General features: G+C 37.1%; 17 protein-coding genes and 1 long non-coding RNA gene across 28 annotated transcripts; 8 read left to right on the top strand and 10 right to left on the bottom strand.

The window, feature by feature from the left end:
• Nucleotides 1-13,174: 13,174 nt before the first annotated feature.
• valopb (vertebrate ancient long opsin b) lies at nt 13,175-26,085 on the bottom strand. The gene is made up of 5 exons (XM_052103061.1): nt 25,586-26,085; nt 24,676-24,886; nt 22,759-22,876; nt 22,042-22,281; nt 13,175-14,083 (listed from the first exon to the last, which is right to left on the bottom strand). Exons 1-5 carry the CDS (start codon nt 25,947-25,949, stop codon nt 13,844-13,846), a joined length of 1,173 nt encoding a protein of 390 aa, XP_051959021.1. The 5' UTR covers nt 25,950-26,085; the 3' UTR covers nt 13,175-13,843.
• cd37 (CD37 molecule) lies at nt 25,927-39,619 on the top strand. 2 transcript variants are annotated; one of them, XM_052103065.1, is made up of 10 exons: nt 25,927-25,941; nt 33,501-33,562; nt 34,244-34,311; nt 34,623-34,686; nt 34,807-34,937; nt 36,617-36,691; nt 36,783-36,890; nt 37,024-37,206; nt 37,294-37,377; nt 38,910-39,619. In XM_052103065.1, exons 3-10 carry the CDS (start codon nt 34,246-34,248, stop codon nt 38,979-38,981), a joined length of 783 nt encoding a protein of 260 aa, XP_051959025.1. In that variant the 5' UTR covers nt 25,927-25,941; nt 33,501-33,562; nt 34,244-34,245; the 3' UTR covers nt 38,982-39,619. The 2 variants fall into 2 exon arrangements, with proteins under 2 accessions (XP_051959025.1, XP_051959026.1); XM_052103066.1 differs by lacking the exon at nt 25,927-25,941 and having other exon boundaries at nt 33,486-33,562.
• Nucleotides 30,172-47,189, bottom strand: LOC127626930 (galanin peptides-like). Of its 5 annotated transcripts, none has more exons than XM_052103070.1 (6): nt 46,921-47,189; nt 31,160-31,243; nt 31,016-31,070; nt 30,819-30,905; nt 30,507-30,560; nt 30,172-30,396 (listed from the first exon to the last, which is right to left on the bottom strand). In XM_052103070.1, the coding sequence occupies exons 1-6, from the start codon at nt 46,927-46,929 to the stop codon at nt 30,350-30,352; spliced, it is 336 nt and encodes a 111-aa protein (XP_051959030.1). In that variant the 5' UTR covers nt 46,930-47,189; the 3' UTR covers nt 30,172-30,349. The 5 variants fall into 5 exon arrangements, with proteins under 5 accessions (XP_051959030.1, XP_051959032.1, XP_051959031.1 ...); XM_052103072.1 differs by lacking the exon at nt 46,921-47,189 and adding an exon at nt 35,575-35,845; XM_052103071.1 differs by lacking the exon at nt 46,921-47,189 and adding an exon at nt 31,969-32,064.
• An 11,750-nt stretch (nt 47,190-58,939) lies between these two features.
• On the bottom strand, nt 58,940-65,098 carry znf668 (zinc finger protein 668). Its single transcript, XM_052103056.1, has 2 exons — nt 64,960-65,098; nt 58,940-61,608 (listed from the first exon to the last, which is right to left on the bottom strand). Exon 2 carries the CDS (start codon nt 61,596-61,598, stop codon nt 59,685-59,687), a length of 1,914 nt encoding a protein of 637 aa, XP_051959016.1. The 5' UTR covers nt 61,599-61,608; nt 64,960-65,098; the 3' UTR covers nt 58,940-59,684.
• Nucleotides 65,099-65,118: 20 nt separating this feature from the next.
• Nucleotides 65,119-80,334, top strand: znf646 (zinc finger protein 646). Of its 2 annotated transcripts, none has more exons than XM_052103045.1 (5): nt 65,119-65,199; nt 65,474-65,623; nt 71,687-74,581; nt 75,335-76,429; nt 78,787-80,334. In XM_052103045.1, the coding sequence occupies exons 3-5, from the start codon at nt 71,910-71,912 to the stop codon at nt 79,682-79,684; spliced, it is 4,665 nt and encodes a 1,554-aa protein (XP_051959005.1). In that variant the 5' UTR covers nt 65,119-65,199; nt 65,474-65,623; nt 71,687-71,909; the 3' UTR covers nt 79,685-80,334. The 2 variants fall into 2 exon arrangements, with proteins under 2 accessions (XP_051959005.1, XP_051959004.1); XM_052103044.1 differs by having other exon boundaries at nt 65,165-65,276.
• Nucleotides 80,335-82,887: 2,553 nt separating this feature from the next.
• Nucleotides 82,888-90,532, bottom strand: LOC127626936 (uncharacterized). Its single transcript, XR_007968504.1, has 5 exons — nt 90,300-90,532; nt 85,842-85,940; nt 85,424-85,561; nt 84,341-84,392; nt 82,888-84,152 (listed from the first exon to the last, which is right to left on the bottom strand). It is a non-coding gene; the product is annotated as an uncharacterized LOC127626936 (long non-coding RNA).
• Nucleotides 90,533-91,566: 1,034 nt separating this feature from the next.
• On the bottom strand, nt 91,567-109,810 carry rnf40 (ring finger protein 40). Its single transcript, XM_052103047.1, has 20 exons — nt 109,692-109,810; nt 108,857-109,000; nt 107,380-107,547; nt 106,773-107,082; nt 103,367-103,558; nt 101,359-101,480; nt 101,066-101,212; nt 100,625-100,699; nt 100,381-100,500; nt 100,091-100,270; nt 99,790-99,925; nt 99,374-99,495; nt 97,937-98,196; nt 97,639-97,756; nt 96,775-96,924; nt 96,042-96,254; nt 95,474-95,599; nt 95,194-95,334; nt 94,050-94,151; nt 91,567-93,930 (listed from the first exon to the last, which is right to left on the bottom strand). The coding sequence occupies exons 2-20, from the start codon at nt 108,992-108,994 to the stop codon at nt 93,754-93,756; spliced, it is 2,997 nt and encodes a 998-aa protein (XP_051959007.1). The 5' UTR covers nt 108,995-109,000; nt 109,692-109,810; the 3' UTR covers nt 91,567-93,753.
• Nucleotides 109,811-110,111: 301 nt separating this feature from the next.
• Nucleotides 110,112-114,376, top strand: cfap119 (cilia and flagella associated protein 119). 2 transcript variants are annotated; one of them, XM_052103064.1, is made up of 9 exons: nt 110,112-110,363; nt 110,477-110,511; nt 110,609-110,674; nt 111,072-111,235; nt 111,336-111,406; nt 111,883-111,999; nt 112,123-112,189; nt 113,725-113,829; nt 114,200-114,376. In XM_052103064.1, the coding sequence occupies exons 1-9, from the start codon at nt 110,340-110,342 to the stop codon at nt 114,358-114,360; spliced, it is 810 nt and encodes a 269-aa protein (XP_051959024.1). In that variant the 5' UTR covers nt 110,112-110,339; the 3' UTR covers nt 114,361-114,376. The 2 variants fall into 2 exon arrangements, with proteins under 2 accessions (XP_051959024.1, XP_051959023.1); XM_052103063.1 differs by having other exon boundaries at nt 113,713-113,829.
• Nucleotides 114,377-114,483: 107 nt separating this feature from the next.
• On the bottom strand, nt 114,484-123,655 carry phkg2 (phosphorylase kinase, gamma 2 (testis)). The gene is made up of 10 exons (XM_052103059.1): nt 123,456-123,655; nt 123,118-123,221; nt 122,828-123,003; nt 122,677-122,731; nt 122,532-122,597; nt 117,393-117,556; nt 117,177-117,267; nt 116,903-117,056; nt 116,681-116,806; nt 114,484-115,496 (listed from the first exon to the last, which is right to left on the bottom strand). The coding sequence occupies exons 2-10, from the start codon at nt 123,210-123,212 to the stop codon at nt 115,251-115,253; spliced, it is 1,173 nt and encodes a 390-aa protein (XP_051959019.1). The 5' UTR covers nt 123,213-123,221; nt 123,456-123,655; the 3' UTR covers nt 114,484-115,250.
• A 3,644-nt stretch (nt 123,656-127,299) lies between these two features.
• cbx1b (chromobox homolog 1b (HP1 beta homolog Drosophila)) lies at nt 127,300-133,780 on the top strand. Of its 2 annotated transcripts, XM_052103074.1 has the most exons (6): nt 127,300-127,447; nt 127,944-128,010; nt 130,031-130,205; nt 131,565-131,715; nt 131,859-131,953; nt 132,100-133,780. In XM_052103074.1, exons 2-6 carry the CDS (start codon nt 127,965-127,967, stop codon nt 132,242-132,244), a joined length of 612 nt encoding a protein of 203 aa, XP_051959034.1. In that variant the 5' UTR covers nt 127,300-127,447; nt 127,944-127,964; the 3' UTR covers nt 132,245-133,780. The 2 variants fall into 2 exon arrangements, with proteins under 2 accessions (XP_051959034.1, XP_051959035.1); XM_052103075.1 differs by lacking the exon at nt 127,944-128,010 and having other exon boundaries at nt 127,304-127,447.
• Nucleotides 133,781-135,409: 1,629 nt separating this feature from the next.
• Nucleotides 135,410-148,665, bottom strand: nfe2l1b (nfe2 like bZIP transcription factor 1b). 3 transcript variants are annotated; one of them, XM_052103048.1, is made up of 6 exons: nt 148,438-148,665; nt 146,819-147,682; nt 141,801-142,028; nt 141,549-141,638; nt 141,307-141,438; nt 135,410-139,814 (listed from the first exon to the last, which is right to left on the bottom strand). In XM_052103048.1, exons 2-6 carry the CDS (start codon nt 147,365-147,367, stop codon nt 138,438-138,440), a joined length of 2,376 nt encoding a protein of 791 aa, XP_051959008.1. In that variant the 5' UTR covers nt 147,368-147,682; nt 148,438-148,665; the 3' UTR covers nt 135,410-138,437. The 3 variants fall into 3 exon arrangements, with proteins under 3 accessions (XP_051959008.1, XP_051959009.1, XP_051959010.1); XM_052103049.1 differs by having other exon boundaries at nt 141,549-141,599; XM_052103050.1 differs by lacking the exon at nt 148,438-148,665 and adding an exon at nt 144,925-145,029 and having other exon boundaries at nt 146,819-146,852.
• Nucleotides 148,666-153,670: 5,005 nt separating this feature from the next.
• si:ch211-194k22.8 (uncharacterized) lies at nt 153,671-158,847 on the top strand. The gene is made up of 7 exons (XM_052103062.1): nt 153,671-154,172; nt 154,287-154,382; nt 155,077-155,142; nt 155,231-155,336; nt 157,481-157,731; nt 157,890-158,076; nt 158,170-158,847. The coding sequence occupies exons 1-7, from the start codon at nt 154,086-154,088 to the stop codon at nt 158,355-158,357; spliced, it is 981 nt and encodes a 326-aa protein (XP_051959022.1). The 5' UTR covers nt 153,671-154,085; the 3' UTR covers nt 158,358-158,847.
• Nucleotides 158,848-163,171: 4,324 nt separating this feature from the next.
• Nucleotides 163,172-176,577, bottom strand: cdk5rap3 (CDK5 regulatory subunit associated protein 3). Its single transcript, XM_052102664.1, is given in 12 exon segments — nt 163,172-163,373; nt 166,324-166,473; nt 166,475-166,518; nt 166,590-166,675; nt 167,725-167,806; nt 167,903-168,010; nt 168,181-168,301; nt 168,435-168,462; nt 168,465-168,605; nt 168,725-168,773; nt 168,893-169,000; nt 176,572-176,577. Coding segments are annotated over 12 exon segments (1,125 nt in total).
• Nucleotides 176,578-179,952: 3,375 nt separating this feature from the next.
• On the top strand, nt 179,953-180,267 carry prr15lb (proline rich 15 like b). The gene has a single exon (XM_052102662.1). The coding sequence runs from the start codon at nt 179,953-179,955 to the stop codon at nt 180,265-180,267; it is 315 nt and encodes a 104-aa protein (XP_051958622.1).
• Nucleotides 180,268-182,466: 2,199 nt separating this feature from the next.
• On the bottom strand, nt 182,467-185,742 carry LOC127626685 (pyridoxine-5'-phosphate oxidase-like). The gene is given in 9 exon segments (XM_052102661.1): nt 182,467-182,649; nt 182,799-182,867; nt 182,998-183,126; nt 183,230-183,274; nt 183,384-183,483; nt 183,829-183,839; nt 185,042-185,104; nt 185,106-185,156; nt 185,737-185,742. Coding segments are annotated over 9 exon segments (657 nt in total).
• A 957-nt stretch (nt 185,743-186,699) lies between these two features.
• Nucleotides 186,700-191,440, top strand: LOC127627000 (39S ribosomal protein L10, mitochondrial-like). The gene is made up of 5 exons (XM_052103186.1): nt 186,700-186,776; nt 187,512-187,681; nt 190,562-190,726; nt 190,808-190,952; nt 191,059-191,440. The coding sequence occupies exons 1-5, from the start codon at nt 186,737-186,739 to the stop codon at nt 191,313-191,315; spliced, it is 777 nt and encodes a 258-aa protein (XP_051959146.1). The 5' UTR covers nt 186,700-186,736; the 3' UTR covers nt 191,316-191,440.
• A 2,040-nt stretch (nt 191,441-193,480) lies between these two features.
• On the top strand, nt 193,481-224,123 carry LOC127626836 (oxysterol-binding protein-related protein 6-like). The gene is made up of 22 exons (XM_052102915.1): nt 193,481-193,617; nt 197,912-198,128; nt 198,854-198,997; nt 199,145-199,198; nt 199,305-199,418; nt 210,488-210,643; nt 212,243-212,366; nt 212,488-212,606; nt 212,832-212,918; nt 213,749-213,899; nt 214,006-214,136; nt 214,901-214,993; nt 215,205-215,370; nt 217,685-217,971; nt 219,237-219,374; nt 219,461-219,524; nt 219,635-219,713; nt 219,805-219,949; nt 220,350-220,500; nt 220,814-220,940; nt 221,074-221,196; nt 222,761-224,123. Exons 2-22 carry the CDS (start codon nt 197,997-197,999, stop codon nt 222,867-222,869), a joined length of 2,694 nt encoding a protein of 897 aa, XP_051958875.1. The 5' UTR covers nt 193,481-193,617; nt 197,912-197,996; the 3' UTR covers nt 222,870-224,123.
• On the bottom strand, nt 222,953-243,613 carry LOC127626837 (eomesodermin-like). The gene is made up of 6 exons (XM_052102916.1): nt 243,114-243,613; nt 232,756-232,910; nt 232,015-232,136; nt 231,443-231,601; nt 230,987-231,048; nt 222,953-229,763 (listed from the first exon to the last, which is right to left on the bottom strand). The coding sequence occupies exons 1-6, from the start codon at nt 243,611-243,613 to the stop codon at nt 228,974-228,976; spliced, it is 1,788 nt and encodes a 595-aa protein (XP_051958876.1). The 3' UTR covers nt 222,953-228,973.
• Between the last annotated feature and the right edge of the window lie 1,892 nt (nt 243,614-245,505).

The raw sequence follows: 245,505 nt of genomic DNA, 5'->3' as shown, positions 1-245,505 counted from the left end.
AACATTTTATCCTTAAAGGGATAGTTCACCCAAAAGTGATTTTTTTTTTTAGAAGAATATTTCAGATCTGTTTGTTCATACAATACAAGTGAATGGTGTCCAGAACTTTCAAGCTCAAAAAGCATATAAAGGCAACATAAAAGTAATCCATATGACTCCAGTGGTTAAATGTATGTCTTCAGAAGTGATATGGTAGGTGTGGGTGAGAAACAAATCAATATTGTAAATCTTAAATTTCACGTTCACATTCTGAAAGTCAAAGTGGAGATTTATAGTATTAAAAAAAGGATTTAAATGTTGATCTGTTTCTCATCCAAAGTCATTGCATTGCTTCAGAAGACATATATTAAACCACTGAAGCCATATGGATTACTGTTATGCTGCCTTTATGTGATTTTTAGAGCTTGAAAGTTCTGGCCACCATTCATTTGCATTGTATGGACCTATAGAGCTGAGATATTCTTCTTAATCCTAATCTTAATTCATGCCATGGCTCTCCTGCAGGTCCACCAAGCCAAGGCACTTAAAGATCTGCACCTGGGTAGTCCTGACCCCGACGTGCTACAGGACCTTCGCTCTGCTACTGACCTCGCTCTCAGAGCCATGAAGGTCAAAGCACAGGCACTCGGGCGGGCAATGGCCAACCTCGTGGTCCAGGAGCGCCACATCTGGCTGAACATGGTCGAGATGCAGGACATTGACAAGGCAATTTTTGGGAGGTGAAAAAGCAGACGGAGGAGATCTCCCGCATCATATCGCAGTGTCTCCAAAAGATCTGATTGACATACCACCTGCAGTCAAACACACGATCAACCAAGCCAGAGCTGCCTCCACCAGGCAACTTTACGCCCTGAAGTGGCGCTTGTTCGCAAATTGGTGTTCTTCTCAGTCAGTGATTTAATTCCTGCAGGAGAGGCTGGAGGGGAGGCTGTCCCCCTCCACCTTGAAGGTGTACGTTGTCGCTATCGTGGCCCACCACGACGCAGTATGCGGCAAGTCCTTGGGTAAGCATGACTTGATTATCAGGTTCCTTAGAAGTGCCCGGAGACGGAACCCTCCCCGGCCAAGCCTGTTCTCCTCAGGGATCTCTCAGTGGTCCTCTCGGGACTTCAGAGATCTCCCTTCAAGCCGCTTGACCTGATAGTGTTATCCTCCATCAAGAGGGTTGGGGACCTGCATGCGTTCTCTGTCAGCGACACCTGCCCGGGGTTCGGTCCGGCACATACTCACGTTTTCCTGAGGCCTACGATCCCCTTCAGGGACCAGATCGTGAACCTGCAAGTAAGCTGCCCTGGGAGGAGGAAGACCCAGCCTTCTCGTTGCTGTGTTCGGTACGTGCTTTGCGTATCTATTTGGACCACCCACAGAGCTCTAGATGTTCTGAGCAGCTCTTTGTCCGCTTTTAGGCGGAAAGGGAACGCCGTCTCCAAACTGAGGCTGCCCTCTGGGTTGTCGACGCCATTTCCTTGGCCTTCCAGACTCAGGACGTGCCCGCCCCCTTGCGGGTTTGAGCACACTTGATGAGAAGTGTGGCATCCTTGTGGGCAATGGCCAATGGCACTGGTAGAACTTGCTAATGCGGAACAACCGACCGGGTGTTCCACTTGCACCCAGCGCCCTTTACCAAGTTGATCCAGTGCGCTTTCTCTCCAGGTTGGCCACTAAGCGTCGCTTTAAGAGGCTTAATTCCCTCTTCAGGCAACTCCCTGTATTGTATTTTCCACAGTACGGACCCCTTGTCCTTCTGCCCCAGTCACCGTGCTTGTAGAGCTCCTCCCTCATCAGGCAGGATCTACCACCGCGCCACTCCCACGTACGGCTTCACAACCCTCGTGGTGTATTTTGTGGTGTAAACATTATATGTGCAGACAAGATGGCGCCAGTGTGTGTGGCTAGCCGTCTGCTGCTCACGGTTGTATGGATGTTTGTCTTGTTTTTATTGACTTTTTTTAAAATTACAAACTCTCTATTAGTGTACGATCGCCAAACACTTTTTAGTATTAGATCGGCTTTGGATAATACGCCGATCTATATTGTGAACGGGGGTGGAACAAACAATTCACCCCCCCCACCGTTTCTCTGTGGATTACCTGCCTATCTCTGCCGAACCCCATGCTGTCTCAAGAGGATAAAGCGGTTCAGACGCCGTGGCAAACGAGGTGGTCTGTTAGTAAAAATAAAAACTTTGATGACCCTGTTCCCGAATGCCGATCCTCGCTGGATTTTTGGAGATCTTGGCGTGGATTGCCGTCGGTACGCGCTTAGACGGTTTGGGGATCCCGCGTATAGGTGGTTGGTACCTGCGACTGATGTGGATGTGGATAAAGAGCCTCCGGTCAGAATTTATCGGGCATCCCGCTTTAGAAGAAGTGTGGACGCAACTCTCCATCGGTCTTTGGCCCATGAATTGCAGTCATTGAAAGACTCAACTCCATTGAGGTTAGCCTTGGTGAATGCTAGATCACTAGCTAACAAATCCTTCATTTTGAATAACTTTTTTACATCCAAGGACTTGGACATGTGTGTGACTGAGACCTGGATCGGTGTTGGTGAGTCAAGTGTTTTTTCTGAAGTTTTACCTCTGAACTGTACCTATTTTAACTCTCCACGGCTCACGGGACGAGGAGGCGGAGTAGCAACTATTTTTAAAGAACATTTAAATTGTAGGCGTCTGCCATCTTCCTCCTACTCCAGTTTTGAACTGAGTGTTTTTGAATTAAGTCTGCGTTATCCTGTGTTATGCACTGTTGTTTATCGTCCACCCAAATATAACAAGGACTTTATTGATGATTTTTCTGATTTTTTAGCCGGAATCATGACCAAATATGACCGGGTTTTAATTGTGGGGGACTTTAATATCCATGTGTGCTGTCCCGCCAGGCCTTTGGCCACAGCTTTTTTAAATCTTGTTGAGTCTTTTAACTCAACTCAGTTTGTTGTTAGTCCCACACATACATGTGGTCACACACTAGATTTGGTTTTGACATATGGCTTGCCTATTAGTAACATCGAAGTCTGTGATGCCACTTTTTCTGATCATTTGCCTGTTTTATTTGAAATATGTATTTCTCGTGATTCCAAAGTGACTGTTCCACAACGTCGCTGTCGGGCGATTAACCCTTCAACTGCTCAATTATTTTCTGAAGCTTTTAATGCAAATGAAGTTGATTATTCAATGCCCGATGTTTGTTTTCAAATCTCTTAATGGTCTTGCACCAAAGTATCTGTCTGAACTGATCAAGCAATATGCGCCCCCAAGAGCGCTTAGGTCTGCTGACCATTTGCTTTTAGTTGTCCCTCGGGTTAAGCTGAAGAGCAGGGGCGAACGAGCATTTGCAGTAGCTGGACCAAAGCTTTGGAACAATTTGCCCTTGTACATCAGGCAGGCTCAGACACTTGCTGCTTTTAAATCTAGTCTTAAAACCTATTATTATAGTTTGGCATTTGACGCTATGTGAGAGTTGTTTTATTGCTTTTGTTTAATTGTTTTTATTTTTTGTGTCATTGACCGTTTGTAGCAGTAATATGGGTTTTAAGTGTACAGCACTTTGTCAAACACTGGCTGTTTTTAAAAGCGCTTTATAAATAAACTTTGACTTTGACTTTGACTTTGTATTTGCCACATGTTACCTCCCCCTAGTCTGGGCAGGATGTGGCCTCCGCAGGGTCTTTTCCCCATGAAAAAATAGGACCGGGAAAGACCGCCTTCCCCGACGCATTTTATTGCGCTATGGTAGCCCCAGCCGCTTAACACTCTATGCGAGAGACATAGAGAGAGAACAGGCCATTGCTGCCGGGCTTGCTCCCATACTAGTCATGTAGCACCTGTTCTCCCCTCAGGGGTGCTGGGAACCTAAGGTCCGTATATTACATCTCTTTTGGGGGCGTTGGGGAGGGTTACGTGCAGCCAATACAGTTGCCTCTAGCACGCAGCAGCCTGCTTGCACCTGTCTCAGCAGTTCACGTAACACAGACTAGTGCGTGGCGTTTTTGAATGGGACCCCTTGTGTCACTGCATTAGACACAACATCGAGTGAGTGACAGAAGAGGAACTTCATGGTTACTGTTGTAACTTCCATTCCCTGAGGGAAGGAACGAGACGTTGTGTCCCTCCTGCCATGGCACTAGGCCTACTACTTTAAACGTCCGTGCCTTATTCTCGGCTCCTCAGTGCAAAACCTGACTGACAGACGCACGCCCGCTTCCCTTTATACCCGTATGTCTTGGGGCGGGACATACAAATTCTGTCTGCCAATTTCATATTGGCCTTTTCTCAAGTTCAGAGGTACACGAGGCTCCCAAGGAAGACCCCTTGTGTCACTTCATTGATGTTCAATAATTCATATTCCATATAAAACATTAAATTACATGCCACATTAAATCACATTAAAATGCGAGACATTATTAACATATAGTTGTACTGTTTACATTATAGTGAAATAGCTAAACATCTTTTGCTTGTTGTTGTCTTGTGGCATGCATTTGACAGCAGCATTGTGAAGTTTAATTTGATAAAAAAATTTAGTTGTATGTGTTGTCCATACTCATGACAGTAAAATATTTCTAATCATCACTAAAAACTTTGTTCTAAGAAAACACACATTCAAGAGTGTTTGGTCAATCAAAATTTCTACAAAATCATGAAATATTATACCAAACAATATTCTATAGGATTCTCAAACTTTCCTCAAAAGCAAGTCTACATTAATGGAGACCTGCATCATTAGAAATCAAAACTGGATGGTAGAATTTCTAGTTATGTAATAAAGGACTGAGCAAGCATAGAGTAATGAACAGACCTAATATGAAGTTATCTTTCCGTCCCAGACTGATTTATATGGCCAACTCACTTTGATAGATTAGCTTTGATCCCACCTGTGTTTGTTGTTCTCTCCCCCTTTGATCTGCAATTTCAAATAGTACAAACAAGTTGCCATATCACCAACGTCAGGTCAGGAAACATTCGGAAATGTCAACTTTGCCTTTTGATGCACCTAAAGACTATTTTTAAATGCTTGTTTATATATGAACCGTTTTAAAGCCAAGACCATCTTTTGACCTCTTCAATGATGATGGTGTTGATATATGCACCATCACCACCATAGGCTCATGTTGATTCTTTCACAGATCTCTACATGGTGATGCAAATTCACATCCCAGCTAACCCAATTACAATGCCTGCTTGTATCTCCACGGGATTCCCATCCCATTTCTTGTTAAAGTCCACAATTTGGAACTAATTATTCCACAGTGAAATGGCTAGTGTAGGAGGTGAAAATGAACGTCCCATGTATAAAAAAAAAATCCGCTATATTTCTTTTGAAGTAAAGAATGCGTTCATCAACAAGTCAATTATTTTAAAAAACAATAACATAAAAATACAACTTATTTTCTTATCATAACATTATCCATTCAGGCCACATTCTAACATGTACTGCAGATTTTAAAATGTCATTATTGGATTAATCAGTGTGTGGCTTTAATGTTTTTGGTTATGACAAGGGGTTATTGAATAGCACTAACGATGTCCTCTGTGACTTCTTCTTCAAAAAAAAAAATAATTAAAAGAAAAAGTTAAAACAAGGAAATTGACATGAGCCACTACCCATTAATCTGCCTACTAATGTCATTAGAATCATTTTTATGGACATAGCAGAATGTGTCCACAAATAAAACAGATTCTTAATTAATCCCTGATTGCTTTGAGAGTTATCAAATTAGACTGTGTTTACAATTAGTGAACAAATTAAGGTCAGGAGTAAGAGTATGTGAGAATTGGGGCCTCATTTACATACCGGATGTGCGATTCAATTTGATCCTAAAATCCATGGATTTTATTATTCTTTAAAAATGAGCAAAAAATCTGGATTTATTAAGATATAAACTGAGGTGAAAATGTTATTATAAGTACTGTGACTTTTCAACTAAAAAGCCTATTTGCAACATTTAGGGAATTATTATACATTCACATTTAGGATCACTCTATGCACATCTTTATAAATGAACGGGATAATTATATAAACTGCTTGGTTGAGAAACCCTCATAATTTTATGGTTATTGTCCATTATGGTATATGTTATTTTATGGTAAGGGTTTTCTTACATTTCTTGCAAGGGTTTCTTGCACCGGCTACTGGTGTCTGGTGTCATTATTCTCTGGGACTTAAAGGTCATATGATGATCTTTGAACCCTGAACCCAGAGTGCATGTAAATGTTAATTGAAGTGGGGGAGGGGGTTGGGAAGGCATGTTGCTTCATAATTTAAGCATAATACTTTCTGTTTCTGCCAAACGTCCAGTTTGTTGCTTGTTTCAGCTGGAGCAGACTGATCAAACAGGTGTCTGATTGATCAATTCTGTTGCCATTTTTTTATGTATTCATTAATTTTATTGTCAGTTTTAAGTTTCTATTAAAATGTTTTAGGTTTTATCTACTCTTTAGCTTTTTAGCAACTGTGAACATAATGTATGCAATAGAACAAAATACATTAATAAACACATTGGCATCAACGTCTCTTGCTCTTGGTAAACATTTAATTTAATTTATTGTTTACATTTGTTTGATTAAAATCGCATTTGGTTATCATATTTATTAAATAACATGCATATTATGGTTAGCTATATAGACTGTCTCCTACTTTTGGGGAGTAGAAGTACCATTTATTAGGTCATTCACATTTTAATATACTTTTACCTCATGTCTGACATTCCTAGGCATATTTAAAAGTTTTATTCTGAGACAGATGCTGATAATGTCTGCAGTGCTTTATCTCATATGGGACCCCAAGGGCTTTTTCTGTGCAGACAAGATGTTCCTGGGAAAGAAAAAATAAGCCAAAGTCTAGTCTTATAATACTGAAAATATAAATGTTACAAACACATTAAATAATGGTGGAAGTACCAAATTGTTTTAAAGGAATTAGAACATATTTTTTCTTTCGTTACCATCTTTTCAGAAATTCTAAAAAGAAGCAATATTCCCAATTTTTTTATCAATATTCCAAATATTATCAATTCATTTATTTGTTTGTTTTTTGAGAAAGCGCGATTATATTCTTTAATCATGGGATAATTTACTAACCTAATTTTTTTATTTGTTTCTTTATTTATGTGCTTAGAACAGGTTATGTATACAGTCTTACAATGTAATACTTTCGCTGGAGAATCTCAAATGTTAATAAATGCGTTGTCATGTACTAAAAGTTCCTTTAATTTAATTTGGGAAAACTAGCATGAGGACAGTATACAGACTAACTGACAATTAGATTAGAGCAATTAGATAGTGATGACTGATATCTGACAGCCGCAACCCTTTCAGTGTCCTGTGAGTTTTGAATGCAAGGTGATAGGCTGAAATAATCATTCTTTGATAAAGAAGAAATATTGTTCATAATTATTAAAACATGTGCATGCCTGGGTAGCTCAGCGAGTTTGACGCTGACTACCAACCCTGCAGTCGCGAGTTCAAATCCAGGGAGTGACTCCAGCCATGTCTCCTAAGCAACCAAATTGGCCCTGTTGCTAGGGAGGATAGAGTCACATGGAGTAACCTCCTTGTGGTCACGATTAGTGGTTCTCACTCTCAATGTGGCGCATGGGAAGTTGTGTGTGGATCATGGAGAGTAGTATGAGCCTCTACATGCTGGGAGTCTTTGCGGTGTCATGCACAGTGAGCTACATGATAAGATGCGTGGATTGATGGTTTCAGAAGCAGAGGCAACTGAGACTTGTCCTCCGCCACCTGGATTTAGGTGAGTAACCTAAACCTAACCCTTTCTTTGTGTGGGAAAAAAAGATATATAGGTTTTCTACAGAAGAGAGTAAATCAGGTTTGGAACAATAAGAATCTGAGCAAAAGATGTCTATATTTTCATTTTGGGGTAAACAATCCCTTCACACAGGGAATGTTCTCATTTATGACATTGCACAAGCATTTAATAAACAATTTTTTTCTTTGCTAACTGAGGAAAGTGAATAAATTCGAGTGAGCTATGGTCACCTCATTGCAGTGTGAGTAAACAGGTTGGCCTTGTGACCAAGCTAAGCCTTCTCTTATCACATTGCTGTGGAGATTTCTTATTAGCGCTGCCTCATTTAAAAGGTCAGCATGTCTGATGAATTCTAACTGCAGAGTACCTTCAGGCAATACAGGTTTCTGGAGCAGAATATCCTGAATAAAAAAAATAAATAATAAAAAAACATTCTAAATCCTTAAGAGAAAATTACAGGCTCTGAAAACATTCTGTTGAAATGGGGAAGGGGGGGGGGGGTCCACATACCAAGAAAGTTGTTTCTTTTTCCCTTTAGTGTAAAAGCAAGGTGATACAAAGAATGAAAGGGCAACCAAAGGTGATCAAGGTCTTTTTCCAAAAGAAAGTGTGCATCATCTATGCATTGCAGGACATATAATACAATTCAGTCCCTATTTTCAGCCTGAAAAATAATAAAAGGAATAAAGCATAACAGGGTTGTCATTCAACTGTGACCAAGCAAAGATTTTGTTATTTTAAGCAATTAAGGAATAATGTCATGCACGTATAGCTGTAATGTGAATCCATCCATATAGGGATTATTTTTTACTAGGCACACAGAGGAGTGTGACTAAAGCTTTAGAACATATAATATGAAACCTAAAGCTGTTGCATTGCTGTAAGCTCTGAATTTCAGAGTGATAAGATCTGACCCAAGTTTCTTTCTATACAGCTACTTTATGAATTCTCAAAACATGAAGAAATTGCTGTACAATAAACTCTGCTGGAAAAAACATCATATGAAAATTCACAGTGCTCATAAACAGCTAGGTGGATTTATCAGTGATGCTTTAATTATTTTATAAGTGATTTGTTGCATTTATCAGGAAATAATTATATTAAATTATACAGTAATTCATTAATAAAAAATGCATTTATCTTTTTAATTTTGGAAGTGTGATATTTCTCACACAATTTTCATCCTTTTTATTAAAATGTTTGTAATATTAATGGAAAAAGATTGGGAAAATGCTACAGTAAAAAAAGAAATTGTTAATTGGTTAAATGGTGCCATATACAGTGAAAAATTATATTATATTTAACAAGACAACATGTAATTTTACTGTAAAATATCGTAAATATAAATATTGTAAATAGGCAGGCACCGTTATGACATCCCGTAATGCCTGAAACATTGTCATTGTATTTTTTAGATGCATTTCTGGCAACCACAGCTGCCAGATTCTTACCGTAAATGTCCCTTCTTTTTTTTTCCTTTTTTTTTTCTTAGTCCTTTCAATTTTCATTTATTACACATTTAGTCGCACACTAGAAATAATATGTAAAAATGTGCAAGTCTAATGGAATGTCTTGAGTTCTACAACTGCAAATTTTCAGGTGGAAGGAAAGATAACAGACATACTGAGCACTTTATTCGGAACACCTACATATTTATGCGATTATCTAATCAGCCTATCGTGTGGCAGCAGTGGACCCATATCATGCAGATACGTGTCAGGAGCTTAATTTAATGTTCACATAAACCATCAGAATGGGAAAAAATTGGATCTTACTGATTTCAAACGTGGCATGATTGTTGGTGACAGACGGGCTGGTTTGAGCATTTCTGTAACTGCTGATCTCCTGGTATTTTCATGCACAACAGCCTAGTTTACTCAGAATGGTGCCAAAAACAAAAAACATCCATTGAGCAGCAGTTCTGTGGATGGGAACGCCTTGTTGATGAGAGAGGCCAATGGAGAATGGCCAGTCTGGTTCGAGCTGACAGAAAGGCTACGTAACTCAGATAACCACTCTGTACAATGAGTGAGCAGAATAGCATCTCAGAATGTACAACATGTTGAATTTTGAGGTGGATGAGCTACAATGGCAGAAGACCACACCGGGCACTTTATTAGGACCATAGTGTTCCTAAAAAAGTGCCAAGTGAGTGTATGTTCAAAGGGCATCTTTGTTTATGATGCCCATTACTATGACATTAAATGCTGCAGTGCCACTTTCATCTGTCATATGAATTAATTTAAATGTTTAATTGGGTTGCAACTTTTACATCTAATTTAAAGAAGACTGCTGTATAGACAGCACTGCTACTTTGTTACTTATGCCTTTAATATGGCTTTGAGATGTCTATGTGTACTAGAAGAATATTCATGATGAAAAATGTCTGGAACTTGTTCTCAGAAGTTCCAGGTCAAAATTCTTTACCTCCTATTAATTTTTACTGTATGAGTGAGATCAAGCATGATTAATCTTCTTTTGTGATTTGATACATTTTGAAAACAGGTGTTTTCATTCACCTACCTGATGTTGAAAGAGTGCTGAACATGCAGCGATCAGCTCTCTTCTGAAAGGTACTTAGTTATTACACATTTCTCACATATTTATTTTGTGTGATGTAATAATGGCACAGGATTTGCTGATGTAAAATTAGGTTATTCTGAGGACAACGCATCTTAATGGAACTAGCAGTGTGACCTCACTGAAAAGTTATTGCAAGTTGTTTTTATTGTTGTTTATGTAACTACAACATTGACATGTTTAAAAAAAAAACATTATTTCCAAAGGCATATCCTGATAATTTCAATATGATACCAAATCTAAATGATTTGGTAAAACTTTATAATAAAGTTCTATTCATTAACATAGTAAATGCATTAGGTATCATGAAAAAGCAATGAACGTCATGGTTACTGTTGTAACCTCCATTCCCCGATGGAAGGAATGAGACGTTGTGTCGATTGTAATGACACAAGGGGTCTCTTCTGAGAGCCTCGCATACCTCTGAACTTGAATTTGAGAAAAGGCCAATGTCAAGTTGGCAGACAGTATTTACATGCCCCGCCCCCGGATATACGGGAATAAAGGGAGCGAGCAGGCGAATGCCATACAGGTTTTCACTGAGGAGCCGAGAATACAGTTACGGCGCATTACAGTGGTAGGGATAGTGACGTGGCAAGGCGAACACAACGGGAACACAATGTCTCGTTCCTTCCATCGGGGAACGGAGGTTACAACTGTCAGTCACTCGACGTTATGTCGATTTAGTGACACAAGGGGTCCCACTTAAAAACGGCATGCACTAACCCATGTTACTTGGCTGCCGAGCCAGGTGCTAGCAGGCTGTTGCGTGCTAGAAGCAGCTGGGTCGAGTGCACATAACCCTCCCCAACACCCCCAATAAAAGGTGTCATATACCGCTCTTAGGTTCCCCTTACCATACAGAAACAGGCAACATGACTTGCATGGGAGCCAGCCGGCCAGCTGCGCCTTTTCTCGCTCTATGTTTCTCATCATAGAGTTAAAAAGGGCTAACTTAACGCTATAGATGTGTCGGGGAAGGCGTCCTTTCCCGTTCCTATTCTTTCAGGGGGAAAAGGCCCTGCGGAGACCACGACCTGCCCAAACTGGGAGGAGGTAAATTGTGACTAATACACACAGGGGTTGTCAGGCCACCCATGGACATGGTGCGGTGGTAGATCCTGCCTGCAAGGGAGGAGTTGCTATAGGGGGCAGCGAGAACTGCCCCAGGGAGAGGCGGGTCCTGCCAGTGGGGGGACCGTACCGCGGAAAATAAGTCACAGGGAGTTTCCTGAAGCAGGAACTATGCCTGTGGAGCCCAAGCCCAACACAGAGCACTCGACTCGTGGTCGGTCTGGCAGCGAATTCCTCCGCTTAATCTGTGGCCAGAGGGCTTGGGAGGAAGAGCTTACTGGCTCACCTGGGAAAGAAGGTGCACTGGATCAGCTTGGTGAATGGCGCAAGGTGCAAGTGGAACACCCACCCGAGCATCTGGTCCCTGTGAGCATATAATAATTCTCTAGAGTGTGCTAGGATGAGCCAGTCATCAAGGTAATTGAGTATGCGGATGCCCCTGTCCCACAGCGGGGCAAGGGCTGCCTCTGCGACCTTGGTGAAGATATGAGGGGACAGGGACAGGCCGAAGGGGAGGACCTTGTACTGATACGCCTGGCCGTCGAATGCGAACCGTTAAAAAGGGTCAGTTTCGAGGCAAAATGGAGACGTGGAAGTACGCGTCCTTAAGGTCTACCGCCGCAAACCAATCTTGATGCCAAACGCAGATTAAAATTCGCCTCTGCGTGAGCATTTTGAACAGGAGTCTGTGTAAAGTCCGGTTAAGAACTCGCAAGTCCAAGATTGGCCGCAACCCACCGCCTTTTTTGGGCACGATGAAGTCATCTCCATCGCCAGCCGGGTCATCCTCAATCCCGTGGAAAGAAGGAGCGGCGCAGGGGGTGGCTGGAGTGGCGTTCGTTTTGAGAAACGAAAGCCACGACCGCAACGTTGCCATGGTCATGTCCTCGCAGTAAGAACATGAACCATCCACAAACACTGCCTCTGCATGATCGCTACCCAAGGACACGAGGCAGCGTCTATGACCATTGGATCTGGAGAGATACCGGCCACATACAGGAACTACACAGCGGCGGAAGAGCATCTTTACAAAGACGCGTCCTGAAAAGAACGTTCAAATCCCGCTTGTGTATATTGCTCTTTACCAGAAAACTCTTTTAGAGGAAAAATAAACTCTTTCAGAGAAATCAACTCTTTTATGAGAGAAGCGCTGTCAAAGTGCCCAGGGGCAGAGTCTGCACAGCGTGCAGAGAGGAGAAAGCTGATCCAAAAGAAAGCTCTCTTGCAGAGGTGGGTGAAGCAGTCATGACACACAGCTTGCTGATCACACAACCTTTCGGCTCCGAAGAAAAAATCTGTCTGGCATTCGCTCGCCCGCTCCCTTTATACCCGTATGTCCGGGGGCGGGGCATGCAAATTCGACACAACGTCGAGTGAGTGACAGAAGGGGAATAATAGATTTTTTTTTACAGTATTTATACATCTCAGTTAATGTTAGTTAATAAAAATACAATTGTTCATTGCTAGTTCATGTTAGTTCATAATGCATTAACAAATGTTAATATACAACTTTTAATTTTAAAAATGTATTACTATATGCTGAAATTTACATTAACCAAGATACATACATAATTGTTAGTTTTTGTTAACTAATGTTGTTAACTAAAGTTAACAAATGGAACCTTATTTTATAGTGTAACCAATGAGTTATATAACCCAACAAGACTTAAAAAAATAAATACAGGAGTAAAACATTTACTGGCATGCCACATATAAACATCAATATCTGAGGAAACAACATTTTGACCTAATAAGATATTCTGACTAAAAATACAATTTATAATAACACTCTTGCTTCATTAAACAACTCTAAACAATAAATTATATTATATATATTGCCTGTCTCCTGTCTCCTTTGTTTGCCTGTCTCCTTTGTTTGCATGTTCACAGGATTTTCATAAGGTAAGGCAGTACAATGCAATACTGACAAGTATACAGATACAAGACTTGATTGCACATAGGCACAACGTAAAGGAATATATGTAAACACAAACCATACATTCTAACATATATGCACTCATTTAGTGGTAATGACTGCACTCTGCAGGTTTTGGGATTTGGTAAGACTACAGGTTAGACTATTTGTGGAGTAGGGGAGACCTGGGGCAATTGTAACAGGTAATTGTTTTTAGATGTCAGTGTTTTTCGTCTGCCGTCTAATGTTTTGATATCTTTAATTCTAACTAATATCCAAATATTTACAATATTTATATCCAACATAAAGTATTTTACTGTGGCTGTGGTAAAGTTACTTTTGGCACATACATTTTTTTACCAAAAGATTGCACCTAGATTTGTAGCAGTCAGTGAATTATTAATGAACATTTAAAAACTAAAAGTTTGGTTATAGGAATTACCCCTGGTCTCCCCTACTGGGTAATGAAATTATTTTCAGTCAGACTAGTCCTTCAAAGGACAAATTAAGATAAAGGGAGCTGCTTTGGACCTCGATTCACACTCTGCTCTGATTCCTCCTCTTCATCCTCACTCTTCTCCATGTTGCACATGGACATGGGCACACGAGCAGCAATGCTGGCCATATCTCCGAAGTGGCTATCTTCTGTTGCAGTGATGGCCCCTTTGTCTGATGTCTGATTCAAATGGGTGGAGTCCAGACTGGTGCTATTTCCATTAAACATCTGGATCAGGCATTTCCTGAACTGAGAGAAAACAGTGTTAGATTTAGATGAGTAAGAATTAGAATGTAGTCTGAATATTATGGGGTGTGTCTCAATCAGCTCCCTTGTTCAGCAGTCAGTGCACTGGCCAGGGAGACGAGCATTTCTAGGGCTGCCCCTTTTTTGTAAAATCCATAAAAATCTGCTTACAAAATCATTGTCATTTTTAATTTAAAATGTTGACTGTATGTAAGACAACAGAAAATATATTGCACTAAACTTATGTGACAGATAAAAATAGACCATGACAGAAATTTTACAACTCAGTCAGTCAGATATTTGTAGCACAACTGCTGTATGTGAACTTGTAAAGCTTGGCACTTGCGTGTCAAAGACAAAAAGCCAGGAAATACATTAAAAGGCCATGTAAGGCGAGAAACATGCCCTGCATCTCTATTTACATACAGTACTATTTATACTTAATATTATGCAACAAGCACAAAATGCCAGCCAAAAGAGATCGTCATAAATATTAGATCTTCAGGGAAGTAGCAGGATAACTGAAATGTGTGAAGTGTTGTAGTATAAAAATACATTTTTAAAGGCATCTGATGTTTTCTGTTTTTATTTTATATTGTTGTATTTCATTTTATTAAATTTTTTAATGTTATTAATCATTAAATATATTGATGAATAGGTTCTAGGTCTGTTCTAAATCCAATCAACAGTTTCCTCTTTTTGGACAACCACAATATAGTAATGTGCAACTTCGCAATCGTATCACTTGAGTCATCAGTTTCCCAATGTTTAGTGGATCAAGGTCCTTGCTAGTGCCTGAATTTGTGTGCCTGATATAGTAATTCCCTAGATACGAAACTATACTGTAGGTCCCGTTAAGTAGTAATTGACTGCATGTAATCTAGACTGTGTAATCAGATTACAAAAATTGAGTACTTGTAATCGAGTACTTGTAACATCACCAATCAGCGAAAAGCAATAACTTAATGATTATACTCCTACCTTTTAATACAGCAGTCTGAGTACTCTGTATTTTAAATATTTATGTATATAGTCATGTGTGCATGTAGCTACCAAAACTGATACACTACATTGAAAGTGCTTCATTACAATCCACAAATACACACATGGCATTTCATTTCTGTTTTAAATGTAGTTTCTAAATAAATGCAAAACTGTTTGCATTTGCACCCTGCCCTTGTCTATCTATCATAATTCACTCTTCTGAAAAACATGTTGCAAACAAACATTTTAGAAGTGTATTCACATGCAACTTTTTGATTTTGCATCATGCAAATACACTTTGGCCCATGCTTTCTTAGGTTAAGGCCACACCTTCTCATTAATAGTTATGAGGCGGTACAAATTGCACATCTCTTCATAATTTCTGGAGACATTCTCTAGATTTCCTTAATAAATAAAAAAAAATATATATATATATATATATATATATATATATATATATATATATATATATATATATATATATATATATATATAATTAAAAATACAAGATCTGAGTCTTTTTTTACTCAGCAAATAATCAATGGCAAGTTTCCATTTGATTTTACATTTTATAATGATAAATAAAATAGTGTTACATTTAAAATGATTCATGAGATTTTCATCAAAATATGAAATGGGTAATCCAAAAGTAATCCAAATGGAATTCGATTAAACTACCTAAAATGTTTAATAAGTACCCAATTACATTTCACAATTAATCTAACCAGCACTGGCTTTAGGTAGCAGAATGAGACACATCAACTGTCATCAGGAAAGCTGCAGTGAGCTTCTTGTAGGAAGAACATGATTATAATCTAAATAAAAAGCAAAAGAAAAGTTCATTAAGTACAGCTATTTCATGTGGCAACACTTTACACAGCTTATGCATTAACAAATCTACTTGGAAAAGGTCATTAAACAAGGAAATCTTGACCTTAATTAAATTGGATAAGGTCATGGACAGTACACGCCTGTTCTGCAATGTCTTTATATTCATTTCCTTAAGGTTTTGGTTGGGCTGGATGAGAATGATATACCCTGGGTAAATATAATATTTTCCATTAATATTAGTAATTCAGAGAGGTCCCATGGAGCGCATGCTTTTACTGAAAATACAGACAAAAGATTCAAAGACAAACTGTATTAACTCACATGGAAAGTCATGGAAAACTTGAACTGTTTATGGGTAATTGGTTGTAATACTTTTTTTTTGTAATACTTAGTTGCTTACTACTCTGCAGTATAAAGAGCTTATTGATCATTATTTCTTAACTGTTATCCATGCAGCCTTTATGACCACATAGTAATTAAGAAACTTAACTATAAAAAGTGGTACCCTGCAATTGATACCTTAAGGAGCTACTGTATTTCAATGTGATCTAACTCTTAAAATGAGTTTTACGGTGTAACCTAATGTATTCAGGCTGATTCAGTGATGTTAATAATATTTTGGACTTTAATAAAACCATTTAATTTAGATGTTACCCCATAAAGCACATGCTTAGATAAAAATTTTTTCCAGTGCATACAATGACAATAAATTGCATGTTTATAATTATTTTTGCTAGGGGGCTTCTACATAATCAAGGGCTCTTGTAATGTCCAAACACAATGCTATCATGTGGTTGCAGAGACTGCAGAGACCATATAATAACTATTCAAGTGTCTCTATCATCACTCTCAAATGTTTGTTCCTGTCTTTCATCAATAATATAGTTTCTCTATCTCTCACATCAGATAAACTTGTGACCCTGTGACCTGAATTTATACTGGGAACAGCTGGGAATGAAATGGGTTAGTTCTATAAGATGTGCACAGCTCAAGGGGTCTAGCAGCCTCCGTTCCAACACAGTTCTAAACCACCTGGGACCCAAATCCTTGAGGTTGGCCATCAAAGCTACATAATCACAAAAGATCTCCACTTCTCTATCTGCATCAAATGTAACACTAAAGGGGCACTAGGAAGAAATGTCCCCTTAGGAACTAAATATATTTGGAATAAATCAGAAATGAAAAACTATATACCGGTAATTAAAATTCATAGAGCAACATGTAACTCCCTTAAGAATATCTTTTAAATGAAAATTTGGTGAGATTTAGCACCAATACAACAAGCAACTGAAGTTTCTATTTGTATAGGAACTATGACTTTCCCTAAGGAAAGCTAAAGGCACCCAAACTTCTCCTGAAGTGGAAGTGTAACTGTAGACATGATATAATTGTTTTATTGGGGGGTATTAACTAATTAAATGCAGATATTAATATCATAAATACCTGGAGAAACTACAGTTAACAGCATATTTCACAATTAATATAGCCAACAAATTCAGCTTCATCTGCTAAGAAAGAAAATATAAAATTATAATTTAATTACATAATAATTGTGTAATAATTCTAATTATTATTATTATTATTATAATTATTATTATTAGGCTATTATTATGAAAAGGCATACACAAGGTATATTTTATTAATAGAAACTATAAACGTAAGAGTAACATTTAAAAATGGGTGTTTCATTTAGTTTTAACTCACTTCCGGTTTAAAACCCACCCACACCCCGTTCTATCCGAATACAGAGACAGATACAGATAATTTTGTCCTATGAACAAATACAAATACAGATACAGTTAATGGCTTTGCTGCACACCCCTAATGAATTTCATGGATATAATGGTTACTGTAGTAAAACTGTTACACCTGGAGCGCCTTCTATCTCTGCTGTACACCGCCAGAGGTCGTCATCTCCAGAGAACTAACAGGACATGAACTACATTTCCCATAATCCTCCATTCAAACTGATTACTCACCTACCTGTTCCATATTAACTCTGTCTATTTAAGTTCCCTGTTTACACACATTTATTGCAAAGTCTTGTTTGCCTAGTCGACATTTCTGAACAATATTTACCATTTCTGTTTTCCCTGTGTTATGACTCCTGCCTGTTCTTCGTATTTCCCAGCCTGCTTGTGTGTTCTTTGGATTTATTGCCTGTTTAGTGGACTACTCCCCTGCCTCTGCCTTTCTGGGCTGTCTGCCTGTGTACCGAACACTGCCTGCCTTTTGTTTTCCCTTTATTTTGCTACTTTGTTTTACTAATTATACTGTTATTAAAACTGCACATGGATCTTAACACAACTGCCGCGGCATCTTTGCTACAGAGGACTTCGCCCAATTTAGATCCAGCAGCTTTCCAACAGTTACACCTGCTTTTTTCAGCACAAGCAGACATGCTTACCATTCACCATCAGCAGCTGTGCAGGCTCACCTCAATCACAGAAGAACTCTTTAAATCTGTGCAGTCAAACCCGCATGTATCTCAGATGGGGGTTTCCACGAACAAATCAGCCTGTAACTAACAAATGTAATTCTTATTGAACAGTTTGAACTTCCTGTCACGTTGCATGTTCTAAATAGTGAACACCAATTGTCTGCCATTATAGATTAAGGGGCTGCAGGTAACTTTACTGACCTGGCTCTCACCACAAATCTAAATCTGTCTTTTGTCTCTTGTGTCCCTCCTTTACATGTCTCAGTGCTAGACGGATGACCTCTGGGCTCTGGCAAGATGCAACAAATCACCCAAACCATTCGTCTTTAAGTTGGATTCTTTCATCATGAGGAAATTCCGTTCCTAGTCACTCACTCTCCTAAGAATGAGATTGTTCTTGGCCTGCCATGGCTGAGACTTCACAACCCTGAGATCTCCTGGAGAGATGGACAAATCACTCGTTAGAGGTATTCAGCTAATTCAAGGCTACACAGTTTCCACCTCACCATTCTTGTGACTGCGCCACTGACCTTCTGCCAGGCTCCACTCCTCCACGCAGATGGATATACCCCTAATCTGAACCTGAGACTAAAGCCATAGGGGAGTAAATTTCAGAACCCCTTGAAAGAGGATTCATTCAACCATCCATTTCTCCTGCTAACTTTTTCTTCTTCATACGAAAGAAGAATGAGGGTCTTTATCCATGCATTGACTACCGAGGCCTGAACGCAGTCACTATCAAGTATCGCTGTCCCATACCTCTGCTACCAGCAGCGTTAGAGCAGTTATGACAATTGAATCCGCATATGGGATGGGAATTAAAGGAAGACAGCCTTTTCTACACACTGGTCACTACGAATACCATGTAATGCTTTTCGGACTTTCCAACAGTCCATCTGTCTTCTGAGCATTTGTAAATGGCATATTTCATGATCTCATTGGAAAATGGGTTATAGTATATATTGATGACATTCTGATATACTCTTCATCCCTTGATGAGCATGTTCAACACATCAGAGTGGTGCTCAATCGCCTCATCCATCATCAACTGTATGCCAAAATGGAAAAATGTGAGTTTCACCAGTCTACCATCTCTTTCTTGGGGTATGTCATCTCTCCCGAAGGGGTCACCATGGACTCTTCCAAGGTGCTGCAGTGGCCACTACCTGTCAAAGAACTACAGCGCTTCCTTGGTTTTGCCAACTTCTACAGATGATTCATCTGAGGTTTCAGCTCGGTGGCTGCTCCACTCACCTCATTACTCCGTGGTAAATACCAAAAACTAAACTGGGCACCTCCTACTCGTCAAGCCTTTGATGACCTTAAATGGCGCTTCACCACTGCCCCCATTCTTCATCATCCAGATCCCACTTGACCCTTCGTGCTGGAAGTAGATGCCTCAGATTCAGGACTTGGTGCAGTACTCTCCCAATGACAATGATCTCCAGCCAAACTCTACCCCTGTGCCTTCTACTCACACAAGTTATCTGCTGCTGAGAAAAACTACAATGTCGGCAACCAAGAACTCTTAGCCATGAAGGTGGCTTTCGAGGAATGGAGACACTGGCTAGAGGGATCTCGTCATCCTTTTCTGGTAATCACGGATCATTGCTACCTGGAGCACATTCAGTCTACTAAACGCTTAAATCCTCGTCAGGCTCGATGGTCTCACTTCTCCAGGTTCGATTTCACCATCACCTTCTGACCTGGATCCAAGAACACCAAAGCCGACTCCCTGTCCCACATTTATGGGTCCACTACTGGCAACAACCCTGTGACTTCCATTATCCCAACTACTCTCATTGTCGCTCCAGTTCAATGGGACATAATGGCAGACATCACCCAAGCTCAGAACCAAGAACCCACTCCCACTGACAGCCAGATAAGGTCTTTGTTCCCTCTCCTTATGTAACAGAGTTCTTCAGTGGGTGCATGACTCGGCCTGCTCAGAACATCCAGGCGCTCAAGCTACTTGCAGGTTAGTGCAAAATCTGTTTTGGTGGAAGAACCTAGCGACTGAGGTTGCTGATTATGTAAAGAACTGCAATGTGTGTTCCACATCTAAATCTATTCACCAGCTTCCGTCTGGTCTCCTTCAGCCTCTACCCGCCCCTCAACGTCCTTGGTCCCATATTGCAGTGAATTTTGTTACGGATCTACCCAACTTTCACTACCATCCTAACCATGGTAGAACTCTTCTCTAAGGCCTGTAGATTCATCCCTCTGCCCGAGCTCCATTCATCTATGGAATGTGCTGTGAACCTGTTCCAGTACTACTTCCGCTTTTATGGCCTACCTGAAGACATTGTATCCGATCGTGGCCCCAATTAACCTCCCGAGTCTGGTCGGCATTCTTCAAACTACTCAACGTCAATATCAGTCTAACCTCTGGTTACCACCCTTAATCCAATGGTCAAGCTGAACATCTAAATCAAGACCTTGTAAATTCCTCCGGGCCTAATGTCAAGTCAACCGGCACGACTGGATCCATTTCCTTCCCTGGGCAGAATATGCTCAAAATTCACTGTTCAAACCAGCCACCAGAACCACGCCTTTCAAGATAATCTTAGGTTTTCAACCCCAACTCTTTCCCTGGTCCGGGGAGCCTTCTAATGTACCTGCAGTCGACGACTGGATGCAGTGCAGCGAGGCTATCTGGGATCAAGCTTACGTCCACTTAAAACATGCTATCCACCAACAGCCCAGTCTCCAGCGGCACCCTGGCCCCAACTATGCTACAGGGCAATGGGTTTGTCTATCTACCCAAGATCTTCTCCCAGGTATATTGGCCCTTTCAAGATTCTTTGTCAAATCAATCCTGCATCATTCAAACTCCAGCTCCCTGTAACTCTGTTACACCTGCAGCTGCTGCTATCACTCCTCTGTGCCGCCAGAGGTCGCCATCTCCAGAGTACATGTCACAAACTACATTTCCCATAATCCTCCGTTCAAACTGATTACTCACCCACCTGTTCCATATTAACTCTCTATTTAAGTTCCCTGTTTACACACATTCATTGTGAAGTCTTGTTTGCCTAGTTGACATTTCTGAATGTTATTTACCATTCCTGTTTTCCCTGTGTTTTGACTCCTGCCTGTTCTTAATATTTCCAAAATATTTTTCCAAAAACTGCTTTCAGGTTTCCCACACTTTTTGAGCAATGTATTTTCATGACTTTCAGTTGTTTCATTATTACTGGATAGGGTAAATTGAGTTTTATGGAGAGCGCAGTTTAAAAAAATAAATAAAATTTAAGCCAAAATATTTTAGATCTGACAATAACTGAAAAATATATATATGTTAAATATAGAAATTTACAGTAATTTTAAAAGAACATTTCCAATATAGACAATTTTATGAATTTTCATAACTTTTCCAAGTCTGGAAATCACAATGTGAAATTCCCTTATATTTTCTGGTTATCTGTGACCTTGGGAACCCTGTACTTTTAGGTGAAAGATTCATGTTGCTTTTTTGTATGTTATATGTAATATAAAATCCTTTGTGTTTGCTATCAATTGCTTTTCTGTCATTTATGTATCCACATACTTTCTTGATTAATGGATAAACAAACAGTTAATCAATTCTGAACATATAAAATTAAGATTTGTTCCTCAGCATGGCATACCGGCCTCAAAAATATTTTTTTTTATATGAGAGTGATCTGAAAATTCCAGATAAGAATGACAAATGGCAAAAATGTACCTGTTTGTTCATAAAGACATAGATGATGGGGTTGTATACAGCTGCAGTCTTTGAGAAGAAGGCTGGTATCGAGCCAAGTCGAGGATCAATATGTATTGTGGGACAGGCTGTGACGATAATTGAGAATGCTGCATAAGGTGTCCATCCGACCATGTACGCAACTATCATTACAACGACCATCCTCGCTACCTCTCGGTCAGGCTTACGTGCATTACCCAGCCTTCCATGAGTGTTTGATACCTATTAGACATGTAAGGATTCTAAAGTTAGTTGCAGTCAAATAGTAAGTTAACACCAAATATGAATGTGTTAACATGTACATCAAGCACATGTACAAAAGCAAAAATATAAATTTTAGCTTTTTACTGAATTAATTATTAAAGGAATAGTTGAGGCAAAAATCTATATGCATTTACTCATGTTACTTACTACTCTCACTCTCTTGTGGAAAATAACAGAGAAGTTGAGGAGCATTTTAGTCTCAAGCCCCATTCACTTTCATTTAATAATTTTTCATACAATGAAATTGAATGGTGATTGAGGTTGTCAATCTGCCAAACTCCTTTTGTGTTCCACAGAGGAAGAAAGAAAGTCACATGGGTATGGAACAACATTGGGGTGAGTGAATGATGACAGATTTTTAATTTTTGCCTGAGCTATCCCTTTAAGATTTGCTATAATGTAAAATGAAAATCCAGATAAGAGTATGAGACAAACCTTTCTGAGCTTCTGCATTAGTTTTCCATAGGAGATAATGATCACGCCAAGAGGAAGGATAAAACATGTGGTGAAAAAGGTGATGATGTAAGTGTGGTCATAGAAATCAGTCGTGTACCTTAAAGAAAGAAATCAGAGATTTTTAATAGTAATAGTTTCAAAGCAGATGCGCCAAGTCTGCAGTCTCTGGCTGGAAGTTGGGGTCAGAGCTAAAGTCTTACGTCATGGCGGTAAGTTTCCAACCAGCAGTATTCGGGGACAGATGCTTACACGGCAGAAGTTATCTGTTTGTTAAAAGTTGTTTACATACTAACTGCCTGGATATGTTTTCTGTTAATGTTGCAAATGCTTATATTTGTTGTCATGCTTTAATGAACCGAACATTCCCTGGGGATATTGTGTTTACCGTCTGTACTGGTGAAGTGTTTATTGGTGAAGAGGTTTGCTGTTAAAACTGTAACAAGTTTAAAAATATATACTGATTTTTAACATTAACATGTGATGGATAAACACTTGAATGATCATGTTACAGGATATAAAAAATGGTTGATGATAAACAAAGCACACTATTTGTTTTATATTGCAATCAAATTAAATACAACCATGAAAAAAGCGTCACAGTTGCACTCTCAATCCTGCTCTGTGACTGATCCCTGAAACTGCTGCTGGTGCTCCAGGGGATATATCTTGAGATTTTAGATCTCATCAATCTTTTTCATATGACATCTCTCAGGATTGGTTATTCTGGCACAAAAACTTGAGTGCATGAAAGTGCTTAGGTGATCAGCTGTGCATGAATCTTTAACAATAAGAGCACATGCATGCGTAATATAAGCTTTTAAGCACCTTGTTTGGTCTAAACATAACATTGCAACATAAAAATTGAGTAATAAGCACCTCCTGCAGACTACAAGCTCCAGGCAGTATCAAACCTTTAAGGAAAAGTGTTCATTGGTCTAAACATTAGAAACTTGAGGGATAGTTCACTCAAAAAGTCATAATTTCCTTACCCTGATGTTGTTCTTAACCAGTATGACTTTCTTTCTTACACAAAAGGAGATGTTAGCAGAGTGTTAGTGACTGACAGCCTCAGTATGTCACCATTCACTTTCATTGTCAGAAAAAAAGAAACAATGAAAGTAATTGGTGACTGGGGCTGTCAGTCCCTAACAATCTGCCTTTTGTGTTGCATGGAAGAAAGAATGTCATACTAGTTTGGAACGACATGAGGGTGAGAAAATGATGAGAACTTTTTAAATTTGGGGTGAACTAGCACATTACAGTAATAGATTTATTGGATCCAATCTCACCTGCTGAATTTATACTACTTTAAGACTGACAGAGGTTTGCACAGAATACATACACATGAATGCAGGCATGTCCTACAACAACTGTAAATATATTTCCCACCCTTGAGGATTATCTGTGCAATGGTGCATTCCCAGTTTAGTTGTGTTGTTTACCTTGGTGTTTGTGTTCCAAGGCCAAGCCAAGCAACTGCCAAAAGTGCTTTGTGCTGGTTTCTTGAAAGCAATTTTTCAACCGATGGCTGCATGGCATCAGCCTTGGGTTCATATTAATGGCAGTTGCTTTTTTGTGCCTGATATTACACAGGAAGTGTCCTTGACTTGACAGCTCCTGTCTGCTTACAAATGATGTCACTTTAGGGAAGATATGCAAGGTGCTTTCTTATTCCTTTACAGTGACATTTTTTTTATTTTCTGTGTTTGCTTTGTATTACTGAGGATGTTGTCTGTGCATACATGTCCATGATAAAAATAATTAACTGGGACAGAGAGAATGAAACAGAAAAATAAAAGAAGAAGTGCAGAGAGAAAGACTCTGAGCAGCAAAGATTGTACAGTGGAAAACTGAGTGGAAAAAACAAGATTCGGTTAAATAGTATTTTCAGCTCACCAGTTAGGTTCACAGGTGGTGCCAATTTTGCTGACTGTATAACTGTTCCAGCCCAGAACTGGTGGAATTGTCCAGATGAAGGAAAAGGTCCAGACAAAAACAAGACCCATAGCTGCATGCTTGTCTCCCAGCCGGACATTTTTCAGAGGCCGGCAGATGACAAAAAAGCGCTCAAATGCCAAGATTGCTAAAGACCACAGAGCAACAATCCCTAGAAAGCAAGAAGTGATACCAGTTTTACTATGATGTGTCAGTTATCTCACACACATATATATATTCAAATACAACAAGGGATGGAAATAGAACAAAACTTTGCTAAATGCCAAGTTCACCTAAAATTGAAATTCTGTCATCGTTTTCTCACTTTTATGCATTTACAAACCCCTATGACTTTCTTTCTTCATTGGAACACAAAAGGAGGTGTTAGTGAGAGAGTTAGTCTCAGTCAACATTGAATTGCATTGCATCTTGTTTGCATAAAATGAAAGTGAATGGTGACTAAGGCCGTAATTCTGCATAACATCTACTGTTGTGTTCCACAGAAGTAAAAAAAAAAAAAAAAAAAGTAGATAAAGAAAAAAAAAAGTAATTGGCGCCGAACAACATTAGGGTGAGTAAATTAGGACAGAATTTTCATTTTGAGGTGTAATATTCCTGTAATAAACATAAAATAAAAAAAGTATCTGAAAAATTGAAGATTCAGAAAATCTTATTTAAAAGTAATTCACACACACAATATTGAGTTTAAATTAAATTTGTAAAGAAAATGTCATGTTTGCAGTCCCACTCAAGTTAAAATGAGTTCTCCGATCCTGCTTTCGGGTAACAACTGATAGGTAAACCACAAGAAATATGCTGTTCAACGCATGGAATCATAGGTTTGTGCAAACTTTCATATATCATAACTCACCGAAATAAGTGACAGCAAAACCCTCCAGCACACACGCCCAGGAGCCCAGGAAGAAGTAGCCCCGCGCATTAGTCAAAAAACTTATAGTGCCTCCAATAAGTGAAACTAGAAAATCAGCTATGGCTAAATTTACAATTATATAATTCAACGGCTTCCTCAGTTGTTTATATTTAAACGTCACCAGCATAACGGTGAAGTTTTCTGTAAGAGACAGTGAAGTCACAATGAACATCAGACAGGCGAGGAAAGTGTAATTCCAGGGCGCGATAGATTTGAGGGGACCCGAGAAGGGATCGTCAGGTTTGATTATATCGGTGGTCTCGGTGACTGAAGACGATTCCATGACAGCGACCAAGGTGGGCATTGGAATATAAATGGATCGGAAAAGTTAATAAAATGATCAGGAAGCTTCTTGATGTTCGACAGAGCCGGTGGGCAAAGTCCAATACAGTTTTATAAACTAATCCGACGTTAAATTATATAGAATGTGCGCAAAGTGAGGGGCCGTTCACACTGAACTTCTTTTTGCGTGCGCGATGTTTTTCGATAGTTTTCCTGATGTAATAATGCGCAAAACGCCTTGTCTTGTTGTTGATGTTGTTTTTCGGCGTCTCGTTTTAGAACGTCAACTTTTAAAAACGCGTCTCGAGACACCCGCGTTCTATAAGTTGCGCTGCATCTAGCTTTGATCTGAAGTTCTAAACGGCCACTGTAAGTGCAACAAACAGTAATTGTGTGCAATCGGTGTTAATTCAAAAACATGTATGTTTAAAAAACAAGTATGCGTTTCCCTAATCCTTTCATTTCGAAATCTCTTCCAGTAATGCAATCCACGTGCAGTGGCAGGAGTGCTTAGGAAGGAGAGTCCTAAGAAAGTCTCAAGAAATCGTTTGCGTAAAAGTTGTAATGAAGCATCACGGGTCCCCTCGCATGCCGTCCACTGACCAGCATGGGCATGTTCATAGTGATCTCCTTTATATATATATATATATATATATATACAGTAAGTCGGAATGGAGCTCAAACGCTCGAGGGAAGGAGAAAAGTCGTTCTTTGTTTTCCAAGTTTGCTGAGACATTTCAGACGGGGCATCGAACTCTTTACTCTTTACCCTCACATTCTAAAAGATGCTGAAGATGATAATAATGCCAGACCAATTAAAATATATAAGTAATCTCTAAAATGCTGCTCTTGCCTCAAAATGACAAGTAAAATACAATGAGTGATTTATGCGCTACAAGATTAAACCATGATTGGTTGTGCGGAGGCAGAAATAATTAACGGAATATTCCAGGTTCAATACAAATGAAGCTCAATCGAGAGCATGTGTGGCATAATGTTGATTACCAAAAAAAAAAACAAACAACCGAGGTTACAGTGATGCTCTTACGATGGAAGTGAATGGTGCCAATGAGGGTTTAAAGGCAGAGATGTGAAGCTTAAAATGTAGCCTACTAAAAGCACTAACATTAATTATTCTGTTAAAGCTCGTGTATTATTTAATCTGTAACGTTGTTTAAATTGTAATTTTTACAGGTTTTTTTAGGGTTTCATGATTTGTTGACATTACATCGTCATGGCAACCAAGTTGTAAATTGTATAAACATGCATATTGTTTATGTTTTGTGGTTAAACTTTTGAAACAGTGAGTATTTGAATGTTTATGGGTTGGCCCCATTCACTTCCATTGTAAGTGTCTCACTGGAACCCAGATGTTAACTTTTTTTAAAGAAAAGGAGGGACAAGTCAAAATAATTTTTGAGGTAATGAATATTATGCCACAAATGATGTCGTTTGAGATAAACTTGTATTGAACATGGAATATTCCTTTAAGCAAAAAGTAAAATGCAAAGAAAGGGAGAAAATTATAAAATAAAATGCACAAGAAATTTAAACATTTTGTCTAGCTATTAAAAAGAACCTATCAATATGCTTACCAAGGGCCCATGAGACTCTACAATTTATTCCTAATCAGATGCTTAGCTACACAACGGAGAACCACAGGAATTGAATATGAATACAATGCATCCTGTGAAGACTGATTGACTGTTTTTGCAAGTCAAGTCATTTCAAATTTCACAGAACCTTGGGTATGAAGTGATATAATGATGTTAACTTGGACTGTTTGAGACTAATTGCTGCATTACTGTAAAGAAAGGGTCAATTGATCTTGAACAAATATGATTAACTCAAAAAGGGTTCATCAAGGTAGATTGTGTTATTCCTGTCTATACCTGTGTATGTCAGCCTTCATGACATTTGTTACCTCAGTTTTATTGATTTCCAGTTATACTAATTTAAGTCTTTGGGGACCAGGTCGCTTAGTGACGTGCCCAGTTCAATCACTGGACCTTTCAACGTATAATGGGACCTGTCAAGGAAACCATCTGGGGTTTTTAGCAACCGCTGCAGACACTTTCATTCTTGGTAGCAGTGGCATTAAAGTGATCCAAGTCCTGCTGAGCAGTTAAACATTCTCATTGAACTTGGATGTCTTATCAGTTCTAACTCAGGCTCACAGCCACTGTGGAGTAGATGACAGACTGTCCATCATGTTAGTAGTCTTTGCAAGTTAATTAATGGTCTTGCTTTTAAATCGTGGTATACTCTCTGACCCTGTGTTAAAGGGCGAATATTGGATTATTGTGGTGTCCGGAATTGACCCTAAATCCTTTAAAACAAACAAAAAGTATAAAACATCTTACTTTTTTTTTTTTTAGAGTGGTATTTTTTGACAAATATGCTGCTGTTTTATTTGTATTAATTTTTTTTGTTTGTTTTGTTTAGCTTATCTTGCATTTATCAAATGCAAAAAAGCTTAATGCAACAATAGGTATTATAAATATCTGACGTAACCTTTACAAGTCTAAGCAGTGAATATTGAGCTGAAGGTGTAATAGAGAAAGCTGAGAAATTTTGTAAACACAGTGATTGCCAGACAACCTTTTCCAATACAGAACCATTGCACACAGTCCATGGTTGGCCTTTTAGAGCATCTACCGCAAAGATGAAAAATGTCAGCCTTTCAGGAAAAGATTGCTTGAAATCTCATTATCTTGTGAATTCCTGTTGACTTAATGAAAGGATACAAATCAATCATGGGGTGATGATTTCTTTGATGAGGAAACTGTGAAGGAGTAACACTAGATGCTATTTCAGGAAATTCCATTCATGATGAGTGGTATAGATGCTGACTATGAGTATAAAGGCTTTAGTATGGAAGTGATGATTGATGCAGTCAGAGGCTGTATTTGTTGTGGATATAATGTTTGAAATGGTACTTGGAAAAATGTTATGAGCTCAGATGTTGTGCCAGAAGCTTCCTTCCTGTGTTCCTTCCTGTTTCCATCACTATGCAGGAAATGGGCAGCCATCCTCCCAGGGACCCCATCTGCCCCTCAAGCCCAAATAGCCCATTCCCATCTGCCTCATTTTGCCCCCCAGCTTTCTTCTAATCTCTGTCTGTATATAAAAAGCTGCATTGCAACTTCTTTAAGTTGCATGCATCAAAGTTGAAAGTGTACGGTCACTGTTGAAATAACTAGAAAATAAACTTGTGCTCAGAGGCTGAGGCTAATTAGTAATATTTACTATAAATGATAATATACATTACATTCTGTGAGACATATTTTGTTGTTGCTTTTTAGTTTATTAATCTTTGTTAATGTTAGATAATAAAAATACAATTGTTCATTGTTAGTTTTTGTTTGTTCATAGTGCATTAATTCATGTTAATATATACAACTTTTGAAGTTAAAAATATATTACTATATATTGAAATTAACATTAACTAATATTAATAAATGCTGTAAAAGTATTGTTCATTGTTAGTTCATGTTAAGTAACGTTAACAAATGGAACGTTATTGTAAAGTGTTACAGAGGTATTTTTGAAATCCTTTTCACAATGACAGTGAGTTTTTAATATTTTTAACAAATTTAAGCTAGGAATTTGTGCTAGTAATTATTGTTAAATGAGAATTCATTATATGTGCATAATATGTCTTTTTGCTTCTGTCTAAGTAAGAGACAAATAAACTGCACTCAGCACAAATGTTCATAACCTCGAGCATCTGTACAGTTTATAATGACGTCGTTTCCTCTATCTGCCAGTAGATGGTGCCCAAGACTTACAACTTCTTTTTTGGATATCATTACAGAATTAAGCTATTTGACATGAAATTACATCTAAAGCACCTTGAGTCAGGGCATTGATTTTAGCAAAGCTTTGGAAAATTTTGCAATCTAGGAATCTGTTCTAATATTAATGTCATGATCCAATATCACTTTATTGCACACAGTCTCAAAACAAACTATAGCATACAAAGCTCCATGAGCTGAAAGGCTAGTATTATATTGTTTGTTGGTTTTTATTTTTTTTTTGGTTTTATAAAAAAAATAACTGAGACCATATTTCCCTTTTATCCAATGTGCTATGTCTCAGACTTTGTCCAGTTTATTTAAGGAAAGACATGGATAAAATAATAATAAAAGCATGTTTTGATAAATGGCACCTCAATACTCTTTTACATGGAACACATGTATAAAGCCTTTTCAATATTTGTCATAAACCACATCTTTATTTGAACTCTGTCAGAGGAAAAGTATGCATCAGTAAAGCATTGGTTCAGTAGTAATTATGGAGAGGAGAAATTAACAAAATCAGTGTGCAACATACAGTATTAAATAACAATAAATGAGATTAATTACTAAATTTTACTAGAAAGCCGCTATAGGTTAAAAAGAATGAAACTGAGATATTTTTTTATTCTTTCATGTGGCCACTGATGAAATCTTCAGTAATTCCCATTTCTGAAAGAGAAAAAAAAGAGACGAATGTTACATATTTTTCCCCCCCAGAAAATTAAAAGCATGACAAAAAATAAAAGGACACAAATCAATTAAATTATCATTTAATTCACCTTTTAATCGCAGATCTGCAAGATTACCCAGGAGTGAGAGAAGATATGAATCATCTATGGAGTGGGAAAAGAAAACAGATTCTGATTCATAAAAATACTAGCAAAAGTGTTTTGCCAATGAACATATTATATTCATAATTTTAAAATTGTGATTTCCAGAAAAGTCATGAAAATTAAAAACATCTTTAAAAATCCTGGAATTTTTTCAGTGAAAAATGTTGGTCTAGTTCTGCTTTTATTTGTACTTTGCAATGAATTTCAAGATTATTATTATTATTATTAAAAATCACAATAAATGCTTTAAAAACTGACTGTATGTTGGTAAATTAGTATGCTCATTCCAGACATCTCTTTTTCCCATTGTAGCTCTGTGTCTTACATTAAGACTTCTGTGAGCATCTGTAAGAGAACCACTTAAATATTAAAAAACTAAATTACAATAATGAATCTAAGATAAATTGTAGTTTAAATAAACTGTTGCAAAATTGTATCCACCGCTATGCACTTACAAGGTCCTAGTAGGTACCCAGCACTGTTTAGAGTCCAGCCCTTTTTCTCTGGAATCTGTGGGGATAACAGAGAGACAAACAAATAGATGAAGAAAAAGTAAGCATCCATTTGATGTGCTACAGAAGAGGTAATAGAAGTTGTACCACGAGGGTCATGCCATAGGTGCTTGAGAGATGTGCTGTAAAGACACAGAGTGAGACACAAAGTGCAGCATACCTCATCTTCATCTGTGAAAGCAGACAAGAGTAACATTTATTCCATATCATTTCATTGTGAAGCAAACCATCTGATTTAAAAAGAATCCTTGGAGACTTCACATGTTAGTTTGGATGAGAGTCACATTAATCATAAAAGATTAAATTAATATGCAATATAAAAAATTAAGATTCACCAGTGTGACTTGATAAACATGTATGATAAAGTGAAAGCAAAACTAATTAAACATAAAATCTTGATGAAATAATTAAAATATGTACATTCACTCTCCCTTTCGTCTAGTGGACTGCTGACAGCTTCAACAACATATCTCACATAGCTGTAAAATATACTCAACAACACAAAACAGACTAATGTTATTTGGTCATGTTATGGTTTAATAAATAATTTATGCTCAAATTAAGTTTTTAAGTTGCAGTTTACCATACTGTGTAAAATCAGTTAAGTATGCTTTGCTATTTTTGTTTATTATTATTTCATCTCCCCTAATTGCAATAATTAAATTGTGTAAACATTTGTATTGTTTGTATAAACATACAACTGTTGTATAAATCAAAGTTGTATATATCAATATAAAAAGATGCATGATTCACCTCATGCTGTGGTGAATCCTGAAAACAGTAAAATAGGAAACATATAAATAAATATACTATAATATTTAGTAAAGCAGAAGATGTGAAGTGCATTAAACTTGTTTAACAATACAGCAACAACACATAACACAAATAATGCTTACCTTATTCAAAACCTGTTGATTATAAATAACAAAAACAATCTGAAATCCAGACAAATATTTACTGTCTGTTACCCTTTATTCCGCTCAGTATAAAACTGCAACACACTTCAAAATACAGCTTTACTGCTGGTATATATATGTGTACTGTGTGTGTGTGTGTGTGTTGTGTGTGTGTGTGTGTGTGTGTGTGTGTGTGTGTGTGTGTGTGTGTGTGTGTGTGTGTGTGTGTGTGTGGGCGGGTTTGAGTGGTTTACGTTGTCATCTTTTTAGGTTATAAACCGGTAATTACAAGGATATTATGCTATAAATGTGGTTGAGGACATTTCTAGTGTCCCCATACTTCAAATCATTTAAAAAAACATACTAAACTATTGTCTTTTTTGAAAATGTAGAAAGTTTTTTTGTGAGTGTTAGGTTTATGGGTTGTGTCAGGTTTAGGGGATAGAATCTATAGTTTGTGCAGTATAAAAATCATTATTTATTACATAACAACATATCTATCTATCTATCTATCTATCTATCTATCTATCTATCTATCTATCTATCTATCTATCTGTCTGTCTGTCTGTCTGTCTGTCTGTCTGTCTATATATCTGTCTGTCTGTCTCTATGTCTGTCTGGCATTATTGAAATCCATTTCAATTAATGATGCTTTTCTCCATTTAATAACAGTCCTTTGCCCTAGATATAATTACCACACCTACTGCTCCTTACAGTCCATTAACAAGGACACCCTAAAACACTCCACATAATTACCTTCCACTATTTGTGCTGCACTGTGCTATAGCTGCATTTTGGGCGGGAATGGGGGTAAAACAATATACCAGGAAACATGTTTAAAAAGGGAATGATAGCTGAAATTTCTGCACCTGTGGGAGGCATAATAGTGACCTCAGATGAATTAACCCTGATCTCTGCCCCTTTGTTCCATATTTTGTAATTTTCACACACTCAACCAATCTTAGGAGCAGGGGTAAGCTCTTACATCTGAGGTCATTTCTTTAGTACCTTCTCAGAACAGTATCATCGATATCCTGACAGCAGAAATCTAGGGCACAAATTTAAATCAAGTGCAAACTGAGAATGCATAGAAAAAACAGATTATAGAGTTACTTTTCATAAATGTCAAATCTTTTGAATGTTGTAAATCTGGCAGAATAAGATGTATAATGTCTGAAAACTTCAAAACATAAAAATATATATATATATATATATATATATATATATATATATATATATATATATATATATATATATATATATATACTATAAATGCATTTTAATGTGTATGTACATGGTATTTTAAATTAAATGCTATTAACTCAGAATGTCTTTAAAAACTATGAGTCTGAGACAAGGGCTCGAAAGATAATGGAGACTGATATTTTATTTATGATGGTGTTGTGTACACCAGCTTTTTACCGAAGGCTTCTATGATGCTCAGATCACAGGCTAGAGCTCTGAGGCAATATAACGAATCAGAATGAAGTATTATAAATATTTATGCAAAGTTTTTTTTGCATTATCTGAAGTGATCTGAAAGATTTCCTTTATCCAACGTGTCACCCATCTGACTTTATCCAGTTTATTTAAGGTAAGTTCAAAGTCTTTATTTCTTTGGTGAACATTGTTTAATTTATGCTAGCATTTTAAGGCTTTTTTATTTTAAATGCCACTTATATGATGATTATGTAGAAACATTGTATATTTGAGAGGCTTCTGCCAGGAGAAGCCAGTTATTTACTGTAAATAGAGGTTTTATTACACAAATGGTATATGTTATCATAGCATCTAAGGTCACTTTTTCTACAGTGAAAAGCGGAGAAATTTACAAATCTCTGGCAGTTTTTACTGGTGAACAAGAAAGTTTAATTTACGGAACTGCCAAAGGACATATTCTCATATTTTCATCACAGCAAACAAAGCACTTTTGTCCAATGTGCTAGCTAGTGCTTGAATAGTTAATGGAATACTTGTGTAAAATGATAGCCTTGGTTTTGTTAAAGTAGGCAAGGAAATACGAGAATATGAGAGACTTCCTGTAGCCTGCTCTTCTTTCGTGTTTAGAAGGAGAGCAGGGGGTTATTCTGAAATATCTATCTGTACACCAAAATAGTGTAAACAAATAAATTACAAAACTGTTTTCAAAGACAAAAGCTCTAGGGGATAAAAAACTGTGATGTGTGAATTTTTTAATGATTCTTTTAAAATTGACATTTCTGTATAGATTTTTACAGGATATATGTTTTATATATATGTCTTTTTGTGCTCACAGATATGGCATCTGAGTGCTGTCTCAGTCTCACCAAATACTTCCTCTTTCTCTTCAACCTGATATTCTTTGTAAGTTGCTTACATTATGAGTCAAAAATGAAATACAACATTGTTTAATATACACACTGAGATCATAAAACTCATTATATATGTCACTTGGTAGATTTAATGTCACAGTGAAATATTTTGCTTGCTTTTCATATCATATATCTTTTATGATTGCATTCATACATCGTGTCATTTTGTTTAACTGTTTGCTATTAGCCAAAACCTTTACATTTCCCAGTGTGGCATATAATGTGTAATACATGATTTTAACAATGTACATGTCAGATTTCTGTTGGACTTTGATCTTTTAATAGAATCTATACGTCTCCTAGCTTTTAGGATCACTCCTCCTATCTCTTGGATTATGGATACAGTTTTCAGAGACAAGCTTTTTCAGTGAGTTTCATATTTTTTGTTCATGGAAATCATCAATAAGTTTGTGTTGATTACTTTGTTTATTAGTGATCATATATTTTATATTGTGATCTATTAAAGCATTGATTCCATGTTTTGCAGTACCCTCCCCTCCCTACATTTCTAGCTCTCTTTACTCCTGCTTGCTGATCATCAGTGGCTCTGTGACTATGACATTAGGCTTCATGGGTTGTCTGGGTTCTCTGAAGACTGCCAAATGTCTGCTGGCAATTGTGAGTTGTTGGAGAAACAAAACTTGATGGGATTTTATGGGCACTAAAATAGTAACCTCATGCTCTTTTTTTAGAACCTGGGATTATATATATATATATATAATATATAGTTTATTTCTAATTTATTTTTAATTTAATTTTAATTGTTTTAATTTTACTGTTAGTTTTAGTTTTGTTTTTCTTTGTTTTGGATTAGTTTTAATTTTGCAGTATATGAATTTATAATGCACTTAAACATTAAATTACATCTTTTAAAAGAATATTCCGGGTTCAATACAAGTTAAGCTCAATCAACAGCATTTGTGGCATAATGTTGTTAACCGCAAAAAGTATTTTGACAATTTTCTTACATTTATTTTTTAAAGCATGCAGTAACCCCCTTACAATGAAAGTGAAAGGGGCCAATTTTGGCAGGTTTAAAGGCAGAAACGTGAAGCTTATAATTTTATAAAAGCATTTACATAAATTCTTCTATTAAAACTTGTGTAATTTTTGATTTGTAAAGTTGTGTAAATCATTGTATTTACTGTCGTTTTAGGGTTTTAGGGTTTATGGCGTAACATTGTCATGGCGACGAAGTTCTATAATTAGCTGTAACCAATGTGCTCCAAGTCCTCGTGGTAGCATAGTGACTCACCTCAATCCGGCTGGTGGAGGACAAACCTCAGTTGCCTCCGCGTCTGAGACCATCAACTCTCGCATCTTATCATGTGGCATCCTATCACTTATCATTTTTGAGCGCATTACCACCACAGCTTCCACACACCACTCACCACGTGCCACACCAAACCACATTATAGCGATCACGAGGAGATTACCCCATGTTACTCTACCCTCCCTAGCAACCGGGCCAATTTGGTTAGTAGACCTGGCTGGAGTCACTCAGCACATAGCCAGCGTCTTTTCCACTGAGCTACCCAGGCCCCGATTTTTGCTTTTTTTAAAGAAAAGGAGGGGCAAGTCCAAAGAAATATTTGTTGTAATCAACATTATGCCACAAATGCTGTTGGCTGAGCTTAACTTGTATTTGTAAATAGATTTAAAGTCATATAAAATGAGGTTATACGGTGACTTATATAACTTTTTTTGCTAATAATTTGTTTTCCCTCCATGAAACCGATAAACAAAGAAACTTGCTGAACAACAGTAATTTTAGTTGCAGTTGCTGTGGCAAGAATATCTTTATTGGCAGGATAAGTCAATCAGAATTGAGAGAAACAATGAAGATAATTGTTGAGAAATCTCAAAAATCTGGCCTTGATTTTTAAGTTTTCTCAACTATTTATTTTTTACAGTGTGTATTGAACCTGGAATATTCCTTTCAATATGTTTAACACCAATACATTTCTCATTATCTAGAGTCATTTCATTCTTAATGAAGATTTTTGTAAAATTAGTTAACATACTGTAATAGTAAAATTTTAGTTAAGTTTAATTTTCAGTTATTAAAATGTATTTTAATTTAGTTAAATGTTTTCCTGTCATGTTAGGTTTTATTTTAGATAACAAAAATGTTACATACAGTTTTTGTTTTTGTTCACGTTAGTGATAATAACCCCCCAAAATACCTCTTGGGAGTTGTAGGAAGAGCTACGCCCTATTATTTTTTATACAACAATGAGTCTATCTGCTCCACTGAGCTGTAACAGTATGCTAAAATGAATTTTGTTTATCTGCAGTATTTTATTCTTCTGACGGTTCTTCTTGCGGCTCAGATAGTGGGTGGGGTTCTTCTCTACACACAGAAAACTGAGGTAACTCAAGCATGATGATCAGAGCTGAATCAGATTAAAACATGAGCAATAAATATAAGACTTGTTTTTGTTCACTGCTCTTAATTATTAGTTGGACGGTTCACTAAGGCAGCACACTCTTGATCTAATACAGTCATTTGGAAAGAATGATTCCAGTCTCCAGGGTTTTGAGAAGACTCTTGAGTACATTCAGTGGGAGGTGAGAGACATAACACATTACAGCACACTGCAGTACATGTCAAAATATGTGCTTATATTTTGATATGATGTGACCTTGAAAGCTGTTTCTTTAAAGATTACACTGGATCATCTTAAGCATTATATCTCTGCAGACCAAATGCTGTGGCTGGGATGGTAAAGAAAACTGGGAACAGAGAGGCCTTATACCCTGTTCTTGCTACTACACTGTCAATGCCACTGTCAACGTGACATATGAAAACCAAGCTTTAGAGGCATGCAGCCCATGTCCTGCAAATGTTTCCTTTTCAAACCACACATGCAGCATTCATAAGAAGGTACAACTTCACAGACACTGCTTCCGGCCTGCAATTTGCAAATGATGTTTCAAAATACTTGTCCAATCTCTTCTTTCTCTCACCAAGGGGTGCAGTGATGGAATAAAAAAATGGCTGGATGAAAATCTTATCTTCATCTTGGTTGCCATTTTGGCCATTGCTGTGGTGGAGGTAAGGTAGCAGAGTTGTCATTAAACACGTTAGACCCAATTTGCTAACAATTGTAAACTTTTTTCTGTACAAACCTTTAGTTGACGAGTATAAAGAATAATGGGAGGAAATAACAGTCTTGCCTACAGCTTTGTTGTAAACTCCTGGACTATTTGCTGTCATATGTCTCATAGTGTCTTCAGTGGATATGCCTCATGTCTTACTTTTGCCTTAATCACACCCACCGATGCTGCCCTAGAGAGTCACATGGCAGCCATGTTCAGTTATCCAGGTCTCTGTTTGTGAATAGTGTGTCTGAGTGGTTCAGTGTTGCATGGACAATTACGATACATTAATGCATGGTGCTTGGTGTGAAAAAAGGCATTTGTTACCATCTAATCAAAAACAGAATTGCTTTTAGAGGAATAATGCTGTGGGCACAGATATCCGGTACTATATTAGTGATAGACCAGTTTCCCAGGATTTTCAGTAGTGTGTGGATGTTTTAAGTTTTCATTTTGTTTTGTTTTGCTTTGCTTTGTGCTCAAAATGTGCAAAGGCCTCCATCATAATTTATTTTAATTTTTCATCCCTCAAAGAGATTTCAGTGTGGAATACTGGCAAGGTATATTTTGTTTGTACTGTTGTAGTTGTTCCTAATGTAGCTGTGTTCAATCTGACAGCCCTCTACATTACGATTAAATCACTCGCATATGCAACCACATTTCGTGCTGTTAATAGCCACTGGCTAGTAAATGTTCAGATTTCACTAACCAGTGATGGAGTTGTATAGAGGTGAAGAACTTGAGCACAGCGATTTGTGTCTGAATAAAAATCTGGCGTTTAAGAAGCTGAATTCAGCCTAGACTTTTACTGCGTGCTGTGTCTCGTGAGTTTAATAAATGTGTAAATATACTGTAAATATTTAATTTATTTAAATCTATTCAGGGGTTTTTACAAAACCTAATGTTTTTACATGATACGTTTGACATATATGATTTTTATAATACAATTATTAAATGATTGTTATATGCGGAATTCTATTTTCAATATTATGTTCCAAACTTAAAATGTGTATGACATTTTTAAACAGTGAAAACAGCTTGTACCATTACTATAATAAATGCAATTTCATGACATATAAATTGATAGAATGTGAAATTTCACTTTTTAAAAAAGCTAAAATGTGATTTAAATGATAAAAAGCGAAATATGAATTAAAATGTACAATCTCGCAAACTAAATCGCTTGTAGTCTTATATATGAATACATGTGAAGATGACCCCTTCGCAGTTTGCTTAATATCTTTTTCAGTTTTCAGTTGCATTATGCTGAAAACAATAATTTACTAGCCAATGGTAATTCTTCTCGAAAATAGTCCGTAGAGGGTTGTCTGATCTCCTAGTTTGTGGTGAGACGGTGTGAATATTGTTTCCCTGGGGTTTGTTTGTCCCAATAATTTTGCAATGTTTGACAGGAATTATTAATTAAGTGCATTTACAGAGTTAGATATTATAGTATGATGTTAATTCATACTTCTATCCTTTTTGCAGATATGTGGTATGGCCCTTTCGATGTGTCTGTATAAAGAGACAGCAGTGGATTACAACACAATTTTTCACTGAGATGACCAGGATCACTGAGGGAAAAGCATCAAAAATATTTTTCTTAATTTATACATCTGGTGTTTGCTTATTGTGTCATTTTTTAAGAGAGAAATGTTTTTCTGAACAGTATTTGACATTTTTTATTTGGATTTATTGATTTGTTACTTTTAGAGTTTTTGTTATTGTTGTTGATGTTATGGTGCGTGTTACATGTTTCTTTCTAGTATGTGTTTATGAAAAATAAAAGCATACTCAACATTTGCTTATATCTTGATTCTCAAAATAGTTGCGTTTTACTGAGATTGAACTGTGGAGTCGCTGTTACTGGGAATTGCCTTATTTGTTCCTTTTGAGAGTTTGCTTTAGCTATTTGGTAAGAAAGGACTGGGTGCATCAGGGTGGGACAGTGTAACATTTCACCATTGTTGTGCACAAAGAAATGACCTCAATATTGTGGCAAAGTGTGAGATGTTGTGCTCATAAACATGTATTGTATGTCTAAGATTTTTAAAATATTTGTCCTTAAACATATAATCATTTCTGTTCCAAGTGATTGGCTAAAATTGTTGTGGTTTGTGATACGATTTGCTTCTATTACAGTTAAACTATAATTTTCACATAAAACTGTAATTGTAAATGTAATAAAACTGTTCCTAAAGGCAATAAATAACAATTACAATTTAAAGTTTGTTGTTTGGCAGTATTTCAGTGCATTTTTTAAATCCAAATTTCTAAATCATTTGGGGAAAATTACAGAAGATACTTGATACCCATGAGCAAGTATTTGTATCATCAGGGCAGGAGGAGGACACTTGTTATCAGGTATATATATCAACTGTGTAGCCTACAGTTGATCTCTCAACTTTAATCCTTGAGCAACATTGTCTAAGAAGGTAAGAGACATAATATCATGTAAGACCATTTTTATGATATAACTGGATTTTATTTAATAACTTTAAAAAGTTTTCTGTTTGCCTTTAATGACTCACTGCCATTCATGTTTATTAGATTGATATAAAGCAAAATGATGGCATCCCGCACACTGGTTCTGATTATGTTTTTAGGTGTCCTCTGCGGTGAGTGGAAGAAAAGTTGTTTCTTTTTTTAAGTATTTCCATGTAATACTATTACAGTGAACTGGATATGCTTTTATATAGAAATATAAAGTATCTGGGTCAGAATCATAGCAGAAGGAATACAGAAGAGCACTATATAATGAAGCTCAGAAGCCTTTACTATAAGTTTACTAAGTTTCTCTTCAAATTTGCCAATAACATTTACAACGAGGCAAGGCAAGTTTATTTATATAGCACATTCAATAAACAATTAATTTAAGGTGCTTTGCATAATAATTATTAAGAAAATACGAGATACATACAAAACAATTAAGAAAAATAAATGAGAATAAAAAGTATTACGATAAATTGAAAAAAAATATTTAACTGAATTAAAAAAGAAAAGAAAAAGGACTTTTCTCAGTCAGTAAATGCACAGATGTGTTTTCAGTCCGGATTTGAATGTTGCTAATGTTGGAGCACATCTGACCTTTTCTGGAAGCTGGTTCCAACTGTGGGTGGCATAATGGCTAAAAGCTGTTTCACCTTGTTTTGACTTAACTGACTTAATCCTAATGATTTGAGAGGTCTGTTTATATTCAACAAGCATATCTGTAATGTATTTAGGTCCTATAGGCTATTAAGTAAGATTTATAAACTAGTAATAGTACCTAAAAACAATTCTAAAGTCAACATAAAGTATGGCTTTTTAAAATTGTGTGTTGTGGCTCTCATTAGTTGCGCAGGCACTGAAATGTAACTACTGCCAGAAGATTGACAAAGAGAATCCCACCTGTGACCAACTAGAGGAGAGAGAATGCACCGTTGGCCTCAACAACTGCATCAAGATCACAATGATTGCGCCAGCCTGTAAGTTGATCTTATTCTTTTCCTTAAATTCCAAAACAGATAAAAAGTGGCACAGTTTTACTTATTTTTAACTACTATTATTGCAGAATGCAGCTCATTTGTACAAGTCATCTGAGATACAGCCCAAAGACTATTTGGTGTTAAAGTTAATATTAAAATACATCTCAACCATAAAATGATCTATACTCCAATAAAAGACTCATGATACAATTATGAATGTTTTCCAAACCAATTTGAGAGCCTTTTGTCAAAGCTGTTGTATGTGTGTTTCTTTTTGTAGATGGTGAGGTGCGCAGATGTGCCAGTGATAAGGAGTGTTTTGCTATGGTGCCTCAACAGGTGGATAAACACTGCTGCAGCACAGACCTCTGCAACTAATCTGCTCCATCAGCTGCATATATGTATCTCACAGTGTGATCTGTGATTACTTAAAATGCTCAAAACATAACATTATCCAAATTTTAATGGTCTTTATTTAATATGTTATGTTATGAGAGATATTAAAATAAATAAAATGTGACTAGCAAAAGAAAGCAGTAATGATGTTACTTTGTTGTTTATGCACATTTTAGCTGCAAAAAATGTAAACTTAAATGTGGTAACATATAAGTTATCTAGTTCAAGTCAAAAATATTTAACATCACGGAATCAACCTGAAGACATTATGTTACACCAGGTAAACTAATTTTAAGGGTTAGATCAGGTAGAAATAGCTTCTTAAAGGGATAGTTCACCCAAAAATGAAAATTATCTCATAATTTACTCACCCTCATGCCACCCCAGATGTGTAGGACTTTATTTAATCTGCAGAACTAAAAAAAAAAGAATAATTTTTAGCTCTGTAGGTCCACACAATGCAATTAAATGGTGATCAGGCCTTTGAAGATCCAAAAAGCACATAAAGGCAGCATAAAAGTAATCCATACGACACCATTGGTTTAATCAATGTCATCTGAAGTGATCCAGTTGGTTTTCGCTTCACTGGATTGCTTTGCAAGACATTGATTAAACCACTGGAGTTGTACGGATTACTTTTATGCTGTATTTATGTGCTTTTTGGACCTTTAAAGAACTGATAACCATTTCATTGCATTGTATGGACCTACAGAGCTGAAATATTCTTCTAAAAATCTTTATTTGTGTTCTGCAGAAGAAAGGAAGTCATACACTTCTTAGATGGCAAATGATGAGAGAATTTTTTATTTTTGGGTGAACTATCCCTTTAAGGTACAAACTAATTGACCCATTTTTTTGTCAGAAAGACAGAATGTAATTTGCACTACTACACTATTATGAGGTTTGAAAAGAATAACAGTTGAACACTGCAGTAAAAAAAGCATTGTCAGCATTCACACAAAGTGATATGGACTCTCAAAAAAAACGGCTTCTCACCCACCCAGCCCACACAAAAATGCCTGACGCAGAAACACCCTACAGAGTCAAAAAGTAGGTTGGAACCATTTTCTTATCTACTTTAGACATCAAACACATTTCTGGTCATGGTTTATGTAAGGAATAATTGACGACGGGCCGTTGAATTATTAGAAAAATAATGCACACCCGGGGTGGTAATGCGGTCACGACGTGATTTATGTTCACCATAAATATTAAAATTTACTTCCGGAAAATCAAAATAGTCTGTAATTTTTTTTCCTCTTGAAGTTGAAGTGGATTTGTCGCTGTCACTTCTTGTTATGAATTGTATCCTATTTTCCGTTATTACAGTTGACTACGCGAAGTGATATGGAACTGTAATGCGGTCAAGACCTGCCTGGAACTACTTTAGCCATGCGTTTCCCTGAAAACAATTGCACACCTTAGAACGTTCTCAACCAATCAGAATCAAGCATTCAACAGCCCTGTAGTATAATGCAAAGTAACATTCCAAATTCCAAACAGAATCATTTTTTAATAAAAAATAAAATAATAAAGTTGATCAGTTGAGTAAGTTATGGGGAAGCATTTCAGACAAAAAAGTGTATGCCATAATTTATAAATCGATGCATTACAGGCACTTGTGTTCTAAAAAGTCTTTTGTTAGGCATTACAGAGATAGTGGCCTATGGCGTAGAGACAGAACAGAAAGCTTGTAATAATGGCCACGGCAGATATAAACAGTAGCGCATAGACAGACATTCGCTTCTCTGCTGCTCCACGGACAACACACTGATGTACTGCACATCCGTGAAAATCTTTTGCATCACAATGGTATGATTTGTCAGTCAATTTAGGCAGAACCCAGCAGAGCAAAACGTACACAAATAAAATCTCCACAGCAAGCCGCAGCATCACACTGAACAGGTACACCAGCACACTAGTTTTGCTCTTGTGGAAGTCTATCATCATTCGCCCACCAACAGTTATGGTGGGATCAATGGCAACCCCTTGCTCACCCTGAGATGCCATTTCTCTCTCCTTCTTCTTCAGGAATGATGATCGAATATGGAAGGAGAAAAGCTCCATGAAAAGAACTGAGAGCACAAGAAGGATGAAGAGAAAATGCCAAGCCATCACTATAGCACTGTCAAAGTGTGTATTAAAACAGGCTTTGGTGCAGATGGCTATGGTGGTGTTACAGAGGAAGTCTTCATTCACGGCTTTCCAGGGAAATTGGGCCAAAAAGATGGTCACTAGACGGATACAGAGCAAGCCAAACCACATGCTGCGACCTTTATAGGTGGCGGTGGAGTCCACTGCAGTGCGGAGGATCGGGATGAGCCCAGTAACTATAGCTGCCATCGCTCTCTTGGGTGCCTTTGTAGTCTTCTGTCTCAGATATGGAAGAATTTAATTGCAATATCAGAACTAAAGTCAAATTGAGAAATGTTGAACTTTAAGCTTTGACTCGCAGTTCTCTAAATTTACACTAACCCATAACAATAATTTTGTAAGTATAACTTAATGTAAATATGTTGACTTCTATCTCAGATATGGACATTTTAAGTTTAAAGATAATTAAAGTTAAACTGAGAAATTGCACCAATAACAGTATTTATTATGGATAAAATAAAATAGAAATTGACCCTTGAGGTAACAAAATGTATATATAAATGCTTTAATATTTTGATACAACATTAACGCATAAATTCAAAATAACAGTGTGGCTTTACCTTGAATTAAAGTTTCTTTGGGCAATGAAGGTTTTGTTTGTTTGTCCAACAATGATTATGTTGTTATTCTGAGCTTCACTCAATATATATAGTCATCTAAACTGTAAGCATCATCAAAAATGGTTTCTCACACTTTTAGCCACTCAAATCTTACAACGGATCTATTCTTCCAAACCAGGTTAAGTGCAAGATCTCAAATTATAATGTTTCCCTAAAACCATAATATCTATATTACATAGATATAGATTAACCATTTAATATAAATTTATATGGTTAGATCACCCAAATATGAAAATTAATTTTTTCACAAATGTGTATGACTTTCTTTGTGCTGAACACAGGTGAAGATTTCTAAAAGAATATCTCAGATCTGTAGGTCCATAAAATGAAACTGAATGGTGACCAGAACGCCAAAATCTCCAAAAAGGCGAAAAGGTCATCATAAACATAATCCATTAGACTCCAGTGGTTTAATCAATATTTTCTGAAGTGATCCAGTTGGTTCTGGGTGTGCCGCACAAGCCCTCAAAAGTGAAGCCAAAACGTCTCGATCGCCCCCCGGTGACTGGTCCTAGTATAGGTCATAAACCCCGTCTCCCCAAGTTATTCAACGGGACGTGAGACCAAAATAAACAATTAAATTACAATTCACATATCTTTTTTCCAAAGATAGTTTCTGTCATTTACTGTAGTTTCTATCACGTTGATGTAATTTCAAGTGTTTGTTTTCAAAATAAGTTTGTTTTTTGATGCTATAAAAATAGTGTTGTGACATCATGATTTACAGCTGTGATTGACAGGTTCTCTGAGCGAAGTAGTCACTGAAGCTTTTTCGCGGAGGACTGAGGAGATTGGAGCTTTAAATTGAATATCTAAATTTCTATAATTAATTATTTCACACCGTCATAATTCAAAAGTCAAAAGTGCAGGGGCGTGTGCTTGCGATTGATTCAGCCAGAGTGAGGGCAGGGCCTTGATTTCGCAGCTTTACTTCCTGCTCACTACTGCGCAGGTCTGGTCCTGAAATTGCAACTGTGCAGACTCAAGTCCCAAGATGTCAGCGCCATATCGGGACACCGGCGGCTTCAGTTCTCACCAATGGAAAAGAGCGAAGGGGCGTCGTCCATCTTTTTACAGTCTATGAACAGACCAAAATATTTAAAAAAAATTACTGGACATCTTGGCAGCAGTCTCCTTGGCGATCATGATTTCAAGCTTGATTACACTTCCTATAGCACCCTATAGTGCTCTGCACATGTGTCAAGCCCTAGGAAGTGTAATCATGTTTAAATCATGATTGTGCCTAGAAACTGCAATGACAAGGTGTACATTTAATGGGATAAGGTTTTTATCCCTTTATTTTATTTTTTTATATAAATTTTTTCCCCTTCATCACTTTACATCCCTCGAACATATTATTCCGGAAATTGTCTGTACACATGTATAGTATTATTATATTTTTTCTGTTATGTATTGTTACATGCAAACAGTTAATTATAATAAAAAAGTTTTTGTGTGATTTGCTGACTTTATCTCCTTTTTGGAGCTTTTGGAGTTCTGGTCACCACTCACACCTTTTTGGGTGAACTATCCCTTTATTGCACTAATGGATGAAATGTCTGTTTGTAAATGTTTATTGCTTGCCTCTTCTTAATAGGGATGCACCGATATGGAATTTCTGGTTCGATACCGATAACCAATAATTCACAGCTCATAGTGGCCGATTCCATTACCAATATTTAAAAAAATATATATATTTTTTTTTAATCACAACCTGGAACTGCTAGCTAATTCATTAAAAGCTTCTCATTTGAAAAATATGCCATGTAAAAGCTTGTAATTTGGACTTGCTGGCAGATGTAACATGAACCAGAAATGTGCTGATTTGCATGAGAAATAAATGACAATACACTTGCATATATTGGTTGGTGCCCATTTATATGAGAGTTTACGGTAATCCTGATGAATCCTGTCCTAAAAGAGAGAATAATTAACTTCAAACAGCTGTAATAGTGCATATAGCAAAAATGAGGCGATAAACAGCAAGTAACGAAAGATAAAACAACAAAATACACGATTCAAACCCTAAAATGTGTATACATGGTGTAATATTTATGATAGCAGCTAGACTATGTATGCAGCGCTAGTTGTATTTGGATGTATGCAAAGGTTTGTTGTGTATGTGTGCATCTCATTCACAGGCGCTCATCTGTGACAGTACCACTATTACGAAATGTGAACACAACAATCCTAATGTGAACGTAACATTATGCAGTTTGAATATAATGTTCTAAAAGTCTCAATTCGTAATATACAACAAGCACATTTGTTTCTCTCACAGTCTGGTGTTTGGGGTCTTGTTTAAAGGCCATTGCACACTGAGTCCGAAATTCGCATCCGAAATTTTCGCACGTTAAAAAAAAAATTCGACCTCACGTTATTTCAATCACGCTTGCACACTGCCTCCGAAACTTTCGTCCGTAATAAAAAAATTCGGATCGGGTTCGATTTTCTGCGTTTTTCGCATCCACAGCCAGCATTTTGAGAGGTTTTTTGACAAATCGGAGCCACCGTACAAGTGACCGGCAAAATCCAGAATGGCGTCTGACAAGTTGATACACTTCGTCTCGCAGCACAAAGTACTGTATGAAAAACAAAATGCGGATTACAAAAACACTGAATATGCGCAGTCCTTTCACTTTCGGTTTTCAATTCGATCAAGTGTATGTTCTCTCGATCGGAATAGAAAAGGAATAAACCTCCCCTTTCAATCAGATCGAAATTTCGGATCGATTTAGGTGTGATTGAGCAGCCAATTCGATTACTATTGTATTATTAGGGTACAAAATATAACCTGTATACAGCTGATCTGTCTGCCCAGCGCTTCTGCCGGCTGTGTGTGTGTGTGTGTGTGATAGCTACCTTAGACATACTGCCAGTCTCTGTTCAGGATCGATTGGCTCACGGAAATTTGTAGTCTTCTTTTTAATGTGTGGCTCCAGTATCGCTAGCAAAGCATCAAACTTTTCCACAGACATTCTGATTCTGAGGTAAATATTGAATCGCTCGGGATAATTTCGCAACTCCTTGATAAGGAGCTGAAACTCTCCTTCCTCTCGGCGCAATCTCAGGATTGGATGGACCCAATATTTCCTCTTTCTTTTTCTCTTTTAAAGAAGAGCGAGAGCAACAAAATCATCCTCACTGCTTGACGAATCCATTTAGTATTTTTTGCGTTTTTTTCCGCAAAGGTTTAATAAATACGCATCGGACTCAGTGTGCAAGGTTTCTGTGCGTGACGAATTTTTAGGCTGATGAACACGAAAAAACGCATACGAAAATTTCGGACTCAGTGTGCAATGTCTTGTTTTAATCGCAATGCTGTGCTGCAAAAACGATGTCCAATTGCCCACATTCTGGGAAATAGCATTACTCATATCACAGTAGACCCAACCAGTCCCAAAACAACGTAACAAGGTGCAGAGATGTTGAAATAATCCACGGTCACAGACTGGCCATTGGTTTGGTACTCAGTCTCACTCATACAAACACAAACGTGTGTGAGCACGAGCACCGTCTTTCAGGCTGCCCGAAACCCTGCCCGTGATGGTATTCCAGAAAGGCGATTTACCCGGGTAAATTTACTCCGAGTAAGCGGATAAAACTTTCGGTTCTAAAAACGAAGGTAACTTTCATGGTATGTTAGTAACCATAGCAACATACTCTCTGAACATAACTGCTCCGGAGTAGGTTATGTTCCAGAGTTTATTTGTTGTTTCACAGGTGCATATTTGCTTTCAAAAGTGATCAAATTGTGTACATTGTGCGTTTTCTTTTTATGAGGTTTTTAATTCTATAATATTTTTTTAACGTAGAAACCCATTGGGAAGGCCTCCTCACACTCTTCACTATATTTAGACGTTCAAATAAATAATTTTATTTCATGATATTAGGGAACAAGAGAGCAAACACGTTTTATTACCACACCAAATAAGAAAAGGACATAGGACCACTGATCTATAGATAGTGCATAGGACAATTCTGTGGGCCTCCATCATTCTCCACCTCTGTTACAGCAGATTTTCATCTTATGAATAATCTTGTGTTTCCTACCTGATAAACATTACAATCAATCTATGAAAAATTATGACATGAGTGGGAGATTTATTTTCTCCACTTTTCTCCCCAGTTTGGAATGCCCAATTACCAATGCGCTCTAAATCCTTGTGGAGGCGTAGTGACTCACCTCAATCCAGGTGGCGGAGGATAAATCTCAGTTGCCTTCACATCTGAGACCGTCAATCCACGCATCTTATCACGTGGCTTGTTGAGCATGTAACCGCGGAGACGTAGCGCGTGTGGAGGCTTCACGCTACCCAGATAGCAAATTACATCTGGCCCAGTTGTGGCCCACATCTTCCACATTCTTCTGGCCCACATACCGCATGGAATGACAGCGATGACTCAACCTGAGTGTGGCTGCTATAAGTCAGCCACAACCGGACCAGATGTGGGCCACATCTCAGAAATGGCATGGGCCGTTTGAACGTCTGGGATATGTCTGAGGCAGTGACTGACACCTGAGCCAGATGTGGCCCACATCTAATTATCCTATAATTGCTTTATTAAATATACAAATTTGATAAATACATATAAATATTTATAAATATGAAACAAAACAGATATTAATTAAAAAATTATGTAAATATAAATAAATCAGATACATAGAGAATTCCAATATATATATATTCAAATATTCTCACTGAATTGAATACATTGTTGAACCTGCAACAGAGTCTTGAAGTGGAGAATTCAGATCAACAGTTTGATAACTAGCAGGGCAAAATGAAAGTCCTTATAACAGGCAGGGGTCAAACCAGAAGGCAGTCCAAAGAAAACATTAGTCCAAGGTCCACAAGGTCTAAACATTAAGAACAAGGTCAAGGGCGAGCAAGTGTCAGAACCAGGAGAAGACAAGATCTTAATTTTTTTCTCTTGCCCTACGGCCTCCATCCCTGTCTGCAGCAAGCGGCAGCCAACTTTTGACCAAATGTTCAATTTCTGACAGAAGCTACAATGACATATATGACCAAGAGTAAGGTGGCAAATAATTACTGTTATTTATTATAAATCTAACATTTATAGGGTAACATTTTTAGATGACACCAAACAACATGAATAAAATCAAAGTAGTTATTTTCAGAAAGCCTTACCGTTAATTACAGTTTTAAAAGTGTATCTATATAAGTGGCGCACACACACACGTTATGCCACCTCTCAAACAGCTTGTGAGTCGCAAGTACCAAAATGAGTGGCTAACAGCGCGGTCAAATATGTCAAATTTGTCAAAATGCCCTTCTTGGCGAGTATTCAGTTAAACACGGTCAGTTTTAGAATTTAAATAGTTGAGAAAGATAACGCATGATGTGTAACAGTATATTGGATTTAGCGGTGGGCAATCTTCCCAAATTTTCACATCAGGATCTTATAACAAACAATCACGATCCATTTCTTCGGGAAAATTTGTACTTTTAAGAGTAGATTTAAATGTGGGTACTTTTAATTTAACTCCAGTACATTTATAATGAAAAAACTGTACTTTTACTTTCTTACGCTGGGCGATGTTCCTCTCATTACTTTACGATATTTTGATGCAATACATGTTAAGAAATGCATAGTTTATTCCAATAAAGATATTTTGCTACACACACAAATGTATCTACTTTTTCTTCACAAATAGAGTACATACTTTTAGGGTGTAGTATAAGTAGGTGAATTGGGATGTGTAGTGTATTATATCCATGCAATAATTTATTAAGCCTTTTCTTTTAACAGTTACAATTATCTTTTAACAGTTTTAAAACTAGACTCTGGCTCTGAACCAGCACTCAAACCACCTTGGTGGAAAAGGGGTATCTGTGCCCATTTACATCAAAACTAGGCTAAGTTGTAACTTACGCACAGCTGGTGCAACCGGCCCCTGATGAGTTGCCTAGTTTGATGACAGCTTAAGCTGCATTTTTTTCCACACTGCTATTGTGTATTATTCTTGGCAAAATAATTTTGCAACTTTTATTGTTGTGAAAATTTTAAATTCAGACCTGCCATTCATGGGAAAATAGTTTGAGTGCCACAATAGTGTAACACTAAATTCACATGCTTTTGCATCACTTCGCTTTGCACAGGGTCATTTCCCTACTCACCACAATTTCAACAAGTTATTCAACATATAAATCGGCTATGAAGAAATCAATACAATCATATATTCTTGAGAAGAACTCCAACTTGCACTGCACTGGGCTATATTATAATATACAATGAAAGTAAAAAGTTTCAGTACACCTTCTTAAAAAATGTTTTTTCATGATTAATATTTCATTGTATGATATGTGTGCTTATACAAACTAATAACCATAATTGCATTCAATTATTTAATAAAAAGAAAGTGTATTTTTTATATTGTAATACATGTTTGCATTTTTAAGTATTTACAGAAACTAAATAAATATAAATTATGAATAAAAAAAAAAGTTTCTGTTCAGGATTTCAATTTTATTTAATAAATAATTGAATCAGCTTATATAGGCACACATATTATAGGCCTAATGGAAAATATCCAGGAAGGTAGGACTTTGTAACTAGAGGTTTAGCCACATTATTGGATGTCAAAATCGTAATTGCACAATGTGCAAAATTCATGATTTGGCCGTTTTTGAGGGGCGGAGAAACAACCATTGCTCCTGATACTTTATGAGGAACATCTGGAGGAACTTTTTAGGTCTGTGGCACTCTCACTCTCTCTCTCTCTCTCTCTCTCTCTCTCTCTCCCTGTCAGTGTCCTCCTCATCTGACGTTATAATTATTTTAACTGCAAGGCGCACACACACACACCCCTACCTCCCGATAACTTTCTAGGTAACGTAATTTGTCATGATCTGCTCGTCTCATTACGGTGATGGGTTTGGCTCCTATAATCCTGAAAAATCCGGTTTAACCATCTGTGACACACGGACCATATAACTTAACGTTACATTGCCAGCTTAAATGCCTGGTGAGCAATCAAGCTAGCTTGCAAATTAAGTAAAGTTAGGCAAACGTTATTAACGTAAAATTTGTTCCCAAGTTTGGCAAGTCTGCGTTGAGTTAACTCAGTTCACAATTTCAACTTTCCACATCCACCCCAGCCTGTTTACCTTTGCAAAGGAGTTAAAAGCACCGTCCTCACTGAGGAACCAGCCAGACGGAGCAAGAACTCGAGGGATAAAACCTATTTTGTGTTGCTATCGATTTGCAATCTCTTGAAATGATTGACATAATGCATGCATTTGCCAATCATTCCCGCTTAATAGTTGGCGGAATGAACCCAGCGCTATGATTGGTTGAACTCTTCTTCTCGGAAGGCTAGATGCTGCTGCCTTGCTATTAGACTTGAGTACTGCACATGCACAATTGAACAAAATGGCGTCACCAGCTTTTTGAGTAATTTGGAGTGACAGATCATACCAGCGTATTTTGATGTCAAAATGCATTCTTGCTACGCAAAATGCGTACAGGTTGGCAGGTCTGAAAATTGAATCAGGAAAATGGTTGATCCTCTGCACTGTTATAAACAATTAATGAAACCTGTAAGATTTGAATGTAACACAACATTCAAATCTTACAGGTTTCATTAATTGAACTGACACAGTATATACTTACAGCTTAAGACCTCTGCCTCTCCACGTCTAAATTGTGGGGTGCGATTCCTTGCTGTAAAGGATAATTGGTGGGAGAGGCCAAAGTTTAGCACATGTTATATGGGTAAAATATGGGTATGGGTAAAATGGGAAGAAAACAGTTTTATTGTAAACTCACATTCACGGATCACTATTGTTAGTTTCACAGGTGTTGATGTCCTCATTTGGTTGCTGCTTGCTCTGTTCATAGCTATAGAGGATACTATAGTTACATACTGCAGCTTTAAGTCATTTGTTTTTGGCCCCCTGATAGCATCACAACAAGCCAAAAATATATTGTCACCCCTGAAATTGGCTAACATCTTTTAAGATATTAACACAATCTTTAAGTTAAAAAGCATCATTACATGTTTGTGTTTTCTAATACTCACAATTCATAGTTTCTGCCTCCTTCCTGGTTTAAGAAAAGTGTCAACTCTTTTGAGGGCCCTTTTCCTAAGATTGCTGCATTTATTGTAATTCATCACTAGTGAACCATGTATGAGTCACAAATAAAATACTCAAGGAATATCCCTGAGTTCAAGCTTGTTCACTACCATATAATGAGAGAGAAACAGCAGATTAGGATAACAAATTAATAAATGAATGATTGTTCACCTAAAAATGAAAATTCTGTCATTCCATCCAGACTCATAAGACGTTTTACTGTATCCATGGTTGTGTCCGAAATCACCCCATACCCTCATTCACTATTCCCTAATATAGTTCACATGAAAGGGATGAAGGAAGACGAGTGAGCGAATTTGGACACTGAGTGCGCCGGAAGTTTTTGCATAGTTTGTACTTGCTGTTTAGTAATCATTTGAAATTTAGCAATAGCAGCAACAGTAGTAAGATGAAAAGATTCACCTTGAACTCTGTATAAACCTTATTTATACAATTTAATCAATTTAAAAGGAATTTATTCCTGTATGATATTACACTGTAGACACATTGGGCCAACGGTTTGGAAAATGGATGGATAGATGATTCAGCTGTGGGTGCCATCTTCTGGCAGGAAGCATGTTTGAGCTTCCATTTACCAAAATTGAATACTGTAAACATTGTTCACTGATCAATATTTATAAAGGCCTAAATTAAATCGGTTCATTATATAAAGTGATTGTGTCTCTACAGAAGACTTAAGAAGAGTTAAACTACTCTATTAATATAGATTTATTTTAGAATATCTGTCTCATGTTTTCCAAAGATGAAAAAAGTCTTATGGGTTAGGAATGACATAATTTAAATTTTTTGGGTGAACTGACCCTTTAATAATTGTATTTATAATAATAAGAACATACTTGATGCTGAAAATGTGAGTTCTTCATGATTAACTTGAATCTTTTCATATGAATTATTATTCAAAAATGACAGGAGGCTGATTACATGTCTTTGAGTCTCTGGGTGCGTATATGTGAGTGAGTGAGTGAGTGAGTGAGTGAGTGAGAGAGAGAGAGAGAGAGAGAGAGAGAGAGAGAGAGAGAGCATGCCAGCAGCCAAGCCTTTTGGACAATTTGCTACTTTCCAAACAGAGTGAAGATAATTAATTGTATAATTTATTACTTTAAACAGGATTTTTTTATGTATGGTGAATTCTTTTAATCTCACACAGTTAGTTTCAGGACCTAGTAAATGTAAAGGGTCATACTCTTGATTTGGTATTAACATCAGGTCTTCATGTGAGCAATCTTGAAGTAGTAGATTCTGGAATCTCTGACCATACTTTTGTTTTATTTGAGTCTGTGCAGCCACATTCTGTACCTCTACTTCCTGTGCGCCGGCACCTCACTCTTGCGATTCATTCTTCCACAGTTATGCAGTTTTAAGAGGTGTTCTGCTTATCTGTCTCATATTTCTGATGTCATTACTTGTACTTCAGACACCTCACAGTTGGTTAAAATCTTTAACACAATTTGCACTTCCATTTTAGATCAGGTTGCTCCTTTAAAGTCACGAAGATGTAAAAATAAGTCTGGCATCCAGCCTTGGCTTAATGAGCATACTCGCTCTGTTAGGCAGGAATGTAGGAAGGCAGAGCATAAGTGGAAGAAGGATAAACTTAAGATTTCATTTGAAATGTTTCGTGATTCCTTAAAGCAGTATCAAGTCTGTCAAGACTGCAAAATCGAACTACTTCTCTGTATTAATTGCTAAAAATGCCCATAGGCCTAAGATAATTTTTAATACAATTGATTCCGTTTTGAACCCTGCCCCTGTGGGCTATCCAGATGCAACCCCTGAGACATGTGAAAAGTTCCTTGAATTTTTTATTGACAAAAATTTAAGACATTAGAACACATGTCTTGGGCCCAGTTGTGATACACTCTGAACCCATGCTGCCTTCCAGTTCTTTTAGTCACTTTGACCCTGTTTCATCTGCCCAACTGTCGGATATAATTTTGTTATTGAAACCTACTAATTCTCCCATTGATGTCATACCATCACGGCTTCTCAAAGATGCTTTCTGCTGCCCCCATTATGCTGGCCATAATCAACAGTTCTTTGAGAAATGGAGTAGTCCCTGCCAGCTTTAAACATGCTGTGGTTCAGCCTCTGCTGAAAAAACCTTACCTTGACCCTACAGTTTTTAAGAAACCTATTTCAATATCTTGGAAAAGGTGGTTTATTCACAGCTCTATTCTTATCTAACCACCTTCAACATATTTGACAAATTTCAATCAGTGTGGCATGTGGCATTCCACAAGGCTCCATGCTGGGTCCTCTGCTTTTTTCTCTTTATATGCTTCCTTTAGGCTCCATCTTTCAGAAGTACAGTGTTGCCTATCATTGTTATGCTGATGACACAAAATTGTACATTCCTGTCAGGTCTAACGATTGTTGTTCCATCAGTAATCTCATCTCCTGTCTTGAGGAAGTTCAATTATGGATATCTGAAAACTTCCTCATGCTTAATGAGGAAAAAACTGAGGTCATTGCTTTTGGCTCTTTGTTACGTATCGCTGACATTGAAAATCAGTTGGGTACTTTAACCATGCAAGTTAAGAGTTAAGAACTTGGGTGTCATCTTTGATTCTGACTTATTATTTGATAAGCAGATAAATGCTGTTGTTAAAGGAAGCTTTTTTCATCTAAGGTCCATTGCTAAATTAAAACAGTTTCTCTTACAGAAGGACTTGGAAATAGTGATTCATGCTCTTATTACATCCCGACTGGATTACTACAATGCCTTATATGTGGGTCTGTCTCAATCTTCTTTCTCACGTCTGCAAGTAGTCCAAAATGCAGCAGCTTCTAACGGGTACCAAGAAAAGAGAGCATATTACCCCAGTTCTCGCTTCCCTACATTGACTTCCAGTTAGTTATAGAGTTAAATTCAAGGTTGTGCTGTATGTTTATAAGGCCTTGCATGGTTTAGCCCCTCGGTACATTGCCGATTTACTTCATCTACATTCAGCACCTAGGTCTCTTTGATCATCAAATCAGTTACTCCTCTCTGTTCCTCGATCCCGTTTGAAAACCAAATGTCGACATAGGAACAGAGAGTGAAATAGTGGTGATCGGGCGTTTGTGGTTGCGGCCCCCAGGTTGTGGAATGCACTCCCATTTGTCCTTAGGTCTTCTTCCTCATTGCCTATATTTAAATCTAGATTGAAGACACATTTTTTCTCCTTTAGCCTATAATGTTGGTTGAGAATTATATTGTGTGGGTTTTATGACGTTTTATTAATTTGTTCTTTTTAACATTTTATAAGATATATCTATTTATTCTGTTATTAATGTTTGTAAAATATTGTACAGCACTTTGGTTACAACACTTGTTGTTTTTTAAGTGTGCAAATTTTGACACAAGAAATTGATTTGTGTTGCGGATCCCTCCGGTTGCTGGACAAATCCTTGTTTAAGTTGCTATTAAAAACAATAATAAATCACAACAAAATGGATGTAAATTACTTTGAGTTAACAGATTCATCTGCAATGTAACGAATAAATTACCTCAGAAAACTGAATTTCTTTACTGTACTAGTAGGCCGTTATGACCATTTGTCGTCAAAGTAATGCACTCATAATCACATTAACAACTAAAACTCGTGTATTTTAGTTTAATATTAATTAATTCACTACCAGTTTAACGAATTTTAAGGAAAAACATAACTTTTAAGAGAAATTACCTTAATTGGTATAAAAAGCTTCAGAGCTGGTTGAAACCAGTTGAAACCGGAATGGGTCATTAGCTATGCAAGTTCCAGCAGTCTCATTGGTTAGATTTAATCACATGCTAAAAATGTTTTCCTTTTTTTTTTTTTTTTTGGCCATTTAAGAAATGTTTAATGATTACATAACAAATCAATACCAACAAAAATAATGAATGAAAGTTTTCATCAGTCACTTTTCACAGACTGTATGATGCGTTTCCACAGATATCAAAATCGGTAAATGTGGTAAAATGTTTCATATTTTTATTTTTAAAATACTATACATATTATACATATTATATTATACTCTGTGTTATATTAGGCTACCTTGGCACTGGCAGTATACGACCTAACATGTCTGTTTCTCTCTTCTAAAAAAATTCTCTATATTTTACCCCTCTTTTGGAAAACAAAGGAAAACAGCTTATAAATAATGTTTTAATAAAAATATAAAAATGCAGAAAAGTTTCTGTGAAGGTTAAGATTAGGAGTAGGTATAGGTTTAGGAAATTAGCACAGTATAAAACCGGTAGAAGTATGTAGGTCCCCACCATGGCATAAAATCAAGTGTGTTTGTGTGTGTGTGTGAGTGTGTGTGTATTGGTAATTCCCTATGTTATGGGGACCAAATGTCCACACAGTAATGCCACAAAAAATTGACCTTGTGGGGACATTGTTTGGTCCTCATGAGGAAAACAGCTTATAAATCATACTAAATTATGTTTTTGAAAATGTAAAAATGCAGAAAGGTTTGTGTGATGGGTATAGGTTTAGGGGTGGGTTAGTGTAAGGGGATAGAATATACAGTTTGTACAGTATAAAAACCATTACATCTATGGAATGTCCCCATAAACATTCTTAAGAAAATGGTTCTAAACAGTAACAAATTAGGGTTCTTTGGCTTGTAACAATAGCAGAACCCATTTTGGTGCTAAATAGACCCCTTTTTATAAAGTTTCATAAAGAATCTTGCTTTGAAAGTGTTATATAGGACCTTAATGGTGTTATAAATTACCTTTTTAATAATAGTTTATTTTCATTAATATTAGTATATTAGATCTGGCCCACACATAGCAAGCCAAGACTCACACTAAAACTGGCTTGCCACATACAGGCCAGATCTGGCCCACACACAGCAAGCCACAACTCACACTAAAACTGGTTTGTCGCACATGGGCCAGATCTGGCCAACACACAGCAAGCCACAACTCACACTAAAACTGGCTTGCCACACACGGGCCAGATCTGGCCCACACAAAACAAGGCACAACTCACACTAAAACCGTCATGACGTGTGTGGCCCAGATACGGCCCATATGACCTTTACCACTGCCAGAACTGAGCCATATGTGCCATAGTTTGCCCAGATGCGGCCCGGATATGTATGCTATCTGGGTATTGTCCAGCATCCACGTACAACTCACCACACATTTTAGCGACTACGGGGAGGTTATGCCATGTGACTCTACCCTCCCTAGCAACCAACCCAAAAAGGCTGCTTAAGAGATCTGGCTGGTGTCACTCAGCACGCCCTGGATTCGAACTGGCAACTGGTGACAGGGGTTGTAGTCAGTGTCAATACTCGCTGTGCTAGCGATACCACCCCTAAAAAGGGTGTATTAGTACAATGACACCATCATCAATTGTGGGAAGTTTAAGGTGATATGATTCTACGTTTTTAGAAACCCCAAGTGGGTACATCAAATGGTATTAAAAATAAAGGAAATGCATTCAGTTCACATGACATACATGGAATACCCCTCTGAATTAAATGAGCCCCAGTCAGTCAGAGATTCTCAGCCGCAAGCAAATAAATGGTATCAAATCATCTGTGAAAAGATCGGCAGTAATTTCATTATCGGCACGATGATAATCTTTTGATTTTCCCGGTTATCGGCCAATAATATATCATACGCTGATATATCGTGTATCCCTACTTCTTAAAGTCACCATAAAACGGAAGTTACGACTTACTTTATTACTGTATTGTGACGTATTACCGAGTGAAATGGCTTATCGGAGAAATATTTTTAGGCCGGGGACTTTATTTTATGTTAGGACAATGCTAGAGCCATTGTGCAAATACAGATGAATGTGAAAAAAAAAATGAGTACAACATAATGTGTCCACGTTTTGAATCACAATACACTAAGCATAAAGAACAATTGAGCGGTATATCAAAGTAAACTCCAGCAAGTTTCCTTTCATCCAGCTTCAGCATCAGTGTGTCTTATTTAGAAGTCATCATTCCCATACGAAGACAATTACCCTCCACAGTGAGAGCTTCAGAAGGCTAAAAGGTGATAATGGTAAGTCAAAACTAATTTTTAAGCGATTCTTATCGGAAAATCTGTTTGGAATTGAGCCTACAGGATTGTGCTCCTTTCAAAGTACCCTGCGAAGGCCAGGGACAGATTATGACTTGCAAAGGCCCCGGGGCCATTTATCTCAAAGGGCCCCCCTTTAAAAGTTGTTGGATTCCGAGCGGGGGGATTGGGCAACATTAAAGCCCAGGGCACCTGGAAGTCAAGGGCCCCTGGGCACTGGCCCCTTTGGCCCGGTCAGTAATCCATCCCTGGCGAAGGCATGATCAGGGAGGGAGTGTTCTTGTTTTAGAAAGCATTTGACTGGACAAAGTTTCTCAGACGTCATCATGTTTGTGCCTTGGTCTGTCAAGCTGGAAGAGAGAGACTTTACTGATTTTAAATGCGTATATTTTCTCAAAACAAATTTTGTCAGCATTTCAAGTTCAAAGAAGTTCATAGGTCATATTGATTACCTTAAAGAGAATAAATATAGACTAAAAGCAGCAAAACTTTAATTTTGAAATCACAGGAATTTTAAGGTGATTTTCTTAACTGACACCTAAATTAAATTCAAATGGTTGGTGGAATGGCACATTAAATCTTCTTCAAATAACATAATATCTATACCACATTGCCTAAATTTAATTTACAATACAAATTAATGAATCCATGAGGGGAATTTTGTTTTAAGGCATACACAATAAATAAAGGAAAAATGCAGACACTGAGGTACAAGTGAAGACACAAGAGGAGAATTGTTTATTGGAGTTTAATGTAATAATAAAAGCATAACAATGTTCAGAAAGTCATAACCCTCATATATATTTACCATCACAAATTCTGCAGCTTGGTGCATTAAAAGCATTCAAATAATCACAGCTGTTAACAAACTGATTAAGTACAGAATTTTGTGCAGTCTGCTGATGGATTTTTCTTTTTTACTTTATTAAATTAAATAAGTCATGATGACTGGTCTCTTGACAAAAATATTCATTTAAATATTACACTTATTGCAAGTGTACAAACATATCCGATTAATCCTGTGGTTATGATACAGAAGTGCAACATGATACAGACATAATTTGTATATTAAATAAATCTAGACAATATTAAAACAATTAGTGACTATTAAAGGGATAGTTCACCCAAAAATAACAATTCTGCCATAATTTACTCACCCTCAAGTTGTTCCAAACCCATTTGATCTTCTTCTGTGGAACTCAAAAGGAGATTTTAGCCTCACACTTCATCATTATATGGAAAAAAGACTATGGCTATAACATAATGCTGGTCTGAAACAACATAAGGGTGAGTAAATGATGGCAGAATTTCTCTTTATGGGTCTCTTTAATAGTCATTAATTGTCTCTTTAATGCATTGAAAGATTTGATCTGTCAATTTCATTGATTTTTGAAAGATTTTCTTAGTTGTATTTATACAGAACAGCAATTACAAAAATGTTAACATTGTTGAGATGTTCTAAGCAGCTGACACAGTCAGCAATCATTTCAGAGCCCCTCCTCCTTTATATATGCATGGGATGGCATTGCCTGAAATGTCGACATAGGAACAGAGAGTGAAATAGTGGAGGGCTCAGATGCTGAAGGTGATGCAGCACTTGGTGGGGATGGTAGGGGTTGAGTGTGTGCTATGTCCATTTGTGGCAGGGAGGATGAGGATTCAGTATTGCGATGAGTGCGCAAATGTTTGCGAAGATAGGCAGCAAAGAGAAAAGCCTTCCCGCAAACAGCACAGCAATGAGGCCGACTTGTTGAGTGGATGCGCTGATGTTTGCGAAGCCCGGCTTTATTCAGGAAACCTTTACCACAGTTGTCACAAATGTGGGGTCGTGGCTTGGGGTGCAATTTCTCATGTGCTTGTAGATCAGCCAGCTGAGCAAACTCTAACTGGCAGGTCACACAAACAAACTGACTGTCAGGTAAAGCTGAAACTGTAGAATCAGTCGGGGGAGAGATAGTGTGAAGGCTGGAATGGGCCTGCACTTCCTCCCAGGTCCCAAATATCATATCACAGTGAGAGCATGAGAACTGGGGGAGGGTGGGGGGAAACACTTGAGCAGGTTCAGGGGCAGGCTGGTCCTGCACAGGCCTCTCTGTTAAGTGTGTCCTCTCGTGTTTGTGCAAACTAGAGGACACCACAAACGACTTGAAGCACTGCTGGCATTTGAAGGGGCGCTCCCCAGAATGCACCCTCCTGTGTTTGTTCAGACTGGAGCGTTCTGCGAAGGACTTGCCGCACTCAGTGCAGGAGAAAGGCCGCAGCCCGGTGTGAACCAGCATGTGTCGTCGCAAATCCCAAGAAGCAACAAAAGCCTTATCGCAGCTTTGGCATTTGTACGGCCGCTGACCGGAATGCACACGCTGATGCACTGCAAGGTCAGCAGGCTGCCGAAACCTCTTGGTGCACTTATCGCAGGGGTAGGGCTTGAAACCTTGATGCGCCCTCTGATGTCGGCGGAAACTAGAGGGATCTGAAAACATCTTGCCACACTGTGGACAAAGGAAGGGCTTTTCGCCTGAATGTGTGCGGAGGTGGGACTGGTACGAGGAGAGCTGAGTAAAACCTTTGCCGCACTCCTCACACTGGTAAGGCTTGCTCTTAGAGTGGATTCGCAAGTGGCAGGCCAAAGAGGATGAACGGGAGAAGGCTTTCCCACAGTCGGAGCACAGGTAAGGCTTCTCCCCTGTGTGCGAGCGCTCGTGGTTCTTCAAGTCCTTCAGCTCTGTGTACGTTTTACCACACTGACCGCAGGAATACGGGCGGTGGCCTTGGTGATTGCGCCGATGCTTGCGGTACACAGAGGGGTCGGCAAAACTCTTCCCGCACTCCGCGCATAAGTAAGGCTTCTCCCCTGTGTGCGATCGTTGATGCACTTTGAGCTTAGATAATGTGGGATAGCTCTTAGAGCAATGAGGGCAGGAGTGAGGCCTCTCACCGCTGTGCTGCGTCATGTGGATACGTAGACAAATGGCCTGCATAAATGCCTTGCCGCAGTCAGTGCAAACAAAAGGTTTCTCTCCTGTGTGTGAACGGCTGTGGTTGCGTAACTCCGTCTGTGTCTTATAAGCCTTGTGGCATTGTGGGCACTGGAATGGACGCTGAGAAGAGTGCGAGCGTTGATGCTTGGAAAGCTGTGCCCAGCTGGTGAATGTCTTAGTGCATTGTGCACAGGTGTATTGCTGCTGTTTCTCTTTACCATGTGCTGACAGCTTGTGGCTCTGCAGAGTTGAAGGGCTGGTAAAAGCATCCTGACAGACTGAACACTTAAAAGTGTGCAGAGTTTTTGGTGGTCTCCCTTTGCCTCTTCTTCTTGTTGGTTGTTCTGATAAGTCCTCCTGTTCTTTGCCAGGTTCATTCTCAGAAGGTGGTGGTGTATACTCCTCTGTCGTTGGTGAGGCCATACTGAAGTTACTGGGGAGAGAAAGGCCAACAGTATTCAATGAATGCCTTTGGTTTAGATATATTTTAGAGATCTGTGTTCAGATTTGCATAGTGTTTTAGTGTTATGTCCCTTTCACATATAGTCACCGTACTTTTCCCTTAGGAACTTTCTTGATGCAAGTTAAAAATGTCTTGATGCAAGTTAACCACACAGTAACATGCACGCAACACTTTATGTAAATTCTATTTCATGATGGTTAAGTATATAACAGATTTCAATTACCCACTCTCAATAAACATTTTATTATTTTTGTCCATTATCCAAAGAAAAATTCAAACAAGTAATCCAGAAATCACTTTTTTTTCTATCTAGTCACACAGTACAGATGCGATGAAAACTCAAACCACGTCACCCGCTGGAGTCCTGCAGCAGCTCTGCTTACCCCTTCCACACATATAATATGTGAAACAGTCGATAATATTTGGATACTTTTTTGGTTTTATGTTATTTCTGTTAAGGGAATTGGAAAATGAATGCAATCCTCTGAGAAGTAGGCTAGCAGCTACATGTTTTTTTTACTCATGGCGACTGCTGACTCTGCGATTCTCATTGCTTTGTGCATCATACTTGTTTGACGAATTACAGGTTGCAGCACCTCACACAGCGAAAGTGACGAAAAATAGTAGTTCTGAGTAAAGGTATCTAAAATGGCTGTAGTTCTTACACTGGGAAAGGGCGTATTGTTACTTTCTGTTTTAAACTTGGCAATTGTACACAAGGAGAATGATTTGTTTTCATAAATTGCTGGTAAACAATCTGTTACAATTTAATAAGGTAACCATTATGTCTTTCAAAATATCATAATTACTAGTTATTGATAATATTGTTATTAATTATTGTTAATACTGTAAATAATTATTAATTAATATGTAATTTTCAGAGTCCACACACTCTCAGCTAGGGCTGCACAATTATAGCAAAAATCATAACTGTCGATTATTGCCCTTGATATTGAAATCGCAATTATTTATGTCGATTAAAATATTAAAATACCGTGACGTCACATACCAAGCAACCATGTGGTTCTTCAGAGTAGCAGATTTCAATGGTTGATATGAACTGCGCTCCAGTTTCTTTTAAGCATCGTTTAGGCATTAAATATTGTAATAATGTTTGTTAATGTTGGGCCAAATAAAAAATATTTTAAATGGATATCTATGGTATAGAATAAATTTAATTATTGCTAAACTACTGCTTAAATTATTAGTCCATGCACAGTAAATAATATGACATATTCAATATTCAAACTTATTAACAGTTGATTTAAATTAACCAAGTTAATTGTTGCGTTCAGTAAGCCCTTAAGTGACGAGACAAGAGACCATTGATCCCGTTAGATCTTCAATGGTGATCGTAAGATGATCGTTAAATAATATTTGTCCTCAGTGGATGCACTTTGGAAATTAAAAAGTAATTTGCGATAGAAGTTTGTGCGATACGTGAAAATGTTAAATCTATACCAGCTGTGTGGCAAATGGGTCATATTAGAGCAGAAGCGATAACAATGACGGTGATTCCTGAAATATGCTATTCATGCCATATACTTTATGTTGGACACACCTCCAAAACAAACTTAGAACAGTTAAGCTGAATTACTTTAATGCATAGCAAATTAACATTGGCCTAACGCGAGCTCAGTGACGCTCCACACAAAGTTCTGCACTCTCGCAAATGCTCTCATTAAAAGCAAAGCTGTCTAATCAGCATAATAAATCAATTATTTACACCACGTCTATGTCTTCATTAGAACAGGAGTGTTTTAGTTTTGTCCTGTTGCTCATTTGCAGTATATTTCATAGTATAGATCAAAGTCGGTGCAATATGCAATGAATCCAAAATAACTCCAAAGTGCTTTTCGCTCTTGTTCTTCAGCTTCTTTTCAAGTGTCAGGTGATGTTTCTTCAGTATTAATTTTCGTGTGCCACCGCAAACAGAGGTGGAACATACAGCAACTGGGCATTCAGACGGTTTAAAACTTGTGCATTACTGATTGGACGGAGGACTATTTTAAGCAGCTCTGATTGGCCATTGCCGTTTCATTGCTCAATGGACATGTTAGTTATTGGTTAGAGTACTCAAACACTACAAAAACATGTTGTAAATAGAAACCATTGACACAACAGGAGCAGATTTAAATGGAACGCTGTAATCGTCGGTTTTCACGATTACATATCGTGGCAGCCGTAATCGTAATTGCGATTAGCTTTTTGATTAATTGTGCAGCACTACACTCAGCCCTTACAAAAATGTAGAGTTCCTGGCAAATTTTCCACAAACTTGCAGCAATTTCACCATTGAGAATTTTCACATGCAAACAACCATTGCGGTAAACTGTCCACTGTTGCCAAAGGTTTGCCGGAGGCTCACAACTACCAGCGATTTTTGTTGAATTTAAAGCTTTTAAAGAGTTTAAGCATACACTAACCATTTCAAGTGATTAAGGAAAATGTAGAATATTTCACCAAACAGATTAGCTTAAAGAAGGTGATTATAGCTGAAAGTAGTTTTCATTCCTGTACGAAATTAATGGGATAGTTCACCCAAAAATGACAATTCCTTTGTGATTTATTTATTTTCATGTTGTTCTAAACACAAATGACCTTTTCTCTTCTGTGGAAAACAAAAGATGAGCCTCAGTCACCATTAACTTTCATTGCATCTTTTTTCATACAAAGAAAGTAAATGTTGACTGAGGCTAACATTCTGGCTAACATCTCCTTTTGTGTTCTACGTAAGGACGAAAGACATACCGGTTTGGAACAGCATGATGGTGAGTAAATCGTGACAGAATTTAATTTTTATCTTTGGTGAACTGTCTCTTTAACATTACCGAAATAACAATAACAGTAGTGGAATCGTTACCATGGTATAATATCATGGTAATAATAGTTACCCAGATATATTGTGAAGGTATGATGTTGAAATCGCTATTATGGGGGAAAAGGTACAAAATGGCCGGGGCATTAGGACCTCAGGGACAATTAGGAAAAACGCTCTTGTTGTCAAAGGAAGTTCGCATCTGACCGGCTGAAGTACAAAACTGCATTTCACTTCAGTTTAACAGAGATTAATCATTCTGACGCGGACCATATCGAAGCAACACAAATGTAATGCAATGACAGCTCAGGAGGCAGATCAACGGGCCCAAACAACTACTATAGGCGGTTTCAACGGCATGCGAATTAACACAAAATGGCTGGCTTTAGGACCGCTGTACATGCGAAGCCGCTCCTGTCACTCTAGCATACTCGCTGCATTTTAGCTATATCTGATCACTTGAACCAGTATTCCTAATTATTATTATTATGTATGATGCGTACCTTTTGTGCCCTTAGGTGGAACAGGTGTATGTTTGAATATTAATTCCTAATCGTTAAATTTCAGATGAGATGAACGGCGGCTTTAGGACCATGACGAAATTATCCAGCGCGTGCGGAGATCTGAGCCTTCATGACTTCGTCGCCACAGTGGAAATGTCTATAAAAATGCTCTGATAGTTTAATTATAGCAACCGCTTTTTTAGGTTCTTCCCGAAGTGTTTCTACAGACTACAGTGCATGGTGAGTCGGATAGAATGGGTGGAGGAGAAAGAAAGCCTGTGGGAGGGGAAATCACGTATGCCCACTTCAACGTACGTGTATGTGAGAATGTTCTGTGCATTTGCACTTATATAACAACGTGTGTAAATTGAATAGAGACACTAATGGTGTGGTTAGGTTAAATTGTTTAACAAATTGCAACTGTTAATATGTGTTGAAGACAACAGCTCGTATAAAGTCATTAGACAATAAGAAGACGGACTTTTTCCGCTGATGCACATTTCCTGTTTCCTAGCTAGAAGAGGCAGGAAGTGAGACGAGTGGGATGGGGGAAAGACAATTGGTAGAAAAGGGGCACGAACACGCCCGTCCTGTAACTACAATAAAGTGCACGGAATGCCTACATCACTAACACCAACACAGCACATGGATTCTACAGCGATAAGTATGTTTTTTTCCAAGTGTTATTTTGTGGAGAATCAGTTGATTAAATTTAGCCGCAGTTGCTAGCTACCAGATGCTAATTAGCTTACATAGCGATTGGATGCTGCTGTCTCTCCCAAATAGACTTGGGTAATCAGAATAAGGGTGTTTTATATATCTATATATATATTGTATTCATTTAGATAGTGTTTGGAGTCATGTTAAATCTCATAACCTTTATTAACTCATTGTCAAGTTTGTGTAAGCTAGCTTGCCGTTTGGCTACTGTGCTATTTGCACTTTACTGTGTGAAAAGAGCCCCATTGTGTGAGGCAGTCTGTCATCTAGCTGCTGGAGCTCGTAAGTGGAGTCAGACCCCGACTGATTTACCGTGTCAGCGTTATTTTATAGGATGATGTTATCTTTTAAAGTTAAACATTAAGAAAAAAGAAGGGAAAAACGGGTACACTACAGAACGCCTCAAGGATCAGCTAACAGTTTCAGGATTGTTTGATGGTAAATAGATTTGGTTTATTGTATAAACCCCTGCATGTACCCGTCTGATTGTATAACTCGCAAAGTTGCTTTTATAAATAATTTAGTGTCTGTGGTGTTATTTTTTTTTTTTTTGCCGCAGAGTTCTTCAACATTTAATTTGATTTGCATTTACATTAACTTAGCAAACACTTCTGTCTAAACTCACGTACAAATGATGAATATAACATTAGCGATTCATTCCGAAAATGCAATAACTTTAGAAGTGCTGCACTATAAAGTCCAAATACTTTTGAACTGTATTCCACTACAGAATACATGCTGTAAAATGTAATTTGAAACGTATTTCGTTACATTACTCAAGGTCAGTAACGTATTCTAAATACTTTGGATTACTTCTTCAGCACTGGCAGATTTGTTTCACTTGTTTTGACTATAAAAACTCTGCCAGTAACAGTAAGACAAAATACACATGTTAAAAATACATTCTCTGAAAAAAACCTAAATATCTTATGCTGTGTTGTTTCTAAAACAAGATTAATCAAATTGATTTTGTTTTAAGAATTTTTTGATATTTCTACAGGAAAACAATACGAAAATTATTATCAAGAATACGATTTTTGCCCTAATATCAAAGGTCTTACTATAAAAAAGAAATTATGATCTATCGTGAATTTTCTTTATAACAAATATGATCGTGCCTGGTAACGTGCATGTAAAAGTTCTAGAAATAGCATTTTAGACAATTTACACAAGGTTTATTTCTATTTCTTCTGCTCCAAACTTACATCTCTGTCTCCTCGTATGACTGTAACTCATCATAAGAAAGTTCACAGCTGTTCAAATGCACTTTGGATCTCATCATTTATATTTACTAAATATTAAAGGAAATAAATGACAATATAATGCAAAGTAATCTCTTAAGCAATCAAAATACTTTTTGAATGTAACTGCATTCTAATTACCAATTATTTACATGTTAACTGTAGTGGAATACAGTTACTTATATTTTGTATTTTAAATACGTAATCCCATTACATGTATTCCGTTACTCCCCAACCCTGTAGAAGTTTCAGTTAATGTTCACATCAACTATTAGAATGGGAGGAAAATTGTTGATCTCTTGAGATTTTCACCCACAACAGTCTCTAGAATTCACTCAGAAATGCCAGAAACAAAAAAACATCCAGTGGGCGGCAATTCTGTTGATGGAAATGCCTTGTTGATGAGAGAGGTCAACAGAGAATGGCCAGACTGGCTCAAACTGACAAAGTCTACAGTAACTCAGAGAACCCCTCTGTAGAGTTGTGGTGAGAAGAAATGCTATTCTGAGATGTGGGTTGGTGCTGTTTTGGTGGCATGAGGGGGATCTACACAATATTATGCAGATAGTTTTAATGTTGTGGCTGATCGGTGTATACAACTCTGGGGAAAAAATTTAAATAAGAGACCACTGCCCAATGATCGGGTAATTATAACCAATTGTACACAAACCAGGATATAGAAGTTTTGTCTTAATTGTGAGAATGGCATATGATAGCCTTGAAAGCATCAGTATATTACAATCAGTGGTCAATTTGTAAAAAAAAAAAAACAACAAAAAAAGAACATACATCATTAGAAAGGTGCACTCCAGTTTCTATATTTTACAGTTTTACTATAGAAATGTTACAACGATTCATTTTTTATTTTATATATCCGCAGATGAAAATGAAACCTTAATGAAGTCTCACAGTCCTACTAAATAGTGTGAACTCTCATTGAGTTATCTCTTGCAAGCTTCAGTGAACAACAATTAATGGAGTGTTTCTTAAGAAATGTATGTAATTTAGGTCCATTTGCACTAAATGATGCTAAAGCAATCTAATACTCTTATATTTTGTATGTTACATGCATCCAAAATGGGGATGCCACTATTATCATTTGTCATGTCAAATATGGACATTAGAAGGACAATTGGTTAATTCATGCATTCATTTGGCCTGTGCATACTTCACAGGCCAAATGACAGGGACTTCCCCATACCATGTCTTTAAAGCCTTCTTAAGCATACAATATTTTTTGACTGATGGAACATAGTAATTAAACATATAAACTATTAAGGTTTGTTAATATTTTTCTATCTTGTATTTATGTTTATGGAAAGACAAAGCTGTCACTGCAGCTGTAATTTTCTCCATGCTGCATATTCTATAAATAATAGGCCATCCTTTCTGCCTCATTCTATCCACATCAGAAGCAGTAGATTATGTGTAATTTGTAGTGTTTACATTCTGCATTTAAGGCAAAGATTCATTGTGCTTTAGCTATATGTGGTCATAATATGCAGCTGATGCTCTCGGTTGTATTTTACTTATGCCCTAAAACACTAGTCATATTCATCTTTCCTTCCTTTCTCTTCTTTTTAAAGGTCAAAATATTTCCTTGAACTGTTCTCTTGGCCATTTTTAATGGTTCGCAAAACTTGTATTACCTTTAGTGGTATAATTTCATGTGAACACTGGGAAGAACACGCTAAACTAAAAAAAAACACCTGTGTTTTTACAGTGGAGAGAGATTACCAGATTGTGCCAAAAAAGCATAACAATGGCAGAATATTTCCAAATTCTGAAAGTCTAAATCTACACTGCTTGTCTAATTGTGGTTATTTAAAGTCTGTTAAATATCATACTTTGAACTAATCATGCAAGTAAACTATTTTAATTTTCTAAGGAATACATGGCACAATTGATCTAAACGGGATGGTAAGGGGGATGGCAGTTTTACTAGGGGGGATATTTGTTTGTAATTTATTCCCCTCGCATCCCCCTTAACTCGAGTCCTGATTACAATCCAATTGGACAAAAAATTAAGATTAAGATATATGAAACTTGTTTTTATTAACATATGATCTTATAATAGTTATGTTAGAATATACAAGTTTATTTGTATATGTAAGTTTATATACAAGTGTATATATAAGTTTATTTTCTCCTTTTTTTATATTTACATGAATTACATAGTTACCCATTGGTTATGTGCACTTCAAGCTTATGTCCAGTGTTGGCTAGACTACTGATTTTACTGATTACTTTTAAGTAACTTTATTGGACCCCATAACTAGAGGTCGACCGATATTGGTTTTTTCAGGCCGATGCCGATCTTTTGAAATCCGTGTCGGCCGATTAATGCTGCAGATTTATTTTGGCCGATATTTGGCCGATATGTGCTTGTTTTTAACCTCTTATTTGAACCTTTTATTTGAAGGATAAAATGTAACACAAATAATTACTTAAGATAGACAACATTTCTCAACAAATACATTTATTGAACACTTGACCAATCTGCACTTGTACACTTAAATTAAAAATGTATAATGTAAAAACATATTGTATAAATAATGTATAACAAATATATTAAATAAACAAAGCAGGTGTTACGAACTGCTCCGAGACACGAAGGTTGAGATCCAAATGCAGCTTTAGTTAAGGGGCAATCCAGACACGTAATCCAATATTCAGAGCATCCAAGAGAAGCACAGGCATAACTAGGGATGGGTATCGTTAAGGTTTTAATGGTATTACTATCTTACCGATACTGCTTATCGATCCGGTACTTCAACAGTATTCTTAACGGTTCTTTTTGTTATATATATATATATATATATATATATATATATATATTACACAAATATAAACGTTATATAGGCACAGTGATTTAATTTCAGGAAGGTCTACTAACATTACTGTTCAGGTGTGGTCTAAAAAGAAATCTAATAAAGTAATCAATTGTAAAATAACACTGCATAGTTTATCATAGATAGATTAATGAACATCAAAGAAAGATTAAACATTTTCATTAGACAGCTTCCCCTTTCAGACCGAGTTCAGATCTAATAGGCTCCTGATGCGCCATATTTTCTCCCAACTATTTCCATCACTACGTCCATTTAAGACATAAACTGTGTTTAAGTGAATCTCCAAGCCGGTCGTTTTGACATATTTTTGTGTACATTTGATCGTGTAGACTCGCACATGAAACCCAAAGTAGCCTATACTTTGCTTGTCTCTTTGCGGTCTGTTTCGGAGCGCGTGCCGCCTTGGGAACGGAATCTCTTGCGCTCTTTTTTATTATTAAACGTGTCCCGCAATTTAGCAACAGTAGCATTTTACAACAATCACCGATCGTGCTGATTCTGACGTTAAGTTTGAGTTTTAGGGAGAAATGTCAGTGCACCGCTGTGAAGGGAAGGAAGTTGTGCTAGACAGAATGCAGCTTATGTATACATATTCTTTTTATAATCTTTGGAAGGCGAAATCTCAAATAAAATCAGACTAATAATCACAGATCTAAACCAGGCTACGTTTGAATGTTTCGTTCTGTCACTCATTATGCAGGGCTCGTTTTGTGCTCGCTGTGGCACCGCATGAGCGAGATCTCTCTCTCTCTCTCTCTCTCTGACTGCGAATAGCTAAATTGCATCACAGACAAATGGTTTCATATAATTATACATAGAAATGGCTGGCGAGATAAAATAACTTTCTCTTTATAGCAATAATAAATTTATTTTCTTAATTTCTCCAGTACCGACAGCAGAACCGATAACGTCCGAGCTTACCAAAGCCAGTCCTTCAATAGCCTATAGTGCGTTGGTATATTTGTATTACTTATTTCTCTGCATTGAGTGACAACCCTCTCAAATATAAGACACACAAACAGAACAAATAAAAATCTTAGATTCACTGTCTGTAATTGCAAAATTCTTGCTTCCTTATTGTGACATGTTAGCAACCCTTCTGCTGTGATAATGCAACTTCAACTACGCTATCAATATCCAAAGTAGCCGAACATCATGTCGCCTATCGCGTTTGTCACGTTTTTTCTTGAAGTTGGCAGTAACATATCAAAAGTTTTTAATTAAATATAAAGAAGTTATACAAATGTAACCCTTACTGTTTTCTCCAAGGAACTTAGCTCCTTCCTTAGGCACTGGATGAGGTCTGCTCACTCTGCTGGAAAATGACTCTAGGGGCAGTGTGCGTCGAACACGTGTTCCACAACAACACTAGGCTGCCCACAGATGCGCCTGCCTAATAATCGGCTTGATATGCGTGGATATTGGCCGATTATGTAAAAAATTTAAAAAATCGTCCGATTACCGTTTAATCGGTCGACCTCTACCCATAACAAAAGTTTTGTTTTTCCACTCAATGAATTAAAAATAATGTCTATATTCTTATAGCTGTCACAGAAATGTAAATGGATGTACAAAATAACAAAATTTGTATTTTAAATATATTCTACTTAAGAAATATGTGTAAACCTTGTACTGTACTTAGTAATTAACTTCAAGTCAGTAAATGTAATCCAATTACAATAATTTGAAATGTAATACACTACACTACTTTTTGTGTTTAAAAGTAATTAGATTACCGTAATAAATTACTTTGAAATTAGATTACACCCAAAACTGATTTTAACTGTCTCACTTGAGAAAGTAATGTAAATGATTGCTTTTTATTTTTGCTTTTTGTGATTATTGACTGTCATGTTATACAACTGCCCCTGTCTTAACTTTATGCTAAATAATGTATTGGTTTTTCCATTACAGATTAAATTTTTTGCCTGGATGCACATCGTCATCAACTCCACGACATATTTCCAATGGAATGGAACAGAATGCATTCTCAGCTAATTTTTTAAATGTTGCTTTTCCATTCATACCTCACCGAACAAGGGCATTTGATAATAGCCAGGACAAGGACCTCACCCTCTCCCTCACACTCTTTCAAACTGGCTCTTATTGACATTTCTCATAATTATATTTTACCAATATGGCTATGCAAGGGCCAGGCCGTTCCAAAGGCTTTTCCTGTAGACATTGTGGTGTAGTATTTGCAAGCATGCCCAGCCTTTCGGAGCATACAGATGCTTATCATCAATCAGAGGAAGAACGGAAGTTCAAATGTGTGGAATGTGGACGGGGCTACAGGCATGCTGGCAGTTTGGCTAACCACAAGAAAACGCATGAGGTTGGCTCATTTCAGTGTCATATATGTTCCAGGAAGCTCTTCAATGCATTGGCTCTCAAAAGCCATTTGCGTATCCATACATCTAGAAAGAAATATTCTTGTAATGAATGCGGAAAGGCTTTTCGTCTTGCAGCCCAGTTGACCACCCATCAAAAGGTCCATCGCAATAAAGAGTCTCAAGGGTGGACAAGGATGAATGATTCTGCAAGAATTAATATCGAAAGTGGTTGTAAAGATGATGATTTGCCACATCTAGATGAGGTGGATTTTGACATTATACCAGATCTGCAGCCAGACATGAAGCTGAACATTGCTTCTATGAGCATCCTAAGTAATGGTGCAGTATCAGAACATGTTCCAAGCTCCAACCCCGATAGTGACACGGCAGCTGATGATGATGCTGGAGACAGGCCATTTAAATGCAACTTGTGTGACAAGACATACAGACATCACGGCAGCCTGATAAATCATAAAAAAACTCATCAAATGGGAGTTTTTGAGTGTCCAATGTGTTTCAAACAGTTCAACAACCTTTCTGCTCTTAATAGTCACCAGCGAATCCACAACAAAACTCGAGGGCATCCCATAGCGCAGACCTCTGCCATCACTGACTGTAAGCCGGAGCTTACTTCACATGTTATGCCACAGAATGGTGATGCTAATGTACATTTTTGTCACCTTTGTCAGGTTGCATTTCCAAATGATGATGAGTTTCAAAATCACATTCTGCTGCACAATTCCTCCTCTGTGTCATTTGAGCTCCCTACTAGCCTGTCAGAGGAGCCTAATTTTTCTTACAATGATAGTGTTACTCATTCCCCAGAGTCCACTCCCTATCCCCCCTGTAGTGACACTCCACCATTGCCTCCATTACTAGACAAACCTGTTGATTATGACCAATCAGAGGGGCCAATGGAAAACGGTCATATATATGTACCCAACACTTTAGATAATTTAACTATCCATGCTCAGGAACAGCCCCTACAATCTGAGAACCTCAGTCTTGATCAGTCAGCACAGACTGTCGATAATGTCAAAGTAGAAGATGCTGGAAGTTCTGAGCGTCGCTTCAAGTGCCACATATGTGGAAAAAGCTACAGGCATGCAGGTAGTCTCATAAATCACAAACGCTCCCATCAAACAGGGATCTTTCAGTGTTCCATCTGCCGCAAGAACTATCCACATTTGGCAGCTCTGCGAAGCCACCTTCGGATCCATAAGGGAAGGCCCACATCTTTGCCTGCTAGTGCTGAGAATGACTGGCTTTCCTCTGAGCCCTTGACGCACGAGAACAGGCAGGGATGTTTTCCGTCACATGAGGAAGATGCAAGTGAAATGTTAGGCCTTCCTCGGGATCTAGTAGACTCTGTGCAACATAAATCTGACGAGGAGCTCTTGAATGAGACGAATGCTACTGAAATTCGTGAACAGTTTGAAAATTCCTTTCAAGAGGAAAGACCAGTGCATCTACCTCAAGATGAACCCCTCATTGAGAGGCACATGTGTGCAGACTGTGGTAAGATATTTACTGATATTGCAGGAATCAAGTCACATATGTGTCCTCTTCTGAATCAGCAGTATCAGACCATAATGAATGGCACATCCGGTCACGTAGACTTTCACAACACAAAGCATCAACATTTCTTAGGAGAGTCAGGGGAGCATATTGGTTTTGAGGAACACAACGGCAGTGCAGCTGACTACTTTAGTGAGCAGACCTTTAATGACAACATACATGGTCAGATGAGCGATGGTGATGATAATTCTCAGTGTGAAGATGGTGACGAAGAGGATGATGGCGAGATGTATCAGTGCTCAGTGTGTGGGAATCACTATGCTAGCATGCGTGCACTGCGAAGCCATCTCCGAGGTCACACTCAAACTCATGCCACACCGTCAGCATCTGGCCCTTCATCCTCGTCCTCTCTTGAGGTCAAGAGAGATGAACCGGGTGAAAATCAGCAGGGTGAATGCAGTCTGATTATCTGCAGCACTTGTGGAGAGAGCTTTGCTAAGAAACAGGACCTACAATCCCACCAGCTCTTGCATAGCAATATAGAAGGCAATCCACCAGAAAAATATGGAAGCGACAACCCGAATGAGATCAAACCAAAAGTGGAAGTAGAGAGTATTATTTGTGGGAAATGTGGCATAAGCTGCATTGATCTTTATCACCTTAATAACCACAACTGCACAGGACAAAGAGATGGATGTGTGGAGGAGAAATGTGAGGAGAAACCCGATCTTGGACATACATTTCAGCAAGAACTTGGACTTTTGCAGGAGAGTCCACATGATGGAGAGCGGCAGTACAGGTGTGACCAGTGTGGTCGTGTGTATAGACATGCTGGATCTTTGCTCAACCACAAGAAGTCTCACAAAACTGGGGTTTTTCGCTGCTTTGTATGCCAAAAACGGTTTTACAATTTGCTGGCCCTCAAGAATCACCAGAGGACACACTTTGATGTTAAAAAGTAAGTTTTAAAATATTCATAGATGTTATAGTGCTGGGTATCAATACAAATGTCCCGATCTGATTTTATTTTGATTCACAAGCTCTCGATTTCTATTCCGATTTGTTTAGATTCTGATTCATTTGTGTATATTTAATGTATAACGTCCATTTTGTTTACATATGAAAGAAATTCTTTCTGCTGTAAATTATACAGGAAACCTTCTAACATGATGCATTACAAAAATGTTAATTGAAAAAAAATCTACATGGCCTAAACTATGTAGTTTTTATTTATTAAGCATACCAAATAACCTTTAATGTAAAAATCAGTCTTGAGATTTTAAGGAACTTAGAATCGTTCAAATTAATATCATGACTAATTGGATATCAGTATTTTTACCCAGCTCTAGTAATCAATATCTTTAAGGGTTAGTTTACCAGAAATCAAAATGTTGGCATTCTTTGCTCGCCCTTATGTTGTCCCAAACCCATGTAATATTTTTATTTTAGACATTAGGCAGAATGTTAGCCTCATTTACTATTCATTTTTATTGCATCTCCGAAATGAAAGGTAACTAAAGCTACATACTGCCTAAGATCTCCTTTTGGTTCCACGGTAGACAGAAAGTCATATTCAAACTTTTGGGTGAACCATCCCTTTAAAATATTTCATTTTGAAAATAAAGTCGTTGTATAAGATCAAACTTTATCAATGTGTTTTTTCATGTTTATCTTATATTTTTTTCCATTTTTTTCTCCCTCTCTCTACCAGACACACTTGCACAGAATGTGGGAAAGCATTCAAAATCCATAAACAACTATTGAACCACCAGAGGGTACATCAGGAAAACAAGGCTAAGATTGAAGAGCTCAACAAACAAATTCAGACACTCATGCAGATGAGTGGGAATGCCTCTGGGATTGGAATGCTGGCACATAATTCCGGCAGAAAGAGATTTGGCAGGCGCCGTAAGCACCGGCAGGCTTCTAGTTGTGATCAGTCCAGCCAAGAAAAGGAGGGCCTAATGGGAGATCCCAGTGACCCTCGCCCATTTGTCTGCGATCAGTGTGGAAGAAGCTATCGGCATGCGGGAAGCTTGGTCAACCACAAAAACTCGCACAAGACAGGTGAATATTACTGTGCTTTGTGCAACAACACTTATTCCAACCAGTTAGCAATGAAGAACCATTTACGAATACACTTTGCGATCAAGAGACACCGCTGCCAAGACTGTGGGAGGGCATTCAGGGGAAACAAACAGTTACTCAACCACACCTGTTCAACCAACAAAAGAACTGCAGCAGCAAGAAGAAAGCTCAGGGGTCGCAAACAAGCAAAAGACTTGAGGTGCATTCGTTGCCGCCTGGTATTTCCTGATTCTGAACTACTTGCAGGACACACCTGTAGCAAAGAGACTGGCCCTGATTCTGATCACCCAGGAAATGCAGATGCTGACAATGATAGTGCAACTCTAAAAAAAGAGGAACGACCATTCAAGTGCAATATTTGCAGTCGCAGTTACCGTCATGCAGGTAGCTTGTTAAACCACAAGAATACTCACAAAACAGGCCATTTCACCTGCTCCTTCTGTGCCAAGCCCTTTTCCAATCCCATGGCTCTACGAAACCACACTCGCATTCACACACAGAGGAAAAAGTATGTCTGCCCCACTTGTGGTAAAGCGTTCCGTCTTTCGAGTATCCTTTATAACCATCAAAAAATCCATGCACGGGCAGTCTCTCATTACAGCTGTCAAACATGTGGCAAAAGCTTCCAGGGAAGATCTGGGCTAAAGAGACATCGCTGTTACCGAAATGGCAATCCAAGCTCAACCATCAGTCAAGATGGTGTGGACAAATGCTATATGTGAGTTTTAGTTTTTTTTTTTTTATATATATATATATATATAAGTGTTTTTTTCCTTTTAAAGGGACAGTTCACCCAAAAATGAACATTCTGTCTTCATTTATTCACCCTCATCGTTCCAAACATGATTTTTTTTTTTTTCTTTTAGTTGAACACAAAAGGTGTTGCATGTATATCCAAGTTTTTCCATGCTGCTCCTGTCCCTGGTCACCATTTAATTTCATTGTATGGAAAAGAATGATAAAGCAAGTGGTCCAGGGACAGAGCAACTTAAATATTCCGCTAAATATCGCCTTTTGTATTCCACAAAAGAAAGTCAAACACGTTTGGAACAACATTTTCTCTCTCCATATCTTCCAACACTGTCATGTTGGAACAATTTCATTACATTTTATGCTCTTGTAATGTATTGTTTTACATGGGTAACTATTTTTATTCACTCGCTTATCGCTGGCCTTAGGCAGCACACTGGTTATTAATTGAATGCATTATGTAGGGATGGGACAATATATGGAAATACAAAATATCGTAACCACCAAAATGTCATCATTGTACATTCTCTTTGACTGAAACGTGTACATTTGGACTGTTCTGCTTTTAATGTTAAGACAATCGTTTGAAGGATTTGTTGTGTATGGTGTCATTAGGAAAACATTTAGAATTTATCACAAATACAGTTAAAGAATCTTGTATTTAAATTTTGGATTGTTTGGTTTTATTTTTTTGTGTATCTTTTGTAGTTTTTATTGATTGTTTAACTACAACTTGTACTTGCCATGAAATAGCCTTTGATGTGGATATGGAAATAAATACCAAAACTACTACTAGAAATATTGTGAACCAAAATAATGACAAACCATATCCACAATTTAAAATTTCAAAATTTTCACAATCAATAAATAAATAATTCTGTCCTCCTTGATCGTAAATTAAATTACCCACTTTTAGAAATGTAAGTACCTGGAAAATCGCCATCTTTTGTTAAAGTGCTTGAAATTAAACTTTCATATAATGTGTGTCCATCAAAGATGAGATCCAGGCACTCCACTTTCCTTGAATAATGTGTCTAATTAATACCCTTTCTAATTTTTACATTCAGTTGAAAAAGTAAAAATAAACATACATTTTAATCACACATAGCACAGATTCAGTTAACAACTTCTCTCGTTAATTGTGCTGAACCTAAAAACTTCTGTAATTCTCGTTGAACTGCCACCATTCTTAAAGAGACCTTAAAGGGATAGTTCTCCCAAAAATGAAAGTTCTCATTATTTACATCAAAGATGTGTATGACTTTCTTCTGCTGAACACAAAGATTTTTTAATATATATATATATATATCTCAGCTCTGTAGGTCCATACAATGCAAGGGAATGGTGACCAAAATTTGGAAGCTCCAGAAAACACTTAAAATTAATCCACACAACTCCAGTGGTTTAATACATGTCTTAACAATGTAATCGGTTTTTGGTGAGAAAAGACCAAAATATAACTCTTATTGCGGTCATGAAGCACAATCATGATTTCAAGCTTGATTACCCATTCCTAGTGCTTGACGCATGCGCAGTGCACTAGAAGGTGTAATCAAGCTTGAAATCTTGATCACCAAGGAGACTGCCAATGTCAAGATTTATTGTCTATTCACTTGCATTTTGAGGACTTACAGAGCTTAGATATAGAAAGTCATACACATGGGATGGGATTATGGTGAGAAAATGATGAGAGAATTTACATTTTTGGGTGAACTATTAATTTAAAGAGTACCATTTTAGCACTTGTTATACAAATGAATGTAAACTGCAACTGCTCATATCATTATTATACTGGATGCATTTTCATGACTATTAATGAAGAAAAACTAAAATGTGATTATATTATGATGACAGATAAAAAGATAAGAGCACTTCAAACATATGAGCTAGTTATAGAAACAAGTACAGATGTTCCTTGCATGTTATAGAGAAGTTTTGATTACAACTCATATGTTCTGTGTTGCATATATTGCATGTCCTCCACCTGATCAACCTGAATGTAGCCAACTATTTTGAAGGTTCATTTGTTTGTGACTCTTATAGGAAAGGTGGATGAGATCTCATATATGAAATTTGAGCATTTATATTTTGTAGAAGAGAACCATATTCTGATGAGAAATTATGATGTGCAAGCATCTTTCTAAAAAAGAAACTCATATAAGTGTTGTATCGAATCAAGATTATCAAATCATAAACCTCAAATCGTACATCAAACCGAATCGTGAGATAACCATGTCGTCCCACCCCTAGTATAATATGTAATGTTGCATTTAGTTTATATATATATATATGCATTAATTTGCATCCATCTTTACTTTTGTGTAGGTGTGATCAGTGTGGGCGCTCCTATAGACACGCAGGTTCCCTCCTCAACCACAAGAAGACTCATTCTGCTAACCTCCTAAACTGCACACTCTGCCTCAAAACATTCACCGACCCTCTAGAATTAGAGTGCCACTCTCAAATGGCTCGCCACTGTTGCCCAGATTGCGGGAAAACGTTCTGTGAGTTCACACATCTGCAGAGTCACATGGAGGTGCACAGTAAGGGACTCCCATACTACTGCAACTTGTGTCAGCAGAACTTCCCAAACCTGGCTAGTTTTCAGCAGCACCAGGAACTCCATGGCAGCTTGCAGGGCCAGTCGCACCATCAGCAAGGTATGCAGATGCACCATGATTTAGGCTGGGACTCAGCATTGGACCAACAGATTGGAATTCAGAGCCTTCCAAAGATTGAATCAGCCTTCGGCCGAGTACACGGATTCCCAGAGCCTCAAGACCAGCACGAAAGTAGCGAGGAATATGGTAGAGAGGAGAAGAGTCATGTTTGTGAGCACTGTGGGCGCACTTATCGGCATGCTGGTTCACTGCTCAACCACAAGAACAGCCACAAGACCGGCTCCTTCTTCTGCTCGGTCTGCCAGAAAGAGTTCACCAATTTAATGGCACTAAAGAATCACCGGCGTATTCACACTGAGCCCAAACGCTATCAGTGCCTGGAGTGTGGCAAGGCTTTCCGGGTCTCCACCCAGCTTATCTGCCACAGGCGCATTCACACCAAAGAGAAGCCTTTCTCATGCCTTCTTTGCGACAAGCGGTTCTCTAGCAAGTCCAACCTTCGGCACCATCAAAAGATGCATCAGAACACCCAACAGACTTACGAGTCCTCCGACATGGATGCTAATGAATTCATGGGACTGGGTGTGGACCCTTTCCTCTGAGGCCACGCTTCAAAGGAATTCAAAATCATATTCTATTACGAGACTTTTCCTCCACCCGAGGCCCAATGCCAATAATCATAAAAGTCAGGTTTTCTGCTGTATTTGTCAAGATAGTGTCATGCAGATCTTGGCAAGACTTGCCTCCTGTACTGTTTTATTTTCAAATATTGTTCTTTAAAGGATACTTAAGTCTTAAGGCATTGATAAGATACTACCTCTGGTAGAGACAGTAAAACTGTAGAAATTTTAGAACAAGTGACGGTGCCTGTCAAAAGACCATTTTAGAGTTTTTTTGTTGTCTCATTTTAAGAGATTTGTTTTGTGTCACCACACAGTGCACAAAACATCACAATTGTATGGTACTATAATAGATCTCAGATTGAGAGCTTGGATGAGCATTTTATCTAAACTCTTACCCAGCGCTGCCTTCAAGATTAGAGTCCGACCGATTGTTTGGTTGATCTCAAACACAAGTTGGCAAGGTAAAAATGTTTTATGAGGATAAAAAGGATGTACTATCCTTCTCATTATGTTTGTGTTAAGTGCTTCCATATATTTTCAGGTTTTTGTACTGCTCATGGTAGATGTGTGCTGTAATCACTTCATCATCGTCTGATTAAGATCAACATGATGTTCCCGTAGTTTCATCATGGATGACACTGTTCAGGCTGTTAAACAGCAAGTGAACTGCCCTTCCCTGAGGCCTGTCCTGTAGAAAATTTCAAATATATTTATTTATTTTAAAAGGACTATTTCTACCTTACATTAATATTTAAAAGTTAAACATATTTCTTGTCTTTGTTATCACTGTTAAATGTGGTACACAATATGCATGGTATTAAATGTGTGATAAATACTAGATTGGTATTTCTAGATAACAGTTATGAATGAAGTACCTCTTTAAAAGCATTTACAATAGTGTATTTGAAAGAAAAACTGAAATGTTTATTTTAGTTTTCTTAGTGCATACTTTTCTTGTAAGTGTTTTACGTGGTGGGAATATGTTTTGCACGACGTGATGTCACAGCACAAAAAAGTTATGAACCCTAAAATCCATGATCGGTCGGGCTCTATTAGGGCAGGAATTCACAGACTAAACAACTTTCAATAGTTACTAAAATGCTCAGGTCTCACAACTTATTAGACACAATGTAAGATACAAAACGTTTAGCTTGATTCCTCAAGGGTCAAGCCTTCTATGTCTGTCTTTGATGCCAGATTGAGTTTAAATGTGCCATTTTATATAATTGCCCTACTTAGATTATAATTATTAGTAGGATAGTTTACTTTAAGCCTATAGATTAGTGCTTACAGATTATTTATGAATAGTTGCAAACCTTCATGTATTAATTGCTTATTTGCATTTGATAGAAAACTCACAACTGACTTGTTGAGACTCCTTGTAATCAGTTCCATATATCTTAATCAAATACAAAATATTTATTTTTGTTCACTTTATCAGTTTCTTTCTCAAATAGGGACCTAGATAAGCAGATGCTGTTTAGTAGTAGGTGGTGATGCCCTCTCTTTATTGAGCTAAAAAAAATAAACAGTATAACTTGTCTTTTTTTCTTTTTTATATTGGTTGTAGCACTTGAATACCTTTGCATGTATATCAGAGTGACAGTGCATTACAAGATTATTTTAGAAAACGCAAATTAGAAATGAGCCAATGGATTATTTTGTTTTTCATATTGTCACTGAAAATTGAAATGGTGCCTGCAGATACTTCTAGCACATTTAGCAAAAGAAAACATCTACATAACATTAAATTCACAAGTGTAGTACAATAGTTGTCTCTTTATTGCATTGAAATGGATTGTTTGCTCTGCAGTCTGTGAAGCAATAATGTCATGGATACACAAACACATTTTTACATAAACAAATTCAAATGTTTGAGGTACACAGGGTCTTACTATATTGTACATTATTTACTATTGTGTGGAACAATTATCTGGATGAATCTTATGTTAAACAAACATGTCAACGGCACATTTCACCCCATATATACAGTACTGTGCATATATTTTGGGTACTTAAGATGTTTCACAAAACATTTATTTTAAAGGTGCTATATGTCATATTTTTACTGTTCTAAATCATAAAATGACCATAATATGTCATTAGAGAATTAGGAAACATGCCAAATTGAAATGCCATACTGGTTTCTCCGATAACAACGCTACAGCCAGTATATTCTACTTTGAAATTTCCTTTCCAGGCTGGAATGTTTTGGCTTGTGTGATCCCTCCCACTGCCCACTCACCAATAGTATTTTGACACCGCCGGATTGCCAGATTTGAACAAGTTTGCAGGCAAACAATAGTGCATGCTGCAGCTATGGAAGCCAGCAAATGAACTGGATCAGAGATAACAGATTCCACCAGACCTAAAAATCCTCGCCATCCTTCTAAAAACCACCATGACCAGAAGCGTAGTAAAACAAGGATAAATATTGGAGTCCTGTTGTGTGTTCTCATTCTGGCAACCAGCTTGAGCTTCGAGTCTGGGGTGGGGCAGACAACTTTAATATTTTAAATTTGGACTGCAGTACCCATTTCAAATGCTTAATCTGCATATAGCACCTGTAAGATGGATATTTATAGCTTTAGCGTCAATACGAAATATACATTTTACACTCCCAAACATTCCTTTTGCAAATAGAAGAACTGGGAGCCCTGCAACAGATGGCATGGCTCCCACAGCCCCTACTGAACATCGAGTTAGTCTAGGATTACACGAAGAGACAGAAGTAATTGAGACAACCTAAACATATAGAAGAACTGTGGTGAATTATCAATGAAGCTTGGAACATCCTATCTGCCAACAACCAAGAAAAAATGTGTCCAGGGTAATTGGTGCTGTTTTGAAGGTGGTCACACCAAATATCGATTTAGCCTTTAAATGTTTACTGGCCATACTATGACGTTAATAAATGAAAACTATATATGGCATTAGTTTTGAAGCAACCCTTACTATGTGACATTAAGTGCCTTAAGCTTTTGGAAAGTACTGTATCTTAAAAAATAAATTTGTAGTACTATTAAGCACATTTCACCCTCATATTCTCATTATCGTAATGCTAGATGCAAAATTGAACACTTGATTTTTTAGTTTCGTGATTCTCATTAGATTTTCATGTATAACAGTATCTTTTTTTATTATTTAAATAAGCACAAGTTAAAGACAGGAAAATACATACTACCACAAGAAAAGTAGAATTTCCTATTTTATTTATTCTGGTTTTGGTATGAAATATGACATGGGCATGTTCTTGATAGATTTTGTGAGATTCACACCTTTATTTTATTAATTCTGTGCTTGAGATCATTCAAAGAAATCACTTTTATTGACACTTCAGTATCAGCTGTATATATATAATATATACTTTTTCTAATGCCCATTGCTTGCTACACACACCTAAACTAGATTTTATCCTGTCGTAACATTTTACAAAGCTGAATTGATTAGACACGTGTGATTAAAATGCATTGAGATATGTAAAGTATGTAAATATAGCACTAAACTATCTAATGTCTTATGCACATGAAGTCAGGACAATGGAGGAGATCAGACACCTGCGGCTCTCTCATGGAGAATCTGTGAGTGTGTCGGCTTGCAACATTCTTGTTTTCACTCTCTTTCAGGTCATCGGCTGCTGTGTCTTTGAGAGGCAAAGTAGAGCCAGAAGTGTCTTTTTTTTTCTTTTCTTTTCTTCGGTGTCTCCACATCTCCAAAATGTTCATCAATGCCATTGACAGGCTGCTGAGCCAGTCAGTTTAAGAACTTTGTTGTACAAAGCGCTACGTCTATACAGTGCATAGTATTCAACACAATAAAATATATAATTAAACTGTACAAATGACCGTTACAAATACATTCAAATGGCTATGTGCCATACTAAACCTGTTTAGGAGACATAATTGTGTGAAAGGGTGCTCTTTGACACAATATCTACTATATAAAGCAGGTTAAAGCTATTTATATCGGGGATGTTCACAAATCCAACTTGCAATGAATTCTTCAAAAGTGGAACTTCATCTACAATGCAATAGATACATTACAAGTGTACTGTAAATGGCCTTAAACAAATTATTTTGCAAGAACAGTTTAACAAGAGCTCATAGACAATTTTGCCAGTTGCTAAATTTTTAAGGGTTCCAACAGAGGAAATGTAAAAATATGCTGTCCAGAGAATGTGACATCCTAGCATCTAGATGTGACATTAGCACCTACGGCTTGCAAATACATTCTGCACACAGTGAATGACAAGGTCTCAGTGAAGTACATGAGTGTGTAAAAATTCACTATGTGTGACATAGCCTACGTATGTAATAAATTAGACAAATCAATAACTACTCATAGAACACAATGTGGTTGAGGTACCAGCCAATGTTTCAGGGACTGGAGTATTAATTCACTGGAGTAACAGTCCATTTTCGTATCCTACCAGCTTGTGTTCCATAAGCTGCAAACATTTTGAAAATGGTGTATTAACAAAACTAAATGGGAGAAGCAAATTCCATTTATGATTGCTATTATTGGATATTCACCACAGTAGTCATACATATAGTCTAATTTCCTTAGTGCATTTCAAAGTAAACACTCCTCGAATTGTTAAAAAAAAAAAAAAAATAATTGTTGTGTTTGACCCACCTCTTGAAATCCTAAATTGGATAAAGTGGTCCTATCGTCTCTTCAATTGGCTCTAAATCATGGGCATAAAATCTTTGGTTAGTTTCTTTACACACAAAAGTCAAACAAAAAAAACATTTATTTTAACATTAAACATGTTCAAATGTAATTTTATACAACAGTTTGTTCCGGTCCTCAAACTGAACTGGCCAAGTGGCCATCCAAGAATACTTATACATAGTATAACAGCACCGAAGCATTTTACTGTTTGTACTAAACTTAGGCCACGTCCATACTAATCTGTTAAAGTTTGAAACCGCCATTTTCAGTCTTCTAACACCATAGTTTTCTAAAGCACGGTTATGGAGAGCATTTTCAAAAAAGACTTTGTTTTCGGTGGAGGAAAATTGCGTTCTAGTGTTGATGAAGGGCGTAAATGTAATGAAATCAATGCGTTTTTAATTGAAAACGTATTAGTGTGAATTTGGCCTTAGTTTTTTTGTGTTTGCGGTGTTTAGCGGAGAGCAGAGTTGTGGGATTTTGCCTAGAAAGAGGAGAAAGTTTTTTTTTTTTAAACTCAAAATGTCCTTTTTTCTCGCTCCAGGATAACTCAGAGTGGAGCTGGAGCAGATTACAGAAATTTGTCATTTTATTCCCATCACATTACTGTTTCAGCTTACTGTTTTCATTGATTCACTGCTTATTATTTTGAAGAAACTATTCACTACTCATACTAGCATTTCTTTTTTATTATTATTATTTCAGCATTTTTTTGTCTCCATACTATTCACCGCATAAAAATGTTTAGCCCCAGAGACAAATATCAAAACAACTTTGAACTCAGTAATTCAAAACATGTTCATAATAGAAGAGTTGTTTTCAAGTAATTGTTTTGTGTGAATTGCATTTTTTATATATTTTTGGGCGTTGCGTCATTGACCCGTATATGAACAACAGCTAGATGCCCAAATGTTTGTTGAATAGCAAGTTATTCTATTTTCATTTCCTGTTTATAGAAATGTTGTAAAAAAGCATATGAAAAAAGTGATATTCAACAGCACGAATAAATATACAACATGCTGTATCAAAATGTTAACATCTTACCTCGTAATGTCCTCTTGGACCTGCGTTGATGTACTAGGATGCCTATGAGCAAGGCTCCAAAAACAATTACAGCTGCCAGGACAGAAAAACTAGTGATTGCTGCCACCCTCCAGGAATCCAAAGGCTCTATGGGTGGGCCTTAAAAACACAGGACAATGTTACAGGAAGACCTCCAGCTTTCTACTCAAACTTTTACAGAAAGAATCTGACCACTCCTCTGTAGATAAGCTCTGACCTGTTAGAAAATCTGATCTTAAACTTATGAACATAGTGTCTATATCTTTTGAATAGCAAGTTAAAGAAATATAGCTTTGTTCAAAAGATTGTTCAAAGTGTATGTTGTATATTCAGATCAATAATCATCTTATATTAGTTAAGAACTTAAATTAGCTTGCGTGACTGAATATACAGTACTCACATGTGTCACATGATGGGGTTTTTGGGTACTGTTTACATGTAGAACAAGGTACACAATCGTCAACATCTCCATTCCAAAATTCAGATTTCGTACAGAGGGCTGAACCAGAAACAAATGTGCACACAAAAAGTGTCAAATAGATGTACAGTGTTACAGGCAAAACTGACAAAAACAATCTCTGTGTACACATTTCCTGATATCTTAGAGATAGGGTGGATTAGGAGGTTTGCCTATGGTTCAAATGTGATGTTTTGCGTCTGTACAAGAAGATCCAAGTGCTTTCTATGCTGCGCCTCTGTTTCACATGAAATTAAATGGGAAATTCCGTTGAAGTGATGTGGTGGTGCTCTCGTGGGGAAATGGTATTACTCATGCTCTGAGTGCGTAAGCAAGTCTAAGTGCGCTGACAGCCAGACAATGATGCACCCCTGAGTGCATGCAAATTGTCCCATTGTGAGTGCTCAAGACATGGAAAGTGACTTCAACAGAATGTAATGGTTTTGCAAGAGAGAAAGTTTTGCTATCTGTGAGAGCTGCTGGACAGAAGGTTGTCTTTCACATATGCATGTAATTAGGCAAAATACAGATAGGAAAACCTGGTGACAAAAGTACCACAGAGGTGTTTCACAAAAGCTGACAGCTGCAGTCTACCGATAAACATCTGCAAGCTAACGTCACCTGCAGCAGAATGTAAAGTGACTGAGAAAACCGTCTGATTCTCATGAAGACGTACAACCTCATTAGCAACATCCTCTTGAAGGGTGAACTTATAGTAAATGCTCTACTTTTCAATGTAAATGATTGGCCAGAGAGGTTTCAAGCCTAAGCCATATGATTGTGTGAGGAAGTAGATACAGAAGTGTCTCGACCAACTTTAAAGCAGGGAGTAAAAATGTTTTTAGAAATTGCACCACTTCCTGTTGCCTGGGAAAATTTGTCTTCTGTCTTTTCAGTAGAATATAAGCACGTGCTTTGATTCTGAATGAAACCACTGCATCACACATTTGTTATACATTTCTGCAAACAAGGGTGACCCTGGAAATAGAGATGTACTAAGATAACATTCCTGCTCTATCACCACAGAGCCCCTTGAGAAATAACAAAATTGTATATTTCATCATGAACACCCAAACATGCTTAATGATCTGTAAACATCATCTTCCATTTCAGCCACCCTATGCTGAAGCCTGTTTGAGTATGTATGATTAAAATATACAAGTCTATATACCTATTTTTCTTATTATGTCAATGGAAGCGTAAGCAGTAGTTCTAGCAGGAACTATTCATTCAATCAGGCATCTCATCCAATCACATTACAGCCTCCGCTTTATAAGCCTACACACCTGTTCTATTGTTCGCATACTTCCATTGTTTTCACCCCCTCCACCCCAACTCCACCAGTTTAGGTAATGTTCTGGGCGGGGGTAAGCTCCGCTGCCCTGCCGTTATCGTCTCTGGCAGGATCTGACGGATCAAGTAAGTATCTGAGCGCTAAACTGTAGGATGGGACTTGTGCCAAATATTATACGTTTCTCTACATCTTAATAATTCCAATCATCCATCATTTCTGATAGAATAATAGTTACTTGAGTGACCTGACATGCAACTTTACTGCATTAAAAAATTGCTTAACTGAAAGGGGTTTTGGGAACTTTCCATGACATTGCCTAATACTTGTATAGTTGTCAATGCATTTACACTTTGTTTTCATTAAAGGAATGTTCCAGGTTCAAAAAAAGTTAAGCTAAATCAACAGCGTTTGTGGAATAATGTTGATTACGACCAAAAATTATTTTGATTCCTCCCTCCTTTCTTTTAAAATAAAAAAACGAGGTTACAGTGAGGCACTTATATCGGAAATGAATGGGGCCAATTTTTGGAAGGTTTAAAGGCAAACATCTGAAGCTTATAATTTTATAATAGCACAAATTAATTCTTCTATTAAAACACATGTATTATTTGAGCTGTATAGTTGTTTAAATCGTCATTTTAAGGGGTTTGTTGACATTACATTGTCATGACAAGGAAGTTGTAAAATTGCCTATAACTTTACACAGAAAAAGTTAGTAAGTGATATAGTCACACTAAAATCATGTTAACATGAATATTGTTTATGTCTTATTGTGACACTTTTGAAATGGTGAGTATTTTAACTAGGGCTGCAACTAATGTTTATTGTGGTTATAGATTAATCTAATGATTATTAGAGCAATTATTCGACTATTCAGTGATCATCAGATCTTATCCAACTTTTCAGCTTGTGCCACTTAAAAAGTTGTATTAAACTTGCTTGCTAACAATAGAGGACAAAATCATCTTTTAACAATACCTCTAAATGACATTCACTGAATTAAAGGGGAAAAATACCTCTTATTAAGTTTAATTCAATAAAGAAATTCACTGAAATAATTTTGTTATCAAGTGTTTTTGACTTGAATCCATTTAAAATTGTCTAAAAATCCTTAAAACAAGACACGTTTACTTGAGAAGCAACATATAAGATATTTAGACTTGCTGTAAGAGAATGTATCTTAAATATAAGTGTATTTTGTATAGAAGTGTACTGGCGTAGTGGCTAAAGCACAGGCCTGTTAATCAGGGCATTCAGGCTGTTAATCAGAAGGTCATTGGTTTGAACCCCACTGCCACCACCATTGTGCCCTTGAGCAAGGCACTTAACTCCAGGTTGTTCCGGGGGGATTGTCCCTGTAATAATTGCACTGTAAGTCGCTTTGGATAAAAGCATCTGCCAAATGCATAAATGTAACTATATATATATATATATATATAGTGCTGAAATACAAAACATAATTATATTCAAGATCTATTCTCTAGAAGCAAATCTAAATATCTTATGTGCTGCTTCTCATGTGAATGCTTCTTTTTTTTTTAAAGGATTTTTAGATATTTGTATTTTTTATATTATATTCAAAATTCTCAGATAACGGGGGCCTGGGTAGCTCAGCAAGTAAAGACGCTGACTACCACACCTGGAGTTGCAAGTTTGAATCCAGGGCGTGCTGCATGACTCCTGTCAGGTTTTATAAGCAAAAAAATTGGCCCGGTTGCTATGGTGGGTAGTCACGTTGGGTTAACCTCCTTATGGTCGCTATAATGTGGTTCTCGCTCTTGGTGGGCACATGGTGAGTTGTGCATGGATGAATAGGGTGAAGCTTCCACATGTGCTATGTCTCCTCGGTAACGCTAAACAAGCCACGTGATAAGATCCACGGAATGACGTCTCGGATACAGCTGAAGACGTTGTGAGTCATCATGTTATAATCTAGCTGCATTAATCCCCGTGACAGAATGTGAATCAGCCGGGTGCCTTTTCAATCTCTCCCCCTTAAAATAGACATTTGTGCAACTCATAGAAGAGGCGCTGACCGCTAAGAGAAATGCAATTTTCAGAGTTTGTAGTTATTTACATGATCTGCTGCGGTATTAGTTGAACTTTAATAAAGCTATAACACATTAAATATAACTGCATTAAAGATGTAACGCTGAGGTGTTTCCTTTAAAGAGCTCCAGCTCCACTTATTCCACAACGAGAGTGCTTCTGCGTTTACTTATTTGGTATTTTTGTATAATTCGCTCATACTTTGCAATCTATGACACCTGAAGCAGTTTGAAAAGTTTAGAGAGCATCTGGACTTTGAGCTGTTTTCTTCCTCTCCCCAGTCAGAGAGCTGCAGTGCTGCTCTCCCATGTTATCATTGAAGTTTAATCTCGTTACATTAAATGAGATCAAACGACTATTCGACAATGAAATTTTTTTATTATTATTGTCCACGTTAACCGTTTTAGCCCTACTTTTAACATTTGCAGATTGTCCCCATTCAACTCCATTATAAGTGCCTCACTGGAACACAGATTTTTACTTTTTTTTTTTTTTTTTTAAGAAAAAGGAGGTGCAAATCAAAATATTTTTTTGTGGTAATCAACATTGTGCCATAAATGCTATCGATTGAGCTTAACGTGTATTGAGCCCGAAAATATTCCTTTAAGAGCAAACAATTTCATTGGTTACAGCAATAAATATATATATATATATATATATAAATAAATAAAACACTTTGGCTAAGTAACAAATGCACCACAACGGTTCCTCGTGGAAAGCTGAAGCCTCTTGTGCTGCAATGTTCTCAGCAGGGCACAATACATCCCATGGAGCGGGAGGGAGTGAAATAAGAGCATTGGAATGCGGAACCGGTGGGAACTGTCACTGGTAAAGGAAGATATTACGAATGAGGCACTTAAACGTCTTTAACCCCACTGTTTCCACGTCTCTCCATGTTCAAATGAGAAAGCACTTCTTTCAAAAATAAAAGAGGTTGGAACTATTATGTTTTACAACGTCTACAGACAAAACTATTCTTAAATGACTCGAATTGTGAGCTCTATATAAAAACATGAGGCACACAATTAAATGTAGTAAGAAAATCTGAATATTCTTACTTCTATCCGCGTTTATCCCATCAATAAGCGTGGCGGCGACTAGAATAATCCAACAGAGGGCACGCGACATAGCATCTGGATCCATACAGCTATATATATATTTAAAAATCCCACAACGATTTAAAAAGATTAAAAGCCACAATTGGGTTTCAAGTATGGCTACAGAAGCGCGTGTTGAATGACCATCCCAAACTTTCAGCCTTGTTTTAATAGCGCCCACACCCACGCGCTGGGTTCAACTCATCAATGAGTCATTTCCTAAATTCTGTGTCGAGATTTTGTGGTCGCTTCTCAAATCCTAGTAAGGTGTCTGTGTAGACGGCGTTTTTGGGCATCAAATGCGCGTTTGTAAAGAGGTATTTGAACATAGTCACCCATAATAACATCAGTGAATCTCGTTTTACATAAATCTAGCAAATATCACATCAAATTGCGCGTTTCGCGTGTCTAATATGCACCGACAACATGATGTCGAGGTAGAAACCTCACGAGCTTTTGAGACACGGCCATAGAATCTTTGTATTCACAGCACGACACCGCAGACAATATACTACGAGGAACCCAACATAGCGGGTAGACACGCTCAACACAGCATTTTCTGTGTGAACGGTTTCGTTTTCTCTCTTAACGGCTACATTTACGCGAAAGAGTAACCAAGTATTACCCAGCCTCTTATTCAATGGAAATTTAAGATACTGTATTACTGGTCCTTCGTACTGAGGTGAATATTTGACATCAAACCTTACAGAAACAAAAACACGTAAATTTAAACGAAGCCAGTTTGTGAAAATTACTTTTTTGTAAGAGGGGGAAAGAAAGAGAGCCAGTCTCCCAGTACAAGTATGTTTGAGCAAAATAGGCACATTAAAGTCACCCCACCCAACTACGTAATTCACTGTCTCTAGTCCAAGGGAACAAACAAAAGTTCAGTGTTTGGCAGACTCACAAAACGCAGACGGAGAGGAAAAGCAGTACAATTATTAATATGATCAGAGCAGAAAACAATGGGTGTGGGGGAACAACATAAGGCCAATTGCGCAATATCAGGGAAAACATTTACATATACAGTAATGTGCAAAAGTCATAGGCACATAAGACGTTTCACAAAAACATTTGTCTTAAGGTGGTTATTTGTATCTGCTACTTTAGTGTGTCAATAGGAAATATACATTTTATACTCCCAAACATTCCTTTTGCTAATAGAATAACAGGGAGCCCTGCAACAGATAGCATGGCCCTCACAGATCCCCCCACTGAACATCAGGCCAGTCTGGGATAACAGAAAGTGACAGAAGAACTGTGGCGAATTCCCCAAGAAGCTTTGAACATCCTATCTGCCAACAACCAAGAATGTGTCCAGCTGTAATTAGAATTGGTGCTGTTTTGAAGGCAAATGTGTTCACATCAAATATTGATTTAGCTCTTTTTCTGTTTACTGGACATTGTATGATGTTAATTGATTAATGAAAACTATGTCATTATTTAAGAAATCCTCACAATGAAAGTTTTTCACAAGTACCTAAAACTTTTGCACAGTAAGGTATATTCCAAGCAAAGATCTGCAAGAAAGAAAATACCATGTTCTCCCCCCAATGCTTCTCGATCATTTTATAATGGCTAATATTATAACCTTATGTCTAAAATCATCTGAATATACTCAAGAACACACATATGAAAATGTGGAGTTTCTTGAGACTGTATTGGCAGACACCATATGGACTAATATATCAGTTGTGAATTTGAGTAATCCTTTTGCATTTAGTACAACATCACAAGTCAAATCAATATTCAATGCAAAATCTTGTTAACAAACACTACACAATTTTAACAAGAAATACATTTCTAGGCTGTAAATGCACGTATCAGATTTGTTAATGTTTTAAGAAAACTGTGCTATAGGTACAGAAATAGTATTCTTGGCTATGTTGTCCTCACGTCTATGGAACGTGTCAACTGTTTATCTTTTACATAGTTTTTGTATTTTTTTTTATTTCTGTATATTAAAAACAGCAACATAACTTTGAACTCCAGAGTTTTATCTTGTTTTTTTCTTCTTTAAAGATCAATGCACCACCATCTATGCTTCTCATCAGCTCTCCCACTTTGTACCATTCACATCTGTTCATTAGTAACTTAATGCGATAGTACGGAGCCCCCGAAGTGACCTGTGCAAAAAAAAAAATCTAAGAGACTTTCGCGTGCGCACGCGATAGTTTCTCGTGCGCACGCGAAAGTATCTCGTGCGCACGCGAAAGTTTCTCGTGCGCACGCGAAAGTCTCTTAGATTTTTTTTTTTGCACAGGTCACTTCGGGGGCTCCGTACGATAGTTCACCCCAAAACATTTTTAATTCCCTCATTTACTCACCCTCATGCCATCCCAGATGTGTATGACTTTCTTTCTCTTGCTGAACACAAATTAAGACTTTTAGAAGAATATTTCAGTTCTGTAGGTTCATACATGGCAAGGGAATGGTGACCAGACCTTTGAAGCTCCAAAAATCCCATTAAGGCAGCATAAAAGAAATCCAAATTACTTCAGTGGTTTAATATGTCGTCTGAAGCGATGCAGTCACTTTTGGGTGAGAAACAGATCAATAATTAAATACTTTTTTCACTTTAAAATACTTTTAAATGTGAAAGCAAAAGTGGAGATTTGTAGGGGGAAAATTACTTGATATTTATCTGTTTCTCACCCACACCTATTATATTGCTTCTGAAGACATATTTAACCAATGGCGTTTTATGGGTTTTTTGGAGCTTCAAATGGTCTGGTCAACATTCCCTTGCAATGTATGAACCTACAGAGCTGAAATATTCTTCTTAAAATCTTTGTGTTCCGCAGAAGAAAGAAAGTCACATCTGGGATGGCATGAAAATTATGAGCGTTTTCATTTTTGGGTGAACTATCCCTTTAAAGGGGTTCAGTAACAGAAGAAACTTGCTCGGAACACTGGATAGAGTTACTGTATGACTCAAAAAAATCATAGAATTGTCAAAGTAAAACAGTTTCTGTGAACTAATTAAAATATCTGTCACATTATGTGGAGTTCTGATATTTATGATAGAGAAATCTGAGCAGACCCAAGTCTTGACTCATTTTATGGTGTTTGAAGAGCATCTCCAGAAAAATGTAAATAAAAAATAAAAAAAACCTAAGTTGTAGCACTTTAAAGAACACAGGAAAAGGGAGAAAAAAAACTCAATGTATTCTTCTGCAACGAAGGATCACTGATCATGTGCTATAAGACCATGACAACTTCATTACTTCATCACAACTGTTTCCACTCTGTCACTGTCTGTTTGGTCACTAGTGCCGCCTATTACAGATGAGAGTGAAAGTGGCCCTTTAGAGTATGTTAAAACACCACAGCATGGTAGCCATGTTCTTGAGTCCACTCTCATCCCTTCTTTTCGCATCTACGTTTTCAGTCCATCAAAACGGTCCACATAACATTAGGTGATGTAGATGCGGTGGAAGTCATTTGCTCCGAATGCAGCATTGCATTTAGGGCACTTCCTCTGGCGAGTGTCATAACGTGTCTTCAAGCATTCATAGCAGAAGACATGGAAACACTTGGTGAGGACAGTCTCCTTATCCCGGGTATTACAACAGGGACAACGTAATTTAGCCTAGAAAGCAGATACAACAACCAGGTCATGCACAGATAATAACCTTGCATATAAAATGTCCTTAAACAAACAGCTTTTATAGCTCCATAAAAAGAATAGTTGAGAAAGCAAATGTTCACCTTATATTGATTAATTTCTTCTTGAAGAATCTCATCAGCATCTGTATACACCTCCACTTTCTTTTGTTTTTCCAGCTTACGGCGCAGTCTGGACAATTCCTCCTGAAAAACCAGCACAGAACAAGTAAGTCTTAAGCCCAAAGTATACTTCAGTTTTGAATCAAATGTGAATGCTTACAGTCGAACGCTCAGCTTTTTAATGTATACTCCACTTGACTGTGCACATACACAGATGGTTGGGCACATGTGCGCTACGACTGCTATGAGATACTGGTTTATTTCTCTTCTGGAGTTTAGACCCATCAAGTTGTCTTTAATATCAAAGCAATGGCTCAAATGTGACTGTTGCCATCTTGTGGACTTACTAATAATTAATGCCAATAATTTCAGGCTCATGCGCATACTCTGTCTTCTGAAAAATCGGCAGCACAAGTTCAGTGCTTGAGCACTCTGTTGATGATTACATTTGCATCACATGTTCTGTACGCAGACAACTAGCATTCTCGTCTAACTGAAGTATACTTTGGGCTTAACTCGCAGTCAATGGTAATTATTTTTCCTGACATAAATGGCCTACATGACCAAAAAATGTGGGGACACATTTCTAATTAATGGGTTTGACTATTTAAGCTACACCCTTTACAAGCAGGTGCATAACATCAAGTATGCAGACATGCAATACCATTAGACAAACATTTGTAGTTCGAATGGGGCGTACTAAAGATCTCAGTCATAGGCGAACACCAGTTAAATGGTTTACAGAGTCTGGTGTGGAAGAACTTGACTGGCCGTCACAAAGCCCAGTCCTTAACCCCATTGAAAACCTCTGGGAAGAATGTGAATACTGAGCCAGTCTCTATTGGCCAACATCAGTGTGTGACGTCACTGATGCTTTTGTGTCTGAATGGGAGCAAATCCATGCAGCTACTGTATATTCCAACATCAAGTGGAAAGTCTCCCATAAGAGTGGAAGATGTTATAGCAGCAAAGGGAGGACCAACTCCTTAATAATGCCATAGTTTTTAAATGAAATATTTGACAAGCATATATATATATGGGTGCCCACATACTATTGGCCATGTTGTGAATGTACAGTACATAGTGATGTATGTAGTCTGTGATGCACACACGTGTGCCCATGTACCTGTGCTTTCTTGAGGTTGACACTCTCCCTCTCACGGGCTGTGCGGTTGTCCAGTACCGAGGCCTGGATTTCCCTCAGCTTGGTCTGAGTGTGCTCCAGCTGCACTTTAAGGTCCTCTGCCAACTGGGCTGCCTCCACCGCCTGAGTCATAGTGGTGAAAGACAGAGAGAGCAGCTTTAAACACACATTTGGAAATACATGCTAATAACAGTGGCTAAGCTGAGTCATGGTTGTCATGGGGACGAGAACAGGGGTGGGTGTCTGATCTCTCCGGTTTTACCTTGCGCTTGTTGAGTTCTAGTGCTTGAGTGCGCAGTGTCAGCTCTTTCTCCAGAGCTGCCAGTGTGCTCTGCAAGACACCTTCCTTCTCTTCCAGTTTTTGCACTACCAGCAGCTGTGCGTCCACCTGGGAAGGGCAGTAAAAATAAAAAATAAAAAGATGATCCAACTACATCAACATTGCAAAAACAAAAGTTTAAAACACTTATGTGCAAATAAAAAAATAAAATTAAAAAAAAATTAAAAAAAATAAAAAAATTACAAAAAGTGAGTGATGGCCAATCAATTAGAGTTAGCTCCCCAAAAATGAAAATATTGTTGTCATTTACTCACAATCATGTCATTCCAAACCCGTATTACTTCCTTTCTTTCATGGAACATGAGAAGTTTTGAAGTATGTTGATGCTGCTCTTTTCTCCAATCAATCAAACAGAATGGTGACCGTGGCTGTAAGCCCCTAACATTCAGTACATAACCTAAGAACATCTCTTTTTGTGTTCAAAAGAAGAAAAAAAAAATAATTCGGGTTTGGAACAAAATGAAGGTGCATGGTGATTTTTTCTACGTACCTGGGTTTTGAAAGTGAGCACCTGATCTGCCAGCTCCTCTTTCTCTTCCCGCAGAAGCTTGTAAATCTGATTGGATTTGATTCTCTCACTCATTAGTTTGAAATTGGCATCGTCTTTCTCTCGAAGCTGCTGCATGAGCCTGCTGTTCTGTTCCTGCATGTCTTCAAACGCCTGTCCAGTCACATCCATTTCGCTCAGCAGAGCCTCTTCCTCCTGAAAGATGCACAGGGACACCCAGTTAATATGCTTACATGCACTAGAGAGAGTTAATATTGGCCAAATAGTCACTTGCACAGCATTTTTATTAGGTACTGCAACATAATACATGGTTTAAATCTAATTGCCAAAATAATCCTGACCCTCGCTAATTTAAGATATACAGTCTCCTAAAGAAAACATCTGTTACAATCTACACATCTTATTTGATATGTACAATCATCAAGTTGATCTACTCTAGATGATTAAAGGCTAAAAAAATGTCCATCCTGAATTCAAGTGGCGATACATGTGTGGGATATTCCTTACAATAAGCAAAATAAGCCCTAAAACAAAGCCTGTGTTGACCTAGAAAAGATTGAAATATTGGCATCACCAATTAAACCACACAGATCACATGCACACAGTACAGACATTTTGTATGTGAAGTAATACAAAAATCAATGTCATTCTAACAAACATGATGCGCACATTTAAACCAAGATTATAGACAGTAATATGCTTTATCATGACACACCTGTTTAGTAGCAGCCAATTTTTTCTGCAAGTGTTCGATGGTCTCTTCGGCCACACGGATCTTTCGGAGAGCATCTTCATCTGCAAGCTTTTTGCTCTCCTTTCTTTCCCTCTCCTCCAGTTCCCGCACTCGCTGCCTCAACTCCTCCACCTGCCAGACAGCGTTGACATTATCATTAAAGGGATAGTTCACTCAAAAAGAAAATTCTAGCAACATTTATTCACCCTGGTGCCATCGCAGGTGTGTATGTCTTTTTTCTGTTGAACACAAGCAAAGATTTTTTTCACTATATGCAAGTGAATGGTGACCAGAACTTTGAAAGTCCAAAAAGCACAAAGGCAGCATACAAATAATCCATATGACTCCAGTGGTTAAATTCATGTATTCAGAAGAAATATGATAAGTGCAGGAGAGAAGTTTTTTACAATAAATTCTCCTCTCAGCCCAGTAGGTGGCGATATGGATAAAGAATGCGAATAAACAAACAAAAGAATGTGAAAGTGGAGATTTACAGTAAAAAGCACTTCATTTTCTCACCCATACCCATCATACATTACTTCTGAAGACGGATTTAACCACTGGAGTCTTATGGATTAATTTTATGCTACCGTTAAATACTTTTTGAACCTGCAAATTTCTCGTCACCATTCACTTGCATTGTATGGACCAAGAGAGCGGAGATATTCTTCCAAAAATATTTTTTTTGTGTTCAGCAGAAGACATACACATCTGGTATGGCATGAGGGTGAGTAAATGATGAGAATTTTTGTTTTTGGGTGAGCTATATCTTTAAGAGCAGGACCACCTCAATTGAATTGTATGTTAATGGTTTTGTAACAGAGAAAGACAGCAAAGCTTGCACACCTCTGCTTTGGACTTTTTCTCAGCTGCCATGAGCTGAACTTTGTCCCGCTGCTCTTTTGGGGCTGATTTGTACATGTCTAGCAGCAGTTTCATTTCCTTCTGGGACTCCTGAGCTTTTCTGTTGAAAAGAGGCATATAGCACAAGTGTGGGTGAGGTGACTCAGATCAGAAGTTCATCAATATTTTTGAATGATGTGAATGTTTTGAATGACCTCATCAGTGAGATTGAACTATAACAGCAAATTATGTTCTTTGATTCTTCATTCAGATTTAATTCAGCATGATTTTCTTGACATACTTGAGCTCTCCTCTGAGCATCTTCAGCGTGTCAGAGTCCTTCCTCTTCAACTCCTCACTGCGCTGTCTCTCCCGCTCTCTTTCTCTCTCCCTCTCTCTCTCGGTCTCCCTCTCTCTCTCTCGAGCTCGCTGCCTTTCCAGCTCTCTTCTCCTTTCTTCCTCCTCCTGGTCTTCATCTTCCTCTTTCTTAACCTCCAGTCCTCCATCACCCACGCTTTCCTCCAACATCAGCGCACCTGCATCTCCACTCTGGCACTTCAACTGAAAAACAAGAGCTTTATTGTTTCATTTCAGTGCCATTTTATAGAGAAAAATAAAGTAACAGCTCATACACCGATCAGCCACAACATTAAAACTACCTGCCTAATATTGTGTAGGTCCCCATCGTGCCGCCAAAACAGCGGCAACCTGCATCTCTGAATGCTATCCTATTCTTCTCACCACAATTGTACAGTGTGGCTATCTGAGTTACCGTAGACTTTGTCAGTTCAAACCAGTCTGGCTTGTCTCTGTTGAACCATCTCCTCAAAAGGCATTTCCGTCCACAGAACTGCCGCTCACTGCATGTTTTTTGTGTTTGGCACAATTTTGAGTAAAATCTAGAGACTGTTGTGCATGAAAGTCCCAGGAAACTAGGCAGTTAGAGAAATACTCAAACCAGCTGTCTGACACCAACAAACATGCTACTGTCCAAATCACTGAGATCACATTTTTTCCCCATTCTGATGGTGTATGTGAACATTAACTGAAGTGCACTGCTGCCACATGATTGGCTGATCAGATAATCACATGGATGATTGTTGGTGCCAGATGGGCTGGTTTGAGTATTGAGAGAAGTGTCAACAGAGAATGCCCAGAAAGGTTCGAACTGACAAAGTCTACAGTAACTCAGGTAGCCACACTGTACAATTGTGGTGAGAAGAATAGCATCTCAGAATGCTATTCTGAGATGCGGGTTGGCGCTGTTTTGGCAGCATGTGGGGGACCTACACAAAATTAGGCAGGTGGTTTTAATGTTGTGGCTGATTGGTGTGTATACAACAGTAAGTAAATGCACTGAATTTCATTAGCAAGTAAAACACTCAAATCATGCTCAATTTACTGTTAAGTTAATAAGCTTGACAAATCTTTTAAAATAGCCCTCTTTTTTTTATTATTAATTAAATATATAAAAGTATCCATTAATACAGAAACACACAAATGCATACACTTACATTTCTATTAGCAGTTTTTTTTTTTATTGAAATACTTAATTTTTCAAAAGAAAAGTAGAAATTAAGCACACTTCTCCCAGAAAAGTGTTGCAGTGGTATAACATCTTGTTTGTAATCTAATTTAAAATTCCAAATAAAGTGATAATGATACCTCTTGAATGGGAAATCACATAAAGTGTAAGCAATGATAAAAATGAGAATGCCAACATCAGCATGAGAAATACCTTGTTGATTTCCATCTGTGTTTCGCGTAGTTTCCTCTTATATCTCTGCACATCCCCTTTGAGCTGGTGATTATGGTTCTGCAGACTGCTGATTAAGTGTCTCATTTCTCTGTTTATTGGGCCTGCACCATATGAGAGAGGAAATATTGAGAGAAATGAGATGGTGCTGCAGATTAAAAGACAGTGATAGTCTTGGTTTATGATGCTTAGTAAAGAGTGAAGACCAGCCAAAAACCATAAACAATAAGAGAACTGATGGCAGGATACACCACCCCCCACAGACTTCCTCACTGCAGCTATGTTACTGTAAAACAAACGGGCCTATGAAAATCCACGTCTAAGGAATCCAAACCTAAGATCTGTCTGACAATCTGTCACAACAAAAAAAGAAAAATCACTTGTGTGAGTGCCATTACCTGCTTGCTCGTTGGCTGCAAGATTCTGTTCAAACTCGATCCGTAGCATTTCATATTCCTTCCGCACCTGGGCCAGAGTGTCCTCTAACTGGATGACCTCAGTGCGCAACTTCTTCTGAAGAGACAATTCATCACTCTACAAACAGAGAGAATGACATCCAAACAATCAGAAACAAAAAAATCATATATTGGGAGGTAATAGTTTCTCAACACCCCTAAGTTTTGTTCCATTCCATTGCAATCCATCCAGGTGTTTTTGAACAACAGAACTCTTAAGGATGCATTCTTATGAAGGGCTTACTTCCATGTGCTCAATCTGCCGCAGGTGAGCATTCTTGGCAGTGAGCAGCAGGGCTCTGGCTTCATCCAGCTGGGTCTTCACACTCAGAGACTCATTGTACAGCAGAGAGAACTGTGATTGGAGGCACTTGTAATCTGGCGTCTCCTTCAACACTTCCTCTGGTATATTCCTTAGATCCACCTACAAAAGAGATGGAGAGTTCAGTAAGAGCTCACAAGAATATTCAAGGGCCTTTAAAATCATTATTGGGCCACTAAAGGTGATGCTTTAATCTCATTGAGCTCCAGCACCTTTAGTTTTTCACTCTCCCGAACAGCTTCCTGTAACTCTTGCTGCAGTTTCTCAAGTTCTGCCATGCGGCTGTTGGCAAGCTCTTGGTTCTGCTCCAGCTCTGCATTCAGAGACTCAAACTGATAACATAGAAAAACTTGTTACATAAACTGACAGTGAAAACAATCACACATTTGAGTCTTTTAAAGAACCGGATCTACATCATTCCAATAAACAAACATTTGTACAATATTTTCATGTTACCTTCTGTATGGTGAGTGTGATCTGACCACCTGGTAATCCACCAGAACTGCCAGTAGCATGGTAACCTGAATTAAGCTGAAAAGAACACATTCAAGAAATGCTTAAATAAATGAAGCAAACTGTTATAATAGTACATTACAGGGTGAAACTACATACAGAGGCATATTATCATATCACACATTATACTTCGTTTTATCTCTAGTCACTCTAATAGACTGTCCTTACTGCAAATGAAGATTTTTTTTTTTTAGCTTTTGTAGTTTAATTTCCTCACATAGAATGTACCAATAGATAATACAATTTTCTGATAAAAATCGCAACAAACTTTCAAGGAAATACACTGCATAAAACTGAAATGATCTGCCTGATTTAATCTTCAGCACTTTAAATCAGATTTAATTGTTTAGCATTACTGTAAAAATACAGGATGAGAAAGCTTACCTGTTCCAGAGCTTCTGCTAGATGCTTATTCAACTTCTGCTCTCCCTTACGGAGTTTCTCTATATCCCACTGCAGGTCCTCCACAGCTGTTTCCATCTCAGAGACTTTAGTCTCAGAACTTGTGACTTTATCAACTAGTTCATTATACTGTGGAGGCAAGAAATGGTCTTAAGGATAGCCAAGGTAACAGAAGACACTCATCTTTGAAACTGCAATAGGCAGTTTCAAATCAATGCTTGAAAAAAAAAGAAACAAAATACATAGGGAGAAGGTAAAAATGCAAAAGCATTTACCTCCAATGACATTTTGTGGTGCCTCCCCTGAAGGGAGGAAGTGAGGTCTTGCAGCCGATTATTCTCCTCTAGAAGTGTGTGGTTTGTGGCAATTATCTCTCGCTGACTGTCATCCTCACAAACTGATAGGAACACAAAGTTCACAAAGTCAGAATTTTTTCACACAGTAATCAAACCAAACTGATATAATTCTTGGGCAAATCCACCCCCACTTACACTGACATTTCGTTATTAAATTTTTCACAAATAATCTTTATTGTATGGAATGATTTTCCAGACATTATTCAAAAGGAATTGCAAATTGTATTTGCAATTGCGTTTTCAATTTGTGGACGCATAAAATGTGACATAATCCAAACGCAATTGCAAATCGCGCATTACCGTTTGCATTTTCGTTTAAGCGAACGCACAGTGACTGCCAGATTTCAAATGGAAAAGCAAAGTCCGTTTGCAACTGTGTTTCCCATATCTTACGAGTTTTGGCCCTGTCATATTTAAATAGCAATTTCAATTACCATGTCTGCTTTTTCACTTTCTCAGCGTCGCGTATGTAGCCAGCCAAAACTCAAGTGGAATACTAATTCCCTTAGTATTTCCATTGACGCCTTACACGGAAACCTGTCAATCAAGGTCAAGGGTGGGATTATGCTATGGGGCGTGTTTGTCTTGGGAAGAGACGTCACTCACAGTTGACGGTCAAGATCAAATAAACCGGCGTCTGTTCAGGGCATCACCTCTTTATTTATTTTGTATTTATTGTAATGTTTATTTGACAGGGACAAATGCATAGAACATTGCTTTATAAAGAATAGGCCTACAAAGTAGATGCCACGCATACGTGTTTCTAGCCATGACTAATTTGCAACCCCTGTCCCTGGTTAGGCTTATAAATTTAAAACAAAAATTACAGAGTATTGAGTTTAAGATTTATAATTAATAAAATACATACAACAATACATCCCATATATGAAATAAGATATGGGCTTAAGTAGATGTGGAAGTCACTATAAATCAAAGTCTAGACACATTTAACAATACAAGAACACAAAAGTGTGCATATGTCTGTGCGTGCTCACATATGTAACATTATGTTTGTATGCATTGTGTTATGTCCTGTACAGTCAGTGTTCACAAAGTTGTTTCAGTTTCAGCCATTGCTTTAAATGTGTATTAAAAACCTTGAAGTCTGTCAATGTTTTAATTTCAGATGAATTCCACAAATGTATGCCTCTTACTGAAAATGATGTCTGACCAAATGTTGTTCTACGTTTTGCGGCTATAGTTTCCACTTATTGTGCCTCTAGTTCTTATTCCGCTCTTTTGTTTATGTACTAGTTGACAGAATATTTCTGGTGCAACGTTGTTCACACACTTAAAAATTAGTTTTAAAAAAGAAAAATTTACAAAACTGTCAAAACTCAAGATATTATGCTTCCTTAGAATGATGCAGTGATGACATCTTACAGATTTCTGGTCCATTACTTTTAATGCTTGTTTATATAATGACTCTTGACCGTCGACTGTGAGTGACGTCACTTCCCAAGACAAACACGCCCCATAGCATAATCCCACCCTTGACCCTGACTGACAGGTTTCCGTGTAAGGTGTCAATGGAAATACTAAGGGAATTAGTATTCCACTTGAGTTTTGGCTGGCTACATACGCGACGCTGAGAAAGTGAAAAAGCAGACATGGTAATTGAAATTGCTATTTAAATATGACAGGGCCAAAACTCGTAAGATATGGGAAACACAGTTGCAAACGGACTTTGCTTTTCCATTTGAAATCTGGCAGTCACTGTGCGTTCGGCTTAAACGAAAATGCAAACGGTAATGCGCAATTTGCAATTGCGTTTGGATTATGTCACATTTTATGCGTCCACAAATTGAAAACGCAATTGCAAATACAATTTGCAATTCCTTTTGAATAATGTCCGGAAAATCATTCCATATTATTGTAATAAACAGTTTGTGTTTTCAAAATCAGATAAAAACAATACTCGTTTTACCAGCAGTTTCCACTCGAGTACACAGCTCCTCAATGCTGCTGTGCAAACGGTCAAAGATGCAGACCATGCAAGCCACAGCCCCCTTGCTGAACTGCATCCTGTCCTGCAGCTGCAAAGTGAGTTCCTCCTCACTACTGTTGTCCAGAGTGGCCAGAAAAGCCTTTGCACTCTCACTGAGAGGGGGTGGAGGGGCTACAAATCACAAAACAGGCCAAATAAAATATGAATGGTAAAAGTTACTGTCAAACCTCTACAGACACATTGGAGAAAGAATCATCACTGGCTAATATATTTTTGTTTTTACTAAACATGCAAGCATATGCAACTGAAAGCTGGAAAAATATATTAAGCAAACCAGCAAGGGGGATCTTCACATAAGTATTCATACTCAATGTGCTGTGAAGAGGGTATATTTTATTTAATATTTTGCCTTCAAAATTTGAATCACACTTTATCTTTTTTTTTTAATTTTACAATTTCACATTCTATCAATTTATATTACGTCGTGAAATTGCAAATCGCTAAAATGGTAGCCCCGAGCAGGTGTTACAGTTGAATGAGCACATTGAGAGTGAAGTTGCAAAGGTGTTTGTTTCTTTTTCTTCCCTCAGATCAAAACGTAACTACAATTAATGTTTCTTTTTAAATATTGATCAATGACTGACTGTAAATAACAGGAAGAATATTAAAAGAGACATTATGACATGAAAAATGGAGTGCGTAAAACTCATGTTTGGAAATATTACAGGGAACGAGACAAATCTAATTTTTATTCGCATGTATTGACTTACGTGCACAGTACAAATGTTTATTGTGCAAGTTCTCAAGTCTAAATGCTCTTAAGTTTTGCAACCCTTTTACCTTCCAATAGGCATCCAACAGGCGTGTTACACTGGTCTGTAGCCATGCTGTAAAACGGAGAATATTGTGAAAACAGTCTGTGGAAAAGTTTAGGGCTTGACGTCGTGTAATTAAATGTAAATGTAACTATGGTATTTCACAGCTCAACTGTGCCACCGCGATCCACGACAACTCAGGGTCCACTATAGCCAAACAAGTTCCTTCGAGTGCGCGCTCATGAGACAAAACTCACTGACTACAGTTACATGGACACCAGAAAGCGGCATATTGCGAGAAAACAGCGTTCCCGTTTACACCAACAGTTTAAGCGGCGCACTCTTTACTCTCGTATACATACGGCTCCTTCAGTTAACAACCGTCACCACAGCAACGTAATTTTCCCGCGACGCTTGTGTTAACACACGGCATACAAGGAAGTCTTCACTATTTTACTCTGTTGATTTGCCTTATTTCCAGATATTCAAGAGTTGTTGCTGTGTTTTTCTTCAACTTACTATCGCGACCTGCTGCGGACTTTCGACGCAGAAGTGGGGGTTCCCCCTCATATAAAATTTAATGATTCCCCCAATTTAATGCGGACGGTATGGACAGTCGATATCTTACATCGGGGTGTATAAATGGGTATAGTTTATAGTGTATGTGCTTTTCCCACTGTACTCTGAGAAATGTTGAATTATTTCCGCTGTGAGATGTTGTTGGGCTCCATCCTATGACGTTTGTTGTCCCGCTTGTTGTTCAAATACCCATCAGAATGCCGCTTGTGCGTTTACATGACCACAATAAACTAGGTGTGTTAAACCGCTCTCTCTTAATCCCTTAAACAGCCTAAGGAAATCAGCGTTCTTGTTTACATGACGTTTCAGAATGCCTCTTTCTGCTAAAACCCTGGAATAAACAGTTTTCTTAAATGCATAGAAACGTGGTCACTGCTAAACTTCTTCGCCACTACATCTCAATCACTGGCGAGTGAAATTTGAAAATTTAGTCGCATATGCGATTGATTTACTCGCAATGTAGAGAGCTGTCTGGACAGTTTATATAGCCTTGTAACTTTTTAGCATAGTAAAGACTTCAAAAGCTAATTTGATACACACTATTTTGAAGGTTGAGAGAGGGAGAACAGAGACAACAGCTTTTTATATGGCATGAGCACGTGCTACCCACCAGAGTATGTGAGTGGAGCGGCAACAATTTCCCCTCTGTGCTCAAAGGCAAAGCATTCTTTAATCACTCTGCTCCAGCTCCACTCCAGGTTGTCCATTTCACTCTCTTGAATTAGAGACACCCCGCTCCATGGCAAAATTAGCCCCTAACTACCTCTCCATTGTAAAGTAATTTCAGTATGATTTAAAATTTCACAACCTTCCATACAGAAAACCAAATAAATAAAATAAAAAACATTTTAGGCCTATGTATTATTGCCTAATTATTTTATATTATTGCACTTTTAATTAACCTTGCCCTATAAATCTGTATAACCCTGCCCTTTCTTATAAATACCACATCCTTGCATAGAGTTGAACGAAACATCAATCGCATGTTGGGGAAGATGGCAAGGTGTATTTTCATCTGTTTTCCTTAAAAACTATCGTTACTTAACCCAAACTTCCTTGGTTATGAGTCAACTGAATTGAATTTACATTTCGAATGAGGAGGAATAACAGCGAATTTGCGGTTGTGTTCAAGACATTTTATGCCTGAAGCTGTGGTGATCACTAATGAATACAATACTTCGGATGCCTCTGGAGTTTGTCTATATTTTTTAATGCAGTTATCTTGGGATGCATAGCATGATTAAGTGTTTTTTCTTCATATTTAGTTTGTGATTCCAAATATGGTTATCTTTTACTCACATGTTTTTCCACCGGCTACAGCCTCTTCACAAGCAAAGACTGTGATGTTGTCAGTTTGATCATAAATTCCAGCCCTACATTTGTTTTGTTAGATAAGCTGTTGCACTCGGAATTACGTCACAATACGTTAGTTAAGTCAGTCGCAACTACCGTTTCATGCCGACTTTAAGCAATATCTCACAAGCAAGATTTTCATCACTGCTTTAAGTAATACTGTGATGCTCTACTTTACCAAAATAAAACATATACATTTTAGGTTTTGGATTGTACTCTGAGGATCAGTAAAAAAAAAAATCTATTAATTTAAAAATAATGCAATGGTATGTTGAAAAGTAATTTTTTCTGTTCTCATTTGATTAGAAAGTTTTTAAAATACAATTAAACTTTAAACCCCAGAATTCAGAGAAAACAATATGGAAAAAACAGAATTTGTTCAATGGCTCTTACACAGGTGGATATTTTATGTACTGTAATTAAGTTTTAAAGGTCTTTTAATCATCTTTTCCTATAGTCCTGCAGTGACAAATTATCTTTAAAAGTACAAATATTCAATTTAGTCAATGAGAATTAACTGCACTGCAGAATACTGAAGTTACTGCTTGATATATGAACTATGTTTAAACAGATAAAAGCTTTATTTTAAATATTCCACGCAGCCTATGCCTAGTGCGATGAAACTGAACTATGTTTACCAGGAATTCCATCCTTCACTGGCTCTGCAGGCGGCTTCACCTCAGTGTCAGTCAGCTGCTGCTGTTGTTGTTGTTGCTCTTGCTCCTTGTCTTGCACTGGCTGTTGTTGTTCTTGCACATCCTCAGCTGAAGGTGGAGGCTTGGGGAGGCTTTCCTCCCCTTCTACTGGAGCTGGCAAAGGAGCTGGTGATGTGGCTGCAGCAGAAACAGGGACATCTGCAGGAACAGGTGGGGTGGCAGGTGTTTGGGTAGGTGTTGGGGCATCCTTAGGCTCCACCCGCTGCAGCAGTTCATGAATATTTTCCTCAAGCTGTGTGACCAACATAAAAAGAGGCCTTAGAATACTGCCTTTGTTCAAGGAATGCCAGGTAATGTAAATAAAAATTCAAATATAGTTACAAAATGTAGATTTTGGAATGAAGTTGTAAAGTAAATTACAACTTCAAGAAATTTGCAATGGAATACAATGTAGTAATACACAATTACACTAACAAATGGTTGTTGCTACCTGTAAAATGTGTTACCATAAATTACATGAAAAAAACCTAAGCCCTGTAATTGAAGCAAATGAGTACAGTTTTGACAGAATAATGACTAAGCATTGAACCTGAGTCCAGCAGCGGTTGACAATAAGCAGGGTGGTGTCATCAGTGGCCTGCCTCTTTTCCAGCTTCTCAATCTTCTCTCTCAAATCATCCTCCAAAGCCTGTCTCTGTTCAAGGCGTTCACAGAGCTTCTTGTTCTTGAACTGAATGACCTTCATGTCCATCTCCTCCTGCACAAGACAATTTGGGACAAAATAAGTGAAGCTCCAAAAAACAGTGGACAATGAGGAAATTAAGCTTTTCGTGTCTAAATGTTATGGGTGAAAGCTTAAGCACTAAGCAGCACACATGATCAGGTTGTAACTTGAGATTACAATTCATTTCCAATGAATGGTTTCTAATGATATTTCTCGGTTAATGATCCACTTTGCAAACATGAAATATTGCAGTGAAAACAGCACATGCCAGCTATAATACTGATCTTCTGCTAGTGCCTGACCGATAGATATATCAACAACCATGTCACTCATGTTTGTTATGTTAGCCAGCTATAGTTTGTCAGTAATGTAGCAGATTGAAAGGTAAGCATCAGAGCATCTTTTTGCAGCTCAGCAGACAATGGTGCGGTTGTGGAATGTGTCTGTTGAGTGTTGATTTCAGGCTATGTTGTTGCCTAGCTGGTGAGACGCAATGCTGGAAAATTAACAACGTCCATCTTTTACTCTCTGTGTCAACGAGCTTATAGCTAACCATGCAGCTACTTTCATTGCTTATATCTAATCTGTAAACATATATTCACTAAACTGTTTTCTTCAGGATTCAGTTTGGTACCCCCTTCAACCGAACAATTCCAGTCGTTGCATTTATAAAATGTAATATTTAAAAGTCTAGTTTTCCACCTATGAAAGTTTTCCCTGAACTTTTATAGCAGAATACGGCATAACACTGCTTGACTCTGCAGCTGTAAATGCTTCTTGTTTTACAACCTGTCTCTAACTGACTATCAGTATTAATATAGTCAGCATTTGATTAATACTAAACAGTACTGATGTTTATTTTGCTATTTATTTAATTTTTATTTAGTCTTTATTTTAATGGTCATCATTTGACTGATACTAAACATACAGTACTGATTTTTATTTAGCTATTTATTGTAGATTTATTTATTTAAATGGTCAGCAATTGACTGATACTGAATATACAGTACTGATTTTTATTTAGCTATTTATTGTATTTTTATTTATTCTTTATTTTAATGGCGAGCAATTGACTGATACTGAACATACAGTACTGACTTTTATTTAGCTATTTATTGTATTTTTATTTATTCTTTATTTTCTTGATGTTCGTTTCTAGAATTTGTTGACAATGTATAGTAATAATGTAAAATATTTTTTGATAAAAATATGTGTTTAAGAAAGCAGCCTTCTCAGGACCTTTGCCTAGTAAATTCGATAAAAAATCATGAATAATCCACATAGAAAAGGGCGATTGGGCTCTATATTCTGCATTTTGTTTTAGAAGCAACACAAAACAAACCGTGGATGAAACTCCTCCAATGCGGATGGGCTCTATAAGAGTGGTAGTAGTCTTCTCCTCTTTTTTCAGTTTTTTTTCAGGAGGGACAGGGGGACTATCCCCTCCGGAGGGGCGCTTCCCACCCCCAGTGCCAGACATGTTTCCCTACAAAATACATAAATGTGTTAGTACTTCTAACTTTTGAAAATATATTATTCACACATGAAATTTCAATGGTGGATATCAATGTATTTTAAAGTACAGGCTATATTTTTCACTAAATCCATTACATTATAACAAAGACAGCTTGCACTGATAGTTTCCACACACACACAAATGGCTGGACACATTCAAAGCATGAATCTAAACATTATAAATAGAAAAATGCCCGTTATAACGGAGTATTAGGACCATAGTGACTTCCTTCAAAACTGAAACGGGGGGACCAAATATTAGAATTACAATTATATTAACACTGGCGAAAGCGAGAGTCGATCATATCGCAGTTTATCACTATTTAGGAAGAATGAAGCAACCTATAAAAATGTACAGTGTACACTAACATAAGCGCCCGTAACAAGAGTCCCAAACACGATACTTTGTTTTCACAGTACAATATGCCATTGATTTAAGGCACCAATGGCGCATTGAATGAGTTTAGCTTAAAAACGATGGTAGCTATAGCCTTGCTAGCGAGCTAAACCCGTCCAAATATTCGCGTTTTCAAATTATAACTTGTATTATAACATTTGTAAAAGTTTATGTCTTTCGACAACGTTTTCAGGTGGTCCTCTAATGTATAATAAATATCTAAATGTGTTTATGGTTATTATTTTCTTTGCACACAGATACAAACCTCAACGCGAGTAGCAAAACAGGAAGGGTAGACGCAGGAAGACAGACATTACAGGACACAACATTTTCTATCAAAATAAAAGTTGAGATGTAGTCAAACTCTCACGTATGTGTAAAAACAAAATCTGTTTTTAGTGCTCATACCTTTTTAGACATTTGCTGTAATCACACATACATTTGCCTGAAGCGAGTAATTTGAATAACGTTTCAACCACTGATCTATATATAGATCAGTGGTTTCAACACTGGGAACGCCGTTACTGTACGTCACTTCCGTACAACGTCTACTTATTATCGCAGTTTGACAGTGACTTTTTAAAATAAAAGTATTGAACAGGGCTTCAACCTTTTTTTTTAGAATCGCGTGAAGAATAAGTTATAAATAATAATAATAATAATAAATACGATTGCATACCATTAATCGTTTTATTCGGTTTAAAACTCAAAATAATCCGCAGTCTACGTCCTCATGTGGAATTCTACTTGACGTTTTTTTTTTTTTTTAACCACTAACCAAGAAAAAAAAAGTCGGTTGCTAGGATACAAAAATACATTCGATTTATGTTTTATAAGTCGTTTTTTCAGAGGCTGTTAGGACTAAGCAAAAGTTTTTTTTTGTACAAACTCGTGGTACATTGCAGCAGTTAAAATGAAAGCTTCTGAGAAAATGATGGTAAGACATTATGTTTAGATATTTTCCGTGGAACCTAGAGATCAGTAATAAATTGATATTTCCATTAAATTTGATCAGTATCTGTACAGTAATAGTGATTCATATATTTGTAGGTGCCCCAGCCTCCAAAAGCCCGGGTTTTGTTATGGTAGGTTCCTTAAAACCCCTTTAAAGACACACTTCTGCTTGATCAGACACAAATATCCTATCTTCAGTAACTCTGTTGCTATTGAATGGATTTTTAGGGCAGATCTAAAACAGAGGGATATGGAAGAGATTGAGAAGACCAAGTCCATACAGGAGATTGAAAGGTTTTCATACCCCTAATACAATTTTATATTCATGGAATGTTGACATGGACTGTGTACATTTTATTTTTACACTGTTGCTTAATTACATAGTTCACATAAAAATAATATATATTTTTAATAATATAATTCTGTCATCATTTACTCACCCTCATAGTGTTCCAAATCTGTATGACTTTCTTTCTTTTTTTCTGTTTATTGTGTATTTTGTATTTGTTGTTTATTGCTGCATATTATGACCTCACCAAGTCATTGGCGAAAAAACATTACATTCTATTTTACACTCTGTACAACAGAAACAACAGTAAACCTTGACTGCACTACAATACAAATTTATGTATGATATTCAGGACATTGCTTCACCTTACATAGACTGGACGTTGTTTACTTTCCCCTCTAGGATTTTGTGCCGTGCATTGATTACTGATGTGGCTCAGTCAAAACAGGGAGTTCTGCTTGAGCTTTATACAAATCTAGTGCTGTTCTGCAGGGAGCAGAATTTCAACAGGGAGCAAACTTCTGTTCTCATCTCCATAATCAAGAATGTGCATCAGTTTAACACAGGTGAGAAATACTTTTTGTGTGTTGTACTCATGTTAATAAAGAGTTAATTGTATCTTTACAATTTTACAAGGTCATCTTAAATGTTCCCTCTTTCTGCCAGAAACACCCCTCAATAACATGAATCACTGTTTTACGCACTGTAGTGAACTTCTGCTTTGCCATTCAGTCAGGGTATGTACATGGATCATGTAAATGGCCCCCAAGAAGTATTTGGACTCTTAAGTCACACTTAAAAATGTCTAAATACCATTGCATTACATACATGTTCCTCAGAACTTGTGTTGACGTGTGTTGACATTACATCTTCATGGCAATGAAGTTGTAAAATTGGTTATAACTTTACACAGAAAAGCTAAACTTGTATTGAACCCAGAATATTCCTTTAACTTTTTTGTCAGTGCTTTGCTTGAAAAGTGTGTCTGTGCTATAATTCTTTCAAATAAATGCCAATTGGTTTGATATTTTCTTATATAATGCAAAGACATTAATACATTTTTTTAATGTGGCTTAAATGTCCAAATACTTTATCTAGATATAATAACCTTTTGAAAGCTCACATATTTAAGAGCATTAAGTGTCTTTAAAATTGTGACACATCTCTGTTTTTCCTGCTCAAACCTTTTTTTGTTTTCCCCCATTAAATGCAGAGACCACCTTTCAGTCTTGATCTTTTCAGCTCAGAGCAAGTGCAACAAATTTTATTAAATTTCATCAACACGTATATGAGACACTACTTTTTATACAAATGCATATTTACACCAGAGGTATGTATGAGGCTATTAATTTGTCATGTCAGTTAATGTGTACAAAATTTGTATTAACTTCTAATTTGTGGTAACAGCAAAATCAACTTGATTTAATGCACCTCTTCCTCTTGCATGAAAAAGGTACGTTTGGATTTATCCTTGTCATATATTGGAATATCTGAGGACACAGAAGAAACAGCCAAATCTGGTACAGTAATGTACTAAACACCTTTAAGATACCAACATCTACACTCATTGAACACTTTTATAGGAACACCTGTACACCTAATTATTCATGTGATTATCTAATCAGCCAGTTATGTGGCAGCAGTGCGGGTCAGGAGCTTCAGTTAATGTTCAGATCAACCATCAGAATGTGGAAAAAATGTGATCTCAGTGATTTCGACCATGTCACATTATTGGTGCCAGATGGGCTGGTCTGAGTATTTCTGGAACTGTTGATCTCCAGGGACGTGTTGCACCAGCTTTACGTACGTTAGTACCTAGTTGTGGCATAAATGGGCACTAAGTAACAATTTACGACCTACTAAATATTTGAGTGTTGCACCTTTAAACTTAGGTAGGACGTAACCCTACATATAAACAAAATATTTACAGAAGCCTCTGACCAAGAGTAATGTTGGAATAAAAAAGCAGACTGATATTTATGACATCAATGAGCTCATGTTTTGCATGACAGGCTTCAGTTCTTTCGACATATATGATGATGTTGGCATTCACACTCGTTTACATTTACGAGAGAGAAAAAAAAACGTACTTTTAAGCAGCTCTTCAGCATGAAACCGTTCTAATGATGCAGTTTTCAGGGTGCGTTGCTCAGTTTCAAGTTTTAACACATTCAAAATATGATATTAAAATTAATAAATGTCTATTTTTCCAGCCTGTTGTATTAGTATTTATGTATCACCCCTTATTTATTTTAGATACAGTTTATATATATATATTATTATTTACACAGGGCAAATATACTATTAATTAAATCTACTTTTATTACGTATCATATTTTAATAGGGATATCGTTTATTACAACTGACAGTTATGTGAGCCGACAATGTTTGTACATCAACTGCAGCAAGATAAACTGAAATGGGCTTTTTAACACTTCTGTGTACAAATTTGAAGGCTGCTTATTGGATAAATATGGGTAAATGTCATATTATGCGACTAAACATTATAGAGAGCTTACGACCTAGGCCTACTAGTTAAGTCTTGCCTTAAGAACAGGTGGTGCAACCAAATTAAGCACTAACTTGGTTACAAACTAACTAGTAGTTACTAAGCCCTTAGTGTGAACTTTACATCCTTACTTACGTGAGAACTTTCGCACAGCTGGTGCAACCCTACCCTGGTATTTTCACACACAACAGTCTCTGGAGTTTTCTCAGAATGGTGCCAAAATCATCCATTGAGTGGCAATTCTGCAGATGGAAACGCCTTGTTGATGAGAGAAGTCAACATAGAATGGCCAGATTGTTCAATCTAACAGAAACGCTACGGTAACTCAGATAACCACTCTACAATTTTAGTGAGCAGAATAGCATCTCAGAATGCACAACACGTCGAACCTTGAAATGGATTGGCTACAACAGCAGAAGAACACGTCGGACACATTATTTGTTCCAGTGTTATCTAAAAAAGTGCTCAGTGAGTGTATTTCTATAGCATGCAAGTGAGGCTTGAAATCATATACAGTACATTTGATGACTAAAGAGAGCACTTTAGATGGAGAAGGGGGAAGTGAAATCGAGATAGAGATGGATGGAGAAGTTCAACAAAGTACGACTTCACCAGAAATGAAGACCACAGAGAAAGACATCCCCAAACAAGGTAATATATAATAATATATTACTGCCTTCTTACAATTCCTGTTAATGAAAAACAAACTAGCACAAGGAACAGCTAAAAAGCGATCATTATCAAAACAACACAAGGCTTTTAAAAGCATCTTATATTACACGCAGTGTAACTGCCCATTTATATCGTATTGAACTGTACTTATAGATAGTAATTGCATTCCTGTTATCCACAAAACTATTGCAAGATCTGCAAAACAGTTCAGCAAAAAAACATTTAAAAAATTTTGGCGATTCATTAATCTAAAACACCAATGTGATTACACATGCAAAACTGCATGCTTATATGGAATATAAAGTAAAGAAAATTGTAAATTTTTGTTTTCTAATTTTTTTTTTTAAAGGTCCCACTCCACAGTCTGAGCTCAGAACTATAGTTCAAAAGGAAGTCCAAGAAGAAGTGATGCGCTTGACTGCCCAGCTTCAAAAACGGTTGCAGGACAGTGCTGATCATCTTAATGGTGCCATTAGTAAACTGGAAAGCAGCATTAAAGTACGAAAATAGATGTTCCATGTTTTAGTCTTTCTGTATTCTCTGTGAGCTGTATATACACCATGTGCTCAAATCTCAGATGGTAATTAACCAAAAAGGGAAGAAAAAAAACATACACAAACAGTTGTTATTATAGATATATTATGAATCTATGTATACCTGTTTAGAATCAGTACAGTACCTTGATGACGAATGGCTCTTGTATGGTAAACTGTGAGAAGTCAACAAGTAGTAAAACATATTTAGTGGAATCATTCCACAATAAAAAGAAATACAACCATTATACACAACTCTCAGTGGAGTCATACATCAGTAATGCTATATTTCAAGTAAGGTTTCCTCTGTATTAAAAGTCTTAAACTCTTTCCACTGTCCACTCTACATTGTTAAATGCTTCAAGTCCATCTGTGGTTTAGTTTGGAACCTGGAAATGATTTTGAAAAATCTAAATAAGTGCTTTGTGTCACAAAACAGTCAAAGGATGCATATTAATTGAACTAGAAAGCTTGATTATGAAATAAGATCTGTTCAATATGATAGGTAATGAATGTGAGACAAACGTTTAGTAATCAGTACAGGTGACAATTCAAAAGAAAAACAGAATTTGACTTAAAAGCTGGTCCATATTATCAGTAATTTGAAATGATAACACTAATGAGTATATATGATAAAACAAGAACATAAAAAAATACCAAAAAGCACAATGAGTGGTTAAAGTGAGGTCACATGACATGTTGTTGGAAATCAAATAAAAGCACCGCCACTCCTTAAAAGAAAGGAAAACAAAATCTATAAATAATTCTGTTTTGTGCACCTTTTGGATGGGTATAGTCCCAAACCAAAACAATAAAACTGTTAATGGACAGGCAAGGAATATCTTTAGAAACAGGAAAAAAAAACATTTAGTTTTCAAGGTCTTCAAGGCCCAGTAGAATGATTTTAGCTGTGTTCTGGAACAGAGCAGCACGGTTCTGTTGCTGTCCTTTCTTGACCCAGTGTCCATATATGCGGAAAGCACAGCCATCAATAAGCTTGCGCACACCACGGATGGAATAAGGGTCTCTTGCCAAGAATTCCCTTGTTAATGGTCTGGCTCTGTAGTAGTGGCAGTGCATTCGAATACAGGCTAACACGGTCAAGATCAGGACCTGAAAATGTAAAGAATGGTTGTGAAGTATACAAGCATCACAGATTAACTATTTCATATGATAGAAAGTAAACTACATTTCCGTATCCTGCAGGAAATGGTAGCGCTTGCAAGGCAGCAAAAAAATATTGTTAAATTTTTATCTAAGATTTTTAGATTTTTGTTCTGTGTAAATGAAATGCATCAAGAGTCGCTTTGAGACTTCCACATAGCATGACACTTTCTTTTCAGTGTAAAAGGTGGCTAGATAGTTAAACAAAAATGCAAAAGAACAAGATAGCAATGACAATTCAGTACATAAATGGACTCAAAAATGAAGAACAATCAGACTTCAGAATGCAAATGTTACTGGTGAGCATTCTATCCATGCAAGTCATTAGGAGATTTTCAAACTTCAATATTAAATGTCTTAAAATTAAAGTTCACAAAAGGCAAAATAAGTAGCACACCTGAAGTTGAAATGAGCTACAAAAAGTTTGAATGGAGTCAAACTGGATTCCTTGCAGTTCAAGGAATATTCCAGGTTCAAAACAAGTTTAGCTCAATCAACAACATCTGTGGCATGATATTGATTACCACAAAAATTAATGATGACTTGTCCCTCATTTTCTTAAAAAATATTCAAAAATCGAGGTTACAGTGAGGCACTAACAATTAAAGTGAATGTGGCCAATTTTTGGAGGTTTAAAGACATAAATGTCCATCTTATAATTTTATAAATGCACGTACATTATTCTGTTAAAACTGTATTATTTAAGCTGTAAAAAGTTGTTTAAATTGTAATTTTTAGTCATTGTTGACCTGGCATCATTATGGAAACAAAGTTGTAAAATTGGCAATAACGTTACACAGAAAAGTTTAACAAGCAATTTAATCACACTAAAATCATGTTAACACACTGTTTACATCTAGTGGCTTTACTTTTGAAATTGAGTATTTTATCGTTTATGGATTGACCCCATTCACTTCCATTATAAGTGCCTCACTGGAACCCAGATTTTTTTTTCATAATCAACATTATGCCATAAATGCTGTTGATTGAGCTTAACTTGTATTGAACCTGGAATATTCCTTATAGATTAATTAATTGCAGAAATCTATTTCTAAGAAATCGTAAAATGAGCAACCAACTAAATTCTGCCTTGCAAATACTGTGAATAGCGTGTATAAAACAAGAATACATACCCTAAATGTCTTCCTGGGGCTGAAGAGCGGCTTCTCCTCCTTTTGGTACTGACAGAAGAAGGGATGAGCTAAGGCTTGCTCGGCTGTGAGGCGAAGTGAGGCTTCCACCACTAAAAGCCTTGAGATCTAAGGGAATTGATACCTTATAAGCAGTGTTTAATGTGCATATGGGTAAAGCTTGCAGAACATAAAGCACAGTTCACAATTCAAAGAGAATCTCACCAAGTCTTTGACAGTGTCAGACCTGTCGTCCCACTCCGGAGAACTAAAATGGTAACGACCTTCCATGATCATTCTCAGCATGAGCATCTGTTTACGATGCCAGAACGGTGGAGATCCAGCAAGAAGTGTGAACAGGATCACACCACAAGCCCACCTGTGGGAAAACATGGGATAAAATGACTTGCCACAATTTTCTGACACTGGTTGCAAATTACCTTTGGAAGGGGAGATGCTTTCAGCCCAAACGAAGAAAAAGAAGCATAAATTTACTCACAGATCAACCTCTTTCCCATATCCCTCATGCGTCTCATCCATGGAACATTTCAGAATCTCTGGTGCCAGGTAACCTGGAGTTCCACACAACTCTAACAAGGGAAAATTACAAAGACTAAATGCTACAAAAAATGTATGTTGTTCCGTTAAATGGGGAAAATTGGAAAGCTTTTTTGATTTATATGCCACTGTGGAAGGACAGTGTTTGTTCTCTCACCTCTTAATTTTTCTTCAGGCTCCAGCTGGACTGAAAATCCAAAGTCAGATAGTTTGATGTGTCCCTGGTCATCTAGCAGAACGTTTTCAGGTTTGAGGTCTCTATGTATTATATTTAGAGAATGTAGATACTGGACAGCCTCAAGAAGAGCACGCATCATACTCCTAAATGTGAGAAAACAGAACTTTGTTCAATTATGAGCTGTAATCTGGGCAAAGAGTGGCTACGTTGAAGTAGTTATTTTAAAGTGTTATTTCACCCAAAAATGCCATCCAAGATGTGTATGACTTTCTTCTGCTGAACACAAAGATTTTTAGAAGAATATCTCAGCTCTGTAGGTCCATACAATATAAGTTAATGGTGATCAAGCCATTGAACCCCCAAAAAGAATATAAAGTCAGCATAAACATAATCCATATGACTCCAGTGGTTTAATTAATGTCTTCTGAAGCAATCCAGTTGGTTTTACTTTAATTCACCAAAGTGGCATTCAACTGATCAAAGTATAGTAAAGACATTACTGATATAAAAAAACAGCACCATCAGTATTTGAAAAAAGTAATTTTTGATAAAATCTAGACAGGCCCCATTTCCAGCACCCATCACTCCAACACCTTATCCTTGAGTAATCAGGCTAAATTGCTAATTTGGTACTAGAAAATCACTTGTCATTATATCAAACACAGTTAAAAGCTATTTGATTTGTTAAATGAAGCTTAACTTTGTCTTTGTGTTTGTTTTTGAGTTGCCACATTATGCAATAGACTGGCATGTCTCTAGGTCAATATTAGGTCGAAAATGGCAAAAAAGAAACAGCTTTCTCTAGAAACTCATCAGTCAATTATTGTTTTGAGGAATGGCTATACAATGCTTGAAATTGCCAAAAAACTGAAGATTTCATAGAAAAGGTGTACACTGCAGTCTTCAAAGACAAAAGACAACTGGCTCTAGAGAGAGATGTGGAAGTCCAGATGTACAACTAAACAAGAGGAGAAGTACATCTCCTAGGAGAAGAGTCTCTAGTTTGAGAAATAGACACCTCACATGTCCTCATCTACACCAGTTTCATGTACAACAGTAAAGTGAAGACTCAGGGGTGCAGGCCTGATAGGAAGAAATGGCAACGAAAAAGTCACTTTTGAAACAGAAAAACAAATAGAAAAGGTTTGAGTGGGCAAAGAAACACAGACATTGGACAACAGATAATTGGAAAAGTGTGTTATGGATTTTAATCCTATTTGTGAGAAGTGCCCAACAGGACAGCCACATCTATGGCAAGTTCTACAGAAAGTGTGGGGTGAAATATCAACTCAGAGTATCTGAACAAACTGACAGCTAGAATGCCAATAATCTGAAAAGCTGTCATTGCTGCACATGGAGGATTTTTTGATGAGAACTCTTTGAAGTTGTTTAAAAATTAAGTTTTTTTTATTTTTATTGTAATATATATTTTTCACGTTGTTAATGTCCTGACTATAATTTGTAAAATCTGTACATTATTCCAAACTTTTGGCCACCAGTGTACATTTTAGTCTGTTCTCACCCAAAACCAACTGGATAGCTTCAGAATACATTGATTAATCCACTGGAGTCTGATGGACTACTTTTATGCAGACTTATTCCTTTTTGGAGCTTCAAAAGCCTGATCAAAATTTACTCACACTGTATGGGCCTACAGAACTGAGATATTCTTCTAAAAATCTTTGTTTTTCAGCAGAAGAAAGAAAGTCATACACATCTTGAGTGAGTAAAAGTTGAGATTTTTTTAATTTTTGGGCAAAATATCACTTTAAGACAAGTTTTGATTTGTTAAACATTTTCTCTTCAACGGAATTCCCATATTTCCTTTTGTATTATTTTATAGTTTTCATGACTTAAAATACTATAACAAAACTTCTCTGGTATTGTATTTATGGCCAATTATGTTATGAGGGGAACAATGTAACTTATAAACTTAAGGTGCTGTAAGCAATTTTAGAATTTCCACAAAATGCACCATTGGATAAGCCACGCCCCCTCTTTCCAAAACCCTGTTCTCCACAATATCGAGCAGAAACCATTGTAAAAACAACATCAGCAAAATAATACCCTCAACTGACAACTGTTATGAGCAACATAGCATTAAAATGGGTCGTGTCTAAAAGGGATCCCACTCACTTCCAATCTCATTAGATTCTTACATGGAGTTAATTTGAAGTCGCAAAGCAACAAGGAGTGCATGTAAAAGATCATTTTAAATTGTCTGTTTTGATATAGTCACTCTTGATGAAAAATTCAAGCTCTAAAATAAATATTTCACATAATACATTTGATAACTTTAGTTCTTCGCCTGCTACTGTCAGTCATGAGATTTTGTTGGTCAGTGAAGTACATCAATCAGCTCAATTGATAAGAGTCTGGCTAATGGTCTAGTGGTAACTAATATGCCTCTTGTATTAATGGCTCTGAGTTCTAATCCGCCTTATGCAATTGTATATTTTAATAAACAAAAATTGAAACCACAACTCAGTAAGATTTAAGGTAATACAGTATGTGCCTCAACATGAATTTCTGATTACATTTGACTGTATCCTAGAAACATGGGATGTTATAAGAGATTTCAAGACAACAGGATTTAAAAATGAATAATTATAAGGGAGAGACTAAAATAGAGATTGATTCTATTTACACCAAATGAAAATAGAAACATCTTTGCACTAAATGCAAATAGTGGAAGATACTATTTGCACCTCTAATTAAATAAAAATAGAGCACCACTGCAGCGTTTATTGTGTTTATTGAGTCCCACAGGCACCCTATCCTACCCCTAAACCTAACCAAAACCTTCCATTACAAAAATTAACCATGGTTTTACAACAGTAACCATAGTATCACCATGGTATTTCTTAGTAACCATAAAATTAAACATGGTAACTATGTTAACACCATATTACTGTAATAATATCACCATGGTTAATTGCAAAATATGGCTTCCTTCAAAAACATGGTTGCTACAATATTACTATAGTAAAACCATGGTTAATTAGACCTGGATCAATCCTTTCCCTCAACTCTCTTGATCATGACCAAATCACTGTGAGGAAATCAACCTTTATATTAATTAGGGGCCAAGCACCAAGGGTGCGTAGCCCCTATTGTATCTATTAGTATTATTATCCCTCCCGAATGGGAGTCTATGGCAGCTTATAGAACCATTCGTAGGAAAATATATTAATAATATTTAATTTGGCACACTGATAGGGGTGGTCTTGAATAGTCCCTATAGCAAATTTGGGACCTCTAGGACAAACTCCATTGTACCACCACCAATTCAAAAATGTACTTTTCTTTTGCGTGTATCGTTTGAACTGTTTGTCCTAGAAATCAAATGATTTTTATTTTTTTGTCTGATTACGCTCCTCTTAATGTTTCAAATGAATCGATGACATTATAAATCCTCCCATTACAGTAGCTGCCATCTTGGATAATGATGTTTACAGTTTAAAAGTTTTACATCCTTCAAACTTTGTCGATTTGTCCAAACAATGGCTCAAAATTATCTTCAGACCGAGCCGCACAGAAATAAAGAATTTAGATTTTCACCTTTGTTTAAAAGTTACGGCATTGCAAAGTTAATAAGGTCGATGTTAAACTGGATGCAATGCTGTATCTCTGTAAAGGTTTTGTCTCATCAAAATGAAACTTGGTATGCCTCATGAGGGCCATGAGTTTCACGACAGCGTCACCTATGGGTCAATAAATGTGAAATATTGTATTTTTTTGCCCATAACTTTTAAACCGGATGTCCTAAAATCATGGGGTTGGTGTCTGTAGATTCCTTAGACCATGCGGATTTTAATGATACCAATTTTCCATATCAGGCATCCTGCCTCTCCACCATATTGACATTTATTAAAAAATGATATATCTTTTAAATACATTGTCGGATTTCAAAGAAAATTGGTATGCATCATCGATCCTGATGATACATAAGCATTTTAGAGATAGTGCCACCTATAGTTCAAAAAATAACCTACACTCATGTGCTGACTCTTAACCTTAGGAAGTCTCTGCCACTCAGTGTGTTAAAGCACTGGTTTATTGTTTTAAGGGTCGTGGGTTTGAATCCCCACCTCTGCACGTTCTGTAAAATGTTTTGTAGTTCTGTTGATTTTTGTAATGTGCTTACTGAATAGTTGCTGGGCTTTTCCACAATCAAATTCAGATTTTGATCTATGTTGAAAAGTTACATCAATACAAATGTGATCATGGTGACGTTTGTGCTCAGCTGTAAAAAACTTAAGAGCAATGGTTAGTGCGATGAAATGTCAAACAAAAGGTTCCCGGTTAGATACCCACTTCAAGTCATGAATTAGAAATGTGTGTAGTTCTGGAGATTGTTGTATTGTGCTGACTGGCAGTGTTGTGGCTGTGTGGTGCAGTGGATAGCACACTGTCTGGGGGAAATGTTATCTATGCATGCTCTGTGAGATCGTTGGGTTGTGCAGTGGTTGCCATGATGGTGCTTGTCCCTGTATTTGCTGCTTGCAGCTATTTATTTTATTTATTATTCAAAGTAGTATTAAAGAAAAATAATAAGAGTGGAGAAAGGAAACAGCATGCAGAAAACTGGGTCAAAAGGCAGTTTTGAACCCAGGTCTTCTGCAGGAAAAAGCACATCCTTACCATCTTTACACACCAAGCTATTTCAGTAACACTTAATGTTTCCCTTTATCTTTAGTTACTTTGTTTCTAACAGACTATTTGAGTGCAAATAGCCGCATTGTGTGGCATGCTATTTACACCTAGTGAAAACGGTCATCCATAATAATAACAACGTTATAAAAAAACTTTTTTAATGCTCTCCATCACATACGCTGAGAGGCGAGCAGGAAATCACAGGCGAAAGCATCATAACAGAATGCGCATGCGTGAGAACTTGACACGAGAGGGATCCCTTCTAGACCTGTGGGCCACAGTCACATTTTTGTATGCCGTTTATAGTCAGAGTCTAATGCTGTCACAGAGAACATTGAGATATGTCATGACACTTCATTAATCACTTTCAGGCAGTACGACAATTTTTTGCATACCTTTCCATGAAAAAATAGCTTATAGCACATTTAAATGTCAAAATCTGTGAATAAATTGAAAACTTGCCTGGTTTCCTTTTCACTGAGTGTGACTTTTTCAGTCAAGTAATCAAAAAGTTCTCCTCTTCTCATTCTGCAGGAAAGGTTTTTGTGTGAACTTATTTTTATGAATGATACCAATCTATAAACTTCATAAAAAAATCTATACTTACAGGTCAAAGACCAAAAATATGAAGGTTGTTGACTCATAGGAATCAATAAGTGTGACTGGAAAAAACAGGGCACAAATAAGGTCATTACTACAGACTATAAATAAGGTCAAGAACTTCAATGCAGCAAAACAGCAGCACATTTCAGACTCACTGATGGATGGGTGGTCCTTAACCACATTGAGCACATGGATCTCTTTCAGCGTGGAACTCTTCACCTCCTCTAATTGCTGTTCTGTCATTTTTTCTGCAGTAATCTCAATGATCTTCACTGCAAACTCCTGCCCTGTTTGTTTGTGCACACATCTGCGCACCACACTGCTCACACCTCTGGGGCCACATAAGACACACACATACACCTCAAGGTGAACAGTGTTATAATAATCTATGACATGAAATCAATACGTTTGCTAAAACAAGCACTGCAACACTACAAATACTCACCTGCCAATCACTTCTTTAGGATCATATTTCTGATAGAACTCTTTTGCCCCAACCCAGTCAGGAAGTTCATCTCCAAGAATGATATCACGAGTCATCCTGACAGCCTAAAACAAAACACAAGTTATTTGAGGTAATGTGTATTCATGTTTACTTCTGATGCAGTCCTGATTGCCCAACCAATCAATTAATTAATGCTTGAGCAATCACGTTTAATCAGACGTGCAATCCAATGTAATGCACACATACATCTGTAACAAGCAGTTATCATAGCAGCAACAATAACAGCGTAAAATAAACAGTCCTGGTGTTCTAAGAAATGTGTATCAGCGATCATTGACCTCTTTTGCTGCCTTTTTCCAACGGTTGGGCAAGTGCACTCCCTACCAGAGATACAAATCAAATGAAGCGCACAGTCATCAGATGGTTTCAAGACTCCATCTGAAAACAAGCATTTGAAGAGGTTGACAATACTGCCATGTTATAGTAGTAAACTTTTATAGTGCTCCTGGCCAATATCAACAACACCGTCGACTCATTCTTCTCGTCCTCGTTATAATGATGGCTGCTGTTCACTCGTTATTCATCGCTGCCACCCAGCGGGTGGAGCGGGTACTAGCACAAACTATTTCAAGAACTGCTATTCCAAGAATAAAAAAATCATTGCGATAATGTTTATTGAATTAATTATTTTTATAAATCTCGTTCTTAATCAATTATTTATTTATTAAATGTTAATATTGTTCTGCTTTTATGAAAAGTAAATATAGTTGATTACTGCATTGCCTGCACTGTAGAGGGCAGCAGCTGCCGCAGTCCAATAGAACAGAAAGGCGTTTTAAATTCAGCGTTAAAGCGTATGTAACTTTTTCAGTGTTTAAATACTTCTCAGACATCTATTAGTAAGCCATTCATAAGTTAATTTTCTCGAAAACTGAAAACACTGTGTTTCTGTTGCGTTATAAAAATTGCTCTCTTGGTTTTGAGGGACCTGCTTAAACCCGCCCAACAACGTTACAGAACTAATGGCGTGAGTTGGGGGCGGGACTATTTCTTTGTTTGACCAACGGCAAACGGGGGGCGTATTCAGAAAGCGGCTTTGAAAACTTTGGCTGTGTCTCATTTGGAAGGCTGCATCCTCCGGAAGTTGTATTTGTTGGCCGCATATGTCATCGAGGCTGTCTCGTCTCAGAAAAGCGAGTAGGACACTTCGAATGCAGCCTTCTAATGTGACCTCCTTTCACGGGAATTCGAAGGATGCATGAGGTGTATCCTTCGTGGGAACTCACAACCCATAATTCTTTGCCTCAATGGAAATGTCTAAAAAAAATGATGCCAATGCCAATTTGCCCATAAATGTGATGTTGAAACACAAGAAATGTTATTACCAAGTTGTACCTCAGTAGATGGGTGCAGATTATATAATATGTATAATTATGTTCATATATATTTAAAATAAAGTATTAGACTAAAAGTACACCTGTAAAATCTATTTTCTTTTCTCTTTACCTCATTATAACTCTCCTAAAATTTACCTTATACATTCGCTTCTAAAGGGACTTTTTGTTCCCTTCTCACTCAAAGCGCTTGTTAGTGACGTGCTTTCATAGCAACCATGTTATGTTCTGTTTCCGTTCGTCCTACGAAGGCCATCTTGTTTAACCGAGGCTTGTTTAATGGAGGATGCTCGGTATATTGCAGCCTTCAAAGGACGCATCCTACCTAGCACGAAGCCTTCAAAACGAGACACGTAGCCATTGATTATTTTTGCAATTCCGTTTGGTGGCACTGAAATTACATCAGCTTTAATTTCAATTTAAAGCTACACTATGTAACTTTTGGCACTCTAGCAGTTAAAAAATAAAACTGCATGTGTCTTGCGGAAGAACGTTGTTTTGGTAATGATGCAAGTTGTGCTTTGGCTCTGCTCTTCAGCATGGATGAATGTGATTTGAGGAACCAGTGTACACACAGATACAGGACATCTTATCAGAGCGAATGGACAAATAGAGAAGAAAGAAAGAAAGAAAAAAAGAAAGAAAGAAAGAAAGGAAAGACAGATATCTGAAAACATGTCATCTGAGCAGATAAGTGCCATATCTTTTGTTGTTGTTTTGTCTTATTGAAAACATTGATGTTTTGATATAAATGACGTTACAAAAGTTAGGCAACGTTCGTTAACATTAAACATAATGATTGCTAATCTGATAAGGTCAAACTTTGTGAAGTTTTTATAACGGCAGGATATTCTGGCCAAATAGACCACAGTAGTAACTAATTTATAGATTGTCATTGTTACCAACCAGTGGTCAACATCATTTCAAGACTCACGTGTCCTTGGCAAGCCTAGAACTAAAGGAGTTATTTTATATAAATGATTGCCGTTATAAAGTAAACTCCACGCGTGTGCTAGCAAGTGAAATGTTCTGCACCAATTACAGTATAATTATTGTATTTCACTACACACACAGACGCGTGTGTGATTACACAACTATACATAAACCATATCAATAAAATATCTTACCTGTTGAGTAAGAAAAAAGCCATCACGCCACCTCTGAAAAGCCAAGCTGATGTTGATTTGGGTTTTATTATGGACTGTCACTTTCACTTTTTGGTTGTAGACTCTGCTCTGTTCTGTTTTTTTTTTTATTTTACAAATGGCGATTCCCTGGAGGTTTGCCATTTTTAATGTTCAATGGTCAATTTTTCTCATTTGTTGTGGCAACAAACTTCCACGTGAAATCCGTCCCGAAAGCACTACAAAGTGCATTTGGGTAAAGACATGGTTTGGAAGATGGATTTTTGTTGCACTCTCAAATTAATACAATTTAGTTATTTTTTAACATAAAAAGTTACATAGTGTAGCTTTAAAAGTTCCTTATAGTGGATTGAATGTTTGACATTATTGTCAAAGCATCAACACAAACATCAAACATCATTTAAAATTTTAAAAATAATAATCGTTAAATAAAATACAAATTATAATATGCATATTAATAAATGAATTGGCATCAACTAATAAAATAAAATGGTATCAACTACAACAAAATATGTGAATATTGCAATAAGATTAACCAAATTGTATTTTGATTTTGACTGTACTTGTTTCTAATAGTGCCCCCCCCCCCCCCGAACTTTCAAAAGGGGTTTCAACAGTTCCATGAGGACACAATATACAAGGCTAAATAATATATAAAATAAAAATGTAATTACAAAAATTCACCCTCTTTTTTTTTTTTTTACTTTACTGTTTGTTTGTTTTATTATTACTCCTGTAAATGTATTAAAATAATGACCTATTTCTAAACTGAAATGTTTGGTTATACAATGGCCATTTGCATTTATGAATAAAGATTTTCCATAAATTATCAATACATTTATAGTATACTATGTTTAATGTTCAACATTGTTGTCAAAAATAAATAAATAAAAATACACTTTTTTCCTTAAATGTACATCAATACCAATATTCGCCCAAACAAAATATTCAAAATGATAATATAAAAAGTCTCCCCCCAATTAATATTATGAAATGGCAAATGCCAAAGGACATTGGCTGAGGAAATTGTGAAATGTAAAAAAGAAATTCCTAAGATAACTGTTATAACACTTTTCTGTTAAACTTACGGCTTCAAATGTAACACTGAAATCAAAATGTAATCTTGACATAATATATATTTGTTTTGTTTAATAATACATTTGAGGGCTACAGCATCAATTACAGTCAAATAATGCTTGAACACTTGAATAACAGCAAAAAGGACGTGTGGACTATTCTGTTTATTCGACGTACTCTAAATTACATGCTTCAGACAAGGCATGTTTTTGCTGAAAAAGAAATGTAAACACCCAAAACACAAGAGTTGCAGGGCAGAATACTGCTGGTTATCAATGTGTAGGACAAATGTGATTTAAAAATGTCTTACGTTTTCTCACAATAACATTTGATATTCATGTAAGAAAACAAGAACATCTACTTTGAAGCACCAAGACAAGCAACATGGAGAAAGAGCAAAGGCCCCGGAAGATATACAGTACAACAAGGAGACGTGATGGATACAAGTCTTTACAACCGGTGTGGTACAGCACCAGCACCAGCATCAGCACCAGTCATTATTCAATCCTCAAAACATTTAGCAAAAAACACCAAAATATAATTGCACCGGAAGTTACCAGTGTGTCTCATTTTTATAGCGGAAGTGGGCGGGAATAACTGCAACATTGAGCAGCAGCACAAAAGATCTTCTGTTATAATCACTGCTGCCCGTTTACTTTGGATTTAAATACATGCTTATCATCTTAATTTCATCTATTTCTCTGCGAGATACAAGTAAGTGCATTCATTTTATTTTTGCGTGCTCGTGCATATTGTGTTTTGGTTGTAAAATCGCTGTGACAAATAGTGCAATAATAAGGGCTGCGGCAAGGATGCAAGCTGATTTGACCACAACAGACATCTAATAGCGTGCATGCTCAACTGTGTCTAAAAATAATTGAAGATTTCAGTAAAATAATGCTCTGCAACGTTCCACTCGTCTAGCATGTGAAGCATGCAATGCATTAATACAAAATTATGTTTTTTGTTTGTTTTTTTCTCGTGCATGGTGGCTTGTTCGGTCTTAAATGTATAACTGTTTAGTGTTTGCCATATTTTGCATGCAGATGGTTCACTTGCATTCCTCAGCTAAATCAACACACAACGTTCAGATCAATGTTCGAGTGACATGTGTTTACGAAACCTTCCATATCGATAAAGCCCACAGTTAATATTTCAGTCATTTTTATTTGTTTTATAATAATTTATAAGTTTCTTTATATATTTCCAGCTGTTAAGAGCCCTTGGAAATATGAGCCAAACGCCAGAGCCTTCAGCCGATGCTGCTGTGACTGAAGGTTTGGATTTGTTACCCTTATTAGTTTGAAACGCATGTAAAACCGATACAAATACAACAAAACAGAAACCGTAAAAATACCGTAGTTACTACAGTTATTGATATGACTGTAAAACCACAATACATTAAAGGAATATTCCGGGTTCAATACAAGTTAAGCTCAATCACAGCATTTATGGGATAATAACTAAAACAAAACAAAAAAATTATAATTTTTACTTGCACCTCCTTTTCTTAAAAACAAAACAAAAGCGATAATCTGTGTTACAATGGAAGTGAATGGGGCCAATCTGTTTCAAAAGTTTAGACACAAGTCATTAACAATATGTGTGTTAACATGATTTTAGTGTGATAAAATAATTGAATTGTTGTGTGTTTAAAGTTATAGACAAACTTTGTTGTCATGACTATGTAATAAAAATATTATGATTTAAATAACTTTACAGCTCAGATAATATGTGTTTTACCTGAAGAATAGGTTCCTTTCTAAAATTATAAACTTCACATTTTTGCCTTTAAACCCTACAAAAATTGGCCCCATTCACTTCCATTGTAAGTGCCTCACTGTAATCTCGATTTTTCTATTTTTTTTAAGAAAAGGAGCAAGAAGTCAAATAATTTATGTTAATTAAATCAGCCAAAACATTCAAACCACAGCCTAATATCAAGTAGCCTCATGCTGCCAAAACAGCTCTGATCTGTCGATGCATAGACTCCACAAGACCTCTAAAAGGTGTCCTGTGGTATCTGTCACATGATGTTAGCAGCAGATCATTTTAAGTCCTATAAATTGTGAGGTTGGTCCAGCATATTCCATAGATGCTCAATTGGATTGAGATCTGGGGAATTTGTCATGTTCCTCAAACCATTCCTTAACAATTTTTGCAGTGTGGCAGGGCGCATTGTCCTGCTGAAAGAAGCCACTGCCATCAGGGAATACCATTGCCATGTGATCTTTAACAATCTTTAGAAAGGTGGTAACGTGTCAAAGTAACATCCACATGAATGCTAGGATGCAAGGTTTCCCAGCAGAATATTGCCCAGAGCATCACACTGTCTTCACCGGCCTGCCTTCTTCCTATAGTGCATCCTGCTGTCATCTCTTCCAGGTAAACAACACACACGCACCCGGCCGTCCACATGATCTAAAAGAAAACATAATTAATTAGACCAGGCCACCTTCCTCCATTGCTCCATGGTCCAGTTCTGATGCTCACGTGCGGATTGTAGGTGCTTTCGGCGGTGGACGGGTCATCATGGGCGCTCTGACCGGTCTGCGGCTATGCAGCCCCATACGCAGCAAGCTGCGATGCACTGTGTGTTCTTACAATTTCTATCATGGCCAGCGTTAAGTTTTTCAGCTATTTGTGCTACAGTAGCTCTTCTGTTGAATCAGACCAGACAGGCTAGCCTTTGTTCCCCACATGCGTCAATGAGCCTATGACCCTGTTGCCGGTCCACCGGCCTCAACTCCTTCACTAATAACCACTGCATACTGCGAACACCGCACAAGACCTGCTGTTTTGGAGATACTCTGACCAAGTCATCTAGCCATCACAATTTGGCCCTTGTCAAAGTTACTCAGATCCTTACGCTTGCCAATTTGTCCTGCTTCCAACATATGAAACTCAAGAACTGACTGTTTATATATAGTCCACCCCTTGGTAGGTGCCATTGTAACAATATAATCAATGTAATTCACTTCACCTGTCAGTGGTTTTAATATTGTGGCTGATCAGTGTATATGCTGTCGATTCAGCTTAACTTGTATTTAACCCAGAATATTCCTTTAAAATGGGATCGCCTTCAAACAGTGTAAGACACTTTCAGAATCGTTTTCATTTTAGGATGCACAACAATTTTTTATTGTTGTGGTTGCTAAAATCAAGTTAAAAAAGTTTTATTGTAGTAATAATAGCTATAGTAACTATGGTATTTTGACATAAGGTTTGGCAAATTTAGTTTTTGGCCAACTTCAGTGCCTCTAAATGTTGATTGTTTACTGTCCTTCTTGTACCCAGCTCCAGTTTCTCAATCTGAGCCCAAGCAATCAACAGCTGGAAAGAAACAGAACAAAAAGAAAGTAGAAGAGGTGGTGGAGGAAGAAGAAGAAGAATATGTTGTGGAGAAGGTCCTGGATCGGCGTGTAGTGAAGGGAAGAGTTGAATTCCTCCTCAAGTGGAAAGGCTTTACTGAGTGGGTATCTGTATTTATTGATTGCAGATTGATTTTATGCATGAATATTTTCATTAGATACTAACAGTTTGTAATTACTCTCTTTTGACTTACGATTTTATGCAATAGAGGTAGACCAATATATCGGTTTTACAGATTAATCAGAGCCGATATTTGCTTTTTTAAATTCCTCTTTGGTCTGCACTGGAGGTTTATTTGTTCTACAGTTTAATAGAGGCCTCTAGAGGTGAAATAACAGCAATGATTATTTGCAGGAATTTATTTTATCTAAATCTATAAACAATGTGTGCATTTACATGCATGTTCATACACCAATTATGCATTAGTCGGCTTGTCATAAATAGCGTTGAGAATAAATCGATCGACACTGATAGATTTTTGCCCACCTCCTCAATTTTGCATTTCTTGTTAACACCTTTACCAGCCTTCTTACTGGCTTATCCAATGTGCACAATGTTGTATGCATGCCTCTTCACACTTTGACTTCAAAAGCATAGAATAATTATTTTGAATCACAAGTAAATGCGGGTTTCTTGTTTTAACACATTTTTTTATAAGCTGATTTTTTAGGAGCTATGTCAGTTGGCTCATTGACATTATTAACCTATATTTGTGTCCTCACTTCAATGCATATTTTGATTAGATAATCAGGTTTTCTAAATTTAAGCCAAGGCATATGAATAAAAATGTGACTACCGGTATATGAAAATGTGCACTGTCAGCACATGCAGTAAATCTTGTCTCCAACGTAATATCTTTTAAATACTAATAAATCTAATTCCTTATTAAACCTCATCTTGTGAAAATGTACTTTATATATACAAAACCCTCCATCTGGTGATGATATAGGCTTATACATCAAGTTATATATAAAAAAACTTAATTTGGTAAATATCTAAATATAGAGCATTCTAGTCTCCATCATTGCAAAATAAGAGTCCCCGGTGTGTTTTGGGCTTGTTTATAGTTAAAAGTCCCACTTTATGCACCAAATCGGCATTTATTACTGGTTATTGTTGGGATTTTGGTTGACAAATAAACTGCATATAGAATTTGTTTATTTTATTCTTATTTATTTTTTGACTCTTGTAGCCTTCATGCCTGTACCCGTCACAGCATGGAAAGACTAGGATATATACAGGATATATAGTATATATATATATATATATATATATATATATATATATATATATTTTTTTTTAAACTATCAACTGATTAATAGGTTATCAGCATTTTTCTCACCTCTGAGTGTGCTAATCCTCTATCGGTTGGCCTCTGCAGTACAATGGTACCTTTGTTGTATTTAATATTAACATTTTTATGTCAAAATGTGTTTACTCTGCACAACTGGATTCTCAGCGAGGACAACACCTGGGAACCAGAAGACAACCTGGACTGTCCTGATCTCATAGCAGAATTCCTTCAGTCGCAGAAAACTGCTGAATCTGGAGGCAAGAGGCGGGCTGAGACAGATGGTGATGGAAAGGAGTCTAAAAAACGCAAAGATGAGGTAGGAGTTTTGAAGATCTAAGGATTTGAAGTCCATCGTTCCTTGTGTATAAGCTGGCCAGGAAGTGTCTTTTAAAAATTTAGAGCACCAAAGGAAATGAAATGGGCTAAACAGTGTCTTACATGCCATTTCTCTTAATTTAGCCTGAGAAACTCAGAGGTTTTGCACGTGGTTTGGATCCTGAGAGGATTATTGGTGCTACAGACTCAAGTGGAGAACTCATGTTCCTCATGAAATGGTTTGTATGGAAATTGTTACCTGTAAAGAAACAAGTGCTGGATTAGAGGGACAGTTCCTGACCAGCATTACTCAAAAAAGAATCCATCTTGGAGGACAAATAGTTGATCAGTTGTTAATGTCATCTTATATATTTTCATGCTACAGGAAAAACTCTGATGAAGCCGATCTTGTACCAGCCAAGGAGGCGAATGTAAAGTGTCCACAAGTTGTCATTTCTTTTTACGAGGAACGCCTCACCTGGCATTCATACCCTACTGAAGAGGACGAAAAGAAGGATGACAAAAACTAGACATAAAAGATGTATGGGACAGTTATTTTCAGTCGTGGCCATTGAATTGCATATTCAATTGTGTTCTCCTTTGATGGCAAAAGAAAGATTTCCAAAACAAAGAAAAAACAATATTATAAACTGTAATCTACATAGGTTTCAGCCTATTTTAATTTTGTCACCATTGCCTTAGATAAAGCTTATACAACATTTGCTGTTTCAGTGTGCGTGACAGGTCACATGACTGTGCACCTTTAATGTATTCTTCATTCTTTTTAATAACATTTTATTGACATTCATTAAACCCATTAAGAGAGATTCACAGACTGTAAATCATACATGTGAAATAGTGGAGTCCTTTAAAAGTTGTTTCATGTTGAAAATGTTGAAGCTGTCCCCTATCCCTGTGTAGATTACAGTGTTTAGTCTATCATACTGGATCAGATTCATTTGATGCTGTAGCAGTCTCAAAAACTTCCTGATATGATAATCCTTAAAGGAAAAGTTAACCCAAAAATAGAAATTCTCTCATCATTAACTCACCCTTATGCCATCCCAGATATGTATGACTTTCTTTCTTCTGCAGAACACAAACTAAGATTTGTAGAAGAATATCTCAGCTCTGTTGGTCAATACAATGCAAGTCAATAGCAAACAAAACTTTGCATAAAAGTATTCCATATAACTCCAGTGGTTTAATGAAGCGATCTAATCAGTTTTGGGTGAAAACAGACCAAAATGTAATTCCTTTTCACTTCAATTGCAATTGATGGATTTCATTTATGATGGCTTTATGTTAATTGTTTTTGAGCTTCAGAGTTTTGGTTACCATTTACTTGCAGTGTATGGACATACAGAGCTGAGATATTCTTTAGAATGTGGCATGGGGGTGAGTAAATGATGAGAGGATTTTCAATTTTGGGTGAATTATTTCTTTAATTTTATGTACATATTACTAATGTTGAAGTATTACTGCCTTAACAAATTATAAAGAAAATTAAAATTGTATACATCTGTCAGTACAGGTGGTCACTGAATGCATAACCGAATCTAGAAAGGCCTGTGAAAAAGGAGGTACAGATTAGGGCAGAAATATTGGCCTTATTTAGTATACAGACCTGGCTTCCATATGATTGGTTTTATAAAGACATGCCAGAAGCTGTTACTATTCTGTTCATTTGGCCATGTCTGGTATTACCATAGGTGCTATATGTGAGTCAGCCCCATTGAATATTAAGATACAAGTATTTCTTGTCTTGACATTGTGTTTGTACATATGATTTTGTAAAAAACAAAACAAAAGCACATCATTTTTTAGCACATCAGCATCACTATGTACAGTCACTTGGAGTTTTGTTGTTACTTTGATTCTTGTCTTATTACTGTTACACAGCAAAGTAGAATTGTAACATTCTTTTAAAGAAATTTAAAGTACATTTTATGTTAACAATTGTATGCTAGTTTTGTTTAATCATGGTATTATTGCATGTTATCAAAGTGCATTTGCCATTTAATGACCATTTTCAAAAATAAAAAGCTTTGATGTAATTGTCAAAACTGGAAATAAAAAAAATGCGTATTGCTTTTATTATCGTCTAGATCAGTGGTTCTAAACTGGCAGGACATAACCTAAAAATGTGTCAAAGTTCTGCTCCGATAAGATAAAACAATGCTAAATCCTTGCAAGATCAAAGAAAATATTACCCAGACTTTGTTAAATATGGGTTCACTTGTTAGTCTGCTTAATTACAGTTCTGTTGTTTATGCATTTATAATATTTTCAATTTTACTATTAGGTCTACTGTATATCACGTTAATAATTTGGCTTATTGCTGGACATATGCAGTTCATCATAATAAATGTTTGATTTTTAGGACTTTTTTATAATAATTTATTAATATTAGGTACAATGTTGTGTCACCACTTAATTTCAAAAGTAAAATTTGGGACCTGAAGCAAAACCAGTTCAGAACCACCATACTCCCAAAAATGTATTAAACTTTTATTTTAGAACCAAGCATTCTAAAAGTATGGGGACCCCCAGGGGGCTACAAGCACACAGCCATAATAGCACATGTACAACACCTATTTCATGTGTGTTTACATCTAGAAGACATGTTGTTTGCTCTTCTGCAATATGCCTATAAGAGGCGTGTCAATAAGTATGTCTCGGATGTCAATAAGATATTCAGCAGACATCTTTGAAACATTTATAATTTAGAATGTTTGTAAATCTGATCATTTACATCTCAGAGACGTACTTGTGCTATCTGGGATGCGTCTCTCATTGGTGGGTGTACAATTTAATATGAATTCACCACCACATATTATTGTGATGAATCCTCTTGAGATCAGGTTGAATTTTTGTTGTTGTTTTCTTTTTTTTTTTTTTTACCTTAGTCTTAAGTAATTTAAAAGTTATAGAGCAGTGAGGTGGACATTAACTACTAAAGGGGAAAACCTATGGGGGAGTCTTCAACACAGGGCTGGCCCCCATGGTCTCATAAAAGAGGTTATGCGAGTGACTGGAGTGTGCTGTAGTGTAACATTCAGGGCTGTAAGTATATACTTAACCAGTTTACCTCCCAAAATTAGTTTGCATAGTAGAGGTGATTTTAGCTTAATACACGAGTACAGAAACAGCTTTCATAATACTAGCAATTACTGTAAGAATCAGTATTTGAAGAAAAGTCAACCCCGTTTTGTTACAAGATTCCATTTGCAATGAGTCTTAAGGTCCTTTCCCAGTGCAGGAACAAAAGCCTGTTTTAGGTACTTTTTCGTAAGAACCCATTTTGCCATTACACCCATTCGCTTTCATTGTATGGAAAAACAGAGCTGAAGAATGCTTATAAAGATCTTCATTTCGGTTCAGCTGAAGATGGAAAGACAAACACATCTGGGATGGCTTAAAGGTGAGTAAATCGTGAGAGAATCATTATTTTTGGGTGAACTAATCCTTTAAGTGGGCAGTCCTTATATTTTTCACCTCTGTATGTTTTGGTCTTAAATACAGAAATGAGAAAATATAGAAGTCTACCACTGACTGTGAGCTCCAGCAGACCAAATCCAGATAAATGCCATCGCCAAATGTCTTGAGCATCCGTCCTGATAACTACAGACAGGTCAACTTTCACGCACAGATAAAACAATCACACTGAACAAAGAAACAGGCATCATTTATCAGTGCTCGCTTTCAATACCCCATACATACAATGTACTGTATATCACTTTAGTTTTTCATGTGATTACATGGGAGTGATGGAGAATGAACAGATTTTCAAGTGACCCTTAAATTTGCAACCCCACAGTGGACAGCTTTGAATTCATATTTCTGACAGAAGAGTTCCTTTTGTTGAATTACAAAAATTTTCACTTAAAAAACAAACAAAAACAAGTAAATTAAACAAAGGTTTATTAATTAATAAAAGAACAATTCCAGATTGCCAGCAAATCTCTCAACATTAATCAAATAGGAATACTCTGAACAGGCAAATTTAAAGAAGGTGCAAAAGGGCCTGGCTAAACCAAGCAATCAGGACAAGAGACAAACAGAACATAAAAATATTAACAAACAAACAAGACAAACAAAAAGAACAGTGCTTAAAGACAAGTAGTTATGACATTGTAACATGGATTCAAAGTTCATCTAATGAATCGCTCATCTTTTTTCATTATCTCTAACCCAACTATACTAATTATTTGTAACCAGTAAATAAAGATTGTCTCTTTATCCTTTTGGAGACAAAAATAAAATTTTCTTGCATATTTATTCATGTTGCACCAAACTAGATGCTGACTGTGCCACATGGTACTATATGAACAGTGTAGAAGCAAGCGACAGAGACTTACAGGAGAGAATGAAGATGAACATTATGTATATTGGACATTGATATCAGTGTTACTGTCGACCCCCCCCCCCCATTTCAATGATATGCCAGTGACTAGGTCAGCTGTTTTCTTAGGCTGCACTAAAGCACAATCCAGTTGGTTTATTGGCACAAACCTAACAGCTTAAACCTCACTCAATTAACAATGAAGGTACTATTGTAGAAGTAGTGTGTGTGTGTATGTGCAGTGGGTAACATATTTGCAAAATAAAAGTGAGAGACAGAGGTTTACATCACACATTAATCTAAGACGTTTGACCCAGCTAAGGAATATCTGGATTCCTTAGAATGAGCTGTGTCTGGAACTAATGTAAATTTTTTGTTAACAATAAAATTAGTTCCTTAAGAAGAAAACACTACAACAGAAAGAAAACCACTGGCATAAGATACCCCGCAACAGAACATTTTGGCCTGCAACAAAGGCTAAAAATGAACTTTAGCAAATTAGTTCATTTCAGTTAATCTTACATAACAACAACTCCAGACTTATCACATAATTCAGATGCATACACTAGGAAGCCACTTACCAGGTGTCCAATGTCTAATGGCTTTGTAACAGTTAAAAGATGGGAAAGGAGGAGGCGGGAAAACCAACATAAATAAATGTGCAGCATGGCTGACCCCCGGCATGACGCATTCCCCTCCCTTCCTTGAGGGTGGGGGCGTTGCGTTTCAGACTGTGCCTACCGGCAGGTCTTCCTCACTTTTTTGGAGCCCTGGGAGAGACGAGTGGAGGGACAGTTGAGAGGGAAAGAGCAAGGCGGAGCAACATAGAGAGAGAGAGAGAAAAACTTGTTCGCCGGCTCCCGGACACACTGTCGCCCAGTCCTCTACCGCTCCTCTGCCCTCTAGCAGACGCCAGCTTGCTCCTCCCCCTGCGGACAACAGTGAGTCCTCCGGCTCTCGGCAGGGACCCTCCATCCCCAGTCAGACAGCCACGGCTGCTGCTTTGGTGGACGGAAGCGGCAAGTACTCTGCGACAGCGCATCCCTCCTCCTTCCAGGGTTTCAGCACCACTGTAACAGTTAAAATATGGGCAGGGAGGAGGCAGGAATTGGCTGAACATTAAACATAAAGTTTAATGGTAAACTTAAAACTAACATAAACAAATGTGCAGCACAGCCACATGCATCTATCTCTCCATTGACCTGGCGCCTCAGTCTCATCTTTATCCCCCTTCCGGCTGATTAGCCCGATTCAGGGCAGGCCGTGTGTCTTCAAGGCTCAGCCCCGCCCTACTCCTCATCACAGGCTTTTTAAAAAGTCTAGTATGCACATGGGAGAATAACATAAAAACCTGACAGGAGGGACTTTCCCCAACAGAAGAGGAAAAAAGTTAAAGACCAAAATCTTATAATCAAACTACAGTGTTGATTTATAGTGCAGAAAAGTGTCCAGAAGCTGATTTATTAGTAATGCAGAGTGCATCCATCTTCCATCTTTACCTCTTCTTATCCAATTATTTTCCTTAAGCCTCAAAGCTAAATTACTATTTGTTATGTTCTCCCAGCTACTTGACAAATGGCATTGAATGTCCCGAGATATTTCTGGTGAGATTTCTATCCAATGACAGAAATGTACTATTTTCATTCTTTAGAAGTGAAAATGTGAATTTAAATCAACACCATTATTTGACCAGTGTGATTTTGTTATGGGAACAAAAGAGTCATACAACACAACCTTTGGTTAGTATTGACCTCCCTGTATTTTCTTTTGGCTTCTCAATACTTTTAGCTTTTTAATGCTCAGCCTAGCAGGCTCTTTCTTCCAGCTCTCCAAATCAAGGGGTTCTTAATCAACCACCAATGTGATCCCAGGGTACGGCCAAAGAACATAGCCCTGGGCCAATGCTACAAATTCTAACAATCCTTCCATCCTCATTGTCAACAACATACATTAGTTTCATGTGTATTTTCATTGGCTAATTTTTTTGGGACCATCATGTCAGCTCTTCCAATTTATCACAAGGGCATCTTGTCAGTGTCCTTTGTTAAAGATGGACCTATGCCCTCCAAGGCCTCACATTCTTCTCAATTCTTTCCATTCATCTGAAAGTGCCCTTTGCTCAAATCCTTCTCAATACATGTACATCAATGAAAAAAATCAGTTCTACATAAAGCACATTTGCTTTAATGCTGCTTTCAGGAGAAAATGTCTGAACTAAAAAGGAACACAAAAAACCCAAAGCAGGAAGAGTAGGAATAAATTGATGCAATTTTCTTCTCCTTGCTAGATTCTTTTCAAAGAAAAAGGCTTCCTTGCCTTTTAAAATACTTTATGGTAGTGCTTTTGCAAAACATAAAAAGGGCAGCAGTTCATGCTCCTCACTTCTTTTTGTCCTTCTGCTTCTTGTCAGGCTTGTTGCCTTGTTCTGTGGTCATACTACGAGGCATGAGGAGAACGCTACCGTCAGGGCTGCACTGCAGAAAGTACTCGCTAGCAGAGTAGGGTCTGCCTTCCTCATCCCGCAGTTGTGCAAACACTTCCTGGTAAAGTTTCTGAAACTTCTGATTCATCTGGCTGATGCACTTAAGGCACTCCATCTTCTCCTTCTGCAGCCGAGCCTTATCGCATCGTAGATCCTGCATGCCCTGCTCAAGGTTAAGGATGGTATCTAGCTTGCGCTTGCGGCAGTTCTGTGCTGCCATCTTGTTTTTTCCGCGCCGGCGGATGTCACGAATGAGGGCGAGCTGGTCCTCATTAAGATGATGCTTTGCCAGAAGCTCATTGAACTCGTCAACAGGCAGGTTAATGATCTTTTCATTCGAGAATGGGATGTCCATGGCTCTTGCCCTACGTTCATCACGGCTTGACTGCCTGTCCTCACAGTCTAATGGTGGATGGAGCTTTGTTTGCTGCAGTTGTTTGTCTCTGCCTTTCTTGTTATTGGACTCACACAACAGAGAGCACTCGGAGTAGGATGATGCCAGTGGTAGATTGTAGGTGTGGTTGTGATTGACACTTTCCAAACGTGGAATGCCATGGAACTGAGAAGGATCTTGGTGGCTCATGCGGCACAGCTTGCTATACTCTGGCTGGTAACCTCCGACTGCTCCTTCCTCCACTTCTGCTGTGGCTGCCTCAGAGTCAGTGCTGTAGCCTACAGCACCTTCTTCTGAGAATGTGGCAGAAGTAGATGAGGACGATGCCGCAGATGAGCAGGATGTCTCAGAGTTGCTGGGAGAGGCCGGGCTATGGCTGGAGTCCAATGAAAGACCGGAGTCTGAATCAAGCTCATCCTCAAGCTGAGAAGCCTGGGCTTGGCTAAAGCCCTCTTCCATTGCAAGGTCTAGCAGGCTAATTTCGTCAAGCATAGACTCTTCCAGCAGGCTGGAGAAAGGGTCTGGCAGTACAGGAGTGTTGGTTATGTTGGTTGTACTGTTTAGAGGTGGTGGGAGAAAGATTCCAGTAAGGTTAGTAGCTCCAAATGTTGAATTGATGTTGGAGGAATTGCTGGAAGAAAGCCTGACTAAGGTAGGCTGCTGCCCCCCAGTGGAATCCAACTCAGGGTTGAAGAGTGTTGGGAAGTCCTGGCTGCAGCTGGGAAGTGAAGCCTGGTGGAGGCTAACATCCTGATTAATTAGATTGGATTGTGGGAGACTAAAACTCCCCATTGTGGAGGATTCTGTAGTGTTGGCATTATTATTATTGGGGTCATTATTCATGGTGACGTTTACTGCAGTATTGTTTACCTCCATGTCCTGAAAAAGAGGTCATAAATGTTATATTATTTTAAGTATGTCTCCCTATAATTTTATATGACACTTTGATGTGAATCAAGGTTATTGTTAACAAAAGCAACCACATAGAATTAAATTAGCAGGGGAAAATATTTTTGTTATCTAAAATAAAAATAACAATCTGCATGTCAAAAAAAAAAAAAAAACTGAAGCTATAAATGTGCTATACAATATGAATGCAAACTTAATAGAACAGAAAACAAGTCTTCGTATTTTCAATGCTGGATGATCTGATTTAAATAGTCTCTCAGGCCTGATTTCTGACTTTTGGTGTATTCATTCAAGAAGCAGATGACTGATTGATGCAGAGAACATCCAACAACAGCTTGTCATATGTGAATTTTAGGGGCATGTACATCTCAACAATCATTAACATAAAAATATCTCTGTGATATATTGCACAGATGACAAAAAACGAATTAGAGTCTAGTTTAATTGACTTCAAACAAAACTTCTGAACGTATTACATGCCATAATCTTCGCAAACCCTGTGAAATCAAAATGAAAATGTAGCTACTTTTAATAATATCTATTAGCTTTAAGGTCCCATATATGCTACTGTACTTCAAAACATTGACTAAATTTGTTTTCAGAACATTTATGCATTTAAAATCTGCCATCACTCTCTTCCAGCTAAAAAGGCTCAAGAACATTCATGAATTATCACGATCAATAATTAGCACTGCACTTTATTAATCTATAATCTCACACTGGACAGTCAACATATTCTCCTCAATATACTACTTCATATACATATATATACATATATATTTCATATACTCCTTACTTATTGTATTGTATATTGTGTATTCTATATTGTGTGTATTGTATATAATTATCGTGTTGTGTAAGTATGTGTACATTTGATATGTAAATTGTGTTGTGTAAGTATGTTGTTTACTGTAATTGGTATATGTCTCGTCACTGTCATGACTGCTATGTTGCTCAGAACTGCACACAAGAATTTCACCTACTGTTGCACTTGTGTACATGGTAGTGTGACAATAAAGTGATATGGTTTGATTTGAATTTACAAAGAGATTAAGAAACTGTCCAATCAAATGCATTCTAAAATGAGAATGCACCCTCCCCTACAACTTTTTAGGGCACCCGGCTGTGTCCTAACTGGTGCTGATCATGCCTTCGCAGGATACTTTGAAGGGAGCACAATCCATGCTGTAGGATTGTTCCAAACAGAATTTCTAATAAGAATCACTAAAAAAGTGAGTGTTTTTAATAATATTTTTTGGTGCTATAATGAAAGAAAACAAACTACACCCTAAATAAAAACTAAAAATAGCCAATTCCACAATACAAAAGAAATAAAAACATTTTATGCATTATTAAAACTAACACTAAAATTAAACTGAAAACCAAAGCACAAAACAAAATAAAAACTAGTCGAATTTTAAAACTATAGAAACTCTGATGTGAATGCATTAAGTGTGCAAACCTGCAGCTCCATTATGGACATGATGTCCTGCCACTGCTGCTCCATGTCTAGTGGTGTATCAGACTGGGATAGAGAGGGCTGAATAGGTAGCCCATGTGAAGTAGAGGGAGTTTCCTCAGTTGGATCTCTCATCTGCGAAGTGGAACCAGACAAAAATAAATAAAATGTCAAATCACACACACAAAAAAAACATCATTAGGTCAGGCCATGTTTTAATGTGTATTGTAAAATTCAGCTGCTACCTCTGGTTCCTCTCCAAATGGAAAGGTGGCCTCCAGAAGCCTCAGACATTCCTGCAGGGATAATGAAGTTTGAGCACCAAGACTGGTAAGCTAGTTAAGATGACAAAAAAGGTCAATGTAATTTACAAGGTTGACAAGAACTGATCTGCATCTACAGTTTACCAGCCTCTAAGTATTTTAAAAGCATTATGCAACAAAACCTAGCTGTGCCCCTCACACTTTTCTGGAATCCTAGCATATTACAGTACATACCTCCTCAGGTATGCTCTCTCCTGTCTCTCCATCAACATGCGTTAGGCTCTGCACGGCTTGCAGATTAAGTCCATTTCTCCAGTTTTCCTCTCTTTCACCTGCCTCCTCATTCTCTTCATTAGGTTTATCAGCCTCACTATCCTTCTGTCGACTGCTATAGTTAAATACTTCTCGTCCAGCACCAAGGTCAATATCCTGCCTCCAAAGGATGTCTATGAGGTCAATGTCCTAAAAATATATTAATCAAAGGGGATGGTAATCAAACATATTCAAGCAGACCTTTGGAGGGCTAAGATTAATACATAACAAAATAAATCCATTTGATGACAGAAATGATACAAAATACTTCAGTTCTAATTTGTCTGTGTAGAATTGTCCCAAGCATATATTCATAAATACATCGCAAAAGAACAATTTTTTTTCCTAAACAAATTAACAGCTACATATAGGGCCCCACAATTTCAACAATGCAGAAAGGAATCATGGATTCCAGTCATAAAATCGAAACTAACGTAATATCAACATATTGTAAAGGGATTAATGGAAAGGAGGATGCGAGAACCGGCTTGACGATATAAATAATACTTTAATATAAATCTCCCACACATATATAGGGTAAAATGAATGTTTGAATGCACTTCTATAATCAATCTTGATGATGATTAAACCACAAAAGACTGTGATTTAATAAAAAAATACACAGTTTGTATGTGCTGCGCACTTCAAAGTGAATGTGTGAAGCCAGCCGCTCATACACAAAAAAGCGTCATGAGAACAGTCCCTCTAATGACTAAATAGTCTCTAAACATGAGAATCACACGTGCTCTTGTAGGTAGACAGAGAGCAGAACACTCTTTAACCTTGAAGCATGCAGCACATGCTGACTATATATGTATATAATTAAATCATGTCACATGACAAAACGAGATGGCGGATCAAACAAAAGTGTATCTGGTAAAAAACCTTATTACTTTTTACATCAAAATCTGTTTGTGTCCAAAGAGCAGCATCTGTATCATCTGATGTGCCAACTTGAAAATGTCAGTGTTTTATCACAAACGAGCACACTGTTAATCACATTGTCCTCATATGAGGAAATTGGGACTTTATTTATTAGCAACCAAGACCTGAAAACCTGGAAAATGCTGTCTTCGGTGGCTGTATACATATGTAGGATGAAAATAATGTGCTTTTCAAATTGTTCTGAGACCAGTTCATTCATTCAAAATGCTGCTTGTTAAGCCATTTACTGATTAGGCAGCAAGGAAGCAAGACCGCTATAGCTTTCCTACACATCGAAGTGCATTCACACCTGACTTCAGTTTTGACGTTCATTTCCAGGCAGCAGATGACATTTTGCACTGACTGACATGTTTGGCATTCATTAGACTATGTTGAACAGTACATAGATTCAGAATTAAGTAAATTATGAATTTAACATGGTTGGCAATGATTTGACTATATTGACCAATACTTTAGCTGTGTTCCACTTAAAATTTTTATGGATGTACCTCGCTAACTTCCCGCCGTCTCAAAGACTTCGATGTACATCATTGCTTGCATTGTGCCAGTCCCTACTATACTGGTGGAAAATCTGCAATGGGTTTAAATGGAATGGCCTAATGGTGCGTTCCAGAATATTCAGAACTCTGAATTTTCCCACTGTCTACTTCAAAACGATGATCCTTTATCAGCCTTTATCCCTCTCTGAGGCTTGATTAGCCTGATTAGGGGCCGGGTGTGCAGCATGACCCGGCTCCACCCTCCGCCCTGTCACATTCCTCCCTCGTTCTCACAGGCATGACGTACACCCCCCCTCTTTTCGTCTGCAAGTCATCCCCGCCGGGACAGGGGGAGGGAACAACAACAATTAAAAACACAGGGGGTACTCCCTGTAACAGTGCAGTACCCCCTAAATACCAAAGTAAAATATAAAAAAAGAGAAGCAACAATAACTAAAAACACAGGGGGTACTCCCTCTAACAGTGCAGTACCCCCTAAAAACCAAAGTCAAATTTAAAAGAGAGGGAAAGGCCATCGCATAGTGGTAGCGGGAGAGAGAGAGAGGAGAGAGAGAGAAAAAAAAACTTGCTGGTTCTCTGAGATGCCGTAGCTTGGTCTTCGGCCACTACTCCACCCGCTAGCGGATGACAGCCGAACCTCCCCGGGTGGATCGGAGGCAGTTCTTCGGCCCCTGGTGGACGGAACACCCCGCCGCATTCTTGGTTGACAGTAGGGGTCTCCCCTGCCCCTGGCAGCGGTAACCACTCCAGGTGGTTAGTTGGGAGCCCCTCCTCCCCTCGAGGTCGGCGGCCGTTCCTCCACTTCCAGGCAGCCGGGCTCCTCCGGCGGATAGCGCGGCTGCTACTTTGGGGTGGACATTAGTGCCGAGAACTCCACTACGGGGCATCCCTCCTCCTTCCCGGGTTTCCACACCATTGTAAAGGGTTTAAGGGAAAGGAGAAGGCGAGAACCGGCTTGATAATATAAATAATATTTTAATAAGGAACTTAAACAAAAAGACAGACACACAAAAGTGTCAGACAGCTAATAGCCTTTTCCCCTCTCTGAGGCTTGATTGGCCTGATTAGGGGTCGAGTGTGCAGCATCACGACCCAGCACCACCTCCGCCCTGTCACACAAACTTTTAAGTATTTACACTGTATCTAATGTATGAATATGCAATACACAATAAACATACAAGAGGATGTTAAAAAGTTGTTTGTGTATCAATCGATGCCTTCTTTTTAACCTATATTTGCTCATTAAATAGCTACTAAACAGCCAGCTAGCTAGCATCTTGAAGACCATGCCATTATATTTTATATGAGTACATGTGGCAGTGACATATGATTGACTAGAACAAATAAAAGGAATAGATTCAGAATTGATTAAGTAAATTTTGATTTCAACATGGTAGCTGAAACATCAATGTATGTGGCATGACAACTAGCTTTCCAACTAGATCCTGCATTGGCGAGCAATTCAGAAGTTATCATCCTATTACCTACCCTATTCCCCTCAAAAACAAACAAAAAAGCTCCAGAGGGCTAAAAGGTGATAATCATTCACAACTCACTTCTTAAGCGATTCTTAATGGAAATTATTTTTGGAAAAACCCTACCATATGGATTGTGCTCCCTTCGAAGTGCCCTGTGAAGTTATCATCAGCGCAGGTGAGAACAGCCATGTGTGCTGATCAGATGTAGGGGGAGGGTGTGTTCTCGTTCTAGAAAGCATTTGATTGGACAAAATTAATGCAGTAAACTGTGAGTCATACATTTTTCTGGGTCCATTTAGCCAGAAGAGAGAGACTTCTTATATCTTCTAAAAATTAATTGTGTCAATGTTTAGAAGTACACTAGCATATAGATTACTAAAGTTAATAGATGTGGACTAAAAGCAGCAACACTTTTATTTTGATTTCTTGAGTCTTTAAAAGTGAAGTGGAACACAGCCTTTGATTCAGAATTGTTTAAGCTAATTTCTGACTGTTCAAATGCCAAGGCACATGCTACAACTTGTCTGCTTGACAATGCAGAGAGAGAACATTAAGATTTTGTTGCCAAACTAGGGAGAACAAACAAAAAAATAATAATTTGTTTAGGGTTGGTATCATAGGTTTTGTTGTTTTATTTTTCCTTACTTGCTGTTTATCGCCTCATTTTGGCTATATGCACTATTACAGCTGTTTGAAGTTAAATATTATCTCTTTTAGGAGTCATCAGGATTATCAAATCAGCATACATTTGTTTTATAGGCACATTTCTGGTTCATGTTACATCTGCCAAACCTTAAATAGCAGCAAGTCCAAATTACAAGCTTTTACATGACACATATTTTTCAAACGAGAAGCTTTTAATTAATCAGCTAGCAGTTCCAAGTTAAAGGATTAAAATATATATCAGTTATCAGTATCGGCCACAATGAGCTGTTTGGTTATTGTATCGGCCCAGAAATTATTGGTTATCGTATCGGCCCAGAAATTTCATATCAGTCCATCCCTACCTTTAATCACTTCTACAGCCCATCCATTAGCAATGAGCAGTGAGATGGAAAGTACAGTAGAGAGAGCGGGTCAGTCAAAAGCAGAGCGCCAATCATAACATTGGGTGTGAACTGTCAAGTCTTAAGGGACAAGCAGCACCAAAACTGCATGTTTCTGACAGAGGGTCAGAATGAGGGTGGAAAATGATCATGTTTTACAAATTTTGGTGCAAAAAACCTTTACTAAAATCATAGGCGAACCTCAAAGGGCATTAAAATAATAATAAAAATGCATGTCATGAACCCTTTAATGTTCTTCTGTGCAGCACTGTGTTAGACAAAAAATAACTCCAGTGTTGTGTTTTGGATCATGCTCTGAGGATCTGTATTGAAGCATTTAATTTGATACAAATAATGCAATGGTATGTTGAAAAGTAATTGTTCTGTTTTATTTGATTAAAGTTCTAAGAATTAGATTGTGTTTTTTTTTGATGATGATAACATTTTATCAAACCAAAAAGATGGAATTTGGTATAAAAATTTATAGATTTCATAGGGCCCAATAAATACCCTGTGGTAAGATCCGGTAATGATCACGAGTTGATGACCTCTATCTATGAGCAAGTCTACAACTAGCCTTAGAACTACACCAAATCTCTATATAATCCAGAGTGATATTTGTCCTACAAATCAAAATCAAAGCTTTGACATTGCTATGAAATGTATTAGGTGGCTTAGGATAAAGCATCTTAAATAACATTCTTTTTAGTTCAGCTACCAAGCTTTAAGAGAAATGCGGTCCTATCCCCGAGAGAGGGACATTATTGAGGCCACACCCTGTCAGACCACTTTTGAAAGGGGTTATAATTTAGAGAATACCAATACCAGAAAACTATTACATCACTCAACATACTTAATAGCCAGTACACATTACACTAAACAAGCAAAAGACAATAATATAGCACTGTTTGAACATAGACCAGAGTGAATCTAATTACAATAGGTTAAGCTAAAACACACAGCTACTGTACCTCTTTGGAGAGGTCGTCATTGCTCTGTCGTTCCCCTTGCTCCTGATTGTCCTCAGGGGCCACAGCTCCCAGACTGTCCTCTCCACTGAGGCTGTAAGTTGTCTCAGAAGCACCTCCAGCCCCTCTCATGGCTGAGGCTTCGTTGTTCACGTCCTCCAGGCTGCCCCCATTGTCCAGGGCAATGCTGGGGCCAGACTGGCTGGTTGCTGAAACCACAGTCTCAGGGTCACGATGCACCAGCCAGGCACTCAGCTCGGTGCTGGGCACGCGCAGATGATCAAGCGAGCGCACCTGGTTCAGCAACCGACGAGTGGCAAAAAAATGGTCCAGGTCCACACTTTTAGGATGGATGCCATAGCCGTCCAGGGTGTTACGGATATTGTGGAACTGTGTCTGGGTGTAGGCCGAGCTGGGGCCCAGGATGATCTCACGTAGTGGGGGGAGCTGATTATATAAGTAAGTGTCCAAGTCTACCCTTACCCCAACTAGACTCAGGAGGATAGTGAGCTGAATAAGACCCTCTGTGAAGTACTTTTTCAAGTAAAGCATTTCTTTGCAAAGGAACAAAAAAAGAAAAGAAAAAAACTAAAAAGCAAAAACAAAAATGACACACAAATAAAAGTCAAACCGATTTAGGTTACAAACAGTCTTTTATAAAATATAAAACTGAAGCAGATTTAAATGAAAGACACAAAATAAAGGGGTAGTCTTCCTTTTCCAGTCATGTGCGTCTTAAAAAAACAGAACCAAAGATAAAGGTAATATAAATTATAATCCTTGATGAAATAATTATCACTTCAGTATTGTCCACCTTTTATCCAAGGTATCTGTTTGCGTACATTCACGTTCAAAACTTTGTCCAGCCTGCACAGAAAAAGGAGGAAAAACTCTTTATTAAAACGGCCCCATTGTTTTAATTCACAAGGAAAACTATTATAAAATTCTGACTTTCAAATTTGCACAACATTAATTCTAATGATTAAACAAGTAGGCTAAAATAAAAGATCACAATAAACAACAATATAACAAATATTTTAAGTGCCTATTTACAGTCTTAATGTAAAAGTTATTATAAACATTAATGACCCACACCCACCCATCTATCCCTGTAACCTTCTAAAAACAACTACGAAAATAAATAGCCAATGTTCGCCGCCAATAAACTGCTGATCAGTGGATGAGTTTCGGCCTGATGTCACTAACTTTACTGTTTTCCCCTCCCTAATAAAACCTAATTTAAACACGAATTACTTGTCCATTCCCCGGGAAATATTGACCTCTCACACTTCGCTATCAGAGCCCAAACCCCGTTTGCAACAAGTGGCGCAACAGCCTCTGATTGGCCAAGAAGCCTGTCATTCATTATCTCCACCATTTACAGCCAATAGGGGAGGCGAGCCTTGACAGGCTTCTACACGGGACATTGAATTAATAATAACAACCTTTTATTAAATGTACAGTTTAATGTATTGGTTAAAATAACAGCTCAAAATAGTTCCTGCAGTCAAATCAAAGCTGTCTACCACAATGCCACAGTTACCTCCAAACTGGCAATTTAGAAAGCTATAGCTAACTTAGCCCGCTAGCACAGCATCAAAATAGTCTTATTTCATACTTACTCAGGGAGTGTTTTCTTACAAATGACTCAGAATGTCTCCATATGCTTACACGGCCACGGCCACGGTCATTAGTCACTTCCAGCTATCTACGCCCTTAAATTCTTATATATATATATATATAAGAATATATATATATATATATATGGTTGTCACTCCTCTCTTGGTTTGAATGGCCCACCATGACTTGCAAAATTTCCTCTGGCCGACAACTTGCATGAAACTGAAGCGCCTCTGTACATGCTACCACTGCGCATGTGTAGAATATTCTAGTACACTTCTTCTTCTTTGGGGTTTTGTCGTTTACAAGCACCTTATGCACATACCGCCTCCTGCTGCTTTTCTTTTCTTTTTTTTTTTGCAACCATCACGGGTGATCTTTCTACCTTTCTTCTTATGTTTGTTTTGGGTTCTGCGTGTCCATCTCACATGCCTAAACCACACCATGTGAGTTCCTTCTATATCAGTGTGCATGTAGTGTTATGTTAATAACATAAATGTTATCTTCCGTATAATATAAGTTTGTCTAAACCTGTGTCTTTCAAAAAAGTCATAATTACTCTTTGATTAATTTGGTTTTGTTTACCTTTCCCTAAGATCCAGTTGATCATACATATATTTTGTATTACCTTGAAAGGTCTCATATTCTTTCTTTCTATATAATATGTTCTACATTTCAATATTATGTATTCTACTGTTTCCCACAGAATATCTGTGTGTATTATGTTTACCTATTAAATGTAATGACGTATTAAGCCCTGTATGTCTACACTGCAATCTAGATAGAATCACCTCCCCTTTCCTATATCGCCCTAAATTGAATGCCTCCTACACTGATGTATGTATCCTATAATAAAATCTTCCTGTACTGCATAAATCCCATTTCATCTGCCTCTCTTTTTGAATACTTGATTTAATTATTGATTTAATTGATCCTCTAACTAATGGAACCTCAATATAAATAATGTTTCTCCTAAATACTTTTTTTATTTTAATTTTTGCCAACATATCTGCCATTTAATTTCCATAAACTCCTGTGCGTGCCAGTCCCAAAAAAAATGTTACATATATTTTCATGTTTTCTAGTGATGTGATACTAGATTATTAAGTGCTGACAATTTATCATTTGAGATAATTGATCAGAATCCCGCATTGTATACGAAATCTATAAACAAGACATCATTAATTTAATATAATATAAATTATATATATATATATATATATATATATATATATATATATATATATATATATATATATATATATATATATATTTCAGAAGACTTCACTTATAAGACAAAATACAAAATTGAGTGGTGGTGGCGTAGTGGCTAAAGCACAGGGCTATTAATCAGATGGTTGCTGGTTCTAACCCCATGGCCACCACCATTGTGTCCTTGAGCAAGGCACTTAACTCCAGGTTGTTCAAGGGGGATTGTAATAATTGCACTGTAAGTCGCTTTGGATAAAAGCGTCTGCCAAATTCATAAATGATAATGAAATTTGATGAGTTTATGTATTATTTCATTTAGCCTTTATACTGATATAAAACAATCAGAGTCATCAGGCTGTATTATTAACCTTTGTATATTTATTTTCTTTTTAAAAAGTTGCTTTAACAGTCCTCCTACTGTTCACATATTCATTCCACCTTCCCTGTTCAGTGCTCAATGTTGTTGTTGTTGTAAAACAATACGTTACGTTACCAGCCACTAGAGGGCGCTCATTGGACTTTTTTAGCTGAGATAAAACAGGCAAAAATATTTAACATATGTTAAGCAGCTCATTCTAGGTTCATTTTCATTAAAGTATATCATGTTTTACAGCCAGCCAGGAAAGCTAATTATATTATTGAGTGGTTTAACAAAAGCCCTGGGGTTGAGATTCTAACAATCTAAGGGATAGTTCAACCAAAAATTAAAATTGTCTCATCATTTCCTTAACCACATGCCATCACAGATGTGTACGACTTTCTTTTTTCTGCTGAACACAAATTAAGATTTTTAGAAGAATTTCTCAGCTCTATTGATCCATACAGTGCAAGTGAATGGGTAACAAAACTTTGAGGCACCAAAAGTATATAAAGGCAGCATAAAAGTAATCCACAAGACTCCAGTGATTAAATCCATGTCTTCTGAAGTGATATGATTGAAGTGGGTGAGAAACAAATTGGTTAGTTTTTGGTGGTTCACATTCTTGGTGCACATCACTACCTACTGGGCAGGAAGGAGAATTTATAGTAAAAATAACTTAAATATGTATCTGTTCCTTACCCACACATATCATATCACTTACATTGTATGGACCTACAGAGCTGAAAAGTAATATACAACTGGTATGGCATGCGTGTCTCATCAATTTCTAAGATGATGTTACATAATGGTAAATATGTAAGGAATTGTGATACATTTACAACTGCTATGGTCAAAAAGATGTCAGCATATGTTTAAAGGTTGTGGAATGTGCAAGGTAAGCAGGAGTCATTTGCCATAAGCAGGAATGAGAAAAGATGGACGAATAGGCTATATAAGACAATAATTCTAACAAGTTTTGTGTCAGGACACATTAAATGCACACTAGTCATTGCCTTATAACAAAAACAAACTGTTGTTTACCAAACAAGTCAGCAGTTACTGGAGACAAAATATAGAAAAGCATAATAATTGATTATTGAACAAAAATCTTGTAAATGTCATTTGGAGGCAGTAAACATCTTGTGCCATTTGATTATCACTGGATCAGTGAGACAACATTTCAAAGAATGTCCTTTGATCTAGGAAACAGTATTGATATAAACTAAGACGCTTAAAAATCAGTCTATGTACAGTAATTGCAGTTGACCTAAATAGTGTTACTGTTAATCTTGAGTAGCATCTTCCCTTAAGGCTTTGAAAACAAATTTTTAGAAGCATCACCATATAAATGTGTGTATGAGTCTGTGGGTGAATGGGTGATTGGGACACAGTGTAAAGTGCTTTGGTAACCATATCTAAAGGTAAAGGTTAAAAACAAAGCGCTATATAAGTGCAGACCATTTACCATTTATTTTAAATGTGGGCTACTTATAATTTAGCCTACTAATACACAAAGATCAAGGGAGACTCTAGGGACTAAATCTTGACAGTTTGTGCATAAGCTGCATTCTGTGACATTTTCCTCCAACACATATTCAGGTCCTTTGACAATAAATATAAAAAATACAAAAAAACCATTTAATTATCATTTCAGGTATATTCCGGATTCAATACAAGTTCAGCTCAAATGACAGCATTTGTGGCATAATATTGATTACCACAAAAATTTATTTTTTGAAAAATTTATAGGAAAACTTCTTTTCCTATAAAAAAGCAAAAATCTGGGTTCCAGTGAGGCACTTACAATCAGGGTTGGGGAGTAACAGGATACATGTAACGGCATTACGTATTTAAAATACGAAATATTAGTAACTGTATTTCACTACAGTTACAATTTAAATCGTTGGTAATCAGAATACAGTTACATTCAAAAAGTGATTACTGAAGAGATTACTTTGCATTTTATTGTAATTTGTTTAATTTAATATTTAGTATATTTTGTTGGAAAACATTTATCTATATAAATTATGAAGTGTTTAAACAGTGGTGAAACTTTAAGATGTGTTACATTCATTCGAGCAGACAGAGATGTAAGTTTGAAGTAAGTTTGGAGCAGCAGAGATAGAAAGAACCCTTGTGTAAATTGTCTTGTGAACATTTAGCATCACGCTAAGCTAAAATGCTATTTTTAGCCATTTTACATGCACCTAAACTTGGCACAACAATTTCTTCTTATCAAGAAAATTAACTTTATATCACAATTTTTCTTTAATAACACCTTTGATATTAGAGTAAAATATTATTCTTGATGAGAATTGTGTGTATTGTTTTTCTGTAAAAATATTCAAAAACTCATAAAATAAGACCAATTGGCTTTTTCTTGTTGTAGAAGTTATCTGCATAAAATGTTTAGGCCTTTTTCAGAGAATGTGTATTTTGTCTTGCTGTACTGGCAGATTGTTTTCACTGTTATATTGTGTATAGTCATAACAAGTACAAATATGCCATTGCTGAGGTAATCCAAAGTATTTAGATTACTTTACTGACCTTGAGTAATGGAATATGTTACAAATTAAATTTTACAGCATGTATTCTGTAATCTGTAGTGGGATACATTTAAAAAGTAACCCTCCCAACCTGCAACGGAAGAGAATGGGGCCAATCCTTAAACATTAAAATACTCACTATTTCAAAAGTAAAGCCATAAGACATAAACAATATGTGTGTTAACATGATATTAGTGTGATAAAATTGCTTATTAAACTATTCTGTGTAAATTTATATCCAAATTTACAACTAATTTGCCATGATGTTGTAATGTCAACAATACCTAAAACCCAAAAAGCAACTGTTCAAATGACGATTTAAACAACTTTACAGCTCAAATAATACATGAGTTTAACAGAAGAATTCACGTTAGTACTCTTATAAATTTCACAATTGCCTTTAAACACTACATACATTGGCCTTTTCACTTCCATTGTAAATTCTTATTATTCTTATATATATATATATATATATATATATATATATATATATATATATATATATATATATAAATTGGTGGCTAATAAAAAGTTATCACAGCTTTATTGTAGTAGCCTTGCTGTAACTGTAGTAACTATTGTAGCCTATTTTGGGGATTGCCCTAGTAAATCTTTGTATGCATCTGAAAGTAGAGTTTTTGAAGCTACCCTTTATACATTTTTTCTCTGTTATACTGCAATCTGATTTAAAGTGTGAAGTTATTCTCCTTACACCAAAGACAAAGCTGAATTATTATGATAATAATGTAATACTCATGACGCCTCTGGGTGCGTGACGAATCTAACTTTCTCAATAATCAGACTAAATAACATGTAAACGTGTAAATAAGACGGTTGACAGAAATACCCATTGAAACACCAGTGGAAATGCCCATTTGTTTATAAACGTACGAGCAACACTTGTATATACGTCGAATGAAACGGTATTTATAAGGGCGCCCCATATAAATATTTACCATGGTAACCATAGTTTCCGCCAAAATACCATCATTACTGCAGTTACAGTTTCTACAATAAAACTGTCGTAACTTGGTATTTGCCACCCACTGCCATCCATAAAAATAAAATTCTGAAAGCTCCTTACACTGGGGATTCTGTATTAAATTACAGTGGTTTTACCACAGTACCAATAACTGTGCAACTAGGGTATTTTGGCGGAAACTAGTGTTACCATGGTAAAACTGTAGCAAGGGATTTCCTGTTGTTTTGAGGATCTGCCGTTAGATTCGGTCGAGACGGGACTCGTGCCTTTGCCACGTTACACTACATTGCGTTTGGTTCAAATGTGTTCCCAGTAATTTCTCGGTAAAGTGCCGTATTTCCATTGATTCATTCAAGTATTTGAGCTGAAGTAGAATAATCGCAAGAAAAAGAGCTGTCGCTATCTCTAGTAATAGATCGTCAGCACACATTAGTTTCCAAATCTCAAGAAGGATAGATAGTATTATTGTATTTAGTCTAATATAGCGGAAGTGCATTATGCAGAGTGGAGCCCCGTTTTCTCGCTCGCAAATAAAATAATGGGAGAGAAATGAGAAGGAAAACAAAAGCCCAGCGAATTCTTGACTACGAGAATGAAGAGGACGACGAAGAGGAACAAAAACCGGACTGCTTCAGTGTAAGATAATCGATTAAAATCTATTTTTAAAGTGTTTAATGTTCATTATTTGTTTTGTAACTGTTAATGGCATATTTGTGATCCCAGAAGAATAATTAATATCATGTCTAACAGAACGGTGCACAGAAACGGAGAAAAATATATCCAGCCAAAGAGAAAACGGAAGAAAATGAATCGTCCGACAGCGGGCTTCAGAAGTTAGACACGAAGGTTTGGGCTTTTTCTTAAGTATCAGTGTTGTATTAGTATTTTTAAGGCATTTGGGCAGAGGAAATGGACCGCAAACCCTTTCTTTCTGTTTTGATTGTCGTAGTTGTTCCTCGCTGGATGTTACAAACATTTTGCACAACAATCTCACTTATAATTGACTATTGTTGGTTGACTACTACACTCTTTCGCGCCTTTGGTAAAACGCCATACATCGATTGAAAGCTTTCCTGCAGCGGTTGAGGCAGAGCAGACAGCCATGACTGGCCGCTAATGGAGAACAATAGGGTAAAGCATGGTACAATACACCATTTGATTGGAGCCTCATGAGGCGTTCTCCACATCAAAAGCTAGTAACCATTTCCCTTCAAGCTCACCAAATGTTTAAAAGTTTTGTACTTTGAAACGTTAAAGTTTGTAAAGTTTCACACCGTCACATACATTTTACAGACACATCATTGTACCATGGTAGTATCTGACATTGAAAATACCAGTTGCTTTATTGTAACTGCTGTGAAACATTAATATGAGCTCATGAGCACAAACAGATTTGTTTTTATTATTGATAACAAAGGTGGTAAATACCATATAGTACCTTGGTAAACATTTTGTAAGGGCAACAAGACCAATGATAATCATAAATGACAACTTACTGGGTAACTACAGAAACATTAGGACTCTTTGTTTGTCATGACAGGTTAATGAGCTGGATTGTTCTTCTGCAGACCTTTACACTGACAGCCCTCCTACTTCTGAGTCTGAGGTAGGATGAATGTGCTTGTTCACTCTGTATTTGGGACATTTGCTTGTTGACATTATAGACCTAAGCTTGTGAATGTTTGTGATGGCAGGAGGCTCATTATTTACAGTCATACTCGAAGAAGGAGCTCATTGCCATGGTCATATGCATGCAGAAGGAAATGGAGGACTTGAAGGAACAACTTAGGTGCCTTACAGGTAAATGTCATTTTTGGTACAAACGGTTTGTAATTTGCTTCATAAAACCTGGGTATACACACCCAGCGAAGTGCTCTGTCTGTTTGCTGTGTTTAGATATTATTTTTATTAAAACAAAAAGTGTGTTTACAAGTAAACCATATGTATGAAATGGTTTTGACATCATAAACAGATATGCGTAGATGTATAAGCTACTAGATGCAAGAAGCGAGTTTACATGCAGAGCAAAATTAGTGTATCGGGCAAAAACCAACGTGTGGCAATCAGATTTTACTTGAATTATTTCTGATCTAATTTAGGTGATTCTCAGGACATTCTTCGGTTAAATATCCTGGTCATATTTAACCGCATATCAATAAAAAAATTATATTTTTCATAAAGCAAACTAAGTGTACATTTACAATCAGGGTTGGGGAATAACGGAATACATGTATCAGGATTAGGCAGTGAAACAATTTCTTATGCTGTGTTAAATTCATATGAACAGAAAGAGTGTGTTTAAAGTAAGTTTGGAGTAGCAGAGATAGAAAATTTTGTAAATTGTCAAGTAAACATTTAGCTTCATGCTAAGCAAAAATGCTATTTCTAGCCACTTTACATGCACCTGTTACAATCATATTTTCTTTTATTTTCGAAAAGCCATGTAAGATCATATTTTTTTTCTCTCTAGTAAAACCTTTGATATTATGGCAAAAATCGTTTTCTTGTTTTTGTTTTCTTGTTTTTCTGTAACGATATCTAAAAATTTAGAGAGTGTATTTTGTCTTGCTGTACTGGCAGATTTTTTTATAGTCAAAATAAGTGAAAACACTACCAGTGCTGAAGTAATCCAAAGTATTTAGAATACGTTACTGAACTTGAGTAATATAACAGAATACGTTACTAATTACATTTTACAACATGTATTCTGTTGTGGAATTCATTTTAAAAGTAACCCTCCCAACCCTGTTTAGGACCATTAAGAGTTTTGCATTGTAACATTATTTTCAGGACACTTAAGAAGGAATATTCCAGATTCAATACAAGTAAAGCTCAATCTACTGTGTTTTTGACTAGTGATTTCTACAAAAATATATATTTTTTTCTTTAAAAAAGCAAACATCTGGTTTCCAGTGAGGCACTTACTGTGGAAGTGAATGGGGCCAATCCGTAAATGTTAGAATACTTACCGTTTCAAAAGTATAGCCACAAGACATAAACAGTGTGATTAAATCGCTTACTAACTTTTCTGTTATATCCAATTTTACAACTTCGTTGCCATGATGATGTTATGTCAACAAAGTCTAAAACGACTGTGAAAATGCTGATTTAAACAACTTGACAGCTCAAATAATACACAAGTTTAACAGAAGAATTAATGAAAGTGCTTTTATACAATTATAAGCTTCACATTTCTTCCTTTAAACCCTCCAATAATTAGCTATTGTAAGTGTCTTACTGTAACCTCAATTTTTATTTATTTAAGAAAAAGAGGAACGAGTTGAAATAATTTTTTGTGGTAATCAACATTATTCTACAAAGGCGGTAGATTGATCTTAACTTGTATTGAACCCGGAAAATTCTTCTAAGCACATTTTACCCCCCAATTCTCATTACCTTAACAAATTCAGAGGTTTTACTTTTACCATTCCCATTTTTTTTATTGAGAATTCTCATTCTCTAAACAGATTAATGTTAAAAAAAGATGCTGTTGTACAATAATTTCCTTAATTAAAATAGGTGAACATGAAAGAGAGTACCAAGGGAGAACTACTACTAATGATCATCTTTAATGAGAATTGGGGATTAGAATGTGCATCTCTGTCATAAAAATAAAGTCACAAGGTAAAAAATCTTTAATGCTGCAAAAATAGGCTTTATTTTGTGTAGCCAAAATATAATTCCTTATTTGTTTGTTTTTGAGTATAATAGGACCAATACATTTGTTTACATGTTTCATGAGAATCACCCCTTTACCTGATAAAAGAACAGTTTTTGTTTACATGACCTTACATGTTTTTGGTTTATTAAGCATAACTGATGTAAGATTGTGCATGTAAACACTCTCATTGTTGTCTGGTTTACTGTCTTCCAACAATAGTCAAACAATCAAATCTAACACAGAGCAAACTGCCTCATGTACTATTTTGATTAACTCACGACAGCATGTGGAAAGCTGGCCAGGAACCTGGAAGCTCTGATCGAGAAGACCCAGATGTGGTCAAATGGGGACAATGGGACTTCTCTCCCAGTTTCCCCAGGCATAGCACAGGCACCAGCTGAGGTGGATGCTGTGATACCAGAAGCACTGTCTGCTCCAGCTGCTGTAAATGGGCAGTGGGTGAACCAGGGGCCAGGAACACAGAAACCTCATGAGATTACTCAGAATGCTCAGAGGGATGGGCTCTTCACAGAGGTAGTTGGAAATTACAGTACATGAACATATTAACGTAGTACTTTAATTCTTTACATCCAGTATTGTCAACTGATTCCTGGTCTCCTGTTCTGATCACTTGAAATTTTTTTGGGTGTGTTAACATTTATAGAAGTAATTTTAGTTATTGTTCCTCTCAGTTCATCACTCCTGAACTTTTGGAGAGATGTAACACGGGCACCACCGCCCAGAAACTGACCAACGACCTGCTCCGTGGACTCTATGAGAGAGACTGCCTTGCTTCACACTCCATTTCTGGAGTTGTGTACAACAAAAAGGGCCAACCCAAGCCTGCTCTTCCCAGCGAAGAGGTTCAGGCAATCCTGAGTAAGATGCTCTTTTCTCATTTCAGTTACACTTCTTACACACCACTAAGAATCAAGTTTACTATTATTATAACCTGAAATAATTTCCTTACAGGAACTGTTCAGTATTTCTTTCCTGGCAAGACTGATGCAGAGATCAAGGGCTACATCCGACAGAAATTGCAAAATGAAGCCAAGAGGTTGAGGAAGAAACCTTCAATCTCAGGCCAATATGAGTCTAGAGTTAGTCTATCAAGCCCCAGGTCGAGCAGTCTGCACTTAGATATGATTGACCAGGATTGAAATGTATGGTTAGTGGATATCAGTTTTGTGTTTTGCATTAAAGTAGCCTTATTCTGTGTTAATTATAATTAAAGGTTATGGACTTGAGTGAAATTAATGTGCTTTGACAGTCTTCAAAGAAAGCCACAATGATCTCTTGCAGCAGTCTCTTGGCTACTGACGGTTGTGGCGTTATTGATGTGAAAATGCAAATTAGTGATTCCAGAGAAGTCCAAATTTTGCATTCACAAAGGCCACTGGCTGTTATGAGCAGTCAATGCTTGAATATCAATATGTTTAGATATAATAATGTGTCCCTGTGAATGTCAGTTTTTTAATACTTTGTATTTAACAGATGTGTAGACTGAGAAAATATCAGTGTGCAATGAAAGCCGTAGAGTTTGACTATTATTTACATTGTATTTTCAATGTTTTTCTTATTTGATGATGGTCTTTATGAGAACATAGCTTTATGTATGTAGATTTTTGTTATTAAATAATGAAAACTCAAGAAAGCAATATGTGCCTATTGATTTTAATTTATTTTGTTTAAAAATTATTTATCTTGTCTAAATAAGGTGACACTATGGAACAAATGAAGTAGCTGTACAAGAGATGCAAGGTTTATTATTGTATATAATGCCTTCTCAATGAGGGTCATTGAGAACAATACAAAGTGCATGTGGAGAGCTGGTGAGATGGAGAGAATCAATGACTGAGCGACACAGGCAGAGTTACAACAGCAGGGGTGCTAGGCCAGTTGTCTTGGCAACCTCAGTCTTGTGGGCCATAGCAGTCTGGGTCTTACCCTGACCATTGCCTCTGAGCATCTGCCCACTGCTGGGAACAAGGGGATTTTTTAAAAGCAAATTTAAGCTTTTAGAGCCCAAAATATGTTTGATCTGTCACCCAGTGAACATTTTAATCTTGGTTTCTAATCAGTATGAGGATAATGTTTCAGTTGGTTGTTTGTTAAATGGTTAGACCTTTGCCTTGTTATTGCTGTCTTGTCTATTGGGAGGAAAACAAAGTGTTTGTAATGGCTGCTGTTTGAGGCTTCTGTGTCAGTAAACAGAGGCCTGTCTGGCCTGATTGATGGCACATACAATGATTGGGCAGATTACAACCCTCTACTTATAGCTTCATCAGAGACAGTGGGGGGAAAGGAGGAGACGGAGAGAATGGATGTGTGTGCATGCATTCATACATGTGTAAAACCGGAGCAGGCTTTACAATTTAGAAAAACCAATGCCATTGATAATATCTTGGTTCTTGGTATCTTGACAAGAACTCCAAAAAGGTGATAAAGTCTGCATAGAGGTAATCTATAAGACTCCAGTGGCTTAATCAATGTCTTCTGAAGAAATCCATTTGCTTTTTGGTGAGAACAGACCAAAATAGAACTCCTTTTTCACTGAATGCTAGATGGTGCTATAGGAAGTGTAATAGAGCTTAAAATCATGATCGCCAAGGAGACTGCTGTCAAGATGTGCAGAGAAAACTGTTATATTTTTCACTCAAAACCAACTGGATCACTTCAGAAGACATTGATGAAGTCACTGGAGTCTGGTGGATTATTTTTATGCTGATTTTATTTCCGTTTTGGAGTTCTGGTCACCATTGTATGGACCTACAGAGCTGAGATCTTCTAAAAATCTTTGTGTTGAGTAGAAGCAAGTCATACACATCTGGGATGGCATGAGGGTGAGTCAATTTCAGTCATCCCTTTCAATCATGCCATGTCTAAACTACCAAGACATGCAATATGTTGCCTTGTCTGAAATTATACAAATTCCTGAAAGTTCTGAACATGTCTTTGATGCAGGGTGTGCGTAAAGATGAAGTCCATTAGATGCTCAATCCTGTGAGCACAATATGTATATGTCAGCCATGTGATTAAACCAGTTACCCCAGGGCAAGATAAATGGTCTACACTTATATAGTGTTTTTTTTTTTTTTTTTTTAACCTTAGCGGTTTTCATAGCGCTTTACACTGTGACTCACACACTCACACACAAATGATGGCAGAGCTGCCATGCAAGGTGCTAGCCTGCCATTGGGAGCAACTTGAGGTTCAGTGTCTTACCAAAGGACACTTCGGCATGTGGAGTCATGTGGGCCAGGAATCGAAGCGCCAACCCGCTCTACCTCCTGAGCCACAGCTGCCTCTCAAAGAGGGAGACAACATAGTGATAAAGCAGGGGAAACTGTATATGGTTAGATGTTTTGGTTGCGTCTTTCTAGAAAGTCATTCCACTGTCGGCCATCTGTGGAACGCTCTCGGGAAGCTATTTCAAGTCATGCAAGCGCAGCACCTATCTACTTGAATGGAAAAAAAAAATGGTTTTACGATCAAAGATAATATTTCAAATCAGCAATAAAATCAGATAATACTGGTAAAATAAATTGTGATTATTTACCTCATATTAAGCCCCCATATTTGAGAGGCTGGGATGTTATTTAATGAAAATATTTTTTCACGCTATGTTTACAGATACACTAGCAAATTTATAAAGCAGACTTCTATTGTTCTCCCGTTTAATTTTCAGTGACATTTTCAATATAACTTTGTTACATCTACAGTGCTGTAAAAAAAGTATTTGCCCCATTCTGATTTCTTCTGTTTTTGTATATATCTCGTACTAAATTGTTTCAAAATTTTTAATAAAATCTAATATAAAACAAAGGCAATTTGAGTAAACACAAAATACAGTTTTTAAATGATAATTTTATTTATTGAAGCAAAAAAGTTGTCCAATACCAACTGGGCCTGTGTGGAAAAAGTATTTGCCCCATTGGTTACTAAATCCCCAAATCTATGAAACTGCATTCAAAATAGGGTTCAGCTGGACTAGATCAGAGATTATTTAGCAGAGATGAGCCACTTCTATTAAAATGAATGGGAGAAATTGTAATGCTCAACCAAGGAGCTCGGAGTGCCCGACAGTCAACGGATGTAGAAAGGAAGCCAATAACCTTTTAGATACAGACATCACCTGTCAATCAACTCTAGAATGTGTAAGCATATTAGTTATACAAGCTGTGAAAATTTAGTTTTTAGTGTAATATAAGGTAAAGAATCACAATTTATGATTCTAGTATTGTCAGATTTTATTGCTGATAATATAACACTGCTGATACTGTTCTTTGATCGTAATCTTGACCAACCATTTTTGAGATTTTGGCCTTTCTCCATTGAAGTAGATAAGAGCTGCACAGGCATGACTGGAAATAGCCTCCTGAGAGCATTCCAAAGAAGGCCGACAGTGGACTGACCTGCTAGAAAGACTTTGACTAGACACACCAGGCCTGATTACTGCCAGCCCTGTTCAATCAAATCAAAACCTAAATATAACTTTTTCAGCAGCATGAGGATGGCTCACCCAGTAGCACACTATACCAAGGTCGAAACAAATTCCAGAAATTATGAAGAAAAAAAGTGATTGAAATACATCAGACTTGGAAGGGTCACAAAGTTATTTCAAAAGTTCTGGGTCTCTAAAGAAACGCAGTGAGAGCCATTATCTCCAAATGGAGAAAACTTGGCACAGTAGTGAACTTTTTCAGAAGTGGCTGACCTTCTAAAACTCCTCCAATAGCAAGTGACGACTCATCCAGGAAGTTGCAAAAAAACCAAGGACAACATCCAAGGAACTGCAGGCCTCTCTCCCATCAATAAATGTCACTGTTCATGACACCATTGTCAGAAAGACACTGGCCAAAAATGGCATCCATGGAACAGTGGCGAGGCAAAAACCCACTGCTAACCCAGAAGATCACTAAGGCTCTTCTGAATTTTGCCAAAATACACCTTGATGATCCTCAAACTTTTTGGGAGAATGAGTTGAAAGTGGATCTGTTTGGAAGACAGGGTTCCCATCTGAAATAAATCAAACACAGAATTCCACAAAAAGAACATCATACCTTAGGTCAAGAATTGTGTTGGAAGTGTGATGGTGTGGAGATGCTTTGCTACTTTAGGGCCAGGATGAGTTGCAATAATTGAGAGAAACAAGAATTCTGCTCTCTACCAGAAAATCCTAAAGGAGAACGTCCGGTCATCAGTCTGTGAGTTGAATCTCAAGCGCAACTGGATTATGTAGCAAGACAATAATCCAAAGAATAGGAATAAGTCCACTGAATGGCTCAAAAGAAGCTAAATTAAAGTTCTGGAGTGGCCTAGTCAAAATCCTGACTTGAACCTGGCTGAGTTGCTGTGGCAGGACCTTAAACAGGCAGTTTATGCTCAAAAACCATCCAATGTGGCTGAACTAAAGAAGTTCTGCAAAGAAGAGTGGGCCAAAATTCCACCACAGCATTGTGAATTCTCCAGTTGGAGCGTTTGGTTGCAGTTGCTGCTGCTAAAGGTGGCACAACCAGCTATTAAGCTTAAGGGGGCAGTTAGTTTTTCACATGGGTGATATAGGAGTTGGATAACTTTTTTGCTTCAATAAAACATATATATACACACACGCACACATATATATATATATATATTTGGCTTCATATGGTATTTCAGGTTTACGGTATAGGCACTTAGCCACAGCTGTTAGTGAACACAGATTGGGTAAAATCCTAGTAATATTGGAACGCTGCTTGCCCAATAAAATTAGAGGAATGAATTTAGAATTTTGCACATTTAATTTTACATAGTAGGGAGAAGTGCATACATGCCAGGAATCTAACTTCTGCTATTATTTTCACTTTTGCAGAGATAGGAATGTAAACAAGGAAGTGGCAAGACCATAAAACACATTGTTGTATAACAACATATGTATTATGACCAAATATATACTGATAATAGTTTCAGTCTATACTACATTAGACAATCTATACTAATTTCTAATTTGTAAACATCTTGTTATGTTTTGTTGCTGTTTGATGCGAGCAGCCAGCAGATCAATGCATGGCTCCAGCTTTGCCTGTTCCTCCAGAGCCTCCTGTCATTTTTCAGCCAGTGTGCTACGCTTCAGCACTAAGATATCAGCCTGCTCGAGTTTCTGTCACAGTAACGCAGACACAAGCTCCACATACCGGAGACATAAACACAGAACACCTGAGTTGTTCTGGAAGATTTTTAGCTAGTTGATAGGTATTTTTACCCAATTCGTTTTTTCACTTAATGAGCAAATCCTGTGCCAACAATAAAAAATGGGGATGTACTGCTATAGAAATTCTGGTCGATAACCAATATGATGGCTTATATTATGCATCTACACTGAGCACTTTATTAGGAACACCTACTTATTCATGCGATTATCTAATCAGCCAATCATGTTGCAGCAGTGAATTGCATTAAATCATGCAGGAGCTTTAGTTAATTTTTACATCAACCATCCAAATGGGGAAAAAAATGTGATCTCAGTGATTTTGACCGTGACATGTTTGTTGGTGCCAGATAGGCTGGTTTGAGTATTTTTTACTGATCTCCAGGGATTTTCACACACAACAGTCTCCACAATTTACTCAGAATGATGCCAAAACAAAAAACACCCAGTGAGCGGCAGTCCTGCGGATGTAAATTCCTTGTTGATGAGAGAGGTCAATTTAGAATGTCCAATGTACAATTGTAGTGAGCAGAATAGCATCTCAGAATGCACAACACGATGAACCTTGAGGCGGATGAGCTACAACAGCAGAAGACCACGTCGGGCACTTTATAAGGACCAGTGTTCCTAATAAAGTGCTCAGTGTGTGTAAACGGTTGTGCCTTAATATAAAAGCTCAGATCCAGCCAGCATGATACCAGGCATCCACAGATGAATAACATTTTGTTTTCTTTGAAAATGTGGCATAAAATGTCTACAGTTTGAACTGGATGAAAATCAGCCCTAATATCACTGGTTCCCAATTTCAGCCTGATAAGGTTGATGTTGCTAATTTGATATATAATATAATATAATATAAAAATGCTAAAGTTGGTCAATACGTTCTCTGATATACAGGTGAAACTCGAAAAATTTGAATATCGTGCAAAAGTTCATTAATTTCAGTAATTCAACTTAAAAGGTGAAACTAATATATTATATAGACTCATTACAAGTAAAAGTAAGATATTTCAAGCCTTTATTTGATATAATTTTGATGATTATGGCTTACAGCTTATGAAAACCCCAAATTCAGAATCTCAGAAAATTAGAATATTGTGAAAAGGTTCAGTATTGTAAGCCACGGTGGTGCAGCGGTTAGCACTGTCGCCTCACAGCAAGAAGGTCGTGGGTTCAAACCCTGGTTGCCCTGGCCTTTCTGTGTGGAGTTTGCATGTTCTCCCCGTGTCTGCGTGGGTTCTCTCCGGGTACTCCGGCTTCCTCCCACCATCCAAAAGACATGCAGGCTAGGTTAATTGGTGTCTCCAAAAAAAATTGCCCTAGGTGTGGATGTGGAGGTGAGTGTGAGTGTGAGTGTATGTCTGTCTATGTGTGGCCCTGTGATGGACTGGCGACCTGTCCAGGGTGTCCCCCGCCTTTCGCCCAATGTTAGCTGGGATAGGCTCCAGCCCCCTGCGACCCTGTACACAGGATAAGCGGTTGACGATGGATGGATGGATGGATGGTTCAGTATTGTAGGCTCAAAGTGTCACACTCTAATCAGCTAAACACCTGCAAAGGGTTCCTGAGCCTTTAAATGGTCTCTCAGTCTGGTTCAGTTGAATTCACAATCATGGGGAAGACTGCTGACCTGACAGTTGTGCAGAAAACCATCATTGACACCCTCCACAAGGAGGGAAAGCCTCAAAAGGTAATTGCAAAAGAAGTTGGATGTTTTCAAAGTGCTGTATCAAAGCACATTAATAGAAAGTTAAGTGGAAGGGAAAAGTGTGGAAGAAAAAGGTGCACAAGCAGCAGGGATGACCGTAGCCTGGAGAGGATTGTCAGGAAAAGGCCATTCAAATGTGTGGGGGAGCTTCACAAGGAGTGGACTGAGGCTGGAGTTACTGCATCAAGAGCCACCACACACAGACGGGTCCTGGACATGGGCTTCAAATGTCAAACGTCCTACCTGGGCTAAAGAAACAAAGAACTGGTCTGTTGCTCAGTGGTCCAAAGTCCTCTTTTCTGATGAGAGCAAATTTTGCATCTCATTTGGAAACCAAGGTCCCAGAGTCTGGAGGAAGAATGGAGAGGCACACAATCCAAGATGCTTGAAGTCCAGTGTGAATTTTCCACAGTCTGTTTTGGTTTGGGGAGCCATGTCATCGGCTGGTGTTGGTCCACTGTGCTTTATTAAGTCCAGAGTCAACGCAGCCGTCTACCGGGACATTTTAGAGCACTTCATGCTTCCTTCAGCAGACAAGCTTTATGGAGATGCTGACTTCATTTTCCAGCAGGACTTGGCACCTGCCCACACTGCCAAAAGTACCAAAACCTGGTTCAATGACCATGGTATTACTGTGCTTGATTGGCCAGCAAACTCACCTGACCTGAACCCCATAGAGAATCTATGGGGCATTGACAAGAGAAAGATGAGAGACATGAGACCAAACAATGCAGAAGAGCTGAAGGCCGCTATTGAAGCATCTTGGTCTTCCATAACACCACAGCAGTGCCACAGGCTGATAGCATCCATGCCACGCCACATTGAGGCAGTAATTAATGCAAAAGGGGCCCAAACCAAGTACTGAGTACATATGCATGATTATACTTTTCAGAGGGCCGACATTTCTGTATTTTAAAAATCCTTTTTTTTTATTGATTCAGAGATTCTGAATTTGGGGTTTTCATAAGCTGTAAGCCATAATCATCAAAATTATATCAAATAAAGGCTTGAAATATCTTACTTTGCTTGTAATGAGTCTATATAATATATTAGTTTCACCTTTTAAGTTGAATTACTGAAATTAATGAACTTTTGCACGATATTCTAATTTTTCGAGTTTCACCTGTATAATGCATCCCTGTAATAAATTCAGAAAATATAGGTGAAACCAATAAGGAAAGATGGTTAGAGCCCAGTGACTGTGAAAGTTTCATGAGGGTGTAATTACCATGGTGATGCCTGGATCATGAGGAGGTGCTGCATTTGTAGTATGGTGAGCCTGTTCAGCAGGCCACGAACCTCTACCAGGATGACCTGCACGTGCTCGAGAGTCTGAGCCTGGATCACTGAAGGAGAGAGCTGGAACTGAATCATGGCCACCTTCTTCACTCATCTCACTCAGCTGCTGACATGGGAACATTTCCAACTTACCCACAGAAAGGGATTAAAATGTACACTTTATTTGATACTCATCATAGAAAGAGTTAACTGTTGTACCTCCATTAGCTCATCGATAAACTGGGTTTGTGTCTGTGAGTTTTCTAGAACAGAAGAGCTTCCTCACATATGGCAACAGTCAGGACCTGTCAACAATGTCTTAGATTTAACTGCATCTTTTAAATGTATTCAGATCGATAATTCTCTCATTTTATTGAACTGATCCTACATTAAAAAAGTTTGTAAAGAGTGCTTCCACTGTATTGATAGCCTCAAACATTTTGATCTGAGGTTTGTTCTAAACCCCTGACGCCAAGCATTGAACTTCTGTAATTAATTCAACCAGAACAATTTAATGTTTACACCCCATTCAAACTTTGTTTTGTAGATTGTTGTATGTTAGTTGTTTGGTTGGTTAACATCTACATTTTGCAAGGCACTACAGATTGATTCACCAAAAACTGTGCAAAAGTTCATTTGGATTTGTTAAAGGGATAGTTCACCCAAAAATGAACATTCTCTCACCATTTACTCACCCTCATGCCATCATAGATGTATATGACTTTCTTTCTTCTGTTGTATAAAACAAAGATTTTTAGAAAAATATCTCAGCTCTGTAGGTACATCCAATGCAAGTGAATGGTGGCCAAAGCTTTGAAGCTCCAGAAAGACAGCATAAACATAATCCATAAGACTCCAGTTGTTAAATACATGGCTTCATATAACCAAGTTATCTGAAATGCGTGGGTAAGAAAAAGATCAATTTTTAAGTCCTTTTTTACCATCAACCTCCACTTTCACTTCCACATTTTCTTCTTATGTTATTGGCAATTCACATTCGTCATGCATATTGCCACCTACTTGGCATGGAGGAGAATTTGTTGTAAAAAAGGACATAAGTATTGATCTATTTCTCACCTATCATATTGCTTCAGAAGACATAGATTTAACCACTGGAGTCGTATGGATTACTTTTATGCTGCCTTTATATGCTTTTTTGAACTTCAAAGTTTTGGTCATCATTCACTTGAATTGTATGGACCTACAGAGCTGAAATATCTTCAAAAATATTAGTTTCTGTTCAGCATAAGAAAGAAAGTCATACACATCTGGGGTGGCATATGAGTGAACTATCCCTTTAATATACATAAGCATTTTATCAACAGTTAATTTTAGTATATCCAAACACACTTACAGTCTGTGCCCACATCCACAACTTTAATTTTCACAGGAGTAAATTCAGAATCTCCACAGTCAATACCACCAGCAGCTGTTTCCTAAAGTTGATTGGTAGACAGTCTTTTATGCTATATCATGAGGGGCTTACAAGTGATAACCAGAGGTTTCTCCTTGGGAACGTATAGGGCTCTTACTTCAGTGCTAGTTTCACGGCTAATGCCCCAGTCCACACCATCCTCAACAGAGATCCCATAATTCACCTCCTCAGTACCAGAACCACTATCAAGGTCACCCCAGTCAATCTACACAAAGATTGAATGACAGACAGATTAAATGGAGAGACTTTTGTTTGAAATGTTAATCCACTGTGTGAATTTACATATGGCCTGCATACAATAAAGAGCCAAAAACAAACCCAACAAAACCTCACTAAAATGCAATAGTTTTTACTTTGTCTTGTTGCCTGACTCACCGTCTCCTCTGTGACGATGTCAGGTGGGGCTTCCTCCATTCCTCCTTTCTTACCAGTTTCTTCTAAAACTACAGGCAGATCTTTAACCAGAGCTTGTAACTACCTGGCCACATTTCCCCCTGTAAACAGCCATGTTATAGGTCAGTATGGGTTTTCTCTGTTGAACTAAAATAATTATAATAAAAATTGTAATAAATTACAACATCAGTATTAAAAAATAAAAATCACCAAAGTGAGATGCTCCTTGTCTTACATTTATATCGTTTTGTTTACAGGCCATTTAAAAAGTTCCCTCATGTTGGCAGCACCACTTTCACACAACAGTTCTCATCGGCTCAGCTCCTGCTGCAGCTGCAGAGCTTTAGACACTTGCTTCCTTAGAGCAGGTCCTTCATAACTTACACTGCGAAACAACAGACTGGCCACTTCAGCCAGAGTTCAAAACACATACAGAATCATGTCATTGCCTCAAGCCTGTGTGACCATCACATAAAAAAAAGAAAAAAAAGTGAAATGCTGTCAACTAATTCTGATGATTGTTTACCTAAATAGACGTTGTTGTTTTCATAAATGTATACTACTTCTCACTAGTCCTGTTGACGAAAAATAAAAATATACATTAGTGCATATATAAAAGTTTAGCATAGGAATAATAAAGAAACTACAAATTGAACGAGAAAATAAAACAGATAACAGGGGCCTTCATCATCACCTTCATCATCACCATCATTTGTAATTAATATTTGCCAAAACTATATTTTTTGGAAGCTTCTGTTCCTTTCAATATTTCTATAATTTGTAAACAATGGAAGTAGTGGATCTGCAAAACAATACAAAATTAATGTCAACTCAAAATCTAATTAATAAACAGATCCAAAATGAAAAAAGACAGATGGATGAAAGAGAAAATGGTTTGAGTTCCAGGGCTGAGAAAGAATGTTATAAGTAACATTGCTAACACTGTTCTACATTACAGAGAAATACTTATTAGTTAAAATATCCATCCATCCATCCATCTTCAACTGCTTATTCGAAGTCGGGTCGCGGGGGCAGCTGCTCTAGCAGGGGGCCCCAAACTTCCCTATCCCGAGCCACATTAACCAGCTCTGACTGGGGGACCCCGAGGCGTTCCCAGGCCAGTTTGGAGATGTAATCTCTCCACCTAATCCTGGGTCTTCCCCGAGGCCTCCTCCCAGCTGGACGTGCCTGAAACACCTCCCTAGGGAGGCGGCCAGGGGGCATCCTTACCAGATGCCCAAACCACCTCAACTGACTCCTTTCGACGCAAAGGAGCAGCGGCTCTACTCCGAGCTCCTCACAGATGACTGAGCTCCTCACCCTATCTCTAAGGGAGAAGCCGCCACCCTTGTGAGGAAGCCCATTTCGGCCGCTTGTACTCGCGACCTAGTTCTTTCGGTCATGACCCAGCCTTCATGACCATAGGTGAGGGTAGGAACAAAAATTGACCGGTAGATCGAGAGCTTTGCCTTTCGGCTCAGCTCTCTTTTCGTGACAACGATGCGATGGAACGAGTGCAATACCGCCCCCGCTGCCCCGATTCTCCGGCCAACCTCCCGCTCCACTGTCCCCTCACTCGTGAACAAGACCCCGAGGTACTTGAACTCCTTCACTTGGGGCAATACCACCTTCCCCTAGTTAAAATAATTTTTTGTTAAAATAAATAAGTAATCAAAGTTCAAAGTTTGAAATCAAGGTGTCTTGATTTATTGTGTAGGCTTAAAGGGGTCATGACATGAGAAACCAAATTTGCCTTGATCTTTTGGTATATAAGAGGTCTTTGTATCATTAAAACGTCCTGCAAGTTTAATATTTTAAGACGTCCTCCCCATTCTAAACGAATCATTTATTTAATCAAGCTCAAAATACAACTCGTTCTGGATTCATGGTTAGAAGTGACATGTCGGTTAGAAGTGACGTAACAGCGTTTGCATATGACCGCCTCCAGCACAAGATAACTACGCTTTAAGCGCAAAGACAACTACGCTCATTTCAGTATCGCCGTGCGCCTCACAAGTGTTCAGTCGATGGACAGCGAGCTCTGACAGAGACTACTTGTGCACAGGAAAATTACGATGCCACACAGATGTGCTGTTCCTGGCTGTGGTCAAACAAAACCTCTGAATAAGCTGCCGAAAGATCCAGACGTCACGGAAAAATGGATGCAGTTTATTTTTTGCGGACGTTCCAGTCACGGCAGTGTTAACTTAAGCGTTTGTTCTGTACATTTTAAGGATGACTGTTTTGAGAACAAATCTCAATATGATGCTGGCTTTGCCAGAAAACTGTTGCTCAAAGATAAGTCCGTGCCGACTATTCTGGGAACAACGACGACGCAAACTGTAAGTAATCTATTTTAAACTTTAAACTACTTTTTAAAGCGCAATTTCATTCATTATGAATAATCACAGTGTTTTTACTTAGTTTACTTGCATATTGTTCTGGCTGGGGCGTCAATAATTGATACATAGGCACTGACGTTAGCCAATCATAACAGTGGCCGTTAACACTGAAGTCTTAAATGACGCCCCCAAAACAGACTGTTTGAATCAGAGGATGAGAAACAGGGTGGGAAAAGGTCATAAATCACTAGATTTTAAAAGTTTTTCTTAAAAAAAATATATTAATACTATAATTGCACCTAAGGGAACATAATAATACAATAAAAAAAACCATGTCATGACCCCTTTAACTCTAATCATGTTTACCGAAAATTATCCCATAGTACCACCCAGAGCCACCAACCGGCGGTTACACCGGTGTTCGTCAGTTTCCTGTGACGTTTTATCTGCAAGAAACCGACCAATCAAAACTTGGTCGACCAAGACTCTTCTCATCGACTAACCTTTGGTCGACTATCAGGGGCAGCACTAGTAATCAATGAGTGAGGTGTCCAACAACAGGGCAGTTACTGAGATATCGCAAAGTGATTTCAAAGCAAGCCAAGCCACTCGGCGGCCAATTTGGGAACGCTTTCGGGCAGGCTGGAGAGCAGTTGTCTATGTAAACATACAGCATAACAGTACAGCTACTATCTAATTGAATGAGGAAAGATCGAAATCTCCTAACGGTTGTTCAAGATTACGATCAAATAACATATTTTAAAATCAGCATTTAAATCTGACAACAATGGCATTAAACAATGGTTGTAAAAATTCGCTATTTTCTGGTTGGTTCAGCTAATCCCCATGCGCGTTCTCGAGTTGATTGACAGGCTATGTCTGTATCTAAAAGGTGATTGGCTCTTTTACCTGTCTTTTTCATTTTAATACCAGTGGTATTAATACCTGCGAAACTGTCTCTGGATTTAACTGGTATCATTTAGATGGTCATGTGATAGTAACATGACAGCTACAATGAGGGTAACCTCTCAATGTAGAACAGCTTTTATAAAATTACTGATATGACTGGAGTCTTCATCTCATGTAAATGATAATGATTTTATACACATGTTTCAAAATAAAAAAGGAGGATTAAAAACCTTTTCCACTAGAAAACAAAACAAAAACAAAAAACATACCGAGTGCAACTTTAACGGCAGTGCCCATTTTCTTGTTAATAAAAGATAGACTGTAGAAGTTGTATTGTCCACCAGATGGCTCACTTTCCTTCATATTGACTGCAATGTCTTAATATGGTCTAATGATAAGACAAAGGTGACTACAGTAACTACAGTAAATCCCCCCCACACACACACAGTCATAAGCTGACCTGGCGGTGGATATTAACAGAATTTATCTTTTCTTGCAATTTGTATATTGAATTTCCACTTCATGCGATGCTTGCAGCATTCATAATCTATTACAACACACACTTTATGTGTACATACATTCATAGTGAATCTCCTGCTCTTTACTGAGTTATATTTGAGAAAGGTGGTTTTATAGATTTTTCTGTTTGTCGGTTCACAGCACACCTTATCTTATGTGGGACTTTGGCTTTCAATGTGGCTGCAGGAGTCTCAAGTTTTTCCAACAAGAGACTCCTCCCCTCATTTAATTGTCAGAGATTTGTAACTATTTCTTCAGACAGGCAGTTAATATAAACAAATAAAGATAAGTAATCAATGGGTTTAACATAGCTAACAATTCAGACACATTTTTACATAAAAAAAAATAAAAAAAACGGGCCAGTATGACACATGTTCATATGTAATGTTATGCAATTTAAACATCAAAGATAGGATTGTAGTTAACACTAAACTTCAGCTGCTTTTAAATGTATGGATTCGGCAACACTGTACTACTCAGTAAACCTCTCCAGGAGAGGCCTTTGATAATAGAATAATATTATACTTCAAGCATAGTTGGTTTAATCACTCAAAAGACTGCCTTACCAACTGCCGAGAGCAGAAATCAGAATTTTAATCCAAAGTCAGTTAAGCTCTTTTATGGTCTTGTGAAGCACAATGGCTGTAAATGTTAAGGGTAACCAGAGCCAATACTTTATTTCCATATTTTTTAAATGACATTCAAACCTGCTTGTATCTCAGCTGGCCATCCAGTATCCATCTGTGATTTCCCCCACATTATGCAAATGAGAGCATCATCTGTCTGGTGGCCTTGCAAAATTAAATATCAGAGGCGAAATTGTGAACAAGCTCAGGTGGCAAATGTGCTTCTGCTGTTATAAGACCCCGCCAACAACCCCCCCAAAAAAACTTTTTATGTAAATACCTCATTCAAGAATGCAAACTATGTTTGGATAAAACAGCTGACCTCTGCATTTGGAGTTTGAAATTGCAAATACAATCAATTAAACCAGTGAGAACATACACACATTACAATTTCTTAATGTTACGGATTTTTGTAACACTTTACAACAAGATTAAATTCGTTAACATTAGTTAATGCATGAGGTATCATGAACTAACAGTGAACAATATTTTCTTTTTACATAATTTATTAATCTTTGTTAATTTTAGATAATAAAAATACAATTGTTCATTGTTAGTTCATAGTGCTTTAACTAATGTAAACATATGCAACTTTTGACTTTAAGATTAAGTAAATTATTGTTCATTGTTAGTTCGTGTTAACTAATATGATTTACTAATGTTAACAAATACAACCTTATTGTAAAGTGTTAAAGGTTTTTAATTCTGATGCTTAATTCTAGACATATATCCAGAATAATAGGTGACTTTGAGAGTTATTATATATATTCTGCTTCTAATGTCATGTTTTTTCTTTAGCCATCTTAAAGGAATAGTTCACCCAAAAATGAAAATGCTCTCATCATTTACTCACCCTAATGTCATCCCAGATGTGTATGACTTTCTTTCTTCAGCAAAACACAAAGGAAGATTTCTTAGCTCTGTAGTTCCTTACAACGCAAGTGAATGGTGACCAAAATTTTGAAGCTCCAAAAAGAATATAAAGGCAACATAAAATGAATCCATACGACTCCAGTTGTTAAATCCATGTCTTCAAAAGTGATATTATAGGTGTGGTTGTGAAACAGATCAATATTTAACTCATTTTTGACCAAAGATCTCCACATTCACAATAGTGGAAATTTATAGTCAAAAGGGATTAAATTGTAATCTGTTTCTCAACCACACCTATAATATCACTAGAAGATATGGATTTAACAAATGGAGTCGTATGGATTAATTTTATGCTGCCTTTATGTGCTTTTGAACCCTCAGAGTTCTGGCTGTCAATCACTTGCATTGTGATGAACTACAGAGTTGAGAAATCTTCATTCGTGTTCTGCAAATGTCACACACATCTGGGATGGGATCAGGGTGAGTAAATTATGAGAGAATTTTCATTTTTGGGTGAATATTCCTTTAAATAGTTGTGACATTTGTGCTGTTTGTCAATTATTAAACCATTTAAAAGCACACAAAATGAAAGGTTTGCACTGGATATCATATAAAATACTCTTCTGAGTGGACGTTGCAGCTCATAATATGAGAGAGGACTGTGGTCTCTGTAACAGCTATAGGGAAAACATGATCCTTTTTTTAATTGTATATGCATAGGCCAAAACTAGAATCAAACCATTCACACGATGGCCTGAATCAGGCTGTATTTATGTATTCTATTACAATCGCTTATCTAAAAGTTTATTTTGTCTTGCTTTGAAAAGGTGAGCACCTTTTTAGTTTCCCATACAAATGTTAAAGCAACTTCACACGTCCATGAGTTTGGTTCACTTTGACTGCCCTCCCCCTCCGATCACATGGCTGTAACATTTACTCATGTTGCATTGGGTTGGACCTAATGTTCAACTTGGATTGAAACAGTGTGTTTGTGTGAGATTGTATAGACTGCAATCTGGGCAAGAGAGAAAGAGAGAGAGATAAAACAAGAGAGATGAAGAGAGAGGGAGTGAGGGAGGGATCAAGAGAGAAAAAGAGCGAGAGGGAGGAAGGAAGGGAGAAATAGAACACCTGTAGCATTACACATTGCACTCAATGCAGACATTCAGTAGCAGTTCAGTACATTCAGTAGTAGCAGGGAGATTCATTAAGAAGAGAGAAAGCAAAAAGGTGAGAGGGTGTTAGCAGCTCTCAGAACTTGAACAGCAGAGTAAAGTTAGTGACTCCACAGAGGTGGCAGGCTGTCAACGCAACAATGGTTTAATCTTCTCGTGGACACCTGTTCTTCTGAAGCAAGGCCATTTTTGAAAGATCTTGCGCTTTTCAGGTGAGAACTGATTCTTGTATTTTTGGCAGACATAAACACTGTGTGAAGTGTAAATATTGTAAAAGTGTCAATTGTTTGTCAGAACGGGGCAGATTTTTATTTTTATTTACATAAAGAAGATTAGAGTTGACATTCTTACAGGAATATTCTGGTTTCAATACAAGTTAAACCCAATTGCTCAGATTAATTTCTCTTTAAAAAACAAAAAGCTAAAATCTGGGTTACAGTGAGCCAATCCGTAAACATTCAAATACTCACTATTTAAAAAGTATTGCCATAAGACGTAAACAATATGCATGTTAACATAATTTTGATGAGTTAAAATCACTTACTAACCTTTCTGTGTAAAATTACATCCAATTACAGTTTAGTTGCTCTGATGACGTAATACTGTAAACCTCGTAATCCTAGTAAATGATGATTTAAACAACTTTATAGGTCAAAGAATACATGAGTTTTAACAGATTAATTAAAGTGCTTTTATAAAATTATAAAATTTTAGCCATTAAATCCACCAAAAACTGGCCCCATTCACTTCCATTTTAAGTGCCTCACTGTAACCTCGATTTTTGCTTTATTTAAAGAAAAGGAGGGATGATATAAAAACATTTTTTGTGGTACTCAACATTATGCCACGAATGCTGTCTTTTATTGAACCTGGAAAATTCCTTTAATCCGCCAGACTTCAAAGTTAAAAACATAATTGATGAGTTTATGTCTTTTTTGTGGAAGGCACTAGGCACTTAATATTACACTAAAACAATCAACAAATATGTGGAAGTGTTGTGTCTGCAGTGCTTAAAAACAAGCACTAATCTTATGAGCTTCAAGACAAATCAACAAACTCTTGGACTCTTGAATGAACTCTTGACCCTTTCAACATCAACTGAAAAGTACCTGAGCAAATTAATTGATAAAAAAGGAAATACCTTTCTAAAAGAGCATATTAAGAAGAAACTAATAGAAATAGACCATTCTTAAAGGGTAAAAAAATCTGTCATCATTTGCTCACCCTCATTGTGTTCCAGACCCCTTCTGTGGCACATAAGAGGGGAATTTTTGAAGAATGATGATGTTGTTCATTATAAAAGGAATGGGAGCTGAGGCTGTCAGTCTCTAAAATTATGCTTAAAATCTTCTTTTGTGTTCCCCAGAAGATTTTTGAACTAAATAATGACAGAATTTTAATTTTGGGTGAACTATCACTAACAGTAGAGAAACTTAACTAAAGCGAGATAATGTCCAGGCCTTGCAGGCAAACTCGACACCCTCCATGACTGCTCTGAATACTGCAGGGTCTGGCTGCCCTTGGGTTAACCTCAACTCTCCTCAAACATTGTATCACCAGGAAGCCTTTGAACTTGGTTAGTGATTTCCTAGGTTTAGACAAAGTACGATGCACACTGTGATCTTTGAGGGTTCTTTTTTATTGCTGCTCAGTAACATAAGGAGGAAAACAAAGTAACTTATTATCTAGTTCTAAGGTATAAGGGTCTGTCTTAGGGCTTCTTGTAGTAGGTCAGGTGGCTTTCAGGTAAGAAGCCATTGCAAACGACTAATTCATTTTTGTCAATTCTGTAGTGTAAGTTAAATTTCTTGAAGTTTTAAAACTGATCATCCAACCTTGAGGCTGTTTAGGCTGTGGCTCCTATTTTGACATAGACAATTATAGAGATTGTTTGGCCAAAAAAAGAAACTTCTGTCATTATTTACTCACCCTCATGTCGCTGCAAATCCATAGGAGTTTCTTTCTTCTGTGGAACTCAAAAGGAACATTTTAGCAGAACGTTGGAGCTGTGCTCTTCCATACAATGAAAGTGGATGGGACCAGGGGTTGTCAAGCTCCAAAAAGGACAAAAAAAGCATATAAAAAAGCACATAAAAGCATAATGATGTAATCCATTCAATGTCCACCATACACTTACAGAACACTTTATTAGGAATATTATGATAGCTGTACAGGTGATCCTAATAATGCTAAGCGTATTCGAAGTATTCAGACACCATATGATTGTTGTGTCTTAGGAACAGCCTGAAATTTGAGTCGTTATTCACTAAATAAAATGTTTTTAAAATCTTGCTTGTCTGCCATGGTCACCATTTATATTAATTGTATGTAAACAAGCAGCTTGGACCCTTTTGTGATTCACAGAAAAAAGTAATGATGAAAGAAAGTAAATGGCAGAATTTTCATTTTCAGGTGAATTATTCCTTTAATGTTAAATAAGCATCATCAATTGAATCCAGCATAATCATTTTAAATGAATAAACTACGAGTTCAGAACCAACATCCACCATAGCTGATAAAAGTACCTGTTTCTCTCAGAACTAAAACTTAACATCATTTTTGGAGTGAAATAAGATCTCCTCTACAACAATCTATTTGGCCCAGTAAACAAAGTGCAATTAAGGTGAAAGAGAAGTAGCTGCTTCTAAAATGATTGAATCCTGTCATTGTGTAATTGCAAATGATCAGTGACAAATCCAATGTGGAGTGTTTGTTACCCAATAAAATAGCCCTTTTCCAATGCATTTAAAGTATATGCATACCCTTATTTTGCAGTTGGCAGACATTGGGACATCATAAAAAAACATCTTGTGTAACATGTCATAAACTTTCCATCGTAAATCCTATTCATCGCCTAAACTCATCATAAGTTTTAGGGTTGAGCACTAAATCGAAATGAGAAAACTGCTAAAATCATTTTCTTAATCAGTATTTTGTCTTGTTTTCCAGTAAAAAAAATATCCAAACATCCTTAAAACGTGATACTTTATCTTGAGAAGCAAAATTGTGTAAGATAATGTTTATAGAGACTATATCTTGAAATACCCCAATGGTAATTCTTCTCATTACCAAATTTAATTAGATTAATGCTTAAAACCATAATAATAAATATATATATATATATATATATAAACAAGCACATTTCTCAAGTATCTTCTTTTATGTATGTTTAGATATTTTTAATGTAAAACAAGACAAAAATACTGATAAAATAACACGTTTGCAGTTTAGACATGTGTTTTGTCACGTTAGTGGATTTCTCCATAAAAATTATTCACATGGAGACATTTCCTCGTTCTTTGCTGCACGAACCTATGAGACAGCTATATTACACCAGACTCTTTGATGTATATGTGGCGGGACAGAACCATAATTCCCCAGTTAAGGGTGTGTTCACTAGTCGTGTATTTTATGATTTCTAAAGATCACTTATAATCTATTATTTGATATCTTATTACACACCAATGCTATAAAATATGCTGCATCACACTGATAACCCATTTATTTATACACATTCTATTTGATGTTGACCATGACAATGTTGCTAAGGGACCAAATGACACACCTTAGAGTGGCAAAGCAGCTCCCTACCCTCGCTATTGTAACCACAATGCAGGTGTATGGGGCTGTACATGTAGATGCTTTGTGATGTTTAGTATAGCTATACATTGTCTGTCCAATACCACATAGCAAAAGATGCAAGACTATCGGAACGTAGAGACGAAATACAAAGTTGTCCATCAAGAATGATGTATGTGCATCTGGGTTCACATATGTTATGTTTAGGCCATCTTAGATCTCAGGGGAAGGACAGGGGATCCAGTAGTGCTGTTCATTAATTAAACAGCTGAGCAAAAGTGTCAGGTGTCCTCTTGCTATTCTAACCCAATCATTGAATGAAGGGAGCCACACATATGACCTAATAGAGACCTAGTATTTACTGCCAGGAAAGCCCACTTAGAAGAATGCAATTGAAAATGAGCCTTAAAGTTAAAGGAATTGCTCACCTAAATACCTGTTTGAATTTTTGTCTTTTGTGGAACACAAAAGGAGATGTTTAGCTGAATGTTGTCAATGCTCGTTGTTGACCAGCGACTGCCAAGTTCCAAAAATTATAAAAGGCACCATAATAATTAGTAGTCCATACTACTTGTGCGCAAGCTATATAATAGCTTTGAGTGAAAAAAAGACCGAAATCTCAGCTCTGTAGGCCCATACAAAGCACATAAAGGCAGTATAAAAGTAATCTATATGACTCCAGTGAGTTAATCCAAGTCTTCTGCAGTGATGTAATTGGTTTTTGGATGAGAACAGACCAAAATGGAACTCCTTTTTCACTGTACATCTTGCCATTGCAATCTCACCATCATTATTTTGATCTTGAAATCTTGATTGCCAAGGAGACTGCTGTTGTCAAGCTTTATATTGAAAAAGGTGTTACATGTTGGTCTGTCTCACCCAAAACTAGTTACATCACTTCAGAAGACATTGCTTAAACCACTGCAGTTTTATAGATTACTATGCTGCTTTATGTGCTTTCTTGAACTTCAAAGTCACCATTCACTTGCATTGTACCTACAGAGCTGAGATATTCTTCTACAAATCTTCATTTTGGTTCTGCAGAAGAAAGAATGTCATATAAATCTGGGACCACATGTGATTGGTTCTTATGTTCCTTGCATACGCACATATTTAAATCTTACGACTGAGATTTAAGAGCTACAGCAGTGGGAAAGGTTTTCAGTAAATAACTACTTCTACTTAAATGTCTTTACCTTACAAAAACTAGTGCATGACTTAATATGACTTGGAATATTTGCACAAGTCATTTGGACTACTGTTATGTTACTTTTATAGTGTTTCTTTGTCATTTTTGGACCTTGATAGCCCTCGGTCACTGGTAATTTATTGTATCAAAGAGAGCAGCGTGAACATTCTTCAAAACCTCTCCTTTTCTGTTCCAAAGAAGAAAATAATAAATGTTTGGAATGGCATGACTGAAGATGGGTAAATGATGACATTTGAGTGAACTATCCCTTTAATGTGCTGAATATCCTTTTGTTGTCCATTAAAAAATACAACCTGAGGCAAAACATCATGTTGTTGATGAGAGTTTTGGTGGAAATCCTTGGTGATAAATGAGAATGTTATACAATTGCATGGAGAATTAAACAGCTGTGTTTTTATTCATTTTAATTTTTAAAACATGAAAGGTTTGAGGCATTACGCAATGTCTATAACCTCCAACTACCTGACAAATCTGCATTCATGTTACAGGTCTGCCAATTTGCGGTCTCCCCTGAACCTGTTATGGCTGACCCTTCATGGTGGAAGCTAACCTTCTTGCGGAAAAAGAAATCCGAGGCAAAAGTTCTGTATGAGATACCTCCAGACTTCAGTGCCAACAATGAGAATAAAGAACTCAACAACGACGCCACAAACAGCAATTTAGATGCCAGACTGGAAAAAATAGTGGACAAATCTGCCACTAAGGGCCGTCATGTGAAAGTCTCGCATTCTGGGCGGTTCAAAGAGAAGAAGAAGGTTCGAGTGACTCTTGCTGAAAACCCCGGCCTTTTCCCTGAACCTGCTCGGACAGACAAGAACCAAGTGGTGGAAAATTAACTCGTCGAGAATGTGCACTACGTACATAAACGCACTTACATTTGTAACTCCACATATTGAGAGATTTAACAGCATAATTTATATGAAATTTAATCATTCATGATTTTTCTGCAAGACGACTTTTCGGCACTCTTTCCAGGAACAAAAACAGGGGAGTTACTATTCACACAGCGAAGATAGGCTACTAGAACAGAAAATTTATTTTTATCTCCAATATTAAAGCATATTTTACAAGCAACCCTAAAGGGTTAATATTTTCACTGTGGGACGAATAAAATAATGCCTGACAAGTATTTTCTCAAATTAAATTCCCATGATCTTTTTGTTTTTTACATTTCATTTGGAGCATGATCATGAAATTGCATGCACTTTATTGAGTAATAACTAATCATAAGCTTGAGGGAAACAGATGACTTAGCTTGGCAAGTTGATTGATGGACTGGTGTGCCTTTTGATTAACACTTGATGTGTGTGCGTTTTATATATTGGGGTTGTAACGATAGAAGAGGGTTAACTCGAGGATAAGCATTCAGATGTACTTTGGCCTTTATTTTATCAGCTTACCATTGCCTGCCATATAGCCACTAGATAAGACTGTCCTCTCCAACTACCACAACAGCTTTAATTTGCCTTGTCTAATCTATACTTGTCTATTGTCTGCAATTTAAATGGGCTATTGTAACCTTAATAAAGTTTGTTTTATTGACATTGCCGAGATGTGATAAATTGTGTGGAAAGCACAAAAAGCCACTTGTGTAATGTATTGAGGACACAGACTGTTCTCTACAAGCACAAATTGTTTAAAAATGCAGTGCCACCTGCTGGCAAAGTAGCACAATGAACATTGCTGGTGAAAATTAAACAGTTTTGCTACTTTTACATTTTATTACAGAACAGGTAACCAGACATCACTGAATTACATAGAATTACAGTAATTAGAGAATTTGAAAAGTATATTAGACTTATGTATGGCACATTTATAACAAGTAATTCTAATCAAAATACTTCACATTTATCTAGCAGAAAAATACATTGATACACTTACACATTGTGTATAATCACCAAGCTTTTGTGAACAAGTATTTACAAGAAACTGTTAGGTTTAAACTGGGAATGGAAACCTAATTTTATTCACATGACATTTGATTTTCATAGTGATTGTCTTATTTATTTTGACAGAGGTCCTATGTTCTCTAAAATAATTTAAGGTTGTAAGTAAACCTGTGCTTTTTCAATAATTAAAGAACATTAAGCAATCAACAGACTTTGCACTTACAAGTAATAGATCAAAAATGTGTTGAAGTCTGTCTTGAATGCTTAAAGGGATAGTTCACCCAAATATTAAAGTTCTCTCATCCTTAACTCAACCTCATGCCATCCCTGATGTCTTTCTTCAGCAGAACAGAAACAATGATTTTTAGAGGTATATCTAGCTCTGTAGGTCCATACAATGCAAGTGAATGGTGACCAAAGTTTTGAAGCTCCAAAAAGCACACAAAGGCAGAATAAAAAACAACCCATAAGACTTCAGTGGTTTAATCGATGTCTACTGAAGCGGTCCAATACATTTTGAATGAAAATTTCCATCATGATTTCAAGCTCAATTACACTTTCTAGTGCTTGACATATGCGCTAGATGTCGCTAGGAAGTGTAATAGAGCTTGAAATCATGATCACCAAGGAAATGGCTGAGATCAATATTTATAGTAAAAAAGATTTCAAATGTGGTCAGTTCTCAGCCAAAACTGGTTGGATTGCTTCAGAAGACATGGGTTAAAACACTAGAGTTTTATGGATTACTTTTATGCAGCCTTTGTGTGTTTTTTGGAGCTTCAAAGTTTCGGTCACCATTCCGTTGTATTGTATGAACCTACAGAGCCGAGATGTTCTCTTCAAAATTTTTGTTTGTGTTCAGCAAGAGAAAGTCAAACACATCTGGGATGGCATGAGGGTGAGTAAATGTTGAGAAAATGTTCTACTATTCCCTTAATAACAAATATTAAGCACCATTTTTAATGCAACCACATGATTTCTATTCATAAAATAATGTCTACAATTATCAACAAAGCAAAATCTTTTGGTTTTGAAAATGGATGAAAATGGCAACTGGTGTGTCTTCACAAGTTAGTTAATGCCTGTGCCAATTCCTGGAGGCCAAGTAAAGATTGTATTAATGTCACAGATAGTGATAGTGATTCCCTAGCAATCGCTCCATCTAGGGGATAACCATTGGTATATCCAGCCCCCTGCTGCTTGGTGCTGCATTTCCCTCAGCCCAGTCTCTTCCCCTTTGGGCTGCAGGAACACAATTCGGTCATGTAATCTGCTGGTCTGACCCTGCCAGATCTCAATCAGGAAAGGCTTGACAATGTTTCCCCCCCATGAAAAAATATACCCAAGATAAGGAGTAAAACAAACCTATAATTTAAATAGAAACACAAACAGGATTTAGACATTAAAGGTGAATTGTGTAATTTCTGTGCCCGAACAAAACAGAACAGAAGAATAATACAATTCCAGAAGGCTCACCAGTAATCTGGCACTGGTACCTCTGTGTTCTTATACCTTTCTTCAAGCTCTGCATTCTTGTCTCTCAGGTACTATGAGGAGTATACAGGGAGATTAAACAGGTGCTGCACCAAATCAGGACAATAATTACAGTGCTAATAGTGTGAAACGAAAATTCTTTTGTTAAATGCTGAAATAGATAGTGGTGAGAATAGTACTCACTTGTCTGCTTGGTATTAATGTGCTCTGTCTTCTAACAACAGCACTGATCTGAATGCTCTTGGGCCTTGAGTGGAAGTAGACACGTGAACTTTCATACAGGATTCTCTCTGCAGTACCTTCAATCCGAATCTATTAGGACACAAATCATTATATACGTTATGTATTCTCAATATTTTATTAAAATTGTAATAATTTGCTCCCCCTTTTAAATGACTTTTTGAATGACACTCACCTGCCTGTTTAGTGGTTCCCAGTAAAAGACAAGGCATAGGGATTGCTGTCCAACATGAATGCAAAAGAGATGGACATTTTGAGGACTTGTGAAAATGTAAAACTCATATTGAATTTCCTGAATCATAAATGCAACTGCTCTTTTAAAAACTCACCAGCTCTGAATCTTTCCGACTCTCATAATTGGTAAAGAAGCAAAATCCTTCTTCGCTGTAGACTTTCAGAAGAACCATGAGTGCAGAAGGACATCCATCCCTTTAGAAGAGACAGAGGAACATACACTGGCAGACAAAAGTTTGGAATAATGTACAGATTTTTCTGTTTTGGAAGGACAATGGTACATTACCTCACCAAACTGGCATTCAACTGATCTGGCATGCAAAGTATAGTCAGGACATTACTGATATAAAAAACAGCACCATCACTATTTGAAAAAAGTAATTTTTGATCAAATCTAGACAGGCCCCATTTCCAGCAGCCATCACTCCAACACCTTATCCTTGAGTAATCAGGCTAAATTGCTAATTTGGTACTAGAAAATAACTTGCCATTATATCAAATACAGTTAAAAGCTATTTTATTTGTTAAATGAAGCTTAACTTTGTCTTTGTGTTTGTTTTTGAGTTGCCACATTATGCATTAGACTGGCATGTCTTATTGTCAATATCAGGTAAAAAAAATAAATAAATAAATAAAAAAATAAAAAAAGCAAAAAAGAAACAGCTTTCTATAGAAACTTGTCAGTCAATCATTGTTTTGAAGAATGAAGGCTATAAAATGCTTGAAATTGCCAAAAAACTGAAGATTTCATACAAAGGTGTACACTAGAGTCTTCAAAGACAAAGGACAACTGGTTCTAATGGCACATTTCCACTGCAAGCTATGGATTGATTGGACTTTACTCGACTCACTTTGCCTGTCTGAGCTTGCTTTTCCACTGCAGTTTAGTGCCGCTTCACATTTAGTATCGGTTCGGCTCGCTTGGAACTTCGACCGAGGTGGTACTAAAAAAGTACCAGTTACCAGATACTATCCACAGTGGAAAACCCCCAAAAAGCAAGTAGAGTTGTACCATGTAGTGGAAAAACCCCATTATTAGGACAAAAAGAGATGTGGAAGGCCAGATGTACAACTAAACAAGAGGATAAGTACATCAGAGCCTCTAGTTTGAGAAATAAATGCCTCACATGTCCTCAGCTGACAGCTTCACTGAATTCTACCCGCTCAACACCAAATTCATGTACAACAGTAAAGAGAAGACTCAATGGTGCAGGCCTTATAGGAAGAATTGCAAAGAAAAAGCCACTTTTGAAACAGAAAAACAAAAAGAAAAGGTTAGACTGGGCAAAGAAACACAGACATTGGACAACAGATAATTGGAAAAGAGTGTAATGGATCTTAACCCCATTGAGCTTTTGTGGGATCAGCTAGACTGTAAGTTGAGTGAGAACTGCCCGACATGACAGGAAGTGAGGGGTGAAATGTCACCTGAGTATCTGGACAAACTGACAGCTAGAATGCCAAGGATATGCAATGCTTTCATTACTGCATGTGGAGGATTTTTTGATGAAAACAATTTTTTATTATTGTAAAAGTCATTTTTCGCTTTATTAATGTCCTGACTTTACATTGTGATTAGTTGAATGCAACTTTGGTGAATAAAAGTACCAATTTCTTTCCATAAGAGCAAAAGCTGTAGATTATTCCAAACATTTGGCTGGCAGTGTATATGGGCCTAAATAAAGTCTCTGCAAGTTATATCAAAACTAGATATTGTTGAACACTGAATCACAGTTTCTTAGTTGGTGGGTATTGAAAGACACATTGCATTGGCTTCGCCCACCTCTGGGCATTTAGTGGCTTGATCAAACCATTTTGTCGAATTACTTGATTGGATCTAGAGATGCAAGCTTATCTTCCTCAAAACACTGTAGGGTGAAATTAAGAAACAATTAATTCACATACTTATTTTATATATTTTTTAACCCTTGTGCAACTTTCAGGACATTTTTGCCTTTTAAATTTTTTTCTATCAAATTGAATACATTTAGCCAAAGGTGTGTATTTTTGGGGAATTTTGATATTTCAACCTCAGTTCCTATAATACATCTATAATACATTGTGTACACGCAATAGTTACACCTGGGACCTTCAGGACAAAAATCTCCCTATTGAAACCCACTAAAACTCCAATATTTGATCCCAGTTGCCATTAAAGTGTAACATTATGAATTCTATGATATTATGCTTTTATTCTGGAGCCCTGGCTTCAAAATTTTAATGTTAAATTTTTTCCACCAGCATAATTTTTCTCATGTTTTGCCTATGGAGCAAATGCAGGCTTTTACCAATTTCCTGTTTGCTGTATTATAGAGCACTGCAGGCCAATTTAATAAATGATGCAGCTAAAATTGTGTGGGTGTGTTGGTATGGATGTCAGAGTGTGTTTTGTATGTGTGTGAGAAAATTGTGTGTGTGTAAAACAACAGTGGCATTATGAAAACAAACGGGCATTTAAAGGGTTAAAATCCTTGAATGACTTAATTAATATGTGGTAGTTATGATCAGGACTAATGTTGGTAATAACTAATGTTTTTTTAAAATTATTATTATTGACGCACAAGGGTTAAATTGCACAAAAATGTGTATGCATAGTGAATTTGTTGCAAATATATACATATGGTAAGGTATAAGTAAGGATGTTATACTATGTCTTTACTGTATCACTGACACATGCATCATTTATAAAAAAGCAATACAACTGTCTACAACGGCTGTCTCATAATTCTAGTTGGCTCTCTACATATTAAAGTGGTTTAAAGTGATGGGAGGTCATCCTTACAAGGTCAATTGACTATGTAAAAGCTCATGTAATCAATTGTTATTTATTAGCATTTGGCAAGCACAGAAAATCAGTTGCAGAACATGGATAAAATGCTCCCAAATTTGATACCACATTGATACGTTTTTGTAAGGTATCAAAACACAAACAAACCGGATTGTTTATTGGTCTGCATGCACTGCTTTTTTATGTAAATATTGACTACTGATTGCTATGCAATGTCTTCACATGTGAGTAGGGTCTGAGGTAATGGTGTTGTAGTTAAGACATAAATAATAATAATATAGCTTTTATATAGCTCTTTCGCATGCTACTCAGATCCATGCCTGTGCCTCTCTCCGTAGATTTTCTGCAGTAGAACGAGGCACGTTAGTGTAAATTGTCTGTTACTGGGTTCGATATTCCTTGATGTACCGAACCTCAATAGACGTTTCATGCCTGCTGCTGCAAACCTGCGTCAGCACACGTCTTACGTAAAATTTTATGCAAATCACTCGGTTTTGTAATTAACTTTTAACTTAAAAAGTAGATGTGGAGCTTATATAATAATTTACTTTAAATGCAATAATATATCAAACAATAAAAATAGCTAACTGCATGATTTATACATGGAACTTTTATTTTGTAAGGGCAACTTTACCATCGTAACGTCACATCCGGATCAAGATGGCCGCGACCTTGTGTGGCAAGCTTCTCCCGAGAGCGGGTACAGTTTTGTTTTGACATGATTACTTGCTTAGTAAATGCTAAAACTCATGCACATGTAATCGATTTTCATTTCAATATACATCGTGAAAACAAGTACAGTTTAAAGACACTGTAGGCCTGTATTGAGGTACTGTGTGTACAGCTTCATTACTGTCAGCACTTATTCATTTAATTTAGGTGTTAATTAATAAGGCTTTTGTGATCGATTCTCTCATTTGATGTGTGTTTTCCAATCTATAATTTTTATTTTAAGTTATTATTTTCTAATTAGACTGTTAATTAATAGGCTAGTTAACTCAAAAATTAAAATTTTAGCACCACTTACCCACCCACCCACCCTCCCTCCCTCATGTTGTTGAACACCTGACTTTATTTCTGCCGTGGAACACAAAAGGAAATTGACAGCCTTTGCTGCTGTTCACTTACATTTTATGAATAAAATAAAATAAATCATTTTGAAAAAAACAAAAAACAAGTTACATTTAGTTGTGAACTCCCCCTTTAATATGATTTAGTATGTTGCTGCCCCTTCTCTCTGTTAAGAATTCTACCATTGTAGAGCAGTTTAATTTTTTATGCGAGCCACTTTATTTAATTTTACGAGAACAATGCGTGTTGTGTCATCACATTTAGGAATGTTTTGTGGCCTCCTATAAATCCATTTCACTTTATGAATACTCATGCCCATATTGTTGCCTTATTCTTACTAATATATTTGTTTTTCAAACTACAGGTTGGCTGCCATTAACCCAAAGTGTTCGTCATGGCTCCAAAGCAGTCACCCGTCACAGAAGGCCTGTGCACTTTCTCAAGCAGAAGCTGTTGGCTCTCACAGAGTACATTCCCCCTACACCTGTAGCTCCTCCTGGTGCCCTTGCTCCCCGAGTCAGAAAGACTGAAGAGGTGGATCACTGCTTTACTTAATGTAACACTCTCTTTAATAGGAATTTGGTTGAATGTTTAAAAAAACCTGAATTCTCAATAATTGTGCAACATTTGGCAACATGTATATCTAAAATAATGTGAGCACTTTAAAGGAATAGTTCACCCAAAAATTATAATTCTCTTATCATTTACTCCCATTTATGTCATCTCAAACTCAAAGGCTTTCTTTCTACAGCAGAACAAAAACAAATATATTTCAATGGAGATGTGATGTCTGTTTGTCCATACATTGCAAATGAATGGTAACCAAATTTTATAGTTCCAAAAAGGACATAAAGGCAATACTCCATCAGTTTAAAAGAGCACTCAGTAATTCTAATCAAAGACTCTTTTTGTCAAATTTATTCAAATGTGTATTTGTTCTCAGCCCTGGCTCTGTAAATGGGACAAAAAACAAAGTGTATCAGACCTATCCACACAACATTACTCCATCTAATCAGTAACAGGGGGTGGTTCTTGAGCGTGCTGAGGATGGGGGGGTGGGGGCAGAGCGAAAGGGACATTTATTAGAAGAGCGATTGCAAATCTGGCTGATGCAAACATTCTAAACTCAGAGGAGGAAACGTGATTGAGAAACAGACAAAAATGTCAGACAAATATCAGACAAATCTAAAAAGAGAAAAATGTCAGACAAATCTAAATGAAAAAAGGATTATGATAGAGGGCTAGGATCCGCATCAACATCAGCAAGGTTTTTCAGCGGTGGAAAGAGGTAAAAGGCTTGAAGACGGTTGCAGATGTTGCTCTTTTTCTTTTCGATAGGTGTGGTAACATAAATTTTGCTATGTTTCTCAGAACCAAATATGCTGTTGTTGTGATGTTAGATTTAGTAGCAGGAGAGTTGTGAGTGTCTGGAGCTGGTGTGCATAAAACTGTCTCACGTGCATGAATTTGGGGGATGGAGCACTGAAGGGAGCGGTGTATTTGTTTTGGCAGTTGAGTTCGAAAATCAACAGTGTTTCTCAGGAATCGCTGAGTGCACCTTCAATCTATATACTGTGGAGCAATCCAATTGGTTTGGGATGAGAACAGATCAAAATATTTCTTCTTTTTCATTGTAAATCTTGACATCGGTAGTATCCTTGATGATCATGATTTCAAGCTCGATTATACTTCCTAGAATTTGACGCATGCACAGAGCGCTAGATGGCACTAGGAAGTATAATAAAGCTTGAAATCATGATCACCAAGGAGACTGCCGATGTCAAGATTTACTGTGAACAAATATTTTTGACTTGTAGCACCCAAAATAGATTGGATCGCTTCAAAAGATATTGATAAAATCAATGAGTCTTTTGGTCATCATTAACATATCATGGACAAAAACACATCATATATTAATCAAAATATCTTAGTTTGTGTTCCAATGAAGAAAGAAACTCATAAAAGTTTGAAATTACATGAATGTGAGTAAATAATAAGATGAATTATAATTTTTGGGTGAACTACTCCTTTAACTTCAATGAAGTTATTCCAGTTCAAGTTTAATCAGATCACTTTATAGTCACTACACTATTTACACAAGTGTAATGGTTGAAGAAAGTCTTCCATGCATGGTCACAACACTTCAATCATGTGATGACAAAAAGCACAATATACAATATATGCCTACTTACTACACACACAGTGTACACATACTACAAAGTGCACAAAATGTGCAAATAATTTAAACTGTTTCAATTGGCATGTCAGTGTATGGAGTGCATTACAATATAAACAGTATAAATAACACTGCCTGGCCAAAAAAATAAATAAATTGCCATTTGGATTAGATAAGCAGATACTTTAGAGCCTATGATTGGATCATTATTGCAGTGATTAAAATGTTAACATTTCAACAATTCTTTTAAACCTAACTAAAGCAGTGTGTAGCTTCTCATTTCTTAGTCAACCATGTTGGAAGACGTATCCCGTGGCCATGGAAAAGATGTTACTGTGTTTCAGAAGGGGCAAATTATTGGCCTGCATCAAGCAAAGAAAACAACTAAGAAAATTGACTTCATTTTGCTAGGGAGCATAAAGATTGGACTGTGGAGAAATGGAAAAAGGTCATGTGGTCTGATGAGTACAGATTTACCCTATCCCAAAGTGATGTGTGCATCAGGGTAAGAAGGGAAGTGCATGAAGTGATGCACACATCATGCATACTGTAATGCCCACTTGTACAAGTCTCTGGAGGCAGTGTTATGATCTGGGGTCGCTTCAGTTGGTCAGGTCTAGGCTCAGCAACATTATGCAGCAATAAAATGAAGTCAACTGACTACCTGAATGTACTGAATGACCAGAATATCCCATCAAAGGATTTTTTCTTCCCTGATGGCATGGGCATATTCCAGGACGATAATGCCAAAAATCAGGTTCAAATTGTGAAAGAGTGGTTCAGGGAGTATAAGAAATAATTTTAACACATGAATTGGCCACCACCAAATCCTGACCTTAACCCCATTTAAAGTCTTTGGGACGTGCTTGAGAAGACTTTACGGAGTGGTTAGACTCTCCCATAATCGATGCAAGATCTCGACCAAAAATTAATGCAATTCTGGATGAAAATAAATGTTGTGACGTTGTATAAGGTTATCGAAACAATGCCACGATGAATGAGTGCCGTAAATAAGCTAAAGGCGGTCCAATGAAATATTAGAGTATGCAACTTTTGTTTTGGCCAGGCAGCGTATGTAGGCTGTAATAATAAGCAATGTGCAGGATGCAAAAATCCTTTGAGTTTCCAGTGGAGTGTCAGTCATTTAAAAGAGCGATAATGGATACAGTGCGATATATTATTTACAATAATGTGCAATGTATCATATATAATAAATCATATTCTCTCACCCCTTTTAGGAAAGTGGTCTGGCAGTTTTGTTGCGGAAAGACCTAGAAAGTTTATTTAAGGAGTTTAAGATGATTGCTGTGGTCCAGAACAATGCAACAAATGCAGAGGACATGCTGCTCCTTAAACACAGACTGAAAAGACACAACATCAATGTCAAATTTTTCCCAAACCAGGTTATGCCATATTATAATGATGGTTACAACAGTTGTAATGTCGGTTTGTACTATGTAACACAATTTTACATGTTTTTGCAGGTGATGCGGTCCTTCCTCAGTGACAGTAAATACAGTAACATGTTGCCTCTATTTATTGGCCAGACTGTAATATTTGTTTGTAAAGAGCCAAAAGTTAAAGAGATGCTGCAAGTGTTGAGGGGCACACCTCAGATGGTGCTTTTAGGTAGGTCCTTAAGAAGCATGAACTTTCAGTGCAATTGCAATCATAAAGGTTTTTCAGGAAGGATGTTGTTGTCTAACAAAATGCTTTCTGATAAATCTTTTTCCAGGAGCTTGTATAGAAAACACATTGCTCTCATATCAAGGCATTGTCATTTACTCCAAACTCCCATCCATGACCACTGTTCAAGGTGAACTGGTTAGTGGTCTAACAATGTTGACCTCGCAGACTGTTTCACTGCTACATCGCCACCCAGCCCATCTTTCCGCCCTCCTTCAGCAGTATGTCAAACAGCAAGGAGCCGGGGACGCCTCAGAGGCTGTCGGAGATAAAGACGCTCCTAAAATACAGGAAGCAACTCCCTGAATTTTACTAATAGACTTGAATTAGACATTTAGAGGAATTATATCATCCAGTGCAGTGTCACCATGTGTAGAAAGAATGATTGTATATGATTGCCATCTGCACAATAAAACTGTTATTTAAAATGGCTATTTAGTCTGATTGTCATGGTTGCTGCATCTTCCATCAACACTTGTACTTTCCTATGCCATATTGTCCAAATGTTTTTTCTTATGTACCCCTAGCAGCAGTATATTCTTTTAAACTACTTGTAGTCCTTGGAATCTGCACTAGGTACTCATTTCACTTTTGGGAATCACTGCCATAGTTGGAGATAAACACTTAAATTTTCATGCAGGATTTGTTCACAATTAAGTTTCACTGCTAATGCACAATGTATTTGAAAAGGGGCAGTTTATTTGCTCAAACGTCACTCAAACCTTGATATTTGTTTATGTGTTTGAAAACATCTGGGCTGAGGTATATTTATGAAAGGTTTTTATTTATAGTTATATTTTCATTCATTTTACTAGGTAGTTTAAATGTGTCTTTGTAAAACTTAAAAGATAATAATAACAACATACTATTATTTTACAAACTTTGTTTAGGGTTTTTTCAAAATCCTTAAATTGAGACCAACATTTCTAACGCTTACTCCTAGAGCCTTGAAGATACATCCAACACATTTGGCACAGACATTCGGACAATTCTGGAATAGTGTGCCATGTCTTCTATCTGATCAGATTACGGTTTTCATACGGATTATCAAAAATCTGAGAAATCACAAAGACTTTGACAAGATTATTAAATGAGCCAACGGAATGCTCGTTAATTCAAACTCCAGCTATGAAAAATTCAAATGCAATCAAACCCACAAAATACCTTTAATCTGCTTTTAGTTGCTCTCTTTTCTCTCTCTCGAAATGGTGGGTTGTCTGACTAGATACACTCACTGAGCACTTTATTAGGAACACTGTGGTCCTAATAAAGCGCCAGACATGGTTGTCTGCTGTTGTAGCCCATCTGCCTCAAGGTTCGACATGTTGTGCATATAAAATAATGAGGTTCTATTTTGCTCACTACAATTGTACAGAGTGGTTTTCTATGTTACTGTAGCCTTTTTATCAGCTCAAACCAGTCTGGACATTCTCCGCTGACCTCTCTCATCAACAAGGCATTTCTGTCTTCAGAACTGCCACTCACTGCATGTTTTTTTTTTTTTTTGGCCCAATTCTAAGTAAACTCTAGAGACTGTTGTGCGTGAAAATCCCTGGAGATCAGCAGTTACAGAAATACTCAAACCAGCCCGTCTGGCACCAACAATCATGCCATGGTCAAAATCACTAAGATCAACTTTTTTCCACATTCTGATGGTTGATGTGAACATTAACTGAAGCTCCTGACCTGCATCTGTGTGATTTTTATACATTGCACTGCTGCCACACAATTGACTGATTAGATAATCGCATTAATAAGTAGGTGTACTTAATGTAATGTCTGTATATCCATCAAACTTAAAACTTGTTTAAATATTCGGACAAGGATGCCAAGCCACCATCAAAGTTGTCTTGTATTTGTAAATTCAAAAGCCAAGAGAAACGTACATTTTTTACAGCCAAAGTAAAAACTTGCTCGTGGTCATGGATCCTGATTAGTGCTAATCTCTGGATTACTTCATGTTAATCTAGGTCAGTTAGTCATTTATGGCTGCAAGTCACAGGTTTGCTGTAGAAATGTTTGTATGCTACATATTTTGACTTTCTGATTTATGGCCAGTTATGCAGTTATACAGTATATAGTACTCTTTTAGGGAAAACTATGTGAATTTGTGAATTTCCACTGTAAATAAAAGTATATGCTGATTTGATGAACAAAAGAGAGGTTATTCACTCTATATAGAAAATTAGAAAATGTGGAAGTTATCACAGCTCTTTAATCAGGTAATGGCATAGCAACCCAATAGTTTCCAACAGCTTTTAAATCATCTAAATGGCTGGCTGTCACTACAATTCTTCCTGTGTGCCTCTAAATCCAACAGCCTTTAAGACACTAATGCGGATAATGATTTTGCCCAGAGACTTTGATGGATTTGGAGAATGTTCTGTCAACAGTAGATGACGGTTTGGGAGCTATCAACCATACACAGAACTGGTGTATGCATGTAATATCAGCATTCTTGCTTTTTAAGAAAAAGTGGTTGAACTGGTTGCCTGTCCCACTAAGCAGAGTGACGCCCAATTGTACAAATGGGGAAACTTGACAGTCAGACATTTGGAGAAACTTATTCTGAATTACACCACACAATGACCAAGAGCAGGAATCTCAGGTAAGAGTATGGAATACAATACACAAGGAAATGTTTTTTTAAATGATCCATAATCACATACATAGTATGAAATTATGATGTCAAAATGTGGATTTATATGTTCACCGCTTACACACTAATAAATAAGGATAATTGTAGCTTTTAACAGTAGCTTTAAACGTAGTATGGTGAAGACAGCTAACTAGGGAAATAACCTCATATCACATAATCCAAATTGTCCATTGTTCAGTGGACAAGTTTCATGGCAATGATAATATTCAGATTTCAAATTTTTGTATGTGTCACCCTAACACTTGAATGCTGGTGTTACCACTAATAACCTGTACTATTTGGGCATTAGGGTTTATAAACAGTTTACAAATGGTCACAAAATTACTATATGAATCAGTGACATTTTTGTTTTAATCATGTGTTGATCAATAAACTGTGCCAGTGCTCAGACTTTCTAAATTTCTAATCTAATTTTCCACAACTTATGTTGTCTGAAGTTTTTTGTCTACTGAAATTTCTTGGAGAGATTTGTTTTCAGTGTTTCATCAGCAGAACGATTTAAAAATACGAAACAAATATACAAACCAAGAGTCTGTACGTCTATCCCTCACAGCCTCGTTGTCATTCCCGTCATAAATGTAAGATGGTGCTGTTGTGAATAAGGTCTATTAAATGTGTAGTCTAAAGGTGTGCACATTTAGAGAGATTTTGATGGATTCTCTACGAAAGAATTGTACACTCTTAAAATACTCTCATATTGAGCAAGTTACATGCATCCAGAATGTGGAAGGCCATTGACTTCTAACGTTCATTTGCCAAACATGTGCTCTGTGAAATTGTGGGCTGGTTATATATTCATTTTGTCAGTCAGATCAATGTTCAGTTCGCAAGCCTTTGGAAAAGCTAGACAGTATTAAGATTGCTTCTCAAGTTTCCCCGGTATGCGGTTCTGACACGAGCAACATGGTAAATAGGGGTATGTGTGTGTGTCTGGCTGTAAACTAAATCCTATTGGCTAATTTAAAAAATGGGATGAGTTGTTGGACATGTCCTGCCCCCACTTCTGTTTCAGTAGAATTTACGTCAAAAAAATACCAAATCAAACTTTGCTCGTCAAGTGACTTCACTTGGACTTTAAGCAGTGGTGTACGAAAGTAGTTCTACACACAAAAGCATTTTAGGGATGAAAACATTGCACAGAGTTAAAAACATGCACGTGTTGTAACCTTGCACTTGTCATAGCAACATGATCTTTCCCTCTGATCTCTTCTTTTTAAAGAAAGTCAAAAGATTTCCTTAAACTGTTCGCTTGGTCATTTTAAAGGTATGCAAAACTAAAGAAAACTTGCATCACCTTCAGTAGCATAAGTTGCATGTTAACACTGGGAAGGACCCGTCAACCCATCGCTAAACTCCAACATACCTATTTGCTAGTGTTTTCAGAACACAGGTGTCTTGATGATTTTTGACTCCATAGTCTTTTTAGGGGAAGGTGTGGGGGTGACCTTTAGAGATCGGACCAGTGACTCCCTACTATGGTTAGGGTTGGGTTTTAAGTATAGGGACCAATCAGGTAGCAGGTAATAAGAATCTGGCGGGGAGTCCAATTTCGGCACAACACCGGCCGCGAGGGCCCGGCGAGGAGAGCCGGGGCCTGGGTGCAGCCGGATGAGTGCTGCCCCTCTCTCATCACGCACCGCACATTTGTGGAGAACCTGGTGCTAAGTGACTCGTAGACGACCTGATTCGCAGTGGAAAGAGAGCTTGCATGCTCATGGTTGTCAGATTGCACAACTAAAGCAAAACCCTGGCAGCATATTTTAAAACTGTGCAGGTGTAAAGATCTGTTTGGGGGATTTAACACCCAAATATGTTGGAATCTAATTCTGATTGGCTATTTGCCGTTTTTTCAAGTCATTTATGCATTGTACATGGAGAATTAAAATATATTACTTTCATGATTATGTCCAAGTAGCCTAATACAACGCAATTAATCTGAAGGGGATGGAAAGGGATGCTGGTGGTTTTAAAGTGGGAATGTTTTTTAACAATTCTTTCAAGAAATAGGATAGCATCCCCCCTTATCCCAAGCCCTGGTCATTCTGTTTTACTAATGCTATACATCATGTTTCCTGTGACCTGTCCTCATATGAATGTTGAAGAGCTATTCAAGCCTATGACTGCTAAAAAATAATATTCAAAGCCAATTAGCGTAATAATGTTAAGCCTCTCCCATGTAGACTGTTACCTGTGTACGGTTACCATTCATTAGCTGTTATATCATGTCTTTCTTTAATAAATCTAAATCTACAAATTATCTTTTAATCTAAAACAATTGAGAACTTTTTATTTTATTTTTCCAACCATGATAAATGTCAGCTCTAACTGAATATCTAGTTCCAATTGCTTTTACTTCAATTATATATTAAAAGTTGTGTAATCAGCTGGCATTGCAGCTGTTATTTGCATTGCCCTTTTTTATTCTAGATTATAATGGGCAAGTATAAGATTGTCAGCATCGTCAAGACAACAGAAGCCTGTAGCAAACATGTTTGGTTTCGATCACACCCATCCCCTGTGATGACATGCCATTCATTTTATATCTGAAAAAGCATACTTTATCTATAATCTGTTATTATGTGATCATAAACATCAGTAATTGAGAACATCCAGCATTAATGGGTCCTTGATCCATACATGATGGTTATTACTTTATATTTTATTATGTATTCTGGTTTCCTTGGTACCACATGGTTTCATTGCTGTATGCAAATACTGCTCTTGCTGGTATTTTTATTGTTAAGCCATTTGACTAGTATTTATGAGGTGATAAACCAGTGTGATTTAGTGAGGGGCAAAGGCTTAAGTCCTGCCCCAGAAGTGTGGGCTCAGGTTGATCTCTGCTGTTAGATAATAGAATCAGATGAGTTCTGAACTCATATATCACAGGTCTGTTTTGACAGGGTCATGGATAGCAGCAAAAAAAGAAACTGTATTTTAAAGATAATTTTGTAAAAATCCAAATAACTTCACAGATCTTTATTGTAAAGGGTTTAAACAATGTTTGCCATGCTTGTTAAATGAACTATAAACAATTAATGAACATGCACTGGTGGAACGGTTAAGACACTAACAGCTTACAGACAGTAGGCAATTATGGTCACAGTTATAAAAACTATAAAAATCCTTTCTACTGACTCTGAAAAACACAAAAAAAAGATGCCAAGTGTCCCTGCTCATCTGCATGAACGTGCCTTAGGCATGCTGCATGAGGACGGCAGATGTGGTCAGGGCAATAAATTGCAATGTCCGTACTGTGAGACGCCTAAGACGGCACTCCCAAGGAGACAGGAAGGACAGCTGATCATCCTCACAGTGGCGGACCATGTGTAACAACACCTGCACAGGATCGGTAGATCCGAATATCACACCTGCAGGACAGGCACAGGATGGCAACAACAACTGTCCAAGTTACACCAGGAATGCACAATCCCTCCATCAGTGCTCAGACTATCTTCAAAAGGCTGAGAGAGGCTGGACTGACAGGACTGGCAAAAAGTACTCTTCACTGACGTGTCACGGTTTTGTCTCACCAGGGGTGATGGTCGGAATATGATGGTCGAAGGAATGAACGTTACACTGAGGCCTGTACTCTGGAGCGGGATCGATTTGGAGGTGGAGGGTCCGTTATGGTCTGGGGCGGTGTGTCACAGCATCATCAGACTGAGCTTGTTGTCATTGCAGGCAATCTCAACAATGTGCGTTACAGGGAAGACATCCTCCTCCCTCATGTGGTACCCTTCCTGCAGGCTCATCCTGACATGACCCTCCAGCATGACAATGCCACCAGACATACTGCTCGTTCTGTGCATGATTTCCTGCAAGACAGGAATCTCAGTGTTCTGCCATGGCCAGCAAAGAGCCCGGATCTTAATCCCATTTAGCACATTTAGGACCTGTTGGATCGGAGGTGGAAGAGTGGGGTAACTTCTCACAGCAAGAACTGGCAAATCTGGTGCAGTCCATGAGGAGGAGATGCACTGCAGTACTTAATGAAGCTGGTGGCCACAACAGATACTGACTGTTACTTTTTTTTTTTTTTTTTTTTACACATTATTCAATTTCTGTTAGTCTCATGTCTGTGAAACTTGTTCATTTTATGTCTTAGTTGTTGAATCTTTTTATGTTCATACATATATTTACACATGTTATGTTTGATAACAGCAATATTACCAGTAAATAATTTGTCTTCCTGAAAAAGATATCTTTTGCTTGCTTAAAATGTAATATCTTTTCTTCCCAGACATATTGTGCTCTAGTTTACAATGAGCAGGAGCCTCTAGCAGAGCAAACACCTCGACTACTTAAGTGCAGAAGACAATTTCAGAATGGAATCTCATGGATCTCCACTGTACCAAAGCCAGTCACAAATGATCGGTGTGGAGAAGGCGTCCGTTAGCTGGCAAAAGCCCACTCATTCCAGAAGCAGCAGCACAGCATCCTCCCACCCCTCACGGCTGGTTTGTACCATCTGTTTAAAATGTAAACATTCAACCACAGGTTGAAGGGATAGTTCACCCATAAATGAAATGTCTGTCATCATTTATGGACCCTCATGTCATTCCATATAATGTTCTTTCATCCATGGAACAAAAAAAGAAAAGTTTTAAAAATGTTCATGCTGCTCTTTTCCATACATTGTCATGTATTCAATATCTTCTGAAGCCATACGATAGCTTTGTGTGGAAAGCAGAGTGCAATTTATGTAGTTAATCACTGAAAATTTTGCCTAACAGCCACGGTCACTATTCACTTTTATTGTTTGTAAAAGAACAGCTTGGGAATTATGCTAGAAATAATTCATTTTGTGTTCCACAGAAGAAAGTAAGTAACAGGGGTTTAAAAAACACGAAGGTGACTAAATGATGACAGAATTTTCATTTTTTGGTGAACTATTTCCTTAACTGTTTATGGACACACCTAAATATTTTCCTTACAAGTATGTACTGTATGTCGAAAGTAAGTAGTGTGTGTTCTTCCCTTGTGTGTTTGAAACAAGTTGTTCAACATTTACCAAGTGTCCAATCAGAAGGTGTCAAAGCCAAACCAACAAGTTAATGTGTCCAGACAAGTTTAGCAGTTATGGTTTGTTCATATGGATTATATGTGACAAATGCTTGTGTTGTGAATAGAAATGCCCTGTTGTACATAACTGTGATTGCCTTTTTCCTCTGGTATCTAAAAGAACATAAAAGACTGGGAAGTAATGGATTACTTTCCAGCTGATATGAATCTCACTGGAGAGAGCATGCAGGATACAAATCCTCCAGGAATCTGTGAAGGCTACATGATGAAGAGGAGAAAGTGGCCTCTTAAAGGCTGGCACAAGGTACGAGAAAAAGTGACACAGTATGTGTCTGCATTTATCTTCCTTACATAGGTTGCAATCTTTTTCTCAGGTAGCTGTTAGTAAGAATAGCCTTTACTACCTTTGTTCATTCTTGTTTTTTTAAACTTAAGTCAAACTTTCTTACAGAGATACTTTGTCTTGGATAAAGGGATTTTACGATATTCAAAGAACCTAAATTATGTAAGTATGCTGATTCTTTTTCTATACCAACAAAAAAAGCCACAGATTTTGGATTCAAAATCATTCAACACACAGAAATGTACTTTTTTAAAATTCTTTTATACAGTTTTCCAAAGGGAAAATGCACGGTTCACTGGATGTCAGCCTTGCAGTTATGTCAGTAAACCAAAAAGCAAGACGCATAGATCTGGATGCTGGCGACAAGCTCTATCACATAAAAGTACGTTATTTTATCACTTGCATTAATTTAATGACATGTATTAAATTTTTTATTTAAGCGAATACGATTTTTTGCTCATCCACCATTCAAGTTCTTATAATATAGTTCACCCAAAAATACAAATTATCTCATCATTTGCTCACACTCGTGCCATCCCAGATGTGAATGACTTTCTTTCTTCTGCAGAACACAAACAAAGGTTTTAGCAGAAGATACAGTAGGCCCTTTCCAACCTATAGTCCTGTACTTTTCCTTAGTAACTTTCTAGAAACTAAGAAGTTCTAGTTGAACAAGTTTCTTGTCAGACCAACTAGGTAAGATCTAAATATCTGTCTTCAGTTGGCCCATCTAATTAAATTTTATTAATAATTAGTACATACCAGGTGAGCAAGTGTAACAGCAGTGAAACTGTTGCACTTTCAGTTTGATAGCAATTGCTTATAGAGCAAGGCAGCACTTATTTAAAATGTATCGGGTGTGAAATTCCATCCTCAACCCAAGACCAAGCATTAATCTTCTATCCAAACAAACAATCCTTTTAAATGCAATATAACACAACATTAAACATGATCAAATGTCTTCCTATTGTTATCTTATTGAAAAAATGCAAAAAAATAACACATAGTTTCAACTTTTGTTAACCCCATCCAGTCCCTTGCAAAGCATGCTGGGAAATGGAAATCCCCTACCCAGTTTCATCAATACAACAAAAAGTATTAATGTAGTTCTAACTCAAATTGATTGAAGTAAACTTTAGTTTTACAAATGTAATTAGATAGCACATAATGGAATCAAGTTAAGACAAAATGTTCTAGAATTGTGTTGCTTTAATTCATTTTAATTAAGTAAACTGAACAACAAGCAAAAATCCTTTATTTGAGTGCATGTTGTCATATGAACAGACCAGTAAGTAACTCACTGAGCCTCAAGTTTAGATCTTGGTTTATTTGGAGTGATTCAGTTAATTCAGTCAAATCCAACTGATTCATAAGTCTTTTTGATTCACTACAAAGAGCCGGCACATACAGTAGATTTACTGCTAACTAGAGATGTCATCATACCAATTTCTTTTTTAGAAAGAGTACCGATATTCCTTTTAAGTTTTCTTTACTGCACGTTCCCATGCCGGTAAAAATGTCAGTGTGTTTTACCTACTATAAAACGTCATGTAAAAATAACCCCTGGTAATATTAATCCAGTGTGAACTGACATGTTCACAAAAAGCCCATAAATCTGCACTTTCCAGCACTTTAGCCCTTTAAATTCTATTTCTTAAGTTCACCGAGTGTCTGAACTGGGCAACACACTCTCATGATGAAATTGTCAGGATTCGTACAGCTTTTCTAAATTTGGCTAATTCGTATGATATGGTGCGACTGCTCTTGTTTGAATTCCTACAACTTTCACTACAGCCAATGACGTCGCTGGACATCGTTTCCAACTAACACGTGACAATTACTTGCTTCTGTCACACACAACAGCTTCATATCATGTTTACACACTCTGCTGATTGGTTAAGTTTAGATAAGATTGTTTGGGCATAATATTAATAAGTATGTGCTTAATACCTGGTATGCGGAACTGGCACTTACTTCCGCATTAGACATCCGGGTATTTGCATGTGTTTTACGAATTTATGCGAACAACATTGTGCGAGACCATACAAAATAGCCAAATCGTAAATTATGTATGACTTTTCACGAGATCGGGTTGTAACTGGATGTTGGTTAAGAGAAGATAGCAGAAAAAATGTGACTTGTTTCACAACTTCAGATAATTCTGGCTGTTGTGTTTGGACTGATACATGTTTTTCTTAAGCTCTTTATGTTGTTGAGTGTTTATTTACCCATGCAAAAGAGAAACAAGCAGCTTTTGATTATGATTTGAGCAGAGTGAGGGAAATGGTGATGAGACCTGCATTTTGGAACATAAAATTACATTTTGTGAAGGGATTGTCCATATTTTTAATTCAAGAGTAATATAAGATTACAGGCTTGTTAATGTCACCAGATATGTTGTATTTAGCCAGATATTCCAATCAATTTCTAGTAATCACAGATACAAGTCATGTTATTTTTATTTGTATAGCGCCTTTCACAACACGCATTGTTACAAAGCAACTTTACACAAAATCATGCTGTGGCAGGGCGGAGGGCGGGCCCAGTTGTGATTATACACACCCGGTCCCTTATCAGGCTAATTAAACCTCTGAGAGGGATAAAGGCCGATGGCAGACGGTGGTGCGACGAGACAGCGATAGTTTACGGACATGTCCGTCGTGTGTGTTTGTCTTTTGCTTCAGTTTTATATTAAACTATTATTTATATTGCCAAGCTGGTTATCGCCTCCTCATTTCCATTGAACCACGTTACACATGCATTAACAGAAATATAAATGAAACTATAAAATCTATGAAGACTTAGTCATCATTTTATATTTTGATTAAATACAATTATGAAGTGTGCATAAAAATAAGTAATTAAAGGATAATTGTATTTAGAAACCCACTGAGCGTGGGGCCTGGGTAGCTCAGTGAGTACTGACGCTTACCACCCCTGGAGTCGCGAGTTCGAATCGGCCCATGTGGTAAATTGTGCGTGGATCGCGGAGTAGCATGAGCCTCCAGATTCTTTGAGTCTCCGCAGTGTCGTGCACAGTGAGCCATGTGATAAAATGCGCGGATTGACTGACTCAGAAGCGGAAGCAACTGAGACTTGTTCTCTGTCATCCGGATTGATGTGAGTAACCATGCCACCACGAGGACCTACTAAGAAGTGGGAATTGGGCATTCCAAATTGGGGAGAAAAAATTTGTAAAAAAAAAAGAAAAACGAAACCCAGTGAGCAAGCCAAAGGCACCTGTGGCAAGGAACACAAAACTCCATAAGATGTCTGTTAATGCAGAAAAATAACCTTGGGAGAAATCAGGCCCACTGTGGGGGCAAGTTCCCCTCTGGCTAACAGCATTAATTTAATGCCAATATTGCTTATTTATGTGCAGTGCAAGTCATGGTTAAAAATTATTAAACTAAGTAAGTGTTAAGGGTCAGTGTTTAAACAGATTTTGTAAGAACTGCAAGATTAATGATTAATGTCTTTAAAATCCATCCTGGAGTAACTACAGAAGTTCATATAGATGCATTGTCCTTTGTTAGTTGGCTGATGAAAGCTTTTGTTGGCAATTTATTGATAGTCTATGTATTCCATTTTAAGAGTGTAGTCCATCATTAGACAAAGGTGATGCTGGCCAATATCAGTGAGGTGCTTCGCAGTTCAACTGGCCGATCGTTTTGGTGAGGTCTATTAAATCCAAGGTTCAGGCAATGGCATATGAAGTATCCCATGTCTTATTTGGCATTAGTTCATCCACTGAGGTCCATCGTAATAGAATGAAGTGATGTCTGGCTGGCACCAGCTGCATTTAAGAGATAAGTAGCAGTGGAGTCTGATACCAAGCAGGAATGGAGCTGGATCCAGCCGGTCCTGGTGATCTCGGGATAGAAGTTCAGAGATGCCATTAAATTTTTTGCAGAGTTATAGAGCATGATAAATGTTTCTGGTTCTAACTAGACCTAACTAAAGCAGCCTAATTATGTGATGAAGAATGAATTAGGTGTATGCCTAGCTAAATAGATGAGTCTTTAGTCTAGACTTAAACTGAGTGAGTGTGTCTGCATCCCGAATCGTGTTAGGGAGACTATTGCATAGTTTGGGTTCCAAACAGGATTTTGATAGTCTAGGAATTATTAACAGGTCAGAGTATTGTGATCGTAATGAACATGATGGAATATAGCGTGGTAGAAGGTCACTTAAGTACTGTGGAGCTAGACCATTCAAAGTTTTGTATATAGTCAACAGAATTTTAAAATTAATACGAAATTTAAAAGGTAGCCAATATAATGACGGCTAATATGATCATATTCCTTGGTTCAAGTCAGCAGTCTGGCTGTTGCATTTTGAACCAATTAAAGTTTATTTATTGACATTCTCCCAGTAATGCATTGCAATAATCTAGTCTTGAGGTCATGAATGCATTAATTCGTTTTTCGGCATCAGCAACCGATGTGTCGTAACATAGCAATATTTCTTAGGTGGAAGAATGCTGTTCTACAAACATTGGTTATTTGATTTTCAAAGGACAGATTGGTATCAAATATAACACCTAAGTTCTTCTCTGTTGACAGTACATCCATCGAGAGTAAAATCATTTTTTAGCTGCTTATTTTATTTTATTTTTTTTGTCCAATAACTAGTACCTTTGTTTTGTCAGAATTGAGTAGAAGGAAATTTCTGGAAGTTCAATCATTGATTTCATTGATACACTCTGCTAATTTGGAGAAATGTGACATTTCTGTGGGTTTCGAAGAAATATAAAGTTGTGTATCGTCGGCATAGCAGTGGAAACTTATTCCACGATTCCTAGTAATATCTCCCAGGGGACGCATATACAAGGAGAAAAGAAGAGGCCCTAAAACTGATCAATTTGACAATTCCTTGTTTACACAGACAAATTGGTAGCGGTCTGCTAAATAGGACCTAAACCATGTCCACAAATGTCAACATAATTCTCTAGTTTATTCAAAAGAATATTGTGATCTTTCGTGTCAAAGGCAGCACTAAGATCTAAAAGCAGTAAGAAAATGCAGCCACGATCAGATGATAAGAGCAAGTCATTTGTAACTCTGATAAGTGAAGTCTCTGTACAGACTGAAATTGTTCATATATACTATTTCTCTGTACAACATAATTAGGAGGACACAACCTATTCTAGTATTTTCGACATAAATGGGAGATTTGAAATATGTCCAAATTTAACCAGTTCTCCAGGATCAAGTTGTGGCTTCTTAATAAGCGGTTTGATAACTGCCATTTTAAAGTTTCTTGGGACATGTCCTAAGGATAGCGAGGAGTTCATAATATTAAGAAGCTGAATGCTCAGCATCCTCTTATCCATTAGAAGCTATGGTCCTTCTCTGAATTACATGTTTAATCTGCCTTTCAATATGGAACTTTTACAGTTTCCTTTACTACTAGGAAGAGATGAGTTACTTTTCCCTAATGCGGAGATCATGAACATCTATAATGTATAATCAGACACATGATCTTCAATTAGAACAACATAATTTAATTCAGATCAAAGTTGATAGAGGCAGATGGACCCTCTACATGAGACTGCACAGCCATTGCCTTTTAGTGGAGAAGACAGCAAACACGTTTTATTGATGAAACACCAAATAAGAAAAGAATATAATGGACACACAACTCTGTGGGCCTCCATGATTCTCCACCACTGTTACAGCCGATCTTCATCTTATAATGCACATAAATAATCATGTGTGGCCTACTGATTAGCATTAAATTAAACCTATGGAAAATTATGACAACTGTGGGAGATCCTAGAATTGAAAAAGTGTCCATTCATACAATGACACCAACAGCAACTGTGTGAAATGATATGCTAATTCAAAGTACGTTTTCAGAAACCCCAATGTTAAACTGGGTACATCAAATGGCATTAAAAGTAAAAGAACGTTCAGTTCTCATGACATACAGTAAAATATTATTAGCATGCACATTAGGCTACATGCTAAATACCAGTAAAATTAACCCTAAAATAAAAATAAAGTAAACCTATAGCTAAATAGCTATAAAAACTATATTATTATTATTATAATGTTAATAGAATATGAATGTTAATACCTATTATGAAGTTCATTGCAAACAACTAACATAATGGTCATCCTATTAAACATTAATGTAGGCGAAAAAGGTCCAATATTAATGTTGAATTAAGTTTTAAAATACAGTAAACCTTTATAATTGTATTTATTTAAAAATGCACACATTAATACAGTAAACTTTCCTTTCCTTGCATAAAATCAAGCAGATACGGGTCAGGAGCTTCTGTTAATGTTCATATCAATCATCAGAACGGGGAAAAAATTTGATCTCAGTGATTTGGAGAGTGGCATGTTTGTTGGTGCCAGAACTGCCGCTCACTGGATATTTTTGGTTTTTGGCACCATTCGGAGTAAATTCTATAGACTGATGTGCGTGAAAATCACAGGAGATCAGCAGTTACAGAAATATTCAAACCAGCCCATCTGGCACCAACAATCATGGTACGGTCCAAATCACTGAGATCACTTTTTTCTCCCATTCTGATGGTTGATGTGAACATTAACTGACCCATATCTGCATGATTTTATCTTGTTTAAGGTTTGCAAACCCTTAAATAAATAATACATGTATTATTCAACTATATAGCAAGAGAGAAATCTTTAAATGCATAAGATTACATATTTACTGATAGTGGCACCTGGTGGTCAAAGTTGGTACAGCATGCATTTTTATGAAGAGAGAAAACAAATAATTTTGAAGAGAAAACAAATTTTGAAGCGAGAATTATTTTATTTTTGAAGAGATACATTTTTTTAAAGACAGGCTCAGGAAGGAACTGAGACACTATATATATATATATTTTCACCGTTATTTATTTATTTTCCACCAAAAGATAACATCCTTATCAGAAAAAAAAATTGAAGAGCGGAAAAAAAAATTAGGAAGAGGGAAAAAAATGTAGGAACAGAGACAATTTTATATATTTTTTTCAGTTTATTTATTTATTTTTTCCCACCTTGTGGTTCAGGGCTTCCGTACGTTCTTACCCGCGGGTAAGTTAACGTCCAATCAGAAGGCTTCTTCAAGTTGGTGATGTAAGAAAACTTTCTTACGTTTGACGTCCAATTACATAAATAGCTGGAGTTGACGGAATACGGGTGGGAAAAAATAATGCGGCAAGCACCTCGCGTTGATCGGTGCTGCGCAGATTTGGCTCATCTCGAAGGAGCCTATCGGTACCACTGCAGTGACGTCATCTAGTATGAACCATTTTTCTTCTGAGCGCGATTCAATTAGTGTCTTTTTTATGATTATTATTTATTTAAACAATAGTCAAATTAAACAATTTACTATATCAATATAGAACGTTTAAAGAAAAATACAAAGGAAGGGGAAAAATAAACAAAGTAAAAGACTACAAATTGTTAGGGGTTATTTTAACAAATCTTTTTACTTTACTATTTTTTACAAAGTTTAATCATGCTGTAATATCCTTGTAAGTATATAAAAATAGGTTAATACTGGATTTATCTCCTGACTATTTCAACTTATGTTAAAATAATCTTCCATTAATAATTAAATCATTTACAATAAAAGAAAAGATAATATATTTGTTACTGTGATGATAATAAAGTAAAATATTTTTTCTTCAAGGGAAAAAGTAATTCGTTTTTCTACACATAAATTGAGAGATATACTTCCAGAATCTTTTAACTTGGTGACAAATCTAAAATAGATGGGGATAATGTTTCTGGTTCATCTTTACAGAATGCACATTCATTATTAATTTAAATTTGACATCTTTTAGTAATATAATCTTTGACAGGATATATTATATGAATAATAAAAAAAAAATGGCTCTTTAATTTGTATTAGTTATAAGGTATTTACAGGGTTGGGAGGGTTACTAATGTATTCCACTACAGATTACAGATTACATGCTGTAAAATGTAATTTGTAACTAATTCCGTTATATTACTCAAGGTCAGTAACATATTCTAAATACTTTGGATTACTTCTTCAGCACTGGTAGATTTTTTCACTTGTTTTGACTATAAAAACTCTGCCAGTACAGTAAGACAAAATACACATGCTAAAAATACATTCTCTGAAAAACAGAAATATCTTAAGCAGTGTTGTTTCTAAAACAAGATAAATCAAAATGATCTTGTTTTAAGGATTTTTAGATATTTTTACAGGAAAACAATATGAAAATTATTATCAAGAATATGATTTTTGCCCTAATATCAAAGGTGTTACTAGAAAAAAATATATTATGATCCAACGTGAATTTTCTTAATAAAGAAATATGATCGTACCTGGTAACATGTGCATGTAAAATGGCTAGAAAAGCTGACAATTTACACAAGGATTATTTCTATTTCTTCTGCTCCAAACTTACTTAAACGTACTTCTCTGTCTGCTCGTATGAATGTAACACATCATAAGAAAGAGTTTCACCGCTATTCAGATGCACTTTGGATCGCATCATTTATATGTATAAATGTTTTCCATCTGAAAGGACTAAATATTGAATTAAACAAATGTCAATAAAATGCAAAGTAACCTCTTCAGTAATAAAATTATTTTTGAAGTAACTGTATTCTAACTACCAATTATTTAAATTGTAACTGTAAAGGAATACAGTTACTAATATTTTGTATTATAAATACGTTATTCCTGTTACATGTATTCCGTTACTTGCCAACCCTGAGTATTTATTACATTGATTTCATAAATTTTTCCAGTGAATACATTCCAAATTAATATTCCAATATATGACAGTAGGGGGAGTATTATTGCTTCTGCACATTTATCTGATTTGGTTATTGCATTTTCTAATATCTACACCTTCTAGGGGAATAAAAGCTATAAAATCAGCTTTTTTATAGATTGGAAAATCTGAGAAATTCCTTAAAAGCAATTTTACTCCTGCAGGGATGGATCTAAATACTAAAAACTCATTGTGACTAATGGAATCACCAAAACGGTTTAAAAAAGAACCATCCTCCTAAATTAACTGTATAACCCATATAATATCATTTTAAAACCAATCTTTTAGGAACATTGTTTTTCTGTTATTTTTTATATCTCTGTTATTCCAAATTGTATTTGTGAGTTGAAAATAATATTTGTAGGTTAGTGTCCACAGAAGTACCAGCATATGAAAGTTTAACAGTTTCATTAGTAGTTTTCCAACATAAAAATTGCATTTCAGTAAAATTTCTAGCCCACCAACCTGTTGAATTATTAACTTTGGGAAAATATTCCACATAGTCTTTTTTTTATAGATCATTTTGTATCAATTTTATCTTAAAAATCTTATTTAATATCCGGAAGTCAATATTACATATCTCCTTTTTTAGATAATTTTATTTCTCCATATAAATTTGGAGTCAACATTTTTAATAATTGACAAGGGAACATCAAGGGCTAGAGAAGTATACACTAATCTTGACAATCCTTCAGATTTAGAAATAAGTACTCTACCATAAAATGAAAGGTCCCTCATTAACCACAAACTGATTTTTTTTCAATATTCCCTAAAATTGTGCAGATATTTTGACAAGTACATTCTTTCTGGTCTTTACAGATTTTTGAAACCAAGATAGGTGACTTGATTCCTCACAGGAATATCACATATAGAGTTTTTCATGCATCTTTTAAGCGGTAACAATTTTTAACATTAATGCATAAACCTGACACTTTGGAAAAAGCTACCAAATATTAAATTACTTTATGAACCTCATTGCTATCTCTTAAAAAAAAGTATTGTCTGCAAGTTGACAACATTTAATTTCTCTTTCTTGAATTTGAATTCCTTTTAAACTATTGTTTTTTTTTTTGCATATGTAATGTAATTATTTGGGTAACTAATAGAAGAGAAGGAGTGAAATTGGATATCCCTGTCTGATTCCGCTACTTATATTACATTATTGTGTTGTCCCATGAGCTAATTTCACTGAACTGTTGATGTTATGATATAGGGTTTTAATTACTTGTTGAAAATATTCACCAAATCCAAACAAATTAAGGGTTTTAAATATAAAAGTATTCTAAATGGTATCAAATGCCTTAAAGAAATCTATAAAAAAGCTATAAAAATCTTCTGGTATAAAATAGTCTAATAGTCTATTATAGCTAACACCAATCGAATAGTATTACAGATATGCCTTCCAATCATAAATCTAGACTGGCTTTCATCTATAATTTGATTGTCATTTTTTAAAGTCTTACAGCTAAAACCAAAGCTAATAATTTTGCTTCATTATTAATTAAAGTTATCGGTCTCCAATTGTCTAATGATAATGGGTCTTTATTTGGTTTCAGAATTATGGTTATTAAACCCAATGTGATAGGGAGAAAACCAGTTTCAATTGCTTCCTTAAACAAAAAGTACAAAGTTCGAGATATCATCTTTAAAAGCTTTGAAGATTTCACTCATCCATCCATCATTACCAGGGGATTTGTTTTATTTTAATTTTGAAATGCCTGATTTTATCTTGTTTAATGTTATTATTGCATTACACATACTGGAACTCCTCAGATTAGCGCACAAGGTGATAACTCGCTCATCACACTTAAGTTTTAGCAATTTTTCGACCAATAGCTTCCAAAAAGACTGCAGATATTACAGTATATTATTTAAAGTGCTGTATGACCAAAGTCAATAAAAATGTACTGGAAGTTTTAGTGTAAATCCCAAAAAGCATTCAGATAAAATAATGTTCAACTGCTACGGCCGCCATCTTAGTAGTACGCCATAGTAAAAAATACGGCCGCCATAGTATAAAATGACTTAAATATTTATCTGTTTCTCATCCACACTTATCACATTGCTTCTGAAGATATAGATTCAACCACTGGTGTCCTATGGATTACATTTTTGCTGCCTTTATATGCTTTTTGGAGCTTCAAAGTTCTGACCACCATTCACTTTTGTGACATTGTGAGGACCTTCAGAGATTAGATTTTCTTCTAAAAATCTTTGTTTGTGTTCAGCAGTAGAACGAAAATCATACACATCAGGGCTGGCTTGAGGGCGAGTAAATAATGAGAGAATGTTAATTTTTGGTTGAACTATCCCTTTTGTTCAAATTGCCTTCCATTTATTTTTACAGCAAGGTATTGAAACATTGAAATAAAAAAATGTTGTCCTCTAAACTAGTGAAGAACAAGTAACACTCAGATTTCAGATTATGTTGATAATTTTATCTTTTCCATTCTAGTAACAATATTACTGGGCATATTGCATTGTCATGACTCTTGTATACATTTTCTTTTCCAGTTTTTGTTTTATAGACTGTTTATATTGTTTAAATTAATATTTGTACCCTTTTAATGTCCTGTATTTATAATGATACTTTACATGTATATGTGGTACTTATCTGCATTGTTATTGTATGGTTACTAATGCACTAATGCTAATTTCCTATCATTTTTTACTAGGCCAAGAGCCAGGATTTGTATTATATGTGGGTTACTAAGCTGAGTGCCCATAGGATGTATAAGAAGAATGAGGCTGCACATCTTCACAATGGCTTCCTCCAGGCCCTGTCTCAAGACAGTCATTTATCTCACAAAAACAGTGCCATGCAGGACATGGTGAGTACAGCATTTACTAATTCCTCATGAGCCTTCCTGACTTTTCGATGCCCTTTAAATCACTGGGGATTAGGTGAAGTTGTCCTCACAATTTAAGAGCAAGTGGAACTTGATTAGTGATTAGACACTTTGCCTCACATCCCAGATGGTGGTTATCTGGCTTTGTAAATACATTTTAAATGAAGTTTCTATAAGAGTTAAAGGTGAAGGATGTAATTTTTTTAATGTTTTAATATTTTCTCTAATCCCATCTTAATATGCAGAGACAACCATAAGCAAGACAACTATAATTAAGCCCCTGAAAAGTGTAAACACTGAGGCACTGTGGCATTATCAAAATTGTTTAAGCATCCTAACTAGCCTAACATAACATCATTAGCTCAACCAATGGCATGAATTTGGGGTGAAATTATCAGTTTGCCTGACAAATAAAGCTGGTCTGGTTTCGGAAGTAAAATCCCATTAATTTGTTCTGTAGGGAAATTGATAATTAATGGTAACTTATAAACCTACCGTTAGCTCTGAGTTGAAGCGATAGTATGTGATTCTGTTGAAGCAATCAGTCTGCGTTTTTTTTTAATATGATGTTTAATATTGAAATTCCTGGTGAAGAATTACACTATCCATGATCCAGCAAAGAAATATACCCCAATCAGAAAATCACAGCAAACAAACTTTTTTTTGACACTCTGAAGTGCCCTTCCATTTCCATGATGCCCTGCAAATGACACAACCATGCTGGTCTCTCTACACTCTCAAACTAAAAGGTCGAACAGTAGTAGAATTTGCAGATACCAATAACTAAGGTGGTGGAAAGGGCCGATAACCAATTAATCAGCCAATAGTTTTCCAAATCGATTTATAGAATCAGAATACACCAGAATAAAATTAAGATTTGATGCATAATATGGGACTTTTAACTGTAAACAAGCCCAAAAGACACAAGGGGCTCTAATTTGGAAATGATGATGATCTGGCTCCATTGCTCTATATTTAAGTATTTACCAAATTTGTTTTTTTCACCACACGAAAATCGGCATAGAACTTTGACGATAACCGATAGTTCCAAAAAACAACCATAAATTGGTAAAACCGATATATCAGTCTACCTCTAAAACTACTGATAAATTCGTATATAGGTCTATTTTAATATTTTGCAGTATACTTTAAGAATATATATTTATTTAGAATCAACAACTTCAAATCTATTGTTTTAGAATTTTCCATCATTTTATAATTGATTATGTCGTTCACAATGCTTCATGTAATTGTTGCTCATTCCCTCATTAAAGAACTTAAGAACATACTAGTACACAGTTTTGAACTTTTGTCTCTTTGTCTGGTTTCCAAATATTCCTTTGCTTCAAATCAAAGTTTGTAATGGTGTGATTTCATCTTGGAGACGGTTGGATTGGTTCATGGCATACAACTCTTTTATGAAGTACAACAATTTTTTTGTGAATGGGAAAAAATACTTCTGGAACCAAGGCGGCTGAAAAAGTGGGTGGATGGAAAAAATCCAAATAGAAATGACACACTTCACCTTTAATCATTGTGTCTAATGGAATTTACAAATGTATTTCTTTTAATTAACGCTAGAGCACGACAGTGTCTTACTTGGGTGAAACTCAGAGTGCAAATTTGCCATGTGTCAATCCTGCCATTAATGGGAAAGTGTCAGCCTGGCTACAGCAAACCCAAGAGCCTGACATCTGTGCCCAAGGTACTGGAGTATTTTTGCTTTCAATATGACTAGTAAAACAATAATACAAAGACACATAAATACAGATGAGGATTTAGAAAACAGTTTGGCCTATGTAGTAAATCTTTGTGCTGTTTTCTAGAACTTAACCGTTGTCAAATGGAACTTAATGAGCTGCACCGGCTGGTCCAAAGGCTGCACTCTTTAGAGCCAGGCCAAACAGTTAATAATGGGGACCTCCAGAGGATTATCAGTATGCAGGTTAGTAACAGAAGCCATGTGATGACAATGACTAGACTTTACTGGCATAATTTATGAATAGACTTTACCACATGAATGCCCATTAATAGGCCATACACTTAACAAATTCAAACCACTCAAATTAAAAACTTAAATGGATGGAACCAAAGATGACGTTATAACATAATGATGAAAAAAAATGTTTTTCAGTGTACTGTGAATACGCTACATGTTTTTGACCCACAGAATCTTACTCTTGACAAGCCCAAGAAGAAGTCTGGCAAGATTTACGGTCATTCCCGCACACTCTCTCGAGTTGAGGCTCTAGGAATGGTGAGGCGGTAGTGAAAGTTAGATATTTGCCTGCAGGGTTTCCCTCCCATTGGGATTATTTCATGTTTTCCACAAAGGTTTGGAAACTATTATGGAATGTATTCCATATTCATGTGCAGTGTGATCCCAATGATCTCTGTGTACTTTTATTTTTAAAACAGTAGTCAGGCATTTGTGTTGTGCTAATGTCTATTGAGCATTAGAGCTTTTATACCCTCAGTAATTATAGTCAACTCCTTTTTTACATGAAGCCATTTCGTGGGATTACTAAATCGGTAAGTCAGCACAAGGCACCGCTACTTTCCCTTACTAAAAGTACTGTAGCATTACCATGGTACAATGATTGTATCAGATGGTAATACCTTGGTACTTTGATGTGGTACTGAATGATTGCCATATTTACATATCATGTACTCCAAGGAACATCAAAGAATACCAAGGTACATGTCCAAAAAATTAGGGTATAGCCACAGCACATGCCCAAAACATGGTATTACCAAAGTGTCATGTCTCAAAACCATAGTAATACCATGATCATTTTTGTTAGAGTTAGTAAAATCTGCTGTTTAAAGTAGTTAAAGTTTCCAATCTTTACAGAAAAATATATTTTAGGGGTAAGGGGTAATCCTTGTAATTTCCTACACTTTATACCAGGTAGCAAATACATTATATCATGTTGTCTTATATTGTATATTGTATAGTAATTGCAGTTTCTTAGCCTTTGTAAATGTAGTATAGCCTCTGAATGTTACAGGGTGGACACATTTGGTGGAACTGAATGTCTTCAGACACCAATGTCTCCTCATTTTCTACCCTCCTTTTTAATGCAGTTATCATCAAGCCACCTGAACAGCACTTCCCACCTGGGAACCTCTGTGCCCTCCATCCCAGATTACGTCAGTGCCCAGCTCAACCCACCAGCCTCCACCTCCTCAGAATGCAAGAAGCTCCAGCAGGACATCTGCTCCTTGTCCCAGAGAGGTCAAACAATTATTATATTGTTTACATTAAAACCCAGCTTCATTACATGTATTAGTACTTAAGTGCTGATTGAGGGAAATGAATGTCATTGTGTGTGTCCTCACAGTTCATGCTTCCCTGCGTTCTGCTCATGACGCTTTTGCTCAGGAGCGCCAGCGGCTGCATGATACCTGGTCCAGCAGGGAACTCCGCCAGATCACCTCTGCCCAGATCAACAACCTCTGCAGCCTGGCTGAGGTGACAAAACATTAATTATTTAGGGAGAAGCCCATAGTGAATGATAATTTCCTTTGCATGCATGCATGCAGCGCATTCATATATTTACTACAACGTAATAATTAAACAAATTTAATTTGGATTTGACTTGAGGTAGCAGAATGAAAATGCAAAGAAAAGCATAAACGGCAAAAAAAAAAAATGGTTATCTGAATTACCATAGCCTTTCTGTCAGCTCGAACCAGTCAGGCCATTCTTCGTTGGCTTCTCTCATCAACAAGGTGTTTCTGTCCACAGAACTGCTGCTCACTGGATGTTTTTTGTTTTTGGCACCTTTCTGAGTAAACTCTAGAGACTGTTGTGCATGAAAATCCCAGGAGATCAGCAGTTACAGAAACCAGCCGTCTGGCACTAACTTTCATGCCAAGGTCGAAATCACTGAGATCAAATTTTTCCCCATTCTGATAGTTTCCCCATATCTGCATGATTATATGCATTGCACTGCTGCCACACAATTGGGTGATTAGATAATCACATTAATAAATAGGTGTACAGGTGTTCCTAATAAAGTGGTTGGTGAGTGTATATACAGTATATATGTTCAGTATTCAGAAATTCAGTAAATTCCTCTGTCATTCCAACTGAAATTCTGTGGGCAAATTCTAATTGCATTTCATGAATTAAATTCTGAATTTTGCCCAACCCTGGTAATAGTTAGAAAGTTGTTTTGTGCATCATGTGTTGTGCTTAACTGCATAGATGTGTGTATGTACGTGTATCTTTAGTTAGATGTTGAGTCCCGACACACCAAAATCCACAAACTGTCAGTCTCCTCCATCTCTTCTGAAGAGTCCTACCATACTGTGGTACAAAGAAAGGTGTGTCTCCTCTTACCCATAACCTACTCACCCCAGTCTCTGTTTTGTTCTATTTCTCTCCTTCTTCCTCTTTATTGTGGACAGGTGGATAGGTTTCACCTTCGCCATTCGCCAAACAGGCTCCTTTTTCCTGTCATTATTTTTTCTATAGTATTTTGCATTCAAAGTCACAGTTTATTATTATCCTAATGTCTGTCTCTGTTTCACTCAGTCTGTCTCACGCCATAGTTCGCCTCTTCGTCCACCCTCGGTGGCTGATTCAGCAGCTGAGTATTTCGATGCATGTGATGAGCTCATGTGTGCGAGTTCTTCGGAGATGTCTGACGAGTCCGGCCTAAGTGATGGATCCATTAATTCAGAACCTGATGAGGCTCATGGTCAGTGCACACTTGCTCTTATCACCCAGTATCTTGCAGTTTGTAGAGGGCACACATGTAATAATTTGTTCTCAATGCAATATCATAATCATTTAAAAATATGCAATAACAGCCCTAAATGCAACTACCGTGTCATTTTATGCAAATTAACCATTTCTTCTAAAATTAACCATTTCAACTAAGGTACACTTTCATACAGGGGTCCAGTTTATAATAAAGGAATATTCCAGTATCAATACAAGTTAAGCTCAATCAACAATATTTTGACATAATGTTAATTGCCACAAACATTAATTTCAATTTGCACTTACTTTTCTTAAAATTGCTTACTTATCTGCACAGTTATATCCAATTTTACAACTTTGATACCATGATGACGTAACGCTGTAAACCCATTAATCCTGCAATAACAATGGTTTAAACAAGTGTAGAGCTTAAATAACACAAAGTTTTAACAAAATTGCTTTTATAAAATTATTCGTTTCACAATTCTGCATTTTAACAAAAAAAAATGTGGCCACATTCACTTCCATTGTAAGTACCTCACTGAACAGCCGTGGCCAAAAGTTTTGGCAGCAACATCAATTTTGCGTTTTGCAAAGTTTGCTGCTTCAGTATTTGTAGATTATTTTTTCACATGTTTCTATGATATACTGGAAAACAATGATAAGCGTTTCATAAGTTTTAAAGGCTTTTATATGCAAAAAACACTCAATTTATGCAAAGAGTCAATATTTACAGTGTTGATTTTTAGTTCTTCTTGACCCTTGTTTTTTCATAACCTCTGCAATTCGCTCTGGCATGCTGGATATTAGCTTCTGGGTGATCCATTCTTGACTTAATAGTGCTCGGATTTGATCACAATTTGTGGGCTTCTGTTTGTCCACTTGCCTTTTGAGGATTGACCACAGGTTCTCTACGGGATTAAGATCCGGGGAGTTGCCTGGCCACGGATCGAAAATGTCAATGTAATGATCTCTTAGCCACTTCATTATCACTCTTGCCTTGTGACATGGTGCTCCATCATGCTGGAAAATGCACGGATCATCACCAAATTGCTCCTGGATCATTGGGAGAAGTTGCTCTTACAGGACGTTTTGATACCATTCTTTATTCATGGCAGTGTTTTTGGGCAGAATTGTGAGAGAGCCCACTCCCTTGGATGAAAAGCAACCCAACACATGGATGGTATCAGGATGCTTCTCTGTTGGCACAACACAAGACTCCAGATGTCCCAAACAGTCGGAAGGGGGCTTCATCCGAGAAAATATCTTTGCACTAGTCTTCTGCTGTCCAATCCATGTAATTCCTGCAGAATTTCAGTCTGTCCTTGATGTTTTTGTTGGAGAGAAGTGGCTTCTTTGCTGTCCTTCTTGACACCAGGCCAATGTCCAAAAGTCTTCGCCTCACTCTGCGTGCAGATGCACTCACACCAACCTGCTGCCAATATTGAGCACTGGTGGTGACACGATTCAGTAGCTGATGCCTCAGGAGGAGACAGTCCTGGTGCTTACTGGACTCCGGGACGGTTTGTGCCAGAACCAAAAAACTGTTTTTGTGATAGTTCATTTTTTAGTTCATTTTGGCCAATGAAGCTTTTTGCAATTATTTAAAATGCATCTGATCACTCTGCACAATAATCTGAATCAACACCACAACAACTGAAGTAGAAAAATTTGTGAAACACAAAATTAATGTGAAACCTCAATTGTTGCTTTTTTTTTTTTTTTTTTTTAAGAAAAGGAGGGAGAAGTCAAAATAATTTTTTTGTAGTAATCAACATTATGCCACAAATGTCAATTGAGCTTAATTTATATTTAACCTGGAATATTCCTTGCAGGTACACTTAGTATACACCTAGTGTTGATAACTCATTGATATATAGCTCGTAGTTGTAAAATTGAAGATTTATTATATTTTGTGCTGATATTAAATGTATTTAAAAATGTACAAGTCTTTCATTTACATTAATTACCAAACATTATTTCCTTAAGGGCTATTATTATATTTAAGAACAAAAGGTTTTACATTTAAGGCCTTTATTACATTTGGGAACAAAAATTGTTAAATTTGGGGATTTTATTAAATTTAGGATCGAGAATTGCAACATTTAAGGCCTTTAATACATTTGATTTAGTACTGAAATTTAGGACCTTTATTACATTTAGGACCACTTATTACATGTGTGCCCTTTACTTTCCATGTGCACTATGATGTCAGACTAGTGGGGAAGGGCTTGATAAACCATTAAGGAATATTCAATTGTGTGTGTTCCAACATTAACTGTTTTCCTTATTTTGAATTAACCCAACAGCATTGGCTTCAAGCAAGTACCGTGTCAGCCTTTCAAAGGCACCACCAAAACTGCCCACCATTAAGAACACCGGCAGTCGTACTAGTCTGCCTGCAGTCTGCCCTGACAACAGCCATGTTGGCTTAATGACTATCCTGTACAACAACATAGGGAAAGACCTATCTCGTGTCTCCATGCCAGCAGCTCTGAATGAACCTGTGTGCTTGCTGCAGAGACTCTGTGAGGAGCTGGAATACTCTGACCTACTGGACACAGCCAACCATACCGATGACCCCTACCAGAGGATGGTAAGAATGATGGAAGCTATGGCAGGGCTTCATATGTTGTAATAATTCATAATTAAGATATCATTACTGTATCTATATACATAAAAGCCCCCAAAAGTATTTGGACTTATATGTGACATTTAAAATAAATGTAATGTCATTGCATTTGAAAACAAAATATAAAATCATGTGGCATCTGCAAATGATACTAGACATTTTCGCAGAACAAACTTTGCTTTTATTAGCTTGTAAGGTTCGTGAAAGGAGGAAGCAGGACCCAGATTAACAATTAACAAGATTTTAATAAACACAAATGCTGAACTGAAACATAACAACAGACACACAAACAGTTCTGTGTCTCTCTGGTGTCCCCAGCTCCTCCTTAATCTGTATGTATAACTCAGAAATAGCTCTGGTGTGGTCTGTCCTTTTATTGCTCTCCCCAGTGCTTTCTGTAGTCAGAAACAGGTGTTAGACATTATAGCACTCAGTTGTGCACCCTTACCGTTTTCTCTCTCTCTGGGCGAACGCTCTACCACGCCCCCGCCACCACATACCGTGCATCCTCGCAGCCCGGCCACACCCACCTCTGCATCACATAGACGTTTTTCCAATTACTTTCAACAAACTGGTCACAAGATGATTGTTTGAGGATGTATTAAAGGGATAGTTCACCCAAAAATAAACATTCTCTCATCATTTACTCACCCTTATGCCATCCCAGATGTGTATGATTTTCCTTCTTCTGCAGAACATAAACAAAAATATTTAGAAGAATATCTCAGCTCTGTTGGCCCTTTCTTACAATGCAAGCGAATGATGACCAGACCTTTTTGAAGCTCTAAAAATCACATAAAGGCCACATAAAAATAATCTATAAAACTCCAGTGGCTTAATCTATATCTTAAGAAGCAAGTGTGGGTGAGAAAAAGATTAATATTTAAGTCATTTTTTACCTTACATCTCCACTTTCACTTTCAAAAAAGAATGTGGAAAAAGTGAAAGTGGAGATTTTATAGTTTAAAACTTTTTAAATATTGATTACTTTCTCACCCACACCTATTGTATCGCTTCTGAATATATGGATTTAACCACTGAATTTTTTTTATTTTTGGGTGAACAATGGCTTTTTCAACTATTTATTCTGTATTAGGTGCAATGCTTGGAATAGGCAAACTGGGAGCAAAAACGTGTTGTCTGGCAGATAGTTGCACCTGGCTTTGGCCTTTAACTTAGTTGCAATTTCTTTCTAAACTGTAAAATTGTCTTTTTTTTCCTCTGTAAAGGTTTATATTGCTGCTTTTGCCATATCTGGCTATGCCACGGCTCAATATCGCAATCGTTACAAACCCTTTAATCCAGTGCTGGGAGAGACATTTGAGTGTATCAGAGAAGACAAAGGCTTCCACTACATTAGTGAGCAGGTAAGTGATTGTCATCACTGAGCTTACATCAGAGAAGTTTGCTATATGGAGCAGTTGTTGACTCTGCCGGTTTGAATTGTCCTCAGGTGTCTCATCATCCACCCATATCTGCCTGCCATGCAGAATCAGACAATTTCAACTTCTGGCAGGGTATGAATTGTGCCCTATTTACAACAATGTATAATGTAAGCAATTGCTTTATGTTAGATTTAAACAATCTCATTCCTTTGTGTTGACTTACCTCTACATGCTGAGAACAGACCAGAGATGGAAGAACAAGTTTTGGGGCAAGTCGTTGGAGATCATTCCAACAGGGATGGTTAATGTGACTCTTAAAAAGCAAGTATCTACTTGACCTTGGTGTCAATGACATTCCAATGTTTTCAGAATGCTGGGAGAGGAATCTGATTGGTATTTGATATGCCCTTAGGTATGGTGACCACTATGAATGGAACAAAGTGGTAACATGCATCCACAATGTCCTTAGTCAGCAGCGATACCTCGAGCACTATGGCGAGGTCATTATCCGCAACTTGAAAAGTTCGGTCTGCACCTGTAAGATCGTATTTGTTAAGGTGTGTTTAGATTTTACTGGAAATTAATGTCATGATTCTTAAAGGGAGAGTTCACCCAAAACATTTTATTCTGTTACCATTTACTCAAGTTGTTGCAAACATATTTGACTCTTCTGTGAAACCCAAAATGAGATGTTTGGCAGCATGACAGGCTCAGTCTCCATTCACTTTCATTGTATGGAAAAGTACACATGAAAGTGAATGGTTACTGAGGCTGTCTGTCCCCAACATTATACATTTTGTGTTCCACGGAAGAAAATAAGTCATGTGGCTTTGGAACAAGGCTGACCAAATGATGACAGAAGTTAAATTTTTGGTTGAACCATCCATTTAAGTATACTGGTACAGTGAATGTATAAATGCTCAAAATCTTTTTTTTACCTTTTAATCTTTTTTGTAGTCTCGTTACTGGGGTTCAGATGGCACCAAAAATGAAGTTCAGGGTCAGGTTCTTGATGAGACTGGTAATGTTATCCACCGATTTGGTGGATTTTGGCATGAAGGAATCTTCTGTGACACCCTGCCCAATCCACAATGCATTTGGAAGCCAAGTGAGTAGAGGACAGCTGAGTCTTTAAAGGGATAGTTCACTCGAAAATGAAATTCTGTCTTGTTTTTGTTGAACACATAAGGAGATGTTAGGCAGAGTGACAACCTCCGTTACCAATTATTATATCACATCTTTTTTCCATACAACGAAAGGGAATAGTAACTGAAGCTATCATCCTGCATGAATGATGACAGAGTTTAAATTTTTGTGTGAACTATCCTTTTATGCTTTGATCTGTGTGGCTGTTCCATCTGACAAAACAAATAAACCAGTATGTTCAATGATGTTGTCAAAATGTCTGTGATTCATTGCAGATTCACAGCCCAAGAACTACCTGCTTTACTATGGCTTCTCTAGCTTTGCTATGGAGATGAATGAACTGACCTCTGACCTTAAGCCACTGCTGCCCCCAACAGATACCCGCTTCCGCCCTGACCAAAGGTGATATCCTCTTAATAGACATTGTTTTATAGACTTTGGAGTCTGATGGCACGTTTATAAACCCTTAAAGTTCATATTTATGTTCATATCTTTTTCCTTATCTGTTAAGTGTGCTCTGTGTTGTTATTGTTAGGTTACTTGAGGAAGGGAAAATAGAGGAGTCTGATAAAAAGAAGGATGAAGTGGAAAAAAATCAAAGAGAAAGAAGAAAACTTCTGGCCAAGAGAGGAGAGGAACACATCCCTCGCTTCTTTAGGTAAGTTGGGTCATTCATTATGCAATACTACTTCTCTGGTCAAGCTCAGGCAACTTAAACTTGATTATTAACACAATGTTAATAAAATGGACAGGATGCCTAATAGGGTGGAACCAAACAGGATAGAAATAAAGGGCTAAAGTAAGCCATTCCTCAATGAGGGATTGAGAGTTATTCCTCATTGAGGGATTGTGAGTTAGCTTACATGAGAGAGTCATCTTGAGGTTAACTTTTAATATCTCTTAATATCCATCTTTTGACATTTTTATACGATCATTAGTAAATTTAGATAACAGGATGAAATGTTTAAGAATGAGACAAATCGTATAATACAACAAAACTAGAATTCATAGAATATACGACTAATACTTTTTAACTATTATATGTATTGTTGTTTTCCCATAATGAATAATGCCACTTCCAAGATGATGTCATCTTGCACAAAAGATTAACAGGATGTAAAGTGATACTGAGGATGTACAGTAGGAAAGAGCTATAAATTGACTACTAATTTATATTTCCAGTTTATATTTATATTTAAACCATTTTCCAAGAAAACAATTAGAGTAAGGAAAAAATGAAGAAACACCTTGAATATGTCTTAAATTGCTTGTTTTTCCATTTTAAAAATTAGTGCATAGCATCCTGGGGACCTCGCATACATGATAACATCTGCTCATTCCAAAGTGATGAAATTGTTTTAAATTCATCCCTATGTTTACTTATAGCAATAGTTCACCCAAAAATGAAAATTCTCTCATCATTTTCAACCCTAATGCCATCCCAGATGTGTATGACTTTCTTCTGCAGAACACAAACAAAGACTTTTAGAAGATTATTTCAGCCATGTAGGTCCATACATGCAAGTGAATGGGTACCAACATTTTGAAGCTACACAAACATAAAGGCGCCGTATAAGTAATCCATAAGACTCCAGTAGTTAAATCCATAAGCGATGTGATTGGTTTGGGCGAGAAATAGATCAATATTTGAACTTTTTTACCGTAAATCTCCACTTTCACATTCTTCTTCTTCTTTTGTTTTTTGCGATTTGCATCTTCATTGCATTTCATTTTGGGCAGGGAGGAGAACGTAAAGAAAAAAATTACTTAATATTGATCTGTATCTCACCCACACCTATCATATCACTTCTGAAGATATACATTTAACCACTGGAGCATTGTGAATAACTTTTACTATTTGGATTTTTAACATTTTGGTACCCATTCACTTGCATTGTATGGACCTAAGATTAAAAATCTTAATTTGTGTTCAGTAGAAAAAAGTCATACACATTTGGGATGACTTGAGGATGAGTAAATGATGAGAGAATTTTCATTTTTCGGTTAACTATCCTTTTAATTGTGATATTGTGATAAAAGAAAACAAGTTTATTTGATTTCCATCTTTAAAATTGTAAGTTTATTATTTAATCTACTATATTAAGACACAAAGTACATGATGGGGACATGAAAATGTAATGCCTAGTAGGAAGTAATGAAGCTGAGAACTAATTTGTTTATAAGAATTAGATTAGAATTTTTAAATGTCCCCCATCTTACAGGAAAACCTTGGATGGTGCTGGAAGGGAAGTATGGCTGTACAATGGAAGGTATTGGAAGATCAGGGAGAATCCTGGATTTTCCAATGTTAAAAACCTGGAATTGTGGTGAAGGCAGATTGCAGCAACACTGTGGACATTAAGTACCTGTGGTAAATTGTACATGCACACTTGTTTTTTAAAAGACTACATAAACTTGACATGTTGAGAGCAAAGATGGATTGCCCAGTTTTCATACCAAATTGAATCCACTGAGCAAGGATGGTGCTTTTACCCTAAAGCAATTGGCAATATAAATTTTGAACATTTCTATGTATTTCATGGTTGAGGACACAGAAACTTGTATACAATCTGACCTCGTCTTCCACTTTGGATTAAAAATAAGCCAAAAGGTAAATGGGAGATGTATGTGAGTTCTGGACATATGTTTAGTTAACCAATCTTGAATGTTATTACACATACACATATCTATGGACTATTTTAAATTACTTATCAGCACCTTTAGTACTTATCTGCCAGCAGATAGAAGCATAATAGTTCCCTCAATGGCGACTGGATAAAAAAAGGTAAATGTGAATTATTGTACCTAAATGTAATATTCAGAGTTGTTGTTAATGGATTTAAACTTGTGATTTACTTTAGTTGAAGTCTCCAGTTTATAAACAGACAATTATTTCCTCTGCAAATCCATGGCTTAACCTGAGAAGGATTTAGCAGTAAATGGATTAATTCTATTTATGTCTCATGTCTTTTATTTTGAAAAGTCTAGTTCCTGGTTCTTGTCATGTGATTTCATGTTTCCCTCCAAGTTCATGTGTCTTGTGTTCATTGTTTGATTACTTTGTTATTAGATTAGTAGTTATTAGTAGGGCCTGCATTGACTAATACTAAATATGACTGCTCAAATGCATCCTCATCACTCTCACATGGCAGGTCTTTAAAAAAAAAAAAGACGATAAATGGCATAGTTTTTGTTTAGGCCATTAAATAATATTTATGACACTTAAGTATGAATTACACTGACTTTTTAAACTCTAAGTATGAACTGTGAAATCAGAAATTACACTTTTATGTAGACCTGGCATACAAATTTACAACATTCAATGTACAAATGTGCAATCAATAAACTTTCAGTCAAAGGTCATGACTTGCATATATATTTAAAACAGCAATTGAATGTGCACTCAGTAACTTCTTTTCTTTGTGTCATCTTGGTGAATTGATGACACACTGACACCTGGATGCAGCTTCATTTAAAATTAAGAGTTTTCAATTTCAAATGCCATTGCAGAAATGTAGTAGCCTATACAGTCTATTAATTACATTAATCAAAGAGTGAAAGTGTCAAATAACAGGACAGTTACTGAGATTAAGCGAGTAGTTTTCAGCTGGTCATGTGATTCTAACATGGCAGCCCTCATGAGGGGACCTTCTTCATGTAGAACAAAACAGCTTTTATAAGGTTACTTTTATGATTGGATTCTTCATTTTAACATGAGTGGTTGTGATTTACTACATATATTGCAAAATTACAATTAATGTCTTTAGGTGTTAAACTTTTTTAATTAGGAAAATAAATTACCGAGTGCACCTTTAAATGCACAATATGAAAGAAAGGGGGAAAAGGGAATTTAGAATAGTTCAGTCTTTATTACATTTAGAATTAATCAAAAAACATACACATTATTTCGCCAGCATTCCTGCTGTGTCTGAGGCTCAGGGCGCTTGGTGGAAGAAACTCACGTTTATCTTGATTCACTACAGTGCACCTTTTTAATTATTATTAATTTAATTATTTTTATTATTACTGTTATTTGTTGCTTTAACCCATCATAAATATATACAAATCTAATATCAGATGATGTCAGAGAGAACACATTATAATTAGGTTCCATAAAAGACCTGCCACTGACACTTTTGAGAAAGTGGGGGGTATAATGTCCACTAGGTGTCAGTCAAAACATGGATTGATTGCAAATATGACAACAGACAATTCGAGTATTTTCAGTGCACATGAAAAGTCACAAAACGTTTTAGGGCTCCTTAATGTGTAAAAAACCCCAAAGATGAACATTAATTACACACCTTTTAAATGCACATGGAAACACTCTTTAATTGCACTTTCACATACATCTCAGTTAGACAGTTAGTTCAATAGGATTGTTGCTATCTCTTGTAGCCATGTTTTTGTTGGTATTTTACAGTTAAATATCCTAATAACTAATCTTACTTAACCAATAAACAAAACAATTTCTTTAAATTCTCATCTGCAGAATATTAAAAAGGTTCCCTGTATGTTAATTGCCTGTTAACTAGTACCTATTTGGTATTTTAAATAATCTACACATACTTGGCCTAAGTGTGATCTCTGGCCATGGCTTTTTAATCCAATAATGGTATTGTAAAATAATGCAGTGTGATTGCCTCTAAATTATATTACACTTACAGTATTTCATTTGGTTTTGCATATAAATACATATATTAAGGATAGAAAGAGGCAGTTAGAGTCAGTTTGCTAACTTCTTAAAAGCTATGACCACAGAAACCATGTTGGTTTTTGCACATTGCAATTTTTCTAAAACTTATATAAACAATTGATGGGTCAGACAAACTTTCATACATTTTTAACAAAAAGTCATATTTATAATTGTCCTATTTTACAAGTATTGTGACACAGACCGTTTTAGCTTTACATCATTAAAACCTTTCTCATCACCACCCTGCATATGTGTATGTCTGTGTGCCTGTGCATACATGTGTGTGAGATCTGGAAGGGTCTGTTATTAAAAAAACACTACATTTTTAGTTTGGATGTTTTTCAGGTTTTCTGCAGTGGAGTTTTGTCACCCACTGATCTGTCTGAGGTCATTCTCACCTTTGAATGCCTGCAGTCCCTGATAGGCTAAGACTGAGGACTCATTCTTCCTCTGTGTCATTGACATCTGTGTGTGGGCTGTCTGCATGTTACTCTGTTGTTTAAATAAAATGATGTATAGTCAGTCTGAAGCTCTTGCCAGGTGTCCATTTTACTGCATACTGTCATGTGCGATGCCTCCAGACATGATGCTGTTGGTTTAAGTATGTCCTGTTACAGGTCATCAGATTGACACTTGTGTGTTTATCCTAACTTTGACTTTAAGTAATGGAGACCTGAGGATTGCAAGACTATGCCTAAAGCAATTGGGCTCATACATGTCCAGTTTTACTTTTCAACAGTATAAAAAAAGGAAATTATTTATGATGCTTTGCAACTTTAGGGATATTGTCAAATAAATATTGCATTTTAACAGTATAGTTCACCTAAAAATATAAATTCTCTAATGTTGCTCCTAACCCATATGGCTTTCCTTCTTCCATGGACCACAAAAGGAGATTTTAGCTTCAGTCACCATTCACTTTCATTGCATCTTTCTTTGCACATTCCATACAATGAAACTGAATGGTGACTGATGCTAAAATCTTTTGAGTTGCATAGAAGAGCTTGGAACAACGTGAGGGTGAGTAAATTATGACATATTTGTCATTTTTGGGTGTACTGTCACTTTAAAGTCCCTTTATCTGGTTGCTAAAGACCAATCAATGTCAGTCGTACATGGTGGGAGTTAGTAAACTATATGTGACCTACTCCATCATTTAGAGTCACTTTGACCCTAATGTTACCTAAAATAAAATGGAAGGCTTTCAACATTTCTAGCTTTCTAATGATATTATTATTATTTGTTCTCCAATCCATTGCTGAGATCTAATTATTTAAATGTTCGCTCAAACTGTCCTTTTTACTTTAGTGCATAAAACTCAAAATGTATTTCTGTGTCAAAGTGACTCAAAATGGAGCAGGTTACATATACACATATAAACAAAGCAGGACCGTTAGTCTGCACACTTTTGTCCACTTTGATTTATTGACCTTTAGCTCTCTCTTTGTGTCTGTTTTTGTCTCAATGTCTCTCATGTCATGCTGTACAATTTCTGTGTTTATGCATACAGGAAAAGGACACATAACATCATGTATTTTATCATAAACTTACACAATCTAACTCAGTTTATCAACCATATTATGTCTGTCTAGTAAAAGATGGAATCCCATCTGGTGCATAGAGCCATGCTCTGTTAGAAACTATGGCTATTTTATGTGATGTCTGAATGGCCTGGGATTATTGATTTAGCTCCCTGCAGGGTTGCATTTTTGGGATTGACTGGAAACACGAATGTGGGCTTCTACTGTAACAAAACTTTATTTTTATGAATGATCTTTCACCGATTATGCTTTACAACCCAACAACAATTAAACTGATAATTAACTCAAAAATGAAAATTCTGTAATCATTTATTCACCTTCATGTTATTCCAAACCCCTATGACCTTCATAGAAACCCAAAAGATGTTAGGCAGAATGACAGCCTTAGTCACCATTCTCAACATCTTTATTACATCAAATGTAAGTAAATGGTAACCGATGCTGTCATTCGGACTTTTTGTGTTCCATAGAAGAAACATCAATTCTGTGACATTTATAAACCTATTAAGACCTCTCCAAATTTTTAAAAACAGATGAAAATGATTTGATTGCACATTTGTGTGTGTATGTATTTGTTAAGTATGCATGTAAGAAAGAGTGGCGTGTAGGCTTTGCGAGGTGCTTTCCATGTCTGGGTCTGATGAGGGGGACAAGACAGTTCCTTTGGGGGAGTGTCAGCAGGTGTGTCATGAAATCTTCAGTTGCTAAAGTGTCTGAAACCACACAGGTTTGTCTGTCTGTGGGTCTCCAGGCCAGTGTCTCAGTGCAGTCACAGTGTCTTTGTCTGAGAGTAACCTTCAGAATACCTCCACCTGACCTTACCCCCAAACAACTAACAAAGGGATCACAAAGCACAGATGAGCCACCTATCACAAAGCAGACTGAAATCCCTTTTCCACCGAAATGGTGCTGGTTCTCATGCTGGAGCTTGGCCGGGGGATTTGTAACAATCTGAGAGCCACACAATGCCATAAAAGACTACTTCACTACATAACCTGCCTATAAATAAACATGCCATATTGCGTTCTTTGTTTGCGATGTTACGAGTTTTGAAAACATTTCTGTAACGATGATGGCATATACAATGATGAAGACTTTGACAATAAACGAGAACTAAACATAAACATGGCTGGGCTGGGCTGGGCTGAAACAACGTTACATTCACAAACAATATTAGACAAAGGACAATGGTAAACATGAGGGCTTAAATACATGACATGGTGGAACATAATCCAATTATCAAACAGAACACTAAACAAGATAACAAGACTAATAACCTAAAACCAATGACAAACTAGAACTAATAACAATGAATCAAACAATGAACCAATGAAAACAAGACACATGAACATGGAGGGAAACATGAAATCACATGGCAAGAACTAGGAACTAGACTTTTCAAAATAAAAGACATGAAAAAATGAACCAACAGAATAAACATGAACAGACACATTAAACATTACAATTTAAACATCGAAAGTAATTTGATTCAGCGCCTTTGGTTGTGGCAAAGTCACATTACTGTTTTGATGCCCAACTTTAGGAATCGTAGTATGCACTTGTCTTATTGAATACTTAAAAAAAAAATTCTGTGTGCATTTTTGAAATTGTATTTACATTTGCACAAAAAACATGTGGATGGAAACCTAATTCATGTCAATTTGCCATTCTTGTCGTTGTATATTATAACGAATAAATTCAATTGTATTTAAGACTAAATTTATTTATATTTATTCACTTAATTTTTTATTGCGTGAACGCGTGTTGCAATGCCGCATTGAGCGTTTCTAGTGTAGAAAACTTTGTTGTTTAGAACTAGTTTTGCGTTGCTTCAATCTAGCCAGTGAAATATCACCCCCTCCACCACCTCTTAAATTCCTGTTCCTGTTTCGAAACCAGCAAGTTTTAGGGGCAATTTTATTCCAGCCCAGAGCCACCTTTTCGGCGTTGAAAATGCACAGAATAATTCAAGATTGGACAATGACATTAGCACTGGCACCCTGTCTATGAAAAGTGGCTTGAGAGCATTGCTTTGTCTGGCAATATATCAAGAACAGGACAAAGTTGTGTAGTATTCTTTGCCCCTGCTGCCCCTTAGCTACTATCAAAGAGAACTTCACCCTGTGTTCTGGTCAAGCAGACAGACAGTGCAACACTGTGGGTGGATGACAGCAGAAGCGCAGTCTGGGTCTTGGTCTTCAGTGGGTGTAGAAGCCATAGTATCCTGCATCACAGCAATTGTCCTTTTCACAAGCTTCTGTGCTGCGGTTGGGAGGGGAATTTTCATTGCTGGACGTGTAAGGTGACACCCGCCTCTTCTTGTTTTCTCCTCCCTCAAACAAACCCGAGTCAGCTGAGTCCACTGATTTGACTGAGGGGGCTTCTATCCAGGGGTCCTCTCCAGAATCTTTAGACTTGTCCTGGAGCAGTGGCTGGCGCTGGAGCTCCAGCAGAGACGGGGAAGAATGGAAACGTGAGCTTGTCGCTGAGGGAGAGGAGGATGTGGCTGGGGACGTAATGGTTCGAAACCAGCTCAGGCTGGACCCGGGTTTACCATGGTGGGGATGATTAAGGTACTGCGGTGAGGGCCTTCCTGAGCTCCATGGTCCTGGGCTGGCACCAGACAACGCCCCAGAGGCAAAGGGGCTTTCAGAATAGTAGCTCAGTGGGTGATGGGGAGATGTCTGAAGTGCAATTGGCTTGTAGAGACTGTTGGAAGCATATTCACTATCATACGCATTGAAGTCGAGGCAGTTGGGCCCCTGCTGGCTGGATAGGTACCAGCGGCTGTGTGGGCTGGCAGCAGGATCTTTGGGGCATTGCTGGGCCATGCTGATGGGCTCACGACCATAGAACCGACTTTGAGGCAGGGGGCTCATGTACTGATCAGACAGGTAGGGCTGATGAGGGTAACAACTACCTGTGAGGAGCTGCTGGCCTTCGGTTGGGGAAGGCGTGAGGCGGTCTGAGTCGTGTGGCGCATACAGCCTGTGTGGGAAAACAAAGGGTAAAAAATCTAAGTTTTATGACAAAACCCTTTCTTAAATGTTAATTAAAAGTTCACACAAACATGAAAAGTCTTTATTTACTCCGCTAACTCACCTACATGACTTTCGTTCCTCTGTGGAACACAAACTGAGACATTATCAGGATAGTGCCTCAGTCACTATTCACTTTCATTTCATCTTTTTTTTCCCCATTCAATGTAAGTGAATGGGGAATGAGGCTAACCTTCTAAAATAGATATAAATTCATAATGATTTGGAACAACAATAAAAATGTAAATTTTAGGTGAACTATATCTTTAATAAAGCAATATCACACAAGCAACAGGATTTTATACAACACTTTTATAAACAGTACATTTTTGAGTAACTTTCATTTTAGACACAATATTACCAAATATTTAGCCTATCTTTGCTCAGCTAACAACAATAGTTCCAAACAAAGCTGGATTAAGGGACAATTCACCCAAAAATTTAAAACATCATTTACTCACCCTAATGGCATCCCAGATGTGTATGACTTTCTTTATTCTGCGGAACACAAAAAAATACTTTTTGAAGAATATTTCAGCTCTGAAGGTCCATATGGTGCAAGTGAGAAGTTACCAAAAGTGTGAAGCTCCAAAAGGACATAAAGGCAGCATAAAAGTAACCCTACGACTCCAGTGGTCTTCAAAAACAGATAAATATTTAAGTCCTTTTTACTATAAATATCCACGTTCAAATTCTTCTTTTATCTGCATTCTTCATGCATGTCACCAACTGCTAGCCTATGAGGAGAATTTATAGTAAAAACAGACTTAAATAGAATCTGTTTCTCATTCACAACTATCTTATCACTTCTGAAGATAAATAATTAACGACTGGAACCTATTAATTACTTTTATGCTGCCTTTATGTCTCTTTGGAGCTTAAACATTGTGGTCACTATTCACTTGCATTGTGAGGACCTACAGAGCTGAAATATCCTTCTAAAAATCTTGCTTGTGTTAGGCAGAAAAAAGTCTTGAGGGTGAGTAAATGATGATAGCATTTTCGTTTTTGGGTGAACTATACCTTTAACTGTTGTGTGTTGCTTTTAACCCCCTGTTTGTGAAGCCACATGTGAAATGTTCTAAAATGTTCTTTATGCAAGAGTGCTCAATCAAACGTAGTGCTCCAGAGAGACCCCTATTGCTTTATTTCATTCACTCTAGGCTTACTTACGTGTCATAATTGTCCCGAAAACCTTTAGCAAAAGGGTTGTGATCTATTTTCAGCTGAGTGATCTGTGAAAGAAGTGGCAGTGGAAGGGGTTGGTGAAAGGGCAGGGCAGAGAGAGAGAGAGAGAGAAAGAAAGAGAGACAGTGCAAGAGTAATGTCATATGGACATAGAAAGGAGGGTCAGAAAAGGAGACGGGGTTTAAAATCATTATGAAATAATTCATGAACTAAGCACACTCTTTCTTCAGCATATCTACAGATCTAGCAAACCCAAAGCCCTTTACAAAACATCCCAGATTTAAAGTGCAGATACAACACCACTCTCTTGTCTAGTTAATTCCACAATGTGATGACATGCCCCTCTGTTTGTTGTAAGCTGTGTTTGTGGTAGTTGCACTCTGATTAATAAGAAAATAAACCCACAGCATGCTGCGTTCAAATGACATTACAATAACTCACGTCTGCGTTCTGGTAGGCAGTGACGGCAATGAACTGAGTCTCAGGAAAGACAAATATCTGAGACTTAGAGGTCAGGAAAGGATCCACCATTCCATCCTCCTTCACTTCCACAATGTGTAGACGTGGTTGGTACTTATGGAGTGACTGGAGCACTATCATCTGTATGACAATGCAGAGAAAGTGAAGATAATACAGTGTGTGTGTGTGTGTGTGTGTGTGTGTGTGTGTGTGTGTGTGTGTGTGTGTGTGTGTGTGTATATATCATAGAAGTATGCCAAATATTGTGCAAACGCCTTTATGTATTTGTTTTAATTATTTTTTTATTTTGTCCAATTGGGAATGCCCAATTCACAATGCACTCTATGTCCTTATAGTGGTGTAGTGACTCGCCTCAATCTGGGTGGCGGAGGACAAATATTAGTTGCCTCTGCATCTGAGTCCATCAAATCACACATCTTATCACGTGGCGTATTGAGCGTGTTAAATAGCGCGCGTGTATATATATATATATATATATATATATAGTATTATAAACGCCTTTAGGAAGACTTAACTAAGAACAAAGTCATTACCTGTGCTACATTGTTCGAGCTGCCTTTATTATTGGTGAGTTTCAATTTGCCAAAGGAAACTTCCTGTCTCATCCAGTGATTCCCAGAATTGGGCGAATCTGGGTGCATATACATTCTGTTTCCTGTAAAAAGCCAAATTAATAATTATATCTGCAATATAATGTAAATTAACAAAATAAATCACAAGCAATAATCCTGTACTGAAAGAAACCTTCACGTTTTTTTTTTATTTTTGCTTGGTACTTTTATCCAAAGCAACTTGCAATGCAGTCAATATACATACATTTTATCAGTATGTGTGATCTCTGGAAATCAAACCGAGAGCCTTGGCATTGTTAGCACCATGTTGAGCTACAGGCTTTAAACCATGGTATTTCTTTAGGTAAAGGAAGACGTTAAAAAAAGACTGAAGCATGAATATATTTCCAACTTGAAAATGTGGTCTTGGAAATTGTTTGGAATTAGCTAATTAAGAGTGCAATGCCAAACGTTTCACATGCATTCACACTTAAACAGCAGTTCTAGTGCAGAGCTGTTGTGGTGGGCCACACACTTAAGTTCCTGTGATTGTGGCGTACAGTGGTATCAGAAACACACATGCACTTCTGGCCACAAAAATACAGAGCTCTGGGGATGTGAAGTTTTCTGCACTGCTCAGAAAACTCACACAATGTGAAAACCACAAGGCAGATAAAGACATTTATCTTGTTAGCTTAAATGATAGTGTCCAGAAAAAAGTACCTGGCATATTGCCTTCTGCCTTGCCACACTGGACCCATTTGCCACCTTGATACCTCCAATGTTGCTGGTCGGCAAGAATTACATCCACATATATGTTGTAATGAGCCGAGGGGTCCAGCAAGCTGATGTTAAAGCTGAGGAAAGGGAACATCCTCCTGTTAAAAGATAGATCACAAAACACAGTGAGATTACAGAGGAGCACTGTATTGCCATTACAAGAACGGAACAATGTAAATACTAATAGTAATCTCAAATGATAAAAAAATATTTTACTCAATTTAAAAATAAAAATTCTTACCTTTAATTAAGTTACTGTTACTCTCTAAATCCTAAAGTTGTCATTAATAAAAACTTTTAAGTGGTCCTAATAAAAAAAGCAGTATGTCACATTTTGGAATCATAACTCTAATACATACGTTTTTCAACTTTGGCTTCGAGTACTAACTCAAAATTACCAAGTACAAAATTGCAACTGGGAATACCCATAAACCCTTGCACTTGAATAAATTATATTTGTTTGGTCAAAACAATGGAATGTATGTAGTAAAATAATAGTTTTTTATTTAATATATATTTAGTGTTGTAGCTGGTTGATAATTTAGATTTCTGTGAAGTCACCATGAGGGTGATTAGTGTTACCTCTGGTGAACTTGGAGCATGTTAAGTTTAAGCCATTCTGTAATAGGCTAAAAGGGAAAGGAGGCGAGAACCGGACGAAGCATCAAAGTAATATTTAATTAAACAAAAAGACACAAACATAAACACATACAGGGCAGCTGCTTGTAGCTCTCTCTCTCCTGAACTGCCACCTCCGGCAGCCTTTATGGAGTCCAGTATGCCATATGGCTAACCTAGAGTCTATTAATTATTACCCTTATGCTGTATAATACATGTTATAACCCAGTCAAGGTGAGCAGGGCGGGGCTGAGCGTAGTCTAAGCAGAGTGAGGCCAGGAATATAAGTGGTGAATGAGGTCCATCTGTGTGCCACACCGCCTCGTGTTCCAGTGAGGGGTGGCGGAGTATTTAAGGAGAGAGCTACACAGAGCTGTCTGTGTGTCAGTGTGGTAGATGCTGAAAAGCAAACCTTTTGTGTACTGCTGAAAAGCTGATCCTTATTGTGTGCAACTGAAAAGTGCAACAATAAATGTGTACGTGTTTTGTCAAACCAGCCCCAGCATCCTTCATTCCTTAATTGTTACACTAATTTAAATAATTAAATCAAAACAACAACACTTTAATCACAGATGAGTTAAGCTTACTTGTAACTAGTTATGTTACTTAAAAAAATTTGTTCAGTTTACTTGAGCCAAATAAGTATGTTTACTTAGAAAAAAGCATGCAAATGATTGCCTTGAAAACTCATAAGGTTAACTAATTAGATTTTACAGAGATTCATACAATGCAATGTGAAAATTATACAGTGATGTTAAAGGGGGGGATAACCTTTTTATAAATCAATATCTAAGTAACTTTTGGAGCACATTCTGTAGAGGTCCGTCTTGCATAACCTAAATTGTAATTTGGCGCCACTAGCACTGTAAGCTTAATGTTCAATTATCTAAAAGACTTATAAACAAAACAATTCTTTATTTTTATTTGTAAAGCATAAATACACATGTCAAGTCGATGACATACAGCGTGATCCCAGTCACATAAAAAATGCTCAAGCAGTGTGTTGTTGCTATGGTGAATTTTGCTTGTGATCATCAATTTTGAGGCAAGTAAAAATACATTCTATGACCAGCATATACTTGTATGCAAAAAATTATATGTACTTTTAAGATCCCCAAACTTTTATGACATCTTTTAGGGCGTTCAATGCATAATTCACTGATACTTAGCTTGTTTGAATGCGCTTGCACTGTATATTGTAGATGTGGGTGTGTATTCTGTCGTAATAGTGTGGGCACAAAGATTGTGATAGAGAGGCAATGGGGAGCAGGCTGTATGTGAATCTTTAATATGACTATTAATAAAAGATGTTCAGAGATGCATCTGCTTGATTGCTGTAGATTTCCTTGCTGTACAGATATTGATCACGGGGGCAATGATGGAGACAAGGTAATTGGGAGGTCAGTGTGTCCCAAGACAGTGCAATTAGGCCAGTATTTCACTTTGCAAACACATGATGCATATAAGTTTGCAGTAAAATGGCTAATAATGAAGGACATTGGGGCCAGGGTAGCTTAGTGAGTATTGACGCTGACTACCAACCCTGGAGTCGAGAGTTTGAATCCAGGGTGTGCTGAGTGACTCCAGCCAGGTCTCCTAAGCAACCAAATTGGCTCGGTTGCTAGGGAGGGTAGAGCCACATGGGTAACCTCCTCGTGGTCATGATTAGTGGTTCTCGCTCTCAATGGGGCACATGGTAATTGTGCGTGAATTGCAGAGAGTAGCATGAGAAGCGGAGGCAACTTGTCCTCCACCACCCGGATTGAGGTGAGTAACCATGCGACCACAAGGACCTACCAAGTAGTGGGAATTGGGCATTCCAAAATGTTGAGAAAATGGGAAAATAAAATAAATAATAAACACACACACATATATATATATATATATATATATATATATATATATATATATATATATATATATATATATATAATGAAGGGCATTGCAGTTATCATGTTTTCAATTTAAATGTAATTATTTTCATATTATCCTTTTATTAAAGTATCTATCTTCCTTTTAGTAAAATCTATGCTTTTTTTCTGGTAGTAAATAGTTATTATCCTTTATTAAATTATCTACTTTTTTAGTGAGTAGTAAGCAGTTTACTTTTTACAGTTAATTTTTAAGTAAAATGTAAGTACATTTTAAGCTAGGACCAGTTATTAGTATTGTTAGTTTTTATGATTTAGCATTTTTAGTATTTTGACATAATTAAAAATGGATAGTCATTCAATTTCACTGTAAGTATTTACATTTATAAAAACTTGTCTTTAATTAATTTCTTTCTTGCAAATTGTTGCAAAGTGTTACCTCTGCTGCACAATCAACATATTTCAATATTTTATTCAAAATTATTTATTTATTAATAATATTTATTAATGATGTTTGTTTTATGCAATAAAAGTGAGTCCAACATTTAAAAACCAAAACAAAAACAAAATTCTGTGTGCAATAGAGAATGAATGCTCCTTATACTATTCTACAGCCAAGATAAAACAAGTCTCAATAATACACTCCAGATATGACGTCTATAAGCACAGTCAGAGCTCTCAACACATGGCTGCCTCTCATTCAACAGATTCTATAGGCTCTGCTGCTCAAGTTTAAACACTTCCCCTCTGTCAGATGCTTATGTCAGGTGACACTCAAGTGCAGTTGTCTGGTCATATCTGTATCTGTATCATATCAATTCCATGAACTGGAAACACACCAAATTGTATATGGCACAGAATGGGTTTAGTTTATGAGTATGCATATTACAAATCTCTCACTCTCTATCCTAAAATGCCAACTGTGTCTATGGGCTCACAGAGTGAAACTGTACACCTTTTTCCATTGGAAAAAGTGTGTAAACCAGGTTGAGTTTGTATAATGATTTTCAAAGGAATATTCCGGGTTAAATAGTGGTGGCTCAGATGCCACTGTTGGGCCCTTGAGCAAGGCCCTTGACCCTATCTGTTCCAGGGGCGCCGTATCATGGTTGACCCTGCACTCTGACCCCAGCTTAGTTGGGATATGTGAAAAAAATTATTTCACTGTATATATGCAAAAAAATAAATAAATGTATATAAATTCTATCCTCCTATTCTAAAAAAGCAAAAATCGAGGTAACACTGAGGCACTTACAATGGAAGTGAATTAGGCAAGTTTATGTGGGGTTTAAAAGAAGAAATGTGAAGCTTATAATTTTTATAAAAGCACTTAAATGAATTATTTTGTTAAAAATGGTGTATTATTTGAGCTGTGAAGTTGTTAAAATAGTTATTTCTGCAGGATTACAGGGTTTACAGCTTTACGTCATATTGGCAACAAAGTTGAAAAATTGGAAATAAATTTGCACAGAAAAGGTAAGTAAGCAATTTTATCATACTATAATCATGTTAACATACATATTGTTTGTCTTGTGAAAATAAAAAAAAATAAAACATTTAAAAAAAAATTATTTTATCTGCAATCAGTTTCAAAACATACAACAACCAACAACATTTGACATCACTGATGCCAAACCTGGTGCGGCTGTATGGTGAGCTAAATATCTTAATACTGTAAATACCTGTTTGCTTTTTACATGGAAGAATATGGTTTTGGAACAACACAAGTGTCTGCAAATGAAGACATATTCCTTTTTGAATCCTAGTATTAGAGCACACTTTAGTAGATAACATACAATGATTAAGGACAGCCACTCTCTGCCAATGAAACATATCCATATGCAAGATGCTGCTGTCAGTTACCATTACATGTTTTTATCCATACCATGAAAGTTAATTTTCATTGAGGCTCAAACATCTTTTGAGTTCCACAGAAGAAAGTCATATGTGGTGTGCAACAAATTGAGGGTGCAGAAAATAAGGACAGAATGTTCATTTTAGGGTGAACTATCCATTTAAGCGATATTTTAGTTTTTACTTCATTTTAAACTGTATTTCAGTTTCACTTTGAGTGATCAGAGTACAGAGGACTGCTTTACTATGGAGCAACATAACACACCCACTGCCCACCCACAGGCAGCTGTAATCAATCAACATTCTTAGATGGATCCCTAGCATTGTGAAGCCTTGTGGTGGTGAAGTGACCGAGCAGGTGAAGGGTTTCTTCTTCCACATCAGTTGTCAATATAAGTGAAAACAGAAACCAGAATCATCTCTGTATCATTCTACGCTCTCTGCCTTCGCTCTCTGACTTATAACTATACCGACTACGGCAGTCAATTTCCTCATCTGACTGAGCCTCAGAAATGATCATACTTATTTAAAATGAGACATTTATAAGAAATCAGTACCTGGAGAGGGGGAAACCAGTGGGTACACCACTGAAAGGAATGTTTTGCATGAGTAGGAGGCTAAGGTTTTCGGCAAAAGTTAGAGGTTAACCTATGGAAACTTAGCTGACTCTCCTTGACTCAATGATGGAGCCATGAACATGACAGTAGGTTGTTGCCAAACAGTAATGCCTCCTCTGCTGTCTAGGACTAATAAGTAATTAGGAAGGTATAGATTTCCATATGTGTATGTATTCCCACTTTGCACATGACATACTGGTTAGAGTGTTCACTTTCAAAGGAAATACAAAGAAAAAGTGAGAGATAGAGAGAGAGTACGATAAAAAAAAAAAAAAGGATATTGACTTGGGAAGGTACTTTTCTCCTTGAGCACATTCACTGATTCACCTGGACAGGAATTCAGGTCAAGTTTGTCACCCAATGTGCTCTTAAACTTCTGTATACCAGTCCGTGGCTGTTTTTGAACATAGCTTTTTGTAAGTTTAAAATGTAAGGCAAAATATCAAATTGGGATATACAATTATATACCTTATATGAATGTGGTTATGTTTTGAAACCACAGTATAATTGCTGATGTTGGAGGATTGCCATAGCCGTACAGATGAGCTCGAAACACTGCTGCTAAAAAACAGTGGCTTGAAATGGATCTGCCAGCAACCACAGTTGCATCCCTCATTACAAACAATCCCTTTGATCTTGACGTTGTTTTGTTGATGTACCGCTGTCACAGTATGTCTGTTTCTATCACAGCTACTTGTTGGGACTCACTTGGAATCAAGTACACAGCGATCAATCTGGTCTGTAGTGAGCACTGACAATTCAACAAGCAACTGTTGCTTCTGAGGTCTGGCTTTTTGCAGCAAGACTGCATACTCCATGATACCATATACAGCTGAACAGGAAGTGTTTTGTTAGTTGAAAAAAAAAAAGAAAGAAAGCTTGAAGGCTTGAAACAGACAAAAATATCGTCTTGCCTTTAAAGCAAAGAACAGGCAGAGAGACTTTGACTAGTTTAGGAGAGAGAGATTGCTTTTTATTTAAAAGCCTTGACAACCTCAATAACGTTAATAAAAACGATTCATTGCCTTGATATTGAGTGGGTTGCTCTTGTTGTAAAACCTTATCAGTGTCAATCAATAAAACTGCCATTTCTATTATTTTGTCTAATGCTACAAGCGAGGGCCAACGATGGCCACAATAAATTATTTATGTACAACTTTCTGCTGTTCTGCACGTTTATGAATGGTTCGTACTTGTTGTGCCGTGTATTCCACTGTAATATGGGGAGATAATGCTGAGTGTGTGCATGGACATAAATATTTGTTTACATGTCTTTCAAAGGTACTAAAAGTTAAACTGCTCCTATTGAATAATTTAAACAAACCGAACCCATGACAAGTCGGAACTAACGAACAATGTTATCACTAATTTTAACTCCTAACCCATACATAAACCTAAGCATAAAGTCTCAGAGGCGGATTTTGCTATGTTTCACCCGTTTCATTTGAAATGGGCCTCGCAACAGAAGGGGCCTCAACTTGAGCCCAAAAAAGAGTCCTGCCATGACCCAAGCTCTGGGGGGATCCAACTGTTTTTTGAAACGGGCCTCCAAATTGCAAATGGGCCACCTCTGTATAGTCTAACCCTTTAACCAACACCTAAACCTAACCATGATTTTAGTGGAAAAATAACTTTTGTGTTTGTAGACTATGCTGTATTTAGACTTAGATGAAAGTATACTTTTCATATGAGACATGTGAAGCTCCATTGAAGCAGATAGCAAGTTTTATTTAAACTTAAGGCAGAGATCCATGACTCTGAGCATGCCGTTCAATAAAACCTGTAAGTGGTAGTTTACGGACAAAGGACCTGATTACCCACATCTCCTACAAGCACCTGAGTATGGCCAATGTCACAGAGGAGTTATAAAAGAATATCAGACATTTTTCAACAACTAAAGCACATGGTGAGAGACACTTGTTCCTTTTCTCAGGCATATGGTGTATATGCATTTGACATTAGATAGCCCTCTACATTTTTATGTTTTTCCTTCACTCTAGTATTTATCAGCCACTGAACATGCAAATGAATGAATCGAAGACAACATCTGTAGTAGTTTAATCTCCCTTCCCAGGTATGATGGCATGATGTTCTGTGAATTTCACTGCAGTTATTAGTAACATTTGATGCACTCTTGTTCCTTTATTCGGCTCTGAAACTACCAACAAATAAAACAAAGATAACACACACCTCCACCATTCTATGTTTAGAGGTGATGGTGGCCTCATGCCTGTTTAAGTTTGTGAAACCTAGTGGCAGAGGCTAAGGGCCATTTTTAGAGTTCGACTTGAAAAGGGCCAAAGACCTCTGCTCACGTCTTAGGCTGTGGGCCTTATGGTACATTTCAAAGCCCTGACTCGGACTGCACCTCGACTTCTGAGGAAATACGCTTCAGTGTGCACACAGGGTACCAGACCAGAGGAGAGAAAGTGCAAAGAAAAGGTGAGAAAGACAGAAAGAGTGAGCAAGAGAGAGGAAGAAAGTACCATTTCCTGCACTTCAAAGCTACCTCCACTGATGTGTATGGCCATCAGAGCTTCATTGGTGCTCAATCAACATTACCCCGAAGCACACCACCCCCCTCCTCCTTACTTTTCCACTTCCTGTCTTGGGCAGAATTACCTGAGCTCTGATATTCATCAACCACCACCTCACCAAACTCTCAAACAACCAATAAAAATAACCCTGTAGTTGTTATACACCATATGTAACAGGGTGTAAAAACAGTAATAATCATTAGCATCAAATGGCAAATAATATATGTAAATACAATGACACAAACTGATGCTAAAGTAAATGCCAAATGATTAATTCATTTATTATGAACTGGTAAAATGAACAGGAAATGTAAAGATTATGACATCATTGGTATCATGTTAGTACTAAATACGCTGAATCTCAGTAAGGTTTTCCTGTTTAAAAAGTAGAACAGTGTAACTAGTCAAGTTTCACATTTACTGTTAAAATGTATATAGTGAAATCTCACTTAATCAATCTACTCAATCCCCCCCAAAATAGCCTTTGTTACTCATACAGGTGATATGAAATAATTGCATATGTCACACTCTTTATGATATTTAAAATCTTTAGTTAATGGTAATTTAATGAATGGCTTATGGAGTCTTATTGTAAGAACAGGTACAATGTTCTGCCAATAAATTGAATGTGCATCTTTCTCATTCGTGCTCTTTCTTTTATTCTTTAATGTTTTTAATTGAATTCTGCATTTTGGTTAATTACTGGGAACACAAATGTTAAAAGCAAAGCAAGTGCAATTGCTTTCATTGGCAAATTGTTTTACTTTTACAACTGCACTGACCACAACTTGCAAAAGGTTTCAAAACACCTGCCAGTTGGCCACAGGTCACATACAAAAATGTGCATTAATTTGTCACATTAACACACTCCAACACAATGGAACAAATGCACAATTTCACTCACATGTTAAAGATCTTTTCGCTGCAAAATGTACAAATAATCCTCAGCATTAAAATAGACCTACATACAAATATTTTGTTTTAAAGTAGCACACGAGTAGTTTTTGTATGGTGCATTTAAGCATGAATGTACAAAATAATTACTGTGGCAGCAAAGGGACACGTTCAACAGAAAAGCTTTAAACCGAAGTTTAGAGCTAATATCAGGGTCCGGATATCACTACTATTTTTTGGCGTTGCATACAGACAATAGTACAACAAATTTAAAAGATTTGTCCACCTTTCTATTTCCAGCGGGCAATGGCAAATTTCCAAAGGTCAAACTTTGTCTTATTACCTTTCGTGTAAACAAAGAGCCTAATATGCAATACTACATTTAAAACTTTCCTATTTGTGTATTTTAAATGTTGTACATATCTCCTGCAAAGAAAACTACCTGAATTCATGTTTCCATTATATATTATATTATATCTCCATATATATATATATATATATATATATATATGAGAGAGAGAGAGAGAGAGAGAGAGAGAGAGAGAGAGAGAGAGAGAGAGAGAGAGAGAGCATCAAATGTTACTAACAACTGCAGTGAAATTCACAGAACATGGGAAGGAAGATGAAACTACTACAGATGTTTTCTTCTTAATTAATATATATATATATATATATATATATATATATATTAATAAAAAAAGTATTATTATTATAAATTATATTATTTTTTTATAATTATAATTAGAATATATTTTTGGGGGAGGTGTGGCCATCTTAGGAATTATTGTTAAAAAAATTTTTACTAATTATTATTGGTTTGATATTATTGGTTAAAAGCAACAGTGTTTTTTCAGCATTTTTTTTTTATATGTAATCAAGCTAAAAACACTGAAACCAAACTCAGGAGAAGTGGTTAATGTGATATTTAAATGTCTAAAGATCAAACAAATATTTTGTTTAGTCAGCTGACATTTCAAATTCTTATTATTCAATGACTGTAAGAAAGACATGATATCTTGAAAGCAGCTCTGAAATGGAAGTGTCGCGTATTGTAAATTAATCATCACGGACATAATGCTCGGTGTCCCGTCAAACGTCACGCGCTTTCCTCCCTCTCTGGGGTGTCTGTGAATCATCAGCCGTTTACACACGTCACAAAGTTTTCAATTGATAGTGTTTTCTTGCTGATAATTACGTACTCCATAAACCAGAACAACGTTGGTTATGTTCTGTCAGAACATGCTCATCATAACTGTCATTTAAAAAAAAAAAGCCTAACACATCTATCAGTGGATGACAACAAAAGTGGAGAGTCAATATCAGTTACACAGATTTGTATCAAAGTCCACATAAGTAGGCTATAGTGAGAGAATTTAACATAATTGCCAACAGTATTTGTTCACTTTTAACAACAACTGTAACCAGGTCGTGGTCTGCTGAATAAATAAAAAACTAAATAAAAATATACAATTAAATAAACCAGATAAAATGCCGCCCTGCCTTTTCATATATTCACATCTCTCTTTAATTAAGCTTCTAAATTTAAGAGGCACGACAAGGGCTCGATTTCATGCCCACCTGCCTTGGCTGGCACTGCTTTATTCACTGCGCGCGAGTCCTGTTTCTCAATTTACATTTGACGTAAAAACTCTGCACTAAGTATATCGTTGACATCGTGAGCTAAACATAAGTGAGAGGAGCAGACATTCATACAGGCTGCAGAATGACCCGTTTCTTACAATCACAAGTGTGACACCAGTTGTTGATCCACTGCTGTCACCGCGGGCATAAACTTGTAAACGTGTGCTCTGGATTTTTGCGGTGGCAACTTACACCTTTACAATCTACTTGATATTTATTCTTATGATGTAGTCTAATAAAGAGTGTTGGATTCCATTAAGGCTTCTTACCGTCCCTGTTTTGTTATGATCATCTCTGTTTGATATTTGTGGAACTTCGCCCAGAGCGGGTAGTTGTTGAGGACCACCTGGGTCTTCCCCGACACCTGTAGACCAGGTAAAGAGTACATCGGTGTTCGCGGGTACCCGTGCTGAAAAGGCGCAGGGTAACCGTCTAGGCTGCTCGGGTAAACTTCTTTACCGTTCGTTGAATATGCATCCGCTCCGGTCGAAACATAAGTCTGTCCCGTCCCGCTCCGGGTGTTAAAATGACAGCTGCCGAGCGGAGCCGGTGAGTAAAACCTGCCGGTCTGCGATCCGAATCCACCAGAGACACTTTGGTGGTGCTCAGCGTGGAACGGTAAAGAGAAACTGTCCTGTGCGTTTGGAATCGAGTCCTGTAACTCCCGGTTCCGGTGCAGGTGGCTGTTTAATTCTGCGTCTTTAGTAAAACTTTGCGCGTCTGTTCCATTCAACATATTGAGGTAAAAATGTCTGCCTATGCCGCCCATCTGCAGCACCGGTCCGAGCTCACTAGCGGTGTCATAGGTTTACCATCCGTGCTCTTTAACTTTTAAAATAATAATTCATATGACTCCAATGAAAACAAGCTCTCTATAAACTTCAGTGTCCTTTAACCCACAGATCTGCAATTGCGCGCCGTTTACAGTCTAAATTATCTGGGTATTTCTTTTGATGTATCTAATTATTTTGAAGACACTGGTACTATGTGTTTTGAATGTAGGAATCGGACGATTCAAACACATGATAAGATTCTATGATATATCCATTTCTCGAGTGGTAATTGGTCCGGAGGTGGGCTTTAAACGCAGACTGGGCGTGATAGGCTTGATGCGCGAGGACAGGGCCTTCCCCTATTTGCAGAGCTTTCAGTCCTGTCTTTGATGCTCGCTTAATAGAATTAATCATCATCATTATACGAAATAGGCCTATATGCATTGAGTGCGTGCGCTTTACCTATTAGGCGCTTTATGATACATAATAAAGCCTATATATATATATATATATATATATATATATATATATATATATATATATATATATATATATATATATATATATATATATATATATAGTCAAAGAGTAAGAACCAAAACCATTTTGGTGTTTTCAATCCACAACTAAGTGTAACCAAAGTGTTGGCTAACGAAAAAGATGAACACTCCAAAAAATAAAATAAAATAAAAAATAGTTTTCATTTTTGATAATTACGCATTTTAATTTCATAACAAAATTCCATCAAATTGAATTTAGTAATCTTTAACAACATAACATTTAAAAACCTAAATAGCCTATTTCAAGTTTTAGTAATTTAATTTATAAAAAAATGACACAATTTCATTTGATGGAATTTTATCTTGAAATGTAAATACATAAAACTTAAAAACAGGCTAAACAATAATTCTGAGTGAAGATTTTGAGGGATAGATATAACCACATGACAACATAACCACATTACCATCAAATTTAAGAAGAAAAAAGAGAAGCATATTTTACAACAAAGGAATCATCATATGCCACATTACAATTTATCCATTCTTTAGATAAAGATGAATATAAATAGTCTGTGGACAGCCTATGGAATACCAGGGATTCACAAAGAGTAAGTAATTTCATCCCCTTTTAAATAGACATTTTTCTTGCTGAAACATAGACTTTTTATTACATGATCTTCATCAACACATTTAATTGAATCAAGCACAGAACAGGATTTTTTTTTTAGTCTGTTATTTTTGGAGCATCTTTATTGCTGTATTGCATACAAACTTATATAAGTAAATAAGTACAGTGATTTTTAATCAGGCTAGAAAATGTTTCAGTTTTGCTTGAAAGTTCAACGATACACCTGTGACTCAGGAAAGGTTTATGCAAAGTAACAAATCATACAGCCTCAATAATCTAGACATTAAAAAATACAAATGTCATATTAGTATAATAGAGGTCTAGCTGTTATTAATAATTTAGTATTATTTAAAATCCATCATCACTGGTTGAGAAAGAAAGATATTTTAACAGATGTTTGGCTATAGCTTGCAAATTTTAAGATTTATAACATGAAAAATCTGTCTTGTGTTGATGATGTTGTTTTTTCCACAGTCCTGAAAGTGTCATCTTTTATATTTATATTTATGCATTTGGCGGACGCTTTTATCCAAAGCGACTTACAGTACAATTATTACAGGGACAATCCCCCCGGAGCAACCTGGAGTTAAGTGCCTTGCTCAAGGACACAATGGTGGTGGCTGTGGGGTTAGAACCTGTGACCTTCTGATTAACAGCCCTGTGCTTTAGCCACTACGCCACCACCACTCATTGTATTAATTTCAGCTGCATTTCATTAATTAATTAGTATACATATAATCTGTAGATAAAAAAGAATCAT

Source organism: Xyrauchen texanus, chromosome 33 (assembly GCF_025860055.1).
Source record: "Xyrauchen texanus isolate HMW12.3.18 chromosome 33, RBS_HiC_50CHRs, whole genome shotgun sequence".
Lineage (NCBI taxonomy): Eukaryota > Metazoa > Chordata > Actinopteri > Cypriniformes > Catostomidae > Xyrauchen > Xyrauchen texanus.
Note: the sequence above shows the minus strand (reverse complement) of the source record. Positions and strands in the feature narration are given on the sequence as shown.

Excerpts from the sequence above, each read along its gene's own strand:
- LOC127627000 (XM_052103186.1), top strand. The coding sequence starts at position 186,737 with ATGGCCGCGACCTTGTGTGGCAAGCTTCTCCCGAGAGCGG. Across the intron at positions 186,777-187,511 it reads CAAGCTTCTCCCGAGAGCGG|GTTGGCTGCCATTAACCCAA; the intron begins GTACAGTTTTGT and ends TTCAAACTACAG. Across the intron at positions 187,682-190,561 it reads GAGTCAGAAAGACTGAAGAG|GAAAGTGGTCTGGCAGTTTT; the intron begins GTGGATCACTGC and ends CACCCCTTTTAG.
- valopb (XM_052103061.1), bottom strand. The coding sequence starts at position 25,949 with ATGCCCACCTTGGTCGCTGTCATGGAATCGTCTTCAGTCACCGAGACC. Across the intron at positions 22,877-24,675 it reads ACCACCTGTGAACCTAACTG|GTACACGACTGATTTCTATG; the intron begins GTGAGCTGAAAA and ends TCTTTCTTTAAG. Across the intron at positions 14,084-22,041 it reads ATGTCTTTATGAACAAACAG|TTCAGGAAATGCCTGATCCA; the intron begins GTACATTTTTGC and ends GTTTTCTCTCAG.
- phkg2 (XM_052103059.1), bottom strand. The coding sequence starts at position 123,212 with ATGACTCGTGATATCATTCTTGGAGATGAACTTCCTGACTGGGTTGGG. Across the intron at positions 123,004-123,117 it reads CCTAAAGAAGTGATTGGCAG|AGGTGTGAGCAGTGTGGTGC; the intron begins GTGAGTATTTGT and ends ATGTGGCCCCAG. Across the intron at positions 117,557-122,531 it reads CTCAGTGAAAAGGAAACCAG|GAGTATGATGCGTGCTCTTC; the intron begins GCAAGTTTTCAA and ends TCTCACATTTAG.
- prr15lb (XM_052102662.1), top strand. The coding sequence starts at position 179,953 with ATGGCTGACCCTTCATGGTGGAAGCTAACCTTCTTGCGGAAAAAGAAA.
- znf668 (XM_052103056.1), bottom strand. The coding sequence starts at position 61,598 with ATGGCCTCACCAACGACAGAGGAGTATACACCACCACCTTCTGAGAAT.
- cd37 (XM_052103065.1), top strand. The coding sequence starts at position 34,246 with ATGGCATCTGAGTGCTGTCTCAGTCTCACCAAATACTTCCTCTTTCTC. Across the intron at positions 36,891-37,023 it reads TTGAGTACATTCAGTGGGAG|ACCAAATGCTGTGGCTGGGA; the intron begins GTGAGAGACATA and ends ATATCTCTGCAG. Across the intron at positions 37,378-38,909 it reads TGGCCATTGCTGTGGTGGAG|ATATGTGGTATGGCCCTTTC; the intron begins GTAAGGTAGCAG and ends TCCTTTTTGCAG.
- si:ch211-194k22.8 (XM_052103062.1), top strand. The coding sequence starts at position 154,086 with ATGAGAAGGAAAACAAAAGCCCAGCGAATTCTTGACTACGAGAATGAA. Across the intron at positions 155,143-155,230 it reads CTCCTACTTCTGAGTCTGAG|GAGGCTCATTATTTACAGTC; the intron begins GTAGGATGAATG and ends TTGTGATGGCAG. Across the intron at positions 157,732-157,889 it reads GGGATGGGCTCTTCACAGAG|TTCATCACTCCTGAACTTTT; the intron begins GTAGTTGGAAAT and ends TGTTCCTCTCAG.
- znf646 (XM_052103045.1), top strand. The coding sequence starts at position 71,910 with ATGGCTATGCAAGGGCCAGGCCGTTCCAAAGGCTTTTCCTGTAGACAT. Across the intron at positions 74,582-75,334 it reads ACACACTTTGATGTTAAAAA|ACACACTTGCACAGAATGTG; the intron begins GTAAGTTTTAAA and ends TCTCTCTACCAG. Across the intron at positions 76,430-78,786 it reads GGTGTGGACAAATGCTATAT|GTGTGATCAGTGTGGGCGCT; the intron begins GTGAGTTTTAGT and ends ACTTTTGTGTAG.
- cbx1b (XM_052103074.1), top strand. The coding sequence starts at position 127,965 with ATGAGCCAAACGCCAGAGCCTTCAGCCGATGCTGCTGTGACTGAAG. Across the intron at positions 130,206-131,564 it reads AAGTGGAAAGGCTTTACTGA|CGAGGACAACACCTGGGAAC; the intron begins GTGGGTATCTGT and ends CTGGATTCTCAG. Across the intron at positions 131,716-131,858 it reads CTAAAAAACGCAAAGATGAG|CCTGAGAAACTCAGAGGTTT; the intron begins GTAGGAGTTTTG and ends CTCTTAATTTAG.
- LOC127626836 (XM_052102915.1), top strand. The coding sequence starts at position 197,997 with ATGGAATCTCATGGATCTCCACTGTACCAAAGCCAGTCACAAATGATC. Across the intron at positions 199,199-199,304 it reads ATTCAAAGAACCTAAATTAT|TTTTCCAAAGGGAAAATGCA; the intron begins GTAAGTATGCTG and ends TCTTTTATACAG. Across the intron at positions 212,367-212,487 it reads GCCTGACATCTGTGCCCAAG|AACTTAACCGTTGTCAAATG; the intron begins GTACTGGAGTAT and ends GCTGTTTTCTAG.
- cfap119 (XM_052103063.1), top strand. The coding sequence starts at position 110,340 with ATGAAAGCTTCTGAGAAAATGATG. Across the intron at positions 110,364-110,476 it reads AAGCTTCTGAGAAAATGATG|GTGCCCCAGCCTCCAAAAGC; the intron begins GTAAGACATTAT and ends ATATATTTGTAG. Across the intron at positions 113,830-114,199 it reads GAAAGACATCCCCAAACAAG|GTCCCACTCCACAGTCTGAG; the intron begins GTAATATATAAT and ends TTTTTTTTAAAG.
- LOC127626837 (XM_052102916.1), bottom strand. The coding sequence starts at position 243,613 with ATGGGCGGCATAGGCAGACATTTTTACCTCAATATGTTGAATGGAACA. Across the intron at positions 232,911-243,113 it reads ATCATAACAAAACAGGGACG|GAGGATGTTCCCTTTCCTCA; the intron begins GTAAGAAGCCTT and ends ATCTTTTAACAG. Across the intron at positions 229,764-230,986 it reads TTTCGGGACAATTATGACAC|GCTGTATGCGCCACACGACT; the intron begins GTAAGTAAGCCT and ends TTTCCCACACAG.
- rnf40 (XM_052103047.1), bottom strand. The coding sequence starts at position 108,994 with ATGTCTGGCACTGGGGGTGGGAAGCGCCCCTCCGGAGGGGATAGTCCC. Across the intron at positions 97,757-97,936 it reads ATGCTCAGAGGAGAGCTCAA|AAAAGCTCAGGAGTCCCAGA; the intron begins GTATGTCAAGAA and ends TCTTTTCAACAG. Across the intron at positions 96,925-97,638 it reads AGAAAAAGTCCAAAGCAGAG|GTGGAGGAGTTGAGGCAGCG; the intron begins GTGTGCAAGCTT and ends GCTGTCTGGCAG.
- nfe2l1b (XM_052103048.1), bottom strand. The coding sequence starts at position 147,367 with ATGCTTTACTTGAAAAAGTACTTCACAGAGGGTCTTATTCAGCTCACT. Across the intron at positions 142,029-146,818 it reads ATGACGACCTCTCCAAAGAG|GACATTGACCTCATAGACAT; the intron begins GTACAGTAGCTG and ends ATATATTTTTAG. Across the intron at positions 141,639-141,800 it reads GAGAGAGCATACCTGAGGAG|CTTACCAGTCTTGGTGCTCA; the intron begins GTATGTACTGTA and ends CATCTTAACTAG.